We start from the raw sequence: 287,035 nt of genomic DNA, 5'->3' as shown, positions 1-287,035 counted from the left end.
GCCTCAACTTGGAAATGGGTTGCTACTCAGGGTCTGAAGAAGACATTCTGATACCCGTTCCTTTCAAAGTATGACCAAAAAAAAAAAAAAAAAAAATCCAAACCAGCTACTCCGTCTGTAGGCATGATGAGGTCTGTGAGCTCTGGAAGTGGGAAATGACCAGCTCTTGCAGGAATTGTCACTTCCCCAGGGAACCGTGAGTCGCCTGGACACGTATCACAGGGCCAGCGGGGGGAGAGTCCCCCTGCAGCTGCCCCTCCGCTGGCCTGCGAGTGGAATTACAGGCAGAGCAAGCTCAGTCGTAAGGACAGCAAGCCAAGAGCTCCTGTCTGTCGTGGCAAAGGCCAGTCGTCAGAACCTCCGCGTGGACAGGGAGGAGCTCGCCTGTTCTCTGCCAACAGCCCTCCTCCCAGTTAATTCACTTCCGTGCAGATATTCGTACCATGAAAAGAAAATAATTTCTTTAGCAGGAGTTGGCACCTCCATGAGCTATGAATTTGAACCTTGCTGTGGTCCCCGTAGATGCTGTCCTAGATGACGACGAGCAGACACTAGAAGAAGGTACTGGGAGCTCCTAGCTTACACTTCTCCTCCCGGCCAGGCAGTCATCGGTCCTGGGGTGCACGATAACTAGAGGCGTGGGCAGAACTGTACCGCCCTCGCTGCTCTGTTCACTGGTGCTGCAAACTTCCATTAGACTCTCCTGGGGGGGAGGGCGGTGGGGGGACGGACATTAAGGAGGGCGCGTGATGTAATGAGCACTGGGTATTATACGCAACTGATGAATCGCGAAACTACCTCTGAAACGAGTAATACACTATATGTTAATTAATGGAATTTAAATAAATAATAAATAAAAGTTTAGAAATTGCAAAAAAAAAAAAAAAGAAAAAGAAAAGAAAAAGAAAAAAAAAAGAAAAAGAAAAATCCCAATCCCCTGTAGTGAAGGCTAAAGGGAAGAGTTCCGGGATTTCTGGATGCTCATTTGCATGTTTAATTCACATTACAGTTGCAGGGGATGTCCTATCAGCAGGGAACACTGGGGACCAAGCAAGCATGTCCTAGTAGGGGTGTGGAGAGGAAGAACGTCCTAGTGTGAGTCTGTGTGGAAATCTGTTAAGAGCTCCATTATGAGGACTCCTCAGGTAGCCTCCTCAGAAGATTTTCCAACAGACAAGTATTTCCAACCGGGGTCTCAGGGCTGGCTCCCGGATGACACTGCTTTGGCCTGGGGAATCCTGACCCAAGTGTCTTCATGGAACAAGAAGCTGCTATGCCTTTGGATGAGAAGACTCGTTTGTGGAGCAGGCAAGAGAGAGAGAGAGCAGATATCCAGTGTCTCCTACCTCCTGAAAACAGCCCTGGGTCTTTCTGTATTTGTCCCCTTCTGACACTAGTAGCGTTTCTTCTTTACACCCTTGCCTGAACTGGCCCGTGTGGCTGAAAGTTCAGCCCCTTTCCTTCCCCCATTCTGAAGGATCCTTGCTTTCCTGTGGCAACTGTCCACCTTCCTTTATCATTCATTACTTTCCTAGTGACTCACTGTCCAGCCCCTGTGAAACGGTGCACCCCTCCCGCCGGTGCTCCCCGCTCTCTGTGAGCACTGTGACTAGAGACGAGACATGATGTTTTCCTGCATTTGGAGGAAACAGACTCCTTCGAGAAGCACTCAAGTTTCCAGGGACAAACAGGGAGGTGTAGGGAGAATATATACCAGGAAAAACACTTAAAAGATGTACACCTTTATGCTTAGTTCTGCTTACATTTTGTTATAAAAATACTTAGATAAACACAACTCATAGGAAGAGTATAATGAAGTCTCATGGTCTCTACACCCAGGTATTTCTCTTCTTGACATGGCACTGGGGTCGAACTTGAATGGTTTAAATTTTAGCTACTCATTTTTGGCACAAAAGAGGAGGTTGGAGTGGCAGAGATTTGCTGTTGAGAGCATAGGATTCCAGGGTACGTCTGATGATGCCTGTCAGTTCTGCTTATGGGATTGTGAGATTAAGCCAGCCGTGGATATCAACTTCAACTTCAAATGTGATAAGAAAAAAAAAAAAAAGACTGAAAACTGACCTAGGCATTATGGGACCAGGTCCTATCACTGAAACACATTCATCACCTACAAGCCAAGGGTCTTCAGAAGATTCTTAGTTGAGAGAGTGCTAGGCAAAACAACAGCCCCCCAACATTGTGGACGCCCAGTCCCCAAGCCTCCTGAATATATTACCTTACACGATACAAGAGACTTCGCAGATGGGATTAAGGTTGTAGACTTTGAGGTGGGGAGATGATCTCACATTATCTGGGGGGGGGGCGGCTATCTTAACTGCATGAGTCCTGAAAATGGAATAAGAAGGGAAAGGGGGGGTCAGAGAGATGGTAGCATAAGAAGGATCCATCACCCACTGCCAGCAGAAATGTAGGCAACTCCATAAGGACCAGAGAGATGCCTGCTGGGGCTAAGGGTGGCCCCAGCTAACAGCCAGCAAGGAAACTGGAACCTCAGTCCTATAACCACACATTCCTGGATTTTGTCCCCAACCTCAGTGAGCAGGGAAACGGATTCTCCCCTGGAGCCTGCAGGAAGTCATGCCGCCCTGCCCACCACGTATTTTTATCTGGTGAATCCAGGGTTGAACTCCTGACCTACAGAGCTGTAAGAAAACAAGTGTGTGCTGCTCAAGCCAGTAAGTTTGCCTTGATTTGTTTTGGCAGTGACTGACAACGAATAGAAACATCTAGGTGGTCTAAGTTAGGACCAATGAAACTCTCTATAGACCAGAGCTACAGCGGCCACATCCGTGAGGGACGCTGGCCACCTCCACGGCTGGCCTCTGTGAGAGGAGAACACAGCCAAATTTGGTCGGGGCAGATTGCCCAAGGAAACTGGCTCCAAGATTTGCCACTCCCGAATACACAGCTGTTTCACAATATGTCACCTTCTGGACGCAAATTTTTAATATTCTGTTTCATCACTTAATTTAATGTTCTGTTAATACTTTGAACCACAAAACCAATTGTCACATGCACACAGTTGTTTTAAAACTAATCCTACATGGACAGATGCCACTGAATTATTTGGTCATTGACTTTCAGTGCCGATGACCCCAATGGCCTTGCACTGCCCACCTGTCTGTCCTTTCCATGAGCCGCAGTCAGAAAAATAACTTCATGATCTGAAATGGTAGCTATTGTTAGAAGAATCTCTAAGGAAGGTAGTGAGTGAAAAATAGTCAAAACATCCAAACCCTGAAAGGGCACATATGGTTATGTTTGAACAAATCCCAAAGTTTGGTGATTTTCCACAGGGCTCTCCTGAGGGGCCGTGGGCAGGTCTAAAAAGTGGGCAGGGCCACCGAAAACACTCAGTTAAAATACAGGGAAAAGGTGGACAACTGATGTCAAGATAGATATTCAGCCAAATTATTGAGCAAGAGATTTGCTTTCAATGCCTTCCTCTCCCTTCTTTGAACCTTCTGGTTCTCTCTCAAGGTTTCTCCAGGATCTTATTTATGGTCCCACATCCCACCCACTGCTGCCCAGGCTTCCGTGTCCATTGCAGCAAAAACCCAAGAGCTCCATGCTCCGGATGTCCCTCTAGCTCTCCTTCAACCATCTGCTTGTTGACATTTCACAGCCTGCGTCCCTTCCTCAAATTTTCACTAGATGTTTCTCAAAGAAATTTGAGAAAGTCATCTCTGCCAAGGTGTAATGAAAGGGAATGGTTTTATGTGCTATCTCCTTCAGGTGATGTAGTTTTTTAAAAATTTATTTTACTTGCAGTGTAGTTAACATAAGCTGATATAATTTTTTTAAAGAGAAGCTTCCTAAAAATATTATGTCTTTATCCAAAGTAATGAAATCTGTGTGGTGGGATTTCAGACAGAATGTTGGGATGGAAGTCAAGAAGGCTTGCGGGGGTGGGGGGGGGTGTGCCTGGGTAGCGCAGTCGTTAAGCGTCTGCCTTCGGCTCAGGGCGTGATCCCGGTGTTCTGGGATCAAGTCCCACATCGGGCTCCTCCGCTGGGAGCCTGCTTCTTCCCCTCCCACTCCCCTGCTGTGTTCCCTCTCTCGCTGGCTGTCTCTCTGTCACATAAATAAATAAAATCTAAAAAAAAAAAAAAAAAAAAGGCGGCTTGGCGGGAGGAGGGGGGGGTAGTGCTCTCCTTGACCATAAGTGTCCCCCCTCATACCACGAAGACCTCTGCTAACTGCACATCTCAGTAGGGGCATCTCTGAGATATCCATATATTGCTTGTGTTAAGAGGAGGCTAACTGAGGTACTAGAGCCAAAACATGATGGCTGAAATAATGCCAAAGTTTATTTCTTGCTTTAAAAGAAGTGGGGGAGGTCTCCCTTCTTCACGAAATCACTCAGGGCCCCAGGCTGATGAAGTCTGCAATTTTCAGCGTGGGCCACTCAAAAGTTGCCCTGGGACAGCCACTCCTGTCCACCCAGTCACAAGGAGAAAATAGCATGGAGTTAGCTATTTGCCACTTTTGCAGGATCAGACCTGGAAGGAAAGGTTCACCTTTCCGCTCACATCCACAGGGTGGAACCAAGTGCAAGGGAGGCTGGGCCTTGCGCTCGCTGTGGCAGCAGGAACGCGAGGTAGGCAGACACCTAGAGGAAGTAGTCTCTGCCATGCTGCTCTAATATAAATCTATTTCTGGCTTCTTGTGAGGGACCACTTTTCCTTTGTGGAAAATGGACAATATTTGGCCACAAACCCAGGAAAACAAGGCATTGTTCTTTGCCATCGAGGCAGATACGTTTGGCAAAATAGGCCAAAGTTTAAAAAACTTCAGTCGGGAGTGCCTGGCTGCCTCAGTCGGTAAAGCATGCGACTCTGCATCTTGGGGTTGCGAGTTCAAGCCCCACGTTGGGCAGGGAGCCTGCTTAATTTAAAAAATAAGTAAATAAAAAATTTCGGTCATAGGCACATGTCAGGAACACTAGCAGCATCATTTAACATTGGAAGGAAATTCTTTTTGCTTATTGTTTGAAGAGACTCTTTAAGGGGCATTTTTAATATACAAAGCTTAGCTCTGGCTTTGGTCTCACACAGGTGGTTGCCACAAAGAAGAGAGAAACAGTTTTGTGAAGGCATGGGGATGGGAATGGCCACCGTTACAGCGGACAGAGCTCCAACTTTGGGGAATTCTTATTATATTTCGTCCTCCAGGGCCAGCGCTGGAGGAAAACGAAATTGAAGTTTCGGTCCAGGGGGACCCCCACTTATATGAGGAGGGACTGACACCATAGCAACATGTCCACAGGACAGAGGGAGGTGAGAGACAAGAAGTAGGGGACTCCGTACGCTGGGTTGGGAGACGGTTGCGGGATGTGGGAGCAGTGATCCCTGTCACTAGGGTGTAAAGATTCCTTGCACGCATTGCCATTCTTATTGTGTATCCTCGGGCCTTCACGCTACCTTATTGTTGGCAGCTGGGGTGGAGGCTCGATCTGTAAACTAAGAGGGAAGCCGAGGTCTGCACCGGGACACAGAGCAAGGGAACTCTGGAGCCTGCACGGAGCATGCGCAGCAGCAGTTACGCGCATGCGCCAGGACAGGTGCGGCTCTCCACTCAGCCTCAGTATCGTCTGCTGGAAGGACGGCGATTCCTGACGTCATCTATTGAGGACTCAGATCTTGGTTAATTTGGCCTGCAAAGGAGTACGCAACCCTGAAAGGTCAGAGAACGTGGGTAGAGGATTAAACACCCTCCAAGGAAACGTCCGTGAGCAACCCCAGACCTCGTGTCGTGGTGCCAAATGGTGGCGGACAGGCTCTGAGTCCTGCAGCCAAAGCAGACAGGGGAGGTGACGTGTTTAGGAAGACCTCATAGCAGAGGGACGCCGCAGCTGGCCCTGAGGGAATGACTAGGTAGAGGCGGCGGGGGCACTGAAGCACACCCCAGGAAAGGAACCGCAGGAACCGTGGGCCGCCCTAAGAATTGCCGAGCTCCATATGTTTTGTTTGCATTCAAACTGGCTTTGTTTTTCCTTGTTAGACCTCGGGGTTTGGCCACAGGATTTCCTGATAACTTGATAAGGCAAAGGACTTTGCCTTCATCTGGTGTGTTTTCTGGACCACAGCTTCCTAACCAGTGTGCCCATTATTGGTCTGCTAACTAACACATTAATCCCTTTGTCCCCCCAGGCTGTCTGCCTGGTGGGGGTCACCTCTGGCTGTGAGCAGCTTTGGGGGTTAAAGCTAGTGTGTGGGACCCCTATCAGCATTTCCTAGATATCCTGTAAAGTGAAACATGCTGGGGAGATCTGCAGCCTGTGTGCTGGTAAATGACGTTAACCATGATGGAGACAAGTTTTAGTTACTTGCCCTGGTTAAAGTCGCTATTTTTCTTCTTTTTTTTAAACATGTTTCCTTCCCAGCTTCTATCACCAATGTGGAATTTTAAAAAAATATTTATTTGTCAGAGAGACAAACAGGCAGAAGGAGAACCAGGCTTCCTGCTGAGCAAGGAGCCTGATGCGGGACTCAATCCCAGGACCCTGGGGTCATGACCTGAGCAGAAGGCAGATGCTTAACTGACTGAGCCACCCAGGCATCCGAACCAATGTGGAGTTTTCTAGAGAGGGTCAGGAACCCAGAGTCAGCAAGTGACAAAGCAATTCCATATACCTTTTAGCAATGAGGGAAAATCCCTGGTGCCATCGGGGAAGGCTCCCCTCGGGTCCAAGAGCAGGTGTGCTGCGTGTGGAGGTTTTGGGGAAAGCGACATGCACAGCAAGTCAGAGGAACAGGGGAAGCAGGGTAAAGCGTGCGTGTGGGATTCAAGTGCGAGGGACAAGAGGGGCCCTGACAAAGATGCCTTTACTCTTCCAAGCCCTCAGCTTGTGGTAGGTGCTAAAGCAAGTTGGATGAGTTGTAAGACTTGCCTGTTTTAATTCAGGTGGACGTTGGACAAGAAGAAGGGGGAGACACGTGGAGTCAGTGAACATCAAGGTTAGGTGGGCTGTAGATGTACCTTTCCCATTTTGTTCCCACATTTGTCTCGTGCTTGTCATTCCCGCGCAGTATCCCTGTCTCTGTCCCATCTGCGTCCCCAAGCCAGCTCCGTCGCACGGCTCCACCAGTAAGCACTCTGGCCAGGAGAGGGCAGCATTTGGAAGCAGTGATCGTAGAAATCCTGACGGTGTGGTACAGGCTTGGCCAGGCCGGCGGGCTTCTTGGTTCTTGCTTACTCTAGCAGCAAACCTATAAAACGGACGTGAATTTACTGCTGAAGTCATATCGAGTAACTCCTTTATCTCGTCCCTTTGCCAACTTTTCAAAGATATCGTAAATATTTAGGGTATAAATATCAACTTGGCTTCACAACAGGCCACGTCTTGGCTGGTTCTCTGACAAAACTTACACAGAATATAGAATGCAAATAGCCAGATCTGCTGAGTGATTCCGGCAGTACGGGCGCTTTGCTTAAACTGGGCCTGCTCTTATGCAGTTGGCAAGTTGACTTTGTATTCTTCCCGGTTTTTTGTTTTGTTTTCAAAACGCACACATCGTGGATCAGCTTTCTCAATACCTACTTTTGGGGCATCTACTCGGTGTCCTGTGCTGGCTGGACAAAGGGGAGGGTACACATATGAGTACAAGGAGAGGTAACAGGTGATATGGATGGATGGCATGGGTTTGAAAGAAACGGGAGTTTTGAAAAAGGAAGAGAAAGTTCTAAAAGGGAAAGCAGGTGGGAATAAAGAGAATGCTTGCCCCATCCCCAGGCACCTTAGTGTGTAGGGTATGGGAATCTGGCAATGTCCTCAGGGGGCAGCCAAAAATGAGTTAGGGTACGAAGAAGAAGTCTTTTCAACATTGAGAGAAGAAATTGAGGGGATGCCTGGGTGGCTCAGTTGGCTAAGCATCTGCCTTTGGCTCCGGTCATGATCCCAGAGTCCTGGGATCGACATCAGGCTCCTTGCTCAGCAGGGAGCCTGCTTCTCCCTCTGCCTGCCTCTCCCCCTGCTTGTGCTCCTACTCTCTTTCTCTCTCTGACAAATAAATAAATAAAATCTTTTAAAAAATAGAGAAGAAATTGAGGTTACATTCTGCTGATAACAAGAGGCAATAAAGAAAGGGTTTGGGGACGAGCACATTGTTACCATTATAAAATTCCTACTCATTTTTGGACCTGGGGCCCCACCTTTTCATTTTGCACTAGATTCTGCAAATTATGTATGGGAATCATGGATATGTGCAAGTTTGGGGAAAGCAGGACTAGGGAATAGCCAGATCTGTCCATGGATAAGAGTCTCCATGAGGCCCTGGAAAGCTTGAATTTCTGGATAAAGTGTGTCATGTAAATGGATATAATTGCCAACAAGATGAGTACTGATGGTCTTTTAGGGAATGACTGTTTCCACTTCGAATTAAGGAGGGGTACGTGGAGGGAGGCAGTGTTCAAGACCACTTACTGTTGTGTGGGTCAGGAAAAGGTGGGTCTGACCCGGAGCGCATGGGGCCCCGCTTAGGTTTAGGGGTACTTGGAGCTCAGTCCTTTCCTTTCTGCACCGTAGTATAAAGTGTGGTGGGAGATTAAAGGGAGCTTTGTGGGCCTTCCTTAAATCCCAGGGTAGGCAACACTGCATCTGGAAGAGAGACATCTTTTCAGGAAGCAGTTGAACATCTGAATGTGGTCAAGTATGTTAGACTTACGCTTTCTGAGTATGATGTCAAGCTTAAAAGCCCTTTCCACTCCCCCTGCCCCAAGACTACACAGACTCTTAAATTTCTTCTTCGTCTTTTTTTAAAGTAGGCACCATGCCCAACTCGGGGCTTGAGCTCCCCTGAGATCCAGAGTCACATGCTCCAGCGACTGAGCCCGCCAGGCGCCCTGACTCTTCGGTTTCTTCTAACAATATTTAGTTTTTTCATTTGGCCCTTGAATCCCCTGCAATTTCATGATTCTATGGTATATAGTAGGGCTCTAACTTTTTCCTTCAAGGAAGCATTCCAGTATCATTTGTTATCTGATCTCATCTATAAATGTGACCATTTTTGATGTACCATTCTGCTTTACTGATCACTTTGCTATCTCTGCAACATTATCACGCTGATTACAAACTGTATCTTTCCAGTATATTCTGATGTCATCTGGCAAAGACCTCCTTCTTTTCCGCAGTTTTGCCAGGTCTCTTCACTTTCTTCTTCTAGATGAATTCTAGAATCAAGCATGTCAAATCACACAAATAACTTTGCTAGGATATTACTTTGTACTGAATCAAATTGAAAACATTCCTTCAGGAAGAATCCCCATTTTTACTATAAAGACTCTTGCCCAGAAACACAGTATGCAATTTATGTTTAAAATCACAAATCCTCAACCCTGAGTTCCATTTACCTACCCATGCTAATTTGTTTGTTTTTACCAGTAACAATCCTTTTGCCCATTTTCTGCTTTCTGTGGAACCCTGACATCTTTTTTTCACAGCCATGTGTTTTCACATAACTGAGGGGCGGAGAATACAAAACAAATTAAGAGTTTGAAGCCAATAAAAACTTCATACTTAGAAATTTTCTAACTACTACGAGACTTTGTTCATTTCTTAAATCTCTGTCGTTACATTAAATTGTTTATTCTCTTAAGCGTTGTGGAAAAGATTTGGAACGTTTTGCCTTAGAGCCTGAGGATATCCATATCAACAATCCCTCTATAATCAGATAGTTAAAATATAAAGCCAGGTGAAATTAAATGCCAAACTTTGCAAATGAATATACAGCTTGGAAAAACACTCACTGTACATAGTTCACTATATTTTTCAGAAAAACCAAAACCTTCCACATACCCGTCTCATACAATGAGGATATTCAGAAAGAAGCAGATCATTTTTATTCAGCCAGTCGCTTATTCCACTGTCCAAAGCTAATCAAGGCATGTGATTAATAATAGTCCCTTAAAATTGCATCGTGGGAAGTGTTTTCACTTAGGTTTAATGAAAAACACTTGGAAGCAATTGAGCGCTGTGGAGAAGTGGTTAGTGATTATCCTTGTTTATGAATTAGCATGATGCGGAAGGCTCAAGTTTTTATCTCTTTTGCATAACAGTATTCCATCAACACAGAAACAGAAAGATTGACAAACGTCAGAGGGCATCTCGCCTGTGAAAGGAGCCAAAAGCCTGCGATTCGGAGTTAGAGATGGAGGACCGCATGAGAGGATGGAAACATGGAGCCCAGCAGGGGGCAGTAGAAGCTCTTCTCTCCCCTCCGTGGGCAGGCATTTCCAGTTAATCCAGCTTCTGAGCCCATCATTAAGACAAGCCTCATTTCAGTCATCTATGTTCTCCTCGTTGTCGTGGAAACGAAGATAGGCGGCATCAGGGTGGAATAGGAGGAATAAAGGTTTGTACATAAAATCCCAACCCTTGAGAAGGACTTTGCTTTCCAAATCAGGGAGACTCCTATTCATAAAGAACATGTATGTTTCAATAGCCTCTGGACATGTCATTGTGAGGATCTTTTCTTTCTTTTTTAGTTGGAAAGGGACAATAAAACTTTAATCAGCAATAGTTTTCAGTTTAATAGCAAGGCTCTTGGCCGACTTGTATGGCTTATTAGTTCAAAGGGAGCGCGTTGAAATGTTTGAACTACTAATGACGGTTAGAAAAAGCACAAATTTAAAAATCCCAAGTGTTCCCATGCAGAGCCCGGAGGGAACCGCGATGTCACTCGCAAGAAGGATTAGAAAGAGGGAAACCTCTGGAGGAGGTTGGATTAATATTTCCAAGGCACAGGAAAGTAAAGGAAGAGATTATTCTCTAGGACGTTTCTCAAAGATCTGTCCTGAAAGGAGAAAAGCCTTTCTTTTACAGTCCTTATTGTATTTTTAAAGTATAGTTGGTGGAAACAACATAGACTTTGGAGCTTACAGGGTGAACTGAGAGCCCACGTGCACCAATTACTACTGCCTATGAGATTTTGGGTAAATTACTCCTCTTCTTCGTGCCAAGGTTTTCTTTTTTAATCTGTAAAAGAGAATTAATATTAGTGTTTACTTCATAGGGTTGTGAGTAATCAGTATGAAGCACTGTGATATTGTGATTTATAATAAGAAATACATATTTGGCCTTTGTCTGTGTTTCTGACACAGAGATCTTAAAACCTTTGGAATTTCCCAAAGGGAAACGGGGCCTTACAGGTGTCTCTTGTTATGTTAATGAGGTGCTTTTGGAAGCACTTAAGGAAGAGGGCTATTGCCCTGCCCGGAGAACCAACCAGGTGATTCGAGGGTTGGAACTATCAGTCCCACCCCGAGGCCTTCTGGGACAGAGAGGGGCTGGAGCTGGAGCTGGAGGCCAATGGCCAACGATTTCATCAGTCCTGTTTGTGTAACGAAGTTTCTGTGAAAACCCAAAAAGACCAGTCCTGAGCAGTTGCTGGTTAGTGAGCACAGGACAGTTTGGGGAGAGTGCTGCACCTGTCCAGGGCACGGCAGCTTGGAGCCCCTTCCCCATACCTTGCCCTGTGCATTTCTTCCATGTGGCCCTTCCTGAGTTCTGTCCTTTTATAAACAACCAGTAATCTGGTTAAAGACTTCTCTGAGTTCTGTGAGCTGCTCTAGCGAAGGTGTCTGGTTCACCGGGAGGTCTTTGGAACTTCCAGTGGAGAGCCAGTCGTTCCGAAGCACAGGTGACCCTCTGGCCTTGGCAATGGGCATCTCAGTCAGTGGGGAGCAGGCGTTCTTTTCGAACGGAGCCCTTTACCTGAGGGAGCTGGGTAGATAATGTCAGAATTGACTGGAATTGTAGAACACCGAGCTGGTGTCTAAGAACGGTTGGTGGTGTCGAAACCACCCCCACCCCCCTCTCCCCCCACTCCAGGGGAATTGGGTGCAGAACATTTAAGCTCTTAGAACTTACAGAAGTACTGAACAGACATTGACTATTGTGACAGAGACAATTCGTGCTCGATACCAATTTGTTTGTTCACTACGTTTCCCAGCCTCCTCTGCATTTATTTTAAGGCCATGTGCCTCACTGCAGCCCATGAACAGGAGCAGCAGGACTGAAGCAGTTAGGAGCCAGTGTGCTTTCAAGGTCCCTTTCCTGAGAAAGAAAACGTGGAGGCTACATGTTCCCGATGGCATCGCTCCAAGATGGGGGAGAGCCACCCAACCCCCATGAAGGTATGATGAGGTTGAGAGTTGTTGGGTTATGCCCCTGAGATTTCAAGGTTAACTTAAAACCACAACGTAAGGAAGACATGAGATTTGACTGTTAGAGTTCTGTATAATTATTGCTCATTCTAGATAATGACTAAGATGTTGTGGTAGAATAAGTAGACTGATTTTTCAGTTCTTAATAAACAGAACGCAATCTTCTTGAGAGTAAGGCCTTTTCATAATTACCCTTGAAACCCCAGTACCTAGACTAATGCTTGGCTAAAAAAGTGCTATATACATATTTCGTGTGCGTGTGAAGACACTGTGCATTTTCCACATGCCCAGCACTCTTAATACGTTGTGTAATACACGAGAAATCAAAACCAGGTCATTGCCCTCAAGGAACATAGAATCCAAATGGGGAGACAAATAGACTTTCTCTTCCCTTACTGTTCCCACCCCCCAGGTGCACAAACCAATGACATTGCTGCTTCAACTGAGACACCATATTTAAATGCTAATTTATGCCACAGACTGAAGATAGGCAGATAACAGAGCACTAGCCAGGGCAACAAAAAGCAGGGACCTGAAGAGATAATACCTCAATAGGTTAAAGAAACAGAGGGACCTGGATTAGAGAACCAGGTTAATGAAATAGCTGGAGGCAAGACGCAGGATTCTGGACCCGAGACTACACCTGCTAATGTGGCAGGACCAGACCGGAAGAATAATACATGTTGGAGATGGGGGAGAAGGAAAATAGATGCTGGAAGCCATGGTAGACCACCCAGAGCCCTGCTTTAAGACCAAAACAACCGTTCCCCAGCCACTTGGATGGTTGTTTGCTGAATCTCTCAGCTGAGATCCCTCCAGAAATTGCTTTCAGCTGAAGGGAGCCCTCTGGGCCAAGGTTTCAACCTTTCTCCTGGGACAGCCCATATCCAGTGATTGATGGAATTTAAGATACAAGGGCTGGGCCTCTTGCCTCCATGAAGAGGCCATTCTGCGGGGCCATTCCATCTCCGTGCATCCCATGGGATTGTCAGAGGCCTCTGTTGTGACCGTATCATGGCCTGATGTTTCTCGCTGCTTCCCTCATCCGGCTTCCCTCACTTCCCCCAAAGATAAGAATTCCCAAAGGAGGCCCAGTGCTTCCTGCATGCAAATCTCCACCTCAGAAGCTTCTCTGCAACAGATAGTGCGGGTGACACAAATGTACAGAGGGTCCCACAAGCCAGGAGGAGCTTAAATTTGTTGCAGGAGGAAAAAAGAGTCACTGACGAACTCTGAGAAAGAGGATGAGAGCCTAGGAAGGATGTGGCCTGGTAACGAAGGGTAGTTGGAGGCAAAGATCACTTTCAAGAATTCTGCTGAACCATCTATGGAGCCCTCCAATGCGCTTCCACCGTCTAGACCCCAGAGCACGGGCTGGAACGTGTCTAGTATTTTGAAGTCCACTTAGGACTCTGAGCCACAAGTCTAATGAAAATAAGGGAGTGAAATTCCTTCCTTGGCTCCATTTCCAACAGGATCATTTGACTGGAGAGGAGTTGGAGGAGTAGCCAGAGTTAAATGAGAATTCGAGGTTTCTTGAAGAAAAATCTCACCATTTTGTGACCTTTCACAACGTAGAACTGGGATTCTGAGAAGGAGCCATGAAAAGCAAGCCTGCATCCTTATACGGGGAGCTGGCGAGAGCAGTCTCCTTGCTCCCAGTCAGGTCTTAGTGTTTGGTGATGGCATTGACCGTAGAATTAAAAACCAGCTGATAGTAGTAGTCTGTCAGGAGACACACACACACACACACACACATGTGCACACACGCGTGCACAAACCAGGGCAGATAGCCAAGAGTAGCTGAGTAGACATAAGCTATGAAAAACATTTACCAGTTAATATTGTTGATTGTTTGTGGTCACATTTTCAGACAACTTACGTAACATTTAGGAAATTGTCTCTACCCAAATAAGACCTTATTCTCTCTTCTCGACTTTCTTCTTAATTCTTAGCTCTTGCTTTAAAGATGGTTGCAAGACCCTGGGCAGGACCAGAACATCATGTCTTAGATCTGATTGCTCTGAGAATGATGTTCATTGGACAGAAACCCCAGGCAAATCGAATATATGTTATCGATGGGGTCTTAGAAAACGGCTATTTTGACTGGAGTACTTTCTGGGAGTGTTGACTGAATATTTAAATAAGATTTTGGGAAAAAGCTTAGCCTTCTAAAATGTTTTTATAATGGGGCCATTAGCTCCGGTGAGTTTGGCATGGTGTACTGGTGATCCCAGGCTGATGGAGCAGATGTTCTAAGGTGTGAATGTGGGAATTTATGTAGTCAAAGGAAAGAACAAAGAGGGGACATCCTTAAGACAGGATGTGTGCCATGAATGGTTTGACGCTAATGAGCCCAGTAGGGTGGGAATTGTCTGCCTCCTAAATTCATTCAGCAAGTCTTTCTGCAGCCCCTACCCAGTGCCAAGCTCTGCATGGGAGGGTGTTGGGCAATTTTAGAAAGAATTAGAACTGATGAGGCTTTTTGAATTCAAAAAGACGAGGGGAAAAGGCAAAAGAGCTAAAGGGTTTGGAGAGAGGGTTAAACTTGTCATTGGCAAATTAAGAGCGCTGAATGTGGCCGGAGTGGCCCCTGTGGGGACAGGTTGCCCAAAGCAGTTCCCTTGTAAGTCCCAGGCGTCAGCAGCTACATCACCAATCCTGTGACTTCCAGGAGCAGAGGCCTAGGTGGCCTCATGGAATGGTTAGAAGAGTCTACCCTGGAAGCAGGCTGCCACAGTCAACATCGAAGATGGACCACCACGACCCCAGGACTTTGCTAGGTTCCTCAGTTCTCTGTGCCTCAGGTCCGCATCTGTACAATGGGGTCAGTAGCAGCACCCGTTGTGACTGTTGATAGAAATTAATAAACTAATTTATGTAGAGTGTTCTGCACCATGCCTCGCATTCCTGCAAAATCTTTAAATAGAAGCACGTGTGCTAGGTGACAGTGGGCATACTGTGTACAGGGAGAGAGGTCCCTCAGGAAACGAAAGTGTACCTGCCCTTGACTTCCAAACGTCCTCCCTACGTTCTCCAGGGGATGAGACTGGAGAAAGCACCCAGGCCAGGAGCATAAGGAGCAAAGCTGGGATGCATTGTCTTTGGACTTCTTCATTTCCCCACAGCCGTCCATACAGACATGCCAATTCTCTTCCCGTAAGTTTGTAGGCTTATAGGACGTCTTAGCTTCTGATAGACTGCAGGTACCTTCTGGAGAGACTGAAGCAATTTTCTCAATTTTTGCTTGAGAAGGGTAATTCAGCTAAGTGCCGAGTCTGCATAAATCCTCTCTGACAGATGAAACAGTTTATAAATCCTCAAGAACTCTTTATTCCGCTGGAAAAACCCTTTCCACTATCTGTGCGCCCCGAGAGCCTGTTGTATGGGAAGCCCTCACGCTCTAAAGAACAAAGGCAAGGGCTTGTCGCTTTCTTTATTTAAAAAACAAAAACAAAAACAAAAAAACATGTGTAATTGTCTTGCAAGCCTAAGGTTCCCTCTGACTCAAATTTCCCCAGTTCTGTCCACTTGGAGCATAAGGGCATTAGCACGAGCAGGAGTGAGCCAGATTCTCGGGATTGCCCTGTCAGCACTGCTGGGTCCTTGCTTGACAGGCGACAAATGGCTTTTCTTCTCTTCCTCTTTCACCCTCGCAACCCCCGACATGTCTGAACTCTTGCTCTTGGTCTTCTCTGGCCTTTGAGAAGAACAAAGCAGCCGCGAGTTAAGCAGAGGTAAAGTAGCCTTCAAAAGGGTTATTTCGGCTTGCGTGAGCTCCAAATAAGAATAAAGAGAAGGGATTTAACTTGCCCCCAAATGACCGTGTATTCTGACAGGGGAGAAGAACAGTGTATTTGGGGTTTTTCTCATCATTGTTTTTGGCATAATTCTGTAACTCCCATCGGACACACCAAAGCCAGGGGAGAGAAACTGTGTTCACCTCCTGCCCTCTCTTCGCTGGACACTTGGCTTTCTAACTCTTCACTCACCTTACTCCATCCTCCTGACGTTAATGTGTGTGAGTTATGGACAATACTTGGAGATACCTTTGTGTATTTCTTTGTACACATTTTTGTGTATCATTTATGTTAATGAAGTCCCTTCCAGAGGGGAAAACCTTCCAGAGACAGGGTGTTGGGAGACAATTCTCCATGAGTCTCTCAGGGTTCCATTTTGCAAAAAATACTGACTGTCTTTTCTTCTGGGCCATATTTCTAAGGATTTCTAGAGTGAGCAGTCTTGGACACTGTAATATCTGCCTCTAGAGCAAAGCCCAGACAGGCTCACTGCCCATTATCAAAGATCCAGGTTATCTGAATTCCGGTATAACCCACTGTGGCATAACCCACTGCGTGTTCAGGTGTGTTACGGCTTTCTTCACAGTGCCCCGTAGGACCTGGGGCTACCAGCATAGAAATGTTACTGCAATTTCTGTGGGTAATAAGCTGTTTTTGTCTCTGATCCAGGAGTCTTGTATCTTCTGCCAGCTTCCATGAAACGGTGGCAGGCTAACTTGTTTTTACGTAACTTGCAGTGTCAGACTGTTCCCATTTCTTGATCCGTAGTTCCAAGTTTAAAATACCACAAGGAGATCGACTAATGTACAAACCCCCTGACAAGGTTCTTAATGTGTTGATGCTGTATTAGACTGCTTAGGATGTCCCAGTGCTTTCTCAGATTCTCAGAAGCTTATCCAATGTGTGTCTAATAGGAGGTGCTCGTTCACTGTTTTCCTTGGATCATTATTTCTGGAAACTTCTTAGAAGTTAGCAAAAAGAGCATTCAACTTACAGACCACTCTCTAAATGTCGTCACATCTTTAATCCATGCACTGAGGATGAAGCCCTGTAAATGGCTAGAACAGATTGTGGTCACTAAGTGTACAAATGGTGGCTCTGTTCCCATTGTATTGATAGGTCCACTTATGCTGAGTCATTCACCTGTTCAAATCAATTTATGTATTTATTAAATATATATTTCACAGAAGTAACTAAGGCACACTCCTGCCTTCATGGAACTTGTAGGTAGGTTAATAAGGAATAGGATATTAAAAATAGTTACATAAAAATTATTTAATAAGTTATACATATAACAAGTAAAATAAAGGCTATGAAGTACTCTGAAACACAATAGAGGGTGCAGTGGATTTTTTTTTTTTTAATTCTTCAGATTTCAAAAGTAGCATAGCTTAGCAAGAACTGCATGCTGCAGAACTACAATACTTTGAACAGTTGATCTTTTTCCTTCCTTCCTTTTTTTTTTTTTGCCTTGGATGTTACAGATAAACTAGAAATAAGAACGAAAATATCTATGTTCTTCACAGTTTTCCCTAAATAAAGTAAGATTTTCACTAGGTAAAGTAGATTTTTGGAAGGTTCCTTGAAAATCTCTTTAGAGAAAAAAGACCTTGCTCCATTGACCACCTTTGAGGAGAAGCTGAAGTTTGTTCGACAGTTGTGTAGGGATTAGAAACTGCAGGGAGTGTGGGAAAGGGAGAAGCACATTTCACTTCTCAAAACAGTAGGGTAGATTTAAGACCTGAAGGAATGTTCTCACCTTTCTCAACAACATTTCAGAACTATTTTTAGGTGACGACAGCCTGTGATAAACCCCTGATCCCTTACGTATTAAAATCAGTCAGTTGAAATAATAAGGAGGAGGGGAATGCATATAAAACAATAGTTAGTTACAAACATTGTAAATTCCAGAAAAAGCAGAAACTTGTAAAATTTTCTAGTCAGCTCTCAGCTTCATTCAATGCATGGGTTGATTTGAGCAGACAAATGGCAAAACAGCAGAATCAACTGGGATTCTAGAGCCATAGGGAATAGTCTGTCCTATTTGTCTCTCTGTCCCTGTCTCTTTCTCTTGCTCTGCATGTATGTGAAGTATATCTCCTCAGTTTCCTGAATAATTTAAACATTGGTGTTTTCATTTGCACATTTATTCCAAATTATGCAGATAATTTGCCAAAATCTGTACTTGGTTGGTAAAGTTAAATCACAAAAATCCAAGAAATAAAAGCTATTTTTAAGTGGGAATGAAGAGAGCATGGGGTAGGGAGGGATTTGATTGAGGGAAGGTTAAAAAAAAAGAAGGTATTATTATGTTCATCTAGATTAAAGGAACCTAATCCATTTGAAATTATTCTTTTAAGGTGGTGCCAGAAAGGAATTTATTTTTCTTTGTAGTAATGCTAGGACTTGAAATAACTAGTAATTAGTTACTTCATGGGAAAGAGAAATCTTATTTGTATTTGTGTTACTAAAAATGAAGGCGAAGAAGCCACGATGTGGTAGACCAGTTCCCTTCGTCTTTGAGCAATGGTAGCTGTTTATCTGTTCGCCTTGAATGCTGCATATGTATCCAGACGAGGCTGAGTCTCGCTGTCAAAGCATAGAGACTGATCCTTGCTATCCAGCAAACCACATCACTGCCAGCTTTGCTTCTGGTTTGATGACCCTCACTGCACTCTGCAGCTCATTTTGGACAGGGATCCTTCAATATAGACTGACCCTTGCTCCTAAAAATAAACACCTTACAAACTGGGGTAAGATTTCTGGTTTGATGTCAGAGCATTGTTAGAGAAGTATGTTTTCTCTATTAGTAGCACAAACACCCCCTCCTCCAGCATTTTAATTTTCTTTTTTTTTTTAAAGATTTTATTTATTTATTTATTTATTTGACAGAGAGAGAGAGGCAGTGAGAGAGGGAACACAAGCAAGGGGAGTGGGAGAGGGAGAAGCAGGCTTCCCGCTGAGCAGGGAGCCGGATGCGGGGCTAGATCCCAGAACTCCAGGATCACGACCTGAGCCGAAGGCGGATGCTTAACTGACTGAGCCACCCAGGCGCGCCCCCCCACCTTTTTTTTTTAAAGAAGCATTTTAATTTTCTGAGACTTTCATCCCTGCCGTCAAAGTCAAATAAAAGTTCAAAAGGCTGCAGCCCTTTCTTTAATTTCTTCATCGCTGTGAGGGAGGGAATCCCAGGGCAAGGTATAGATGGGGTTAAAGGCCTTCTTGTGCAAGAGGCAAGACTTCGTTATATTGCCTGTGTTTGGAAATAGCCCCATGGCATTCACATCCAGTGTGGGCACCTAACAATAAAAATCTCCTGTTTCCTATAAGACTCTTGGTAGCTGCTACTACTTTATCTGAATTACAGCTTATAAAACAATATAAATAACTAACGCCTATTGTGGTTTAATAAAGGAAATCCTCCTGCTGGATCCAAATCTGTCTCACAGTGCCTGAGCAGGAGACAATTGTACTGGGTCTATAATGGCGTTCTTAGTCCAATCTATGCCTACAAGATCTAAGAGACACTACCCTGAGAATTTTGTATAAACTATTTCCATTTAATGACAACTGAAACTAAAGCAAATATTTTCTTCTTTAGAAAGTTATCCTACAAAAATTTCTATTGAAAATTTAAGTGTTGCGAATCAGTGAGGCCTTATAGACGGTATACCTTTGGATACGTTTCTAAGTGGGGTAGAGTACAGGCTCTTGATGGACTCTTGCTGTGTATCCCCCTTACGTCTCCTAGGCTTATAAATATAGAGACATTTACCTCAAACTGGTTTTTGGACTAGCTATACCATAATCAGTGGGGGAATTTAAATAATAATACAGATTAGAAGACACCAGTCCCGGGCGCCTGGGTGGCTCAGATGGTTAAGCATCTGCCTTCAGCTCAGGTCATGATCCCAGGGTCCTGGGATCGAACCTCACATTGGGCTCCCTGCTCGGGGGGCGAGGCGGGGGGGCTGCTTCTCCCTCTGCCTCTTCCTCTTCCCCCTGCTTGTGCTCTGTCAAATAAATAAATAAAATCTTAAAAAAAAAAAAAAGACACCAGTCCCAAGGATTCTTACTCAGTATGAGTAAGCTTTGGAATCAGCTATTTTATACTATTTATACTATTTATATCTCTTATTCAATTTTAAGATAGATGAGTAAGCTTTGGAATCAGCTATTTTATACTATTTATACTATTTATATCTCTTATTCAATTTTAAGATAGGCCACATTTGGGAAATAATTTTTAAATCCCTAAGATACTTCAGTTACTTTTTTATTAAAATGCTTTTTCATGAAAACACGAAGAAATAAGAACTTCGAACCATGTCACAATAAATGTACCATTGCTGTTTTGTTTGGTTGGTCTTTATTTTTTCAAAGAAAATGTGGTGGTGGCAAAGCACTGGGTGGGAAGAGCCAGCTTAGGGAAACTTGGGTTATTTGTCAAAAACGTTTTAGGTACTCTTGGGCCCTCTCTTTGTCCACAGTTGCCTACGTGTCCGTACCAGTCAGGATAAATTAGGTTATACTCTGGAAACAAACAGTCCCCAAATCTCAGTGGCTTCATACAGCAAAGTTTATTTACTATGCGTGCTACAGATGCATATGATCGACTGGCTAAGCTCCCAGCTTTTTCTCTGGGGCTCAGGCTGACAGAACATCCTCTGTCTAGAACATTGCTGGTCATTATGGCCGTGTGGCCAAGAGGACATGGTGAGCCACGTGCAAGCTATTAGGCTTCTGCCCCAGGAGGGCCACACAGCTATGCCCTAAATTCCATGGGGAGGAGGGTATAATCCCCCAACAGGAAGAGACAGCAATTATTTGAGAGTGCACCACATAATCTTTCGAGAAAATAAATAGTGGTGGTCTTAAACTGAAAGCAAGTATTTATTGAGTACGTACCATGTTCCGGGCACCAGGAACACAATAGTAAATGGAAAACACAAAATCCCTGAACTCCTGGGGTTTTCACTGAAGGAATGGAGAGGAAATAAAATAAAATATTGTTCTCTGAAGTAAAACAAAGGAGTAAGAGTGATAAGTGTAGGGAGTTGTATTTTGAAGTCATCAGCGAAGTGTATTGTGAGCTATTTGAGTGTAGAATTGGAAGAAGAGAATGGCATCCATTCCAAAACCTAGGGCAGGAGATTTTGAGACAGATAGCAGCACATGCAAAGGTCTGGAGGCAGGAACATGTGTGAACTGATAAGAAGTACAGAGAATCCAGAGTGGATAGATCCTTCCAGTCCAAAAAGAAATAGGAAAGAAAAAATGGTAACAGGTCCCAAATAAGTCCAAACTTCAACAAAGTCCATGAGATATTAATGCTCAAGTATCATCCTCTTTGGCTTGATGTCTACCCTCCATGTCCAGGTGGGACAGAGGTCCCACCTTCCAGACACATTGGGGCAGAAGTCCCACTTTGTGGACCCACTAGGGTGGCAGTCTTGCTGCTGAGGCTTTCCCGGATTGGGATGGGACCCCTCCTAAGGCTCTGGGACTTCCCATCCCACAGTGTTGGCAGATGGCCTCCCCTTTTACCAACAAGGAGATAGTGGTGATCATCTCTGAATCACTTTGAGAATTATTCTTCCCTTGTCTTGAAGAGTGGTGCACTCTCACAGGTAAATAGCTCTAGGGTTGTGTCTGAATCCCTGAAGCCCACAGTCTTCTAACATCCCTCCAATCTCCTTCCCTTTCTGTTCAAACACCAGTTTTCCTCTTGAAATGGCTGATTAAATCTTTGGTGCACGGATATTCTAATCTCTTTATCAAAGTGATGGTGGGCCATACCCTTGCTGTTCTCATTTTTTGCAACGTGGATGGGCTGAACATTTCTCAAATCTTTGAGTTCTTCCTTTTTGCTTAATGATTCCATCTTTAAGCCATTCCAGTTGTCCCACATTTTACTATAAGCAGTCAGAAGGAGACCAGCCATACCTTAAACACTTGGCTTGGAAATTGCTTCAGCTAAATAGTCTGTTTCATTGCTCCCAAGTTCTACCTTCTGCAAAACACCAGAACAGGAACACAATTCAGTCAAATTCTTTGACACTTCAAAACGAGGATTGCTTTTTCTCTGGTTTTCATTAATATAGTCCTCATTTCCTTCTGAGACCTCATCAGAATAGCTATCATAGTCCATATTTCTGCCAACATTCCGTTCAGGATTACTGAGAAATTATCTAAGAAGATTAAAGCTTTCTCTATAGCTCTCCTCCTCTTTTGAGTTCTTGCCAGAGTCATCCTCAGTGGTCTGTTCAAGGCAATATAGGTTTTTTCCTAGAATGTACCTCAAAACTCCTCCAGCCACTGTGCAATGTCCAGCTCTAGAGCTATTTTGGCATTTGTTAAAGCAGTACCTCACTCTTTGTACAAGTATCTGTCTTAGTTCGTTCAAGCTATTAGTGACATAAATACATTTATTTCTCACAGTTCTGGAGGCTGGGCAGTCCAAGAGCAAGGCAAGAGCAGATGCTCTGTCTGGTGAGGACCCACTTCTGGTTCGTGGACAGCTGTCATCTTGCTGTGTCCTCAGATGGTGGAAAGGGTGAGGGAAGTGTCTGAGCTCTGATTTATAAGGGCACTAATCCCAAGAATGACCTTATCACCTCCCACAGACCCCACCTCCTAAGACCATCCTTTTGGGGATCAGGATTTCAACCTATAAATTCTGGAGGGACACAAACATTGAGTAGAGAGGAAGTTCGTTGGTCATTTTGGCAAGAGAGGCCTAAGTGTAGCTGGTAAGGATTAAAAAGCTTGACTTGAGTGATAATGGAACCTGAGAATTTGGAGGACGAATATAGACTCTTTCAAAGGTTTCATTATAAATGGGAACAGGTAGCTAAGACCCACTGCTTATTAGTTATTTTCTATTGTAATTGTACCATTATACCTACTTACCAGCAGTACTTGGAGAGTTCCACTTTTTCCACATCCTTGTCAACACTTGATATGGTCTGTGTTTGTTAATTTTAGCCGTTATAATGAGTATAGAGTTGTATTTTTTTTTTAAGATTTTATTTATTTGACAGCACGCAAGAGAGCATGAGCAGGGGGAGCAGCAGAGGGAGAGGGAGAAGCAGACTCCGTACCAGGGAATCTGATGCAGGGCTTGATCCCAGGACCCTGGGATCACAACCTGCGCTGAAGGCAGATGCTCAACCAACTGAGCCACCCAGCCACCCCTAGAGTTGTATCTTATTGTGGTTTTAATTTGCATTTCCCTGATGACTAATGATACTGATCATCATTGCTTGGGCTTATTAGCCACTTGTATAGCTTCTTTTGTAAAGTATCTCTTCCAATTTTCCACTTTCTTATTAGGTTTTAAGTCTTTATAATTGAGTTACAGGAGTACTTTATGTATTCTGGACACAAGTCCTTTGTCTGATTCCTCATTTGCCAGGAGTTTCCCATCATCCTTGGCTTACCTTATTTTTATTTTCTCAGTGGTGTCTTTCAGTACGAAAATGTTACCGATTTTGAGGAGATCCAACTTACTAATTTTTCTTTTATGCTTCATACTTTCAGTATTCCATCTAGGATAGAATCTACCTGCCCCAAAGTTGCACAAATTTTCTCTTATGCTTTCTTCTAGATGTTTTCTCATTTTGTGTATTACATTTGTGTCTAAGATCTTTTTTGAGTTAAGTATTGGGTATCGGGTGACATGAAGGTTGATGCCTGTATTTTCCCTGGGGATATCCATTTGATCCAACAATATTTGTTAAAATCATTTTCTTATTGAATTGCATTGGCAACTTTGCCAAGACTCAATTGACCATGCATGCTGGCTCTACTAAATAGTTGGGCAGTGATCCCTCTTCCTCTTTTTTAAAAAATATATTTGAGTAAGATTAGTATTATTTCTTCCTCTCCTGCTTGATAGAATCCACCAGTGAAACCATCCAGACCTGGACTTTTTCTTCCTAGAAGGGGTTTGGTAACAAATTAAATTACCTTAATAGGTGTAGAGTTACTCATATTACTTATTTTTTTCTTATGTCAATTTTATATTGTTTGGAAATATATTCATTCATCTCCATATTCAGATTTTTTAGCATAAAGTTATTCATAGCATTGTCTTACTGTTCCATATTATCTGTAATACTGGTAACCTCTTTAATTAGTAATGTTGGTGATTTGTATTCTTTTTTTCCACCAATTTTTGGCTTTGCTTTGCTTATTATCCATTTTCCATCTCATTGATTTGTGCTCTTACCTTTATTATTACTTTGCTTTTTGTAGTTTTGTGAAGTGAAACTCAAGTCAGTGCTTTTAGATCTTTTTTCTTTCTAATATAATTGTTTAAAGCAGCATTTCCCTCTAATCCCTGTGTGAGCAGCATCCTACAGGTTTTGAAATGCTGCATTTTCTTTGTCATTCAAATCAAAAATATTTTCGGGTGCCTGGGTGGCTGAGTCAGTTAAGCGTCTTCCTTTGGCTCAGGTCATGATCCCAGGCTCCTGGGATCAAGCCCCAAATCAGGTTCCCCACTCAGCGGGGAGTCTGCTCCCTCTCCCTCTACCCCCCCCACTTATGCTCTCCCTCTGTCTCTCAAATAAATAAATACAAATAAAGTGTTCTTAATTATCCTCATGATTTCATTTTTAAACCATGACTGTTATTTAATTTCCAAATATGTAGGATTTTCCTAAGATGTGTTATTGGTATGGATCTCTCATTTAATTCTTTAGGATCAAAGAACTTAGTTTATGTAGTTTTGATCCTTTTACTTCTATAAAAACATGTTACATGGCCCTACGTATGATTATCTTTGTCAGTGTTCCGTGAGCACTTGGGGGGAAAAAAATGTATCCTTTAGTTTTCGAATGTAATAGTCAGTAAACCAGATCAAGATAGTTGATAGTGTTGTTCAGGTCTTCTGTCGCTCCCCAGGTGTTTCGTCTCACTGCCCTGTTAGTTGCTTTGAGATGGGTGTAAAATCCCCCATACCTTACGGCTGCACTTGAGACATGCACAGGTTCATACTGAAAATTGGGCCATGCTCCTCTCCAACTTTCCTTCTGGGGTTCTTCTCACTCTCCCAGCCTTGGCGCCTTGTTTTCCTCATTCCCCTGGCCAGATAGATATATAGGATAGTTCCTGGAATTCTCAGCACTCGTAGTTATCACTGCTGTAGCACAATAGAACCAGCCTGCCGTTGGGGCAGAACTACAAGAGAAAAGAAGAAAAAGGAGAAATCCATCCTTAAGCAATCACTTCTCCCAGCTGTGACTCCTTTCCTCTTTGCTTCAAAGAGGCAACATTTGCGTTTACGTATATATTCTGTTGTGCTTTTCTTTTCTAATGAATTAAATTTTATTTCTGTCTTTTAGACACTCTTCTAGTTTCCTGTGCTTTCTCATTCTTTTTCTAGCTTATGTTAAGCATTTGATTCATTTATATTTACTTTTTTATTAAACATTTTCAAGACTATTTTTTTATTAGGATTATCATTTTGTGTGTTTTAAATTTCAAGGTGAATAGATTTTCCTGCCTAGGTTTCTCTTTTTTTTTTTTTCTATCCTTTAGGAATTTTTGTTTGTTCTGTTTTGTTTTACTGTATTTTTGTCTGCTCTCTCTCTCTCTATATATAGTCTCTCTCTCTCTCTCTATATATATATATACATATATATATACATATATATGTATATATATATATATATACACACACACACACACATATATATATATGGTCTACTTGTGGTATTTCTTAGAAAGGTTTTTTAAGATCTCCCAAATTAAAACACTCTCTTGTCGCTGGACTAGGCCCAGAGCGTACATCCCATGTTACTTATGGATTGCATTTTCGAAGGCTTTCCATAACCTCTGGAACCAGCTCAGAGTTCAAGAGGGAGAGAGCTGAAAAGAAATACCCAGAGGTCCTTAACACAGTGCCTTTCGCATCACATCGTTATCTCCCTAGCTAGAGCCAGATCAGCAGTACTCTTGGCAAGCCAGACCCTCTCTTTGGCGGTAACTGTATGTAATTAATGAGCAAAGCGGTCTCTCTCTCTCTATAACATTATTTATAAGATCTCTTGATGTGATGAAGGAAATTGGAAATTCCCCGGGGAAAGTCTTTGTATCCACTCTGAGCGCTTACTCACTTCCATAAGATACAAATGTCTAAACTGTTACATGACCAAACAACTACGACAATAGGACCTCCTTTTCAAAGGAAGACAGTTTGACTTGTAATAAGGTTGAAAATGTCATGGCTTCAGAAAAGTTGTTCCAAAGTAAATTAAACTGCAAGTGTATTGTAGTTCATAGAATATTTTCATATGCACCAGATACTTTTATATAATTTTACTTTTGTAACATCCCATTACAAAAGTAAAAAAAGATATGATCATCACCATTCTGATGGATACCATTGAGTATTAGGAACCAGAAGGGACTTGTTCAAAGTTACACATCCAGCCCAAAATGAAGTCAGTATTGGAGTGCAAATCTTATGCCAGCAAAGGTCAAGTTACTTGCAGTTTACCTTAGCAATTTCCTAAAACCTAGAGAGTATATTGCCGTGGGAAAATTTTCCTTGGATTCCAATCTACATGGATGATGGAATTCTGGAAATGAGTTCTTCAAGTGTAGTTGTTGAATAGACATTAGTTGATTTTTTTAAAATTTACTGATTAATTTTTCTATCAAAGTACAGTTGACATACCATGTTGCATTACTTTCAGGTGTACAACATAGTGACTCATTAACTCTGTGTGTTGTGCTTTGCTCACAAGTATGGCTACCATCTGTCACCATACAACGCTATTTCCATATCATTGGCTAGCTACTGGTTGATTTTAATGGAAAGGTGCTAGATCTCTTACAGTTGCCCCTTCGTCCTCTGCACGCCAGGGGACCGACTTACATTCAAGAGTTGTGGGCTCCCTTGCCCTTTGAGATTTGGTAGGATTGACCAGTGGGGTACCAGCAAGATACCTGAGGGAAGAAGAGTGAGCTTCAGGCTTTTATTTCCATTTATTCCTTGCAGGCTGATTTGAGCTGGCAAGGGAATTGAGGATTCCAGCCTTCTTTACCCAGTTTTTTTTCCCCCTGTTATGATAGCAATCTCCTTCCCTTGACTTACCAGGCCTGGAGAGAAGGTGCTTTTTTTTTTTTTTAGCAACATTACTTACCCCAAGTACTGCACCATCCCTTGGGGTTTCTCTACACCCTGCTCATAACTTTATAAAGGTCTCTTCTTGAACAATCCTCAAATTATCCAATTTGAATGTGCCAGCTGCTTGTCCTTTTGCAAGGACGCTGACTGATAAAGAAAACAAATTACTATTATAGTTTATAGCTTAAGTTTAAAAAGATGGGGTAAAGGAACATGTTTCCTACCCAAGCCAAAAGCTATTCATATACTAACATCTGATTACAGTTTTGGAAAGGAGTTGGCTCTTTTAATATGTTCTTCATTGGGGATTACACATTTTTCTGGACCAAAATCATAATCAAATCCAAAAGATTTCTAATACTTTGTATATTGTTGGTAAAATGTAACAGTAACGGGGAAAAAAAGAGAAAAGGAGACAACCTCTCAGTTTCTAAAGCAGAGTGAAAAAATAGCACGTTATTCCTCAATCACTCTGTTGCCATGCAAACTTCTTTGCCGTACCACCCTAAGAAATCCCTTAGAAGACTCAGATCCTCTTGATTCTGATTCTTTGGCGAGCTAAAGCAGGCACGGGGTACTGCAAGGGCTCACTTTGCAAAATTCAATGGAGGAAGGAAGTGGGAATGTTGATTATATGTGAACAGAGGGATTGAACAATACATTTTTTAGCAGTCATCCATGTGCACATGAAGATTCACACACACATGTACACATTGTACACACACACACACACACACACACGCATAGCGCTAGAAAGGCAAACCTGCAGAGAAAATGTTATGATTCTCAGAATTCTTTCTCGTGCCGGGGGACTAGAGGGGAATGGAGGCTATTACTTTCCTTCTGAGCCAGAACAGGGTGATATGCTGACATGTTTGGTATATTCTGCCAGTTGGCCACAATTTGGTGGGTGGGAAAATAAACATCATTCCCATTCTCCTCCCTTATTCCCCTGCCATGGGTTAATTTTTAATATCATGCCATAATGAATATTGTAATTCAAAAAAATAAGAAAGAAATCAAGCTATGTGATTACTTTATCAATAGAAAATAGATTTCCACTGTCAAAGTGGAGTGGAGCATTATCTTCCAGTGGATTTGTTTTCCTGTTATTTGTACTAGAGGAAGACTGACTACATTTCCCTCTCTTGCATTTTAATGATAAGCAGGAGTGAAATCTAAAATGTAATGGCCATGCAGTCACTGAAGGGTGTGAAGTCAAGCAAAGCAAGAGTGGGTCGTTTCTGCTAACAATTTTCAGTTTTGAAACAGTCTCTCCATTCTCATTCAAGGTAATGAGATAAACTGGTCTACAAGAAGTTTAAGCTTTAAAATTTGTGTTCTCAAATAATTATTGTTGCAGTTGCTAATCCCTTGGTTCCATTATTAGCAATGCAATAGATATTACTCTAGACCACCAACTCAGAGGTACAAGTGGGGCACAAATTAATAATAAATCAATTTGTATATCAGCCCTTTCAGGTATGGAACAAGGACAGTGAGCACTCAGAAACTGAAATTATGATTGCTCGAATGAACATTTATTTCCTAATTTCTCAAACTGAAGAGAAATAACTATGCTTTAAATGAAAATTGATACCTTGAGAGCCATAGGTTTAAACGTATTATTTAAAACTAACTACAATTGCTATTTGAGCTTAAAATAGTCTGTTTTTTAAATATGTTCAAACAGAAGATAGCAAAGAAAGGAGACACAAGGTGTTAATAGCAGAAAAGAACATTCATATGACAAGAAATCTAATACACTGGCTTGTCTATAAAATAAACAGTATAATCTACTAAAAAAATCCAAAATGGCAGCGGGAAACTTCATGCTAATATCAAGCAGAGGTGAGTTCAAGCTGAAAACCTTTTATCACTTAATGATGCAGGTTAAAATCTACAGAGCAGTTATAATTATTCTGTAAAAATATGAATAAAATACACAATTAGAGAGGCTAAAAGATATACTTACAGAAATAACAATGACCTTTCTTTTAATTCTTTATTGACAAAGAAGAGAAAACTTAAATGCAGAAAATTTGAATAGTAATGTGTATAGCAATAATTAACAGATATGCCTTTGTCAAAGATCCAATCCTAGAAATAATAAAATGCATCTTTTTTTCAAGGACCCATAGAAATTCGCAGAATTTTATCGTATTTTTTGAAACAAAAGAACTGCTAAGTTCCCAAAAGTAGAAATACTGTAGACAACATTCTCTGACCAAAATGCATTCAATGCTAGAACCAATAAAGAAAATTAGAAACAAAAGAAAAACTTACCTGTTAAGTCATTCTCAGGTTAAAGAATCAATAAAATCACAATTACAGAATGTTGGGAAAAAACTAGTGATAGAAAAACATTTTAACCTGTATACATTTATATTACTGAGAAAAAAAATGGAAATAAATGAATAAGGTGCCATTTGTTAAGTGAGAAAAATGAAAACCAAAATAAACTCTAGGAAAACAGAAGGAGGTAATTTTTAAAACTAAGCAAAAATCCATGAAGAGAAAAGTGATAGAAATTATAAATGAATTTAAGACTTGGTTCTGTGGGGAGAAATAAAATCAAATACCATAAAATAAATTTTTTTACCAGTACTAAATATGGGTGAGAACAAAAGGGAGAGAAAAAACAGAAATTCATGACATAAGCAATGAAAAGGGAAAATGACTACAGATGATGGGAAAATCATCATATGAAAATACTTTAGGGGCGCCTGGGTGGCTCACTTGGTTGAGTGTCTGCCTCTTGGTTTCAGCTCAGGTCATGATCTCAGGGTCATGGCATCCAGCCTCTTGTGCTACTCCTAGCTCAGTGGGAAGTCTGCCTGGGATTCTCTCTCCCACTCCTTCTGCCCCTCCCCTCACTCGTGCTTGCTCACGCGTGTGCTGTCTCTCGCTCTCTCTCTCTGTCTCTCTAATAAAGAAATAATACTTTCAAGAAGTTTTTCATACAACTTAATACTAATAACTTTTAAAATCTGGATTTTTTTTTCAAGAAAAAATAAACAGACTGCAAATTGTGGGAGAAATTGTGAATGTTGTCAAAATTTCCCAAAAAGCTTCTGACACAGAAGGAGTCTTTGGTAATTTTTTTCATTCTTCCAAGAAACAGATTACTCCAATATGATTTAAATTTGTTCCAGAGCAACACAAAATAAGGAATTCTCTTCAAATTCTTTTATGACACCAGCATATGTGTGTGATAGTAACATCGAACAGATTCTCTCTCCCCCTTCTCCCTCTCCTCCCTTCCCTTTCTTCCTCACAAAAATTCTTAAATCATATATTAGCAGAGAAAAGAGTAATACAACATAACCAAGTGGGTTTAATTCCAAGGTGTCCAGTTCAATATGAGGAAACACATTGATTTCTTTAAATAAGACGAATCACAGTATATGCAAAAGGTATTTGATTAAATTAAGGACCCATTCCTGACTTAATGAAAAACTTTTTAATCTCCCCAAAATTATAAATAAGAATATAGTCTTATCATGGTAATAATCCAAACTTGGCAAAAAAGATAATATAAAAAAAGTTGTATTCAAAGTCGTAATAAAAAGACTACATAAAAATAAAATATACATGAATAAACTGATTAAGCATTGTTCTGTAGGACTGTAAAAGCTGAAAAATTCTATTAAAGGGCATTAAACATAATTTCATAAGTAAAAATGCCATGTTTCTGTTTAGAAAAAAAATTTTAAGGCTATTCTTCGATTCACTTTCTTCAAAATACTCCCTAATATCCATGTGTTTGTCTTCAGTATTGAAGCAATGTTTCTTTCGGAATTTGTCACTTTTTAAAATTAGTTTTAAAAATAGATAAAGCTAAGAAAATTTGGAAGGATTTAAAAAAGAACTATAAGAATGTTTATCCTGCTAGGATATTAAAATTTGTAAATTGCATTATCTAAAACAGAACTGCTACAGGAGACACAGAAGCAGTGTGAATTGAAACATAATAAAGTAGCCAGAAGTAGACCCAAAGATATTTCGTAGTCAAGTATATGATAAGGACAGCAATTCAAATTGGTGAGAAGATGAAGAGCATTTCCAACAAGTTACAGAGGGATTATTGGCTAAACATTTGGGGGAAGAAAAGCTGAATCCCTTATGGGAAAATAAAGGTAAATCAAAGTTTTAAATGTGTACATAAAATTATAAAAGATGAGGGAAAGAAAGGAAAAAAGCATGAAATAGTAGAAGAAAATATGGTATGATGGATAATTTTATAATCTTAGACTAGGGAAATGTTTCTAAGCAATACAAGTAATTTAAGATCTGTAATTATATTTTGATAAGTTTGATTGCATAATAATGTAAAATTTCTGTACCATGAAGTAAGCTTTTAAAGTAAACCCAAGGGGCACCTGGGTGGCACAGTGGTTAAGCGTCTGCCTTCGGCTCAGGGCGTGATCCCAGCGTTATGGGATCGAGCCCCACATCAGGCTCTTCTGCTATGAGCCTGCTTCTTCCTCTCCCACTCCCCCTGCTTGTGTTCCCTCTCTCGCTGGCTGTCTCTATCTCTGTCAAATAAATAAAATCTTAAAAAAAAATAAAATAAAGTAAACCCAAAAACAAAATACAAGCCAGGTAATAGATAAGAAAGAATTATTACATGTACTGTATAAAGAGCTCTAGCATACCAACAAAACAAACCTTTCCAACAGAAATATGGGTAAAAAAAACAGGTGTTTCACAAAGGGAGAAATACAAGAACTGATAAACGTGGAAAATAGTCACTCTCACTAATAGAGAAATGGAAAAGAAATTATATGTATAATTTTTTACTCATGAAATTAACAGATGTTTATGTGACTGTAGGGAATGCTGAAATGTCCAAGTCTAATTGGTGGGAATGTAATTCTGTAGATTGCTGGGAGGCAGAGTGGGTGTGTAATACCTTAAATTAGATATCTTTGGCCTAAAAACTCCACTTCTAAAAATTTTTCTCAAGGAGATCATTATTTAGGTTAAATTAATGGATATGTGTGAGGATTTTCTTTAATGTGTTTAAGCAATCTATAGCTGTCCCTAAGTAGGAAACCAATTCAGCAAATTAATATACAAAGTATAGAACATTATATACCCAATAAAATGACAATGCATATCTGAATATAATTACCCAGAAAAGATGCTCACGATATATTTTTTGGTTGAGAAAATCGGGTTAAATATACAAGGTAAAGAATCAATTCAGTATGGGGCGCCTGGGTGGCTCAGTCATTAAGCGTCTGCCTTCGGCTCAGGTCATGATCCCAGTGTTCTGGGATCGAGCCCCGCATCGGGCTCCCTGCGCAGCAGGAAGCCTGCTTCTTCCTCTCCCCCTCCCGCTGCTTGTGTTATCTCTCGTTGCTTCTCTCTCTGTCAAATAAATAAAATCTTTAAAAAAAAATCAATTCAGTATGAAATTATGTATAATAAAATCCATCCATGTAGATGTACACATGGAAATATACATTTACAATCATGTATCAGTTATATTTGCCTTCAACACAAGTGATAGAAACTCAGTGCAAACTAACTTAAGCAGAAGGGGAACATTTGGGCTCAGCCGAAAAATGTAGAGTTCTGGTTTGGTTACAGGCTTATCAGGAAGAGACAGTTTTTCTCTGTTTCCAGGTTTCTGTCCTGCTTCCTCTCTGGTGTCTCTGTTTTCAGAGCAGTGTCTCTCTTCATGGTGACAAAACGGCTGCCACAGCTTTTGCCACTCCTCTCCATTTCAGCACTAGCATGAAAGAGAGAAAGTCTTTTCCTGATTGCTCATTTGACAATTCTAGGTGCATTGGGCCTGGTCCGCTAAGTTGGGACATGGCGCCCACACCCAAATCAACATTGTGACCTAGAAAATGTAAGATTTTGATTGGCATTGGCCTGTGTGCTGGGTCACACGTTCTAGTATATATCCACATGTATATCCATATAGCCACATATTCATATATCATAATACCTATAGCATGCAGCTTGAGAGTTGGATGGGACGGGGGAGAAGAGGGGAGACTCTCTAAAGAAAGTTCGTGGTATGATTACCTGGAGAAGGGTAAGTGGACGCTGAGTCACTATAAGAACAAAAGAAGTGTACCCCCTCATGATAATGTTTCCGACATATTTTTTTTTCTTCCTACTTTTGTGTAGCATTTGAAAATTTACCATTTTGTGATTAGCACAACAATGAAAAACTATTATCGTGTCATTTTTATATTTGGATAAACAGTCTATTTTCACTAGAAATCAAATATGTAGATATTTCTCTTTCATGCTGTCTTTGCTCTTTTGTATTCCTGCCTTGTCTTTCACTTGCTCACTTTTCTTTCCTATGCACCCTTACTTTTCTTTCTGTTATCTTTCCATTACTATTTACTCAAGTTTCCCAGGGCACAAGGAAAAAAAATATCCGCACAAAAAAGTAAAGGTATTTACCCTAGGAAGTATTTCAGAGAAAGAAGTGGAGAAGTCAAGAAATCAGGTGGAGTTTCCAGAATGTTTACAGGGAGTATGAGGGCACTCATTTTGAATTCGTACTGCAGAGCAAAGGCTTTTTTCTACTTGGCTTGCCAATGTATACATGTTTGGTTGCCGGAGGGAAGGGTGGCCTTCCAAAGCCTACTCCCTACTGACTTCTGTGAATGGTTCCTTTGCTTCGGGGCTTCAGATACCTTCATGGGCACCTGAGCGACTTGGGAGCCAGCTCAAATGCAGATTCTGATCCAGTATGTCTGTGTTGGGGTGCAAGATTCTGGACTTCTCACAAGCTCCCAGGGAATGTCAATGCTACAAGTTTAAGGGGCTGGACTTTGTGAAGGAAAGTTTGGATGACGTTTTCCCATCTGTGAAGTAAAAACTCAAGCCTGCCATATTCTGAATGTTTGGTTTTTTTTTTTAAGCAGGCTCCACCCCCACCGTGGAGCCCAATGTGGGGCTTAAACGCAGGACCCTGAAGTGAAGACCTGAGCTGAGATCAAGAGTCGGGCGCTTAACCAACTGAGCCAGGCACCCCTCTGCATGTTTTTTATTAAAATGATAAATAGATTAAAAGACACTTTTCACTATTCCAGGCTTATTTGTGTATGCTAGTATTTTTCTATTTAGGGTTAAATGTTTTAAGAAATCAACAAAATCTGATTCCATGTTACCTCGTTTTAAAACAAGGTAAATACTTCAATTCTCTTCCCCAGTCTCTAATACAGAATCCCCAAATCTGTTTTTACATTAATTCCATAAGGAAAAAAAATGCTTTCTTGCCATCTTAAATGCTATTTTTCTTGTTCTGGAACCAAAGATTACTCACTTCAGCTCTGAATTACACTGGGGTTATGGAAAATCCTTTCTTGCTGGAGATTTCAACAATGTGCTCTGTCAAAGGCAAACTCAGGAGTTTACTTTACTGCTGCCGACCAGCAAGACTTGTAAGGCCGAAGGAGCAAGGTGCAAAGAACGTGTCTTGGAGAAGAAGTATTTTAAAACTTAGATTCCCACATGTGCAAAATGGTGACCCCTCCTCCTCCTCGCTCCGAATCCGTGTGACCTTGGGCAGCAGACACAGCCTGGACCTGGCTTTCAGTACCAGTAAGGACTGGAGGCCCGGGCCATTTAACCTGTCAGAGGCAAATTTCTGCAGCTCCATGTGAATTCACTTTGGGTTACAAACATTTTTAATGATTTTTAATGATGTTTATGTTTTTAAACGTCACATACCCTCTCCAACTCCAGGCCTTTTGCCAGTCCCTCTTGGCTCTGCTGAGATTGATGGAATCTGGGAATCCAGATCAAGGGCAGGAGTCTGCTTTGTTCAAAAGGAATGTGTGTGTGTGTGTGTGTGTGTGTGTGTGTGTGTGTGTGTGTGTGTGTGTATGCATGTGTGTAACAGAAATACCACTCTCTATGCCTCCCTTGGTTTGTGTGCCTTTCTTTCAGCTTGCCCCAAGAGCCAAATTTGCTTTTGGAAACTTCAGTAGGCAATTCCAAAATGGTAGCTGTGTTATAATTTTAACTTAGGTTTAAGCGTCTCATTTGCCCCTGAGTTCCTGTGTCTCTTTTTGAATATGTCTTCCCTGCTGGGTGGGCCATGATGCTACCTCGCTTGGGCTGTTGTTGCTACCTTGACTGCGTATCCAGGTAATGCAGCTTGTGGAAGCTTAGCTGGACTTAACCAGTCTATACTTAGTTCCTACAACTACCCATGTTCTTCTCTGGCTCCTCTAAGGTCACGGGCTATGTATTTTTCACCTCCATTCTTCTTTGGCTTGCCTCTGTGACAGTTACTGGTGCTTTCTAAGAAGATGGAGGGATATGATAACATTAGAATTTATAACAAAAATCTTATCGATGAAGCAAAACATCATCACAACCTGGATTTATTTTTGCTGGTGACATAGAGCTTTTGGTACCCCAAAACATCTCCCTTTTAAAGGCTTCTGCATAGTAAACAACTTTTTTACTAGAAAATCATGACACATGGGCACCTGGGTGGCTCAGTTGGTTAAGCATCTGCATTCGGCTTAGTTCATGAACCTGGAGACCAGGGATCAAGTCCCACATCTGGCTCCCTGTTCAGGGGGGAGTCTGCTTCTCCCTCTGTCTGCCCCTCCCCCGTGCTCATGCTCTCTCTCTCTCTCGCTCCCTCTCTCTCTCTCTCTCTCTCTCATGCTGTGTCTCAAGTAAATAAAATATTTAGAAGAAAAAAAAAAAGAAAAAAGAAAATCATGACACTTGTTTGGTAAGGGATGTTGGGTTGGCCATTGGTGCAGACACCCAAAATCCTAACATGCAGGTGTATTTAGCCTTCCCATCATGATGGTAGGAACAGAGACGCTCACCATGCTCTCCTGCATCTTGACAATTCCCCTCCCACTTCCTCCTCCCCGCCTCAGGCACCTTGGTGACCCTATGGAGTTGTCAAGGTAACGCCTCTAGCATCGTATATAGACAGAAAAAAAGTCTTGCATATGAATGTGACTGAGTTTCGAGTGCATAAGAAGAAAATGATATTTTAAGTTCATCGATCTTTGGATACAAAAGTTAAGCCTTGGGAGAAAACAAAAAAGATTCAAGTATGTTTCGAATAATCATTTATTTTAGAGCATCTGGCAAACATAAACTTGGAAGTATGGGAGAACCTCCATTTTAACAATGGCCACTTTCCAAAGAACAATAAGGGACATATATTTAAAAAGCAACAAGAGAAAGGCACAAACCACAGTCGTCTGCCACAGAAGTAATGAGTGCAGGAATTGTAAAGGACGGTGATAATAAGCGGGAGGTTATGCCTTTAAGTCTCGCCAGTGAAACCCAATTTAATGCAATGAGGGTTTAATTATGAAAACAAAGATGACTTTCACTTCTATTTTTAATTTTATGGATGAGAAGTAAGCCTCCGAAATATGAAAGGACCAAATAAAGGCATCACATAAGAAGAACGTAAACTCCTTTTCTTGTCCTGGTTTGTGGGGGTTTGGGAAGTTTGAGAGAAGAGGATCATTTGGCATGCAAGAGATAAATAGAAGCAAACTGCAAGTCTTTGACTTTGCCTTACGTGGCAAAACGCATGACGAAAACACAACTGAATGAGTCTGAGTTGATAAACACGGAGGCAATTATTGTTCTTAGTTATTGGGTTATAAAGCACATCTTGCTTAATAGAAAGTGCTGGGCTGGAAAGCACAAAGGCCATTAAAACTCCAAAGTGGGGATTCTGAGAGTTGAAGTCCCACCCAGGGTATTTTCAATTACTTCAGGAAAGAAAAGATCCTATGTAGAGCTATGTGTAGGACAGAGTTCCGCTAAATAAGGATTAGGATTCCAAAATGAACACTGTGCCCTGCGCCAGACTGGCAGTTAACAGGGTGAACCTAAACACAGATTTTTGGCTAAAGCATTAAAACAAATTAAAATATTTAAAATCAAATGTATTATCATTCTTATATTACTTTAAAAGGTTTGGGGGGGGATGTGGGATGGTGATTGGGGGAGGGAGAAGCAGGAAAGAATTAAAGACAAATGCCACAACAGTTAAGTAAAAACTGGTTAACTTAATTCAGAGCAACTCAGTGGGAGGTCTATATCATATTTTTTACATTTTGTAATAAACCCCAAATTGTATGGGTCCTCTTTTTTTTCCCCCTAAACTGGCAACTTTATGTGGCTATGTTCATCTATACCCAGTCTGAGTGGGCATCCACACAAAGCCAAAGATTTTTTAAAAATTCTGTCTGTCTCCGGGACATTTTAAAACTAATTTCTTTTACTTCACATCATCATTAAGAAAGATTATTTAAACAGAGGCACAGTCAACTTTTTGAATATCCTACCCGGGGACTAAAATTAGCAACTAAGTCCTTGAATTTAAACCATTCCAAGTTTTGGATCCAATCGTATTAACCTTTCTACCAGTTTTCCTGCTCAGTTTAATCTGATAGCCCCAAGAGATGGGTTCTGAAGGAGAGCCTGCGCTATTGGGGAAGGAAGTGGTTAAGAAGGAAGAAGTACGTTTCTTGGCAGAGTGTCTGAGAATGCAGTGACTTTGCTCAGGGCTGCAATAGATAATGCCTAAGTATCACTGTCTCTAAAAATACAATTTGGGGTTGTCAAAAGGCTTACCAGCTCTGTAATACCTGTCAGTCCCACCGTAAGTTTAGTCCACAAAATATATTTGTTAACTGAACATTCTGGGAAGAGAAAGGACCTATCATGTGCCGAGTTTTGTGTTTTGTATTCGTGTATGGTTAGAGTAGGGATAAGATCATGGTCTTTGATTTCAAGAAGAGACCCACGTTACGTTTTCCAGACCATGTCGAGAGTGCAAATGGAAGCCCACATACCATATGGGTAAATATTTTAAAGCCATTAATTAAAATTTTTAACAACTTTATTGAGATATCTTCGACATATAAAAATTGTGTGTACTTAAGACATACAATTTAATGTTTGGGTATTCGTATATGTTGTGGAAAGATCACCACAATCAGGTTGGATGACTTAGCCACCATCTTTACATAGTTAAATGTGTGTGTGTGTGTGTGTGTGTGTGTGTGTGTGTGTGTGTGTGTGTTTATGAGTGTGTGTGTTAAGGAGATTTAAATTAAGATCTAGCCTTTTAGCAAATTTCAGATATACAATATTAACAGGCATTGTTAACTATTATCATCCCCATGCTGCACATTATATCTCCAGAACCCATTCATCTTGCAAAACTGAAGCTGCTCTCTCCACCCCTGGCAGCTGTCATTCCTCTCTCTACCTCTATGAGATGAGTTTGACTACTTTGGATTCCACATAGAAGTGAGATAGGTAGTATTTCTCTTTTGTGTCTGCTTTATTTCATTTAACATAATGTTCTCCAGGTATCTTCTTTTTTAAGGCTGAATCATATTCTTAATTTCCTTTTTGGATAGGTCATTGTTAGTATATAGAAATGCCACCAACTTTTGTATGTTGCTCTTGTATCCTCCAAGTATACTGCATTTGTTTATCAGTGCTAACGGTCTTGTTGAATCTTTGGGGTTTTCTGCCTATACGGTCATGACATCTGCAAACAGAGATTATTCTACTTCTTCCTTTCTGATGTGGATGCATTATATTTCTTTTTCTTGTCTAATTGCTCTAGCTAGGACTTCCAGTACTATCTTGAATAGAAGTGGGGAAAAATGGGCATTCTTGCCTTGAACCAAGTTTTAGGGGAAAAGCTTTCAGTTTTTCTCTAGTGTTTTTGATGTTAGCTGTGGGCTTTTCATGTAAGGCTTTTATTGTGGTGAAGTAAGTTCCTTCTCTACCAATTTTGCAGAGTTTTTATCATGAATGGATATTAAATTTTTCTCAAATGTTTTTTCTGCATCTATTAAATAGTCATGTGATTTTATCTTCTATTTTGTTAATGGAGTATATCCTATTGATTGAGTTGTGTATGTTGAACCATCCTTGCATCCCACAGATAGATTCCACTTGGACACGGTGTAGGATCCTTATAATGTGCTGTTCAATTCAATTTGCTAGTATTTTATTTAGGATTTTTCCATCTATGATCATTAGGGATTCTGGCCTACAGTTTTCCTTTCTTGAGGTGTCTTGTCTGTCTTTGATATCAGGGTGTTCAGCAACCAAAAAATAAGTGTCCCCTCTTTTTCCATTTTTTGAGAGAATTGAAGAAGGATTCATATAAATTAACTTTTAAAATCAAAATTACTTAAAAAAATCAGAATTACTTAAGCTAAAAAATGTTTAAATTTTGAAAACAATGAAATGTCACTAAATATTTTATAAAAATTAAGCTATTTGTATTTTTAGCTCTGAGTATCTCTTTTGTTACCAATGTAAAGTATTAGTAACATGCTCCAAGCAGGTTATGTCTAGACCTGCATATACGAATTGTTTAATATATCAGCCTCCATGGGCAACTCTTGTGAATGTCATACATTCAGAGGCATGAATCAGAACACAAAGAGAAGCAAGAAGAGAGACTCTTGACACCACAAAGAAATAGCTGTTATACAAAAACCTACCACATTCATCTTATGAAAAAGAGAGAACTTGACAGTTGCTAACTGTCTTTTCTCTTTCCTAAGCACATCTGTGTTCATCAAATCTTCCCCTTACTTCAGAGGAACGTTGGCTTCTGACGTGGGAAGGGGCACAGGCAACAAATCTTCCCAGCATTCTAGTGCAGTCACCCTTGTTTTCAGGACATGAGACAAGAAACATGGACAAGATGGTCCCTGGAGCTGAACAGGTTTGTCGTAAGAGCTGGTGTTTAGGGTGGCAGGCTATGTTGTGCCAGTCTCCAGGGTTGAATCTGAAATGACTCAGCACCCACAGGTTTTTAAAACAAATTTAGCGTTTTGGTGTTTATGATATGTGGGGCTCAGGAAAGTATAGATGCTGGGATGTGGGCTCTTGCCCAGGGCAAGGATGGTCCCACCACAGACCCTACAATTTAGCAAGAGAAATAGACACATGCATCATGAGTTTTAGTCAGAGACCAAACGAAGGAGTGCTGGCACAGATGAGCAGCAGTAATACCGATTGTTACTGGCTCCCTACGTGCTGCTCTCACGAGTGCTTTATATACATGATTTCTTATGGATCTCACCAAACAGTAAGTGAATATTGAAAAATACAGAATAGAGGTGCAGAAGCATTATGTGACTTACCTAAGTATGTGAGTACCCACCAGAGAGTATATTTTTAAGTAGAAGTTTGCTGGATATAGTAGTGTGCTAAATTTTATTTTAGATTTTTTTAATACACATTCACAAAAGGCATTTTTTTTTACCATTATGTTCTTGGCAGGTTTTGCATTCTCAATTTAAAAAATTCACTTATGTGTGTTTGTGTGTGTGTGTGTGTGTGTGTGTGTGTATAAATAAAAAAAGCTAAATCGAAAATGTATATGGGAATGCCAAAGACCAAAAATAGCCATGATAATCTTATGGATCAAAGTTGGGAGATTCATAGTAGTGGATATTAAGACATAAATCTATGATTATCAAAACAATATTCAGAAAAGGGAAAACAAATTAAGGGAACATTGTAGAGAATTCAGAAACAGGCCTACACACAAAAGGGCATTTGATTTATGACAACAATGGTCTTGCCCAGAGTGGAAAAAGGACAGTCCTTTCAATAAATGATGATGGGCCAATTGGATATCTATATATGAAAATAAATGAAATTTCACTCTTGCCTCATGTTGTACCCAAACATCAATTCCAGGTAGACTGTAGTTCTAAAAGTGAAAGGTAAAGCATCAGTGCTTCTAGAAGATAGCATGGGAACATATTTTTCTGAGCTTTAGGGATGACAATATATTTGTAAAACAGAACATAGAAGCACTAACCATTAAGAAAAAGATTAATAAATTGGACAAGATAACATCAAATTTTAAAAGTTCTTTTATCAAAAAACATTAACAGAGTAAAAAGTCAATCCAATATGTGGCAGAAGACATTTTCAGTATGTATATTCTTCAAGGGATTCATATTCAGAATGAATAAAGAATTCCTAAAAATCCCTATGACACTATAGAAAAATGGGCAAGAAATTTGAGCAGGCACTTCATAAAAGATAATATCCATATGACCAACAAATTTGAATGTATGTTAAACCTTAATAGTCATTAGGGTAATGCAAGTAAAAAAAAAAAAAAATCCCAATGTTATGTAACAACACATTTGCCAAAGGAGCTAAAATTGTTTAAATCGATGACTAAGACCAAGCTTTGGTACGGATGGGGACCTCTTGTATTTTAGTGGTTTGAATGTACATTGGTACAACCACTTCGGAATAATTACTTACAGTCTATATGTAACTGGACATTTTCTTATTCAAAGACCTACTAATTGAACTTCTAGGCATCTACCCACCAGAAGTGCATAAATATGTCCATCAAAACAATGGACCAAAGTGTTCATAACACTGTCATTTGTAATAGTCCCAAATTGTCCATCAGTAGTAATATGGATAAATACGCAGTGGAATAGTTATGCAGTGAAAGGAGGTTCAGCTGTGAAAATGAATGAACCACAACTATATGCAATGACATGGATGGATCTCATAAACATTATAGTGCGTGAAAGAAGGCAGACAGAAAAGCACATTCTACTTCATAAACTTATTTTTTTGAGAGAGAGGGAGAGTGCATGTGAGTGCAAGGGGAGGGGCAGAGGGAGAGGGAGAGAAAGAATCTCAAGCAGACTCCCCACTGCGTGTAGAGCTGGAGCCGGAGGCAGGGCTCCATCTCACGGCCCTGAGATCATGACCTGAGCTGAAATCAAGAATCAGATGCTTTACTGGGGGCGCCTGGGTGGCACAGCGGTTAAGCGTCTGCCTTCGGCTCAGGGCGTGATCCCGGCGTTATGGGATCGAGCCCCACATCAGACTCCTCTGCTATGAGCCTGCTTCTTCCTCTCCCACTCCCCCTGCTTGTGTTCCCTCTCTCGCTGGCTGTCTCTATCTGTATCGAATAAATAAATAAAATCTTTAAAAAAAAAAAAGAATCAGATGCTTTACTGACTGAGTCACCCAGATGCCCCATCTACTTTATGAATTTAAAAACACACACTAATGAAATTAGCTTCATTAGGATTGTGGCTCCCTTTGGGGTGGAAGAGGACAAATGACCCAAAGAGGCCACGAAGTGGGTCTCTGGGATGCATTGTTCTGCTTCTGGATGGAAGATCATTGTGTAGAAGTCTATCAAAATGAAGAGTTACGACTTATGTCCTTTTTGGTAAACATTAAATACTTGCAGTCCAAATGTTGAAGTGCTGTGAAGGAATAAGTCATGGACTAGACAATAGGGAGGGGGTCAGGGAAAGGCTTGGGAGGAGCGGCACAGGAAGGAGAGCTGGGGGATAAGAAAGAGCTGCAGGGCTGGGAAAACGAACCGCCCTCTGTGAAAGTGAGTGTGTTGCCTCACTTTACCTCAGACAGAGAGTTTACTGTTTAATTCATTACTGCTCCCGTCATCTATCAAAGAGCAAGTTTCTGGGACACAAAATAAATGCATTTTGATGGACTGTGGGCCTGGGAAAGGATGAGAAATGGGAGAAGCTACCTAGGGGGAGCCTATGTGGGCAGGAAGGACATCACTAAGCAGAAAGAGCCTTGGGGTACAGCATGAGGCCACTAAGTAAGAAGAGGGAAAGATGGCGGAAATGACAAAGACTGAAAAGGAAAATGTTGAACCCAGTCTTGACCTCCTTCAAGACTTGGCCTATCCCTATCTGAGACATCAAGGGGTAGAATCAGAGCCAAAAATATCAAGAAAACAATGACCACGTAACAAGAAAGCATCTAAAGTTAGTCACAAAATACAGTCATGTGTGTGTGGCCAACACACATGTGTAAACCTGTTCATGAATCCCCTGGAGCAAACCCACATGAGGAAACCCGACATACATAAGTAGGGGGTTTAGAGAGGACAGACGAAGATGAGGGGCTCCAGGAATAAAGATAATGTGAAAAGTAGATACATAGGTTTGTTTGCCATCATCTGGAAAGAAACAATCCATTCTATTGACATTTCTCACCTTATAAGAAAACTATTACGTGCATAAAACTTAAGAACAGATGGACCAAAAGAGGGAATGCAAAGAAAAAACCAACAGGTTTGTTGAACGCCTTCCTATGTACTGTCATTGATAATATGAAGGAATGAACTAGAATCATATTCAGAAACCAGGACAATGCAAAAAAAAAAATTCATATCATGCCCACCTTTGGTGACATTTTTGCATAATTTTGAAAGCACCTGATACGTTACTCCTCTGCATAAGTAGGTTTTAGATCCAAATCTCGAGCGTGGGTGTGTTCATGCTCTTAGGCTAAAAACTTTGAAGACAGCGAACATTTCAAGCTTCTGAGCCTCACAACAGCACGAAGACTCGCGCATTCACACACAGCTAGCACTGGCAAAGCATTTGCGAGAATGCCGCAGTGCGATGAGGCTACGCCCTTGGCAACTTTGACGTCCACAAAAAGGCTCAACACAGTCAAATTAAGATTTGGTAGTAGAAATAGACTGAAATAAGAAAATATAAAATCCAAAGACAGTTCCCATCAGAGTTCTAACACCATCACGGTGCGAAACTATAAAATTGACTTTTCCAGGTGTGAACCAGATGCTTGAAGATTATTTTAAGGTCCTTTCTCTTCTGCGAAAACCTGCCTTTCAGCGTGCTCTTAAGGGTTACATAGCAATGATTCACACTCGTGCTGAACACATTCCACATTGCTTAGGTCGGAGTTACTTCTAACACAAACCAAACAAGGGCTTTTGAAGATTTCTTTAATTGGTGTTTTACTGGTGGTCATTTAGTTTCTAGCATTTTAGGAGAAGCAATCTGACAGCAAATTTAAAAATACAGTGGAATATTACAATTATTAAAAAGGACTCAGTGATATTAGAGGTAGTAAAGCAGTAAGACAAAAGCAGAACTCATATCTTCTTATGTCTAGAATCCTTATTACATGTGTAATATCCAGCTCATTACCATAAAAGACTGTCTCAGGACAAACAGGTATGAAACAGGTGACAGCAGAAATCTGATACCGTAATATATGCAAACGACAAACCCCTGCATTCTCAGTAAGTTTACATAGAGCCCACATACAACAAAGAGATGAATAGGTATGCAGTATACATTTTCAGGTCAGGTTGGACAGAAATAAATTTAATTTTATTGCACTGTAAGTAAAACTGAGAAAATATCTGGACCTTTTCCCTAAAATTTCCCACTAGGCCTATGTGGTAAAAATAAATAGTAGAAAACCACGGTGTACGTTTATCATAGAACATAAAGCTGCAAGCGAGGCTGTGACAGACACCTTCAGGGCACAAAAGGGGACCGGTGTAAATCCTAAGCAAGAATAGGCCCTCCGTGGGCATTGGCATGTCCTGCAGTGACTGAACCCTCGTTACTGGCAGAGTCATGGAGGAAACAGACAAGGCTGAGGCATTTTTCTAGACTAACTGGGATGTGACGATCCTCCCTCTGACGGTACTTGGTACTTGCTGGTTTCCAACGCCCACAGCTGAGAGATTTCACCTCGTGGCTTTTCTTCCTCCAGGAAAACGGCATCTCTTAGGAGAGCTGGCTCTCCACTAATTTCAGCCATGCCAGTGATGCATTTGCCAGACATATGCTGGGGAGAAGCTTCGGCGGGCTGTCTACCGTGCAATTATCATGACCTCAGTAGACAAAATCGCCAGGTCCACACCCGTGAAGACCCTCCCAAGATAAACACACCCCCACCTCGCCCCTCTCCCTTTGACCATGGCCCTGACTCTGCCTCCTTTCTATCTCGGGCTCTGCCTCAGATCCCCATTTCCAGCCTCTCTCTCTGCCTTTTTTTTTTCCCCTCATCTCCAGTTCTCCTGCCCATCTCGTTTTCTTCCTCTTCTCTATTTCCTTCTCTATGTTCTCATTTCCTCTCCTTTGACACCCTCTTTTTTTTTTTTTTTTATTCTCCCCTCCTTCTATCTCGTTCCCTCATATCTCTCATCTACCTGGGTGATTCTTTTGGACAGACGCTTCTCAGAGCAAATTCTCTGTGGTATGTTTTCGCAGTGACCCCAGAGTCACATCCTTTGTCCCGCTACATATCTCACTGTTGGCCCGCACTGGCTCTCTGTAACCCAAATGTGTCATTTTCCCTTTGGGAAGGTAGAGTGTTTAGAGCAGTAAACACCCTATAGGAAATCAAAATCCTACTGATGTGTTGTCATCAGCAATACATTTAGGCCAGATTTTTAAAAAATATTTATTTTAGTGGGGAGAGAGAGAGAACAGGGAGAGGACCAGAGGGAGAGAGTCTCAAGCAGACTCCCTGCCAAGTGCAGAGCCCTACTGGGAACTCGATCTCCCCATCCTGAGATCATAATCTGAGCTGAAATCGGGAGTCAGATACTTAATCCGCTGAGCCACCCAGGCTCCCCTAGGCCAGATTTTCAAGGGCCCTCCCTTTTTAGAGTCTCCTATATTCAAGGCTTCTGTTTGATTTATGCTTAAAGCCAGTAAGTTGTTTTCTGCAAAATAAGAGGCAAAGAGCCAATTTTATCTCATTAAAATGGAGACTGTGCCTTTGAAAATCTGGCTGGAAATGTTGGTGGGATTGCTCTACTCATCAAGGTTCAAAAGACCGAGGGATCGGACATGGCCAGGAGAATAAACATGACAGTACTGTGACTCCTGCAGCTTAACGGTTTAGATGCAAGACTGATATCGCTGTGATGGGTTACTAGGGCTTGCATATCGGAAAGGAAATGGTTAAAGTAAATTAAATCTAAAGTATGGGAAGGCATCGTCTGTTCATTACTGTTACATTTACATATGAGATAGTTCACAGTCAGAGTCAAGGAAAGAAGACCCTTCGGGCTCTCTGGAGGTGGGTGCTCTGCTCACAGGGTGACTGCAAACGTGGCCCCACGTATCGACAAGAGCACGATGCCGAGTCCCTGCCTCCAGTAATATTAACCACTGTCTGATAATAAATACTAGTATTTATTATTTAACAGCACTAACAGTTTAGGTACCCACCTTTTTCCCCTTTCAAAATGCGAACCCTTTGATTTTTACATTGTGAATTCTCGTGATCAAAGCAGGAGTTAAAAATAGTGCTTATCTGTGTGGTTCTTGACAAAATTTCAAATGAAGCCAAATTCTCTCATCCTGCTTGAACCAGACAAGAAGTTACTGCCTTCATGGGTTTTTTTTTTCTTGAATCCTATTAGCTGTTCCCTGATTCACGGCTTAGTATTTGATCATGGCATTCTTTTCTGTGATTAACCCAAATTAAAATTTACATTGTCTGCTTTTTTTTCTTCAGATTTTCTAATTGGATAAAAAGGAACACACTTAGCATTCAGTGGGAATTATGATAATGAAAATGACCCTAGTCAGCCACGATGGCACTAAAAATATGCGGTTTGCTAATTACAAAAGGGGAAAAAAAGCTATTCCGTCAGATTAAAGTCTTCATCTCTTAATGGGCAGCAAGCTCAGAGTTTCTTTGTCTGAAGGGTGTCTTCAAATCAGTTGTTTCCTTTGTATCAGCGTCCAAAGAATCTGCTTTTGTTACTTGAAAAATTCAATAGAAATTTCTAGCAATAAAAGAAATACTTTTAAATGGTCAAGGGCACTATCTGAAAAGGATCCTATAGAGATAGATAGATAGATAGATAGATAGATAGATAGATAGATAGAGAGACAGACACAAAATCTCATGACATTTAAATGTTTCCAAAGCATCATAGAATGTTCACATTGAAGGCAACTTTAGAGACCAGCCAAGGGTCTTAAATTTAGCTCCGAAATACCTGGAGGGCTTATTAAAACACAAAAGGTGGGCTCAGACCCAGAGTTTCAAATTCAGAATTTGCATTTGCAGCAAGCACAGGTGATGCTGACACTGTTGGTCCAGCAATCACCCTGCGACAACCTCTGAGCCAGGCCAACCCTCTTGATTTATGGACTAGGAATCTGCCATTTGAATATGGCACCCACTGCTACACAGCTTGCAGATGGAAGAGGGTCGGAAAGGAACCTGGCTCTTCTTGCTCCTGGTTCCATCCTTGGTCCTCTCCACCAGGGCTTCTCAAACTCTCATGTGCATCTCGTGGTTGCACAAGAGTCTGGTTCGAACACAGACTGTAGTTCAGTAGGTCTGGGATGAGATCTGGGCTTATATGTTAATAACAAGCTCTCAGGTGCTGACCTTGAAGGTGGTCCACAGACTGACTTTGAGTAGCTAGGTCTTACACTGTGTTATGTAACAGTGTTGGCTTCTTTATATGAATTACTTACCCTCTGAAAAGGTAGAACATATTTTTTTTTCCTAATAAACTTTATTTTAGAGAAGTTTTAGAGTCAGAGCAAAATTGAGCAGGCAGTGCAGAGGGTCTCCATGTACCCCCTACCATCACGCACAACCTTGCCCACTATCAGCGTCCCCAGTGAGAGTGGTAATGAACCTACATTGATTCATCATTATCACCCAAAGTCCATTGTTTATATAAGGGTACACAGTTGTTGTTGTTGTAAGTTCTATGGATTTTGACAAATGTATAATGGTGTATATCTGCTGTCATAGGATTACACAGAACACTGTCTTCAAAATCCCCTGCTCTGCCCATCCATCCTTCCCTAATCCCTGGCAACCACTGGTCTTTTTAACTGTCTCTTTTGTGTTTGCCTTTCCCAGAATGCTATATAGTTGGAATCAGACAGTATGTAGACTTTTCAGTATTGACTTTTTTCACTTTGGTTCCTCCATGTTTTTTCATGGCTTGGTAGCTCATTTCTTTGTAGCGCTGAATAATATTCCATGATCTGGATATATCACCATCTATCCGTTCAAGTACTGAAGGACATCTTGGTTGCTTCCAAGTTTTAGCAATTAGGAATAAAGCTGCTATAAACATCCATGTGTGGGTTTTTGTGTGGACATAAGTGTTCAACTCCTTTGGGTAAATACCAAGGAATGCGATTGCTGGATCATATGGTAGGAGTATGTTTAGTTTTGTAAGAAACTGCCAAATTGTCTTCCAGAGTGGCTGTAGCATTCTGCGTTTCCACCAGCAACGTATGGGAATTCTCATTGCTCCACATCCTCACTAGTATTTCGTGTAGTCGCTGTTCCACATTTTGATCATTCTAGTAGGTGTCTAGTGGTATCTCATTATTATTTTAATTTGCAATTCCCTAATAATATGTGATGTTGGACATCTTTTCCTACGCTTATCTGCCATCCGTATATCTTCTTTGGTGAGGTGTCTGTTAAGGACCTTGGCTCATTTGTTTAATTGCTGATATTTTTAAATTTTGGGGTTTTAAGAGTTCTTTCTATATTTTGGTTAAGTCTTTTATAAGGTACACCTTTTGCAAATGTTTTCTCCCAGTCTGTGACTTGTCTTCTTGAATTATTAAAAATATCTTTTAAACTACCTTTTTATTGCATCGGAAGAGGAAGAATACTCTGCTGAGTATTTTTTTTATGGTTGTGTTAAAACTGTTTTAATGAGTAGTTATTAAATAGCCATCGATCACTAGCTTGTATATGTATCCATAAGTTCAAGAGCCTCTATTATTAAGTGCTTTCCCTGTGCTAGGAATTTGGAACACCAGAATCTTAAGACCCAGTCTCAGGCATCAAGTCCAGTTAGGAAAGCCAGTGTAAGATGAGGAACAGAGTGCACTGTTGTAGGTGTGACCACAAGCAATGTATATAGGAACAGAATGAGTGCTGGAGGGAAAGAGTATTTAGAAACAACTTATGAAAGGAGGTGACTTCTGAGCTGAATTTAAAGGTACACATGGGAGTTGAACATATATTGAGAAGGGTATGGGGGAGGGACAGACATTCCAGACTGACATGTCACAGAACTTAAGAGTAGAAGAGGAAAGGTCTAAAGACAAAACACTGATGAAAGTTTATTTACATTTAAGGAGACAAGGGAGGAAGCTAAAGCAAAACAGAGTGAGGGCATCTTCAGAGACTTGGGAGAAGCTAATGTCCAGAGGTAAATTTAAAAATAACATAGGGTTACCTACTGATTGTTCTTGGACTCCAGTGGGCATAAACAACCAGCATCTAGCTTCTTATCAGATTTGTAGTCTACAGAAAACTCAATACATTATAGCCCAGCAGGACTGATTATTAAGGCAGACACACTGGCTAAACCTCCCGGACTCAAATAAATTTAGAAGTTGCAGTTTTTAAAAACACTGTCTTTCTTAAGCAATTAAAACTTTGACATATGAACAACTGTTTTAAGTGAAATATATTTTAAAGCAATCCAATAAAAGACTCAATTGGTCAGATTGCAAACTTTAGGCAGGCAGGAACTGTGACTTAAATTCATAAGGTCCCGAAGATTAATTAACTAGTATTTTTACTTCTACTCTTACCCTTTACTTCTTTTAAAATGTTATTTATATATATGTATTTATTACATATATTTATGTTTATCCCATATTTATTTTATATGTATATTATATACATATATATTTATCCCATATTTTATATATATATATATACACACACACACACACATTAAGAAAGGTCTTGTTTTCTCTCTACATTTATTCTCAACTTAGCTCAGTTGCAAACCTCTGCTCTTTTTGGCAGCTCTCTTCTCTTTAGGGAGCGATCTTTCTCTGACTCAGACATTTCTGCCTTTTCCCCTCTCTCCTGTAAGACCTCTACCTAAATTTTCCAGCTATATTTCAGCTAAAATATCCCTTCTTTCCTGTGTGGGTAATTCATTTTTCTCCAGTTTATTTTCTACTCTGCAGTTTCCCTGCCCTTCCCTGGAAGAAAGACCTTTTATAGAACTTTTCTAGCTCTTAACATATCTATGCACAGTGATTTAGAGTTATGTTACAAATTGTCTTCAAATAATGACTTTTTAGTTTGAGAGAGAATACTTGTAAATACCCAGAATCTTTTCAGACAGAAACTGAAGTAAGACTTGAACTTATTCCATGACAGTGAACTGATTTTCCTGTTTTCTGTCTAAACTCGTGACAATAAACACTTAAATACTAAACATTGTTACCAATTTAAAGAATATTCCGTATTTAACACAGTTAAAATAATATTTATAGACTGGCTGTCATGTCAACTCAGAAACTGTTAGCTTTTAACATGTAAAATATAAATATAGAAAAATATACTTTTGCACCATCAGGCAGAAGGAAAGAAATAATGAAGATTAGAGCATTAATCAATGAAATTGAAAACAGGAAAACAGTAGAGAAAATCAATGGAACAAAAAGCTGGTTCTTTGAAAAACGTCAATAGAATTGATAAATCTCTAGCAAGAGCGACAAAGATAAAAAGAAAGAAAAGACACAAATCACCAATATTAGGAACAAAACAGGGGCTATCAATACAGATCCTGCAAACATCATGATAAAGGAATACTACAACCCACTTTATGCTCATAAATTTGACAACTTAGAAGAAATGGACCTGAAAATCACAAGGTATTAAAACTCAGCCAAGATGAAATAGGCAACCTGAATAGTCCTACAAACGTTAAATCAAGTTGGTAATTAAAAAGCTCTTGAAAAAGAAACTTCTAAGCCCAGATGGTTTCACTGGAGTATTCTACCAAACACTTAAGTAATTAGCACCAATTTTACACAATCCCTTCCAGGAAATAGAAGAGGAGGGAACATTTCCCAGCTCATCTTTATGAGGCTAATACTACCCTCATACCAAAATCAGGCAAAGACAATACAGAAAAAGAAAACTGTAGGCCAATATCTCTCATGAACTTAACTGCAAAAATCCTCAACAAAATACTAGCAAATCAAATCCAGCAATGTATAAAATTAATTATGTACCATGACTAAGTGGGATTTATCCCAGGTCTGTAAGCCTGGTTCAACATTTGAAAATCAATCAGTGGAAATCACCATATCAACAGGCTAAAGAGGAAAGGTAATATGATCATATCAATTGATGTAGAAGACGTACTTGCAAACTCCAATACTGGATCATAACAAAACCCTCAGCAAACTAGCGATAAAGGGAAACTTCTTCAACTTGATAAAATGCATCTACAAAACACCTAGGCCAACATCATACTTAACAGTGAAAGCCTCCAGGCAAGGCTATCCATTCTCACCATTCTTATTTAATGTAGGACTGGAAGTTCCAGCCAGGAGCTAAAGGAAGGAAAGAAGGAAGGAAAAAAAACAAGAGAAAATCTTTGGTAATTGATTAATAACAGACAGTCTGGTGACTTGATACTAATATCCCAATCCAAAAAATGTAAAATTAATAAATTGGACCTCATCAAAATTTTAAAATTTTGCTCAATAAAAGACTGTTCAATGGACACAAAAACAATCTCCAGGCTCAGAGAAATATTTTCGAAGCATCTATCTGACAAAGGACTAGTATCTACAGTATATTACGAGCCCTCAAAACTCAATGCTACACAAATAATCCAGTTAATCATGGGCAAAAGACATGGAGAAGTATTTCACCAAAAAGGATATACAGATGACAAATAAGCATGTGAAAATGTATCAGTCATTAGGGAAATGCAAAGTATAGGCACAGTAAGATATCGCTCCCTACCCATCAGAATGACTAAAGTAAAGTACAACAACAGCACGTGCTGGCAAGAAGGCAGAGAAACTGAATCACTCGTACATTGCTGGTGAGAATGAAAAGTGGTACTACTACTCTGGAAAATCATTTGGCTGCTTCTTACCCATCTACCTATGCAACTAGCCTATAACCCAGCAATTGACTTTGGGCAATCCCAAAGAAACGAAAACTTATATTCACACAAGAACGCTAATGGATGTTTTAATAATAGCCAAGAACTGGAAACAACCCACATGCCCTTCAACAGGTGAATGGTTAGACAAACTGTGGTATGACCGTACCATAGCACACGACCCAGCGATCAAATGCATACCCTGGGAGGACGTGGATGAATCGCTGGGGAATTACATTGGGTGAAAAAGCTAATCCTAGAAGATTACATACTGTATGATTCCGTTTATACAATATTCTTAATATGATAAAATTATAGAAATGGAAAGGAGGGGCACCTGGGCGGCTCAGTCGCTTGAGTGCCTGCTTTGGGCTCAGGTCATGATCCCAGGGTACTGGGATTGAGTCCCCCATTGGGCTCCTTGCTCAGAGAGGAACCTGCTTCTGCCTCTGCCTGCTGCTCCCCCCTGCTTGTGCTCACTCTCTCTCTCTCTCTCCCTGCTCCGACAAATAAACAAATAAAATCTTAAAAAAAAAAAAATGTAAAGGATAACAGGATGCTATTGTGAAGCAAAGGGGTAGGTGGTTGTGGCCACAAAGGGGCAACAAATAGGCTCTTTGCCTGTAGTAACGTCAGTATCCTGGTTGTGATATTGTACTATAGTTTTGTAAGATTGTTACCGTTGAGGGAAAACAGGTCGAATATGTGGGATCTCCCTGAATCATTTCTTTAAACTTTATATGAACCTCCGGGTAACTCAAATTAAAACTTTAATTTAAAAAAATCAGTTCTAATCTTTCCCCACCTTCTAATTATTTAATGAATTTTTCATCAATGCCAAAAAGACCTAGGAATCAAATTATAATGCTATGGGAGAGGCGAAGGGGAATTATTAATCAGTTTTACCGAATACTGACTCATGCTTATAATACTAATAGCATGTACTATAAACATGAAGCTCTCCCTATGGGATCTTGCAAGACAAACAGAACATGGCATTGCCTCCCCAGATCTCATATGGAACAATTTGGTGTGCGACCAACCAAACGTATATTGGGTGTGAATACAATGTCAGATTCTCCATCTGGAATGTTAACAGAGTGGCCTTTCTATCTTCATTTCCTCCAGACCATGGCTTTAAATAGTGTTTCTTCTGTGATTACTACTCAGGCTTATTAATGAGGTTTTTTTCCTCTGATGATGGCACATTTATTAACATTAAGATGGTTAATGTGGGATTGTTTGTTAATTGGAGTGATTCTATCCTGCGAAATGAAAATCTCATCATTTCCATACAAAGAAAATCATTATAAGAGATTACAATCTAGGAACTGAGGCCTAGGATTGGAGGCTGCCACCACGAGCTCTTGTTTACTCTTCACACCATCACGTATGGACCTTGACAGCATAGATAACATGCCATTCATGTATTCTGTTATCTATTAATTTATTCAATTTTATATTCATTTATTCAACTAACATTTCCTAAGAACAGCGCATGTGCATAAAATTACACTGGGCCCTGAAGTCGAGTAGAAAGTGTGCCCTCAAGCAGACTTCAGAGTAACACACATCCAGAAATACCAACAGTACAAAATAGAAAGTCTTAAATGCCCTAAGATACAGACCATATAAGCAAAGGACAGTCAGCATTCAGAGGAAATGAGTCTTTCCAACTCAGGGCAACTGGCGAAGGCTTTATGGAGAGAATGATGTCTGGTGGAATTTTTAAGGAAGTGAGGTTTAAACAAACCGAGAGTGAAGGTTTAGAACAGAGCAGGAGTCAAGGCCATCTGGAATTGCCAAAGAAGGCTGAGGCCACCTGGGCTGATAAAGGGATGGACTTGATTCCATCTCTGACACTGGTGACTGAAGCTTGCTTGGATTCTCAGGGACAGGTCAGTGACTACCCTGCAGTGACGTTTCTTCAGCCATTCAGTGGATTTCTTACTGGCACCTTGTACTTTATGCATAAGATAAGCTTTCTAGAAATTAAGGAACCACAAATTCCTCGAGTACCTAAATGAATACATAATTTTAGTATTTTCATCAGGAAAAAAAGATAGAATAAGAGAAAGTAGGCACAAAGTTTAGCAGTCAGATAGGAAATCAAGTACAAGCATGAATCGTGTGTCTGTGTATGTGTGGGGGGCGGTGGGGACCAGGTTTAAGAAGAACAGCACTGAAGTACCGGGGGACTTTGGCTGGTCCCCGCAAGGAAAGAGAAATGGACACTCACCATCTAGGGCATTGCAAGGAGTAGAACGTTGACCAAGTCAGTGTGAGAATATATCAGATGTAAATTTCCTTTATTTTTGTGGCTGTTTGTATCGGGTGAAGTTCAGGTAGTAACTAATTTAAGTGCCTATGTTATTTACCATTAATCCTCTAAAGAGTTTAAGGGAGGGGCTGAGATTTTTTTCATTTGCATATTTTATTAGTTAGTTGGTGACATCCTTCCTGGCGCTCTTCTATACTGTTTCTTATTAGATGCTCAGTAAATTCTTCATGTCAAAGTGTCTGCTCGCAAATTTAAACTTTCTCTTTCCCTGTTCCCCGAATCTGGACACCCCCAGAATCTGGACATCCCCCAAATGTGTGTATTTGCACATGTGTGTGTGAGTGCGTTGGGATACGGAAGCACGAAGACATGAAGGTGATCGTATCATGTATAAACTATTGGAAAATTGACCTTAAATTTCCTTGAAACTCTAAGAACTACTTCCAATAACTAGAAGGTTATTTTCATCTTAGTAAAAAAACAGCAAAATGAAATGTAATGAGCCCTACAATTGTGAAGTTATTTGCGGTGTGAGTATGTATTGATCAAGTCCCAGACATAACTGAGTTATCAATTTCTTCAGATAATTTTAGAAACCTCAGGTTTTGATCTCGAAAAATTTGTAAATGTTAAAATAGTTGGCCTTCATTATGCCCCACCTCTAATTTGACTAATGGGAAGCTATTAGAACAACCTATAAGCAAAGTCTTGAAATATAAACACAAAGGCCCTTCATGCCCCCTCCGGTTCCTCCCGCTTTCTAATTCCTTAGAGATAGTGTGACTTCATAGAGCAGACCTGTTTCAATCAGCACATTTCAAAAAAAGGAAAATATTCAGATCAACAAAGAGTGTTTTTAATTTAGCCTGATGAGCTGTATTTCAAACAGCCATGTAGATAGGAGGCTTAAGAGGCACTTGCTTACACACACACACACACACACACACACGGACACAAACCTCCCCGTTTGAAGCCAACTCTTGTAATAACAAGATTGCAGGACTGAACTTCTTGGGAGACATGCCGTCTAAGAACCCACAACTTCACAGAGAAGTTTAATTACTACATTGCCCCATGGAGCTTACCCTCAACTCTGATGAGTACATTTCATGTTAACCTTATAAACAAAATGTCTCAACTCTTACGGCTCAGAATAAAACATGGCTGTACATTTTCGCAAGCAATCAGTCCCAACGAAGAATCTCCAAAGAAAACAATCACTTATAAGCTGATGTGGTCATGTCAAATACCACATCCCAGGCAAAGAGATCCAACATGAGTTTTCTCCCTCCTGTGAAGGTCTAGTTCACTCACCTGAACAAACTGGCCTCTGGTATACATTACGTCATGAGTATGAGATCAGCGTTTTCTTCCATAGATAATACTTAATGCAGAAACATAGGAAGCCTGTGTTTCTCTGAATAACTGGAATTACGATTATTTTAAAGGGTGCATAACTATTTGAGTACAAAGTTTTAAAGCCTTGGTTCCAAATTATGAAGGGTTCCACATCAGACAAGTCACTCTACACGAAGATGCCTGACAGTTGTTCTCAGGACCTGGATCGGTAACTCTTAACCCTGGCACGTAGGTTTCTCTTAAAATCTGTAATTACCCTGCGTCCAAGTAGGAACTGAAAGGTAATTAAAAACAATAGTTAAAGTTCACACAGGAGACTAAAGAATCCAAGGAAACTGGTTGTTTGGTATCTTTATCTTTCACAAGTGTTAACAGATTGGAATTGTGGGTTTGTCGTTTTTGGCAAATATGTTTATTTTGTACTGATGGAACTATTTGGCTGTGCAAATGTGTTTTGGTCAGGTAGACTCAGAACCCAGGCCATCCATCACTGGAGTAATGTCAGGACCAGGGTCGTTTGGCAGGGGGAGGAGAACATGAATTTCCCAGGAGATGGAGCAGAGAGCAATCCCTGAACGAGCGGGTATCTAGGGTGGTGACAGCAGCTGTGGGCCATTATCAGCTTCCTCACCCCAAGGCATATATCTGCAAATCACAGAGTGACTCAGACCTTCTCGAATGTGCGCAGGACCACAATTACTTTGGCAAGTGGGAGGAGGTCCGTGGCAGGTCTGGGTGGGTCTTGAACATTTAGGTAAGCCCTGAGCAGGTGGGCCATTCTAACCTCTCCTGTGCTGGGCACTCGGCGGTCTCAGCAGACTTTAAGGGCATGGCCCGAACCTAGAGTAAGTAGCTCCCACAGTGGTCAGGTCACACCATCCCCACTTCCCGGCAGGCGTGGTCTCCCAGTGGCCAACCTCTCCCGAAATATAGACCGGCCCGGTGCAAAAGGTCTGACCCTGCAGTGGTTGTGAGTAGGGGATGGGGGGAGATAATAACGTGGCTACTCCTGACACGATTGAGCACAATTTTTCCTCTGTGGGTTATGCTCAATGTAAATGGCAAATTTTCCAAGTTCTTTGTGTCTGCCTACCAGAACTCAAAGAGACTAAGACTCTTGTCTATATACATAGGCCAGATCCTCCCTTGGAAGGGTAGCCGGGCCAGATGCAGCATTGTAGGAAGCCTGGAGAGTTTGCTGTGACATGAGTCTAGTGATGCTTTTACAGCGAACAGGGATACAAAGGCACTCGTTGTCTGAACTGCACCTTGAACGCCTGACCCCGGCATCTCTGTCCTCATCCTGACCCGCAGGCAGCCGGAAGGCGAGCATCCGGCAGGTACGTCTTTGCAGTAAGCAGCCTTTTGGTAGTAACATCAAATGTGACAATAGCTAAAATATCTTCCCATTTTCTTGGACCCACAAGCGTTCCTTATGCCTAAAGCATGCTTTGCCTTTCGTGTACATCCCGGTTCTGTGGGGGACCAGCTCCTGATAGAATTTTCCAGCTCTTTTGGCTCTCGGTAAAATCCTTTCACCAGGTGCTTCGCCGGTGTCAGGGATGTTTGTTTTCGAGCTGCCTCACTGCTGATCCAATCTGGCGGATTTGTATTTTCACGGCTCGTGGGTTTCTACTTCATGGTGACCTGTGCCCGTCCTGGCACCTCGTCATCAAAGCACAAGAGAATAAGGATTCTTCACTCCTCCTTTGAGATCTAGGCCCCTCTGGTGTTGCTGGGGGCTGGAGTCAGAGGGAGTATTCCTATGAATAGATGAAAGATGAATTTAACGGGAAGACTATTTAGAGATAAGCTCTCACAGCGTGCGCATTAAGCTGGCACTTGAGTTCCCGGTTTGGACCGTCTGGGATGAGGAGGAATGCTGGAACCCCAGCTGCTGCTTATTTGGCTCGCCATGAAACGCCTCCCCCCCCCCATAGATGTCACATGGTTCCGCAGCAGAACCGGTTTTTCTCTAACGTGGCTGTTTCACATGCAAAATATTTTGAGTCAGATACACATTAGCTCAGAGGACCTTAATTTCAATCTCCTAAACTCAGATTTTTAAAAAAGGATTTTTTTTTTAATTTAAATAAGAAGGGGCTGCCTATTTTAGGGCACAGGGGGTCAAAATGTTTTATGTCAGCTTCATACCAAGATCTGCACTGCAATGGTTCCATGATTTTTCTCTCTGATAATGTTTTCAGGGCCAAGGCAGGTTCGTGTGTAAGAAATAAGAACCTAGACTGTTCTTGAAAAATTATGCTGGAAAGAAAGAAGAAAGCACGTGCCTTTGTAAAACCCAATGATCTGAGGCTGATTTTTTTCCACCCACTTTCTCAGTCTTTTATTAAGAATGTAAATATTTAATTAAAATCCATTATGTACATATTTGAATTAATGTACAGTGTTCAGGGCTCAGACTTGGGTATTTTGGGTGAGAGAACCTACCCTCTAGCCTTTGAGATATGCTAAGATTAATGAAAAGGAAGAATTTGAGGAAAACAAACTTCGTTAGTGACTCTTCTCACAGTGCCTCTTGATTTCCGTCTAGACACAGAGGCTGTCTCTTTATCCTGAATCAGCTCTTCTAGGACTAATCTCCCTGAGGATCACAGATTTGTGATCTGTTTTGACAGGAAATGCAGGGAAGTATGTATTTGTGGAGACGTATTCAAAATGTCTGCCCCAGGGTTGTCTTCAAGCCTTCAGGGGCCACCCTTCTCTTTCAAACCAAATAATTTGGATCAATACCCAGTCAATACCTCAGTGCCCCTCCCCGTTATTTTCACAGATTTCTTAAAAGGATTTGTTTTCCAGTTTATCTCTTTCTCTGAATTCCTGTGCCTCCGTGACAGCCTACCCCCTTTTATATTCTCTCAGGCCGTTCTAGACAGCCTGAGGGCTACCTTGCTGCATAGAGCCTGGGGACACTGCTCACTTTGTAGTCAACGGGAATGACATCTTCTGGAGCACGTGTAGGAGTGGTGGTCCTGGCACTGGGCAACAACATAACAGCTGCAAAGCTCAAAAAATAAAAAAAAAAAAAAAATTTTTTTTTTTTTTTGACTTGCAAAAGTACTATTAATGCAAGATGGAAGGCTATGGAAAATGTTCTGGCTAACAGAGAGTCATTATGTCACAAGGTGGAAGACCTTTTAGACCTTTTAGGCTAGGTGGGAGGAGGAGGAAGGGTTCCAGTCTCATAGCCAAACAGATCCAGGCCATAAGGGTATTTTATAGGAAAAAAAAATTCTTGAAAAGAATTCTGCCTTCCTCCTAAGCCTTTGCCTCAAAATGCTAAAATGACAGGTATTTTTATAGCCTTGCCAAATGGCCTGAAGCGAACGGAGGGAAGCATGAGCTGCGACCATAGGGATGATTTAGGACTATGGCAAAGCCCCGAGCGGAAACCCCTGGATTCTTCCCCTACCTGCCACTTCACATTATAAATTCTGCCTCTCACAGACTGCAAACAACGGGGAAATGCAGCTTTCAGAAACAAGTTTCTCTTATCTAGCCGATGTCAGCCAGTTGTTTACTCTATTGATTTAAAAATCTCCCTCCTGACCTAGGTCTTTCTTACATGGCCAATTAGCTGGCTCCTAATGTCCTGTCACCAACTTTAAGATCCTCTGATTAGGGATTTATAACTGCAATCTTATTTTTGTTAAATTTCTTGAGATGCGAAGTTTCCCCTACTGGGTCATTCTTGTCTTGAATGTGAACATATTCAATTGAGGGAAAGACAAATTTTTATTTTATAACTGATATAGGAGAGCTTAATGCAATCTAAATCAAAGTCTTCAATTATTCTTTATCCTTCAAATAGCTACATCATTGAATATAAAATTAATGCTGTACCTATAAATTTCCTTTATATTGTGCTAAAGCTACGTAAGGTGAACAAAGGCCTTCATCTCTGGAAAAATTAGAAAGTTCTGTGTTTAGATGTAACTATGTCCACAATAATTAAGTAGCCAGGAAGATCTCCTCCTGGTAATAGAACATCAGTCATCTATTTCAAACTACTTTATAAAAGGAACTAATGGATCTAGAGGGATTGACCAGAGAATAATCAATCGAATTTAAGGACATAGTTGGAGGAAACACTGCAGTCTATGAAGTGAATTTTTACTTATATTTAAAAAATACAAGTAGATCGCCTTTTTCCTACGAACCTTAGATTAAATTCTCTTCCCTAGGATCTTAATCAAAAATCACTTCTGTGACCTACTGCATTTTTAGCTGATTCTTGGAAAATAAGATTGAAATCCTACATAGAGTCTACAGATCTTCCTTGGCTTCTGATGGGGTCACATCCCAATAAACCCATCATAAATTGAAAATACCGTTGAGTCAAAAATGCATTAATACCGACGATTGTAGCCTATCAGAAATGTGCCCAGAACCCTTACAGTAGTCTACAGTTGGACAAAATTATTCTCACACAAAGCCTATTTTATCATCAAATGCTGAATATTTCATGAGATTGATCGAATACCGTACTGAAAGTGAAAAACAGAGTGATTGCATGGTGACGGAATGGTGGTGATTGTGTTGGTTGTCTCCCTTTGCGACCAAGTGGCTGATCGGGAGCGGGGGCTGCCCAGCGTGGTGACAGGATATCCTTCTGCACATCGCTAGTCCAGGGAGAGATCAAAATTCAAACCACCATTCCTACTGAATGCATATTGCTTTCGCACCATGATAAGGTAGAAAAGTTGTGAAGACAAGCCGTAGTATGTCCAGGGCCATCTGTATACAGTTTAAAGAAAAAAATAATCATGATATGAATAGGGAGTCTGAAGTATCAGAAAATATGGGACTGAATTGAAAAGACAAAAAAGCAAAAACCATCACTGAATGTTTTATTCAGTTCGAACAATGCTGTCGTCTTCATCCCAATTTGACTCAACATGTGGTGGGTTTGGGGGTTTTTTGGTTTTGTTTTTTTTTTTTTTTTTTTTTTTTTTTGAGCTCCCTTGCTGAACATAATGTGGTAGGCATGTAAACGAGGTTCAGAAGAAGCAGTCAGCACACCTAGAAACTCGTGTGCCTTCTAAAAGACAAGGGCAGGATAGCCCTGGCAGAAGTGAGAGGTAGGTGCTAGAAAAGTCATCAGTAAAATCCACACATTTCAAACAACAGGATCTTTCACTGCCTCTCTCGTGCAATGTCAAGAGGCTGCCTTGTGTCAGAGAATGTTCCCTGGCAGGGCTCTCTTCGCCTGCTGTGGGGAGGAGCGTCATGACTGCTGAGTTATAGTCGCAGCTCTGTGAGGATATTCCATGAAGTTTCCTGTCAAAACGGCCAAGGCAGCAAGCCAGGCCAGGCTGGTGTGGTAGGGAGCAGCCTCTTAATGTACTTGAAGGAGTTTCTGAAAGCAACTCTGTCACTGAATACCTCCCGCAAGAGAGTGCCTCAAGGCCTCACCGTAATATGCATTTCTTTTGCACAAAGGGGATTCCAACCAGATTTATGAGGAGCCTGTTAACTGCACACATACTCCAAGAAATGTACCCACTAGCAGCCTTCACTTGCATAACTTTATCGGCTTGACTCCAGATCCCATTAGGATCCAGATGGAGTGGGACATAAGTTATGTTTTGGTGGCATGTGTTGATTGGAGACAGAAAAGTCTGGGAGGTGGTACACAGTCCTGATCTAAGAATAAAGTGTGGTCCTGGGCAGTCCAGCCCAGAGAGAAGATGGTGGATTTCTAGAGGCGAGGGAAGTCAGGGCCTATTTTGAGAGAGAAAATGCAGTTGGATAGTGAAATGAGGTGGGCGACATACGCTTTGCCTACCCCACAATTTTGCAGTCAAGTACTGGCCTTGAGTGAGGAAGGGACCCTGCTTTGATGGCCGCCATTTACCACTCATTGATGATTGCCAATGGAAAACAAAAGAACAACCCAGAAGTCTGGTTGCGCTTCAAATGCCATTCCGCATTTCAGTGTTGGACAGGAAGCTGCCATCAGGAGTCTGCCTTCCTTGTCAGCAAGGAGGCGATGCTTGCTGTTTTCACTGGCCAGTGTTCGTTGGCCAAATAACTGGCTACCGTTGGAGATTTCACCAGAAAATCCTCTCATGTTATTTTCTTACTTTGGGTAGAACTAGAGAAAAGAAAACAGAAGTGAATGTGAGCCCTGCTGCCTCCCCAGGGTCCCAGGCCGGGCACCAGCACATCCTGGACTGCTCAGGTTATCTGAGAACAAGCCATCTATGTCCATCAGCACATTTTACGTCCCGGCTTCAGGCATAAAAATGCCAGCACAAAGAAAATTAAGCCAGGTGATAAACCTCCCCAAGAAGGGATCGCTTTTTCAACTTCTGCCTGGAGAAGGTAGAGGAAAATATTACAGGTAATTGACTCAGTCTTCAGTCGCCTGAAGTGTCATAAACCACCCATCCCTTCCCCCCGCAAAAAAGGGCTGATACTGTCTGCAGGTTTAATAATGAGACAAAAGCAAAAAGAAAGATCTAAACTATTTTTAAAGCTCCAGAAGTTTCCTTTGAGAGGAATTCAAGGCACAAGGTAAAATAAATGGGTCCTGTCCACTGGGCTGATTAAAGAGTAGCAACTGTCTTGTCAACACTGCCAGGACTCAAACAGCCCCACGGAATTCAGAATTAGAGGTGCTCGTAAGCCTCTTGATCTAGACAAATGGACAACAGACATCTGCCCGAAGGTGAAGAACTGTTTTACTAACTGTCTTGGGTGGTAATTGACAGAAGCCGACAACAAAAATGGCAGACACGTAGGTCGGGAGGTCAGTCATCTGCCAACAACTGTAACCCTAGGGAAGGCAACTATGCATGTGTGTTTGTGGGTGTAGACCTCATCCATCCTGGGCCAGATCATTTATATTCATGTCTGTCTTCATGTCACACTTGAATCACGCCTCGCTCCTGCCTATTTCATGAGACCCAGTGTGTGTGCACACAAGGACGCATGCAAGGTGAAGATCTTAACTGGCGCTTGTCCTGATCACTAGCTCATAGTTCATGAGTAGGAAACTACTGTAACAATAGTAAAAGTAATATAATTTTAAAAAGGGGAAGAGTATAAGAATATACTGAAGGTTGTTTATTGCTAGATCTAATAGCAAAAGCAAAAGCAAGCAAAAAACTAAAGACAAAGTGTCCATCAATATATTGAAATATTAGACACTAAATAAAATGAGGTGGACCTATATATTCTACATGAAAATATGTCCATAGGATGCTTTTAATTATTAAAAATTTAAGTGGGGAACAAGATGCCAACTTTGATTCAATTTTGTGTTAAAAGGAAAAGATATTTTTTGGAGAGGATCTGGAAGAGTACTCTCAAACACACGCTTGAAGAATAGGTTTGAAAAGTAAGGTTTGGGTTTTCATTTTCTAATGAGTTGACTTCTTTACCACTTATATATATTTTTTAAATGAGCAGATATTAGTTGATTGATTTTTTAATAGTCAATTTTTTTATTTAAAAAAGAGGGAAATGGTGAAACAGAAAAGCAATATGGAAAAAGCTGAGAGATATGGCTCAAAAATGTGCACTTTTGCCTGCAGAGCACCTTGTATGCCAAGAATAGTCCATTTCATCGTGATGATTTAGTCTGTGTTCAATTCCAATGGGTAAGTTAAGATTGATAGTCTCTTTAGAATTTCTGAGTGCGTGTGTGTAATTTATGCTAACACATTGAGAGAAGGAAGGAGAAATTATGTAATCATTTCCACTTTTCCTCTTTCTTTTCTTTACTTTGGGAGGCCCTTGTTACTCCTTTTGCTTTCTCTCTCTCTCTCTTTTACACAGTTTTTACTAGCTCTTGAACATAGTCTACTAATTATGAGTCTTTTGATGACAAGCGACAGAAACCCAGCTAAACTAGCTTATGCTGAAAAGGAAAAGAGACTGGGAATTTGGGGAACATGTGAGTAAGAAATCCAGGGGCTTACATTTTTTCATCAACATTTTCTTTCTTCTTACCCCTCTCAGTACTGCCTTTCTCTCTGTGGGCTCCATTCTCCATTACGCTCTTGACGCGGGGGAAGCCCAAATGGCCAACATGGCTGCCTTAGACTCCTGTCACTCCAAGAGCTAACAATCCTACAGAGCAAGAGAGAATGCCTCTCTCTCAGTCACTCAACCAATCCCCCATCCCTGTGCAATCTCTAGGGCCATGAGAGTAAGAGACTCTGATGGACTAGTCTTGGCCATGTGCCCATCCCGATGGTGAGGGAGGCAGGTCAAGTGATAAACAAATCTGTCAACTGAGGAAGGCTGAGTTCCCCCTTTTCTTCCCCAGAAGAAAAAGATAATAGCTCTTACCAGAAGGGAGAAGCTCTGCTAAGTAGGCAAAAACTACAGATATACACTAAACATGGGGTTTTAAAATGTGTCACGTTCCATACAAAGAAGTAACAGAGCCTCTTTCATCTTCTTGATCTTCATCAATTCTTGGAACTTTTCCATCCTTAGGCTTCCATAAGTTCTTTACAACTCTTTCACTTTATTGGAAGACATGATTGCCTGTGATTCTCTTCCCTTGTGTATCCTATTTCGAGCAAAAGGCTCTTTCTCTGTCTTGCCCAACTGTCCTGTCACTTGCCTTCCAGTGATTTATCTCAAAAAGAAACTCCAGTAAAATGAAAAATTCTGATTTTTAAGATTTCCTATCTGATTATGGGGGAAGAAAATACAGTGTTTCAGAGAGGCATTTTAAAAGTCTTGAGCTGGTGAGTTTGCATTAAAATAACTTATGTTCTTTTCCCCGAGCCAGCAGTCCTTTAAAAAAAGCAGGTGTTCCGGATACTAGAGATGACAAACAGCTTTATAACTAACACAAGGAAGAGCAGAGGACAGTGAACTCCTCTGCCAAGCGTTAAAGCCAAGGGCAAAATATTCCAAAATGGATTTTTCTAGAACCCTTTCAAAACAGGGGAAGCCAGAGGATTAGTAAAACAGTGAATGTACAGTCTGGTCACTTTGAAGGCTGACGTATTAGCTGCTTTGCTAATGGCGTACATTTGCACAGATCTTTTCAAGGGAAAAGATTTTTCCTGCAGCCAACTATGAAGATATGATAGGTTTTTCCCCTGTCCTCAGCTCACGCTAAGCATCATCAACATCTGTTGCATAGTCTACACGGAGTGGGGCCCTTGCCATGAAATTTTCAGAATGTACACTGGATGCCTTAGCTCACTGCTGGCAAAGGCTTATTTTCTGCTTGTTTACTTGTTGTTTGGAGGGACGGACTGGGAGGTGGGGCATAGGTTCGGAGAATCATGCATGCTCTTTTGTTGAAAAAAGCACAAGTCATCTGAAGGACCCTCAGTCCCTGGGCACAAGGATGACATCGTGTTTTGTTTTATTTTCTTTTGTTTTTTTTTTCCGCTCCTGGTTTCCTTCTTTGGAAGCATCTTCAGAGCACCTGAGTAATTTCCTCCCAACACTTCCTGATGGGTTTTCTACCAAGCATCCATTTTTCCAGTACTGTGTAACTGTCGCACCCATCTGTTACCTTCCACCTACAGCTAGAGCAGTTAGCCACCTGTTTTTCCCTCTGACAATGTTGCCATCCATTGCAACAGAATGCTTTAGGGTAGATGGTTAGGGAGCAGGTATGGTGAGGTCTGTTCCCCAGAACAGAGCTGTCCAAGAGCAACACGATGGAGTGGAATGTGTGCGTTTAAGGGTTGAAGTATTCGGATGAAAAAAATCAATAGTGAAATTAATTTTCAGGATTTCACTTAATCCAGCATATCCACCTACTATACAGTGATTAGTGGGATATTTTTGCGTTCTCTCTTCTGTACTGAGACTGCGAAATCTGAGGTGTATTTTCCATTTACAGCATTCTCCATTTGGACGAGCCACCGTTCAAGTTCTCAGTAATTACCTCTGGTTAGTGGCTACCATGTTGAACAGTGTAGCCCTAAAGGGACCCTGGAGGCTAGACTTAAAGTATTTGCTGTGGCCTTGTTATGCTTTTTATATAATACCGCACAGTGCTGGGTAGTTCAGGATGCTGTGAACAATAGAATTGTGTTTTTTTCAAAAATGCTCATTTCCTCGAATCTGTACCGAGATTCCAAGTTTTTCCCCTAGTCAATCTAGCTTAGTAAAGCCACTGCCAAGGTCATGACAGATGTTAGAAAAATGTGGAAAGTTCAAGCTGAGGAAAAGCACTCCAAATTTCGAAGTCACAATTCTTAAATTCCACATTAGATAGCAAACATTTTGTGATGTATGTCCCTCATTATTTATGAACCTTGTAGACCTTTTCATCCCCAGCGTGATTTCCTGCTACCCGACTTGCTCTGGAAAGTCTTTTGTGTTCCAGTCTCAATTGTCCAAGGTTTTGGAAAAATTCATCTCCTTTCCCCCTCAGATACACAAGTTCAATAACAATGATTGATCTCTATACCACGGAGGAGGCCAGAGGGGCTTCTGCTTTCTCTGAAGACTCGCTGTCTGGGGACGAGCATGAGCGAAACGCAGTGACACTGTTCTCACAGATGCTTTGCAAGCACTTCTCATGGGTCAGCATTTCCACTTGTGTTTCCCGAATGTATGGTGAATGGTGGTGTTGATTGTTTTTCTATGCATGTGGTGGTATCCAAGAGGTAGATTGACATGACCTTCCTTAAATCGCTTAATTATTTGAGAACTACTCTGAACATTCTTTTGGCTTCTTAGTAGTTGGTGGGTGGATGTTCAGCAGTCCCAACCATTTCTTCTGCCTGAGACTCTCTTCTCAGTGTTCACAGGGTTGGCTTCTTCTCATTCTCCAAATCTCAGAGGCCTTCCCTGACCACCCAGTGTTATATTAGATCCTATTATTTTTTTTTAAAGATTTTATTTATTTATTTGAGTGAGAGAGCACGAGAAAGCATGAGGAGAAGAGGGGCAGAAAAGGAGGCAGACTCCCCTCTGAGCAGCGAGCCCTATGTGGGGCTCGATCCCAGGACCCCGAGATCACGACCCGAGTGGAAGGCAGACGCTTAACCGACTAAACCACCCAGGTGCCCCGAGAACCTTTATTTTATTTTATTTTATTTTTTTTTTTTTTGCCACAATAAGCTGTTTTCTGTCTTCATAGCTCTTAGCAACACTGAAATATACTTGTTTATTGACTATCTATAAGGGCATTCTGGTGTGTCCGTTCTATCCACCCCAATATATCCTAAACTTCTAGCACATTGCCCAGCTCACAGCAGGTGCTCCAAAAAATTACTTTGCTGGCTAAAAAGTGTATAACAAGTTACTTTGTATTTTTCCAAGAGCTGTGTTTTTCTCTTTCTATCACATTAATGGTAAATCCATCAAAATCGTATTGTCAGCCCTAGAGTTAAAGATACTGACAATGCTTCTCTGACTAAAGATGTTTCATTTTGCAAAATACTTCTTCTTCGTCTGTTCCTGATTTGTGCATCAAATCAGCGATGAAGGTCTGGGAAAAATGTTAAGTGCCATTTAGAATCCAAAGTTAAATATCACATTAGAGGATCCACATTTTTAAAAATCTTCATTTGTTGGAGAACCAGTGACAATACTTAAACCCAAACTGAAAGGTTTCCCAAATAACCGTTCATGTCGTCTCAGTGATGATAATAAAAGTAGGGCTGTGGATAACTGTATACATACTGTGTAGGAATCCAAGATGTACTTCTTTTCTAGCTTCAGGAGCAAAGAATCCCAGTGCTATTTCATGCTGTGACACAGGTAGAGAAAGAGCGAGCTGCACAGCCGGCCAGCATAGCACCGGGCTTTAGGACCCACATTGCCCGGGAATTCACGCAGGTTCTGTTGGCTTTCTAGAGTTCATTTGTTTGACAAATACGTATTAATATTCTTCGTGTGTTCAACTTGCAGTGCTCTTAGAATATTGACTTAGTCGCTTATCATAACAATCTGGTGAAATAGGCACTATTAACATCCTATTTTGTAGTCCTGAAAACTAGGACCCAGCCACGTTAACCAACTCTGAGAATGGTATGAGATGAAGCTAAGATTTGAACCCGGAGAGCCTAATGCCCAGATCTGTGTGCTTAACCCCTACACTACGGGGTTGCCCTAGACTTCAAATGTAAAAGCACTTATCTATCAACAATTCCATCTTTCTCTATTCTATCCACAAGCCGCCTTTAAAACATTTCTCATGATTTACAAGGAACATTTTTCATCGGCCATCAGCTGTCCTCATCCAGTTCAATATGAATTTAGCTTTTCTCTCCTTGTTTTCTTCTAAAGAGGACCATATGTCCCCAGGCTGAGGACTTGGGAACCGGAAGCTATAAATTTAGAGAAAAAAGTAAAACTCACTACAGAGTCATATCGAAGAAGACTGAAAACCTTACTTCATTTTCAGAGTTTTTCTTCCCAAAAGCTGTTTGGACATAGGGTTTATTCTGGTTTGGAACAGAGGAGATTATGATGACTTCTGCATTCCATTTCCTGATGGCTTTCTTCTGCAGTTTAGAGGTGACCAGTTCTAATGTCTTTGCATGGCTTATCCAAGGGGAAAGTTTTTGTTCTATTACCCTACCAGAAGCTGCTTAGAAATAAAGTGAAAAAACAGTCCATTACAGCTTTAATATCCATGGCATCGAAATCCCTTTGTTACCCTCGGAGGGATAAGCGTCATCTGTAGACCTATCCCATCGTCTCCAAATGCGTGGCTTTAGTCTCCAGGTAGAATAGGTAAGAATAAAGGTGAATTACTTATAAAGACAACAGAAACTCCGAATCCAAGTGGATATATATCACAGTAATATTCACAGCACAGATTAGATGCTATAGTGAAATGATTATCAAAATGAAGACGAGAGACTGTGTAGTGGCCCAGGGACCAAGCGTAATTAAATACACAGTGCGGTTACAATTGATAAGTAATCAGTGGAACGTGTTTTCGTCAGTCTCATATTCTGCAACTGGGACAGGTCCATGGGAACATGGTATGGTGTTCGGAAGTTGACCTGCATTCCTCCTCAAATCATTTAACCACACTTGCTGACCTGCATTCCTTATTATAACCATCTAATCAAATTCATTTCAAATACCAAAACCTCCAGTTCCAGATTTAATCGGTGTTTACGCACACGTGTGAAATCTCTAGTGTCCGCATGTGCCCTTGAGGACGAAGGCTGCACGTATACAGAATTTCACAAGACTTCCCAGCCATAGGGTTTCATTCTTAAATGAATTCCCGCTCTCTTTTCTCCTCCCGGTCCTCTCCCTGCTCTTCCCTTCCCCTCCCTCCCCACTCCCTTCCCCTCCCTCCCCCTCTTCCTCCTCCCCACCTTTTTTTTTTTTTAAAGATTTTTTTATTTATTTGACAGAGAGAGAGAGACAGACAGCGAGAGAGGGAACACAAGCAGGGGGGGGGGGGTGGTGGAAGAGGAAGAAGCAGGCTCCCAGCAGAGCAGGGAGCCCGATGCAGGGCTCGATGGATCCCAGGACCCTGGGCAGACCCAAAGGCAGACGCTTAACGACTGAGCCACCCAAGCGCCCCATCCCCCTCCCTTTCTTAAGAGGTCTTTAATCTGTGGACTATTCCAATTGTTGAAACCACCCATCCTGCACCCCCCTCTTAGAAAATATTTCTCTCTTCTATTGGTCCGTGTTGGAAAGTAGTGTAACCCAGTAGGCAAATTACTAATGCGGAAGCTCTGGAAAATATATTGATCCCATGGTAGAGCATAAAGAATCTGGCTGAGTAGTTAATAACTGACATGGTTAATGTGTACGTGTCATATTATGAAAGCAAGTATGCTGACCGTTTGGCAACTTACAGCATTTTCGTTTATCCCTAACTATTAAGTTGGATGCTCTGATGTGGGAGGGCTGTTCAAGTCACCAACAGAAAAAAGAAACCTATGGAAAAGTTGAATAATGAGACTGTGCAGTTTAAAGGATTTAAAACACCGCTCAGTTATTGTTATAGGGCGTTAGGAATTTCCCTTGCAGACAAAAATGTTGGATGTCAACGTTTGCTTAGAAATAACCATCATATGGTTAAATTACAGGTCCTTGGCCTCCATTCATGTCAGTGACTAGCGTGCTATTCATGAAGATAAAAAGGCACTAGAATCCAAAAGGGGGAGAGGATGGTATCAAAGCCAAACACAGGCAACTAAGATTGATTTTATTCAGGTTCTTGCCACAGCCCGAGCACTGTAAACCTGAGTATTGGAGTGTTTCTGCAGTGCGATTTTGTGTTAGACTTTTATAGGGAGGGCGAGACAAGTCACAGGTGGGGTGACTTAGGTTGGGATTATTTTGCAATCAAGGGAAGTCTAGGTCAGTTAGCTGAACAGGAAATGTTATTTCTGTGTCTAGCAGTTTTCAGAGGGACAAACAGTTTAATCTCAGCTATTCATTCATGAGACAAAGAAAGGGAAGTTGGACGGTCTGTGTCTAGTCTTGTCAGCACGTTCAGGCAGAAGGGAAAAGTCTGTGTTTGGCCTTGTCATAGGTAAACAAGGGAGCCACCTGCGAATCTTAGGGAGTCATGAGAGAGAGTGGACCATGAGTTTTATCAATCAAATGGGGAAGTGACTCTTTGGGGTAAGCCATTTCCCGGAACACAGAAAGGTGGGGGCGTTTCTCATCTGTTGCTGATTTCTGGGAGCTCGCCATTGTCAATGGCAGCCTGATTCAGACTGGCGGCGTCAGTAGACAGATAAGGAGATGGGATATAACCCAGGGGTAGTCTGCTCCAACCAATCTGACAGCAATAAGCCACCCTGAGAGGGAGCAGGCTTTCCATAAAAAGTATCCAGGAAAAGGTAACCTATTAATAAAGATGATGTGAGGAGAATCCCCAGGAAAAGAGACCCGTCCTTTGGGCAGTTTGCCGAAGAAATACCACTTGTATTTATTTATTTTTATTATGTTATGTTAGTCACCATACAGCACATCATCAGCGTTTGATGCAGTGTTCCATGATTCTTTATTTGCGTATAACGCCCAGTGTTCATTACAACACGTGCCCTCCTTCATACCCATCACCAGGCTACCCCATCCCCCCTCTGCCCCTCCCAGAAATACCACTTTTAAATCAAAACTGAAGGTTTACGGATGAAGCCTAACAAGAATGTGCAGAGAGTCTCTCTGGGGCACAGGTGAAGCGTGAGCCCAAGTCAACCTCAGGTAGAAGAAAGCGCTAACCTGCAAAAATCTGGCTATTGGGTAAAAGTAAGTATAGTTAAATCCAGTCATGACACTTACATACTGCCTGCCTGAATAGAGTTTGGATCCAGAGTTCCTCTAGGTATTTCAACAGCTTTACAAATTCACTGTGCTCTCTGCTAGTAACTCACGATGGAGGAGGAGCGCAAAGGAAAGGCCATGGCCCCAGATCAGTTGATTTACCAAAACCAAAACCAAAACCAAAACCAAACCTCTTTGCCACTGGTAGAGTCTTCCCGTATTTTTTCCCCAGGCTGCCTCAGAACCACATGTCAAGACACTCCCTCCCCTGATCGTATTTTTGCACATGATTTAATGGCTTCCATTTAAAAATACCAACAACGAAACTTCCAATGATCTGTAAGAATAGGTAAAAGCGTAGTAACGGGATTAATTGAAATCCCAGGATAATCTCAGTGAATCAAGTTAACAATCCATAAACTTCCTTCTACAGCAAATCTTTTATTAAAGCTGCTATATTATAAGCAGCTAAGCTGCTGGACTTGAATTTCATCTCCCTTCCGATTCTAGCTTTATTAGAAGTCTAAGATGAGGCAAAAGGCTAACAGAGAAAAGAAATATTGAAGGGGGGAAAATCACTGGAAAGTGAAGAAATGACCACAGAAAACTGGTCAGGTGAGGAATGCCAAATTTCTAGTCACACTCAGCGCAGACAGGCGAAGACACGTGGTACAGCAGAAATGAGCACTGTCTAAAGAGCAGGGGGAAGATGAGGGGGTGGGGCATGTACAGGAAAAAGGAGGTGGGGAGAACCAAGTGAGTATGTCCTATAACCATTCCTTTCTCTGTGAAACTCAAAACTGTTCAAAAACTGGGTTCCTCATCATTTTTTTGCCAGTCACGTTTCTTTAGTGTGGTTTTGGTGATTATTTCAAAAAGTAAAACTAGCTATGGCAGTTACTCTGCTGTTTCAATCTATTCCCCTACTTAAGCTCTATGGCTTTTAGGTCAAATAGAGAATTTTATCCTGTTTTATCTACAGTGAAATGTGAAATGTTCATGCTTCCCCATCTTATTATTTACCAAATTCTCTGGGTACGTTGTAGGATGCCCGTCCTTGTTCTCCTGTTCGTTTGTTTGTTAAAGATTTTATTTACTTATTTGACACACAGCACAAGCAGGGAGAGCAGCAGACAGAAGGAGAGGGAGAAGTAGGCTCCTCACTGAGCAAGGAGCCTGAGGCACAGCTTGATCTCAGGACCCCCGAGATCATGACCCCAGTCAAAGGCAGATGCTTAACCCACTGAGCCACCCAGTTGCCCCTCCTCCTTGTTCTCTTGTGATTGGTGGAGCCACATGACTCCTTCCTGCCAATGAGTTGTGAGCAGCAGTGGTATGTCTAACATCTAAGCTGCAGCATCTAATCCCTGGCTAGAGACCCTTCAGAGTTCTCTCTCCCTCATAGTGATGAGCAATATTGCTGTTAGCAACTTGCTCCATTTGGCTGGAGTCTTAAAATCAAATAGACGTGAAGCACAGATGCAGCTGACCTGAACTTGACCTCTAGTGAGAGCAAGAAACACATTTTTATAATTCTATGAAAGTTTTGAGTTGTTGCATGATTGTTACTACAGTGGAACCTAACCTATCCTGACTAATACAATCACATTTATATAAGAAGTATAGTCTGATTCTCGATATAAATACCTTGTAATTACTTACATACATTTGTACAAGCAAATGAAACAAACGTGACTCCAGAATAAAATAATAGTCTGCCCAACCAAATTATAGTTCTCAACCAGAAATCAGAAAGGACTTCAAACAGGACCTCCCTCAATGACCCGGACTGTGCAATGAGAATAAAAAATCTGAGCCTTTAATATAGAGTGAGCTGTTTTGTTAAAGAAAAATCTACATTTAAAGAATAGGGGAAAAAAAAAGAATGGCTTTCTACTTGATCATTGATAGTGTTACAGCAGGTTATCAATGTTTGTCACACAATAAAGATATATTATGGAAACCGGGTAAAAGGATAGAGGCAGATGTTTAATTGTAATAATTGAATGAACAATTAGATGTCAGCTCTTTGGCAGATGATAGACAGTGAAATGCACTTTTGTACTAATTATTTTCAGTAGCTAACTCTTGAGTATAAAAATGTGCTCAGTGTTGAAGATCCAAATAGAGTAATATGAACTCCCTGGCATCTTGATGGCGATATTGTCTAGTAGGGGGTAAGAAATGGACAGGAGGGGCCCCTGGGTGGCTCAGTCGGTTAAGTGTCAGACTCTTGATTTTGGCTCAGGTCCTGATGTCCAGGTCCTGGGATGGAGCCCTGCAGGGGCTTCCCGCTCAGCAGGGAGTCTGCCTGCCTGCCTCCCTCTGCCTCTCCCCCTGTGCATGCCCGCCCCACTCTCTCTCTCTCTCAAATAAATAAGTAGATCTTTTTTTTTTTTTTTTTTTTAAGAAATGGACACGAAGCAGAAATACGCTAACTGCTCTTAAAGGTGCACATGCTGTGCCGTGGTAGGCATGGGTGGGGAGTACTCTTAAAAGGGGTAAATGGTCCAGTGGCTGCGACGGCGAAGCCATTCCCTTGGTACTCACTAGCCTACCGTGGCTGCTGCTTGATTAGAAAAGCGAGTATCAGAGACTGGTAATTGGGAATCAGCAGTTAAAAGACTAGGCGGAGTAGTTTATGAACTTGTTAAAAAGTCGGCATGATATTGAGGAAGCTGGCTTTCTTGCCATCCAATCTAAAATCTAGCAACTGCTTCACTCCTTCCACACTTTGGTATATCAGTTTGCGGTTTAGGATTTAGCAACAGGTTGCACAGGACAAGCAAACCAACAAATGATCCAAGCAAAAGTGAACTCATAGACTATGTAGGAAAGTATATATAAGCGTAGGTTTAAATCACAGTGTAAAAATAATCACACGGAAACAATGGTAAACATGTAATCAAAAACATGTTAGAAAGAGAATAAACCATGAGAAAAGAACTATAAAAAAAACCGGGGGGAACTATCCGAAACAACATCTCCGAGATTGCTCTTTTACACTATGGCATGCTATTCCTTTGGCTATGCAACAACAGAGAGTTTTTTTTCCTGGGACAACCCATTTTCTGTACATGCGACACAATCGGTCCCCTTCTTGAACCATTTAAAGCGAGTTAACACCTGGCTCACTGTTAGAGCTAGTAGATATTCAGAGCAGTGGAAAGATGTCCATTTATTATTCTTCAACAAATTACTCCTTCAATAAATTAAAATCTGATTTTTAAAAAACAGGATGTCAAAATATTTAACAGGATGGCAGTGGAACTAGGCTCTCTGTAGACCACGTCAAGGATGACACCAATTTCCATCCATATCTACTGGATGGAAGCAAGATGTGCTTTTCTCAGAGTTTATACTAGGCAAAAAAAAGGGGGGGAGGGGGAATACAAAAAACAGTATTTTTATTTTAACCAGATGTGAATGAATTAAGCCCAATATTTTCAAGTATTTTTAGTGCCATATGATGTCATCTGATTTTATATTTTCCTACTGAGGGATAATGTGTGTTTTTAAAATTGTGAAGCCACTTTCCATGCATGTACTTGGTCTTATATATGATCAATTACAATAAACAAATTACAACACTCCAGGACACACTCTTGGCTGTTTATGTCAAAAAGCAGAGAGGGAGAAATTTAGTTTCTTAATAGGAAATCAAATTAAAAGCATGTGAAATGTCTTCTGCTGGCCTTCAAGGTAGTCCTCATTTCAGTAATTATTGTATTTGTCCAAACAGGTCCAGAACAGGATTGCCGGCCATGTCCCCCTAATCCTACAATTTGCCTTTCCCGCCAACAGAGCAGCCCATGGACTCCACAGGCACTGAGTACAGAATTACACTAGTCATCCAGACAACTGCAGTTTTTAAACAATCAAGTCCTTTCTGGTTGCTATGTATTAAATATGTATTATTATTAACATATGTAATAATACATTATTATACCCTATTAATACAAAATACATTATCTTTATTCTATGTAGTAAATATATTATCGATGATGTATTTTCAATGACAGGCTCACACATGCTACACATCGCCAGTGCCGTTAACCCAGATAAGTGCTGACTTTCCCAGGATCGTGGCGCCACTCTCGCTCCCTTGGAACTGGCAAGGGAACAAAGAGGACCGATGGACGGAGAACTTGCTTCCTCACACTTTCCTCTGGGGCAACATCAGGCAAGTAGCCACACCCTGGAGCAAGAGAGTGGCCCTCAATAGCTTTGCTGAGTGAACTTCTCGAGTCCTCTCTCCTGGGAAAGAGATTTCTTAAAAACCATTTAAAGCTTTCCAAAGGGCAAAAGAGAGATGGTCCTGAGCCAATGTTACCATAAATGCTTCCACTCTCCCTGATTTCATTTCGGAAATAAGGAAGGAAAGAGGCAGTCACCACTGCTGGCTTGCCCACACGCCTCTTCCAGCTGCTTCCCCCCTCCCGCCCCCCACCCCCCACCCCCCGCCTCCCATTAAGAAAAAGACGCTAAAAGTAAAGTTCATATTACTGTAGGGCCCGTGGTATATTAAACGTCGTCGAATTAAAAAGCCATTATTTCAGTCCACCCAGCACCCACGCCGGAGCAAAGGACAGTCCGGGCCAAGCCCCCTTGCCATCCACTGGAGGGGGCGAGCCTCGCGAGCGGGAGGGAGGAGTGGGGGCGAGAGCTCCGTGCCAGAGCCACATCCCCTGCCAAAGGCTTCTCAAGCTCAGCAGTGTCCCAGGACTGTGCCCACCTTCTGTTTCCCCTCCCCGAGTCCCTTTTCCCGGTTCAGGCTGGACCGCCGGACGGGTTTGGGGACCAATGAGGTGGCAGCGGCTGACGCGTGGATCCCGGTGAGGGGCGATTTCATTTCCAGGGGGAGAGGCCGCCGAGCGGGGTGGGGGTGGGGGGCTGGGGGCGGAGGAGAAAGAGGGAAGCGGGGGCAAAAAGTAGGAGGGGAGGAGAGGAGCAGCCCAGCTGCGGAGAAGCGAAGGCGGCAGAGGTGAACGCGCGAGAGAGGTGGAGAAGGAAGCGCAGGTTCGCGGACCGGAGCCGGCGGGCGGGGAGGCGGCGCGGGAGGGGCGTGGGGCGGCCGGGGAGGGTCGCCGGCACTCAGGCGGAGCGGGACTCGCAGCTCCGGTTTGGGGGGGCGGGCGCAGGGCGCGCGGCGGCTCCCGCGGCCCCGGCGGTGTAGCCGCGCCCCCGTCCCCGGCGGTGCGCCCGCGCCGCGCCCCGCGTCCCCCGGCTCCGGCTCCGCGCCCGGCCGCCCCGGGGCTGCCCCCGCCCCGAGCGCGCCGGTTGGGGGGCCGGGGGAGCGGCGCCGGCGGCCCGGCCGCATTGTGACGTAGCGGGGCCGCGGCAGCGCCTCTGCCGCCCGCCCGCTCCCGCTGCGGCCGTTCCTGCTCCCGCCGCCGCCGTCCACCCGAGCGTCCGTCAGTCGGTCCGCGCTCCCGAGTCGCCGGCGCGCCGGGCGCCCCCGGTGAGTCCAGGTCCCCCGCGGGCGCGGCGGGGAAGCGGGGGGCGGCGGCGCGGGCGGCTGAGCCTTTCCAAGTTTGCACCGGGCGACCCCGGCGGGTGTCGCCCCTGCTCCCCGCAGCCCCCGGGCCCCCTTTGTGCAGCGAGTCCCGGCGGCCCGGGCAGCGGCGGCGCCTCTGCAGAAAGGCTTTGGGGGAAGGTCTCTATAGTAACGGTGGTGGCGGCTGCCGAGCGGCAGCTTTACTCTGGGGAAGGGGGGACTCAGCCCCCGCCTCGGTTGCCAAAGGATTGTTCTTTTCCTTTGCCCGTTTCGCGTGGTTTTTAGCCGTGCTGCCACCTCACATGGTATCGGAGGCAGGGATGGGCAGTGCCCCGGCTCCTGAAAGCCCAGATACTGAGGGGCCAAGTAATACTAACAGCGACAGTACCAAATGACAATAATAATCAACGCGAAAGAGGGACGTCTGGGGTTGCTGCCGCCCCGGGGAGCCCCCGCGCATTCCGGGGGGCTCCCTGGCTGCCCGGTGCAGCCGGGGCTCAGACCTGCCCCGGGCGCTGTCCTGCTTCCCAGGCTCGTCAGCCTCGATTTTCGCCCGGAATGTGCCTCTCTGGCCTTCCCTCGTGCTGACGACTTTCATCTGCAGGTGGTAAGTGAGGTGAACCGGTATTTTGGCTATTGTCAAATGCCACGTTTTGTTTATTTCATTTTTACGAAAAGAAAAGAAGGGAAAATTATGAGCCATTACTGGCAGCCATACAGTTTCCACAGGAAATACTAGCATTCTTTGAGGAACACGCTACTGCTTGCAGCGAAGAAAGTCTTTACCAAACAAAAAGGCAACAGCATTGTTGCTCATTTTCAATGGACCGCTAGGAGGGGGGGTGGGGGTGGTTTGGGGAACGTGTTGTTTTTTCCTGTGGGAACGTGGCTTTCCTTGGGAAAGTTCATTGAGGAAGCCGTCCTGTTGTTGTCCGTTTTACCCTGGTTGGTGGCTGGGCCTCCTCACTCCTGTGGACTATTACTGACAAGTGTCCTTCAAAGAGCCTGGAGGCAGGGAAGCGCCCAGAGGAAGGGAGAACCGGTGCAGGACAGTCTCGCCACACACCACGTGCTGTGGAGCCCGGCCAGGGTGCAGTTTGCAAAATGAAATAAGGGCTGTCTGGGGAGGTTTATGAGGATTACATGTGTGCAGAGCATGTCAGTTCTCCAAGGTGTCACTCTAAACACGTAATTTTCGAGCACCACTTTCCTTGCTGAGTCTGCAGGAAGGCAAAAAACCTATTTTTCTGATGACGGAGCAGACATCCCAACTGGGAATGGGTTGAAATCTGTATTTCATTTGTACGTATTGAAATTTTAAAAGGCAGCGAGAACAAGGTCTAGGGAAGCAGTATGCTAATGTATTCACATCTGGGAGAGACCGTCTATTGGCTCTTCCTGATGCAGCCCAATGTTAATTTACAGTCCGAGGGGTTAGAGTGGAAGGAGATAGCTTTAAGGGCTTCTGAAAACTATTTGAAGAAGGTGTGACATTTTGCTGCCAATCCCAGCAGTCTCTCCCGAAGGCAGTTTTAACTGAAGATTAACCCCTAACCAATTATGTAGGAGTTCCCAGGTCTAGAATCAGAAAGAAGATGGTGCTTCTCTTCAGGATCTTTTGGACATCTCAGAAATACAATATAAAAACATACGGGATGTGACTTTGAATGTAAACTTCATTTTCTCCATCAGAAGCATTTCATGAGGAAAGGTTACAAGAGAGTAGATGGGAAGTGATGCTGCATTTATTGATTCGACATTTACCCTGTGTTGGTGTCCAAAAGGAAGTGACTAGCGCAGATGAATCTCTCTTATACGATGTGCAGATGAATCTGTCTATATACTATGTCCCAGCTTTGCTAATATTCCAGGCGGTTGGTGCAGGTGTCGGTGGAAATGTGCCACGGAGGCCAAGAAACTTTGTGTGCGCTGTCGTTTTGGAAGGAATTGTAGTAGTACTTTACTGCTCTTGAGAGGAGGGAAACCCACACAAACATCTAATACAAACAAATGATCTTTGATATTATCCGAGAAAGCCTGGAGCTGTTTTTCTTGCCAGATTTAAGGCACTGCTTGTCAAGAGAGGAAATCTTGCAAGAAGCAGGTGCACCATTATAAGAAACACAAGGGAAATTCTCTTTTAAATGCAAAATCTAATTGAACAGCAACAAGAGAATCAGTGACACTCTTAGAATAGAAGCCTTGTTTTTGGCAGTCTGTCAGGTTACAGTTGCAAACCACATAGGCGAAATATGTGTCTTGGGAGAACAATAATATCCTGGCGAAAATCAAACAATTGCCTCTGTGAAACTTTTACCCTTATATATTTGTTTCCTTGTGTGCCTTTGATTGATAGGCAGACTTAGTTATGAGTAATTTACTGAAAATGAATCAATGAATCGGTTACTTTTATGATATATACTTTACATGATTTTGCACTTCACATGGGTGAGATAACTAGATTTCATTTTTTATGGTTTGGCATCTTCGCTCTCTTTTAAGCTTTAAAAGTTAATGATCAAGTTATGTGTTGAGATGATGACTGTGAATTGATAAGATGGATGGCCGGGCCCTGGAAAAGCACTAATTGGTTCCTAAGTAGTTATAGGGTATTCACTTTGTGCATTTGTGGCATATAAAAATATAAAACGCACAGACTCTTTTACAAGGCACTTCGAAGGGAGGAACTAGGACACATGAAAGGTACTTTGCGATCGAGCGCCCAAGATGCTAAATAGTAATTGGAAAGGAGTTGTGAGGAGAAAATGACCAAATCAGCTCAGACGTTTTATCAGTTATGTGTCGCTGCATAACCCATCACCCCAAAATGCAGCTGCTTAAACCAACTACTGAAGCTCAGGACTCTGCGGTCAGTGCTTTGGGCTGAGTTCAGCTGGGTGGTTCTTCTGCTGACCTTGACCGGGGTTCCCTTGGGCATCTTCAGTCCGCTGCTGGGTGGGCTGGTGGCAGGATGATGTGGGATGGCTTCAGTTACGTCTGGCAGTTACCATGCTGTTAGCCAGGTAAACAGGTGACCAGGACGTGTACCTCCCATTCTTGAGCAGATGAGACTGGACCCCTTTACATAATAAACACTATACCAAGAGCAGCAAAAGAGCAAGTGTGAAGCCTCTGCATATATCCTATTTGTTCCTCTCCCTTGGTCAGATCAAATCACAAGGTCACCCTGCATTCAAGGGGTGTAGAAAGACTCCACTTATAGTGAGAGGGAGCCACAAAAAAAATTGTAGCCTTCTCCCCTCCCCAATTTACTGCATGTTTGAAGACTTGTTTTGGCAAATGTTTTCTACGAAGGAAGAGTCCATTGTAAGTCAGGAGAGATTAGTGGGCAGTCTAGAATTTAGTTTAGGGAATGCCTGTACATCACTGTCCTGTAGTCTTTGTCCTGTAAACCTTGGGTAGGGTGAGGAATAATCCAACGATAATAAAATTTGAGTCACAGGCTTCTGCCACTGGCATCAGGATGGTTTGGAGGCGGTAGGCTGGTGGCAGAGTCAGCAGACCATTGCTGGGAGGTGAGGAAGGTTCTGGCAAAGGAGGAGGCAGAGACAAAGGGAAAGAAGGGATCACTCTGGGGGGGGGGGTGTCCCATATTTTAGGATTAGGTGACTGATGGTGATAGGGCATTACTGAAAGCCTCCAGTCAAAATTATTCTGAAATTTTGAAAAAGCTTAAGTGGCTGAAGGAACGATTGTGCCGTCGTAAGAAATGGAGAAATCAATAAGTGATTTATTTGGGGGGAGGAGAAAAATTCAGTTCCAGAAAGCTTGATTCAAAGAGATAAATTGAATGTGAAAGTACTTTATAAGCTGCAGAGTATGCCATGGCTGTTAGCTGTTGCTTGGTGCTTAAATTGCAGTGAATTGTAAACACTTGGGTTTCTCTAGAGTAAAGCAACAGAAGCCAAAAGGCAATCTGGAGAATACCCCAAGGGTCAAAGGGAGGTCAGAAGAACCACTTTCAGGATGGGAACGGAACTGCTGTTGGGGTCCGGGGAGTAAGAACTCACGTTCCTTTTCTGCAAGGCACAGCTGGAGGTCTGCTCGTGGATTTCGCATACCTGCAAAGAGAAAACCTTTGGATGCACCTGGGTGGTTCCCTCGGTTGGGTGTGTGTTGGTTTCGGTTCAGATCATGATCTCAGTCATGAGATGGAGCCCTGGGTCCCGGGTCAGGCTCTGTGCTCAGCACAGAGTCTGCTTGTTCCTCTCTCCTTGCCTTTACGCCTGTTCTCTGTTTCTCTCTCTCTCTCTCTAATAAATAAATAAAATCTTACAAAGAGAGAGAAAGAGAGAGAAAACCTTTGGCCCAGTGTGAACGGCATGCACACTGCTTAGCTGGGCACGTCGGTTGACCACCCCACCAAGATGGCGTCCAATGGGGAGTCTGTAGGTGCTTCCTCAGAGGACAAGGGCGTACTGCTCTCAGAAGTGGGAAAGGACACAGGGTGGAAAAACCAACAGTCGCCCACCAGAAATGAGCCCTCGGAGATTTATTTCGACCTCACCCCTGAGAAGCCCATAGGGTAGGAGCTGACAGTTCAGGCATACTTCCATAGAGCTCTGTAGGTGCCTTAATAAGAGTTAAATCCGTGCTAGTGTCGGGGGCTTTTCCTGGCAGGAGAGTAAAGACAGAAGGCCCAACATCGTGCCTCATCCAGGCTCCCCCATAAATGTCAGTGGTTGTTTTATTAGAGGGGAGAGGAATTCAAAACACGTTCGACGCTTTTTCACCTAAGGGCTCGGTTGAGGTGCCGCCTCGCCAGCCTCGTTTTATTGATGGCTGGTCTGAGATTCAGGTGGCGTCCTCTCCACCAAGCGCAGCTGCGGGCCAGACAGACACACCTGGCCGCCCTAGCGTCGCACAATTAGTCTGAACGGCACGCACAGCTGCTCGTTACGGACGGGCCTCGGATGGACCCGCTCAAATCCAAGCACACGCTTTTATAGTTTCTTTTGTACAAGTCTAAGAACCCTGAAGATATTCCATAAATGTTAACTTAATGAGTGAATGTGCCCTGATCTGGTGCAGTAACATTTTCTAAAGCAGTCTGGTTTGACTTTTCATTAGTCACAGCAGAATTTGCCATAAAATCCCTAAGTGTCTTTTTTTAGATTCCAATGTTTCAAGGTACTATTGTCTCAGGAATGTAGGTTTTTATAATCCACTGCTCACAGACGTAGACTTTTCTGAGACACAATTTTCTTTACTTCATCTCTTTATCAGCAGCTTTTGGCTGCAAGTCCCAGAAACCCAGTTTATACTTGGTCAGGCGGGAAGGGGCATGTATTGGCTCCACTATGGGAAAAGTTCAGGAAGAATCCAGTTCTGATTTCCCCTCTTCTTCGTGGTGGTAAGATGGTCATCAGCAGCTTCAAGCTTAATCCCTGCAGGAAAAGAGACTAATTTGGGATTAACTCTAATTAGTGGGCACATGCCCATGCGTGCCCCAGCTGCTGTGGCCAGGGGTTTGGTACATGGGACTTGGCTTGTCCTTGCAGACATGCCCAGGCCTGGAGCCTTGGGGAATGGGAGGAGCAGTCGGTGTGCGTGCGGAGGTGGCGGGGGGGGGGGGGGGGGGGGGGGTGGGGGGGGGTGGGGGGTGCGGAAGCTGCCTGGGAGGGTCGTCAGCAAAAGCCCCCTAAACCCAATGGCCTGGAAGCAGGAAAGGGGTGGTTCTTGACAAGAAAATATGGAGAAGAGAAAGTGGGTACCATGCAAGTGAAGGAGCCAGGGTCTGCTCTTGGATCTGTTTTCCCTGATGGACGCACCGTCCTCTCACTCTGCCCCCACGCCATGAACTGGGAATGATCCTGAGGTGACCGCCACCTGCTCAGTCACCAGGACTTCCTGCTGTGTCTCCGTCTTACCCCTTCCCCTGTTAGTTTAGACTTAGAGCCTCCGTTTCACCCTGCACAAGTCCCCTCTGAAAATGCCGCACGCCAGTGTCTCTGTTTCCAGTCGGTCCTCCCTACCATGGCCGGAGGGCTCTTTCTAAAGAGCAATAGATAAAATCGAATCAGGTAACTGCCTAAGAGCCATTCAAAACCTCCTAATCCTGAGGGGGTAGGGGGCAGATGGAGACCGAGCTCCTGAATTCCGTGGTTCCCGGGGTCCCCCTTAATGAGGGCCCTGCCCCCTGCAGCTACAGTGGGTGAGTAGGAGGGAGGTGTTCGGCAGGGCTTCCTCTAGCTGCCCACACTGTCCCATGCTGTCCTGAGCTGGGCAGCACCAAGGGCCCCACACGCTTCATTTTTCTCTCATTTTCATGTGTTTGCCTGTGCTTTTGTCTCTACGGAATGTTGTTTCCCCTTTCTTGACCTTACTTGACCTTACTTGACCTTGAACATCCCCCCCCCCCTTCCACATGCAACCCAAGTGCTGCTCTTGCGAGAAGCCTTTGCTGAACTCTGGGTCCTGCTCCGCGGTGCCCGCTGGGGATGTGCGACTCTCCCTCCCCGTGTGCTGACCGTGACCGCTGCCTGCTGCCTTCTCGTCTTCGCGTCTCCCGGTGCCTAGTGCTGGTGCCTGGTGCCGGGCTCCTCAGAGCGAATGTAGTCGAGAAGCTGTAGAAGAAGGAGTGAAACCTCTGTGCTGAGTCATTCATCTTGGTGATTGTCCAGGTTTACTCTATTTCCTTCTTAAATTTGCATCTCACAGCGTTGGCTCCGAAAGCAGGTTCTCTTTGAAATCGCTGCTCAGACTCTTCTCAACTGTTTCCCCAGCTCTTGGTATGCTCAGTGTCTGCTTGGTCGCTAACAGCCACTTCAAGGAAGAGGCTGAAAAATATCAGCGGCCCAAAGTCAGTCTCGAAGCTGGAACGTACGGCTCAGAGACCAGATGAGAAATACCTTTTTTTTCCCCCTGCCATAAAAGAGGTTATTTAATAGTTAATATTTATGAGGCACTTACTCTGCGTTGGGTGCTTAACAGATGACTTACAATTATTTTCTTATTAATTCTCACAGCAGCCCTAGGAAGGAGGTATTACCATTACCCATCCTTTCTCTGCATGTGAAGAAACGAAGATTTACAGAGTTGAAGGGCCTTGCTCGCCACTCAGGTCCTTCTTCCTGGAGACTGCCCAGCTGTCAGACACTCCTCCAGGTTGCTGAGGAGCAGAGGCAAGCTTTGAATGGGCTCCTCCAGTTCACCCATTACAATTTTTGTTGTTATTGCTCTAACATGAAATGACCACCTTCTAAGAATAAAACATGCCCCTTCCTCCCCTGGCCTTTGAATATGTCCAAAAGACTATGGAGAAAGATGTGTTTAAAGCAGTAAGGACTCTGGGTCCTATAGCTGAAATGAAGACGGATGTCTGCCTTAGAAATTTCCAGTCATATTCCTATGATTCTGCTGTTCCCAGATAATGAAGGCCTCCAGTGGAGGTTGAACCACTGTGAATAAAATGCAGGTGCCCTGAATCGCCCAATGGAAGTCTTAGCTCTGAGGATCACTCAGAAACTGAGTCCATAGGTTGGTTAAATGAGCCAAACACTTTGGAAGCCACAGCAGCTCAAAGGTTCTGTTTTGTTTTTTACCAGTTTTCAGTCTGAGAGTTTGTGGAGGATTTTTTTTTTAAGATTGTACTTATTTATTTGACAGAGAGCAAGAGAGCACAAGCAGAGGGAGCAGCAGAGGCAGAGGGAGAAGCTGACTCCCTGCTGAGCAGGGATCCTGATGGAGGAGGGGCTCCATCCCAGGACCCTGGGGTCATGACCTGAGCCAAAGGCAGATGCCTAACCGACTGAGCCACCCAGGTGCCCCAAGCCTGTTGAGGTTCTGATGAAAGCTATGGATACTTTCCTCAGAAAACATAGATGTGCCCCCACACCACGGTGTTCACGGGTATCCGGGGTCTGTGGAAGCCCATTTGTGGATTTGCTGGGGCTCCATAGACTCCAGGTTAGAAGCCTTGTTTCAAAACTGCAATCTGGAAGAAAGATAATAGCCACTGTAGTATATTGACCACATTCTGCAGGTCACTGGTCACCGTTTATGCTGTGTTTACCCTGTGCCAGTCCTTTTGGAGAAGTACAGAGCAGCTAAGCACCCCTCTAAGACACGGATTATGAGCCCTGGGAAGGGGTGGGAAGTGAAGTTAGGGGAGGAACTCCATCTCCCAGCTAGCAAGGGGTGAGAGTGGGATCCAACGCAGGACCCACACCTGTATCTCTGGTACTTCACGCGGCCTCCATGCTCGCTCCTCTTACCATGCTGAGCATGAGACCTGTGCCCCAGAAATTCTGAGCCATTGTTAGCCCTGACTCCCCTCCCACTTCAGTGCCCCTGTTGGAAGTGGGCCACAGGGCTGTTTCTGCTGCAGGAGCCACTGGGAATGTCTCTGGTGCAGGAGCTAACAAGGGTGGGGCAGGTCTCAGCTCCTCTCCTCCTTCCCCTGTGATGGCAGCTCACACCCGCATCTGAGACACACGGCACTGCTACTGGACCCTGCCTAGCTGAGCTCCTCGCTCATTCCTGAGTGCAGTTTGCACACCCAGAAACGTTATCTGCTCCGGGTCTCCACTGCAAAGCTGGCTGCAAATTCTCCATAGGAACCCCTTCCCCAGACAGTTATTTTGAGCCCGCTGTAAGACGGGCACCTCTCAGAGCCAGAGTGAGCATACAGATGTGGTTCCCGAGCTCATGGCATTTCCATCGAGTCTATATCTCGCCGGGAAGGGGGCGAACAAAGAAATAAAGTGTGATGTTCTAGGAGAAAGGAAGTGTAAAGGATTGATTCTACTCCAGTTTCCATTCTTTGCGGCTTTACAACTCTCGGCACAAATGTGTCTCTTTCTCTAGCACTTTCCTCCTTCCCCTGGGATGTTGAGAGTGCCGCAGATTTCCAGAGACCTGAGTAGACAGAGTAACAGGGACCCAGGCGCCCCAGTGCATCTCAGCCACCCCTTTGCAGATGAGCAGATAGAGGGACCAGATGACAGGCCAGATGGGGTGGAGACACGGGGCTAGCTAGTTTGTCTGGTCCCCAGCAGAGCACGGCTCCCTGTAAACCACAGGCTGCTTCTAATTTATTTGTGATGTGATGATTGTCATTTTGGCCTTTATGTTGTGGTCTCTCTGCTGCACATGAATCTGGCTCCGGAAGCTCACACACTGCCAGCCTCTGCTCTGTCTTTGCAGCCCCTAAGAGGGGCCCCTGGAGGGTCTTTTCTATGCAGTTCCTTTTCCCTGCTTACCCACCTGCGCCCCCGCCTGCCCCCGAGCCAGCCTCCCAGGTTCTTTCCCCAAGTGTTGCCTCATGACTCCTTAGGCCAGAACTGACGTATAGAAATAATAGATCCCTAACTGTGAGCTAGGTAATTTCACATTCTCTAGTAAGCACGTAAAGAAAAGTAAGAGGACACAGGTGGAATGAATTTTAATAATATATTTTACTTAACCTGAGATAGCCCCAATATTAGCATTTCCAAATGTAATATAAAAAATCATTAACCAGATTCGTTTCATTCTTATTTTCCATATTTTCTGAAATTTGGTGTGTATTTTACTTTTAACTCAGATGCTAGGCACACTTGTGAGGCTCAGGAGACACGTGTGGCTTGTGGCTCCCATCGTGGACTCCAGGCTTGGGCTCTGAGGAGGCCTAGGGAGTCCCAGGGGCAGACTCAGTGACCTAGTGCCTCTGGCTCCCTCAGCAGTTAGCTTGGACCTCCACTCTTGCCCCTGCTGGATGTGGCTGACTACGCCCTCGAATGTGGGCTCTTGAAGTTAGGGAATGCGTCTGTCATCTTCCTGCCCCCAGTGAGGAATGCAGTGTGTAGGAGGCCCACAGTTGGCCTTTGGTACGTTGGGAATTCATTAACGGATGAGGAAAGGTCATTTGTTACCCCAGGAGCTGCAGGGATTGGTGTGTGTGTGTGAGGCTGGGGGAGTTGCCTCGCGTGACCTCCCTTTGCTGTCGCTGCCCAGCTTTATCCAGTGCCACAGAAATGCATGTGAGTCAGACTGAACGGACAGAAAGCCTCTACAGTGAGAAGGGATGGCCCAGCCTAGCATTGTTCTGAGCTCCCACAAGTCCGCGTTAGCTCCAGGCTTTACCTCCGTTAATACCGACTGCTAGGACAATTACACACAGCCCAGAGTGTTAAAGCTTAATGGTCTTATTTAGCAGGATAACAACAACAAAACCCCCAAATATACGGAACAGGCCAAACACCAAAAAGGTCAACTGAGATCCAGAGCGTTCAATATGCAGGGAAAGAACTGCTGTGTCAGGGAGCTCTCAGAGTCATCGTCATGAGAGCTTTGTCAGTTTCCAGTGGTTTTGGACGCATCGCACCTCCCTGGGGAGAACAGGAGATTGATATCCTGAGTAAACTAGCGTTTGCACGTACAGTTTTTAAATTTTGCAAGTGCTTCGAACCCACTAATGGGCATGTGCTTTTGTTTGTCCACTTGACCCCTCCTGGTAAATGTCCCTTGAAGTAATTGATATAACCGGGTCTCACAGGTTGGCAGGCCCACAAAGCCGTACTAACCACATATTACAATAAATGCAAGGTTTGAAAATGGAAGAGAATATCGCTGTTTGATCTGTGAAGTCCCATAAGTATTTTAAGGGGATCTGGTCTCAGAGAAGAGTACGGTTACCTCAGGCCCAATTAAAGCGTGCTTTGAAATAGAAAATGGAATCAGGCATCACCTCTGTTTTACCGTTGATGACCAGTTTCAACCTGGAAGGCTCACAGACCCGCTTGGGGGGGGTTGTGTCTCAGAGGGCACACAGGGAAAAGTCAGTCCTCTGTCACACACCATGAGGGGGCGGGGCGGGGATGAATGAACCTTAGGAAATGTTTGAACAGTTCCTCAGCTAAACTGCTTGGAACAGTTTGGAGACAAGGTAGCTTGCCAGTAGTTTTGCGAAGTAGATTCTAAAAAGTTAAGAAAAAAAATCATAGGCTACATCATGGACATCATGACTGAACACTAGCCATTGTTTAGGTAATTTGAAGATTCTTTCTTTAATAAGTCAAGGATGGTTCGAGACAGATAGAGCTGTACATCTTTTGGCTCCAGTTTGGAGAATGCTGCTTTCATTTGAATCTCTTAGAAAGGAACCCGTGCCTCTCTGTGACTGTAGTATACTTCGTCCAACATGACGGCTCTGCTCTGCTGTGTTGGTGTAATTGAAAACCTATAAAAAGGCTGAGAGCTACTTTTGAATTGGCTCAGTGAACTTGGACTGGATCTGTCAAAGTGGTGAAAGGTTTAAAGGAATTTTCATAAATGAGGTCTCCAAGCTGTGTTTTAACCATCGAATTCCAATGAACTCCAAGGCCTGTGAACTTGGAGAATAGCGCCTCGGAGAAGAGCAGTCATATCAAGATGGAAATAAATGATTCATTTTCATTCCCCGAGTTCTGCAGACATAAGCACACTTAACTGCTGATCATCATAATTTAGAAGTACTGTTGTGCACTAAAAATACAATTTAAAAGTCTAATCTTTAATTAAATTGAGTACTCACAGATTAACATGGTGACAAATCTTGGGAGCCGGGGATAGCACAATGTTTACTCCTGTTGCTAGGAAATAGCAGAGCTCTTTGTAAGTTACAGATTGATTTGGTAAGTAGAGGGATGTGGGCTTCTCCCAGCGAGGACCTGATGGGTTTCTTCTCAGTTTCTGTTTCATAATGTATGTAAATGAATGTCGTGTAGCAGAAATCCTGCACATTCAGAGCTTTCGTTGGCGACAGAGAGCACAGGTGTGTGCACCTGAGTAAACATTTGGGAGATCTTTGAAAGGGTGAGCTCTTAGACGAAATAAACATCATCGAGTGTTTGGGTTTTTAATGAACTGGGTTTTTCCATTTGTTAGAATTATCGAGAAAAAGGATTGCTCTTTAAATTATAATTACCATGAGGCTAATTGATGGTTTTGCATTCTTGCCATTTGTGGGAAACTGTGAAATTAGTACAGAAATTTGAGACAGGTTGATGGTTTTCCAGAATCATTAAAACTCGCATGTAGGAAATCAACTCTGCTATCCCTTTTTTTCTCCTCTCCCTCCCTTTGGCAAACCTCTCTGCATGACACATTGTACAATAGTTTTTAAAAATGCAAAGATAATGCTTGCACAGCATGAAAGGGAGTTGCTGTGCCAGCTCACTTGCCTTGTCCCTGAAAAGACGAAAGATTTCTATGTGCTATTTCAGTCAGGATCAGGCAGAGAAGAGTGGCCTCCTCAAGCTCAAAAGTAGAACTGAGAAAAAACCCACAGGGACAAATTACTATTTGGTCTGTTTGAGGCAGGCCCTTATCTATGGAGCTGGTATTTCAAACTGGAGTGCCCTCCTAAGAGATGGGAAAAGAGTAGAATACTTGATTGTCTCCAGGAACGACATCAGGGTTAGGATGCTCATTACAGGGTTTTAGCCTGTATCCAAGCTCGGAACAACGTGGGGAGAAGGAAAGGATGGTGCTGCCTGGGGGGCAGGGTCATGATGCACTCCCAGATGTGCCCCCATGACCTCTGTTGGTAATTAACACACTTTCAACTTCCCTCTGCATAATTGTTGACTCATTACTTGCAGAAAGCAGTTGTTGATTTTGGTAAGAATTGTTTTCTCAATCCGTGCAAGTCCCTAACACAGTCCCAAGTATGTATTCTCTGACCAGTATATGTTGGCTGGATACATGAATCTTTCAACATGTCTTGAAAATAAATGTATTAATATTGTAAGACCTAAGGCTTACTCTGTTGCAGTAAATAGTGGTTAGGGACTTGTCTTCTCAAAAGATAGCGTTGTGTCACCTATGTTACGTATATTCAGAACATCCTTCCGAGGCAGGATACTATCAAACAAGGGGGCAGAATGCCATGTGATGGAAGGTTTCACTGCTCAGCCCCTAGTCGGAATAGGTGATGGAATTGTAAGAGGTGAGGGACATGCTATTATAGAACTTCCCTTTCAAGAAAGGAATTTGGGGTTTTGACTATAATCAGATGGACAGGTGAGAGAAAACTAGCACACACATTCCAAGCTTCTTGGGGGTGGCAATTATTTACCATCATTCTGTCTCCCCAGACACCCGACAGCATGCTTGTACATGGTGTGGGATAAAGATGGCGGGCAGAAGACAGAATACCATACTGGTTATGAGCTTGTACCCCCTCACCTTAGAGCAAAGCTTGGCTCAGTCTCCTATACCGTGTGTGCTTTCACATACTTACGGAACCTCCTGATGTTTTGACATTATTCTCTTACTAACAGATATTTATTGATGACCTCACTTATTCAGGGTAAGTTTTGGATGCTTGGGATAAATGGGAGTAGTGGATAATTGGGCCCACTGTCTTCTTTCTCTACCTGCTTTGTGTGTGCTGAGATGTTTGAACTGAATCAGCAGGCTCCTTTTGTTCTCTAGCTTCTGGTTGGGTCTGGCCAGTGGGAGGCATTATCAGGACATAAGCAAGTGGGTAGAAGAGAGTTTGAGCTTTCGACTTCCTGGATTCCCTCCTTACCAGGTTCCCTCTTGCTTAGGCAGGCCACGGCTCCTGGCAGGGAGCCAACTCCCTGAGGCTGCCTTCTAAATTCTGGTAACTCTGCCCTCCTACAGACGCTTCATGCTGGGAACCACTGTCCTTCAGACTCACTCCTTCACTATGCCATCTCTTGGAGTTACTCTAAACCCCTTCCACACCTTTGCCCACAGTCTCTTTGTTAAACTACACTCGAATTGCATTTGTGTGTGCCACCTGTTTGCTGTTGGGAACCTGACCCAAGTGACTACCTGTCTCAGAGGTCATTGTGAGAATGACATGATTTAGGGAGAATTTAAAACAATGATGGGCTCTTAGTAAGTACTCAACAAGGTTACGTGTTATTATCATCATTGAGTTTTGTGGGGTTTTTTTTTCAGAGTATTGGGTTTGCCATAAGAATTATTACCGCACTGTGTTAAAATCTTAAAAAGGTGAGAAGAAAACAAGGGACATGTTACAAAGGTTAAAAATGGTAACTGCGAACCAGACGGAGAGCGAGGGCTAAGGTCAGCAAGTGCTCCCATGGCAGAGCTAAAAGGTCAATTAAAGATTTCTGACTTTGTTCACTGCACAGGCTACACAGTCACCACACAGTCCAGAAAAGAAAGTAACAACTTCAAACTATTTAGTCACTTAAAACATCACCTACGTGGGATGACTGGCTAGGCTTCATGCAGCAAACCCTATCTGTGACCGCTGATAATAATTGGGCTGAATCACGGATATCTCCGCATCTTCAACTTCGTGACCGTCAGGGCTGGGACTGAGCATTTTCACACCCATGCCCTCCTGGTAGTTTCAAGACAGATGGTCCTCAGGACTGGATTTCTTCTAGGCTCTCAGGTGTAGACATGCTTCTGCATAATCAGAGCTGAATAGGAGACCAGCAGTATGATGCTGAGGGAGTCGATTTTCTGTATGTCCCCATTTTTCTGACTTCTGTCTGCGAGTTCTCATCTTGAGTCCCACAAAACAGGTCACTGTGATATTTGGAGTCATCTTGTCTCATCTTACAGTACACTGGTCAAACTGTTGGTCAAGAATGAAAAGTTAAGGGAGTCCCTGAAGAGGTAGGGGCCCGCTTGAAAACAAAACTTCCTGCGACTTCTTCCCATTTGATGATGAATTTGTCGTAGTTGTTGAAATTTCAGACTGGATGGATGTATCTTTCAGTGGCTTGGAAAGATTGTGCGAGTGTTCTCAAACTAGACGGAGTGAATTTCAGAAATGTCTCGTTTTTACAATTAAGTAGAGTCAGGGGAGGCATAGCAATTGGAAAAGCCTTTTGATGTCAGTCCAAATAAGGATTTATATACTGTCCCTTTTGTTCAAGGAGCTGAGTAAGGAGAAAACAGCTCCCGTTGCCAGAATTGCTGATGCTTCTGGAAGGAATGATTGTCATTTGAACATTTGGATCTCTTTTTATGCTCTCACGTTTGGCTTTCAAGTCAACCCTAGGTAGGCTTCCTGCCTTCTTCCACTATGAAGACTGTGCTTTTCATATATCGGGCACTTAGCAAACGGGAAGTTTCCTAACTCTTTAGCTGTCCTCTGCGTATTTATTGTCTTTAAACTGTCCTTTCTGGACGAGGTATTACGTTAAAGTGCCCTCATGAGCTCCCCGTTGATCCTAACGAAGCTTCCCGTTGCTTCATTTCAACCCTTTACTTGTGCTTAGGTTCCATCTTGCTATTTTTTTTTTTTTGCCTCGACTTAAGTACCGTGGCATTTTCGCCAAGAGGAACCAGTGTATTCACAGCGTTCATTATTCTGAATGATGACACTATTGTCACCACATCAATTGTGTTGACATGAGTACTAGTCACGTGGGAATAAAATTAAATTCTTAGTCGATCGTACCAAACATATCACGTTACTGGACCCAAAAACCTTCTGTGGCCTCTCGCCAAACAGAAGTAGAGACAGGAGGGGCACCTGGGTGGCACAGCGGCTAAGCGTCTGCCTTCAGCTCAGGGCGTGATCCCGGCGTTCTGGGATCGAGCCCCACATCAGGCTCTTCCGCTATGAGCCTGCTTCTTCCTCTCCCACTCCCCCTGCTTGTGTTCCCTCTCTCGCTGGCTGTCTCTATCTCTGTCTAATAAATAAATAAAATCTTTAAAAAAAAAAAAAAGAAGTAGAGACAGGAGTCCTTTAAAGGTGAGTAACTGATGGTGTTCACAGATGAAAGACCCATTACTTCACGCAGTCATTCTGTAAACATGGTCTGATACCTTTCCTTGTGTAGATGCAGTCTTTTCCTTCATGAACTTTCTGCCTCGTGGAGGAGAGAAGCTTGTATGTGCAGAGTAGAGGTGCGAGCAAGTTCCATACGAGTGAGGAGGAAGGAGCCGTGAACTCCACCGGAGATGGGGAGGCAGGTGGTCAGATTATCAAGGGCTTCCCAGGCAAAGTGACCATTGATTTAGAGTTCAAGGCCACATGGGTGTTCACCAGGCAGAAAATGTAGGGGAGGGTGGAGGGTCTGACAGATATGAAGGATAAAGTATTTTGATGTGACTTCACATCAAAATGTGAAGGATAAAGTATTTTGATGTGACTTCATGGCAAGATAGATGGTGTGGAGTGGCAGGAGAAAATGTCAAAAGGATGACCGGGGCCAAATCTTCATCTGTTTCCCACTATGAATAAAGGGGGCTTATGTTTCTTTTTCAGTGAGTGGTGCTAATAAATAATCCTACATAGATTCTTGCATCATCCATTCTCAAGGCTTATACTATCACCTGTGTTGGTGACTTCCAGATTTTTCTCTCATGTGCAGGGCTAGAGATCCTCTTTTTCTTCTGGTCCTGTACGTTGTGATGTTTCATTAGCTCTCATAGTTTACACCCCCAAAGGAAATTCAGCCTTTTCCTCAAAATCTTGGCCCTTCTTCCATTTCTTAATTTAGTGAATGGCCCCAGCTTTCAAGGAAATTATCTGTTATACTCTGTTCTTTTAAACCGCCCCCCCCCCGTGTCTCCCAGTATCCTCTCCCCACCCCGTGTCTCCCAGTATCCTCTCCCCCACCCGTGTCTCCCAGTATCCTCTCCCCACCGTGTCTCCCAGTATCCTCTCCCCGCCCCGTGTCTCCCAGTATCCTCTCCCCCCCGTGTCTCCCAGTATCCTCTCCCCCCCGTGTCTCCCAGTATCCTCCCCCCCGTGTCTTCCAGTATCCTCTCCCCCCCCGTGTCTCCCAGTATCCTCTCCCCCCCCGTGTCTCCCAGTATCCTCTCCCCCCCCGTGTCTCCCAGTATCCTCGTCCCCCCCCCGTGTCTCCCAGTATCCTCTTACTCAGTAAGTCTTGCCTTGTTTGTTCAGTTACTCTCAACCCATTGACTGTTTTCCATCCACATTTCTAGTGTCTTTATTCAAGGTGTCATCCTTTTTCCCTCTGATTACGATACAACCTCTCAACCCAACCCTTTTCCTTTCTGATTAGTTCCCGCACTATTACCAAGTTGATCTTTCTAAAATTGATTGTGTCAGTGATTGTACCAGTATATTTGCAGTACGTTTTCATTGCCTATGGATAAATGACGTAGAAGCCCTCGTGACTAGCCCTGCACACCTGCCCAGCCTCACGGGTCCCATGGCCAATCCCCCACCCCGTTCCAGACTTATTCAGTGACTTGAAGCTCCCTGTACTTTCCAGTCTAGTAGTCTTCTAGGAATTGTCCTGTTTGTCTTGCCAGACTTCTTACCCTGTGAACTCATTTCCCCCGACCTCTGCTTCCACCCAGGTTGGGGTGAGGTGTTTCCACAACTGTGTGGTGATCATTTACTTTTTTTTTTTTTTTTTTAATTTTTGGTCTCCACTAGACTCACAGCCCCTCAATGCCAGGCTCCATGTCTCATTCATGTCTGCCGTATTCCCAGTGCTTACCTTCCTGTCTGGCACGTAGTTGTAGCAAAAGTAAGAGTGTTTATGAAGCACTTATTATAGACCAGGCAAAGTGTTAATTTATTTACATACATTATCTCCTTTAAAGGGGAAAAACAACATCAAACTCTGTTTCAGAAACAGAACGTGGCAGGAACATGCAGATTGGGTAAGAGATTGGTTACAGGGAGTCAACTCAGGGTGGTATTTTAGCAATCGAGAATTTAAAAGAGAACTCTAGTGTAGAAGCAGTAGAAGTTAAGCGGAGAGAATTTACTACAGTGATTCTTAGAGATACTGAACGGATGGATGGTGGGCGGATGGGTGGATGGAGAGCCCAGCACGTGTTCCTTAGAACTTGCCGTGGAACTGACTTTCCAGGTCTTACTAACCTCGGTGTGATAACCCTATTAGGACTAGAGCAGCAACTGTCTGATGCAGGTGCAGCTGCCGTGGCAACATCCTGAGAGGAAACCAGGTCCAAAGCAGACAGCTTGTAACAGAGTATTATGGGATGGCTTTTAAAAATAGATGTTTAAAACTTTACGTATAAAATCATTAGATTAGGTTCAACAATGTTCAGATAGGTGTGGGAGTCTGTTAATATAATTTAGAATTTTTTTCCATCAAAAATCAAGCTTTGAGCAAAGCAATCCTAAGCTTAGGGATTGTAATCAGAGGGTAATGGTCAAAAGCGTGGACCCTGGAGTCAGACTGCCTGGTTTGAATTCTTGCTCAGACGTATGCTGGCTGTAGGTCCAATTCTTGGGTCCAATTCTTAACCTCTAAAGTGGCAGCACCTTCTCCGTTGGGGTGTTGTAACAATGAGGTGGAAAGAGAACAGCGTGCACTGTCCCATAGTGGGATGTGGCGGCCACTCACTGAAGTCTGGATTGACGTCCGGGTACAAACTCCGTTCTTAGCAGTAGTGGGAAAGGGAGCATTTACTGAACTTGGGCTTCACCTTATTGGGGGTTTTTTGGGTAAGATTTTATTGATTGATTGATTGATTGATTGATTGAGGGAGAGAGCGGCAGAGGGAAAGGGAGAAGCCAGGGAAATCAGAAAGTATTTGCTGATTTAATGAATGACTGCCTATCAGTGATGAACAGTGAACAATGAATGAATGAATGATAGCCCCTTGAAGTATGAACCAAGCGAGGCCCTTCTGACTGACTGCTTTTTGCTTTCCCTGGTTTCTTTGACAGATCAACTCCATACATGTGGCATCTTCCCTCAATTCTCTGTTATTCTCCATAGCTTTACCTTGTGTTATTTTTTTCCTATTTTACTACTTACCCCAACCTATCCTAGGTTTATTTGCTTTTTTATTGTCTGTCACCCCCACCTGAACGTCAGCCTACTTGTGCAAGGCTTGTCTTTGTTCACTGCTATATTCCCCAAAGCTGGTAGAGCGGCTCGTCCGTGGCAGAAAGTCAGTAACTATTTGCTGAATGCAGAAGCGTACAGTTGGAGGCCTGTGCTTAGTAGAGAGTCTTAGGCAGATTGTGTGACCACGTGAATGTGTTTTTGTAAATATCGTTTGCTGAATACATTGGGATGCTTGTGTATGCTTATGAACACATAAAACTGGGAAAATATGAAGTAACCATGGAAACATTTTAAATCACTCTCCAACTCTGAGGCAGTGATTTCAGGTTTCCTTGTGTTACCCCTTCATGTATTTGATAGCATCATCATGTGTTGTCGCGGATATATTATTTTGTACTCGGCCCCTTTTCATCTGGTATTGTATCATCAGTATCTTTTTATGTTTTTACAAACGTTTTTGTAAAGACTTGTATTTAAAAATAATGGAGGAAAAGTACATTTCTTGCCACTTTGCAAACAATGACAGGAATAATGAAAAGCAGAGAAGAAAGTCCATCTGTAGTGAAACAAGTCATTAGCACCAAGCCCAGAGCACTTGAGGTGCACCTGCCCAGCGTGTCATGTTTGGATACAGGTGAAAGGAAGACATAAGAACCTACACTCATCTATCATCTTGAACATTGAGTGAGACCCAGATTTCCTTCAAATATACTGCCCCGCTGTAAAAGACTCCTCCAGGGTCCCCGAGGTGTGTGACAAGACCTAGAGCTGTACAGAGAGTGTGGGAGAAGTTGGGAGTGACTCTATCAACACCCGAGCGTCTGCCGCCGAAAGGCAGAAGGATGGAACTGGAGGGGAAACCATTCTGATGTGCCATTCTGATTGTCCTCTCCCTGGCTTGCTGGCTCAGGGAGCCTGGTCAAAGCCAAGTGCAGAACAGAGAGGGAGCAGGCAGCCATTGCCCAGGAGAGCTTTGCCACAAGGCACATCGGAGCAAGCATTGGGAGGAGCTCGGGACAGAAGAGAAAGCCTTTCTGGAAGAGCCAGCCCAGGCTTTTCGGGAAATTCATGACTTAGTTCAGACGCTGAGAACATGCTAAGACACTAAATAGTATTTGGTGAACTGGAAGAGTGAATACTTTACCCCTGACCTATTTGGTAGAGAGACATCGTCACTAGGGAGAAAAGAACCCGTTAAGATTAGAAGTAAGAATGAAATAGCTGAGCTTGTACAAACCCTGGGTAGTTTACAGAAAGAGGTTAGCGCAAAGATAGGAGCCATAAATCAAAGATTAAGCAACATGGCACAAAAGGGCGTGTGTTTCTGTAACTGGAAAATGAGCCTTGTAGCAGAAGGTGAAGCCGAGCTTTTCAAATTTCTGGAATGTCACTGTTTATTTATGAGCCAAGATAAAACTCATTTTTAGATAAATGACTAAATTGAAATACTATAATGCATACCATTCAAGCACTGTTACGGTTTAAAAATGTGACTATAAAAATGTCACATTATCGCGGAACCTATTTGTTGGTTAGGTGTTTCTCGAGTCCTATCTACTCTGTTTATCGACTCCCACTAGGTTTTACTCCTGCCTGCCTCGCATAGCCAATACACAGCAGCTGTTGTAAAAGCAAGCTATAGGCCTTTGTACCGCACACAGCCCCAAAGATTGCAGGACCTCTCTAAGCCAGAGCTGAAGTTGTTGACCATGATATTTGGTGAAGTAGATGTAAGAGCTCTTCATTGACAGAGACTGTTTGCTGTAAAACCATGGGCTCTTCCAAATTCTAGTTCATTTGATTTGAAGCTTTACATCTTACGTTCTAGTTTTTCTGCCTCTGCCCTTGAGCACTCAAGCTATGATAGTATCTCCTTACCATATTTAACCAAGGCCGAGCTTACTCTATAACTCATTAAAAAAAACAAAAACCCAGCGCATGCCCTGCATATTGTATACCTTGCAGGTTATGAATTGCGATCTACTCTCAGTGTTAGTAAATTGCATTTTACATGTCCTCTGACGCTGCAGATAAAATGTTTAGAGACAGATGACAATAAGAAGTCAGAAACAGTGGAGGATGGAATATAGGCTCTGGCGGACTTGGAGGAGTCGGCCGCCCCAGGAAGGAACAGATCAGTGTGGAAGGCTTGAGCTTTGTGAAGAGGAGAGAAGTGAATCAAGAGAATGAGTCAGAAAAAAAAAAAAAAAAGGATGAGTCAGGTAACATCATGAGAGGATGTCGTGGCATGTTTTGCTGTCTCCAAAGAAATAACAAGAAGAGGAATTCTAGGAAAAGGAAATTAGAATGGCGACTAATAATAGCAAACATGTACATACCATGCACAGGCACCGTCTTAAATGCTTGACATAGGTTAGCAGATTTCATCTTCCTGGTAACCCAGCGAGATAGGAATAATTAACATCTCCACTATATAGATTTTTTTTAAAAGAGTTTTTATTTATTTGACAGAGATAGAGATAGCCAGCGAGAGAGGGAACACAAGCAGGGGGAGTGGGAGAGGAAGAAGCAGGCTTCCAGCGGAGGAGCCTGATATGGGGCTCGATCCCAGAACGCTGGGACCACGCCCTGAGCTGAAGGCAGACGCTCAACGATTGAGCCACCCAGGTGTCCCTCCACTATATAGATTTTAAACAAAAAAATAGCTTAGAAAGTTGAAGTAACTTGCTCAGGTCACACAGCTAACAAGAGGCCCAGCTGGGATTTGAACCTGGGGACCTTAGATTCAAATCTGTGCTCTTAATCATTAGCCTGTATTGTCTCTTTCAGACATGGATGACAAATTCAGATGATTTATCAAGACTTTAACTGTTTATTGTATGAAAGAGTTGGCAGGCAGGTCTTTGTTCGAGGTCAACACCTGAGTAATTCATAAGAAAGGGCCAACAGAGAGGTGATGAGATAAAGAGGGCACACGAGTTCCCGTCAGTGGGATCAGGTAGTGAAATTGAGGGAGGGAAACCGTAGGGTGGATTAGAGAAAATATTTTAATAGCAAAGCCTTATCTGGAAAATGTGGATTCATATTAGAAAAATTGTTTCTTGTACAAGTTCTATTTTGCAATTGAGAAATATCTTATTAAAAAATATTCTAATATAATGCACCTTTGCAGTGTTCCTAGATTAAGTAGCATATGGGATATTTCATTGTCACCACTATTCAAATGTATAAAACACTGATTCTGAGTAAGTGTCCAGTAATTTGTGGATTATTCCTACAAAGTAGGCCCCTTGGGTGAAAGGGATACTGACCCTAAAGGTGTGGATTTAGTTATTGCATTTTTCAGGAAATGTTATTAAATTGCCAGAGATATTATTAAATCAGTGTAGGTTTGGCCAGAAGGTACTTTTAAGTGCATTTGACAAAGTGCCTTCACTTTTAACAACTAACACAGCTGAAAGGGTGAGAGGAAGATTTCAAGGCAACTCAGATACCTATTTTCAAGCATTTTTCCCGTTTCCACTTAACAACCAAGATACTGTTGAATCTTGTTTCAAATAACAGCAAAACCTGATGTTTTAGCGTTCATCTTTAGTGGAATATGGTTGTTGGGGTAGGGGTGCAGGGACAGTTCTGTAGAGAAGTTCGAGTTGAGGACCAAGGACCCAGAAGATTAGCTTCATCATTGGTGTTATCTAAGGTTTTGTCATTACAATGTCAAAATAAATGTTCAGTTCTATTAACCATTCAAGTTTGTGAACATATAAGCAAAACCAATCATTGGGCTTCTTTTCTCTCATCTTTCTCAACCAGAAGTACCCATTTGAGGTTGTAGAGACCACAGATAGACCAGCTCTTAGGAAACATAAAAGATGTCTCAGTGATGATGGTACAGGATGCCTGATCTCAGAAACCTTTAAAGCAGGGGAGGGAGGCAAGATGGTGGAAGAGTAGGGGAACTCGTTTCATATGGTCCTTTGAATTTAGCTAGATAACCATCAAATCATTCTGAACACCTATGAATTCAGGCTGAGATGTAAGAAAAGAATTACTACAACTCAAATAGGAAAGTGTTACTTTTGTAAGGTAGGAGGTGCGGAGAAGTGAATCAGAGGGGATATATCTGAAGCTAAATGATGGCGGAAGGAGCCTCTGTAAGCTGGCTACCAGAAAGTGTTATGGCAGCAGACTGCAAAATAGGAACTCCTAGGAGTCTGCCCCCATGAGGGATGTCCCTGCCTGAAAGGTGCTCAGGTGGCAAAGTGGGGAAGAATAGTAGGTGGGACAGTGTGGTCTCAGGATCCCCAGAGTCACAGAAAGAATCAGGGTGCCTGAGTGTGGCAGAGTTCCCAAGCATTGAAGTGGGGAAGCCAGCTACAATCAGCGAGCCATCTGTGACCTCTCAGCTAGGTGTTGCCATAAACTGCGAACTGTGGCATGATCCAGCAATGGCCCTCAAGCAGGGGCCCAGCAAGCGCCAGTTTCCATGAGATCTATGAACCTTTGTTTTTAAGTCTTTTTTTTTAACTTTCAGTTTTACATTTACATTTTATAGATATATTCTTCATTTTTGGCTTCCTTTCACTGTATTCAATTTTATTTTTGTATATATATACATATATTTTGTATATACATAATTGCACATATATATGTGTGTGTGTGTGTGTGTATGTATATATGTATATATAGTATGTATTCTTTACAGTTTGGGGATTTATCCACCTGGGAGGTTATATTCTCTCTTCCCCCCCTTTTTTTCTTTTTCTTTTCATTTTGGTTGCTGATCTCTTTGGATTTGTCTAGTGTGTATTTCCCTTTGGTCGTGGTTGGTATTTTTTATTTTATTCTCTCATTCACTCATTTATTCTTCTCTGGGAAAAATGACTGGAAGGAGGAATTCATAACAAAAGAACCAGAGGAAATACTCTCTGCCACAGATCTAATCGATATGGATATAAGCAAAATGCCAGAGCTGGAATTCAGGATCACAATTACAAAGTTACTAGCTGGGCTTGAAAAAAGTATAAAAGACACTAGAGAATCTCTTAGTGCAGAAATAAAATCTAATCAGGCCAAAATTAAAAATGCTTTAGCTGAGATGCAGTCTGAATTTGATGGTCTAACAGCTGGGGTAAATGAGGCAGAAGAGAGAGTCAGCGACATAGAAGACAAGATGATAGAAAGGAAGCTGAGGAAAAGAGAGAAAAACAACTAACGGACCCTGAGGGGAGACTTTGAGAAATCAATGATAACATAAAGCAAAACAATATTGGAATTACTGAGGTCCCAGAGGAAAAAGAAAGAGAGAGAGAGAGAGAGGGACAGAAGGTATATTTGAGCAAATCATAGCTGAGAACTTCCCTAATCTGGGGAAGGAAATAGGCATTGAAATACAAGAGGTACCCCAAAATCAATAAAAATAGATCAACAACCTGATGTGTAATAGTGAAGCTTGCAAATATCAGAGATAAAGAGAAAATCCTGAAAGCAGCTCAAGGAAGGAGCTCATTAACCTACAATGATAGAAACAGTAGACTGGCAACAAACCTATCCACAGAGATCTGGCAGGCCAGAAAGGGCTGGCATGATATACTCAGGGTACTCAAAGAGAAAAATATGCAGCCAAGAATACTTTATCTAGCAAGGCTGTCATTCAGAATGGAAGGAAAGATAAAGAGCTTCCAGGACAAACAGATACTAAAAGAATTTGTGATCACTAAGCCAGACCTGAAAGAAATATTAAAGGGGATCCTGTAAGTGAAGAAAGAGCCCAAAAGTCACATAGGCCAGAAAGAAACAGAGACCATCTACAGAAATAGGGAGTTTACAGGTAATATAATGGCACTAAATTCTTATTTGTTGAAGTTACTCTGAATGTAAATGGGCTAAATGCTCCAATCAAAAGACATAGGGTATCAGATTGGTTAAAAAAACAAGATCCATCCATATGCTGTCGACAAGAGACCCATTTTAGATGTAAAGACACCTCCAGATTGAAAGTGAGGGAGTGGAGAACCATCTGTCATGCCAATGGACCTAAAAAGAAAGCTGAGGTAGCAATCCTCATATCAGACAAATTAGATTTTAAACCAAAGACTGTAATAAGGGATAAAGAGGGACACTATATCATATTTAAAGGGTCTATCCAAGAAGAAGAGCCAACAATTATGAAGTATTTATGCTCCAAATTTGGGAGCAGCCAATTATATAAACCGATTAATAACTAAATTAAAGAAACACATTGATAATAATACAATAATAGTAGGGGACTTTAACATCCCACTCACTGCAATGGACAGATCATCTAAGCAGAAGCTCAACAAGGAAACAGGGGTTCGAATGACACACTGCAACAGATGGACTTCACGGACATATTCAGAACATTTCATCCTAAAGCAACAGAATACACATTCTTCTCAAGTGCACATGAAATATTCTCCGGAATAGATCACATACTGGGTCACAAATCAGGTCTCAATAGGTATTAAAAGATTGGGATTATTCCCTACAAATTTTCAGACCACAGTGCTTTGAAATTTGAACTCAATTGCAAGAGAAAATTTGGAAGAAACTCAAACACTTGGAGGTTAAAGAGCATCCTACTCAAGAATGAATGGGTCAACAAGGAAATTAAAGAAGAATTTAAAAATTTGTAGAAACAAATGAAAATGAAAACACAACTGTTCAAAACCTTTGGGATACAGCAAAGGCCATCCTAAGAGAGAAGTACATAGCATTACAGGCCTTTCTCAAAAAATTAGAAAAGTCTCAAATACACAAGCTAAACTTACACCTAAAGGAGCTGGAGAAAGAACAGCAAATAAAGCCTAAACCAAGCAGAAGAAGAGAAATAGTAAAGATCAGAGCAGAACTCAATGAAGGAGAAACCAGAAGAATAGTACAACAGATCAATGAAACTAGAAGCTGGTTCTTTGAAAGAATTAATAAGATTGATAAACCAATAGCCAGACTTATCAGAAAAGAGAAAGGACCTGAATTAATAAAATCATGAATGAAAGAGGAGAGATCACGACCAACACCAAGGAAATACAAACAATTTTAAGAACCTATTTATGAGAAATTATATGCCAAAAAATTAGGCAACCTGGAAAAAGTGGATGCATTCCTGGAAACATGTAAACTATGAAAACTGAAGCAGGAAGAACTAGAAAACATGAACAGCCATATAACCAGCAAGGATATTGAAGCAGTAATCAAAAATCTCCCAACAAACAAGAGCCCAGGGCCAGATGACTTCCCAGGGGAATTCTACCAAACATTTAAAGAAGAGCTAATACCTATTCTTCTGAAGCTATATCACAAAATAGAAAGGGAAGGAGAACTTCCAAACTGGTTCTTTGAAGCCAATTATACCTTGATCCCAAAACCAGACGAAGACCCCACCAAAAAGAATTACAGCCCAATATCCCTGATGAACATGGATGCCAAAATTCTCATCACGATACTAGCGAATAGGATCCAACAGTACATTAAAAGGATTATTCACCATGACTAAGTGGGATTTATTCCTGGCCTGCAGGCATGGTTCAACATTTGCAAATCAATCGATGTGATACATCACATTAAGAAAAAAAGGACAAAAACCATATGATCCTCTCAATTGATGTAGAAAAAGCATTTGACAAAATGCAGCACACTTTCTTGATTAAAACTCTCCACAGTGTAGGGATAGAGGGAACATACCTCAATATCATAAATGCCATCTATGAAAAGCCTACAGCGAGTATTATTCTCAATGGGGAAAAACTGAGAGCTTTTCCCCTAAGTTCATCGACAAGGATGCCCACTCTCACCACTGTTGTTCTACATAGTACTAGAAATCCTAGCCTCGGCAATCAGACCACAAAAAGAAATAAAAGGCACTCAAATTGGCAAAGAATAAGTCAAATTCTCTCTCTTTGCAGATGACATGATACTTTATGTGGAAAACCCAAAAGACTCCACCCCAAAATTGCTAGAAGTCGTACAAGAATTCAGCAGTGTGGCAGGATATAAAATCACTGCACAGAAATCAGTTGCATTTCTATACACTGACACTGAGACAGAAGAAAGAGAAAATAAAGAATGGATCCCATTTACAATTGCACCAAAAACGAAAAGATACCTAGGAATAAACCTAACCAAAGAGGTAAAGGATCTGTACTCTAAACACTACAGAACACTTATGAAAGAAATTGAGGGAGACACAAAGAGATGGAAAAATGTTCCATGCTCATGGATTGGAAGAACAAATATTGATACTTGGAAATTTTGGGAAAACACTGGAAATAATTAAAAATAGTATCTACATTTTATCCTTGACATTGAGGTTATATGTGGCGTTATCACGGAAGCCTTATTTTAAAAAGAAAATATGGCTAAGAGAAATTTTGTTATTTGAATAAGTCTTTTTTTTTGCATGGAAAAGGGGAAGAGGCCCTATCTTTAGTTGCACACCAGTTATCAAGAGAATGTGTGTGCGTGCGCACGAGAGTGCGTGTAATATAGAGCCACTTTTAGTCTCAGGCACCATATCAGGAGCTCAGTGTGTTGAATCTGTGTGACCCTCCCGTGAGGAAGGTACTGCTGTCCTGATTCTACTGATAAAGAAAGCATCACAGAGGTCAAGTGACCGGTCCAAGATCACACAGCTGATTAGGGGCGCAGTCATGACTCTGACTTGAGTCTGCCCAAATCAAAGCCCTTTTCCTTGATCCTATGCTCTGCAGTTAGTTCTAATCCTTGAACTTTCACCAGAGATTTTCTGCTTCAGTAGATAACTTTCTACCCTCGTTTTAATGATGTCACCTTATCTAGGTTTCTATTCTCCCTAACCACAGAACTTTGACATTTAAACTGAGTGTTTATCACTTCTGACCCTTGTCACAACTTCTCTAGAGCAAAGGCAAGTATGTTTATCCCCACCTATCAAGATGGTCGAGCCGATGGCAGTGGCCTGGCCTCCCGTGGAAAGGGTCACTTCTGAGATGGCTTCTGCCCTGTACTTCTCCCCACTTAGTAGATGAGTTAGCAGGTCAGGGAAGTTCGTGGTGCTAACATATACGAGTCAGAGGTGAAGTTGGGTGTACTCATTCCAGAGCCCATGCTTGATTTCCCCTTCAGTGGGATTAGCACAGGAAAAACTCTTGTGTGTGTATGTGTATGTGTGTGTGTTATGTGCAGAAACAAACCAACCTTTAAATGACCCTAATATTATAATCATTTCATTTGTGATGACATTTTGGAACCAGTAGAAAGAAATCACTGGAGTGGCCCCTAGGAAAAATAGAAGCCTATAGACTTGAAATATGTGACTTTTGGAATGAATCGAAACCTCATCGAAATTAGAGTAACTTCCTGTGGGCTTCTCATCTGATTAGAGCGCCTGAACTGCGCTCTCTTACACCGTGTTCTGTGCTCGGAGAGAATACGGTTGACTGCTCCCCGCAGTTGTATTAGGTTACAAATGATGCAACACTCCTGTTACTCCGTGACAGTCAACTTCCTCCGTTGGTTTACAACTGATGTAGACAAGGTTCTCTTGTTCCTTTGCCTATTTTAATAGGGTACAGCTCGTGTCAGATAATCCAAGAGGACTTTAAGACATTTCTCAGATTTTCATATCATTTTTCATCTTCTATAATAAAAAAAGGAAGGAGAGTAACTGTAGTCTCTTTCATCACATCTATTCTTTGATGTAAAGAAGTAAATGACAACTTCAATGTGAAGTATTTTACGTCTTTTCTCAGGCACCTATTACTTTATTCAGATGTCTTTGGTTTCAGCTCAGCTCTTAATTTAGTGGAGGATTTCAGGAACCGCTGGATGGAGCAGGTATTTTCCCATGATGGATGCAGTGTTGTGTATATGTTGTGTAACTCTGCATTATAAATTATTAAGGATTTTAGTATTAAAAACAGGTGACAAATGTGTTTGCTTTTTGAAATGCAGAAAGGAGGGCATTTTTATATAAACATACAGAGATTTGAATATATCATGAATACGTACACATGTGCGTGTGTGCGTTGACAACCGTGAGTCAGCCGCTTAAAAATACGCATTCACCTTTTATCTGTATTAATCTAAAGTCTGCAAACTGGATTATCACTACTAGCAGGCAAAACAAGCTAAGGATCTATTGTTCGTTTTTTACTATTCTGGGTATTAAAATGGTCACAGAATGGCAGTAATACTGTTTCATATTTATGCATATTATGAAGTTACGCCGACACTGACAACTTATAAAGGTTTATGAATGAGAACCACATTAAAAATGTCTTTGAGTTCACTTTTTGGTTTCCTACGGTGAAGTCAGAAATCAAGTACTAATAAAATACCTGGAAACTCATATATAATGTACCATGATTTAATAAAGACCTTTGGGTCTCAATGTTATTTTAGATCCCTGTAGTATTTGAATGAGGTTTTGTGTGTCACTCGAGTCTGTTGGCCCAAGTCTTCAAGGGAATGCTCATTTCCTAAAACCTCTTTATGGGCTAAGCCTAAGAGTTGATAGCAGGACTCACATGCGTCTCTGTTTCTTCTAAGACAGGCACACTGAATTCATGTGAGTACAGAGTCAGGAGGGTACTTGGAGACCCCGAGGGGGATTTGGGTATCCTATAACAGGGAGTGGTGGAAACTGGCTAATTGAATGATGTAGGTATGGTCTGAAGGAGGCAGCTGGGTTTGTAATCACTTGGACAGGCGGTGCCAAATTCTCCATGTCGGATTTTTAAGAGAAGACAAAAATATGGATGTTTTTGTAAAACGCCTTATTTTTAGAAGACCAAGAGGGCCAAATCAACCCATTATGTGGGCTCTGTGTAGCCCAAAGGTCTCTGGTGTTCGTATTCTCACATAAGTCATGGAAACTGGAGTCCTGAGCCGTCTTCCATTTTACATACATGGGATGCCAATATAGTTTAAGTAGGAAAATAATTTAATAGAATCTTCAAAACAGAATCGAAACCAATTTGGTATAGGTTTAAATTTTCTTCTTCAAGTGTTGAAAAGAAAAAAAAATCTCTCCAGTTTTCTAGTTTAAGCCATGTATATGTACTTTTCAGCCAAATAAAGAATGAGGGGTGGAATCTTATTTTATTTGGGATATTGTCTTTTATTATTGATTGGCCCAAAATTGGTTACCAAATTTCCTCTTAATTTATATCTCAGTATGAGATTTCCTGTCTTGATTCAAGCCTTTTGGCCCGTTTTTATCTGATCATTTGTGTCTGATATCCTTGATGTGTTTTTATAACGTTTTTTACAGAAAATGTAAGTACTATTTATGGAAAGCAAGCCGGTCGGCTGTGAAGGGTCTCTTGGGATTTCTCAAGTTGTTTTCACGTTCGACTGATACTCGCTTCTAGAACAGAAGTCTGGGAACTAGCCCTGAATGTTAGACCCCTGAACATGGGCTTCTTTCCTTTCCAAGTCTGTCTTCAGTGGCAGAGAGAAAAGATGAATGGGGATGGAAAATAGATGTGTGTCACTGAGCGGGAGGTTAATTATATTAATTTCAGACTCAACCCAGCTTGAAGACCATATAATAATCTATAAAAAATGGAATGCCAACAAGGAGCCAAAGTACGATCACCTTTTTCTTTCTGAGAGCACAATATGTTAGAGTCATCAGGAGCTCATAAATTGCCCTTACAAGCCGTTTAGAAAAGGACACTGTATGAAGCCTACTTAGAATTGGAAACTGGGGAGATTCTTTTCCCTATTGCATCTGAGGTATTTTTTCCATGTGTTGAGTTTCATTTTGGTCGTTCAGTGGAGAACATGGGAATTCTGCTGGGCTTCTCCAGCGTGTGATGGATGAGGAGGGGTCAAGATGCAATTGAGTTATTTTAAATACTGAAGAGCCAAATGTAAATCGTCCTCTGCAGTGCCGTTCCCTCCTTGTATATGTGAATACAGGGATCCATCATGTTTCCCCCTCATTTGCACTAAGTTACCTGGTGAGAATTACATGGTAGATGAGAATGGGAATGAGCAGAAGGAGTGATGAAACATTCCGTTTTCTTCCAACACCAACCTCTCCCTTCCCTCACTCAGGAAGCTTTGGATCTTTCTTTCCTTAGTAAGTTCTAAGAATCACTGGGCAACAGACCAGTGAGGACTGTTGACGTCTCGAAGCAGAGGAATGGTTTTCAGAATATTTATAGCACGCCTGAAAGTAACCCGGACTGTCGGGTGATCGGCCCTTAAAGTGTTCAACTCTGTCCATGGCACGTATTATCTTCAATATTTGCTCTTTCTTTGTCCTACAAACATGACTTCGATGACCCCCTTTGTTAAAACATAGGAATATCGAACATTTCATTAGTCCAAAGAAGCGCATGCTCCTACGATACCATGGAAATCTTGAAGGAAATTTTACTGCCTCGTCACCTGTGTCTAGACAAATTTATTAGGCACTTGCTGATGGTGAGTAATACCTGTTTATTATGCTGATTTTCAGACTGCTTAGAGGAGAGCTTCCATAAATTAGCTTTAGTACCTTCGAACTTAAGCTTAAACAGAGATTAGGCATTCATAAATTGAACCAAGTGATCGTGGTCTAAGATGGAAGAAAAATGTTTTTTAATGCGTTTCTGGCCTGCCACCCCTCCCTTTCTTTCAACCCCAGGAGCCTGCTTTACCATAAGGAAGGACATAGTTAAAGTTACAATCTCTAGTGCCAGAAATTTCTGCTTTATGTCTTGGCCAACCAGTAAGGATAATCAGCACCTTGTCTCTCTTAAAACGGACAGGGTACATTTTTGAAGAGTCGAAAGAGAAGTATACAGAACTCGTAGGTTGAGCAGTCTCAATTCCCTGGCCTCAGCGGAGATTTTGAAACTTCGGTTGTTTTTGGTCGTCAGGGTAACGCACTGTGGTCAATTAAATGAATCGGGCTATTTGACTCATTGGTATTTTCTGGCTACTACAGAAGAATCAGAAGTGTGTACCCTGAAATATAAAAATCGAATATAAATATAAAATATAAAAATATTAAATATAAATATATTTAATATATTTATATAAATATATAAAAATATTAAATATAAAAATTGGGTTTCATGGTACCTTTTCTAAAAGAAACAATCCGTTGCCCAGTTTGGTAAGCCTGTCAGCTGTTTACTATGTTAAAAAGGCAAACCCTGTGAAGACTCAGATTTTATCTTTTGGAAATGAACCCAATCTCAGGTTTTAAATGAACTCTGCTTAAACTCTGTACTCTCACAAGTGCAATGACCCTTCCAATTTCCTTTGCACTTTTATGTGGAAAACAGTAGGATTGCATATGCCTCTTGTCACTTTGAAATTCTGCTGCCTTCAGGACCTCTTCGGAAGAGCAGTAACAATCTTTGTCTCTTCAGATCCTGTGGGAAACCAAGGGCTTTGGACAGGGCCCACCAAAGCCAGCCCTATTATCTTGGAAATGCCAGATAGGAAGAGACACGTGGTGGTGTGATGGGAATAGCCAGCACTTAAATCAACAATACCCCATCCTGAATTTCCAGAGTCCTTTGTCTCTCATAAATTCACTTCTTGATTATTGCATAACATCAAAAGTTAAAGGAGTTTGACATAAACTTGAAGACAGTTTCTCTACAAAATTTAGATAAAACACACTTTTTGTCTCCAAGCCACCTCTCTCTCTCGGGGAGTGGAACGCACTTCTATGGATGAAGATGCATGGGAGGTTTGGGGGTTTAGCTGTGTGTTCTCACACTGCTCTGGCTGTCGATGTTAAAACACCCAAAGTGAGCATTTTTTGGTTTTTCCTTTCCTCCTCTTCTACTCCTCGGGGGTTGATCCACTCTTGTCTGGTTGCCCAAGTACTTACATCAGAGCTGGGTGGTTTGGGGGGTGGAACCAGCCCTGCCCTGTTCCCTCCCAGTGGGACTCCCTGCTCCCAGCGCATAGGTCCTTACGTAGTGACCACAGGGATGCCAACTGCGGGCTTCCGAGGCCTCCAACAAGCCAGGATCTGGCATCTCTTTACCACCATTCAGATTGTTGGATATGGATTTGGATGCTAAAGAAAAGGCAGGATCATTTCAATCCACTCGCAGCTGCCAGTCCTAATTGGAGCCTACAGAGTGCCCAGTGGAGTGCAAGTATTCGCAGATGGCGTCTCATTTATCCTCGGGATCGTCCTCGGGGAGACTTGGATGGCCGCTATCCCCAGTTTACGGGTGAGCCGCCAAGGCTTAGAGGGATGTCATGGAACTTGCCCCTAGTTACTCCTCAGGTAAGTGGAGTCAGTCCTGGCTTTAGAGCCCAGGCGCTTCACGCTGCCATGTGTCCTCCCAACTGTGTCTTTCACTCGCCGGTATGTAAATGCATTCCACAGTGTTAGCTCCCTCACTCTGTCACTTGTTTTCATGGCAACAGGATGACAGCAGGCCCTGCTCTTTTTCCAGTGGCAGAATGTTTAAGATACGTTGTTCTTAGAGATGGTTCATAAGTGATTTCTGCAACGGATATGTGAAACTCTATCTCCATATTTGCCTCGAGTAAGAAACAAAATAGACCCTCTTCTTTTCCTTCCTCTTACACTTGTGATCACACTTGAATGGTAAGAGATGCCATGACAGATGGCATCTTAAAATAGTGTCAGCAAATATGTTCAGGAGTTAAAATTATAGAAGTTGTTCATACCAACCAGATTTGCCAGTGACACAGTAAAAACTGAATTTTTAATGTGGAAAGCCACTTGGGCACTTAGCTCTCAAGCTCAGTCAACCAAGTGTTATTTTCTGCTTGCTTCTTAGCTGTAGAGAGCACAGTATTTGCTTAGAGAACTAAATTCTTGCCAAAGAGTCATTTTCTTGAGTTCCTCTTGATGTCCCCTCCCCTCTATCATTAGAGAAGGAACACGTTTTTACAAATTCAAGAATTGGAACTGGGGACTGTTGAAATGAGTGGAAAGTTCAGTTACAGGATATTTGAAAGATCAGGAGTTTGGCTTTTATATGGAAGCAGTTATTTTATCTGACGTCAGGAGATGTTAATACTTCCATCTTGCTTTAGTCGACCACTGAGAGTGTTGTCTAAATGAGCTCTGCGCGGACATTGTTAATGGATGCTGCGCCGTTGTTTGGTTTCTCCTGGGTAGGTAGTGAGGGCTTGGGAGAGGCCAAGCATGCCTCGTTCTCGATGACAAGATTTCTTTCTCAGCCCCGGTTCTGCTGACATTTTGGGACAGATCACTAGCCGTCGTGGGGCTGTCCTCCTACCTTGTAGGGTATTTACAACGTCTCGGGCCTCTGCGCGCTGGATGCCCGCAGCACCTTCCTCCCAGTTGTGACCATCAGAAGTGCTTAGACAATGCCTGGCATCCCGTAGGGACACAAATGACTCCAGATTGAGAACCATTGTTTTTTGGTTCTCCACATGAGAAACCACAGGTAGGGATCAAAATACCCACTCTTCAGATGGCCAAGCTGAGGTGGAGAACATGCCTAACATCTAAGGCCAAGATGGAGTTGTGTTGCCCAGCTGTCATCTTACCAAGCCTTCCATGGCCACTCTGTGGAGAAGTAGCACAACTCTGATGACCGACACCATCCCCCTCACCCTGCTCTACTCATCTTTCTAGCCCCTTCCTCAATCTAAAGTTATATATTTAATTCTGAGTTACCTTTTTCCCCCATCAAAATGTAAGCTACATAAGAGCAGAAAATTTGTGTTCTATTCAGGACTGTAACCCCAGAGAATAGCTCAATGCCTGGCTCCTAATTTGCAATCCATGACTAATTATTGGCTAAATGAGTCGATTACTTAGAGACACTTGCTGCAAAAATGTAACAAGTCATGGTATTAAAGACCACAAATACAGCTTAAAAGAAATTGTGGAGAGCATTTTTAATGAGGAAGCATGGCTTCAAGTATGACTGTTCTACCTAATGGTTTTATAATTAATTATTCCATAATTGAGACTTGAGTTTTTCCTTCATTTGATGTAATTAGTTTTACTAGAGTCTATTTTTCATGTCAAGAAAACAATGGCTTTGGACAAGAGAAAGCTTCAAGCGGTAAGGGAGTGAGAGAAAGTCTAGATGATGCATGAAGTGGGAAGACACTAGAAAAATACCAACATTTCTTATACAACCAATCTTTGAAAATGTATCAGTAAGGGGAAGGCAGTTAGGTGGTTTCACTGGAAGGAGTAAAAAGACAAATACAATATTCCTTTGAACGCTTGTTTTGTCATCGCTGAACGTAATAACCAAAGTTTGGAAACAAAAGCAAATAATTTCTCCACTGAGAGTTTAAAATTTTCATTCCGTATTTTCAAAACTTGTCTTGTTTTGTACTTACTTTTTCAGCTCCCTAACTGTAACCAAACTGCAAAGTACCCTTTCACTCAGCCTTTTGAATTAAAATAGTTACCTTTAATAGGAAATCTGCATTTCATCATAAAGATGGAGCACAAAATCCTGGGCTTAGTTATAAGGCCCCGAGATGAATGGGCGAAATGCTCCAAAGTTAGCAAAGAGTAAGATACACGTTCGACCAAATGTGTTTTAGCCTTGAAAATTATGGACACGTGTCCTGGCAAGGTGAAGAATGCAGCCCTTTTGGGCTGTGCCCCGAACACCACTGAAATTTTATAGAACAAGAATGACTAACCTGGCTCTGGGCAGAGGGCAGAATTCACCAGTATCATCTACGATGGGGGCTATGATAATTCATCTTTCCAAAAGTGTTAATATCAAATTCATTGTTGTTGATCAGAGTGCGCTCAGGTGTTTCGTAATTATGCCTCGTTAGTTTTTTCAAAGAACCTACTGTTTCTCACTTTCAAACAAAGATGATAGGATTATTAAGAATGCTAGATTTGTTTTGTTTTTGTTCTTCCTCCGTATCTGCTTCCTGAGACATGTGTGAAGCCCTGAAGAGTCCAGGAGGATGGCCCTAGGGCTGTGGATCAGGCACCTGTTTGTTTCCTCTTCCTTTATTTGCCGAGACTTGGAGAGGAGTTGACCCACCCAGTCTCGCACAATGTGTTACTGACAGATCCATCACGCCTGACCTCTCTTGATCTCTGTCCAGTGTTATTACCATCCTCCACTTACGGTATCATGTGACTGTGGCTTATCCCTCGTGGATTATAACATTGCTCAACCCCTGGAGTCAGGATTTTTGGTAGAGTTTTGTAATGATAGTAGGATGAGTGGAGGTGATGGGGAGCAAAGAAACAAGAGAGCTGTCATTCCCTTAAATTCTGATAGCAGAACATTTTAGGAGTGCACTCAACAGACGTGCTACGTTTCTGTTCAGTAGAAACTATCATAATGGGTGATAAAGGAGATACAGAGAAGGATGTGATCTGGCCCTGCCCTCCAGGAAAGCATGCCTTCTAATGATTTTCTTCCTGGAGTCCATCCAGGGCAGCCCATCACCACAGACCTTTCTGGAAGTGCTAGAGATTCAAGAAAATCATGCCCCATGTGATTTTCGGAGACCCAACAGAATTACACCAAATGGTTTGGCTAGTAGCATTTTTGTAGGTCTTTAAAATTCAACCTCTAAGAGACTTTTTAAAACTCAGAAATGCATTTCATTTATCCCATGATTGGGTCTGTGTGGCTTTTTATTTTCTAAATACATTAACATCACTAAATGAGGTTAAAAGTAGGATTCCAGTGTTAGAGATGAGGGAATTGGGCTTGTCTCAAAGAGCTGATGATTTTTCCAAAACTGAAAGGAAACTTCCTCTTTTCTCTCTGTTGAAGTAGAAGGCAATTTGGCCAGTAAGTACACTATATCCTGTCCCCGGTAAAGCGTAGATTCACGGACTGATACGGTGGAAGAGCTATAAAATTATTAGAAATGACCTAGACAGCTAAATCAGTAGCCACTTAAATACACGTCTTCTTTCTTGCCATTGAATAATAGGACTCTCACATTCTTTTCCTAATAACTTACTGGAATTTGGGTAAATTAAAGGAGGGTTGATATGATCTATTTGTAGGCCTTCCGACGTGTCCTGTCCATGGTAGTATAAAGCCAAGAAGTCCATTTTAAAACCTTTTAGTAGCCACACATCAAGTAATCATTTTATTGACTACTGAGGTATTTGAACTGTGGGGTTGTAAGTGAAACTAATGATACGGATATGATTATGGATATAATGAAAGCACTTGTCAATGGATTGTGTAGGGTTTTTTTTTTCAATCACATTAACTATATTACCAAATAATTAGGACAGAGTTTGAAGCAAACTTTCCAGGAATGATTCCCAGATGTGAGCAAGCTCATTTTTATCATTAGATTGGAGGTAACATTTTAATGCAGCTAGGGAAGAAGAAGAAAAGTACTCCAGTAGAACCTTCAAGAAGCCGGGTGTTATTTAACTTTCTTCATTTTACCCACAAATTATTTGAAAAGATAGACTATGAATTCTTTGTCATCCGTAATATATTACAGCTTTCTGGAAGGTCTGTGTGAGAAATGCTTTCTCAAGCTTGCTGGGATGAAGTGGCAATCATAGCATCTCGACCGCAAAGAACATCTGTTTACCAGCTCTGCTTTCTTTGCCTGGTTGTAGGAGTGCTTGAGGGAATGATTTCTTTTTTGTGTATTGACAGGCTTCTGTGCTCAAGGCCAGACCGTGAAGATAACAGTAGTGTGTGTGTGTGTGTGTGTGTGTGTGTGTGTGTGTTTGTGTGGACGTGTGTGTGCATATGTACAGAGCATACCAAAATCAGAGGTATGGCCACATAAGAATAGTCGCCATTTCAGTAGATAAGTGGGAAGTCCTTGGTACTTTCACACAAGGGTAGGTACCCTCAATTTGGGAAAAAAAAATTATTAATTTTCCTTTGTCTCCCCTCTAAGTTCTCAATTTCTAGACACGCGTTTCATTTTTAACTAAAACAACACACTCACAGTGGCACCTTGGAGTAATGAACACCCTATTCAGGCAGTTCTGTTTGTGTCTTATTTGTAGAATATTGCGAAAAGACAAAGTATCTTATGCTTTTTTGGCCTGAAATTGAACTGTGAAATTCTTGAAGGGAGGGAAAAGTTGAATTTGGGAAACATTCACCCTCGTTTTCTCTCTGATACCATTTTTTATTCAAAAAAATAAAAGTGTTTCCCTTCCTATTTCTCCTTTTTTCCCAGCCTTTGAATATTCAATATTACCACATGTAATGAGCAAACCAAATCACAGCTCATTTGTTTTGACCTCTTCAATCAAAAGTGATTTTCCATACATAATGTGCTGCAAATGTTAACCTTTGATTATATGTGCATTTTGTGAAGTTTCTGAGATTCCCTCCTTTATATCAAATTCCAGGGGACATATAGCTGTCATTCAAAATATTTTAACAATTGGGATACAATTAAAAATGTTTAAATTTCTATGTATTTTATATGTTGCTTAAAGAAATGTGAAACATGGAAACCACTATTTACAAAGTTTATTCATTCATATTAAGATATCTTTGTTCGTTAAAGAAAAAAAAGATATATAAACCTGGCTTTCACTTTCTGGGACATTAGTCTAGGGAATTATGGTTGTTCATTACCTTGATGTTCCTGAGTAAGTGGTGTGGTAAGCCCTCAGTGTGTCAGTCCTCAAGTACAGTTACAAGGCGAGCTGTCCTAAGAGGAAAATGTTCACTGAAGAAACAACTAATTATAAAAATAGCCTTCAAGAACCGTGTCAAGTTAATGTCTCTTTTCATCAGTTTTGGGCTGATTATAAGATGCTTGCAACAGTTTAATGCAAAAAATGCAATGCTAAAAATGTAATGCATATACAATCCGTATAACAAAGCACATTGATTCCACATTTATTTATTTATTTATTTATTTATTTGTAAAGATTTCATTTTTTTAAAGTAATGTCTACACCCAATGTGGGGCTCGAACTTATAACCCTGAGATCAAGAGTCACACTCTACCAACCGAGTCAGCCAGGCACCCCTCTACATATTCTTTAATCCAAAGAAATTGATGTCGGACAATAGCATGAGGATATCCATGAATATAAATCCGGTGATAGATGAGGACCCATCAGAGTTATACCAATGAACAGTTTAAAATGAGAGAACTGAAATGGATGAGGACATAAGTTAGATGTCTCATATGAGAATGATTTCGGAATCAAGGGATAAGAGGAACTTGGGAAAATTAATGACATTTTTGAGAATCCTTTGCATACAGTTCTAATTTAGGCAGAACTGTTGTGTAATTTTGTCAGAAAAGAAAAATTTTAGGGGCACCCAAGTAGCTCATCCGGTTGGACATTTAACTCTTGATCTCAGCTCAAGGTCTTGATCCTCAGGGTCGTAGGTTCAAGCCCCACATTGGGCTCTTAAAAAAAATAAAAGAAAAATTTTGTCCTGAAAAAGCAACCCTTGATTCAATCTTTACTCCAGTTCATAGCCCCAGTAACAGATTACACTGTATTCCTTATGATATAATTTTAATGAATTTATAACCCAGCATGGGTTTTTTTCACTATTTCTCTGAAAAAATGGATTGGCCTTTTCCTGTTAGCAATTTTCCTCTAAAAATGAAAACCTCCTGCATAAAGCCACGGCTCTGAGTTATCCATCACCAGTAATTATGACTAGAATGTGCCCTAGTTGACCCCTGCCTTTAAAACCCTAATTATTTCTTTGTCTCTTCTCAGAATATTAATTTAGCACAGTGATTCTCAGCTCTGGTCACACTTTAAAAATACTTGAGGAGTCTTTTAAGATCCTGATGGCCTGGCTGCCGTCCCAGAACATTTAAATCCGAACCGCTGCGGGCTGGTGCTTGAGGTGAACTCTTTTGAAAACCTCCCATCAGATGCCGGTGAGTACCACCGAGGGGACATCAAAACAGTATTAAAACGTCCAACAATTAGCTGTACAACCAAAGAAAAGGTATGATAAGATTTTTTCCCCCTTCATACCTTTTTTCATACATTGAACCTTCTAAGGATTCCCCTGCTATTCCAAGTCAAATTTGAAAAAGTAATGAGAGCCTATTAGGTCTTTTTTGACCGGGAAGAGAAATATTCTTAAGCAAGGGAACTCACTTCTGTATTTTGAAAGCTATTTCTTTAGCTTGTCTTCTCTCCTGTGTTTGCTTTCTCTGGAGAAAGCATAACATTCATGCTCGTGTTTCTGAGAGACTGAGGACCCCCTCCCCCCCAGGCAGGACCTCTGCAGACACCTCACACCTCACCCTTTCTCATCCCCTCTCCTCCTCCATCCCATCATGCAACGTCCTCTAGCCACAAGGGTGTATTCTGTTTCCTACATCTGTGGCACCTCCTTCATCCAGGCGTAATGCTTCTGATGGAACTCTTCTCTGCCCATGGCTGTCTTGCTCATTGGCCTATCCCAGCCCTCCCGGCCAGCCTGTGGAACACCTTCCAACTTCTTAAGCCCTTTCCATCCCCCTTAGCCAAATGTTTTCCAGAAAGATCGACTGCATTCTATTCTTCCCTACACAGAGTTTCCAATTTGCTCATACTAGTGAAAAAGTAAGTTCTTCATTAGGAAATGACAGAGAAGGATGTCATGGGGGGGGGGGGGTGGCGGGAGAATCTCAGAGCTGCGTTCACCTGCATCAAGATGGATTTTCTTGGTCATGTAAGCAGCTTTTTATGTTTCGCATTTTATGTTTCGCATTTGTATTTCTGCATTTAGAGCAAGTAGAGAATGGAAGTGTCTGAATCCAGGAGTCTATCCCAGCTGAAAGACTTGTAAATACATAAATAAGTTGGCTGATTTATATGTTTTAGAGGAAAAAGATATCAGAGGTAATTGTGTAAGTTCCCTTCCAGTATGGAAGATAATTTCTTTTTTACTTCAGTTCCAACTAACAGATTTTTTTAAAAATTGGGATGCCATAATTTTTTCATACTATTATTTTACTTCAATGTACACTAAGTGGGTCTGATAGTTTAGATTTGTGCCTTCCTTTCATGCCCAAAGAATAATGCTTTACAAAGGGTTTATAAGGTTTAGAGTTGAGCTTGAATCATTGTTGATGATTAGGAAGGTCTTATAAATCATCTTTCTGTATTTGAGCTCAGATTCTGACTCACAGCTCGTCACTGACCCATCTTACTTGCATGGGTTTTGGGCAACAAAACATTACCCATGTTATTTTAGGTTTTTTTGTACTTCTGTGTGTCACAAAGCCTGGAGATCACGATATGTCCGTTGGGGTTAGGAGACAGGTCTCTAACCGCTCTGTGACAAAAAGGTAGACCCCAGAGGGGAATGTGGAATGAGGGAAGGTACGAGATGAGCTCTCCCACAGTGAAGTAGAGAGAATAGATTGAGTGGTACCAAAGGATTTCTTGAGGCTTAACAGAAGCCAGAACACCAGAGATCATGTAATAGCTAAGACAGTCAGTATTTATTCTTGCTTGTAGGGTTGAGTGCTGTTTACTTTCTTTAATCCCCAAGAGCCTTGTTGGACACATTAACTATGGATCTAGCACATCCCTTACAGCAACCCAGGTCTTATTTTACTCCATCTGTGCTATAGCGCCAACATTTTTCCATTGATTCGGCGTATTTACTTTTGCGTTTTCTTGCATATAAAGTGTTACTCTTTTTCGTGTTTTGTTACCCTGCCTAAATTCTGTTTTGTGATCTCTTCTCTACTCGTTTCATGTCTTCTTTCCCCCCCACTAGTACATGTGCTTTTTGATTCCAGAGGTTAATTAAGAATGTGAATCAATTAAAGACATATTATTTCTTCTGTATGGTTTTGCACTCAGCATAACCGGTAAGCAGCTTTTTATGTTTCGCATTTAATGTCATTAGGACCCAGACAGGCCTGAACAAAGGGCACTAATCAGCAGTATGCAACATCTTCTGTCTGTGTTTGGACCCAGCTGTAACTGGGTTGTTTGTACTGACCGCATCGAGAAAGGCTGGCTGCTTAGCAAACTTGGCCAACCCTAGCTCGAACCAAGAGAGTTTGTATACAGTAGGTTGGCTGAGTACCAGGAGACCAGATGATTGCCTTGCTCAGAAAGAAGGGTCTGTCAGTGAGGATGACCTCTTGTTTTCCCAAAAAGCAAGACACTGTGATCTCACCCACTGATACCCTCTCAGAGGCAGGCCACTTCTGATTCATCTAATGGCTGTGCTGGAAGCAACAAGGTTTGCGAACGATTGGCAGAGCGCAGTGTTCAAAATCTTGGATGCTCATCGTTTGCTAATGATGTTTTCAAAATCATATGAAATCAGCACATTTTGTATTTTCTGCGAAAGTCCCTTGTTATCTTGTCTCTCCTCCTCTTATCGGTTTTTACCCAGACCCTCCCAGAAAAATGAGCCCTTGTATGTCACTTCTACCTTGTCATCCAAGATGGCACCACCGCTTGTATCAACATCTCAAAGGTCTTTACAAAGTTTCCAGGTTTTTTCTAAAAACTGTAAGTTTTTATTAAGCCTTCTTTTAAAAAATGTCCAAGGTTGAATAGTTTCTTTTAAAATATTGGCGTTTATACTGGGCTTTCTTTAATAGGGTTAAAATCTACTTTTTTTGGCTAAGTTGTCTTCTCTGATTACTGAGTTTTCTACTTCTCTTCCTGAAGGACAAATTACAAATATGGGATTCCAGCAGTTTTTTGATTTGCAAGATTCTGTTGTACAATAAAGAGAAACCTTTCTTCATGGTTCTCTATGGAGGTGGAAAAATAGTTCCTCACCACAAAAGAGGTTTTTGGAGGTTTTTTAAAAAAATATTTTTAACCTCTTTAAAATTTCAGATAGCTTTTAAAAATTTAGTCATTTGACATTAATACATTGCATATTAATATAAACAATATACACTATTATTTTGAGGTAAGATTTGACCTCATGGAATCCTATTCTAATGAAGGATGAAAGTTGGAAAGTAGATATTATTTATGCTGGTTTATGATATCCGATCTGAAAGCAAAGTTTCAGAGATTCATTTTACACCTAAAACAACTTTGGAGATTTCATAGTCATGGGAAATATCACAGAGATACATACTTTCATCTTGTAAAAGAGAAGTACTAGAAATAGTTTTATTTGAAATGCTACTATTATAAAAGTTCATGGGAAGAGCTGTGTAGCAAGCATAGCCTCTTAGCCTTCCCGATGTTATAACTGTATAGATAAATTGTTTTTAATATAAATATTTCTGAATTTTATGCTCTCATGGGAAGTCCCTGGATATTTGTCAATTCCCCCCTTTTCCATATTTTTAATAGACATTATTTTTTAGAACAGTTTTAGATTGACAGCAAAATCAAGAGGAGGGTACAGAGATTTCCCAAATACTTGTTGCCCCCACAGGCATGGACTCCCCCCATTATTATCATCCCCCACCAGAGGGATACATTTGATACAGTTGGTGACCCTACATTTGCATATAATTAGTACCCAAAATCCTTAGTTTACGTTAGGCTTCACTTTTGGTGTTGTACAGTTTATGGGTTTTGACAAGTATATACACCACCCTTTCAGTGTCATACAGACTAGTTTTCCTGCCCTGTAAATTCTCTGTGTTCTGCCTATTCCTTCCTCCCTCCATGTAGCTTTCTCTTGCCCACTCAGAACCTTGTGGGAAAAAAAATCAAGCTTTTTAATCCTCACAGATAGAAGACAAGAAGAAAAATCACTGCAGGCAGATGACAGAATGTAAAACAACTTAGAGTTCCTTGAAAAGAGGGTATTAGTCCATCCTTCCAACAAATATTTCCTTCTGTTATCTCTGTGCAAATGAGTTACAGGCTACTCAAAATCACCCCGCTTTACGAATAAATATATGGTTAACTATAGCTGATACGCCGTGGCTCCAACGGAACCATCGATTAGAACTGTAGACTGTTGGGAACTTTCTCGAGAACAGTTCTGGAATCATCAGCCGATTCCAGGGACTCGATCCTAGTGGACACAGAAGCCCATCTCCATGGGGAGTCCTTCAGTACACATCAACAAAGATGTCTCGCCTCGACTCTGCGTCTAGCTCTTTTTATTACTGTGATCAGTTGTATTGCCCTTTATGTTTTCCGAAGTTATTTTTCTCGTATACTGGGGTAGTAATTAGCATCCGTAGAATCTTAGAGCTGGAAGGAATGAACAGTTACGTGTAACAGGGTGGATGAGTTTTCCAAACATTACGTTGAGCAAAAGAAGCCAGAATACTGTGGGATTCCACTTATGGAAAGTTAACAAGGCCACCCACCTGATTGTGCCAGAATTCAGGAGAGCAGTTACCTAGGGTCGGGGGAGGGGACAATGACCGAAATGGGGCAAGGAGAGAGTTTCCGTTTGTGCAGACTCATTAACCTCACAATTAGGATGTGTGTGCTTTACAACCAAAAGCTTAAAATAACCCTAACAATCAAGAGACAGAATCTGGGGTGGGTGGGTGGGGGTGGGGGGTGCTTAGAAATAGCTGCTGTAGTTAAAGCAGGGATAGTACAGGGGACTCAAATGAGGGGCACGTGAGGGTGAGCCAGTGGGAAAATCACTGGTGTGACCTCCCCACCCCATTGTAGAACTGAGGGCAGGAGGGTTGCCCAAAGGCCTTCAGTCAACCAGCTGCTTGCTGATGGCATTTATTAACTCATTCAATGCATATATCGGACACAGACCGTGCCCCAGGAAGGGGCTGGGATGCTGGGATATAGTTGGGAAGCAGACTGACCCGGCCAGACCCTGTGCCCTCACGGAGTTTAGAATTCAGGGTTTCCAGCTGATTCCACTGCATGGCCTGGCCCACCCAAGTAGACGTTTGAGTTTGCACTTCCTTGCGTCACATTCATTTTCCTACTTCAGAAAACGGGACATTCCCTTTTCCTAAGGCTCAGACTAGAATTTCCTTCCCACTGGTACTCGGGTTGCATGTTTCACGGTGTTCGAGGAAGAATGTTTTGAGGAATCAAGGGCAGTCCACTCTTCCTTGCAAAAGACACTGGTCTTGCACAGCGGCTGTGCTGAGAGCAGAGAGAACCCTTGCCCAGGCCTCCGGGCTTGCCCACTGGAGTCACCATCACTTCTGGGTGGGTAAATTCGACTCCCACCGCTTGGCTCCCGGGCTCTGTCATTTGAGCAGGCTCTCATCTGCATGTCAATGAGGCTTCAAGCCCCGTGGAAAGAATTAACTGGTCTGGGATGTTGATGTAACTTTTCAGCAAAGGGAATTGGAAGGAAAGTTGCCCTTACTGTGCTGATTGTCTTGGAGCAGATAGAGAGTGAAGTAATCATGTTAATATTATGTGACTCGGGTTATATGATATTTTCAATGATCAGCCTAGTAGGAGTTTAAACATGAGCAAAAACACAAACTAATCAAAAACAGTAAATGAAACATCCCTTTTAAAGCAGATCAACTGGCCCTTTATTTATTTTTATACTTTTTTATTCAGATTAAAGCCTAGGACACATTCAGATTTCCTTTGGTTTATGAGCCGTGTTTTCTATTGCAGTTTTAAACCAACAATATTAATTTCCAGTTGTATTTCTTTTCCTTTAGGACTAATTAAAGAAAACATGTTTGTTTTTCTAGGCATCACTCCCAAATCTTCAAATGCCAGGATATAAATTCTGGTTTTCTGTTCCAAAAGAATGTTTAGGTTTTGAGATCATATAATCTTTAGTAGAATAAAAGTTTGCAGTGTGAGCGGGTGCACATGTTCTTTGTTCCTAAGTTTCGCCTCATACCGTAGACATTTCTAGAAAGGTAAGCAAATTCCGTGCAAGGACTATTCCTGTTCATTCGCCACGGGTTATTAAAATAAACACACAACAAATTCAATTTAGATTTAAAACTGTGGTTCAGAGGCCACACGTATTATAGGTAAGATGTCTATATTCTCTCGTGTGTGTTAATGTCCGTCACATAGAAGACGACTTCCTCCAAAAATTCTCGAGAGCGCTTGATTTTCGAGTTGATTCAAACTGCAAGACGGTAATAGAAGGTCTTTCATGATCTTCCTTCCGAGACAAGTTGGAGCAAGTCTGTGCCAATAATGGTATACAGCGAACCCCCTTTCTCTAACGTGATTAGGTTGTACTCCCCGTGCGCGAGGCCAAAATTATGTCTAGTGAAAGTGACCCTTGAATGCCCGTTAAATTGCCCATGAAATCCACCTTCCCATAAGCCCGGCGCTTTGTTTGAGCATCAGAGGAGGTACAAACAAGCTCTAGGAAAAAGTAACCCTTGAAAGGCACCCAGCATGGTAAGAGCCCCATGCCATGAAACGCAGGGGAACCAAGTCAATGGGTGGGACAGCTCATTTCCTGTCTTAACTCCCTTGTTCATTATCAGGCCTAGACTCACGGAAAGGAATGGAGAGTGGAATTTCCTACCCTAGTCCGTTGCTTTGCTTTCTTCGCCCATTTCTCTGTGGAGGTGAATTTAAGCTCCGTGCCTCCACGTGGTGACTGTGAAGCCCCGATAGAACTTTTCTGTGCATAACACCCCAATGGCCACGTTACTTGTCAACACTTGACAAGAACACACGTAATGAGAGATTTCAATGGTCCGGACCTCAGCTCTGCTACTAGATAGCGTTTGATTATGGTTTCGGATAACTGCTTTTGAAGGTAGGTGGCATTTATGCACGTTTGAATATAGACAGATTGTATTTAATACTATGCGAAAGTGTATTTTGGCAACAGTAGAACGTTGTACACGTTGGCTTCCTTTTTAAAAGGTCATTACACAGTTTATATGGCTAACGTTAAAGAAGTTCTTTTCGATCAGACTGAAGTAATTGGGCATATTTTACCTGAAATGTTATTCATACACACAGACACACACACACAGGCTTCCTCACGTTACCAATAAGGGCTTTTCTAGTTTGACTAACTCTTGGAAGATCCAAGATTTTTCTCCTGCTGCTCAGGGTTCAAAGGTCCTTCCCTCCTCAGAGTTTGGTAAAGTTGGGATAAGCTTTACAGCGAACTTGGGAATCCTCCTCCCCCATCGCCCCTTTCTTCCTCACATCCACATATCCTGTGGATATATATACTTCATCTTCCACATGCAGGACATTAGCACAAACGAGAGAATATAGTCCCCTGCGTCCATCACCAAGCCCAGGCCTTTTGGTACCACCCTGACCGTGCATTCTGAGTGTGGCCCTGGCGTAGCGTCAGACAAGCCACGGGAGCCTGGGGCCCAACTCCCCGGTTCCTGCTTAACCAACCACGGTGTCCACCCTTCCACACTGGCAGCCTGGTCTCCAGCGAGCCACTTGTCTGATCTTACTGAACATAGATCAGCTCATGGTACTCTCCCACTTGAAACCGCTCCCTGGCTTCGCTCCACTTCAGAGGAAATTCCAGACCCCTTTGTGTGCATGCTCACACCTCTGCCCCCCTCTCCAGCTCCATCCCCTCAGACTCCTTCCCACTGTCCTCCACTCGGGCCTTCTTGCTGTATCTCCTTGAAGGTCACTGTCACCTCAGGCCCTTTGTCCTCTCAGTTCCCTCTGCTTCTAATCCTCTTCCCCCATGTGTTGTGTGGCTGGATGCCTTTTGTCATGCAGAAAGAGGCCTTTCTCCACCCACCAGAATTAAAAGAGCCCATCCTTCCCACGTCACCTTCAGCCTGCTGGGTTTTTGTTTTGTTTTGTTTTGTTTTTGTTTGTTTGTTTGTTTGTTTTTATTGCATTCATCCAAACCTGAAAAGATTTTAGGTCTACTTATTTACTTGTTTATTGTATGATTAATCTGTCCCATACCATAGCCACTAGCCGCATGTGGCCATTTAAGTTTAAATGTATGAAATTGAAATGAAATAAAATTTAAAATTAAGTTTCTCAATTGCACTAGGCTCCACAGCCACCATACCAGAAAATGCAGATAAAGAACATTCCCATCATTACAGAAAGTTCTTTTGGGTGACACTGCATTGAAATAGGAGTTCCTTGAGGGTGCTAAGCCTACGTGGCTTCTTCACTGCTGAATGCCCAACGGCTGGGTCCCATCCGTGGTGCTCGGTAGATAAGAGTGGAGGGAAGGAAAGGGAGGGTGGGGGGAAGGGGAAGGTGAGGGGAGAACCTTATATTTTTCAGGGAGAGAGATCTTCAAGTCTCCAATCCTCCATTCCCCTAAATCGGCTTAAATTTCAGGATTAAAATAATTAAAATGTGTTTCTTAAGGAGGAATATTTAACCATCATAATGGAATCCTTCTTAATACCCCTCTGTTGATCATGTCTCCCCTACTCTCCCTAGAGCCTCACTTTGGGGACTCCAACCTACAAATAAAGATGTGACTTCCGGGAAAAAGCATATTTTTTCCTGGTCTCCTTTCAGCACAATAAACCATTTTCCTCCCTTTATCTCCAGGATGTAGGCACAATTTTTTTTTTCTCTTAACTAGGGCTCCAGTTCCCAAAAGTCAAGAATCTGGAATGTGTGTACCCGCAGGTTATTTATGTAATTTTTCTGAATTTACCTTTTTGACGGGGTACGGACTTGCCACCCTCTGTGTCATGCAGGACTAGAGGGACTGGGTGCTGTAACTGAGTGCTGACTCAAAGCGGCACCTTCCCTCTGGCTCGCTGCAGAGCTAAGACCCTTATAAATTGTTGCTGTGAACTTTTGAACTCAGAGAAACTTCTGGATATAAGTAAGAAGAAGTAAGATAATCCAGGGCTAAGAATTTGTGTCTCCCCCGTAACAAATCACATCTAGGAAAAAGTAAGTTTGATTCTTGGCTTTTTAAGATTTTTCTTATAATTTAATGTTTTAAACCTCATCCAAAACCTTTAAATATACTTCACGGAAGGTTTTTAAAATATATCTTAACATACAATTGTCTAGATAGGAAGTCGTTCCATAAAGTAGACGTGAAAATTATTTTCACATAAGGATGGGTTCAAAAACAATAATTTTTGTGGTTTTTGCTCTAAGAGAAATCATTTAAGAACACAATTTACTAAATCATGTTCTGAAGCCTAGATAACCAGAAATTTATTAGATTTGAACTGTCATAATAACGTCAGAACTTTTATATGTTTGAGCAAGTTTCATGTCGAAGGTTCCATTGCCCTGAGAAACAGCAGGAGATGTTGAGATGTTGGATAAAACAAAAACGCTTTGCAAATCTACTGCGCCTTTCTTTCTCCAGAAAACCTAATGAATTAGTGAATACTTTTATTTAATAAGATCTTACAAGAGCAATAGAATAGCTATTAGTGGAAAGTTGTATTAATTTTATTTTTATTGGAAACGGTAAAGCATAAAATGCCTTTAAAAGTTGGGTGATAAGCAGGCTGAATCTGTAGGCTTAGAGATAAAGAGTTGGTCTCTGACATGCGTTACTGGCCACAAATAATAATCCCTTCAGCTTCTCAAGAGGAGGGGCGTCTCATGCTGCAAGGATCCCATGTATGAAACATGGCTACAGCTTCCAGAACCTGCTGGATTCTAAGACCCTCTTTATGCAGACAGGGTGGATTAGTTGCACTTGCGGTGGGGCTCTTTCCTGCCAAAGTGGGGAAACACTGTTCCAAGGGGCACCTGTAAGCACTTTCTCAGGGTTCTTTTTGGATTTTACCGTTTTGATGTCAGAATTGCTTTTGGTTCACTGAGCCCTGAATATTTAGTAACACAGCCAGCCTCTCTGCTCAGAAGCATATCCCACAACAGGCAAATACGTAAGAATGCTTGGAAGTATTTCACAGGTCCCTAGCAGCACCTGTTGAACAGAATGCCTGGAACCACCTTGGACCCGTGCATCTTCTGTCTTCTAGAAACAACATTTCAGTTTCTTTCTTACAGCGGCTAGTAACGAACAGGGTTGTATTAGCGACTGAACTGAAAACTCCTCTGGTTTCCACCAGCTCCAGCATCCTGCACCAAATATATTGGCTCCTTAGCCTACCGTGGAATAATCTTGGGCTCTTGTTCCGTGTGGATTGTAATCCTTTCTCCTTTGGTTACTTGCTCTGTGAACTAATGACTGTTGCTTCATGTCTGTTTTCCTGCCTCTAAAATGGGGATACTTCCACCAGCTTTGCCGAGTTGTTCTAAGACTTAGAAGTCAGGCATGTAAAGGGTCTGGCATGTGATTAATTGCTCAGAAAACAGGACTGTCTCTTTAGCTTCGTGAAATTCATTAGCTGGAACTTTTCTTGGAGAAGAGAACTCTGTTTTTGGATTGCATTCACGTAGCACTTAACTTTTATTTTTGTAATGTCTCCAAGTATGCTCTATGAAAAAAAAAAGTACGATTATTTGTACCAGAGTTCCTCATTATCTGAGAGTAGTCGGGGAGTCGAATAAAAGACCGCTTAAAGTGAAGTCACTAAACACTGGAACACGTCTTCCTAGTAAATAGTAAAACAAACAAAATTAATGAGATTTAACTTAAAACTTTGAATGAATTGGCAGTCAAGTCTTTTGACAATGCGTTCATGTAACATGACATCCATCGTTTTGTGTTTGGCTTTGCAGTGTGTAACAATGGTCATTTTTACAAAAAGGGAGAGAGAGAGTCCTTGGGCTTCACCAACTGGCCCACAGCTTCTCTTTATCATTTGATAGCTCATTCTCTTGTGAAACATCTATTAGACCACCTTCCTTGCTGTTTCTGAAATTACTGTTTCCTCTTCCCTGGTGACCTGGTGTATATTTCAAAGACTTACTCAGCATCCTTGTTTCTGATTTCAAGAATGCTGCATCTTTTGTAAGCTTTGCAACTTTACTTCCAATTCGTTAACATTGTGTCTGTTTTGCACTGAGGGAGGGTTTGAAACCTCCCATAGCCAGTGCAGGATCAACTTTGAAAGATGTTGATTTAGTGGATGTAGAGCTTTGCTACTTCCAAGCAGGGGAGGGACATTTGAGCTGGGGCGCAGGCCGGCGGGGGGGGGGGGGGGGGCGGGGAGTTTGTAAAAACAGTCAATTCATGAATACGTTCATGTTATGATGACGTTTGTATCACTGCACCCCCTGGAAACGGTGGGAGGTTGGATAACCAGGCCTCCCTGTGTAGAATGATTGTCATGCCCTGATGAAGAAGAGCTGTATCAGTGACCTAAAGGTCCCCAGCATGATCTTTTTCAGCATGTTTGCTCATGCTGGCCCCTGGCTTTTCCAGAACGGCTTTTCCATCAGTATCATTTGATCTTCTGCTTCCGCATAATCAGTTCCTAATGACAGCCCAGATGTAGAAAAAGGGGGAAAGATCTGTCTTGCTTTCTTAGCCCTGTATCAGCGCAATCAACTTTTAACCATCTATAAAACTAGCCAGTAATGATTTTTTTAAAAATGACCCTTGTAATCTACTGCTGGAGGCTAGATGCAGTTTGGGGACAACTAAGAATAGACGAGAATGTGAGAGCGTTCTGAATTCCAGCTGCGGAGTCCTGATTTCCAAATCATCACTGACCTTGATGCACTGAGTAATTTTACTTATCGCTGGACATACTAGACTAAATGAGAATAAAAGTAAAAACAGTGACAACTAACATCTATTCAGCACTATTCTAAGGACTTTGCCTGTATGATCTCAGTCCATCTTCACAATATCCCCAAAGGTCAAATGTGCTTATATTACAGATGAAGACACTGAGTCCCCATCACTTAAAAGCCTGTGAACATTGGGTGATGAAGTAGAAATCTAGCAAGAGTATGGCGTGAATATGGATGTTGTTGCCCACGGAGGTATGAAGGTATACCAGTATGGATCACCACTGTAGGGTGGTGATGTTGGAAATTCAGGAACCTGGTGTTTTCTGATCCCAGAAATGGAGCAAATGGAAACAGTAATGGTAGAGAGCCAGATTTTTCCTTCGTTAAGCTCAGCAACAATCTGGTGAGCCAAGGACTCAGTTACTGTGTTTAACAAGTGAAGCAGAGGTCCAACTGAGGCTGAACGGAGCATGAACCATACTCAGTGGCCTTGGCAATGCCTCCCTCCTTTAACAATGGTATAGCAAACACATGCACATGAATTACGTCATGTGGCTACACAAGCTCCAGCCAGCTGCACCTTGGGGGGAGAGAGTTTGAAAAGTTCAACAAGGGTTTGAGACCCAGACAAAAGACATGTCCAAGAGGGAGGGAATCTATGTTTAAAACATTGCGTTTCCAGGTACCATGGCTTCTGTTGTTAGTTTCACTGGCTTGGTTGCAAAGAATGTCAGTTATCCAATTAGTCCCTTGTCCGTGCTGTCTTGCCTTTCTACCAGATGGCATTGCTTCCTGCAAGGGTCTTTGGTCCAGAAGTGACAGCGCTCTTCCTGAGACCCTGTGAAAGGTGGCTGAGATTGATCAGGACCCTCATGATTAAAATTAGCTCCCTTTGCCGTCCCCTCACCTGGAAGAGTTAGGCCCAGGTAAAGGGAAAGCGGGTGTAGAACTAGAAGGAAACACGGGCGTTGAAACTGAGAATCCGAACATGACTTAGGTACAGAAGGAAAAGGAAGAAAGAAAACAAAACCCCGATTTTCCATAACACCTAGAACAGTACTGGAAACTGATGAGGAGTTAAGAAATGTTGCTTGATTAATTTAAAACGGTTTGAAGCTGAAATTTTTCATAAAGAAATACTACATAAAATGTATCTAAAAAAGTAAGCCTCTGTATTGAATTTCTTACTCAGGTATTGATGTAGATGTGAGACTTGTGATACACAGTCTAAAAAATTGTATTCAAAACAGATGTATTATTTGTACGAACATGTCCTCTGCCTGCTTGTGATGAGAATGGGACCCCCTATGTTGATGGCTGTCTCCCGAATGAAGTCATTCGGATTAGGTGCTTCGGTATGAATGTATGGGCAGTAGCCAACTTTAGGTCAAGCTGCTTTAATGTCAAAAAATAATTTTTCCCCCACTAATTTTATTTCATTTATTTGTATTGCTATTTATTTATTTAATTTTCAGTACATTCAAAATATGTAGCAGCAGAACAACTGAGGAGATGTGTTTTCTCTTCCCAGCACACCATTAGAAAGTTGTACGGCCTTGGGGCACCTGGGTGGCGCAGTCGTTGGGCGTCTGCCTTCGGCTCAGGGCGTGATCCCGGCGTTCCGGGATCGAGTCCCGCATCGGGCTCCTTGGCTGAGAGCCTGCTTCTTCCTCTCCCTCTCCCCTGCTGTGTTCCCTCTCTCGCTGGCTGTCTCTCTGTCACATAAATAAATAAAAAAATCTTAAAAAAAAAAAAAAAAGAAAGAAAGTTGTACGGCCTTAAGCAAATCACTGGTTCCTTCTAGATGTAATTTCCTTAATTTGTAAGCTGATAAGATTGTGCCAGACAATCACTATTTTTCTAAGTACTTTAAAAATTTTTTTAGAAAAGTTTTAGGTTCACAGCAAAATTGACAGGCGTGTACAGAGATTTCCTGTGTACCCTCTGCCCCCAGACATGCCAGCTTCCCCCATTACCAACACCCCCCACCAGAGTGGCACATTTGTTACAACTGATGAACTCACATTGACAGATCTTAAGCATCCAAGGTCCTGCTTTGTTTTGTTTTTTAAAGATTTTATTTATTTATTTGACAGAGAGAGACAGCCAGCAAGAGAGGGAACACAAGCAGGGGGAGTGGGAGAGCAAGAAGCAGGCTCTTAGCGGAGGAGCCTGATGTGGGGCTTGATCCCAGAACACTGGGATCACGCCCTGAGCCAAAGGCAGACACTTAACAAACGACTGCACCACCCAGGCGCCCCACCAAGGTCCTGGTTTTTATCTTACACTCTTGGTGTTGTATAATGATGTGTATCCACAATTACAGAATCACACAGACTGTTTTCACTGCTTTAGACATCCTCTGTGCTCTGCCCATTCATCCATCGCCCTGAACCTCACACCCCTGGCAAGCACTGAGCTTTTTATAGTTTTGCCTTTTTCATCGCGTCATATGGTTAGGATCATACAGGATGTAGACTTTCCGATTGGCTTCTTTCATTTAGTAATACGCATTTAAAGTTCCTCCATGTCCTTTCTTGGCTTGATACCTCCTTTGTTTTTAGGGCTGAATTATTTTCCATTATCTGGATGTACCCCAGCTAATTTATCCATTCACCTACCGAAGGACATCCTCATTCCTTCCAAGTTTTGGAACTGTGAGTAAAGCTGCTGTAAACAATCCCATGCAGATTTTTGCATGGACATTGTTTTCCACTCCTGTGGGTCAATATCGAGGAGCACAATTGCTGGATCTCATGGTAAGAGTATGTTTAGTTTTGTAGCATACTGGCAAACTGTCTTCCAGTATGACTGTACCATTTTGCAGTCCCACCACCAGTGAATGAGAGTTCCTGTTCTGCATCCTCACCAGCATTTGGTGTTGTCAGTGTTCTGGACTTAGGCCATTCTCTTAGGTGTATAGAGGTGTCTTGTTATTTGAATGTCATTTTCTTGACACCATATGATATGGAGCGTTCTTTCATATGCTTACTTGCCATCTGTGTATCTTCTTTGGTGAGATGTCTTTTAAGATCTTCGGTCCATTTTTTTAATTGGTTGTTTACTTTTTGTATTGTTGAGTTTCAAGGGTACTTTGGCTATTTTGGATACCAGTTCTTTATCAGCTGTGTCTTGCACAAATACTCTCTTCTAGCGTGTGGCTTGTCTTTTCATTCTCTGGAAACAGTCTGTCACAGAGCAGAAGTATTTCATTTTCATGAAGTCCAGTTTACCAATGATCTCTTTTAGGGATTGTGCCTTTGGTGTTTTAGCTAAGAAGTCATCACCATACCCAAGGTTATCTAGGTTTTCCCCTATGTTACTTTCTAGGAGTTTCATAGTTTTGCCTTTTACATGTACTATGATCCACTTTGAATTAATTTTCATGAAGGGTAAGGTTTGTCTGTGGATTAATTATTTTGCATGTGGATGTCCAGTTGCTCCAGCACTGTTTGTTGAAAAGACTACCTTTGATTCATTGTATTGCCTTTCTTCTTCGTCAAATTAATTAACTATATTTACGTGGACCTATTTCTGGGCTCCCTAATCTGTTCTGTTGATCTGTATATATTTTTTTAGCCAATACCCCACTGTCACGATTACTATAGCTTAATAACTAAGTCTTGAAGTAACGTCAGTCCTCCAACTTTGTTCTTCTCCTTCAATATCGTGTTGGCTGTTCTGGGGTTTTCGCCTCTCCATATAGATTTTAGAATTAGTTTGTTAGTGCCCACAAAATAATTTGTTGGAATTTTGTTTGTGTTACATAGAATCTATAACATCAAGTTGGGAAGAACTGACATCTTGACGATATTGAGTCCTCTTATCCATAAATATGGACTATCTCTCCATTTATTTGGTTCTTCATTAATTTTGTTCATTAGTATTTTGTAGTTTTCCTTAAATAGATATTGTACGTAGTTTGTTAGATTTTTGCCTAAGTATTTCGTTTTAGGAATGTTAATATAAGTAATACTGTCTTTTTAACTTCAAATTCCACTTGTTCGTTGCTGGTATGTAGCAAAGCCATTGACTTTTGTATATTAACCGTATATACTGAACCCTTGCAACAACTGCTTATTCCAGGAGTTTTCTGTCAATTCTTTCAGATTTTCTAAATTGACAATCATGCTATTTGTAAACAAAAACAGTTTTCTTTCTTTCCAATCAGTATAACTTTTATTTCCTTTTGTCTCATTGCATTAGGTAAGACTTGCAGTACAATGTTGAAAAGTAGTGGTGAGAGAGGACATCTTTGCTTTAAGCTTCTCATCATTAGATATAATGTTAACTGCAGAGTTTTGTAAGTATTATTAAGTTGAGGAAGTTTCCTTCTATTCAGTAATTTTTAAAACAATACTTTTCAATGGTATTCTCCAATGAAAGCAAGCACAGAAGAGAATAGTAGTAAAAAGAGATACACAGAAAACATTTGGATAAAAATAGAGTTTGAACTTAAAATGATTCTCGGAAGAACCGGTCATTCTTACTGGTGGCTTTTTTTCCCCTTTGATTCCTGCCTGCTTTGTTGCCCTCACCTGACCCTTGGTCAGCCTTGTTTGGTATGTTCACTGTTGTGAAATCTCCATCTTTTTCTTACTTTCCCCAATTCTCTTTGTAAACTATTTCAAACCATGAACCCTAAATTTTTGTTTGGAATCATGACTTTGATTTTATGATACGTGCCCTTCCCCAAAATGCAATTATGCCCTATATTTATTTTAACTATATTAAACTATGATTTGTTTTGTGGTAAGACTTTCTGCAATATGGGTACAGAAAATGTTGGATGCCTTCTGTGGCTAAACTAAAGTTAGCTTCTTATAAAAATATCCCTGTTTGGTTTGACCACTTCATTCAGTGGACTTTTTTATTCATTCAATAAATTCTTGAGCGCCTTCCATATGCCACAGTATGCGCTGAGCACTGTGGCTTATGGTGGACAAGAGAAAGGATCTCATGATGAAGGAGGCAGATACATGAGCAGATAATAATATTAAGTTACTATAAATAAGTACACTGAGTATAATTTGCTCAGGAATTTTGTACCGAGGAAAAGGCAGGGAGGTGCTCTAAACTTGAGGTCAGGTGTGGACTCGGACACTTCCTTACGAGTTACTTCCTAAGTCACCCCCAAGGTAAGCCTTCCAAAGTATGTTCAAAGGGTAAACACGGTGAATTAATCGGAGTCAAACGCTATAAACAGAAACCACTCTAGATATTTCAAACAGAGGGAAATTAAAATACGGCATTAGGTAGTTCAATGCTGGAAGAGCTGAAACACGAAACTAAGCAAGGTAAAGCTGTCCTGATATCAGCAAAGGCAGAGAAGCCACCACCACACCTAGGGCTGAAAGGGCAAAAGCAGGAGGTCTGTTATTACCGTCAAGTTAGGGTGATCGTGCCCTCTAGCGCATTGAGAATGAAAATGATGCTTGTAATGCCTGTCTTATGGGAGCTGTTGACATGTAGAAGACATTGCCTTTAACAGGGCAAGTGTGCGTGTGTGTGTGTGTGTGTGTGTGTGTGTGTGTGTGTGTGTGTGTGATATAGATATATATAGAGAGAGAGACAGACAGACAGACAGACACTTACCAGGTTCTTTCTCTCTACCCTCTAATCTTCTGCCCAGGCCTGCCTTTGGCCCGACCTACCAGGAAGCCAGGCAGCTGGCAAAGGAGCCTAAGAAATACCGTTGTCTGAGAGAATGAATCTGGAATAAATAGGCAAAGGATTGCACTATTCGTTGGCAAATGAAAAGCCAGAGGTGGGGGTTTGGACAGGAGGTGGTCCCAGGAGGAGGAGGATGTACACGGAGATATCAGCATAAGCCAAAACCCCAGGACATGGACCAGCGTGGAATATGCACAGAATCTTAGCCAGTGTCCTGAAGTTTCCAGCGTGAGTCAGGTTGGTAAGAGGCCCCCAACAGGATTGGCTCCTTATGTGGAGGAATGGCCGTCTGTCTCCTAGGCAGTGGGAAGACACGCAGCTGTTTCCAGTAGGCCATCTTTGTGTGTTAAGTCCCTTGGACAGTTGTGTAGACGCAGAGAATGATTTTGAGGAATGAAAAGTATACTAATTTTTTGGCCTTTAATTTTGTCCTTCTCTATTCATTCAAGCAAGAAATAATGAGAGGAAGCTGTAATAAGTGGTCAGAAGAATGGGAAGGATAAAAATTTAATTGACAGAATGATTGAATGTCAGGTGAGGGAGAGGGAGGGACCAGGGATAACACCCAAGTCTCTAACCTTAGCTGAGCAGAGGATGATGGTGTCACGAGTAAGGTTGTTTGGGCTGGAGGCCTGTGGGGCATGCTGGAAGGATATCAAGGAGCAGGTGGTTGGCTGTACGTGTAGGGGTCAGTAGGTGCAGTGGGAAGCGAACCAAGACTTTGGACCCACAGGGAGCAAAATACTGGAGCTGTAAAGGAAAAAGAGAAAGAATGTCGGATAGGTGCGGGGGTTATCGGATTTAGTATTTAGGAGCTAGTCTTGTGCTAAATCATTTGTAGAGGAAAAAGCAGTAGAAACTCAATTGTGGGGAGTTAAATCAAAGGACATGGGAAAGTGGCAAGTGTGAGAGTACATGCCTCTTTTGAGAAGTTTGGACGAGAGGGGAGAAAAGGTGGAGTGGAATCCAGAGCCGGGATGGGTTTTATCTGCAGTGTTAGATGTGAGGATGTGTGTGGCCAGGTGCAGACAGCCAGAGATGGGCTTCATCTTCAAAGGATTGAAGAGAGATAGAGACCCAGGGTCTCAGGGCTGGAGTCAGGCCTGGAGAAGGTTGTGGGAATTTTCCACAGCTGCTTGCCAAGGAACCGAGCCCTACGCTGCAGAAACCGTGCATCCAGAAGTCCAGCCTTTGGCAAAGAGCCCGTGTGGCACCTTCAGCTTACGAGCAGAAAGCACCTCAGTGACTGTATGATTTCAGGACAGCAGTACTCACAAACCAGCGGTTGTAAAACACCTTCGCACTGGGTTCACAATTTCGTTGACCCTATGACCGCCCCATCGCTGTGTGTGTAAACAGATGTGTACACATGCATAGATGTATGTACCCTTGTACACGTGCACACACACACACACACACACCCACACCCATGGCCAGATATATTTCATTGTCTTTTGGAAACTCCTCATTAGCAGCCTGAGACTCAGAGCAGGTGTGTCTGAACTAAGCTTTCACGATCCGTACATGACTGAACCCAGGACTTCCGGCCTCGGGTTCCCAGGGACGGCCCTTGTCATTCTCATAGATTGGCCTAGGGAGCGTCAGAAAAGGCACTGCCCCCTCCATGCTGCTTTCTGGTTGACTAGGCCTTTCCAGCGCAGATGCCTAGGGGCCTCTGCTCTGGCACCTCTGGTGTTGAGGGGCTGAGCGGCTTCTCTGTGCCCCGGAAAGCTGCTCCTCTTATGTTGCCAGCTTCTCCACTGCCAGCCAGCCTTCTGCATTCTCATGTCATGCCTTCCCCAGATTCTGCCCACAGAGCTTTTCTACCGTGGGCTCTTCCTGTCCATCGACAGCAAGGAAAGCCACCACCGGGGGCCTTACACTTGCAGACTTTTTCATCAAGGGCTAGCTCTCAAACTCTCTCACCTTTCCCTGCTACCAAATTTGTTCGAGCATTTGAATACAGTATTTCTCCCCATTGTGACTCCAGGCCCTGCCAACCCACTGCTCTTTGGAGCCACACCACCCTTGGGGGATTCCCGATTCAGGGACGAATCAGCTGGAACCCGCTGGGCAGGTTACTCAGGATTATTGAAGCTAATAATACCTTGTAGGTTATTGGGAGGATTTCAGGAGCAAACGTGTGTGAAGGATCCAGCTCAGTGCCAGGCTTAATCAATCTTCGCTCCCTTTCCCCGCCCCAGCGGCCTGGAGCTCTTACCCACATTTCCCAGCACTTAGCACACTAATATAATTAGCAACATTAATGTATCTAAAAGGCAATTACCATTTAATTGCTCTGACCCCAACCAGCCTGAAGTTCCATTCCATTCACTTCTAATTTGGAGCTACGGGGTTTTAGTCCTATTCTGGCTGGTCACAAAATCACTGCCGTATAGAGAATTGAACATAACTTCAGGCAGCCATTGATTACAAGGCCAGAGATTTGGTAATTCTCTCCATTTCGCTCTATATAAAAATGCAAATACCAATTTGCTCCTGGCCAGTGAACAAATCAGACAATTTCAAGCAGCAACTTTCTGTGACTTAGTGAATTATACCACTTGGTTAGACCAGCCCTGGCTTTCCAGAAGGTGGGCCCTTCCCCAGATGTGCTCTACCGTTCTTCATTGAAATAAGTCAGTGCCCTTGTAGAGATTCAGACTCAGAATCAAGTTTCAGGCATCTCTTCTTAGAAGACATTTATTTATATTACATACTCAATTTAAAGGAATAAATGCCCTTCCCTCAGCCTGCAAAATTTGTTTATCTTAGCGCTACTGTGAGAACCTAACGTCCAATTGAAGGCGGGGCGTTTTTTTTCCTCCTCCTCCAACCCAACATCGCCTAAAGTAACAGCAGCCTCTAATCAGGGGAACCCGAAGTACTTTGAGACTGTTGAATCCCAATCTTTAATATTAGAACTGCACATGTGCATTGGAGGAAACCTAGATTGCCCTAAGCCACACGGAAAGCATTGACATCCGAGCCACTCTACATATGATAGCGAGCCCAAGGAAAATCTAAATAACTCGAGCAGTTTGCGATTTGGAAAACAGCCTGGGCCGTATACATTTCCCCTTCGTTCTTTTTCTGTTAAATCTTATGCCAAAGTAAATGGAAGCCGTGGAGAACCTTTGAACTCCTCAGTTCTCAAATGACCTCAGTGAGGCTAGATTGGCAGAACCAGTGATGCGTTTCTAAAGGAAGATTTTTTTTTCCCCTTCCCTCCTTGAAGGGCACCTGTGACAGTTAGCTCCCCAGGTGGAGGATGGGGGTGCAGCCGGCCCTCCCCGCTCCGTGCCACCTTGGCCCTGGGGGTGCCTCTGCGAAGCGGGCTTTGCGCCCTTGGGAGCTGGCCGCTGCAGGCCTCGGGGCTCCCTGGAGTTGGCACCCAGGATTCTTAGCACCTCCCTTTTACAATTGGGGCAGCTTTTCCCCTTCCGTCCCTTGCGGAAAGAGCTGTTGGAAGCAGGAGGTCTGGAGCGCAGTGCACCTGTTCCCACCAGTTCCCACAAGCGGCTTCGCTTCTCCCCGCTCCCGTTTCCTACTCTGTGAGCTGGAGATTAAAAATAGCCCTGGCCACTCAAGCCCCTCTTTTCTCTGAATGTCTTATTCTTGTCCTCGTGACCAGTTTGTTATCTTGTATGATGCATTATGTATTCACGATTAATAATTATTTATTTAAATACGTCTTACAGTAAATGACTTAACATATTAAATGTAATACAACAGAATATATATGTACATATATATGTATGTATATGTATATATGTACATATATATGTATGTATATGTATATATGTACATATATATGTATGTATATGTATATAACATACATATTGTATATATGTTATATATGTGTGTGTGTATGTATATAACATACATATTATACATGACTAGACCATTTTTTGCCTCTTGAAGGCAGGGACAGTGGCGGTGGACATTCATTCTCAGTAGTGCGAGTTCCGTCTTGGGAAGGCATCTCTACAGCCCTTCTGTGCCGTCAGTAAAGAAGAGTACTATCCATCCGTCAAGACAATATTCACAAAAATTAATTTTACTCCCCTTATATTTTAATGTGTGCTGTCACACAGTGACATGTGTTTTAGACTTTCACCCTAACGCAAAGGAACGTATTACGTGTTTGCTTAATCCTTTGAAAAACAAAAAATGTTTACATAAGCCTTTATTTTGGGGGGGAAGGTTGGGGGTTTATAAAACAGTTTTTTACCCTTAGCCCTCAGCTCTGAAAAGTCAGTATTATTGGCCATCAGTTGTTACTATTTGGGCATATTTGAGAAATGGCGTCACATAGACAATTTCTTAATGTATTATCCCCAAATCAAATCTCAAGTTGTGATTGTAGTCTCATGATTATATTTTGTCTGCTGTTTAGGGTGGTTCTTCCTGGCTCTCCATATTCATTCCAGGTGGTCATTGTGCCTCTTTAAACACAGTCAGGAATTGGGGGCGGGGGGGAGCTCACTAGTGCTGGAGACAGCCTTTCTCTGTCTGACAGTCAGACAGCAGGGACCGGGGTGCAGAATATTTAGAGATCTTTATGGATGTGGAAGTCTCAGCGCCCATAAAGCGTAGCCTTGGAGGAGGGAGAACCATTACGTCTAAAAATCTGCGTGACTTGAATATTATAAACCTGAGGAAACTCCTCTCAAAAGAAGTTGGTTAGAGACTCTACATGTTGGGTATATCCACTGCAAATCCTTAGTGGAAGATGGAGAATAGTCCACAGAGAATCCGTGGTCTGACCACACGTGTGGAGACAGTGACTAAGAGCCAGTGGTTTGGGAATCCGTCGTATGTGGCTTTGACTCCTGTCTTCATTACTCAGTGGCTTTGAGAATTTACTTTTTAGACTGCTCTTCTATTTACTCAGTGAATTAAGAATGATTAGGTATTAAATAAGATTAAATGTATAAAGGAACACACCAACGCAGTGTCTGACTCAAACTCGTGTCAAATAAGTGGTAGCGGATGTGAGCGTTGTTAGTGTGTTATTACCGTTAGTTTTATCATTGTCGCTATTACAGCATCATAAGAAACTCAGGGGTGCGTGTTTGCCAGAGTGTAAATAAGGCAGAGGTAATGGCTATGATTTAGGGAAGAAAAAGGTGGTGTGGGAATTCTGAGGTGGTTACCTGTCTTTGTAGCCAGTTAGGGATAAGGGGTTGAAAAGGAAGGGTCAGCCCCCCAAACACCAGTCCTCCTCCGGCCAGAAGCTTTCTTACCTGCTAACACTGCCGAAACTTCTTACAGGTATCCTTAGTAAAGGAGTTGGTGTGTACCAAATACTGACCTTATCCTTACATGGATAAACTATCTGCCCGTCTCTTATCTCCATGATCTGCATTTTTTGCTCGGGCTAGTGTTGTTCTAGTGTCGTAGAGATATGGGACGTCAATCCGCTCCCCTCACCGAAAGCCCTGGTTTGCAGCATTTGATCATTTGCGTGGTGTCAGTACTCCCAGCACACCCAGTTTCAGGCTCCCAACATGAAGCCGGTGAACACAGGGCTGGGAGGAGATGTGCACAGTTGCTCAAGAGAGGGCAGGCTGGGTCCCGTACACCACTGAGGCAGACCAAAGCATGACCTGGGACAGCATGGAGTGGGATGCCCGGCAGCAGAACTCCCAGCAAACACAGTAGAGGGAGAGTAGTTTATCCCCAGCATGGGGCATTAGGATATACTCAGCCAACAGAATTCGTCCAGAAAGTGAATTAATGCCCGGTTACTTGAGTGACGTGGTTCAGCGTTCATTTTTTGGTCCTTGCTCTGTTACTCTCCAAACATTCTTCAGACAGAAATCTTTCCCTATTCTTCCTTGCACTGGGGCTGGGGAGGTGGGAGGATCTGATTCATCACTTGCCAACTGTCAGAGTGTTTCTTTAACCAATAGTGGGGAAATTTGGTCATGGACATCATGCCCGTGTTTATAAAAGTGTCCTCACCCCACCTGTTCTACCCTTCTTTTTCTCCTCCCTCCCTTCTTTATTACCTTCCCTACCGTATTTGAGAATATTTTCTAACATCTCCTTCATAATGTCAACAATGCCATGAGATCTTCAGAATAGATACTAGTATCCCTGCTTTATAACAATGGTAGAGGCACTAGAAAACTGCCACACTTCACGAAGCTGCCTTGTTACCGTCACTGGTCATTGGTCATTTCGTTATTCGGAAATCCTCACTGTTATTCAGATACCCCCACTTCTTTGTTTTGTTTTGTTTTGTTCCCACGAGTAGAGACAGTAATTTCAACCACTGACCACCTTTCCTTTGCAGTCCCAACTTAAATATCATTCTCTCCCCCATGGTTGTTGAAAACTCTACCATGTGGTATCTAGGAAATTGCATGACGTGGCTATAAATAGATTTCTGAGAAGTTTTAATTAAGTGGTGATACCTAGAACTTTTTCATTGTAGTTAAGTCCCCGGAGATGATAAAAACAGACCTCTCTTGGGAAGCTGTTCTGTTTTCAGCCGCCCATTATCGCTGCAGCCAACAGGATGCTGTTACGGACCACATCACAACTGCTAGGATGATAGCAGTTGACTTTCTACCACCAACGAGTGCTGTCAACCTAGTAGATTAAAAAGCCCAGGTCTCCTCGTCAAGACGTTTTCCAAATACCTAACGACTTCACGGAAAAGAAGACATCTGCGATGACCAGTTGGTGGTTGACCATGAAGCTGTCCGCCGGTGAGCTTGAGATCGTTGCTTGCACCATCCTCATCCTCGTGAGTGTGGTTGGAAACGTGTGTTTATTTTATTCCACAAGGAAATGTATCGCGGGGCGTTTACAGACATCCTTTCTCCTGATTTTCAGCCTTGTAGTTGTCCACCTCCTGAAAAACTTGGTGGTGAATGTCATGAAAATTGTTTATTCTTCCGGTTTCATGTTGGATTCCACGGGCTGCAAGGTCGTGCACTTCACGGCCGCGCTCACAACCTCGCTGGCCATCTGGTTCATGCTACACTTTGCCTTGTTCTACCACCGGAAGCTTTACCACACTGTCCACCCCTCGAGTGAGGCTTCCAACCCGGATCATCCGAAGTGTTCTTGGAAGGTGGTGTGTGCCCTTGGGGGAGCTGGGGTGGCGGCATACCTCCCGGTTTTACTTTATGCTAGAAAATCAGAGCACCGGAGTGCAGGAAATGATACAGACCCCTCGTCTCCTAACAGGATTTACATGGATTGCCTAATTGACTTTGGAAACAGGCAGGTAGAGTTCTACTACGGGAAAATATTTTTAGTTCTGATTGATATTCTTCCTTTAGCCACCTTAGTCTTTGTCTGTTTCTGGATGTCTGTTCTCTTTTTGGAAAGAAAGAAAATGACATATGGCGACATCTGGATGGGAGATGATGATTCAGAAATTGAAATCCTTAGAGGGGCCAAGTTCAGTATTTTATTAATGTGGCTGATCACTCCACTTTGGATTTCTCACTTTATCTTAGTCTGTTTCTTAAAAGACTTGGCAGCCTGTGTCTTTTTTCCAGCTGTTCTCACAGCACTCTCTTCAGGCTTCTCGGCTCTGAGTCCTTTCCTGCTCATGTTGGTGAATTACAAAATGACGTTGGTGTCCTTCTGTGGTGCCAGAGAGAAAAAACCCACGCCTCAGCCTGCAAAGGTTGTTCTTTCTCCCTACGCTTAATGGCAAAGAACTCAGTTCCTTTTTTTAATTAAGTTTTTATTTTAACTCCAGTATAGGTATCATACAGTGTTCTGTTAGTTTCAGGTGTACGATATAGCGATCCAGCAAGTCCATACATCACCCGATGCTCATCACAGCAAGTGCGCTCCTTAATCCCCATCATCTGTTTCTCCCATCACCTCCCACCCGCTCCCCTTTGGTAACCATTGGTTTCAAGAACCTGCTTTTAATCCCTGGGAAACGGGTCCTGGCCCGGGAAGGTGCAGCTGAGGCTTCCCTCGCCCTCATCACTGGGCAGTTTTTGCAAGGGAGCTCGAAGATCCCCTCCTCTCTGAAAACAGAGCCGGGGGAAATGGCAAGAAGATAACGCGAACACTAAATTATTAAAAGCTGAAGAAAAACAGTCATCACGACATTTGTCATTGGGGACAATACCAAGATTTTGAATGTAGAAATTCCAAAGTGACTGAGCAATGGTCACAGTCTGGAAATAAACTCCACGTAACAAATAATGCATTAAGTATTTACTCTCTGCCAGGCGTTGCATTCAAAAACAACGTAGTATTGAAACTGAGGATAATACTTCCTAGCTGAATTGCTAACGGTACTTGACACTAATCTTGTGTTTTCATCTTATGTTTTTCTTAACATGCTTTGCCACACACTGAAAATCATTCGTTAAGTATGCAGCGTTCAGTTTTTTCACCATTAGTCATAGTACCTCTTCTAAGCGGGAAGCAGACTGCGTTCATTTTCCTGTCTCTACGTGCCTTTAGTAAATTGGGGGTAGATGAAAGCATTGGATCAAAGAATTAGTGCCTGCTTAATCATACTCTGCGTGTATGCACAGATGTGCAAATATTTGGTTACTCAGCTAGGCTTGCTTAATTACCTACATAGCAAACTATAGTCTTCTTCAGAAAAAAAGTCATTTATTTTATAGAGAGTTTATTTCCTCTTTTGGTTATTAAGTCGGTACGTTTTAATTGGAGGAATTGATGAAATCTCCATAGTAATCTGATTTCTGGATTTGGATTCCATAAAAATAAGCACATTATAACCATAATTAAAAATACATGGCCAGTGGGGACGCCTGGGTGGTTCAGGGGATTAAGCGTCTGCCTTTGACTCAGGTCATGATCCCAGGGTCCTGGGATCGAGCCCTGCATCGGGCTCCCTGCTCAGCAGGGGGTCTGCTTCTCCCTCTCCCTCTACTCCTCCTCCCTGCTTAACTTCCCTCTCAAATAAATGAATAAAATCTTAAGAAAAATACCTGGCAAGGATTTTATTTCTCTCATATAGCCAGTATAGCCATTGGACTGCTTCAGATTCAGTGAGTAATTATTTTAAATATCTTGTAATGCGTATCTGTCATGTAAGCATTGGATTTTATAAGCTAATTCTCGTTAGATTCTTATATTTTTTTCTTTCATTTTCCATCTTTCCTAGGAGACATGGGACTTATTATACTGTAGTTCTAGTGACTGGATATCCCTGTATTGAGATTCTGTTATGCTCTAAAAAGGCTGCATCTGAAATTATAAGCCTGGATCTCATTAACAGGAGAAACTTAGAACATCTTTGTTGCCATGAAGCGCTATGGAGAAAAGAAATTTTAAAGTAACCAAGGCCTAAATTTTGTAGGGTTTTGTAGGCGGGCGTCTGTCCCTTGTATAGCACTGGGAATTAAAACAGACACACAAACACACACACGTAGACTTAAGGCCTTCTAGTTTTCTGGGTGGTCTTCATGGGAAACGCTTAGTGGAGTTCACGGAGACAGTTTAATCAGAAGGGCACTAGGCATGGATCCTGTATAATGAAGTTAACATCTGTGGACATGGAGGATGTGGGGAAGAGGTCACCATCTTTTAATTAAGTGCAGATGTCGCCAGGGCTGGGATGAGCTATTGATCTTAGGTAGCAGCTCTCGAATGTGGTTCTGGGACCCGCAGATTAAGCATCACCAGGGAACTGGTGAGAAATGTAAATTCCCAGGCCTCCCCCCAGGCCTATTGAATCAGAAACCCAGCTGGGTTGGACCCAGCAATCTGCTTTCGTAAGCTTTCTGGGGGATTCTCATGTGGGCTGAACTTTGAGAACACTGGTCTAAGGCTGCCCAGGAGTTTCGTCCTTACAAACGTGGAGAGGTAGGAGAATGCAGCCAAGATGGCCGACTCCTGATGGAGTCTTGAATGCTCTCCGTGCATAGTGCTGTTATGTCTACTTCCGACTAAAAAAGAATCGAGCTTGTCATCTGTGTTCCATACATTCTTAATAATAATTGCCAAGCAAATCCACTGTAGAAATCAAACAATCTTTGCAAAATCAGGAGTAAAGCATGACCACTTCAGGTGTGCCAAAAATTTGGAACTTGGATTTGAATAGTTTCCTGTACATAACAGAGTAAGGGATCCAGTTCCAAAATTATTCCATAGTTCCTTTCCAGAAGCCGGTGCAAGACGCGACTGGCTAAGGTCCAGGCTTAACTTCCCAGTGCTAGAAATGTTTCCTTTTTCTTCCCAGATATTTTCTTTTTGTTTGGGCCTCATTAGGTCATAGTTTTGTCCTTGTAGAATTGATAAGTTTTCATCTACCACAGAGAGTACATCATTTTCTCACTGAATGAACAACATCCCAGTTCTCTTTTAAAAATTATTTTCTCTTTAACTCTCTCGCTCTCTCTCAACTCCTGTATTTCCTTTACATTCCTTGTGAGATCAGGATGGCAGATGAGACAGGATTAAGGAGGTTCGACAGAGTTTGTCATGGCAGCACCAAGGAGAGGGGTCCTGATGGGTCAAGACTGTCCTGAGGTCCTGCTTTGGTCCACTGCCATCGCAGACCACACAGAATCTTTGCATTGGGAGGCCATCTCTTTCTCCTTGCAAATGAGGGAGTCCCATCTTTCGCCCTCAAAGGATCCCTCCAGACCTTGAGATGAACAACTTCTTGCTGGCGTGGCTGTGATCTCATAAAGCATCCTGTTCCATTTAAGCCCATTCCAGTTGCTATTAGTAGGAAGTCTGCTGAGGTTGGTGTCCCCGAAACTTCCTCTAAGATTGATGCTTGGAGTCGAAACTTGCCTTTACGTGATGGCTCTTGATGGTCCTAGAGGGAGAGGAGATTCTCTTTTCCACCTTAGATCTTTCCTCTTTCCTGTGCCACAGGAGACAGAGCTTCCCAAACACCAGCTGTCCTGACTTCCTTACAGTTTACCTCTGACCATAAGAAGTGACATCCAGAACCAAACAGTATAATATTCTTGTGTTTAGAGGTGTGTCTCTCTTTTTTCTATTATACATTCTTTTGTCTTGTGAAGCTTCTGTAAGCGTGGATTCTTTCCTTCCTCTTTCCAAAAAGAATTTCGAATAATAAATTTATTTTAAATCTCTCTCTCTCTCTCTCTCTCTCTCTCTCTCTCTCACACACACACACACACACACACACACACACACACACACTTAAAAGTACCTCTACATCCAGGCTGACCTACTAAGGTCTTTCCAACTCTGAAGTCCTACTGTGGTTCACTTAGATTTTAGAAATAACGAAGTGACCCGCAGCTCATTTGCAAGGATTTTAAACTATAAGCAAGAGCTCGAAACCACCCAAGGACTAACCTTTGTAGGGATTTGTGAGAGCAATGATGATCTCCAGAATGAGGTTTTTCAGCACAGGACTGTCTTACCTGCCTTTTTAATAAGACATAAGGAAAGATGGTCATCATCATTTTCTTTGAAGATGAAGTCAAAGTATCAGAAACCAACTGGCTGTGGAACATGATGTTTCATGGACCAGTTCAGGGACCTCTTTGGGTAAGGGATGTCAGATCCATATACTTTTCTCCTTATGTAAAGATCCATATACTTTTCTGTCGTGATGATGATCACGCCTACTTTTTTTTCTATTGAGACTCTGCTGGAGAGGGGAAAGAGTACTCTGTTTGCCACTACAGTCTGTAAGCGCCCAGAGCGATACAATTAAGGACTGAGGATGTCTACGGAATTCTGACCCAAATGGTTCAAAGATATGCCCATGTTTCAGAGCAATCTGGAAGGCAAACTGGTAGAGTCCCAGAATTAATGGGAAGTGGTTGGTCTGAGCTGCTTTTCTCCTACTTAGTAGTAGTTAATTTGGGCCCAAACATTCCTGTATTTTCCCATCTGTGAAATTGAAACGAAATGACTGCAAATCGTGATACACACACTCTACCTCCTCATAGAGTTGTAATAAATAAAGTCAGGTCAAAAAATTAAAGGTGACTTGAAAAGATCAAATGTCTGGTGTAGGCAAAGCATTACTCTTACCCCTGCAGTTTTGGGTAAGCTAGAATAAGGGGGAAAAGCAAACTTAACATCAGAAGCCTTGGCTGTGTGTCTGTGAGATAATTCTAGAACCTCTCAGAGCCTCAGTTTCCTTATCTCCACCAAAGAAATTTTAAGGAAATTATGAAGGCTTTCAGAGCCTTTGTGAAATGTAAACGGGAGAGTGTATGTAGAAGCACCTAGACCCTGGGTATCAAGTTTGTTCCAGACTGGGCACCAGACCCAGTCCCCAGTACAGAGCTGTGCTGCAGTACTGTTTCTGTGGGCCGTCATACAGCAAGAGCAACACCACTTCCCTGGGAGCTGGAGCAGGGGCAATATGTTGTCTCTTGTTTGATAGCAAACATTTACTTGTATTTTCTCCAAACAAGCTGGAAAATGTGATATTCCAAGAAAATGTGCTGTGTTTACACTCTGGCTTTGGAAATAATCCCCTGACCACCCCAGCTTACCACTCTGGCCTTGACCCGTCAAGACTCCTTCTTTGGAGCAAAAACAGCAGTAGGTACGGAATCAGTGTGCTCCGTCTTTCTGGAAGTTCTGCTTCAGCCTTCTCAGCCTTTGCCCATGCTGTCACCACTGCCTGGGACATCTCCCCCGGCCCTGCAGCTCCCCTCACCATTCACACCCTTGTCCCTCAGCATTCAGCTTAGACCTCACCCATCCCAGGCACACTGCCTCGTCTCCACGGTCTAGGTTGGGTGTCTCAGGGTCCTGTGGGTTCATTTCTCTTAGCGAGGACCACATTTTATTGTCATGACTCGTTTTCTTATCTCTGTCCCCTTGTGCTGTACGCCCACACCAGTGTAGAGAATGTAGGGATCGTCCGTACATGAGGAAGGGTTTGAAATCTCCAGAGTTCGTGCTCTCCCCCTTACCCCTCTCGTGTACTTCTTGGCTCTCCTTCAGTTGCCCCTTTCCAGTAGAAATGTCTTGCCTCGATCGTTTTTCTGCTTCAGGACTAGGCATTTAGCGACTGCCATGCTTCTGGCCACTGTTGAATCAAAGAGTAAGAGAAACCGAATCCAACATTTGGAATGAGTTGCTTCCTTGCCAGCCAAGCTACCGAGCCAACCGGGGACGACATTTCATATATTTCACTTTTTTCCACCCGTGCCTTCCAGTGCTTAGTTGGTGATTTTTTTTTTTTTTTTGAGCTCTTGTTATAGTAGAGGAAGTTAAGTCCAGTATCGATGTGCAAGCTTGCAAACTGAAAATGTATCCTGGTACAGATTTGGCTGTGTGTGTGTGTGTGTGCGCGCACGCGCGTGTACGTGTAGGGTGTGGGCTGCTATGTTTTCCCAAGTACTGGTGAATTAAAGAGCAAAGAAAGACGCCATAATGCAAATCGATTGAGGTTACCTCATCACCAAAAGTACTCTGCTCATTTATTTTGACAAGCCCAACTTAGGTTTAATTACCAGGCCTTCGTAGGCAACTGGTAAACGAAGCAATAGTGACTTTGGCAGGAAAGGAGAGATCTGTGTAACATGAGCCTTCAGAGTGAGTCCATGCTGACTCCTTGTAAAAGGGAGTGAGGCAATTCATTTTAAGAAGAATTTCAGTAGAGCAATGTAGGTAATGTGTGACTGCAGTCACAAATCCGTGAGCCAGAATGTGTATATTAAGTGAGCGGAGCTTCTCACAGAACTTTTGTTGGCCATTTCCAGCTTTTTCCACTTGATGATGCCATTAGCCAACAGATTTTTGGAAGTCTTCATTTGGAATGACTTTTAAAGTCAATTTTCAAGTTGCAACCAAAAGATCAAAAATATCACCTAAAGAGCAGCGTCATACTAGAGCGGGGAAGGCTTTTTTTTTTTTTTTTAATTGCTCGCTTCCTTTTTATTATCCAATTGGACTCTTAGTGACTTTGAGCTCTTTCCCCAGACTGAATCTTCCCTCGGAGGAAGCAGTTGGGCCATCTCTGAGGTCCCTTATGAGAAGGTGACATGGTGTTGATAGACCCATTAGGGCCATGAGCCCCTTCTGTACACTTTAATAGGCACTGGAGGGACTTCTGTTTTTGGCAGTTTTTCAAAACTTCACGAGAGTGGGGAAAAGTCCTACAGACTTGTGTACAGTTGATGCTAATTATGTTGTCTTTTATCTCCTCTAGCCGAGCATCCGCTCGGAGCTTGGGTGGAGTTTCTCCCAACGCCTCGGGCACACCAAAAGAAGGGGGGAATATGTCACCAAGAGCTTCTGGACAGCCACCTAGGTCCCAGGCCCCATATTCTAATATTTTCTAATATTTAATAGGTACGGGTCCCAGCCACATAGCCCTGTGGCCCCATATTCTAATATTTTCCTTCTTCTCCTTCCTATAAATTTTCCTACTGAAACTGGTAGTGCATATTAAGGCTTAGAAAATATTTTCTTTATCTTTCTCTACTCTCCCACTCACTGTCTAGCTTCCATCTTCATCTCTCCCCATCCTTAAAAAATTAAACACAGAACATACCTGCCTACGTGAATAACAAATTAAAAATCGCTCGCCTTCGTGAAGATATAGGAATAGCCCAGCTGAGCTGGAAATGGAATGATTTCAGTCTGTCAACAGTATCTAAGGTAGATAGGTCTCGTAAGAGGTATTTTGGGGCGGAGGGGGGCAGTAATACAAAAGAAAGCCCTTGGAACCTCAGGGAACCCGGGACAAATGACTGTACCTTGTAGGGTCAGGGCTGATGGGGACGAGGTGCAGTACAAATGTAGAAATGACTGGGTTTTGAGATCTCAAAGGGGCCCAAGGCCAACTATGATGCATAATAATAAAAATCTCATGTAAAAGTATTTGTCACCTACGTGTAAACCCACTCTTGTCGGCCGTGTGTGCAGTTAGCCCTCTTGCGTCCAAGCCGCTAGTCTGGCCAGATGGCGGATGGCCTTGGTTTCCTTCTGGGCTTGCACTTGACGCAGCGTGTGCCCCTCCCTCTGGTTGCGACAGCAGAGAGGCACCGCGTCCGCCCGTCGACAGCAGCAATCACAACAAAGCAAGAACCCTTCCTTCCTCCAGTTGTACAGTCAAGGAAACCTAATCCCCACCTTGCAACATTTGATGACGTGTGTGAAGGTTTTCTTTTTCTAGTCCTAGGAGAGAAAATGGAGGCTTTGTGAAAGTACAAATTATAACAAGCTGGTAATTTATGTGTAAGAAATTTTACTGTTGCTGTTGTGGCATGAGAATTTAAAACAATCTTAGAATACAAATTTGATCTTGGAACACAAATGAAGTAAACAGTATTTGGCAGGAGGCAGCTGCACTGAAAAGGGGGGGTGATTGGACTTATTGTTTAATGCTGAATTCCTTTGACGGATCAAACACTTTCATGCCCCCAGGGCCGGGCAGGGCTCCTCAGTGAGGGGAGCCGAAGAAGGGGAGCTGGTGAACTGGGGAGCACATGCCTCTCTATGAGGCAGCTTAGCCCCAGCCAATCGTTGTCACGGGGAATGCGGATCTGTGTTGGCCAGAGCCTCAGATATTTTTAAAGCAAAGCCAGAAATCCAGAATTTTATGTGAAATCACCCAAGGTCTACAAATTGGCAACTCACTCCGTTTTTTAAAAAACACTGCTAGGGCCAGACACATCACATCTGTGGGCCAGACTCCGCTCACGGGCCTCCGGTGTGTGCCCTCCGTAGCTGTGTATTCCCTTAGAGCATGTGGTCAGGAAAGGGGACCCGGTTTCCACTGTGGGCTGGCATGGGGGACACGGGATGGTGCCACTAGGGCAGGATGAGAAAAGAACACACAACCCGGCCCAGTGTCCTTATCATGTTGGATGATTTTCAGCTGCTGCTCTAAGCTGACCTCATCTCTTCCCATCTCATCCCTCATTCCTGGGGAGGAAGTGCCCACGCACGCCAGGTGCCCTGTGGAAAGGCAGATGCGGAGGCAATGTGATGACCCCTAGGACGGCTGTGGTCTCACTCTCTTCTGAAAAGGAGCAGTGAAGAGCGGGAATGGGGCCCTGTTGGTCAACCATGGGGATTTCTGCACTTTATAACGGAGGATGTAACACTTCTTTCTTTCAAGTGGCACCTTGAAAGAGAGAAGCCCTGAACCAGAGAAGAGGAATGGGGTGGTAGAGAGAATAAGACATCTTAAGGAGATGGCCGCATGTGGAAGCCCGTTAGGAGGAGAGGAGGGTCCTGGATGCCTTGGGCCCCTTTGAGGCTGGACCACCCAGCCCACTGAGATAAATATGGGAAGTGGCCCAGCTCTTCCTGTCATGAGCTGGAACTGTTGTAACTCTTGTGTTCTGGCATATGGAATAAAGAATCTCACTGCCATCTCCCAGCCTAACCACGAAGATGGTCTGCTTGAACGTCATGCTTTATATTATCCACTGGCTGCGTCCCATTAGAATGGCTGCACTAGAGTGGATGTTGCTGACTATATTATCAGAACACCTCGAACAGGCTCGATGATTACTTGTCAATTGGCTTCATTAAGATGTGTTCATGTGCATTTTATATTTAGTCTGTATGTGCATATATTTAAAGATGCACTTGATCCCCGGTTTTGAAACAAGTTTTCCTGCTTCATCTCCCCGTGAATCCATGTTTCCGATGGTACTCTTTTTGTCTGCACCCCATCCCGACACCCACTGTCATGTTTGTTCACCAAGACCACGGGAATAGAGTCTGTAGGTCAATAATTCATCCTGGAGTAGAGATGTAGCAAAAAGAGACTAGGTTCAAAGAATGTCTGTCAGCTGACGTGCTAGAATCCAAATAGTCTGGATTGTCTCAGAATCCACCAGAACGGAAGAGAAAGTCATTTTGTGTAATTTGCCAGTATAAGTGTGGATTTTTTTCCTCTGAAAATCTTTCAAGGATTAGAGGAAAAGTGATATATTTTTCTACCAAGCAATTTGCTTTAGAACCTCTTTTTAGATTTCTATAAATAATATTTCTGGACATATATATAAAATAAATATATAACAAATAAATAATATATAAATATATAATATATCAATATTTATTATTTAATATTAACTATTAATTAGTATAATTAATTGTATAATTATTATGTTAACAATTAATTTTAATATATAATGTTAATATTAACCTTGATATATGATACTGTATATATAACAAATACAAATTGATTTTTTTCATTTTAAACCTTAATGTGATTTGAAATCACTTTTTTTTTTTTAAGAGAGGGAGATAGGGGAGGGAGGGGCAGAGAGAATCTTAAGCAGTCTTAGACATGAGCCAAAATCAAGAGTCAGACATTCAACCGACTGAGCCACTCAGGTGCCCCCAGAAGAACTTTTAATGTTTATTCTAAATGGATAATCTCATTTGAACATGGTAGTATCCTCCTAATCCTTTCTTGGATCAACTCTGTATGCGCTGTAATTAAAAATATGTAAAAATTGGTATATTCATGTGGGAAGAAAAGGAGAGGAAACACTGGAAATTAAATCAACGGATGGTTTTGAGGTATGGATGGCAAGTGATTTTCCCCCCCATTTATTGTAATTAAGCAGTTTGTGTAGCTTAAGAAAAAGCAACATGTCTCAAAATAGGAAAGCCATGCCTCCAGAACAAGAGTTTCCTTTTCAAAAATAGTCATTTTTACACTTTGATCTTTTATTACCTACACCCATTTTCATCATTAATTAAACCCATTTTCATCAGCCTAGACTTATTTTCACTTTCCAATAATGTATTCGTTAGTCATCTTAGTCCTCGGTCTAATCAAGATACCCCCTTGATTAGAGAACCGAAAGAGGAAAGAATACATTTTTTCAGAGGCTCCAGTCTGAACTCATAAGACAGTTTCTATAATAAGACAGACAAGTTACGGGAACCGGGATCTCGCCGGCTCTCGGCGTCGGCTCTGCGGGAGGCGCTGTGCGCTCAGGCCCTGCCCGGAGATCTATTTCTGTTCTTGACATCTGGAGGTGCCACGGCCACCGCCAACGGTGATGATGATAAGCGATGGGAAAGCGAACTGGGAGGTGATGTATCTTGCTTGACAGATTTAAAGGATTGCCACAGGCAGCCCCGAGGCAAGTGCTGACTGAGGACATTCTGGCGCCTGAGTCCGGTCACCGTGGCACAGCGGGGCAAAGCTGTGAGAAGCCCGAAGCCATGGGAAACCCTGTGGTTTACATCGATGCCTGGATCCTGTTTTGGGGGGGGGGGGGCGGGGGGTGAACTGGACATTGTCCTACAACGTCTGAAGTAGTCGTTACTGTTGGTTAGTTGGTCTCGGTCTTGAACTTGGGTTATTTCTGTGGGGAGCCAGGATTTACTGCTCTGCGCATGCGCGGCTTTCCAAGGCTACACCTGCAGTAAACATTGATTTTGAGGCTTGCTCCCCATCTGCAAAGCCCTGCTTTCACCTAGGGTATGGTAAGTGCTAGGTGTGGGCTGGGTCCTTCCTAATATTGGTCCCTGGGGAAGCAGCGGACCCGAGTCACTGTCCTGGCAAAAACAAGCAAACAGATGAAGCAAAGCAAAGGACCTTGGGTGCTCCCCGGGAGCCCGAGGGGCTGAAAAGCCAGGCTGGGCCATCCAAAGAGCGGACGTGTGCTCCGAGGCAGCTCTAGCACCCAATTACCCTGCTCATTTCTGTTTGTTTAAATATAGATGGGAGCTGTGGTTCTAAAACAGCTAACCCTTTTGCTTTTCTTTTTTGCCTCTGTCTCTTTCAGGGCTTTTATAAGTATTTGACTCCACTCAAAATGTGCAAAGAGGAATAATGGAAGCACCCGAATACCTTGATTTGGATGAGATTGACTTCAGTGATGATATATCCGTAAGTAGCCCTTCTTGCAAGTGATGCTTCGGGACATCTGCCTTCACCTCCATTTTTTATTTATTTATTTATTTATTTATTTATTTATTTATTTATTTATTCGTCTGCATATCCCAAACTCCCCCAATTGCATTTAGCAGTTGACGGCAGAAATCCCGTGTGGCAGACAAAGTGGGGTTTCGGGGTCTCCTGGACCAAGAAGTGAATCTCACTTGACGGCGTGTGTGGTCTGGGAGGGGTGGAGTGGGAAAGACGTTTGACCTCACTCAGCCTCCCCTTCCTAATCTGTTTCCTTGTTGTCAGAATTATTCATTGAGTTAAATGTATGAAGTGGCTGCATATAGCACACGATTAACCCTATCAGTGATATTCCGTTTATATGACTGGCTTTGCCACGGCCAGCATTCTCTGGTGTTCACAAGGACAGGGATGGCCAAGTTATTAACTGGTGAACAATAAGAGGAATCCTTCCAGTCCCTGTGGGTGTCAAAGCACAAGTTGGATGCTTTGGGGGAATACCGAGAAAGAGTCATGTGTTGATGAGGACTGGGACCAGCTGCCCTCTGAGGGCTCTGCTTGATCCTATAAAGCTGTGGGCTGATGAGCTGCTTCGTTCCCACAGTAGCCACCAACTTCCTGCTGCCTCCAGCTTCCCTCACAGTGACTCTGAGGGGTCATCTGGACGTAGCCTGCGTAGAGCTGATTGTGACTTACCCTGGGCCACACAACCAGTTCTGCCGCAGAGCCAACCGGCAGCCATGTTGACTTCTAAGCCTCCCGCCAAATTGGGCTCTCCGAGTATGTGAGGAGAAGGTTGCTGTTTCTGAGCTAGCCATCTAACTTTCCTTCCCAGCACGGTCACAATTGCTGAGCCTACCTTTCATCACTCTCTCAGGGCATGGAACTTTGGGTCAATGCTGGAAATGGTCTCAAAAGAATAAGCTCTTTTCACACATCTCTGGCAAGGGAGTTGTTTCTCTCCTTCGCCATTCACTTTGAAGTAAAATTTGCATCCTGTATGCAAGAACTGGATTACTAGGGCGAGTTTGATGAATGACTTGCTTTCTACAACCTTGGTTGTGTCCTTGTGTACCAGGGGAATGTGAATTCAGCCTCTCCCTATCCCAGCTTCCAGACGATCTTTATTTTTTTTTTTTAATGATTTTTTTATTATATTATGTTAGTCACCATACAGTACATCCCCGGTTTCCGATGTAAGGCTCGATGATTCATTAGTTGTGTATAACACCCAGTGCACCATGCAATACGTGCCCTCCTTACTACCCATCACCGGTCTATCCCATTCCCCCACCCCCCTCCCCTCTGAAGTCCTCAGTTTGTTTCTCATAGTCCATAATGTCTCATGTTTCATTCCCCCTTCTGATTACCCCCCCTTTCTTTATCCCTCTCTTCCCCTACCGATCATCCTAGTTCTTATGTTCCATAGATGAGAGAAATCATATGATAGTTGTCTTTCTCTGCTTGACTTATTTCACTTAGCATTATCTCCTCCAGTGCTGTCCATGTTGTAGCAAATGTTGAGAACTCGTTCTTTCTGATAGCTGAGTAATATTCCATCGTATATATGGACCACAACTTCTTAATCCAGTCATCTGTTGAAGGGCATCTCGGCTCCTTCCACAATTTAGCTATTGTGGACATTGCTGCTATGAACATTGGGGTGCATATGGCCCTTCTCTTCACTACGTCTGTATCTTTGGGGTAAATACCCAGTAGTGCAATGGCTGGGTCATAGGGTAGCTCAATTTTTAACTTTTTAAGGGACCTCCACACTGTTTTCCAGAGTGGCTGTACCAACTTGCATTCCCACCAACAATGTAGGAGGGATCCCCTTTCTCCACATCCTCTCCAACAATTGTTGTTTCTTGCCTTCCAGACGATCTTTATTAATCCTTGTTAAGACAACGTGAGATGAGTTTCTTCCTTTCCACAATTTCTGTCTCTTGCTCTCTCGATCTCTCTCTCTCTCTCTTTGTAAGTTACTGTACTTAAAAGTGTTCAAAGCATGGTTCTTTCATAGCACTCACCTCAAGGTATTTTGAGCTGAGTGGGGAGAAGCAAGGAAAGAATCATGTGGGGAGGTGGAGGGAGTGTAGAAACCGTCTTCGAGAGGGAACATGCATTATGGTGAGGAGTTGAGGGGAGCTCTCTTAGCTTTGATAATGAAGCTGCATTTTAGGAGCACAGGCTTTGGAAGGCAGCAGTCGGCTCCAGCCTGGCTCTGACCTTTGCTGACGGGAGCACAGTAACTTCACCTCTCCGAGATACCCCTCTAACTTAAGGCTCTTTTGAGGATTGAGTGACCTGGTAATATGCATGGAGCACTTAGCTTGGCACACAGTAAGGGGCTCCTAAAGTAGCTTGTGTTATTATTTCAGTGAATAATAACAATAATATTTATATGACCAATGGTGAAGAAAGAACTCAAAGGAAAAAACCAGGCATCATGTAAGGACTTTTTTTTTTTTTAAATACAATAGAGCGTTTGTATTTACAGAAGAATCATCTGGCAGCAGCCTATAATTTTGATGAATTAGGGATCTCCACTTGAAAGATAATAAAGCGTGTTAAGCAATAGCTGTCACTGTTTAGCAAATCGGGGATGCAGGATTATGTAAGAGTCAAGCTTCTACAATTTGACCACTCGGAAACATAAATAAAGATTGCCCATCTCTAATTGTGTAGCTGCACTCAACCCCCCCCCCGCACCCCCCCCTTAAATAGGTTTCCATTGTTTAGATCTTTAACCTGCCTTTACACTTAAATCAGAAGGGAAAAAACAATGGCTGTGTGGAGAATGGTTGAACCAGTAATGGCGCACATTTACTGAGCGCTCCCTCGGGCAGAGGCATTCTCTTGTTTAATCCTCACAACAATCCTGGGAGTCAAGAATTTATCATGATCTTGGTTTTGCGGATGGGAAAACCAAAGCATGGAGGTGTTACCCATCTTGTCCAGGCCCACCCAGCTCGTTGGGAGCACTCTGTCTCTGGAATACCTGCTCTGGGCACAGTACTTGACCGACTCTCCAGATGACTATAGTCTACTGCAGTGGTCCTTGTGGGGTTGATTTTACCCACACCCCAGGGGATCATTTGGCAACGCCTGGAGACATTTTTGGTTGTCATGGTTGGGGAGGGGTCTCACTGGCATCTAGGGGTTAGACACTAGATGATTCTGAGCAATGTAAGATGCACAGGAAAATCCTCTACAACAAAGAACTCCCCAGCCTAACATGTACCTAAATACTCAGGGTAAGCAATCCTGTTTCTTTTTTAAACCACATGAAATTAAAGACGATCTAATACGGCAACCTCTTTAACATGGCAGATTATTTTGTAATAGTTCCGTCACGTCCAGGTTCAGTCCCTTAAATGTGCCAGAATCGTATTGCTCTTAGAGAATAACTTCTTGGGGAAAGCAGTGGTGACCTCTTTAAGGTTGAAATGATTATCCTCAGCCTCTTTAGGTAAACCAGGAGCAGTAAATGTTACAACTGCTTTGAGAGCCAAATGGAAGCTACTCAGATGCTGACATTTAAAAATGAAGATGTGTTCAACTTGCTCATTGACTGGCATAAAAAGAATGTAGTCAGTCCCCCATAAGCATGCCTTCACTTTTAGGATTCCATAACCTCCATCTCTGACAGCCCTTAACGCCTCTCCCCTGGTTGAGTGGCAGGAGCGACGAGGGAAATGCCCAATATATTTGAAAATAAGATGTCCAAGTTCACCACCGCCCTTCTTATTCTCTAGCCGTGGCCCTATGACTTTGTCCGCGCTTTCTGTCTCATGATTTTGCCCTCCGGTCATGAGCCTGGTTCTTGTTTTAATTAAAACCCAAGCTGCATATTGTTTCAAAACAGCAACTAGAACTTTTTTGCCTTTACCTAATGAGACAAAACCCAGAAGGCAATCACATTATTTTGAAGTTTCCCAGACCCCCAAATAACGTTCATCCTTTGCAAACTGCAGCGTTTAAACTACACGTTCTTGTAACCCTGCCATCTCGAAGGAGAGAACATTGCCCAATCCCGCAGGTCGGGGAGGGAGATGACGACACTCAGGAACGCCGCAGTTCAAAGCAGGGCTTTTCTGTCTCTGCAAATGGGTTTGCAGATTTCTTTCTTTACTCCTGTGGAAGCCAGACCTGTCTCTTAAAAAAAGAAAAATCTGCCAGGATATTAGTTCTTAGTATCCGTAGGTGTATTTATTTTATAAAGAAGGGCCATTTTGCTTTCCTCAAAAATAGTAGTCGTCACAGGACCAAACAAAGCAGAGGCCGAACTGTAGATCTATGGAGGGACCTCACCACCAGCTTAGACGTGGGCTCTGCCACGCGGGGCTCCCCACGCTATGGGTCCGGTATCTTGATCGAAGCCCATTGGCTCCTATTGTAATCCCGTTTGGCACATGAAGAAAATTGAGCCTTAGGGAGACCAAATGACTTTCACAAGCTTATAGGTACAGAAGTGGCAGGGACAGGATTTAAATACAGAACTCTGTGACCATGTTACTCTTCCCCCTTCGGAGCAACTTGGAGTAGGGACTCTGGACCAGTCTGTAAGATGCCATCGCTGTTCACATTTGGTACTGATGCAATTGCAAATCGCGGTTTGAAAGTAATGGAGTTGGTGTGTATTCTAAGTAAAATATAAAACAAACTGAAGCAAACAGAGACAAATCTCTTAATATTTTTGCCATTGGGCTTTCCCATCTGTAAAGTGGTAATCATCAGCTACCTATTGCCCGGGATTTTATGGAGAAAATATGAAATTTTATATATGTATGTATATAAATCCATACCCACATATTTATATAATACACACATGCGTATGGGCATATCTGCTTGTGCATATGCACATGTACATGTCAATACACACACACACGTGCCCGCTCACGGACAGAAGTGAGGATATGCTCCATTCCTCTACTCAGGAATTTTTGCACCTTTCTGAACCATCGTGACTGCAACTTTGGTGAAAAATGACATTTTTTGACAGCCTGTTCTTTGTGCAGGTCACATGAGATCGAGACAAGTGTCCTTGCACTTCACTATCCCCTTTAAGCCAACCCAGAGTACTAGCACGGAATTATGTGGTTTCGTTTTCTTGAAGTGGCTGAACCACTGTCTGGTAGGAAAATAACTTCTTATGGCAAACAAATCTCCTTTCAACGGGTTTTCATATTTTTCCATCCTTGCACTAAAATGCCTGCCACCCTCCCTCCAGCTTGCTGGACCACTTTTTACTCAACACAATCTGCTGACACCTCCCAGATTTCATTTCATTTCCGCAAAGCCATTTTGTAGCAGCAGGAGGCCCTAAGAAAGGGCACACGGAGCTTATCAGGTGGACTCAGGCAGAGAGTCGAGTGGGTCAAGAATACAGCTTTTGCCCTGATTTTAGGAGTGAAAAAGCATGTGAAGTTAATCAAGGTAGAAAGAACCTGGCTTGCCCCTCATCTCTAGCAAGAGGTCTACCTGAGTAAGATCCTATCATACTTCCCTACATGCTTCCTAGAAGGTGACCAAGACACTGTCACGTGGCCTCGGGCTGCCTCTGCCCCTTCTTCCCTGTCCCATCCATCCGCCCTGCCTCTCCCAGCCCTCACCTGCTCTCATCCACATTAAAACTTTTCCTAGTGCTTCTCAGTGTGATCTCGTTTTGTCGGGTGTTCACATGGTCTTTTTGCAAATGTCCTGTGTTCGAGTCTACATTACCCTTCACTTCTCCCCTCTGTGGCCCCCATTATCAAAAGCCTCGTGCCTTGTTCTGCTATCATATGTCATCTGTGTTCTCTTATTTTCCGAACACCTGCCAGGAAAGGAATTAGGAATAATCTAATCCAGACAAGATGAATTATATATGTTCATGTCCCATAGGTAGTATAAGAGCCCAAGAGCAGAACCTGGGCCCCCAGACCCCACGTCTTGGACTCGATACCTCTTCCCAAGGAGGTAGAGAGCAGCCTTATAGAATGATTTCCAAGAATGAGCAATTGCCAGGTTTTTGTTTGTTTGTTCGCTCTTCCCTTACTCTGAAGGTAGCCCTAAAAGATCTTATCTTGCCTGCTGGTTATAGCATGTATTAGATTCACAGTGCAGATTATTTACATAAACTATTTACCTCTTATGTACGACTAGATTTTATGCTAATCTACTCAACAACACGTATTAAATGTTAACAGTGAGCCAAGAGCAGTTCTAGGCTTGGGTGAATGACACAGGCTTGATCTATGTTCTCAGAGCTTATGGAACCCCATCGCAACAATTGAGCCTATTACAAAATGTCAGGTTAACTTCATAGAAGGTCATATTTAATTACAATTTCAAGCTCCGCTCTTGACAGTCTTTATATTTCTGTGGTGATTGATTATTGGCTCACAATTAAAACTAGACTATCATTGAAGTTGAATAAGGATTATAGCCAGCCACGAGCCCTGCTGCAAGTTAAATTTCTTCTGTAATTCCTTTGTAATTTGTAATGTTTGCCTCAGGAGCTGCCATTGCTTTGGCTTTGCTTCTAAATGCTCATTTTTTGGTACTTTTTAATGTAAGTAATATTAATAGCTAGCGTTTATTGAACACTTCCTATGCATCAAACGGGATTACCTACATTTTATGGATTTAGCTCATTATCTTCACAACCATGCTTTGATAGAAGTACCACCGTTCCCATTTTACAGATGGAGAAACTGATGGACGTTAGGTAATTACTACTAGTTAGCTAGAAAATGGTGACGCCAGAATATAATGCAGGCCGTCTGGCTCTGGATACCATGTAGGTAACTTCTATTAAAATGACTTCTGCTGGGCCTGTTGGTCACCTCTGGTTGGCTCAGTTCATCCAGGTCTCTTCTTATCCATGACCACTTCTCCTAGCAGAAGGGGATCATTCAGGGCTGTGATGTCTCACCACCTTTGCCAGTGTGGACCTTCATCTTTTGCCTGACTACATGTTAGCATTATAATGCGATATGTGGTATACTTTTAAAATGGTCAAAATAGCTACTATGTTTTCCCAAATACCAACTGCAAAAAATGTCTTAGCATAAAAGAATTTGATTATTATTAATTTAAAAAAAACCCTCTTAATAGAATAAAAACAAAGAACCAGAACAAAAATGCATTTGAAAATAGGATTATTTATAACATTTTTCTCTAACAAAGCCTAAATGGTAAAAAGAAATGTATTTAAAGCAGTCTGGGATGAATAGACGAAAATGTCGATCATCAGTTATCCACACTCTGTAGAGGCTAAAACTGTCGGCATCTGTACAGTCTACCTGTGAAACACGGAACGTGGAAAGAAGAATATTCCAAGGACAGAATTGTGCAGAGAAATATGTCCCTCATGGTATGGGGGAAAAAGAGGCTTCTACTAAAGAGCCTGGAAAACAGTTTTCAGAAATATAGGATGAATACTAAGGGAACTTAAAAAAGAGAGAGGGATCTAAAGAACTTAAAGGAGCAAGTGGCCAATAGTGGGAAATAGGCCATTTATTATAAAGAGGAGAGTTGGATTTCCAGGGAAGACCCATTGGTGGCCATAATAAGAGTGGGGCCTTTGGGATGGCAGAACGGAAGCCATGTCGTGGTGGCTCGCAGAGTAAATGCCAGAGATGAGGGAGGAGAGAAAAGAACCAAAGCAATTCTTTCAAAAAAGATGGTGGTGAACACAAGATCAAGAAAGCCCATGGTCAACTGGAGAGGCAGCATATCTTGAGGTGATGGCGGCGGGGGGGGGGGAGGCGCACTTGTTTGTTATTATAGGATCAGAGGAGAGAGCCAAGGTGGAGAGTGGCTGAAGAGAAGGAGAGAAGAGGGACGATAGCAGAGCCAGAGTTCTGAAGGGACAGGAGAGGAAAAGACCTGAGCGCAAGTGGAGGGCTAGTGGCCAAGGGGAGGACTGTTAGTGCCACATCCTCGGCACACTGTGGGGAGGGTGTGAAGTCAGGACACGCCTTCCCAAACTGGAAGGGCAGGCTGCTGGAGAGGAAGTCCAAACTGAAGAAAAATACCGTGTCTCTGAAAAATCTCACTTCAGGGTGTGTCTGCTTCCATGGCCAACTTTGCGCCTACACATGGTGGCCATTTCCCTGTACACCCGTTGAGATGCCTGCCTCACTTCTGGAAAGCTTTGTGAGAAATCATGAATTCCAGGATAGTTGTTTGGATGACTGGCTTAATTGTTTCTTTTGGAAACGTAATGAGACCTTGGTTGTTTAAAAGTCTCCAACTTCAAAAGGTGCTGGGGATTTTCGTTCTTTTATTCTCTGTGGCTCGTTACCGTTTGAGTAATGTCTGCTTGTTCACCCAACTGGCTCCAGCTTTCCGGAGTCAGGGCCAAAGCCTTTCAGTCCTGAACAATATCTAGGGTGGTCAGAGAGCCTCACGGCTCAGTGTAGAAATCACGCACTGTTTTTATGAATCCCATGCATGTTCGAACTATTTTGCATGGCAGAGTGACAGAAGTGACTGGCGCGGGCTGGGATGTGTAGGATGGCCTTCCGTCACGTCGACTCTGTAGTTTGCGAAGCTAAGTTTCAGTGTCAGCCCTTGGCCATGGACTCTCTTGGAGGAGGAAAGACCAAAGAGAAGCCAAAGAACATGCTGGGACAGGCTGCGCTCTCCTCTTTTCCAGTTCCAGCTCAGCCCCCTCTTCCGGTCTTTTTAGTTCCCACATCTTGATCTCCTGAGCTTAAAATCAGGAGGGCAATGAAGGTGGTGAGGGAAGAAGGGCTGTGCACACATGTGGAGAACGGGGCAGGGGGAAGAGACAAAAACATTCAGCATCGTTTTACTGCTTGCAAACTGACTTCACTTGTATTACCGCGTGATTACCAGAGTTCTATCTGTAAAGAAAGGGAGCCCCAGAGATACGAAATGATTTATTTGTCCAGAACCCCAGTTAATAAACATCAGACTGAGGGCTTGAATCTAGATCTTCTGGCTCCAAATCCATTGTTCTACATACGAAAGACTAAGGCATCAGCCAGTACCCATATTATGAATCTATTAGAAGTGTGTTTTTTTCTTTTAGATGTACCATGATTGCATCACTAGACTCGTAATAACAGGCCTTTCTAGAAAGATGAGTGTCATAGAAATATTAACTGCTGTTATTATTATTTTTATTATTGCCACTAAAATCATGTTACGTAGGGGAAATCATTTTATTCAGTTCAGTAAGTGCTCAGTATCTTTGGCAAATAAAGCATCGTCCACACCCTTAGAAAGCAGAGAAAGCAACGATGGGAACATATAGGTGAAGTGTCATGTGATGGACTCTGTAATGCACGTGTGCCTGAAATCTACATATAAAGCAGTTGTTCTTGAATGTTAGAGTGGATCAGAATCATCTGGTGGGCTTATAAAAATACAGAGTGCTAGGCTCCGCCCTCAGAGTTTCTAGGATGGGGCCCAAGAATGTGAATTCCTAACAAGTTCCTAGATGGGGGTGATGCCACTGGTCCAGAAATCGCACTTTGAAAGCTGGAATTACTTCCATCTAGGAGGGTGGGACAAGATTTTGTAGAAGTGATTCCTAAGCAAAGCTTGAAGAATTAAAAAGAGTTTGCCTAGTGGAATGGGTGGAACGGAGTTCCAGGTGGACAGAATAGCATGCGTAAAGGTGTAGACAATTAGAACAGTGGATAGGGGATCCATAAGAAATATCATTTAGCCGTGATCAAAAGAGAAGTGGACAATGGTAAGAGATAAGCCTGAGCTCGTGGAGGCTTTCATGTGCCATGTTAATTAAGGCTTTGCCCTGTACCCCATATGAAACAGAGAAGCACCGTAGTCAAATTTGCATTTTAGAAAGCTAATTAATTCTAGTGCAAGTATGGAAGCATGGAGGAAATTCCTACTTAGCACCTAAATATGAAAGAGCTCCTTTGAACATCTATAATATTATGCCTAGGGATTAATCAGACATGTGCTTGTCTTGATATTTCAGTCAAGTGGTTAATAAGACACTGTGTGCCATGCATACTTGCAAGTCAATGACACTGTCCTTTCCCTCTGGCACTTAGGGGAGCCAACACTAACACCTAGGAAACAACAGAGCACAAAGCTAGGCAGTATTAAGGGCAGAGAAGACTAGAGTCATTTAGGGCTGAAGCAATTAGCCAGGGTTTCATGCAGAAAGCAGAGTAGCAGCTGCCCTTGCAGAGTGATGGCTTTTGCCTGGCCAGAGGAAGGCTTTGCAGGCAAAGAAGACCCTGGAGTAAAAGTACAGACGGTGGAACTCAACGTTGAATGCACAGGGTCATTGAAGAAGCGGAGACATCTGGTCAACCTATAGTGGCGGCTTTTCTTGAGACATGATAGAGGAGTGGAAATGAAGTTTGGTTCACAAAGGCTATTTCTATGGGAATAACCTCTGGAAGATTTTTTTTTTTAAAGAATAAATTTGAGCTTTGTGGTGGTCAGGAAATATGGTGCTCCTCAACCGTCTGCAAGCCCCTCTCTCTTATCACGCAAGGATAATAGGTAGCAAGGGAACAGAATACAAAGGCGTGGGTTGGGGGCAAGAGACAGGGAAGACACATTGGGCTTTGGTTCTGATAGGGCCAAAATGACAGTAGTTGTTGCCCAGGGAGCTGGCCATTGTCTGGGGGATGAGGTGGGTTGGCGATCAGACAGCTCCTTATAAAAGGCCATCTGTCCTTTGCACTGGGATGAGGGCCTGGGTAGCCCTCCCTTTCAGCTCCCAGATGGTAATACAATGTGCTTGTGTAAGGGAGACTTCCTGGGTCATTTGCTTATTCCCCAGTGTGCACATATGAAAATGTTTTTGCATGTTGGTTTTGTGAATTGTGTGTTTCCTCTGCTACTCTTCCCATCATGACCTAACCGTACAGCATTCACTTAAGCTTTATCTTCTCTCCAAAGAGCAGTGTGTGTGCTTACTGAAATAAATACACAAACGGATGTTTTCCTTGTGTCTTTATAAAGGATGGTGGATTTGTTCACAGCATAGGTTGGAGTCTTTGCTGAATTTGATATTCCATATACTCTTACAGTTATCCAAAACTTTGATTTTCTGGCCAGTGCATCATCCTTTTCTCAGATTGCTGTACTTGTAATTTTCATTACCAGGAGCAGCGTATGACTTTTTCTTCAAGGTCATTATTCCCAATGAATTAAGATGTCTGCCTTCACAAACATGACTTTCTGTGTGCCAGGGGTGGAGAGGGAAAGCTGCCACGTGGGATGGAGGTTGAAGCAGTGGGTGGGGCTCATCGAGGCTAGTTCTCTGCCTATAGCTCCATCCCCACACCAGCCAGGCCACCTGAGCTCCTCCAATTTAAACCTCATTACATTAAGAGTTACTGCACGCTATGGACCTTTGAGGTCACATAGGAAGAGCTGAAGGTACAGCTAATAATTCAAAGATTCTGTCATGCCTGACTTTGGGAAGCATGTGGCTGAAAATGCAGAAAGCAGTTTAATCAAATATATATCATTAAGCCCAGTGAGTGACCTTATTGAATTTATCATTAACTATTGTTCAACACAATCCATCTTAAATTCCCTCTTTCTAACATTTTGCCTTGGAAGAAAAACAGAACAAAACAGAAGGAGAGGGGGCGAGGCTTTGCCAAGGGGTGCTTTCCTGGGGCACATGGCAGCTGAAACACAAGGCCTCTTTTTAATTGAATTATAAACTGTGTAATTATTTAACCTGTACCAGCTGGTCTCAGGAAGCTACCAGATTCCTTAGAGAGCTTGTACTTGGCCAGGAACATAAGGTACCTTATTAGTAACAAGAAAAATGCCTTCTGTACCTATGTTAACCCCAACCCCCAGAGAGCATACTGCAAAAGGGGAAAAATGCTTGAAGTTCATTTTTGGTTTAAGAGACAGTCCTCCTTCCTCCTGAGTATGTGAGTAGATTGACTAAAGCCCCTGTAGTCTCTAAGGAACGGGCACCATAAACAGGATATTATTGCATCAGACAGGTAAGAGTAATTTCTCTAATTAGTCATTTGAGATTTCATTTTTCACTTGGAAGAACTGGAAATTTAATTTGTTTGCGACAGGCGATTGGCAAACTGACAGTAGCTACAACTGCCCCTCCCTCTGTCTTGCTGTCCTGACATCGTGGAGAAAGCATTGGGGGAGGTCTCGATGTAGACACTTTGCTTCATCTATCAACATCAAGCTAACTAAAGTACCTTCTTATTGACAAATGTGTCCTAATTACACATTCCTCACTTGCAACGCTAGAATAATCCTAATGAGTTCCCCATGATCATTTTTCTTTCAGATTAAAGATGTGCTCTCAATCCCCCAAATTCTGCAGCAGTGCAGGAATTTATAATACGTTGTCATTGCCATAAGTACATCGTTCCCAAAGGTGCAGAGCAAGATATTTTTAGGGAGCCGTCTTTTAGGAATGAATGTGTGATTGAAGATGGTCGTTTGATTAAAGAAATAGTTCATCCTATCTATTTTGTTTTAAAACATCCTTCTCTAAAGAAAGCTGGAGTGGCGTCAGACACAGTGCCCATAAATCATAGCTATTGATTTTATATTTGTTTTAGCTCTTCTGACTTTATGCCCCCCATGCTGTAATTTGTTATCCTGAGAGCTGGCCCCTGAGTTGGTTCTGGGTTGATGCTGAGAGGTGGTGTCTTTCAGTTCGGACTAATCTGCACGTGAAACAGACGAGCTTGCAGACACAGAACCGTGCTCCTCTTGCTTCTCATAGCATTTCCCCCAGTATTTCCCACAGAGCTCACAGATGCCTGCTGGTAACGTCTCTGGCAGGTGGCAGCGTGAGGGACCCTCGTGCGGTCCAGCCAGCCTGGGCACGGGTAAGGCTCCTGGCAGCCCCGGGTGCTGCCGGGAGCTGGGGGCTTGTCCCCTTGGCTCTTCACACCCGGACTCCAAATGCAAATATTCCAGACACCTGCTGGAAACTCTCGAGGCCAGAAAATTCTTCCATCCTCCCCCAGTAGCAGAAGTAACGGGAGAGAGAATGTGAGCTTGGCCACACCTTGCGTGTGAAAGGGGGACCGTGCAGCCCCTCTTAATGTGCATCCGCTTCGATGCTTCTAGGTGGAGCTTGGGATGCCGCCAGATCCCCAAGCAGCCCATTTTGGATAAAATGAGACAGACTTTCTGGATATATATGTGTTGTACTCAAGTGTCACTTCTGGGGTTTTGCTTTTTCCGGCCAATTTGAGTAAATGTCATGCTCTCGTTTTAAAGTGTTGTTTTCTTCCCTTTGCCCTCCGGCTTCCCATTCAGTACTCAGTCACGTCGCTGAAGACCATCCCGGAGCTGTGCCGAAGATGTGATTCGCAGAGCGAGGACAGATCAGGTACGCCTGTCTCCGCAGCCCTCCCCTGCCCCTGACTCCTGGAGAGGGCAGGGCTCCAGGAAGCTGTTTCCCCCTCCCGCTACCTGCCCCTGCCTTCTGTCTTTCTTTTACGGCCTCTCCCTTCCTCCCCCCTACACACACACACCCTCCGCCAACAGATGTCAGGTCATCCTCCAAAGGCTAAGGGGACAGGGAGGGCCTAATGAGGACGCGGCTGTCTACAACTAAACGGAGGCCGTCATCTCGACAGCTCCAAACCACAGTATACGCAGCAATTTACTGAAAACCCGAGAAACCATTGGTGACAAAACATAATGATGCAGGCGCCAATGAAAAAATGTTGGATGCATTCACTACCCATATGGCCAGGACCAGCTTGGGGGATGGGGCTTCGCCAGAGTCTGAAACCCTATCAGGGATGCGACATGATAGGATCTGCAAGAAGGCATACTGTAGCAGTTAAGATTAAAGCAAAGCTTTGGAGTTTAATAGTGTAAACTAAACAGAGAATTATGGCATATAGATGAAAACCAGCTGGTTGACCTTTTCTCCTTGCACACGCCCCCACCCCTGGCAAAAAAAAAAAAAAAAAAGGGACTTTCAGGGTTGTTTTTCCCTCTGTAAATCAAATTAAGCCTCTCTCCTTTTCTCTCCATGATGGGCAAAACTGAGAATTAAAAAGGATGTCAATGGGGATGATATCAATGGCATTAAACTATGAAAGGATGTTTGTTATTTTTCGAAGTAATTACTGTAAGGCATCGCCATTAATTGTGCCGAAGTTGGACCTCTTCTGGTAGTAGCTCGAATTCTGAGAACCATGGGCTATAGAAGGCTCAAGACAATCCTCCAATTATGTGTATCATGTTTCAGAATAAATAGATGGCCCTCACCTGGACAGCTACTAGAATTCTAGGCCGTTCTCACTGAAAGGACTAGCACAAAGCTAATTTACTTGTCTCCTGGACTGCTCGTTCCCTTTTGACAGGACATGGGGCAGATAATCAGTCTTCTAGGTTTGTTTATCTCAGTGGTTTTGTGAGTGATAGTAATGCTTCAGTGTTTGGGTCGGAAACACAGAGGATAGCTCTAAGTTCCCATAAAAGTTTTCATTCACCTTCAGTTTTTGGGTTTTTGTTGTTTTTTTTTTTAATTTCAAACACACTCAAGTTTCTATCAGGTTTAACGGAGGCTTGGGCGACGAGACAAGGCATCCCCAGGTTCCAAGTTGGATCGTTGACTGGGGGGCAGTGACTTGGGTTCAAGTTAGGGTTCAGTCCATTATCAACCATACAACCTAGACCCCGAGCCTGATCGTCTACAAAATAAAGAAGAAGCTTGTTCTGCCAATGTCACCAGGCACTGTTAGGATCAAAATTAGGTGATGTACCCAAAGTTACTTTGTAGATACAGATTTTCTTCTTTAACTAGAGGTGGGGAGTAAGAGAGGAGAAAGAATAGCAGTCACTTGCATTGCGCTCCGTGTGGGAGATCCTGTTGCAAGCCCCTCACTCACATTAACTCAGCGAACCCTAAAATCTCCGAGAGCGGAGTACTTAGGATGTTTATATTATAGGTGGGCAAACTGAGGCACAGAGCAGAGAAGTTAAATATCTTGCCTAGAGTCACACAGCAGTTAAGTCGCAGAGCTGGGATTCACACCAGCAAGTCCACCTCTGGAGTGGGTTCTCTTACCCGTTGCATATACTTCCCCTCAGATAGCTTGACTTCGAGGCATTCGTTTAATTTTAGGATATTAGCCTTTTAAAACTTTAAAAATCAGCATTTTCCCTCATTGACCAAGTGGCGAATTTCTCTTCTCTGTTCAGTAGCTATTCTTGCTTATACAAGTGAATTAAACAAAGCTTTGTAGAAGTAATTTTTCCTGGGACGGGTTCATCCCATTTTCTATGTGACTTCTCGCCACTTGCACGATAGGTGGTGTTGGGCATTTCTTCTCTGGTTGAGAAGGAGCCAGTTTCAAGTTTAGAAGCCTTTCCACTTCACCCAGAGCAAAGACCCAGCGCTCAAGGTCATTGGCAATAATTAGACCTGACAGGAAATGGATGCCTGTGGGCAAGACTCAGGACTCTTACTGGAATCACATGTACACTTCCAAAGGAATCACATGTACGCCTCATTTGGAAGCTGTCAAACCATTTTCTAATAGAGCCAGAGTGATCCTAGAAAAAGAACACATAGAAAAATCCATCTCTCTGTAACATCACTGTAGATTATCTGTGAGCTCCTTTAAAAGAAATCTCAACATAGTAAAGATTTCTCACAGCTAGTTTCTGAAAGAATTGAGCATTCTTGATTCATTCCAAGGACATCCAGCTGTAGAAATACCCTTTGCACCCCTCCAGTCTTCCCGTGTCAACCCCCCGGGAGCAGCTTGCGTGGGGAGGGCTTGCAAATTTCCGTCTTCATGGTAATCTTTTCAAACAGATGGCAGCAGAAGGCGCACTGGCCTCTCATAAGAGTCCACACCTTCTTTTGGATGGGGCACCCTCTGGAAAAACTTCCCCAAACTCCTGTCACTTAGAATATATGCACCAGATAAAGGCTCTTTCTCTTTCTCAAGTTTTGTTAAGCAATTTCTATTTTGTGTAGGTTGTCAAATGCTACCATCCATCCTTGCATTAACAAGCCCTTGATCAGATGTTCTCGGGCCCATTTGTTCTTTTATTCATTCATTCAGCAGATAACTGAGTATTTCTCTGTCCTAGGCACTCAGGACGTGGTAACAAATAAGACATAGACAAGGCCCCCGTTCTCATGACGTTTATGTTCTAGGGAGTGATGAACAAAAGGCAAACAAACAAATAAATAAACCAGATCATTTCACATAATGGCAAGAGGTCATTCGAAGCCATGTGATAGAGTAACTTGTAAGAGTTGGAGGAGGGCACTTGTGGGAGTCTGGGCGGGTTAGAAGGACCCAGCCAGTTGATAACCAGCGAAGATCATTGAAGGCAGAGGAACCGGCAAGTGCAAAGGCCCTGAGACAGGAATGAGCTTAGCATGTACGAGGAAGAAATAGAAAACCAATCTGCAGTAGGGTGATCAAAATGAAGATGAGGTCTGGGAGATGGTCAAGGTCAGACTCTGTACGCGGACGTGGGTTTTATGCTAAGTGCCGTGAAAAACATCGCCAGCAGGATTTCAATTTTTCTAAAATCTTATTACTTGGAAAGAAGCCTCAACAGAAGAAGGGACCCAAAAATCATCTAGTTGGAGAGAGAGAGAGAGCATGTGAGAGCATAAATAATAAAGCAAATGGGTAAAATGCTTAAAATTGATGAATAAGGATAAAATGTATACAGGTGTTCTTTGAGCTGATTGTGTATTTTAATGCTTTTATAAATTTATTTGCAAATGAAAAAATTAATTATTTACAAATAAGAAGTTTTTTACAAAGCAAAAAATAATAATCACTTAGTCCAAAGTCCACCGAATCTTCAAAGAGGAGCCTTATTATCCTGCCTGTACTTCATGGCTCCAGTGACGGAGTTTTCACCGTCTCGTGAGGCTACCCACACATAAAGGGTCATTTTTTCATTCAGTCAAAGTCAGCGTCTCTCAAATTACCATCCCTCATCCCTGGTTCTTCCTTTGGATCCATGGAGAAGGGCAGCCCCTCCCGGACAAGTGCCACTAAGTGTTTAAAGATGGCAGTCACTCTTGGTCTTGTCTTCTCCGGGTTAAAATTTCCCTCTATGGTGCTAAGTCTATCCTGCTCATCTTTCTTGCTCTCGCGTGGATGACTGCAGATGACAAGTGGAGCCTTCAGTACTGAACCCTAGATTACTCCTTGCGTGGTCTGAGGAGAGCCCGCCAGCCCCACAGGTCAGCCTCCAGGACTCCCCACCTACCTGCCCTGCCTTCTTAAGTGCACTCCAGAGACAACGCTCATGCCTGTCCTTGCTGCCTGTTTCTCAAGTGTTCTGAGAGGACCAGGAATGTCAGACAAGCCTATTGGTGGCCTTGGAAGCCCCTCTGTGAGACATCCAGCCCAGAGCTCACCCTAGACCCTGGGCCACCCCATGTTAAGGTCCGAGAAAGGCAAATGGCAGTGTTGTCAGAAGCCTGGGGCAGCATTCCACTACCTTCCACTAGCTGTCCCATGCACGAGTGTGCCCTAGAGATGCCCTTCCTTTATTTTATTTTTAAAGATTTTATTTATTTTTTGACATAGAGCGAGAGAGAAAGAGAGAGAGAGAGAGAGAGAGAGAGAGAAAGAGCACAACAGGGGGAGTGGCAGGCAAGGGAGAGGGAGAAACAGGCTCCCAGCTGAGCAGGGAGCCCGATGCGAGGATCGATCCCAGGACCCTGGGATCATAACCTGAGCCCAAGGCAGACGATTAACCGACTGAGCCACCCAGGCACCCCTTTAGCTGAAGGCTTCGACTCTATTGAAATCTGCACCTTCCTCTGACAGGAATAATATTTTCAACTGTCCTCTACCCATTACTCTACACTATGACCAAGCTTCACATTTTTGTGAGAAAAATTTTGAGAAGATGCGGGAAGGTATTGCAGAGACCACAAGAAGGCGGGAGAGCGAGGTGAAGAGCTGGAAATCGGACCCTTGAGAAGAGACTTGGCCACTGTTCGGAGCTGCGTGGTGCGCTTGCGATTTCGGAGTTCCTTCTTGGGTGTTCTTACGGCCCTCCATAAACAGCTGCTCTGTCCTCAGACTGATTGTCCGAGCGAGGACCACGATGATGCCCAATTTCTTGATGAGGAAACCAAGACTCCTAGAGATTAAATCACTGGCCCAGAGATCTGGAGCGGGCAAGTCTTTAAAACCAGCTGTGCTGACTCCAGAGCCCTGGGAAGTCGAGTCAACTGAGCAATTGTCGTCCAAGGCGCCGCGTGTGGCTACTAGTATGGAAAGGACGTTATGTGTGAAAAACTTGCGCCTCTCCAAGGAAGTTATTTGTGAAACATTTGCACATATTCTCTGCTTAATCCCTGCTGCTCGTGTAGGAGAAGGGGCCAGCGCAAGGCCGGGAGTGTTAACTCTGCTCTACGGTCTTCTCCAAATGAGGACTAAAATATGTCGACATATGGTCTTCAAATCAGACATATCCAGTTTCATTGACTTCGAGTTTTCTTTAATTAATTGGACATTCAAATACACATTCGTTTCAATTCACGGTGCTTTAAGTGTCTTGTGATTCTTTGGAAATATGTATCTGCTAAGCTCATTGGATAATTTTCTCATGAAAGAAGGCAGATAAATATTAATGCAGTTCTGGCTCCGAGAAAGGGATGCACTGAGGAGAGAAAACTCCGCTATATAACAGTTAATAAATGGCCCTGGGATGTGCTTGAGAAGAGAGTCTGGGAGAATTTTAATACCTACATAATATGGACGATAATTTTCGTGACAGGGAGTGAAGGAAAGCCATTCTTTTTTAAACTTCGTATCTGATATCTATCTGGTAAAAGGCATTTTGGTTGTGGATGTAGAAGCATTGCCGATTTGCTGTATTTTTAGCCCCTCGGAGTGCAGATTTTGTGACAAACTCTGAACCTCTGAAAATATGTGGTTTTTCTAAGATTTTCAAGGATTTCAGCCAGCACCAAAAATAGTAAATTGACATGAAATTTATCCCCTTGACCCTTCTGTAACATAGCCGATGATGCTAAATACGTAAACCCCCTATTTTCGATTTGATGAAGGTTTAATGCTAAAAGCCTTCAAGGGAAGGTTGGTGGGGCGGTTTAAACTTGAAACGCCTGCTAATGGCTCCATCTCGTGTGAAATATTGCCAAATGGACTCCAAAGAATAGGGAAACACATTTCCTAAGATCGCAATTTTAAAAACGAACGCTTCAACCTGGGACAGCAAAGAATCGAACACCTGTGACAAAAATCTCAGTTTATCTAATCACAGTAAAGAGGTACATACAGCAAAACCTCTAGATGAGAATGTTACCAAGCGAAACACTTATTTTTATTTCTGTTTAACAAAATTATACCTATCAAGGTGATCACAACCCATTATAAAAAATGAAAAGCAAAAACTACAGCTGATCCGGCCACCAAAACAAAACGTGACTCTATTTCTTTCTAGCATTTTTTTTTTTTCCCCAAGGCCTAGTTTTGTTTCAGTTACAGTCATCATGCAGGGAACGTTTTATCTGCTGCTACAGAATGTGTGAGGCTATCTGTCTAAGGAAGCCCAGAACTGACCTGTGGAAGCGCACCTGTCCCCTCTGTCCAGAGGGAGAGACCCTCTCTGCCTTTAATCCATTAACACTTAGCTTATGTTTCCAAGAGAAAGGGTGTAAGTCAGTGTGGGGCAAGACAGGAGCAGGGGGGCGATAGAAAAGTTAAAAGTAAAACGTTGTTGGTGTTGCCCATAAGGAAAGGGGCTCGAAGGAGCAGAGCTTCAATACATCGCACACGGGGCCCTTCATCTCTTCATTTACGCATTTCTTGTCTTTCCTTAGCCGGAGCTACGAGCATCACAGCTCCCTGGTTTTCTAAAACGTTATTAGCGTTGTGGAATTAAGAAAGAAATGAGACAACATTAAAGGGAGAGGAATCTTAGAGGAAGGGGACCCTGTCTCCTCTTCCCTGATTTAGTTTATTTTTATTGGACTCTGAGAAGCATGTTTCCCACCCTCAAAATTGATAAAGAAATCCTGGTAGAAGTGACTTCAAGAGTCTCTGCAGGAAAGAAGGATGAAGATTTGGAAGCAGGGAGTTAAGCATAATGGGGAGGGGGAGGGAAAGACATGAAGCTAGGGGAGGAGGAAAAAGTGATCCAGAAGCGAAGTGCTTTGTACCTTGCGTGGCCTCCAAAGTTCATTCCTGTCCTAAGGGAGAGTGGTTTCCCTGTCCCAACTTCCCAGCCCAAGGCAGAAGCGTCCGTGTGTGCCAAGGGTGTCGGGGTGGGGAGCTTTATCTGGAGCTTTATCGCATCTCTGGAAACATCTCCTTTTTCTTTTGTCTCCCAAAATTAAATGCTCTCCATCTTCCCATTTAAAATGAGCCCTCTTTGGGGCACCCAGGTGGCTCAGTCGGTTAAGGGTCCGCCTTCGGCTCAAGTCATGATTCCGGGGTCTTGGGATCGAGTCCCGCATCGGGCTCCCTGCTCAGCGGGGAGCCTGCTTCTCCCTCTACCTGCAGCTCCCCCTGCTTATGCTCTCTCTCTCCTCCTGCAAATAAATAAAATATTTTAAGAAATGAGCCCTCTTTGCCCACATACTTCCTTTGCCCTGACTCTTCCCTTAAAAAAATAAAAGTTATAAAAGAAACTCAAGTCATAGAAACAATCCCAGAACCTCATAGCTGAAGGATCCTTGGAAAGAGTCAGGAGCCATCCACAAAAGTCCAGACCCTTCTGGGGCCCCTGACAGTGTGGCCCAGGGCCAGAGCCAGCACCACTGGCATCACCTGGGAGCTCGTTGGGAAGGCAGACTCTCAGACCTGACCTCAGAGCCCCGGATCAGAATCTGCATTTTGTAGCAAGCTCTCCAAGTGATTGGTGCATATTCAAGTTTGAGGAGCCCTGACCTAGAACACCCTGGTGCTCATCCAGTGTCCGTGATGAGTGTCACTCTAGGCTCAAAACCAAGCAGTAGTTCCCCAAGGCGGTTCTCAAGACAGACAGCGGGGAGCTCTCTCCTGTGGTCTTCGGGGCTCTGAGTTATCTCCTCCTGGTTCAGCAAGCTTCCTCTCATGCCCCTCCACACCCCCACTGTCTGCCTGCCACATCAGGGAACCTTCTTCACTTCTTCCGGTGTGCTGCGTTTTTCACGTGGCATTTCCTTCTTCCACCTCCCACTTCACCTCCTCAGGGCCCCTTTACCCAACTCCCTAGACCACCATGTTCCAATAGAAATAGATTGCAAGCCTCTGACATAATTTAATTTTTTTCTAAGAACCACATTTTAAAACTATAAACCAATGAGATTAATTTAATATCTTTAATTTAACCCAGTACATCAAAACTGTTATTTGAACGTGGGCCACCAGCCACGTTTTAACTGCTTAATTGCCACAGGTGTCTAGTGGCTCCCATTTGGGACAGTTTGAGCCTAGATGATATTAGCGCCGCGCTCCCAACTCACTCTTTTATTTCCTACCCCCTATAGTTTCCTCCTCTTTAAATAGCTGTGTTTCAAAAAATCATTGACAATATGATGTTTGTTTAGTGCCAGTTTTCTCTAGCGGACTAAGTGCAAGCTCTTGTTTATTATGGAATCCCCAGCGCCTGACGCTGGAGCCTTGTGTCTATGCGAGGGGTGGATGGGCAAATGAATGTGTGAAAAGGGGAGAGAAAGCCTCCCTTCTTTGGCTTTTGTATCATACCTGAGGCATGAGCCAGCCGATCGTTCGCTGCTTTTCATTTGGTGTGATACCTCGGTCCTTCAGCTTTCCTCTTTCACCTGTACCATCGGTATCTTTCTCTCTATGGGGTCATTACTCTCATCAAACAAACACTCTCTAATCATCTCCTGTCCTAAAAAGCAAACAAACAGGGGGCGCCTGGGTGGCTCAGTCCGTTAAGCATCAGACTCTTGATTTCAGCTCGGGTCATGATCTCAGGGTTGTGAGTTCGAACGCCACGTAGGGCTCCTTGCTGAGTGTGGAGCCTGCTTAAGATTCTTTCTCTCCTTCTCCCTCTGTTCCTTCCCCCACAACCTCCCAACCCTTCATGTGTGCTCTCTCTCTCTCTCTCTCTTAAAAAACAAAAAACCATACCCCCTCTGGTGACTCCCACCCTGGTTCTTTGTTCCTTCTTCTTCCCACCCCCTCCACGCCTTTCCAAGTACAGCCAACCTGCTATAAAGAGTTAGGGGGAACCCCCATCTTCAGCCCTCCCCACTCCGTCACTTGAAGTATCTTCAACATGACCTCCACCTCCCTAGGGAAGGCCACGACTTCCACGTTGCCACATCTGCTGACACGGATACTCTCCTCTCTCTTGGCCCCTATGCATCATTTGAGACTATTGGCCGATCCTTTCTGGAAACATTCTCCTCTCTTGGCTTCATGATACCACCTATCTCCTCATTTTTCTCCCAACAGTCTGACATCTCCTTATCTCCTTTGTGAGTCCTTCTCCTTCTTTACTTAGACTTTAAATATCCAAGTGGGGCTTCTGTATTCAATAGGACCCTCTCTCCTCTCAGTCTCCAAGCCTCTCTGGGTGGGGAGCTCATCCACTGTCACGGCCTACAACATCACTTACATGTTACTGCTGCTTGCCTGGGCTTCTAGCCACCTCTTTACATGCCGGCTGCGTGGCTATGTTGGATGTCTCATGGAATTCTAAAGAGGAATCCTTGAATCCCATTCCCCAACTTTTTTCCTCCTCAGACACCCCCTCAGTCAGGGGCATTCACTTTACTGATACATCCACTCAGTGACCGCAGCTGGAATTCTCCCTCTCCCTCACACTCTCCATCAGCCTGTCACCAGGTCCTGAGTCATCTGTGCTCAAAGTATGTGCCCGTCTGTCCCCTTCTTTCCATCTCCTCAGCTACCAGCTAGGACAGGCCACCTTTATGTTTCATCTGGGTTAACGGGATGAACTAGTCTAACCCATTTCTTCACCACCAACCCTTGCCCACCCTCTGTTTCCCACAGAGTGGGCAGAAGGAGGGATTTTAAAATGCAAAGTGGATCATTTCAGTTCTCTGTGAAATCCCCCCAGGACACCCCATTTCTGTTAAAGTTCGTCATTGTGGCCAGGAAACCCCCAAATGAGTTTGGCCCCTGACAACCTTCCCCAGCCTCATCTTCGAAGGCTTTCGCCCCGGTTCACTGTGCTCAGACGTAAGAGCTTTAGAACCTGCCGCACTCTGTCCCACTTTAGGCATTCGAAAACGCGCGTCCTTCTGCCCAGATCTCCACACAGTGATCTCATCTCTTGTACTTTCCCTCAGATCTTCACATAGTTGGCTTCTCATTGCCCTGGTCTTGGCTTTAATGTCACCTCCGCAATGAGGCTTCTCAGCTGCTCTCTCTCTAGTACCCCATGCGTTCCCTTCAAAGCATCTCGCATTTTGTAATTTCTTATTCATCTGTATGCTTGCTTTACTGCCTGGTCCTCTCCTTAGGACAGGGATTATGTGTATTTCATTCACCTCTGCACCCCTAGAACCATGTGTACAGAACCATGTGCTAATATGTGCTGAACGAATGGGTGCTGTAAGAGTATTTTAGCATTCTGTCAAGTTCACCCTTCTGAACAAGCTTCCTTATATTCCCGTATCTCTTGCTTACATGCAAGATTGACACATTTCACCAGTTGAAAGAATTGGCAGCTGAAAAAACAAATTCCTGGTGATAAGATGACCCTAAATTTAGGCTAATGCCACTATCGATAAGCAAAGTAGGGAAATTCTTCCACTCAGCTGTTTCTAAGGAAAGTTGTTATGAAAAACCATTTTCCTAACTTTGCTCCCATCCAGAAGCTTCTTAGTAAGTGGTTACCAAAACCTAGGCAGGGAGCAAGGTTTGGGATTTAGGTCCGCATGAATCTGAAATCAGTACAACCAGGTTTTACCGCTGGCTTCTGGGATTCCATTACCTGCATGTGATCCAAATAGAGAAAATATGGGGGCACCTGGGTGGCTTAGTCGGTTAAGCATCTACCTTCTGCTCCAGGTCATGATCCCAGGGTCCTGGGATGGAGTCCTGCGTTGGGCTACTTGCTCGGGAGCGGTCTGCTTCTCCCTCTCCCCCTCCCCCTACTCATGCTTGCACGCACTCTCTCTCTCAAATAAATAAATAAAATCTTAAAAAAAAAAAAGGAAAATATGCACTGCATGTTAAGGAATAATTATAGGGGCACCTGGGTGGCTCAGTCGTTAAGTGTCTGCCTTCAGCTCAGGGCATGATCCCGGCGTTCTGGGATCGAGCCCCACATCAGGCTCCTCCGCTGGGAGCCTGCTTCTTCCTCTCCCACTTCCCCTGCCTATGTTCCCTCTCTCACTGGCTGTCTCTATCTCTGTCAAATAAATAGATAAAATCTTTTTTTAAAAAGGAATAATTATAGTTGTGATAAGGCACTTACGTCCTGTTACAGAAAGAAAGCTGGAGTCAGGGAACCTTGGTCTTGGTGGAAAAGTCAGCACGCTCTGTGATTTGTGACATAACCCTTAAAATTCCCAGAGTTCTCATTTATCTCAAGTGAGAATATGGAAGAACTCTTCATCCATCCTGCAGAGTTGTTGCACCAACCTCTGACGAAACCGTACCCTTGGTCTTGTACTCAGAAACTTAGAAAGCTTTACACAAATATACGGTATTAGCAATTTTAAAATGTTATACCAAACAATGAATCGTGGACCACTACATCAAAAACTAATGATGACTAACATAACATAATTTTTAAAAATGTTAGCTGGAGGAAATTTCAGGAACACGCCAATTAAAAAATCTCATTTTTGAGAACTTTGTAAACTACGCAAAGGTTTTTTTTTTCCTTCCCCTTGTTTATAGTAGTGCTTGCGAAGTGTATACTAAGTGCCCCAGAAGACAGAGGAAAGTAGCTGTGCCATTCATTTATCCTGGGAAAGGCCTCCGTCTGCACTTTGCTTTTGCTCAGCTATACCTGCTCTTTCTCTCAGAGGCCTTGTAACTAAAAACTGTGGTCCAGGTGGGAGCTCTTGTGAACAGACCCCAGGAGGGCTGTCAAGACGAAGAGTGAGCTACAGGCCAACTCTAGACCTCGCTCCCCTTTCTCCTCCCTCCAGACGTTAAACTGCGTTCCTCTCAAAAACGAGACCATGTTTCAGAGACTTACCACTTTGCTTCTCATGGAAAATAGAATTCATTGCACTTTTAGCCAGAAGACAGGAGGGAATCCTCTTCTTATACCCCGAAGACATACCCCCTTCTCTTTCTTTTTCTTGGCTCTACAGCTCTATTGCTAATGGAAATACCTAGCTCCATATTCGGATCAAATCATCAGGCACTGGGGGAGGCAGCAGTGGGAGACGGAGAATAGAGAGAGACGGGGAGTAGAGGGTAGTGAGGAGGGATCCCCCCCCCCATCCTCCATCTGCCTCCCCTTGTCTCCCTTAAGGAAGAGCAGTAACTTGGTGTTCTTTGTCCTTTGGCCGTTGATCAACACTGTAAAACACCGCCACCTTCAGTTAAAACTGGTAAGTGTGTGTCTGCACTTTGCAGAAAGCACACAGAGCCTCCTAACACTTTCCAGATACCACCCAGAGCAAGCTGTCCCCTGCTTCAGTGCTTCTCTGCTCGGTGAGCCTCTTCACTGTCCCTTGTTCTGTCTCTCTCTCTGCAATTCAGCACAGGGAGGGAGAGAAAGAAAGGCAGGAGCCTGGAACATGGGCCTGGAGTGAATACAAGACTTAATGCACTCAAGAGGTTTGGCTAATGGCAACGTGAAGGTCAGCATACTTGTTAGATGACAGAATGACTCTGAAACCACGGACTGTCTTCAGACCCACCAACGGCTCTTCTACGTAAACCATGCTTTCGAAGCTCAAAGGTTTAAAGTTGTCAAAATATTGAGTCTGATTGCATGATAGAATGTGCCTCTTCGGTGAAGTATCTTTTCTGTCTAGCATAGTAAGGGCTTGAGGATTTCTGGGAGTTTCCACAGAACAAAGAAATGGGTACAGATGGGGCACAAAAGTTATATAAGCAAGTCTGGACAACTCTGGGCAGAGCTGGAAGTAATGAAATGTGAATCTGACACTTTCAACAGCTGCTTGATACTAACAGCCACTTAAAGTCAGAACTTGAGAAGCAAAGCAGTGAATCTTTCCCAATAGTATTTAACGTCTTAATGTGAATAAATCGTTGGTTGCCATTTTTATAATGAGAATGTGCTCTGTTTTCCCCCTTCAGACTCACAATACCCTCAATAAAGGGTCTGTGGCATCAGTGAAAGAGATTAACAAGCAATTCCGTGGGAACAATCCAGAAACAGGCATTCCTCACCCCGGTTCTTCCCAACATAATGGCCCTACACAATTCTCCAAATCCAGAGTTAACTCAACCCTTGTTTTGAATCAGGTTACACTCTAGTCTCCAAGGACGGTGCAGAAGAGCACCCACCAGGTCATTCACCCTCAGACTCCAGACCTTTCTTCCTATCGTCATGAGATGGTATAAGTCACCTGTCACCATTCCTTCCAGAGCCTGGGGTATTTGCATTAAGTGGGCCCACTGCAGAGTTAAGTTTATGCTGGCTTAAGGAAACTCATGACTAACCCAATCTTTCATAATGTCCCTCCCTGAAGAGTAAAAATAGAAGGAAATGGAATGTTGGAGAACTTCACACGTATGTCCTTGAAGGCACCTAGACTTCCAGTAGCTATAGATGTGGAGTGTGTTGTTACGTACATTTTTAGTCAATTGCAAGTAAAACTGACCATTTTGTTTCTCATGGAAAACAGAATTCATTTAACTTTTACAGTAAATAGTAGGGAAACACTGTTTTATCCTAGAGACATACCCTTTTCTTTCTCGATGTCTAAAGCTAATTTTCTAATAGGAACACATATCTCCATATTTAGAAGTAAAATAAATAGGCGTCTGGGGACCAGCCAGCACTGACGTTCGTTCTCGAAAATTGGATCCACCGATGGAATAGCAAACTGTACATTATCTTCCTAAGAAAATACTAATTTATCAGTCCCAAGAGCCAACGAGTTGTTCTGTGTCAGCAATCAGCTTAGCCTCATAATTATAAATTTGTAAGGATCTGTTGAAAGACATGGATCCAGAAGAATTATAGTGTTTCATAGTGAGTCACTTAGAAGAGAGAGCCCTGTTATTTGTAGACATTCCATATAGTCATAGAAATTTAGAGATGGAGCAGGTCTTAGCAATCATATAGTCTAACCCTTTCATTTTACACATGTAGAAATCAAGGCCTGGAACTTATTGTAGGAAACATATGAAAATATTTCCATATGCAGCACATCTTCGAGATGTCTGACTATCTTCAATACGTTGCTAACCCTGCCTTTGAAATATTCAACATGGTGTGTCCCAAATGCAGCAAGGGTGACTCATTGTTGCAAGACGACTCATGTTTATGGACTGTGCATTGCATCTGTAGTCTAACATATTCCTTTCTTCCTTTCCTCCCCCCTCCTCCCTTCATTCATTCATTCATTAAAAGATAAGTCACTGGGCCCCCGTAGCTGTGAGATGCTCTGCTAGACAGATGGCTGATTATAAACACAAGGAGGTTCATGAGCAGTCTTTGCCTTAGAGGAACTCTCAAGACAGACGGTGAGACAGATGCATGTGTGAAGAGTTTCAACAGAGCTTCCTATATATCCAACTCTAGGTCCGCGCAAGTCTTTCTTAGGGCGCCGAGAAGCAGGGAGCAACGGTTTCCTGGGAGAGTCGGGCGAAGTGCACCACGGAGGCAACCCCTGAGGGGAATCCTGTCAGATGAGCCTTATCTCAGGCAGAGAAAGCAGTCAGGGCATTGTCGGAGGAGGGGAATCTTGCCCAAAGGCAGGAGCACTGAAGGAAGAACGTGGGTGTGTTCCAGAAATCAGGAGTTCAGCAGGAGGTGCAGGGGGAAATTAGTGCTTCGATGAGAAGATAAATTAGAAAATAAATACAAGCATACCTCCTTTTTATTGCGCTTCATATTTCTTGTGCTTTTCAAATATTGCTTTTTTTCCTTTCCCCCTTTTTTTTTTTTTAATAAATTGAAGGTTTGTAGCAATGCTGTGTCAAACAAGTCTGCGCCATTTTTCCAAGAGCATTTGCTCACTTCGTTGTCTCTGTCACATTTGGGTTATTCTCACAATTTTTCCATTTTTTTCATTCTTACTATAGTTGTTAGGTTGATCAATCTGTGATCTTTGCTGTTACTCGTTAATTGTTTTGGAGCCCCATGAGCCACACCCAAATCAGATGGCAAACTGAATCAGTAAAGGCTGTGTGTGTTCTGACTACTCCACCAACCAGCCATCTTCCCATCTCTCTCCCTCTCCTCGGGCCTCCCTGTTCCCTGAGACACACCAATATTGAAATTAGGCCAGGCAGTAATCCTACAAGGACCGCTCAGTGTTCATTTGAACGGAAGAGTTACATGTCTCTACTTCAAATCAAAAGCTAGAAATTATTAAGCTTAGTGAGAAAGACATGACCAAAAGCCAGGACAGGCTGGAAGCTAGGCCTCTTGGACCCAACGGTCAGGTTGTGAAGGCAAAGTAAAAATTCTTGAAGGAAATTAAAAGTGCTGCTCCAGCGAACACACGAATGATAAGAAGGCAAAACAGCCTGATTGCTGATACAGAGAGAGTTTTAGTTTAGTAGTCCCATTAGAAGATCAAAGCAGCCACAACACTGCCTTAAGCCAAAGCCTCATCGAGAGCAAGCTCTAACTCTACGATTCTGTGAAAGCCGACAGAGGTGAGGAAGTTGCAGAAGACAAGTTGGAAGCTAGCAGATGTTGGTTCATGAAATTTAAGGAAAGAAGCTGTTTTTGTAACAGGATAGTACAAGGGGGAAGTAGTTTATACTGACACAGAAACTGCAGCGAGTTATCCAGAAGATCTAGGCGAGATCATTCATGAAGATGGCACCACCAAACAACAGATTTTCAGTGTAGATGAAACACCCCTTGGTCAGAAGAAGATGCCGTCTAGGATTTTCATAGCTAGAGAAGAGAAGTCAGGTCCTGGCTTCAAGGGACAGGTGACTCTCCTGTTAGAGTCGAATGTAGCTGGAAACGTTCAGTTGAAACCAGTGCTCAGTTGCCATTCTGAAGATCCCAGGGCCCTTAAGAATTATGCTAAATTTATTCTGCTTGTGCTCTGCAAATGTGCATGACAGCACATCTGTCTATAACATGGTTTACTGAATATTTTAAGCCCACTGTTGAGACCTAACACTCAGAAAAAAGAAAAGAAAAGATTTCTTTCAAAATTTCACTGCTCATTGACTATGTACCTGGTCACCCAAGAGCTCTGATAGAGATGGGCAATGACATGAATGTTGTTTTCATGCCTGCTAACACAACATTCATTCTGTAGCCCATGGATCAAGGAATCATTTTGACTTTCAAGTCTTGTTATTGAAGAAATACATTTTGGAAGGCTGTAGCTGCCATAGGTGATGATTCCTCTGATGGCTCTGGGCAGGGTAAATTGAAAACCTTCTGGAAAGGACTCACCATTCTAGATAACACGAAGCACATCCATGATTCATGAGAAGAGGTCAAAAATACCAACATTCACAGGAGTCTGGAAGAAGTTGATTCCAGCGCTCACAGATGACTTTCAGGGGTTCTAGATTTCAGTGGAGGAAGGCAGTGCTGATGTGGTGGAAACAGCAAGAGAACTAGAATTGAAAGTAGACACTGAAGATGTGATTGCATTGCTGCCATCTTGTGATAAAACTAGAATGGATGATAGATTGCTTCTTACGGATGAGCAGAGAAAGTGTTTTCTTGAGATGGAATCTACTCCTGGGGAAGACTGTTGAAATGACGACAAAGGATCTAGAACATGACATACACTTAGTTGATCGAAGAGCAGCAGGGTTTGAGAGGATTGTGTCCAATTTTGAAAGAAATTCAACTGTTGGGGAAAGGCTATCAAACTGCATCACATGCTACAGAGAAATCGTTACTGAGTCTATCGATGTGGCAAACGTCATTGTTGGGTTACTTTAAGAAATTGCCACAGCCAGCCCAGCACCCACCACCGGGATGGGTCAGCAGCCAACTACATCAAGGCAACACCCTCCATCAGGCAAGAGATGATGACTCGCTGAACGGTCAGATGATGGTTAGCATTTTTCAGCAGTTAAGTATCTTTAGTTAAGGTGTATACATTGTTTTTTGGACCTAATGCAATTATACACTTAATAGCAAGGACGTAATTTTATACACACTAATTATCCAGAAAATTAATTTGACTTGCTTTATTGCCATATTCCTTTTATCATAGCAGTCTGGAACTGAACCTGCACTATCTCTGTGGTACGCCTGTAAAAACAACAACAATAACAACAACAACAAAACAAAACAAAACAAAAAACTGCTACACCCGATGCTAAGGAGTTTAGTTACTATCCTGAAAGCCAGTTTTCCAAACCTTAGTAATTTAAGATTTCCACAATATGTATTCTATCCAAAGCCGCCTTCTGTTATTTTTGCTCTCCCTGTAAACTACTTGTACTATTATTTGTTTAACATTTTCCTCAAATGTCTTACTTTGAAACATACCTGTTTTCAAAAGAAACTTCACATCAGTATTGTAAATAGAAAACCCACTTTGTAGAGGATGTGCAAGCGTTCCTGTGTGGTCCAGTCGGTATAATAGGATGGAAAAGAGGGACCAAAATTGAGAAAAATTTGTGATCAGGCCAGAGCAGGAGCTGGTGCCTGGAAGGATGAGAGATGCCGGTCAAGGAAAGAGACGGGCCAGTGATGCTCCCCAGCGGGTCTGCTTGGGAGACTGCATGAGCGGTCATGTGACCCAGGCCAAGTTTACGAAGAAGAGAGAGTAGAGCATGTGTGCTGGATGAGTAGGAGAAAGGGAGGGAGCAAGGAAGGGAGGGGAGGGATAAGACCCCTTCATTGGAGCATGCTGCCTGTGCAAATATGCACCCATCCCAGGCTCACAGTAAACGTTTGTTGAAGATACAGCAAAGTATGGATGGTCAGCAGGCCACTGGAAACCACTTTGCTGGAGCTCAGAGACACTCCCAATGCCAGTTAGATTGGAAGAGATCACCGTGGCCTATAAATTGGCCTCAAGAACACTTGCATTTACTTCATGACCATTTCAGAAAATTTGTGACATAATCAGGTAGACAGGTTTAAGGTATACTAGACACGTTTACTTTCGCAAGATGTTAAAAATGAATCCATTCGACCAAAAAGCCATTAAGAACCTATTTATATAAAGCAATTTGCTGAGTGCTTTGAGGGATAGAGAGATAAATTTGACACAGACCCTGTTCTCATAGAGCTTGTAAAGATCTAATAAGACAATAGATAAAATTTTCAGGGATTTAAAGCTTAACATATGAGGCTTTTATTCATGGTTTCCAGAAAACAAATTGAACCTTGAAATCTCTCTAGTAACCATAGTCTGAACTTTGTTTTCATGTGTTATTAGAAATTGATGACAGTATTGGGGTAGAACAACAGTATAAATGAAATTTGGGGTAGATCTGTAGAATTGGAAGTTAAAATCTTGTCAACCATTAGTAGGCCTTTTTCTTATGTTGTGCTTAAAGTGCTCATTTTCCCAGCTTAGGAGAAATAATCTAAAGTTTTGTCTTATGTGTAGCATAAAATTGTCCTTCCTCCTGAGATGAGTAGATGTAGGAGTAAATTGGAACATTCTCGTGAGACTCTTGAACAATCGATTTCACATAACTGGGATTTTTTTTCCCCCCGGTCAACAAAACACAGACTAGAAAACATAGATTTCACTCTGAGCCTAAAAAAGAGTCAGAGGTTTGAAGAAGAGGAAGGACAACAAGGCTAATGTTGATGCCCCCTCTTCAGTTTCTAGACCCTTCTGTGGAAAGAAGTGTTTTCATAAGACTCAGACAGAATTCATTTCCATAGAGCGTTCTTAATGGCTCCTGTCAGTACAAAACAGCTGGGAAACATGTGGTATCCATTTCCCTGTATCCCTTGGAAAAAATTTCACATGTAAATAAAGCCAACATAAAAGAGTATCCCTTTGAACCCACGACCTTAAACAATACATAAATATATTGGTACAATGCACTCGTTGTATTGGTCCACTAAGTTATGTGACTTTAAATTTTTTTTTATTTTATCCTGAGATGCACATTTTTAAGAAGTTCCAAAGGAATCAAGGTAACTGGCAAAATATTAGCAAATACCATACCTAATAATCACTAGTATCCCTGAAATGTCAAGGAATGTGTATGTGTGTATATATATATATATACACACACACACACACACACACACATATACACACACACATATGTTAGCCACTGTATTTTAAGCTTTTCAGAAAAATGGATGGATAAAATTAAAGGCATATTTACACGTTATAAACTTTACGTCCGCTATCTCTCTGCTGTTTTAAATAAGTAACCATGTGTTCTTGAAAGGAAGGGAGGAAAGCTTGGCAGAAACTTCTGGCAGACAATTTTTCATAGCTTCACATTTTTAGGGAAAAATGGACCTATAAAGGATAGGAAACCTTTTAAATTTATAATGGACCAACTGGAATTAATCTTTGCCTTTGCATATTTACATTTCATAAATAACTTTAGAAAACCCAGCTCTTATTGGTGATTATCACTCCTCTGAGTTTATTAACAGGACTTTTGTCCCCTGTGATATTAAGCCGTAAATCCCTCCGAAGGATGCGCTTTGGGCATTTACAAGGAGATTTAATGCGTTGCGCAAAGTGAGATTCAAATTCAAATACTAGCATTTGTTAATTGTCTCCTCTGTGCCAAGTACTGTGTACAGCTTAGAACCAGAGCCAACGAAAGGGAAGAGAAGCAGCTGCTTAAAAGTATCTAGATACCTTCCTTCCCTTCTGGAACATTCCTTGTTAATACCTGTTCTTTACTGGAAAGAATCCAGGCCTCCCTCCACTGCTCGTAGTATACTCTTCGTAGATTTTAAGGGTCTCAGAGCTCGACCATTTAGTGCAGATCTTCTGAAAAAAACCCATGCCAAATTGTGGCCTGTTTTGGGGGAAAGACCCCAGCCACCAGCAGTTACATAGCATTCAGGCTCAGAATAGTTACTCTCACCTCCTTAGCTTGCTTCCAGAACTTCTCTGAATCCTTTAAGAAGACATCCCAATAGGAACGAGATTGACTAGTGATCTAAATTTGGGGAACTTGTAATAACTTGTACGCCACTTTCACCCCTGGAAGTAGTGGTAGCCAGGGACTGTCCTAGAAGTTATAGACCTGAATACACCCCATCTCTTTTTTTCTTTAGTCGTGTGCAGTAGTAAAGAAGGGACACAAGCACATGCTTTTGGATTAAATACTACCTACCTGTTGTTGTTCCAGAAGAGGAGGGCATGTCCTGAAACCTCCCCCCTTTGAAGGGGGCTAGTGTAAATGTAAGTGGAAGGGGAGGAGTCCATAAATCAGCCGCCTCCAAGTTTCCAAGGCTGCCGGGTCATCTGTCTAGTCAGGGGAGTGTCCCAGAGAGGAAGCAGGATCACCGTGAGGGAGGGGACTGTTGTTCTGTCATCCTGTGCCAGGAGCAGGCACAGGGTTGCCTTCCAGGAGGCTAACCGGGAAAGCTGGTGTTCTTATCTTTAACCTCCAGATGCATTGCTGTTTCACTGTAAACTCCGTCTCTACCTGACGCTCACTCAAAGGCAAACCAGACAATCCTTATCTCAGCTTTGCACAGAAATGAGAAGAAAGAAGGGAAAAAACGCACTAATGTGTGCATCTCGCTCTCCCTTTGCAGTTCCTTCTCCTCCTCGTTGTTCCCACCTTTGCCAACATTGGAGGGCAGCCTTGAATCCTACAGCATGTTCCACTGTGTGCTGTGTTATATGCCAGAGAGCACCGGGAAATGCCCCTGAATGACGGTTCACTGGGATACCCATCTGGGGTAGAGAATCACCCAATGGGTCACAGTTTCAGTTTGCCCAATATTAAGTAATTTACCCCTTCCTTGTGTAGGACTTCTCAAGCTTTAGGGATATATACATATGAATGTATGCATGTGCACGTGTCTGTGTGTGTGTGTGTGTGTGTGTGTACATCCCTTCTCTCCCCAAACCACTTTGGAAGTTCATTTAACAGAGATCGACCTCCCATTTCTGTTTTTCAAAGTGGTGACAAGTATCCTAATCCTTGCAAAGAAGTATAGCCATCCATACATCAGAAACCAGGGATGAACTGTATGGTGACTAACATAATATAAAAAAAAAAAAAAAAAAAAAAAAAAAAAAAATTAAAAAAAAAAGAAGTATAGCCATCCAGGGAATGAACCTAAAAATCTGTCTGGATTTGTTTGTTTGAGCTGTCTGCTTTTTCCATGATTACTATTTTCATTAATTTTGAGCCAATAGGCCATAACTTTTATCACTCACTGTTTTCCAGTGGTATGTATGAACTGTTTGGTTTATGATACACGTTCTCTCTAAGTCGTCCCCTTAGACGAGGGCTTTCTTTGAACTTAACATGAGTGGACTGCTCCTGCCTGCGTGGCCAAGATACCTTGGGCATTTCAATGTAATACTCTCCTCTTTCTGAACAGTTTCTAGCTCGAGCTGGAATTGCAATGTGTCAGCTCTCATTACGAACACGCAAAAGCCCACAGGAATCGCAGATGTGTACGGTAAATTCCGCCCCGTGAAGCGAGTTTCCCCGCTGAAACATCAGCCAGAGACTCTGGAGAACAATGAAAGTGATGACCAGAAGAACCAGAAGGTGGAGTACCAGAAAGGGGGTGATTCCGACCCAGGCCCCCAACCCGAGGAGCTCAGCCCTGGAGATGGAGACAGTGGTCCCCAAAGTAAGAGCACCGAGCCCAGCGCGCTGCTGGGGGAGCTGGAGCATTATGACCTTGACATGGATGAGATTCTCGACGTGCCTTACATTAAATCCAGTCAACAGCTTGCCTCTTTCACCAAGGTGACTCCAGAGAAGAGAATCCTCGGTTTGTGCACCACCATCAATGGCCTTTCTGGCAAAGCCTGCTCTCCCGGAAGTGCTGAGAACTCACCAGCCGCCATGACACCGTTCTGCGTTCTTTCGCCTGTGAAAAGCCCTCACCTGAGAAAAGCGTCCTCTGTCGTCCGCGAGCAGCAGAAGCTCTCGGCTGAAGAGTCCGAGAGCTCACCACCTCTGGTGAAGTGTGGCTCTGCATACGAGCCCGAGAACCAGACTAAGGACTTCCTCAACAAGACCTTTAATGAGCCTCCGGGTCGAAAACGCGAGAAGGCAATGCCGGACTGCCAGCTCAGGGCCTTCCATCCGCAGTCCTCGGCCACAGACCCCAAACTAGAGGAGCAGGTCGGGGGCGTGACCTGGACCAGCCCCCAAGGCCCGGAAGAAAGGAGTGAGTATCTGAAAAAAGTGAAAAGCATCTTGAACATCGTTAAGGAAGGACAGATCTCCCTCCTGGTAAGTATGATCTGATTCCATCATCTAGAGGCTTCGATTTTATCAGCTCCATTCATGAGTAACAGAATGATGAGTGTTTGTTCCCGTTCTTGCTGCTTTACTCGTAGGCTGAGTTAGACGATGTGCCTCTTGAATTTTAAAATACTAGTTAGGTTAATACAGGGGGAAAAACGGCTATAGAGGGAGTATTATTCCACTTGAACTGTGCATGAATCTGACTGGAGTAGGACCCATAATCTAAAATGAAAATAAAACAAAAGTCCAGCCCTTGCTCTAACGTGAATCTTAATGTCTTTCTTTTCCCTGTTCGAATGGGTCCCAGTGCTCTCACTCGGTTACGTGTGGGGATGTTGGTTCCTTGTTGATGGGGAGCCTGCCAGATACATGAACAGAGGGTCTTCTGTTTTGTCCTGATCATTATTCAGAAGAGTTGGACCAGGAAGTTTGAAAGCATTTGCAGATAGAAGCTTACCCTAGAGCTTGGTTGCCCTCTGACCTCCATGGAGTTTTTACTCAGTTCCAGCACAGCATGTCTAGGGAGCATGAAGAAACTTTTCCAAAGACTCAAGTCACAGAGTTAACATGATGTAAGAAAAGTCTGTTCTGCTTAGGCTCAGAGAGAGCACAACTGAAATCACACTCCATCTGCCTACATTGTTCTTTTCTGGCTTGCAGACTTGGATCAAACAGTAGCAAGCCTGGGCTGATACTATGATGTTAATTAAAGTCTCACTCGAGAAAATCATCACATTTGGCAGTATGATTCCACTTTGGGTAAAGCCATGCAGAGATAAGTACAACGTGCCTGGTCTATTGTCACAAATCTGACTGTTGTCATAGGATGATAGGATTGAACACTTTTACTAAAAAAAAGTAATATTTTTTTTTCTCCTGAAAATAGCTTTTCCATTTCTCCTGGCTCTTCCTCTCTTTTTCTCTCTGGTTCATTCTTTTCTTCTGTCCATCCCATGTTTTCTTGTTTCCCAGATGATAACACCTCTCGACTCACCCAACAGTCTCTCTCAACCATGTCATATGCAGGGAACTAAGCTTCACTAGACGTGAGAACACTAAAGACCAGGTATAGCCTCCAAGTGCCCCAGGGCTTTGTTTGGGGTGCAAGTGTCTGGAAAAATCCCGTGGTAGCTCTAGTTGTGGCAGCCATCAGATAACTTGCGATCAAAGCCAGTTCTCCGTCATTCAAGGCAAACCAGATGGAGGAGAGAAGTAGTTCCTTCATTCAACAAACCTACAACAGAGGATAAAACACAGTCTGGCTGTCAGCACTTAGCAGTCGAGTGGAGGAGACAGAGAGGGAACCTGCCAATTACCATAAATGTCATTGCAGTCATTTAGAAAGCCATCTTGGCGCCTCCACAGGCTCACTGACCGAGCCCTGTCGCCATGTCTCTCATGAAGATAAGTCCCTTGAGGACTCAAGTTCTAAAGGACAGGATAGCAAAAACTGTAATGGAAAGTCATTAGCATTAACAGTAGGGAATTTTTGACTTATTAAATCCCCAGGATGGCCACCAGAGCTCCTGGAAACTCATCTCTTCTTCCCAGTGCCCACAGTGAAACCCCCATAGCGTCTCATTCTGATTCTTAAGTGTTCTAATCTTACTGCCTGTACAGCCACACCTCGCTGCCGACAACCTAGACAAAATTCACGACGAAAATGGCAACAATCTCTTACATGTGGCCGCGTCGCAGGGACACGCCGAATGTCTGCAGCACCTCACCTCTTTGATGGGAGAAGACTGCCTCAGTGAGCGAAACGCAGAGAAGTTGACTCCAGCAGGCCTGGCCATCAAGGTGATGGGTTGGGGGCTGGGCGCGCCACAGCTAAAATTGAATTTCTGTGTTCGAAGATTCCTAGTGAGCTAAGTTGGAGAGATGAGTACGGGGGTGGGAGGGAGAGTAGCATGATATACCAAGCAAATTGCCAATGAGCATACTACATTTAAGAGAGTAATCTTTTTGGTTACTAACTGCTTTGAGCTTTGGAGACTACATTCCAGTTTATCGTGCAATGAGCGTAAGATTCAAATCAGCTAATAAAGAGGAAGGAAAATGATCTGTTGTGGTTCTCAGAACTTTTGTTATTCGTGGTGACTGCAGTTTAGATTTTTAACCACACCTGGATTTATCTGAGACTGTTTCAATTTTTCTTACTGTGAGTATAATGAGCGAGACAAATGAGGAAAAGGTGTATTTTAAGGAATGATAGCTCTCAGGAGTATTTCAGATAATAAAGCAGGCTTCTGATGGATCACATCTGAAGGGTAAACATCTTTGGTACCAAGAGTTGTTTAGAATGTCAGGGCCGGGTTTTGAGTTTAGTGTCGACTGGGATAGAGTTAAAACGTAGAAATTGTGAGTTAGGGAAACGTGGTCTTTTATAGCGCACTGCAGTGAGTGCCTCTGTAAAACATAACACATCACTCGAAGGCTAGCTATTAAACTACAATTACTTTTAAGATCTTTGGCAAATAAGTGTAGAATTCAGTCATATTTATGAAGAAGCCAGAAGTGAAGTCCAGGGAAATATAATACATCTTGTGCTTCTGCATATGTGCTCTGCTTTACATAATAGTTATGTCTTCTAAAAGCTGAATAATCATCATTTTTAGGAATGGAATTATTTTGAAATTTACTAGGGGAACTTGCTAGTTAAAGAAATCTACTTGTGTATTCACTGAAGAACATGTTACATTTGAAAAACGAGTGATTGCTGTCCTACCCTTAGTGTCTTTTATGCAAATCTGAATTTCTGCATCTTTAATTTATTTACCATTCAGTGAAATTGTTTTTAAAGATTTTATTTATTTATTTGAGAGAGAGAAAGAGAGAGAGAGAGCATGAAGGGGGGAGGGGGAGAGGGAGAAGCAGACTCCCCACTGAGCAGAGAGCCCCGATGACAAGGGACTCCATTCCAGGACCCTGAAATCATGACCTGAGGTGAAGGCAGGCACTTAACCAACTGAGCCACCTAGGCGCCCCACCATTCAGTGAAGTTTTATGTATTAAAAGTTGCTTTCTGTTTTATTTAATTTTATTCAATGATAATGTATTATTTCCAAGGTAGTATAGAAAATTATATTTTTTGATAAAATATCTATGACCCTAGTAGATATTGTTTTCCTTTAGTGAATGTTGCTATGTCACAGTAGGAGCTGAACTGGAGGCAGCCATCATGAAGAAAGAGAAATCAGATGGAAAGTCAAGGTGCAGTGTAGTTGAGTTCAACAATGTGTACCTAGTCCACCGGGTACTGTGTTAGGTGATGGCAATACAAATTTGAATGAGACCTAGTCCTTTTTCCTCAGAAGCTGATAGCCAGGTAAGTTACAGTAAGTTACCAGTAATTCAAGCGTAGGATGGCAAATTCAGGATCTAGTCCTAGATCAGAGTCCTGTGGGAAGACAGGGGTTGGATCTCGTCATCAGTATGTGTGGGTCAGTGATGAACAAAGTACACTTGCAATGCCAATAAACACTGACATTTTCCTTGTTGTTTTAGTGTTTATAAAATACACCTTTCCTATCTGGTGTTAGATTATGGAGTATATCGTAGCTACATAGTTGGATGAGAGTTTTTTTCTTCATTTATATGCCCTAGTGCTTGTTTTCATGGATTAAGAATCTTTAGGGTAGGGCAGTACGTAAGAAACTGGGTGGTCATTAGGCCAACCCTGGGTATAAACTCCTTCTACAGTATCCATATTGGTAATTCATTTTTCAACTCCCCCAGTCAGCTACTGCTATCATATAATCAGCATGTAACCTTGAACGGCAGTGCTTTTTGTTTCTATGTTTTAATGAGGAACACATAACAAACCCACGAGATTCAAAAGCTCTTATAGATTTGGGGTCTCAGACTTTTCATATTTGTACTTCCGGACAATGATATGAGAAATGGAACTCTTCTTCTGTGTCTTCATTTAATCTAGAATTTACCAAAAAAGTCAATACAAATATTTTAGAGTAAGTGCCACCCCCTTTGGGAATCTGACCTGAAAAAAAACCTGCCTCAGTCCCTTCAGTGTTATTTGATAGACATTGGTGGAGTTGAGGGAGTTCTACGAAGTCATCATTCTCCTGTTTTAGGACCTTCTTTTGAACACCAGTGACCAACTGATGGCGTTTCACCTCATTAAACATAGTTTTGAGAGCTATGCTGTCATTAAAGACAACAAACATGGTTCAAACAAGCAGAAGTCGCTGAGATAATGTGACTCGGCTGACAGGAAGCAGAGTCAGAGATAGCATATCAAATAAAAAGATTACCTGAGGAAGGGGGCTTTGAAGGCTTAAGAACACCTCTCCCCTACCCTTAAACTCCTTAAATGGAACATAATAAATTCTTACTGGTTACATGCAGAATTTATTGAGAGTTTTCTGGGGAACCCAACACTAGATACTGTGACAGTTCAGGGCATTACTGAGTGCCCTTTGGGAACAGTTAAGCAAAATAACTAGAAAGAAAGATTTCTATATGGTGAGAGAGGTGTGTTTCTAAAATGGGGCCAACATAATACATTATTTTAGGAGCTAAGCAGACTTGGAGTGAAATAAACTTAGCTTATTTTTTATTTCTCATTCAGGCCTTCTGATTAAGCTCAAAGATAACACATTGGTCTGGTGAGAGAATGACTTCACAGACATAATCTATTGACGTTGCTTTTTAACATCTAATATGAGTGACCCCAGTTTCAGAGACTCCAGCAGGCAAAAATCCCCTGCTAGAATTTAATAACATTTTTTTGTTTTCTTGGTATTTCTATTTATGGCAAGCAATGTTGTGTTCAAATCATAGTAGCAAAATATTTCCTTCCACATTTACCACAGCATTTTATTATTTAATACATTTATTCAAACGTTACCTTCTTGAATAACTAGACCTAACAGATATCTAACAGAACATTCTACCCAACAAAAGTAGAAGACGCATTCTCCCCAAATACAGATGGACCATTCTCCAGAATAGATCATATATTGGGCCACAGAACAGGTCTCAATAAAAATGAAAGGAATGAAATCATACATTTTAATGATAATGAAATGCAATTAGGAATCAGTAACAGAAGGAAATTAGGGATACTCACAAGTATCTGGAATTAACACAGGCCGAAATAATCATTTATCAAAGAAGAAATTACAGGAGAAACTGGAAAATATTTGGAGATGAATGAAAATGCAATATATTATCATTTAAGAATGCAGCTAAAGCACTGCTGAGAGGGAAATTTGTAGCCATAAATGCCAGTATTAAAAAAAAAGAAAAAGAGGGGCACCTGGGTGGCTCAGTCAGTTAAGCATCTGCCTTCAGCTCAGGTCATGGTCCCAGGGTCCTGGGATCGAGCCTCATGTTGGGCTCTACGTTAAGCCTTCTACCTTAAGAAACTTGAAAGGGAATAACAAACTACATTCAAAGCAAGCAGAAGAAAAGAAATTAAAAAATTCAAGCGGAAATAAATGCAGTAGAGAACAGAAAAAAAGAAATAGAGAACGTCAACAAAACCAAATCAGGTTCTGATTTTAAAAATTAGTAAACTTTTAGTTAGACCAAGAAAAAAAGAACAAGACTCAAAGCATTAAAATCAGAAATATGACCTTATATTTCTGTGTTCTGTGTAAACGCCAGTTGACATGAACCATCTTCCCTAGTAAATGCTCATTATAGTTCCTATTCCTTTTTTATTCAGAGGGAATGAAGCACATAGTATCAGTGGTTTTATTTTAATCCTGGTCAGAAACAGTTGGCATGCTCAAATTATGCAATTTGAAGAACATCTCTAATGAAGGATTCATGTACAAAAGGATGATGGGTGGGGTGTAGGGAGCCCAAGAAGAAAAGTACAGTATCCTGGGGATAAGAGCAGAGCACTATTATCACCCAAGAGCCTGAAGGGGCTGGGGAGGGGCGCAAGCTAGAGTTGGCTGAATGGAAGAACTGGCTGATTTTTGACCTTTGACTGCTGGAGGGACATAGCAGCCAACAGAAACCCCATGGGAGTTGGAAAAACCAGAAAAAGAGGGAACCTCAAACTCACCCTCCTTTCCTGGTGTCCTGCCAACACTCTCCATCAGCCAAACCCAGAGGGCAAGGGAGCCAGCCCCTACAGACCAACCTCCCCTGGCGGCAAGGAGGGCAGAGGAGGGAGGAGACGGATCTGAGGTGGTACCTGGAAGCTATTCACCACCCACCTGATCTTGCTAGATTCCCCCAGTGGAAAAATAGTCTCTGCCTGTGAGCGGTGGAGAGTTGACTACTTGAAATTCCGCTCTCCAAATGGGTGTAGATGAAAAATGAGTAGATCACCTCCTGTATCTTGTGTCTAGAATAAGCTTCCCAGACTCCATGGCATGGTAGCTCTTTTCTCCTGGGCAAAGGCCTCACACTGGGCAAACCAGGAAGGCAGCTGAATGTCTCATTTGTGTTACAGAGGATCTGGGAGAGTGCACTACTAGTGAAAGGTAACAAGTGTTGTGTGCTTTGTCTCGTCTGCTGCTCACAGTGACTTTAGGAGGCAGTTAGTACTATCCCCGCCATTTCACAGGTACGAAAACTGAGTATCAGAGAGAGGAAGCAACTTGTTCAAGGTCTTATAATGAAGTAGTGGATTAAGGATTTAAATCCATTCCAAATTCTGGGTCCTAATGCCTAGGTTAAACATTTCACAACTGCCTTCCTGGTTTGTATAGTGTGGGGTCTCAGCACAGGAGGAAAAAGCCAGTGTGGGGACGGAGTCACCAAAGGCTTCAGTGAACATAGCATTTGAGCCAGTATAATAAGGTTATTTTCTCTTTCTGTATTTCTACCATTTCAAATTCTCCAGGGTGAAAGCCTATCCTAAGAGCTAATGAAAAAACAAATGTTGATATATTCATACAGTGGAATACTTATCAGCAATAAAAAAAAACAAACCTTTCATACAAGCGGAAGTTTGGTTGAATTTCCGAGGCATGAAAGCTGAGTAACAAAAGTGAGACACAGAAGGTGACATACTGTATCCCATTGTGATAGAAATCCTGTCAGTGGTTGCCTGGGGCAAAGGTGAAGACCTGAGACCAGAGGCACCCTAAAGATTTTGGGGAAGTGGGGAATGGAAATGTTCTCTATCTTGATTGGAGCAGTAGTTACAAGAAAGTATGTATTTGTCAAAATCCTTCAAACTATGTGCTTCAAAAGGATAGTGTATAATTTACAGTATGCAAATTATACCTCAATAAAGTCATTTCAAGCTATCTGATTACAGTTATGAAAATGCATTTCAGTAAAAATTCCCCAACTGATTTTGAGCCAGAAGCACAGACCAGAGATAAAATAGATGATAGACTGCAAATAAATGAAGCCAAATAGAAGAACCAAAATTCATGTGATTTCTTCCTTTGGCAAAGTTATCATCGATGAGGTATTTTTCAAACTGAATGACCTTGAACTTCTTTCTTTCTTCTTTTTTCCGATCTAGAATGGTCAGTTGGAGTGCGTCCGTTGGATGGTGAGCGAAACCGAAGCCATCGCGGAGCTGAGTTGTTCTAAGGATTTCCCAAGCCTTATTCATTATGCAGGTTGCTTTGGCCAGGTAGGAAGAATTTTTAATGATCAGATTTATAAGCCATCATTTCCTTGTATTATTTTTTAATGAAAAACATGTTTAAACAACCTAAATATTCCCTAATAAGGTATTGGATAAATAACAAAGTTGCATACCTATGATGGAATTTTATGGGAAAACATGGTCATTACATAATATTAAAATGTATGCTACAAAACCGTTCATATAATTTGGTACCAACTTTGAATTCTGGAGAGAGAAGAAGAGACATAGGTAATAAGACTTGAAAAAAAAAAAAACCAAACTATGTCACAACCTGTTTATAGTAGTTACCACTCAGGGTGGAATTAGAAGTGGCTTTTACCTTCGTTCTTATATTTTTCAGTGTTTTCCAAATTTTCTACAATAAATGCAATTAACTTTCATCAAAAGGGAAAATGATAAACTTTCTTGTACCCGGCATTCAAAGGAAAATCTTCAGTAAGACGTTAATTAAGGAAGTCTCTGTCTATTAAAGATGAGCAAACCCACCAACTAGATGAGTCTCATTTACAACCAGTTCCTACATTAGGAAATCCCAGGGTGCGTAACGGATGTTCACAGATCACAGTCCAGGGTATGGAGTAAAAAAGAAAATCCTCGGTAACTCCCTTTGGGAAGCATAAGTATAAATTACATATTTTTTTAAGTTGGAACCACAAAATGCCAATCTCAGCCTTAAAAATAAATAAATAAAGTCAGCACTGTATTAAAATAGATTTAATCATATTTGTTTGTGGCAAAGAAAATTGCTTCTCATGCATATAACCATATCCCCTTTGGCTTCATAAACTCTCCCAGTGGCAGTAAATTGTGGTATTGTCAACAAGAGATTATGCTTTTTTCGAGCATGACAATCTCAAGTTAAAAAAATACCCTTGGAGACTATTACTACAGTCTTTCTTTAGTGGGAGTCCATGTTAGGTGATAGCTTATTTTGTGCCACAGTAACTTCAGTTAATATTATATGTATATTAATATGTATAATAGGTGCAATAATATACATAGTAATATACATCGTAATATATGTGTATATTAATATATATTAATTATATATTATATATATTAATTATATATTATGTGATTAATATATGTATATATTAATAATATATATTAATGTCTCATATTCCCTGTATGTGCCAGGCCCCAGGCCATTGGATTTTGCGTACATTATCTGACTTATTCCTTAAAACAACCCCATTGGATCCTACTGTTTTTACCCATTCAGTAGATGAGAGTGAAGAAAGAAATTAAAGTGACTTGCACATGTTCCAATGCCTAGAAAGCAAAGACTGCATCTCGGCTCAGGTCCGGTGACTCCAGGATCGGGTCCTGTCTTGTGTCTGTGTAGATAACTTATATAGCCTGTTTACAGCAGCATTGATCTAGCCGAGGAAGGCTTTTTTTTTTTTTTTTTTTTTTTTTTTTTTTTTACAATTTTGGCTAACAACACACTGTGATACACAGCTCATCAAAGAAGGGAGCATCTGGTACTAAATTTATGAGATGAAGAAAGGAGCAGGAAGAGCATTTAAAATTGGTCAAAGCTACTCCGCTTTCTCTGCGTACTGTCCTTGCGAGTCCCAGCCACGGTTTTCTACCAACAACCCTAATAGTTAATAAGCATTGGCGTAGGATGCCCTTTTTTTTGCTTATACTGGCAAAGGGGAGAATAGAATTTTCGAATGACCAGAAGAATGTCATCACTGATAAATCTTCATAAATCATTTGCAGTCTCAAACAGAATGTTATTTCTTCCCGAACCGTCTGAATTAATTGTTTCATGTCCCTGATTTCATTTTGCTTATCTGAAGCCTCACAAGGAATTTTTGATACCGGTGGAAAGGCTACCTGCACTTTCGGTGGGGCCTGCCAAAGAAAAGGAGGAGCGGATTGCTAAGTGAACAGTTGGGCCCCCGGCCTTCTTTGTCTCGGGGAAATGCTGCTTAACGCCAGCCGGTTTCTCTGTTCAGCTCTCACAGTGGGTTTCTCATCCCTGAGAAGCTATTGGGACAGAACCACAGCCAGTGCCCTTTCTGGAACTGTTGGGTGATGGCGTGGCTTGCTTGACGGACTCGAGGAAAATCCGCAACTGGGTGACCTAGTCGAAGAGCCATGTCAGACATTTGCCTCCTGCAAGTTATCAGTCTCCAGGTTGTTATTTCAGGCTGATAAGCAATGTTAATGACCTCGAGGCCAGCCGTGAGCCGGGCCAGCCCAGCGGCGCCCTGGGGAGAGCATTCCTACCCAAGGGGAGAGCGTAGAAGCCCTAGAGAACTGTGAATTCTCTTCCGGCCAGCCATCCTGCAGGCCCTTATGTAACAGATAACCTGTGGGGATGCTGCCCTTGGAACCGGGACAAGGCTAATATTTTCACAGGAAGACTGTTACCGAACAGCTTTCTAATGGATTCAGCACATGCAAGTTTTTCCTCCGTCAGGCGGGCACTCAAGTGTGTTCTGGTTTTGTTTCTTGAGTAAATACCTCTGGAAAGGATAGGGCCGAGCAAAATGCTTCTCCCGGTGTATTTTTGTTGCCCTTTGCCCCTCATACAGATTCCTAAAGAACGGGCTCTCTTGGACTCCCAATTTCTGTCCCTTTTCTTGTAAAAATTGCCTTAAAGACTCCGGGACCACAGGGCAGCCTGCAGTTTTTAGTGGTCCCCTGGAGTGCTAGATCTTCGGGTGAGAGGAATTGATTCTCCTCCTGGTGACACGTGACGTCTCAGAGGGTGCAATTACTTCATGGCCTGAGTCTCCAGAGCAGAGCTCAACACAGGGAGCACAAGGATGAGAGCTGTGGGGGGGACTGAGGGAGAGAGCAGGGATGGCCTCCAATCGGCCTGCTTTGCTGTCCCTTGAGAGAGATGTTGCTGGCGAAACAATGGAGACGGAATTGTCTCGAGTCGGAGTCACCAGCTGTGTGATTGGGGCTGTTTTCTGTCAACACAAAGGTTCCAACGGTCTCATCCCCGCAAGGCTGTCGCCTTCAGCTGCTGGGAGGGGGAGGGTGGGGGGGCTTCGGCCTGTTCCGCACTGGACATCGGTTCATTGGGCTCTGTGTTATTTTCTACATCAAACCTGGTGATCGCTTTGCTCCTGAGTCTTCCCTGTGACTCTTGGTAAGGAGATCCTGCTGCCGAAATGACAATTGTAACATGCGGCATATGCCCAGAGCACCTTTGCCCTCCCATTTTGAATGTTTGCCCTAATACAGATCTGAGGGTGGGGGAAAAAAAAGGTGGGGGGGGGACACTTTTTGAAAAACGGAAATTCTCCGCTGTTCCTACAAATGGTCATGAACAGTGACAGGCAGGCTAGCTAGAGGGTTACTTCCACAGGCTGTGTGTTGCTGTTTTTCCACGATTCAGAGGGCAGAATATTCTGTTGACTTCACTGTTTCACCGTCATGGGGTAGAAATAAGTAAACAACCCGGAAAAGTGCTTTGATTGCAGATGAAAGCAAAATAGAAAAATCTTTGATTAGCATGGGCGCCCATCTGCTCTCCAAGGACTGATCTTTGAAACAGCCTAAGCGACACAGATCTCCGTGAACCCCCAGACTGATAGGCTGTTAACCATGCTTTCTGTGACCCCAGCGGTGCAAAATGAGCATGTCCAGTACGGAATCAGGGGTCACAGGTCAAGGAGCGGTTGTGCACATTCGTACTCAGTAGACAGAGAGCAGAGACCCGGAGAACACAGGCTCCATGTCTGGGTTTAAATCCGAGCCCTACCACTTACTAGCTCAGTTGCCTTGGAGACATTTATTTTTTTTTAAAAAAAGAAAAGATGTCTCTGGACCTCATCTCTAAGATGGAGACAAAAGAACCTTCTTCACCGGGCAGCTCTGGGGACTAAGTGGAAAAAAACCTACACGAAGCATTGCCCATTGCTGGCACGGAGTTGACATAAATGGTAGTTTGGATTATTGGATGTCTTCCAGTTTCCTATTTTTATTGATATCAATATTGTTCGGTTTACTTATTTCACCATAAGTAAAGCATAGGGGAAACTTGGCAAAAAATTATTTGCCCCTTAACCTATTTAAGAAATCCTCGGGTAGGGGCACCTGGGTGGCACAGCGGTTAAAGCGTCTGCCTTCGGCTCAGGGCGTGATCCCGGCGTTCTGGGATCGAGCCCCACATCAGGCTCCTCCGCTATGAGCCTGCTTCTTCCTCTCCCACTCCCCCTGCTTGTGTTCCCTCTCTCACTGGCTGTCTCTATCTCTGTCAAATAAATAAATAAATAAAATCTTTAAAAAAAAAAAAAAAAGAAATCCTCGGGTGTACCTTTCTTTCACATTTTACTATCTCTGGGTTTTACATTTATCTCATAGTAAAGGACATCACGAAATTATGGCTGGCTGGCCACTTTTTTACACTTAAACATCTCGAAAACCAGACCGAATCAGACAATTGATGGTGTATCAGATTTGATGACATATGATTGCAGAAAAAATCTGCCTCCCTTAGAACTTACAGTTGTAACGAAAACTGTAGAGACTTTATTGACGCCAGTAATAAACCCGTGGCACCCTTTTCCATTACATGTTTTATTAGGCTTTGTCCAGAAAACCTCGTGAATTACATGTATTAATTGCCTCATTAAACGAATTGCATTGCCGTTAAGAACACACAGAATACACCAATAAAGCAGGTTCCCCAAAGAGCAGAGAGTCCCCAGCAGAGGAAACCAGGACATGAAGGAAGTTTTTAGTCAAGAGATGAAAATTGAATGTATCGATGAGTGTATGGGTGGATAGGTAGAACGTTCAGTTGGAGAGACATTCTGTAACACAGAGATAACACAGAAGGTCCTCTCCATCCACATGACTGCATCGATGTCCTCTGAAAGCAATACTTAATGGGAAAATGAAGATCAGAAATTACATTCTCCTTGGAACATCTCCCGACGCATGCGTGCGCGAACACACAGAGAGCGCCGAATATCTAAGGAGGGAGGTAGATCTCAGGGCATATATACTTAACACACGTGCATTCATAAGGCCCTTCTTGGTTGGAGAAGGTAGTTGTATTTGTTCTCCTTACTAGATTCTTCTCAAATAAGTCGCTGTTTGAATTATAGGACCGTCGATTTCTGCGGGCACATTCTCCACAGTCAGAGCAGAAACCAGCATTTCTCCGAGAGCAGATGCTCAGTATGCTCCTACCAGGACCCAGGAGCTCGAGATCTTTTGTTTCCATGAAGTTTATCAGCAAACAGGCTGATTACGTCGCTTCTTATTAAAGGAAATCACCCACTAGAGAACACAAAACTTAATTTGAGGTGCTGGGTAAAGACATGCTTGTTCTGAAAGTATAAGTGTTGCATAATGAATTGGGTAAGATATTAAATTATCAGAAAGAGTTTTTCATGCCATCAGAAGAAAAGAAGGCGGGTTATTGAACAATCTAGACTGAACCTGACTTGGAAGACCATTGGGAGCCAAGGCAGCTCTTGGCCTCATACAGACCTTGGCCTGTTTGCCCAGATTTTCAAGCCCCTGCAAAGTCCAGGTTTCTAGATTCTTCTCCATACTTTGACAAGGGGAAAACTCTTCGTCTTATGAAATGCAGGATTCCATTTCTTACAACCCTGTTATTAAAAGTCAACACACTGTGAAAGGTAGTAAAGGGCAGTTTCTGTACAGATAGAATAGCCTTATCCATGATAATATTAATTGAGTCTGAAAAATGTGAAAATATGCCTGACAAGCAGGTGCATATAGAATATTCCTAACTATCTTGCATTCCTTTGAACTTGACTTGCTCAAGAACGGAGCTGCTAGCATATCAAAGAATATCTACTTGTCTTCTTTGGCTTTCTGATTTGTAAAACAAGGCTGTTGGAATTGGATAATTCCCTGAAGTCTCTCCCACCCTGCAATTTTAAGATTCCACGATTAATATCATAGAGCAAGCCAAGTCACCACACACATGAGAACGACCCACGCAGGTGGCAGGGCTGTCCTTGTCACCCATCGAGTCACGGCAACCTGCCCTCTTGCTGTTTCCAGATCTTCGCCATTGACTTCAAACCAGTGGGTTATGTTTTTTATCCTGAGATAAGTCCACTCTCCCAGATCTTTTGAGTTAAGATCCCATGGTAGAGTCACCTGGCTCCAAGTCAAAAGTCATACCGCTTTCCCCCTTCCTAATTAGGAAAAATAAAGAAAGTTGTTTTACCTCGTGTATATGAAACATCACCACCCACTCTGATCCAAATACCAACCCCAAACTTTCTCCAAGTTTGCCTCTGAGTGAAGAGAACAGTCATGTCAGATTCTCACTGCCAGCCCTGGCCTCAGGCTCTGCTCCGTGTCATCCTCTAGGGACCTTGAGGGTTTCATGTTCTACAGGGTCTGTCTGATTTTGCAGCTGACACTCACCCTGTGCTCCCTGGGTGCCTTCTTGGTAGGTGATAGGCATTGACTGCATGTTTCCCTTCTTGTTCTTTCGGGATCTTACTCCCTGCTCGCTCACGTGAAAAGAGCATGGTGCAAATGTTCATTCTGTCCCTGATGTGGCCACTGACTTCATAAACAGTGCCCCGCTCCACCCAAGAGAGGTGAACCATGAAAGGAGTTGGCTGTTTTTATCCAACATTCCTTTAGCAGATTAGTTGGCATGTTCAGAAGGTGAAGGCAAATTTAATCCAGAAAAGTATAAAAGTTCATGACTAGTCCGAGCAAGTAACGGGAAAAAAAGAGAAAAAGAAAACCTTTAACAGGCTGAGGAGAGGTTCAAGGCTATTTCAAACACATGATCATCTTTATAAATGTCAAATTCCACTCACTAAACTTCATGCTGTTGTTTTTACCACTCTCATGTTTTTTTAACATTATATTTAATTCATCTATTTTAAAACAGTGAAATCCCATCCCCCTGCTTTCTCCTGAGGCCAAACATAACACGAAAATACCACAAAATACTCAGTGGGTAAAAATGCAAACGGATTTTGACAACACGCTGAGCGCTCTATGTCTTTGCTCTTGAAAGGTTGTGTTCAGAGCGTCGGGCGCCCTCCGTTTAACAGGGAATAAGGGAAACCTTGCAAACCCCACCAACATGTGGTCAGAAAAATCAAGAGGGTCCCGGTGTTTTCTCGGTGAGGGTATCTTATACTTAGCCACTTAAGCTCTTGCGAGCTTCTCTCTGTCAGCCAGGAGGTCTGGGATCAGGAAGGCCTGGTCGAAGCATTATCAACTTCAAAGGAGAAGCTGGTTATCCTAATGCCTGAGGTTTTATAATAATATCGCTGAACCCTAAAGACAGTATAACAAAGTAGCAAAAACATTGCCTTGGCATCGAAAGGCTTGGATTCTGGTCCCCACTTTCCATCAGTCTGGCTTTGTCACTTGGAGGAAGTACTCAAACGTTCTACAAATCAATTTTACATCTAAAGAAGACGTACACCGAGAGCATTTCTGACCTAACTTCCCGCTCTTAAAATTCTCTGAGCATTCCTCTTTCATAGACTTTGAGTCAGAGAGATGCAGGGATTTCAGTTCAAAAGGAAGGGTATTTTCTGTGGATACGGCAAACCTGATTATATGTAAACTTCCCGGGTCAGAGTTTTGTTTTCCTCTGTCTTTATTTCAGACTCGCTACATGATATTCCATTAATTGCAACTGTTTTTGTGTTTATAGGAAAAAATTCTTCTTTGGCTTCTTCAGTTTATGCAAGAACAGGGCATCTCACTGGATGAAGTGGACCAAGATGGCAACAGTGCCGTCCACGTGGCCTCCCAGCACGGCTACCTCGGGTGTATCCAGGTACGCAGGGCCTGCTGCTTTGAGGAGACAAATGAGTTTATCAAGTAATGAAACAAAAAAAAAAAATGGAAATTTTATGTACTGGAAGACATGTGCGGATTAAGTCAGCTTTTTCTGTTGTAGATCATAAGGAGTTAAGTTGATACATTCATATTTCCAGAAACCCACAGAAATGTCAGCATAAAGAGCCCTACGAGTTTTCCGTTGAGCGTTGCAGGATGTTGAAAGGGACTGGAGATGGAGGGCTATGGTTGCCCCCCCCTTTCTCTGGGGCAAGACGGAGCTTCTCGAATGCCTTCAGAAAGCCCCAGAACTGACTACAAGGAGGCCTCAGATATTACCTTTGATCCCCTAGGAAGGTTGGCCAGCCTCTCCACCCAAGAGCCTCAGGTGGCCTCCTCCTTGCAGTCCTACCTGCCTCACAGATGTTCCCATGGTCTGTGTGTGCAAGGGTGTAGGGCTGGGGAGCAGAGCCACAGGAGAGGTGGGGAGCTTCTTCCCCCTGCTGCCAGCCACCCGAGAGAGTATCCACATGCTTCTTGGAGCATGTGGAACCCCTCCAAGAAGAGGAGTCAGAATCTCTCCCCTCCGCCCAGTGCTTTGGTTCACGAAGCTGAGCCAGACCCAGTGCCACCATCATAATAGCACGTGGCTGAAAGCCCAGTGAGGGTCCTCAGAAGTTTGAGGCTTGTGTGAATATAGAAACCAGATAGATCCCTCGACTTAAAAAAAAAAAAGGTTAAGGCCCTGAGTGACAAAGCAAAGAGAGAAGGTGACCAACGAGAAGGAGGAGGAGCAAGAGGAGTGACCGTGTGAGGGAAGGAAAGGTTTTACATCGGAAACGAAGTTTATTTAGATTTAGCCTGGAATTTGATTTATGGATGCGTCATTACCAGCGTCAGACCAGTCGCACCATTGTTATCATGGAAAATGGCCCGGCATCTACAGACGTGTTCCCACATCTGCCTGAGGTGCAGGAAAGCCCTTTCCTGACTGACCACATCCTGCTGAAGGCTCTGACGAAACAAAGTGCTTTTACCTCACTGAGGTCACACAGTTCAGAATCAGCTATGTGCATACAGCAACTCTAAGAAAGCAACATCTTTTGTTGCCTTACTACACGTTGTTTGTTTTATTGCGACTCAGTGCGCTGATTTAACAGGAACTTACTGACGTCCTACTGTGCACAGGGTGGGCAGTGAGAAAAAGAAAATCGGGCAGTGAGAACCGGTTGCTTAGGAAGGTAGAGGGGACTCTGGAAATGACAGGAGAGGATCTGGAAAAGCTGTCCGCGTGAAAGGCAAGAGGCTAATAAAAGCAAAAGGCAGAGGTAACAGCAAAACGCTCCCTAGAGCGTCTGCCCTTTGGAGGACGGAGTTGATAGGAAATATTGCACGTGTCTGGAAGTTTCCCCGCTAATGTTGGCAGCGTGTGCATCTTCTCATTTAAGGCCCCACGTTGTAAAAGCAGCGATGAGAACGCAGAGCCGAGAGAAGAGAGAAATTTAAATTATTACCAGGATCTACGGAGGATGAAAGGAGTAGCGTGACTTTTTGTGGAGGAAAACTAATTGAACATAACCGAAAACTTCAATTTTTTTCCATGTAACAAAGCACTCTAATATTTAATAGTCTTGAATTTTTCTTTATCAGCTAATAAGTGACTGAAAGCCAAAGAAAACCAGCTGATAGCACTAATTCTGTTTGAGATTTCGGTTATTTTTCTTTTATATGCGAAGAGAGGCCATCTGTGCTTTTGGGCCATTCATCTCTCCACTTAACACAAATGATATTTTTGGCACTAGATACCGTGGCTGTGGAAACTTGGATAATCTTGGAAGCGGGTCTATCCACTGGGTGTGAGATTTTTTTAAAAAAAGAAAGAAACAAAAGACACAGGGATACTGAGAGTAGAACAGGAGGTGAGCAAAGGCCCTTTTGAGGGGAGACAGAGACTGACTCTAGGAAACTCTGGAAGGAAAATCGCGGAAATCAGAGTCAAGGGAGTGGGAGCAGTGAGTGTTGACAGGGACGCTCTGAGGGGGTGGGGGCCGCAGGAGCTCAGGGCTGAGGTGATCTGCGTGTCACTCTTGTCAGGCCTCTGGCAGAGGCTTCATGGTAGCTCGGCCTTTCATGGTGAGTGGTCGTCAACCAGAAAGGGATAAAGCCCCTGGTGACCTCTGAGTTTAAGCAATGTAGGAATTTAAAAATCCCAAGTGTTACTTTTGGGAACAACAGTACCTTTTACTATATAAACCCAGAGGTCCAGTCTCATATTGATAGTGTCAAAGAATGTGTGAGGTTGTGACAGCTGACTAATCGTGATGTAACAGCTTTTTGTGCTATCTCATGTCACCACAGTATAAATAGAAAAGAATTTTGATTTTTTTTTTTTTTTTTTTTTTTTTTTTTAGTTAGCAATGTCAACCGTGGTCCATCAAGTCTCTCTTCTTTACTATGATGCCTTGGCCAAATCTGTAACTTTCTGCTTACTTGTGACTTCACATTTGCTCCAAACTAGCTTAAAATCTTGGTGTTACTTCTGAATCGAAGTGTCCGCCTCTCCAGCCCAGATTTAGACCCAGGGTTCAAGGGACACGGCATGGGGACGGAGCCATGATTGGCTTTGTACACCTCACCTTAGCTCCTGTTCCCCTTTCTCTCTGCTGGGCTCAGTGTTGGAGACAAGGAGAAGGGAGGAGAGAAAAGTTAACCATCTCTTTGCTTAACTGGCAAAGGTCCTGGCACTCTCCCTGAAAGCTGTCATTGCTTCTCTGGATCACGGTCCTGGGCCACTAACGTCCTCTGTGGCAGCCTTCACGTGCTGACCCTCTGCTGGGCATGATGGGTGAGGTCTTCAGAGGGCTCTCTGGAGCCTCCCCGCTGATACCTGACAGGGAAGATCTCACCCGTCCTCCTCCCATACAGTCCCCTCAGCCTGTGTCACCCCCACCACTCTTACTGCCGGAGAACACTCTCCTTCCGTAGTGGGGTGATAGCACGCTCACCCCAAGCCCCCTTCTACGACGTCTTCTCAATCCATGGGTCATATCCTTGCCAGACACCTGGTGGGAGCGTGGGCTGCCCCACACACAGCCCCTGCAGGTCATTTCTCTCCAGTGATTTTTATTTCTGATGGGGAAGGCTCAGCAACAGATCACAGATGCTTCCCAAGCCAACAGGAACAGGAAAACAAAATTCCGCTCTCTCCTCGCAGGTGTCCCCAGCTTTCTGGGCCCACCTAGTGAAAGGGACAAAACAGCCCCCCTGACACTGCCTGCTCAGGAGACAGCCCCCTGAGGACAGTGGCAGGCTCTGCCCCTCCCAGCCAGCTCCTCCAAGGCTGGGTGGGATTGGTAGTGGTAGGACAGGTTCTGTTGCATATGTGTGGGCTCTGAGGCAGGTGTCTGATACGAATCCTGCCAACTCGCCAGAGGCTCTCTTGTGTGTGTGATGATACCCTTTGCCCTCTTCCCCACCCTGCCATGGGCTCTGGTAATTGGTATTGGACTAGCAGGAAAAGTTCCATTCAACTTTCTCTTTCGGTCATTACAAAATGTTGCCAGGGAGGTCTTGTCACGATCACGTGCCTCTGCATTTTCCCACAGACCTTGGTTGAATATGGAGCAAATGTCACCATGCAGAACCATGCGGGAGAAAAGCCGTCCCAGAGCGCCGAGCGCCACGGGCACACGCTGTGCTCCCGGTACCTGGTGGTGGTGGAGACCTGCATGTCACTGGCCTCTCAGGTGGTGAAGCTAACCAAACAGCTGAAGGAGTAAGTGGCCCGTTCTTTCCATTTGAGCCAAGTCTGGCTGGTTCTCACTTGGCTGAGGTTTGAGCCTGGTGCCTTGGTGAGCTGCCTGCATGCCGATTGTCTGGAAAATTCCTAGCCTTCTGCCCATCTTCTTGTCCTCTTCCCTCCCAAGTCCTGCCAGCCAGCATCCATGCGATGGGTGCCGTGTCTGCAGAGGGAAGAGGATACTTCCACGAGCAGACGGTGCAGAGCAAACTCCGTGAGCAGGGATGTGAGGCACGTCGGATGAGAGACAGCCTCTCTCTGTGTGCACAGCTCACGGCCCGATGACTTAAGTACACACACGCCTCATCCCCAAACTTCTGTCCTTTACATTCTAGGAAATCATAAAAAGCCTGAGAGAGAAGGGAAAAGAAAAACAAAACAAAACAAAAAACTAGACATAGGCCAGTTTCAGATTTTCAAATGAAAAATGTATATTTGGGGAATTACAGGCAGGTCATCGGACAACCATCACCAGTAAATTTATTATAAAAAAGAAGCCAACGATTCTTGAGTCCTTACAATGTAAACTAGTGTCCGGTCAGCGTGATGTTACTTAAAACCCTCTTGGTCTAGATGGAGTCCTGTTCTTGATGAGATTGTCAAACCGGTAACCATTGCCTACAGAGATGTCAGGAAGCATTTCTGGGAGGTTGTCATGCTATGCCTGACGAGAGGGGGAGAGAGGGGAAGCCATCAGGTAGGTCTTTAGCAGTCTGAAGAATCAAGGAGCCGCTACCGCTTGAGAGGACCAGGGTCAGGCCTTGGCAAACACACCAGCCAAGGTACAGTTGCCATATTGGGGAGGTCACTGAAAATCCCAATCGGTATTCAAAGTCATGTTGACAGATTAAGAGGATAAACCCGAAAAATTAGATTGTAGAAGCAAAATAGAGAGTGTTTTAAATTACTTTTAAAAATACTCTTTTTGGGACACCTGGGTGGCTTAGTCCGTTAAGCGTCTGCCTTCGACTCAGGTCATGATCCCAAGAGTCTGCTTCTCCCTCTACTCCTCCCCCCTGCTCCTGATCTCTCTCATACTCTCTCTCTCTCTCAAATAAATAAATAAAATCTTAAAAAATAAAAAAATTTAAAAAAATTATTTTTCCTTTTGGAAAGAGACCTATGATGGCTGGGAGGCCTTCACTGATCATTCGACAGTATGACAAGTCCTTAGACCCTCTGGCTCTTCTCTAAGCTGGGAGAAACCTTCATCTGTCTACTTCCGCCCTCTTGCCCTAGAGACCAGGTCTCTGTCCCCTCCCCCTACTCGAGTACTCACTTTAATGAGTTGGTTAGGATTTTACTAGACACATATAGTGTTTAAAAATTAAATATTAAAGGGGTTCCCTCCAAGCGTCCTCTGCCCAGTTACAGAAAACTCCCCTGGGGCAGGTGAGTTAGATGAGCTTCAAGGACTTAATTCAATTGAAGGGAAAATACACACAAACAGACAACTCAGTAAGTTATCTTTCCACAGCGAACACCCTTGTACATGTTTTTATGTGCTTGTGTAAGTATTTCTAAAAATAAGTTCCTAGAAAGAGAATTGCTAAAACACAGGGCATACGCATTTAAAACGTGGATAGATGTTGCCTAATATCCTTCCAGAAATGTTGTGGCAATATTCCTTCCCCCACCCCGGGTAGTGTATGGACATATCCTTTCAGAGAAGCTTTAAAATGGTCCAGTAGAATGTTTTTGGGTTTGTTTTTTTCCAAAAGATTCATACTCAGAGGAAAGATCACAAAACACTATCCTCAGTCCCTGTACCGTGGAGTCTGCGAGCTGTTCATGAGCTCTAATAGCTGTTTTATTGGTGAACTCTTCAAGGTCAGGGTCTTGGCTGCCCTCTCTGTTGATGGGCCCAGAATAAAATACACATGTACGCTAATAGATAACAGTTCTTCCATTGTCTCTGAAGCTGAATGCTGTAGACAGTTACAGTTAGGCCAGTGACAAGATAAAATATGAGAGTTTAGGCTGGAGACCCCAGTCTTTTACTTACTGTGTGCCTCAGTGAGACTGGCAGAACTAGACGTGAACAGGGAAGCCCACTGAGTATGGCTGCCGTAGCCCGTGCCCTTCAAGCTCCAGGCACCCCCAGCACAGAAAGTTACAGGAGGAGGAATGAAAACCATGAGTTTTTCCAGTTCAAAATTCTGAGTGAGAGAAGTCCAGAGTGCCTTTTCCTACCAGAATACCTTTACTAACTACAGTTAATAAACATAATTACTATTTAAAAAATGGCGACCTTCAGCTCTGTTAGAAGTCCTGATGTACAAACCTAGATATTACAGGTTGAATTATGCCACCCCCCCCCCGAAAATATAGGATAGAGTCCTAACCCCTGGTACCTCAGAATATCTGCTTTTTCGGAGATAGGGTCTTTGCAGAAGGAATCAAGTTAAAATGAGGTCATGAGGGTGTGCCCAAATCCAGTATCACTGGCATTGTCATCCAAGGGGGAAAGTTAGCTGTGGAGGCAGACACGCACAGGGAGAACACCGTGTGAACATGAAATCAGGGGTCAGAGTGATGCATCTACAAGCCAAAGAACGTCAAAGATCGCCAGCAAAGCACCAGAAACAAGGAGAGAAGCAGGGAACAGCCTCCCTGTCAGCCCTCAGAGGAAACCAACACTGCCAACCCCTCGGTCTCAGACTTCCAGCCTCCAGAACCATGGGAAAATAAATTCCTGTTGTTTTATCCCCCCAGCTGGTGGTATTTGGTTAACAACAGCCCCAGGGGACTAGGCATATGCCCATATATGTTCTCCTGTTTCGTGTACTTTTATATATTCATATTTCACAGATCATGTATTTAAAATTGGGCAGTCCTTGCTGAGGGCTTCTTTAGAATCTAGAAAGCAGAGTCCTTTTTTTCCCCCCATTCATACCTGAAATTCCAATCATCGGTCAACCCAATCGCTCCCAAATAGTTTTCTTAACTGTATCATAATTCACTTTGATACCTAACAAACCCTTTAAAAGTAGACTGTCAGCTTGCTTCATCTACTTTAGCTCCTCACTATTGTTCTTAAAAACTTGATTTGCAGTACAGCTTGTAAAGTGGGAAAATTAGAATGTTCTTATGTACTTTCATTTTTTATTATTTCTTTAGACTAAGGGTTAGCCAACTATAGACTATGGGCCAAATCCAGCCCACTGTCTGTTTTTGTAAATAAAGTTTTATTGGAACCCAGACATATACACATTCATTTACCAATCGTGTAGGATTGATTTCATGCTACAAAAGTAGAGTTGAGTAGTTATGACACAGACCGTATGACTCACAAGCCTAAAATATTTACTATCTGACCTTTTAGGGAAGAGTTTGCTGGCTCCTTCTTTAGACAATTAAGTTTTCAGTAGGTGAGTCACAGAATGAGTGAGACAAATTGAAATCACAGACTTTTCTTGTCTTAGGGATGAAAAGTTAGGACTGAGACTGACCATGTCTGAAAAATAGAGTACTTGGAGAGATGGAAGCGTTCATCCCAGTCTGATCTCACAGAATTCGATTTAGGTGGCCAATAGTGGTTGAGTACGCGCAGTGACACTTGGCAAGGAGAGCACTGGGCTTCCTCAAGCCCAGATCTAAGGTCCAGCAGCCATTTTAAGAACACTTGGAACTCAGGGCACCTGGGTAGCTCAGTCAGTGTCCAACTCTTGATTTTGGCTCAGGTCATGATCTCAGGGTCGTGAGATCAAGCCCATGTCAGGCTCACACTCAGCTGGGAGCCGGCTTAGGATTCTCTCTCTCTCTGCCCCTCCCCCCACCTCACACACTCACGTGTGTGTGCACACTCTCGCGCTCTCTCTCTCTCTCAGAAAAAAAAACAAAACAAAAAACTTGCAGCTCATTCATTTAGTTCCATGTCCTGGCTCATGAGAGGGCCCACCATTTTTTTTAAAGATTTTATTTTTTGAGAGAAAGAGAGCATGAGTGGGGGTCAGAGCTGGAGGGAGAGGGGGAGAAGCAGACTCCCTGCTGAGTAGGGAGCCTAATGCAGGGCTCGATCCCAGGACCCTGAGATCATGACCTGAGCCGAAGGCAGACACTTAACCGACTGAGTCCCCCAGGCATCCATGGCCTACCTTTTTTGAAGCTGATTGTATCCATTTTCTATTCCTGTTAATAAATTACCACACACCTAGTGGCTTAAAACAACACAAGCTCATCTTACAGCTCTATAGGTCCAAAGACCAGAATGGGTCTCCACATTAAAATCGAGGTGTCCACAGACCACATTCCTTTCTGGAGCCTGTAGGATGGGTCTGGTTGCAGAATCACTTCCTTGCAGTCATAGGACCGAGGTCCCTTCTTTTGCTGGCTGTTAGCAAAGGGTCATTGGCAGCCCCTAGAGGCCCTTGCGTTCCTTGCCTCATGGCCCCTTCCTTCGTCTTCAGAGACAGCAACCACTGACCTCATCTTCTCCTTCCTCCTCACTGTTAAAGACTTGTGACTAGATTGGATAACCAATAATAATAATAATAATAGTGCAGGAAAATCTCCGTGTTTTCCTATCAGCCGATAAATAATCTGGATTCTGTCTGCAACACTAATTCCCTTTTGCCATGAAAGGTAACATAGTCCCACCTTCCAGGAAGTAGAATGTGATGGACATCTTGGGGTGGGGGTGGGGGTCGCCACACTAATACTAGAGTTCAGTAAGTACTGCTTTTTCTTCTAAAGTCAGAATCAGTTGGCTTTACTTTTCTCAAGTTCTGTAATATGCTTTCGAAACAGATTTCAATTTCTGTAGCCCGTGGCTTTTAGCTGATTTTAAATTTAAAGCTCATTCTCATTCACATGCTCTTATCTCCAGAATAAAATGAGTGTTGCCATACCGTGTTTCCCTTCATGTAAGAAAACACCAAGTTATTTAATGGTTTTCACCCAATACTGAAATAGTTGTGTTGTTTTATTTTGCTCTTTTCTGATCACTAAACTAATTCAATTACTTTAAAGGTTTAAACAATTTGGAAAGAGTAAATAATATATGTAGGTATATAATTATAAGTAATACACACACACACAAACGTTATATAGAGAGAGATTTCTTAAAAACGGTATTATATTACATACAGTATTTTGTAATTTCCCTTTTATTAGGGAAATTTTTTCTGTGTCATAGATACTGAAATATATTATCATTTCAATAGCTGCCTTTATGGAAACAGCTAAATTACTGACTTACAGGCTTATTGATGAGCAATTGGGTTACTTACAGTTTTCCGCTAATGTGAATATTAAGCATCCTTGTGGGTTCTTAGGAAAATCGCTGCACCGCAAGGAAGAAGAATGTGCACGTTTGTAAGGCTTTGGGATTTGTTGCAATTTATTGCAAATCATCATGAAAAAGTTTACACCTACTCATTGATAGTAGTGGCCATGTATCAGAGAGCTTACGTGTCTTCGTTTGGTTTTCCTAGACAGACAATGGAACGCGTCACATTGCAGAACCAGCTTCAGCAACTTCTAGAAGCCCAGAAGTCAGAGTCACTCCTTTCTTCGCCCAGGTAATACCAGGAACATGGGTGGTTAGAGTTCTCAGTTGTCTTTAGTCTCTGAGCCTTCTTTTGGACTTTGAGAAAAAAAAATCTTTAAAGAAGACAACGTTTTATTTTTAAAAAGAGGAATAACAATGAGACGTTACAGGGGGAAAAGGCTCTGGACCTAAAGTCGGAAGACCTGGGTTCCTCTCTGGCTCCGCCCTTTCTTCATTCCCCGGTTGTAAGCAAGTCACGTACTCTTTCAGACTCCTTCGTTTCTTCATCTGTGAAATGGGAATAAGAATATACAGGTTCATAAGGTGGTAATGTTGTTGAAAATGAGCATAATGGATAGAATCGGTGCAGAAGTGAGGTGTAAACGGTAAAGCAGTAGACAAACATACCGTCATGGTGTCAAGTGTGAGGCACTATGCTTTGGTCATGGTTGCCACTCTGGAGTATTCGCAGATGGATTTGCTCAGACACGAAGGGATAATTCTTATTCCCGTCCTGTTGTTCTTTGTTGTAAGTCATTCGTGGCAGTGAAGGAAATCAGTGATAGGAAATCCCCTCATATGTTCTTCATCATCTTTCAGTTCGCCGTCCTCCCCAGCTTCCAGAAGGTCCCAGTGGAAATCTCCAGATGTGGATGATGAGTCTGTAGCCAAAAGCAAACCTGGAGTCCAAGAGGGGATTCAGGTTCTCGGAAGCCTGTCAGCATCCGGCCGGGCCAGGGCCAAAGCAAAAGACGAAGATTCAGACAAAATCCTACGCCAGTTACTGGGGAAAGATATCTCAGAGAGCGTCTGCACCCAGGAAAAGCTGTCCTTGGAATTCCAGGACGCTCAGGCTTCCTCTAGAAACGGCAAAAAGATCCCTGCAGAGAAGAGGGAGCTGAAGTTAGCTCGGCTGAGGCAGCTAATGCAGCGGTCCCTGAGTGAGTCCGACACCGATTCCAATACCTCCGAGGACCCCAAGAGCACACCTGTGAGGAAACCTGACAGGCCCCGGCCGCAGCCCATCGTGGGGAGCGTGGAGAGTGTGGATAGCGCCGAAAGCTTGCACCTGATGATAAAGAAACACACTTTGGCGTCGGGACGTAGGTTTCCTTTTGGCATCAAGGCCTCCAAATCTCTGGATGGCCATAGCCCGTCCCCCACCTCAGAGAGCAGCGAACCTGACTTGGAATCCCAGTGTCCCGGCTCAGCGACCACTCCCCCCAGCCAGCCCTCTGGAGACCCCATTCAGCCCAGCCCTGACAGTACCGCCGCCCAGAAAGTGGCCATGAGCCCCAAGAGCGCCCTCAAGTCTCCATCTTCCAAGCGCCGGACCTCCCAGAACTTGAAGCTCAGAGTGACCTTTGAGGAGCCTGTGGTGCAGATGGAGCAAACTAGCCTTGAGGTAAATGGGGAGAAGGACAGAGATAAAGGCAGGACCCTCCAGAGGGCATCCGCAAATAGCGAATCGGGGGACCAACTGAAAAGGCCTTTTGGAACCTTCCGGTCTATCATGGAGACACTCAGCGGCAACCAGAACAATAATAATAACTCCCAGGCAGCCAACCAGCTAAAGACGTCCACACTGCCCTTAACCTCCCTTGGAAGGAAGACAACAGACGCCAAGGGAAATCCCGTGAGCTCTGCGAGCAAAGGAAAGAATAAGGCGGTGAGTGCTATTTGGAGACTTTGAATTCACTATGCTGTTCCTCACACTACAGATTGGTGACCTTTGCCACCACCAGGGAATCCCCAGAAAAATTCCAAACGGTTGCATGGAAAGCCCAGTCCATGTGTTTTCTAACGAGATATGTCACATTAGAGTATAGACACTTTGCTCTTCCTTTGGAAAATACTCTAAGAGAGAAAGATCAAATACATCACAGGATGTTACATTCTGGTCTCCCAGTTGCCCTAAATAGTGTGATCCCTGAGTGTTAGGAGTCCTAAACTGGGAGGCATTTCTGTAAGATCAGACCACCCGTCGATGTGAAATCAGGCCCTTCCTTGGCCCTGATTTTTCCTCCGGAAGAGTTTGTTCTCCTCATATGACCAGCTAGTTTATTCTCAAGCCCAATGAAAGAGCACATAAATAGATACTCTATTTCTAAAGACTTAACTGCTCAACCTTGGAGTGACCTTTGAAATGAATACACCCCAGGGCCCTCCTCATTTACGACACAAACCCATGAGTGTTGCCAGGGGGATGCTGGAGCGGCCCAAAGAGCTCAGTACGTGAGGGTTGGCCGGACGTGCCATGAACTACATTTCGTAATTGCATTTCCTGGAAAACCATGCACTGTAATCTGTGGTTTAAAACCAGTGAATAAGAGATACGCACATCTTTTTAGGCGACGTTTGCTGTGTGCTCTGTGCGTGCCATGCCATCCCCCAAAAATGGTGTAGCATCCAAAATGCAGAACTCTGAGGAATGGAAGGACCCAGAATAGCCATCTCTAGTCTAGAGACTCCCAACCTGCATAATTGATTATTATGCCATAAGGTGAAATTCCATCATGGTGAGGGTCACGGTCTGTCCAGATTCCTTTTGCAACACCGAAATCGAGTTAATATCTCGTTATTATTCTGTTAATATGTCTCTAAGTAACTGAACTCCAGTTTTAACTATACATTGATTTCCAACGAGAATTGTCTTTGTCGTAAAGGGCTTCAGCGTGTCTGTATTTCAGCTAGGAAAGTCCCACCCCGTGCCCCACACCCTGGCCCCTTTGGGTGTCCCCTATCCAGCCTTACCTTGCTCAAACAAGACTCTCCCAAGTCACTTAATGGGTTCTGTCACTCAGGAGTGAAAGAATGAGCTCAGCAGCTCCCCGCGCTCCTGAAAGTATGTATGACTCTTCTGTCCACTAATCTGCCTCCCGCATGCCTCCTGTTTATTGAGACATGTGCATGTGCCGAGCTTTGTTGCATGTTTTCAGATGATGTTTAATCGCACCTCTCTAGGAGATGTACGGCAGCTGCGTCACCCTTTCTTCTAACACGCTGACCGGAGAGCCTCTGCGTAACCATGCACGGTACGTGGTGCTAGCTAGCGGGGCCCTCGCACAGTGAGGCCATGCCTTTGCTTCCAGTAGCATGACCTTTGAAACCACGGTCCCAGAGCACCCTTAGCAGGCGCTAATACCAAGAAAGAAGAATATGACACCTCCCCTGCCACACACACCCCAATAGAAGCAGCCAGTTACTTATAACGGGGCCTTAGAAAGGGACCAAGTGCCCGATTGGCGGGGCTTTCTTCCAGCCGCAGAGGGCACAGGAATCTACTCACCTTACAAACATGCTGAGTCTCCCGGTTGACTTTGGCTTTCAGTCTTTGTTTTAATGGAGTCAAGTACCAAGTAAGTATAGAAATTAAATTTCCTGTCGCGGGTGGACGGAGTCGATCTCTGATCAGAATCAGAGCTGTGAAGGAGAGCTGAGGTTTTATTTCATTGCTGATCCTAGACTGAAAGCGCCTTTCATCACCACGCTTAGGGGAAGCAAGGCCCAGCCATTCTGAAATTGCTCTCGCTTAACGCTCAGAACCCCAGTGCCCAGCCGTTAGCACATCTGTGTGTGCCCACCAGTCAAACACGGGGCTTTCCCAAACAAAATGTTTATGCTTCAAAATGCATGGACTGTGTACAGAAAAGGATCATCTTCGAAGGTCTCCAGTAGCTCAGGCGCCTCTCTGGGCAAAGTCCTTCTGCATCGGGGTTTTCTTTCCTCTCTGGGGAATGTGCACAACTCCCGCTCCCGGATGAAGCAGGAAACGGGAGGAGTGAAAGGAGAGCCCTGGAGGGCGACTTCCTGCATTTGGTGCCTGGTTTCTGGCTTCTTTCAGAAGAAACCCCCAAATTCATGTCAAGGGAAGCTGTCACTTTTAAATCATTCAAACTTGCTTTAATTTAATTATTTAAAAGAAAAATACAGCCACGCCCTGCAGCACCCTTCCAAAGTCCTCCGCAGTGCATTTGTGAATGTGCGTCTGTTTCTATATATGATAAACACACCCAAATAGGGGTGTATGTGTCATGAGTATAAATTTTAGTTAAGAATACTAAGGCGCAAGTAACGTCACTCTTCTTTTTTTGACCCTTTAAATCAAATTTAATCTGCTCCAGGTCTCTGGTCAGCCCAGAGGAGAAGTAAATCTCAGGCATTTCAGGGATTGCCCCTGGGGGTCTCATTAATTCAGTACATTCAAGGAAGCACCTTGGAGCTTAGGTATTTACTGGTCACAAGCATTCAGCTTGGGTCAGGCTCACACGGTGCCCTAGTCTGGGCTGCTTCCGGCCACCCTGGGGCAGGGAATCTCAGCCAGTTCTATGAACCCAAGACCCGGGGTAGAAAGGAAATAGAAAAAAAAATGTCCATTCCCTTCCCAGACATTGGTACCGGGCTCTTTCTGTTCCTCTCAACCCACCTCCCCAACCCCATACCCGTCTCAGTCCCAGATGAGGTTGGATGTGTCTTCCGGTACCTGGAAAATTCTGCTTTTGTCCTTAAACAGAAGTTACCAACAATACCCTCAGGGAAGGCAGCACAAAGACTTGACAAACTCTTGGGAGGGGGAGAAGGAGAACACCTCTCATCTCTCGAAGGTTCCAGAGTACCTGGAAACAAGACAGTATCACAGTAAATTGACCTACCAGAAATATTTCATCTGTCTTTTTACAAGCCAAGAAACAAAGCTGAACACTCTCTGACTCTCCGATAATAGAAATATAAAAGTCAGAGCACCAAATGAGGCTTTGGGGCTCCTGAGCTATCCAACACAAGGTTAGCCCTTTCCTACTCAGTTTAGGGAACAATCCGTCTGAAGGCTCAGTTTTGAACCTCAGAGTCACTGGGTTTACATATTAACAGAGTTTAATTTCAGCGATAACCTAGAAACCCGAAAATAAAAATATTCAGTGTATTTAAATAAACATCCTGACTCCTTCCCCTCCCTACCTTATAAATTAACCTCGACTTTATCATGGTTTCTGCTTAGCATGTGTTCCACAGAAAGTGAAAAGTCATTCGTTGGACCACGCTGGAGAAGGCAGTTTTCTCAGATTCACTCATAATGGCACAGAGGCAGAGGGAACAGGGCCAAGTTCACTCCTTAGAAAAAATAAGGATAGACGGCTATAGTGGAAATGAAGATTTCTCAGAGAAATTAACACTAGCATGAGACTGTGGGCATGAAAAACACCTAATTGACTCTAGTGCTTACTTCATTTTGTCTAGGGGACCCATCAAAGGAACGTCCCACAGAAAGATAAAATAGAGAAAGGAACCCAAGTGTTCATCACTCAGTGATGCCTTCAAATCGTGGCCCAAGAATTTGCTTGGAAGCTGAATGGCTCCTCTCGGGTAGCAGAGATCCCCCAGGATTACATAACTTTGGAATCCAATGGCAGTCCTTGGGTTGGAGTTTGTCCCAAACGTTAATGCCACCAAATGGCCCTATTGCCATGGCTCTGGGAGAAAGAGTGGGGCCTCAGATCCTAGTCGCTGGAGTCACATTTTAGTTCCTAGGAAATGTTTATTTTTCCTGGTAAGGGAAAAATATGGGCAATAAATACATTTGAAAGAACATCACCTCTGTGTGGGGGTTCTGTTTGCTATTTATTTTCCTAAATTGGTCACGGCTTGATGGCAAAGAATCTAAATTTCTTTTCAATGCCCTTTAAAATTAGATTCGACTCCATTACTTTGGACAGCTTTCCCAGAGTGTTTCCACAGCCGAGGACGGCTTTGTTTATAACAAGCAGATTTATCTTTGCTTTTTCTTATCAAGGACAAGTTGGTTTTGAGTTATTACAACTCCAAGGGAATGTTTGCAATTACTTGTCTTAAAACGCCAATAAGACATTCATTTCCCAGAGTTTAAGTCTAAGTGAGACCTGGAACACGTGATGTGAGCTTTGAGTCCAGCTACCAAGAAGCAGAGGGCATCATCCCCTGGCCACCACCAGCCTCACTGTGACCACAGTGCCGCTAGGACCCTTGTCCTAGCACCAACAGGAAAGCAGACTTCTTCAAAAGACATTAAGTAATGAACACCATTAGTGTGGGTTTTACTGCCAAGGAATTAGCCACACGGGAAGTGATACATCCAGAGCCAAGAGCTCTTGTATCCAATATTTTGCATTGATGTCAAGGTTGTTCAATAACCACTTCAACAGGAGTCGTACGTTGGGCCTGGGATGACATGAGGTGTGGCAGTGGTCAGCTGCTGGGCCCAGTAGAAGGTCAGAGTGGAGGGTGCCCACCCCCACCAGCACACACGCACACACAGACTCACACACACACATGCACACAAAGACACATAGACACACACACACTGTATGTTCTTACTGTCAAGATATCAGGCTAAACAGAAAAATGAACAAAGATGTGGAAGCCATTGGAAAAGTGGAGGTGAGGCCCTGGCTGAAAGCTGTCTCCCAAGTACAGTGTGTACCCCTCAGCCCCACTGACGAGCACTTCCAGACTCGTGATGGAAAAATCCAGTCGGCACCAAAAAGGAGCCCCCGATCTTGCTGAACAAAGGCATCCTCACTATCATTTCTCTGGATATAAGAAAATAACCGCATTCTAATCTTGTCTTTAATTTTTTACCTTGAAGTATCTATTTTTAACCCGTATGCTTTTTAAGAATTCTTGAAGGGATGTGTCTGTAATTTCTTGGTCACTGTTATATTACCATGGCTCTCTGATAAGTGCTGAGGACATAGTTCTAGAGTGACCTCCCCAGGAGCAGAGTCTTTCCAATGTAACTGTTCAGAAAAGTTGTTTCAGGTGCTAATATGAAAAGGGGATTTAGTGATTACAGACATTAGCATTATTGCTCAAAAACTATAGTTTCGACTTCTAAGCCCTGGTCTGAGGTGGATGTTCCTTTCTAATATACTAGCTCTAGAGCCTGTCCATCAGAAGGAATAGATACTAGATCCCTGAGGTGCTTTCCTCTCCTCCGGAAACCCCTAGAGCCCACCTGTTCTCCTTCCCCTCCACTCCTCCTCATGTGTTCCCAGATTTTGTGTTCCCTGTACAACTCTTGTGTCTCCCACCCTCACCTCTGCCTCCTTAGGGTTCATATTAGTTTCGGAGGGAAAACCCGTATTTCACACTGGAGCTTTGTCCCAATGACTTAGAAGAGACCCCAGTCTTGAACATTTCCCCAAGGGCAGGTTCTCCTTTGCATAGGCCACGGTTTTGCATTGTCCTTGGCTGTTGCATAGCAGAATCTTGTGTGTGGAGGGAAATACTCAAGTTATGGGGGATAGTTAAAACGATCAGATCCTCCCAATGTCTCGGCACAACTTAGCAAACTCTTTATAGAAGCCACCAGAGTTCCTAAGGTTGACCAGAGAGCATGATTCGCAAATGGAGTTTCTTCTCCGTACCCCCACTGGGAAAAGGAGAAAACATATTCTGCCACAGGAAGACAACGAAATATAGTGTTGTCTCCAAGTATGAAGAGTTGAGACGTAGAAAAAGCTATTGCAACTAAGATCCCACGTTCAGTCTTCACGCACCGGCCTTGGAAGGCAGGAAATGAACATGTGGAACAGCCCTAGACTAGAAGTAGGAGGGGACAGAGAGAAGACCTTCCTTCAAAACCAAAACCATCCCGCTAGAAACACATTCTTTCAGCATGCGAATCCTGGTTTAAGTGCACACAAAATGGAAAAACTACTTCCTTCTCCCCCTCCCACCTCCCCTTTCCTCCCTCCCCTCCAAGGTCCAGATTTGGACTGTGAAATGTCACAGGGGAAACTGTCTTGTTCGTGCCCTGTGGGCACCATCTCTGCCACCACAGGAGTGTTTCTAAACATTAAAAGAGCAGTGCCTGTCTATAAGCTCTGAGGAAGGCTGGAGTTTCCAAGAAGCAGAAATTCATTTGAGGTTTAAAAGTACCAGCTAGAGACTTTACCCAGACAACTTCCAGTACCTTCACCAAGCATCCCTGCTCCAACCACAGCCATCTGGGATTCTCCTTCCCACTAAGAACAGTGCAGATATATTACCTCCCGAATGCCACATTCCCAATTTGCCAGTGCGCTCACTGCACCACCGTCTTTCGCTCTAAGCTGGGCATTTTGCTGTGCCAGCACAAGGCATGCTGCCTTTCTAAAGGAGATCAGAATCCAGAGAGCGTGAAAAGAGGATACAGTTAAAACACAGTAAACTCCATGAAATGTACAGGAGCTTCATGAAAGTGGGGACCCTTGACAGCCTCCCCACACCCCCATCTGTACCCCCAGCGTCCAGCTCGGTGCCTGGCACGTGGAAGAGACTTCATAAATATCTGGCCAGAGGGAGAGTGGAGAGAGGAAAGGAAGAAAGAAGAGGTGAAAGAAATAAAATAAAAAGGACTGAGCCTGTCATCCCAAGAACGAATGGTGTCCTACATCTAAATTAGGCCCTTGGATTACAAGCCTCCCTACCTACAGTGAGTTTTTAGTGTGGGCAGGGCAAGTTCATTCTTTGAACTGGAATCCCATTTTTTAGCACATAGGACTTAGAGATTTGCTCTCAGTAAAGTTCTGAAGGAGATCACAAAAGTAAGAAACTCTCCCTGTTTTGGTTATCAGTGGAAGTATAATGCATGCCCGTGGACCCTTTTAGACTAATCCTCCAAGTAAATTGCTGTCTGGTCACGATGGGCTATGGAAATGTGGAATCCGTGCCTAGATGAATCAGCAAGTTAGATTACTTGCAAAACTGTTATTTAAATTTAAGCCTTTTCTTCTTCCCAATTTTGGTCACTAAGAATGTGATTTCATATCCAAAAATGAAATCAAGGAACAGCAAATTATCTGCATAATTCATGCCAGAATTACCCAAACACTTTTGTTCTTTTGAATACTGGTAATTCAGGACTAGGTAATTGAAGGATTCAGGGAGGCTTGAATTATCCTGATATTATTCAAATAAATGCCTCAAATATACACTCAGCTCTAATCATGCTGGGTTTTGTCCTGCAGAAAGTTTCTTTTTTAGTGTTCTTGACCACAACACCCCTTATATTAAAGCAGAAATACTTTGTTAATGTCTAAATGATGATATCATCCTTAAACTACAACCTAAGCCTTCTTTTTAACTTTTATTTATTTTTCATTTGATTTTTTGTCAAAGTGCTGTAGGTATATGTATATAACAGTAATGCTAGTGTTCTAGCAAAAATTGGCTCTCCTCTGTCCAACCTACCCTGTTCTGTGTTCCCACTCCCTGCGTCACACACTTGACTTTCTTTCAGATGTATTCTCTAGTATTCTGTATTGCTAAATCACATACTCATACAGATATTCAACTTCAGATATTCTCTTTATTGCCTCCTGGCGTTCCACCATAGAAGGTAAAGTGATAGCTAACACTTTTAAAGCATTTACAGTGTACCAAAGAACATTCTAGGTGCCAAATGCATATTACCTGTTTTAACTTTCACAGTAACACAATATGGTAGATACTATTATTGTCAAATTTTGCAGTTTGGAAGCCAAGGCACAGAGAGATTATGTATCTTGCCCAAATTTGTACAGTAATGATAATAATAAACTATGAAGCCAGGTTTCCAAAAATCTGTATTCTCCAAATGAATCAAACTTATCTAGCTCTATTTTAATGCCCAACCCCGCCCCCCACCCCGAAACACACACACATGCACACACACACGAGTGCACACCCCTGCTTCCTCTTCCCACCATTATTAATACAGTTGTATTTCTCTTTGGGGTTAAATCAGTATTTGGTGCTTATTATTACTATGGCTGTCTAAATATTAATCACACTAGGTCTATGCATTCCTTCCTAATTATAACTTTACATTTTGGAGGGGAGAAAGTAATTTTGACTTCTCAGTTTACAATTCACTTCTCAACACTTTGCGGGAGACAGAAACCTTCCTTCAGCACATTCAGACAAATCAGGTGTCTCTCAGTTTGTCTGTTCATGGAGACAACCTCTTTCCTCCTACCCAGTCTGGACTGCAGTGCTATACAGCTGTCTTCTGGGTGTTTCCAGAAGAATAATTCCCCAATTATTCTGGGAATTGCTTCTGCTTCTGCTTCTCTCCTGCGTAGAGCCCTATTTCCTGAATCTGTCTTTTCCCATTTTGGGTTTATGCTCTTGTTTTGGTAAACACATCTTCCCATCTTTGGGAGGCGAATGGGTGCTAAATTTGTTGAGACCTTGCCTGACTGAAAACATCTTCAATTTGCCCTCATACTGGATTAGGTGTGTTTGGCTGGGTATAGAATTCTAGGTCGGAAACAATTTTCTCTCAGGATCTTGAACACATTGTTTCATGTTCTTCTTGCTTCTAATCTGTCTGTTGTGAAGCTCCATTCCTCTCTAATTGTGAATCCCTTGGAAGCTATTATGATTTTCTCTCTATTCCCCCGTATTTTGATTTCTTGATGCTTTGTCATGATGCCATTTTCATTCCTGACATGTGGGCACTCAGCAGTCTTTTTTGATCTGGAAATCTCTATGCTTCAGTTCTGGGAAATGATTTTGTACAATTTCTTTGAACATTTTCTCCATTGCAATTTCTCTGTTCATTCTTTCTGGAAATCATATTACTGCAATGTTGGACACACTGGATAGATCCTCCGATTTGTTATTCTTCTATCTTTATCCATACTTTTGCTTTTTCTAGTTCTTTTAGGAAAGAACTAACCTGTACCTTCCAACCTTTCTAATTTTTTTATTTTTGCCATAATAGTGTTAATTTTTAAAGGTACTTTGTTGGTTTTCTCTTTGTTTCCTCTTTGTAGCATTATACATGCAGGACTTACTTAAATGTTACAATCAAATACAAATGTATATTTTTTTTCTTTTCTTCCTTTTTGCAGTAAAAGTGGTGTTTGCTACACACAGTTTTGCTTCTTGCTTTTCTTCACCTAACACAATGAGGGTCTGTATGTATTAGTATATAGTTTCTTTATTATTTTACATAGCTACATATCCTTTCACTGTATGAATGTACTGTTTATAATCCTTCATTTTATTGAGATTCTGGTCTTCTTCTTTTGACTTCTAGCAGCTCTTCATATTTTACATATTAGGAAGACTAACCCTTTGTAATATGAGTTGCAGACATTTTCCCAGTTTTTCTTGTTAAAGATGTTTAAAGTTCTCTTTGTCTCCCTATGTTATTTCTATGCACTTTGACTTCCATTTCTCTGTTTATTTTGGTCCCTGTCTTTCACAGGAGCACTTTCCTCAAATATCTGATGGTCTCTGACTCATTTATAGTCACTGAAGCTGAACAGAAGCTCCGACTTTATGGGTGAGGCTTGTTGACGGGTAGATGCTGCTTCACGAACCGGTGCGGACTAGGCTCTTTGTTGGGAAAGACCCCGTCAGTATTTGTAGGTCTTTGCTCTTGGCCACTTCATTTCTCAGGTTAAGGAAACATCTCCTGCTAGGGCCCATAACCTGAGTGCCAAGAATTCATGAGTCAGATTAATAGGAGATGGGTTGAGAATCATATTCGCACTTTCTCACTTAGGGAGACTTTCATTTAATCTCATGGTTTCCACCCCCTTTTCTTTGGTTCATGCCTTACAGATTGTAGCCTCCAGTCTTCTTTCACAATGGGAAGGAGGTACTCACCCAGCTACAGTGGGTCTGAGAGGTAATCTGGGATATGAATTGCTACTTCCAAACATTTTTCGAATAATCTTCCCATTTTCACCCCCACTCAGCACCCACTGTCACCTTCAGGAATACATGGTGCTTTTGGTTTCTATGATCTTGCAGCACAAATCAGTTTGTTGGGTTCCCTGCCCATAGGCTTAGATTTCTGCATTTTCTACTCTGCTAAATCAACTCCACATGCCCACCCACTTTCCTATTTCTGAAATAGTGTTGGTATTTTGTTTATTATCATCGCCTCTCACTTCCCTTATTCATTTGGGTTTATGCCTTTCTTATTTCTTTACTTTCCTTTTAGTGTTGCTTTGTAAGAATGGGGTGATGAATGTGTGTATTTAATCCATCATTTTTAATTGGAAATCCCTAGAACGTCTTTTAACCAACCAGGTTTTTCTTTCCCCTTCTTCCCTTTCTTGCCCATAGACACTCTCTAAAGTTCTCTTCAGGGGCACCTGGCTGGCTCAGTTGGTAAAGCTTGCAACTCTTGATCTCAGAGTATTAAGCTCAAGCCCCACGTTGCGTGTAGAGATTACTTAAAAATAAAAACACTAGGGGGAATGAACCATGAGAGACTATGGACTCCGGGAAGCAAACTGAGGGCGTCCGAGGGGAGGGGGGTGGAGGAATGGGATAGGCCGGTGATGGGTATTAGGAGGGCACGTATCGCATGGTGCACTGGGTGTTATACGCAAGTAATGAATCTTGGAACTTTACATCAAAAACTAGGGATGTACTACTGTATGGTGACTAACCTAATATAATAAAAAATTATTATAAAAAAATAAAAATAAATAAAATCTTTAAAAAAATAAAGTTCTATTCAGAGGAATAAATAAAGTAAGAATCAGAACTTTGAGGTGGTGATGAGGATCAAATATTTACTGGAACACTGAGAATAGACTACATGGTCTTTGTAAGCAAGCACAATTTCGAGGCCATAAAATCCCACTTGAAGCTCTCCGTCCAAATATGTCCTCCTGTTAGCAAGTAGCATTACTGGAAACACTTTGTTTTTGTCTGATATAGCAAGAAGAAGGAATTTATTAATATGTAGGCTCACCCACCTTCAGGAGATGACTCCTTTCTGGAAGATGTTTGTACCCAGAATATGAGTAATATCCCATGAAAATGAAAGCATCTACCCAGAGGGGAATTCACTTACAAAGCACAACTGTTTCCAGGCTTAAGCTTCTGCTTCTTTTCATAAGCTTACTAGGTATCAAATACTTGGCGGGACGGGGGGGGGGGGGGGACAGCATTTCTTTTTCCTGGTTTTTTCTTTTTCCCCTAGACTTACCTACTTACGATCTTCCAACAGTAATCACACACCCAAAAAATATCTTCTTTGAACGATTAAGACTCCAGCTTATTGGACATTAAAGATGTCACCAATGAATCCATGTCAATAAAATATAAACATCTCTTGTTTCCACTCGACCAGCATTACTATACTTACTATCCTATTTGACGTGACTTTGACATGAATTTGATAAAATTCACTTGACTAGAATTATGCCTGGACTCCAATCAGCATGACTGAGAAATTATTTCCAGAGCCAAATTAAAAAGTGTTTGCTAAGTGTGTGTTATTACATGACTATAGCTTTTATTGTTTAAAGAGTGATTTATATGAAAAGAAAATCATTTGCCTACTGGAATGAAGTGTTCTTCAGTGTGGTTTGTATGAGGATAATTTCCATGTTTGATGAGCTGTTTAGTGGTGGTGTCTTGTAACTTGACTATAGTTTTATCTAATTCTGGCCTTTATGGTTTTTCTTCTGCTTAGGCATAATGACATCAATAGAAAAATGAAGAAATCCTACAGCATAAAGCACAATGCTGAGCCAGAGTCAAAAGAACTCTTCTTGTAAATCACTTTTTTCTTGTCTCTCATTGCTGCCCTTTGGACACCATTGGAAATTTCTGGACTATCCACTGTGGAAATAGAATCATGAGAACAATGCCTCACCAGCAGAAGAACATATCAGGATGCCTTAAATTTATAGTACTAGACTATATAATACACATTTTTGGGTGATATTTGTATATATAACTTGTTTCTAAAGAGATGCTGTTTAAAAGCATGATTTGGGCCAATGTATGTTTTTTAAGATTGGATTGGTTCACCCTCCCCACACGACATCCACCAAGCCACTGGCGCCATCTTGTCTTTCATCAGTTGCATGAATATTTGCTAATGTTGATTGAACTTTTCTTTCCCAGTAAAATGGGCAGTTTGGGCTCAGCTCCTCAATGAGAACAGGTCAGTGGTATTGTTTTCTGTCAAGAATGTTCTTTCTGTCATTTCTACTTTTTGTATAAAGGAAATAAAACAATGTTAACAGCACCTAGAAGCTTGGGGCACCTACTTTCTAATAAGCCTGTGATGTTCTGCTTTCTAAGGGACGTTGAGAGTATTTTGATTGCTGATATTTTATTTCAGGAACAAACTGCCCGGTTTAGCTATTTTCCCATAGGGGTGAAATAAAACATTCTAGTTTTCATTAAGTACTAAAGGATCAGACAAGTATATAAAGTAAGTCAATTTCTTCTGTCTTCTCAAATTCCAGCGTTGACATGAGAAAATACTAATGACAGCTAAGGATTCAGCCCCTGCTTGGGTCACTTTTTCTGTCTAGAACACATTATGAGACCTGTCTAATCCCTTTAGGAGACAGTGTGGAGCCTGAGTTTATAAGAACCGTATTGTTGATACAGCTCTTTCAGTCCATGTAAGCAGTAAGTTCCAGATGGTTTCGTCCTATCATGTAAAAATATATTTCTGTTGAAACTTCAAGAGTTTTATTTTCAAAGTGTTGGCATGGCCCATAAGAGGCCTGTCAAATTTTAGTTTGGAAGTTGAATGTGTTCTTACCCGTAAGAGGGAGCCTTGTATGCTATTCACAGTTACTAGCAGTGCCACGGCCGTCAAATGGGGACCGTTCTGCATCCTCGTGGACACAAGAGGCCAAGGTTCTGAGTTAGGAGGTAATCTTGCATATATGGGTTATCTGACAAACTTGGGCTTGACAAGATGCAACGAGGTATAGAAGAAGGACCTAATATTCAAGTACCTTTTAGGTACCAGCCACACCTATGTAGAGATATTACTACTACCATTTTATGCAAAGTAAACTTCAGAAAGCTTTAAGTCCTATGTCCAAAGTAATACTACTTGTAAATAGCAGACTTGGCTCTGGCCCAGGTTTGCTCATTATTCCCACTGGACTATCCTATCTGTCCTGCATGATGCTATCTCTTTAGTGCATTACCCACTGGACTGATACACGGGGATCATGAGTTGTGTTGGCTCTACTTCTGGATGACTCTTGAGTCTTGGGCAAAACAATGCTTCTTTGATAAACCTGGCAAGGGGCGAGACCGGCCTGCATGCACATCTAGGAGGTAAGTTCCTTTCGACCTACAAAGCAATATCTCTAGGAATTCAACCAATTTGTTCTGTCCTTGTTTGGGTCCTCTGAGTTCCTGTTGTTAGAGCCCGATACCCCGCGTGGTTCTGCGTTGCTCGCGTGGTCTTTTCCTCCAATGAGATGCCTTAATCTGATTTTGGCCCCTTGGCCTCAGACACTCTCTCCTTGTTCACATTTCATTGCTGGGTCCTAGTGTTGCGATTCTAATAGAGACTATATGGCCTCTATTCACAGCACATGTGAAGATTCTCCTGCTTTCTGCTTGGTACAGAAGAGGTGACACTGGCGTCACACATGAGCCAAGCTTTTGGACTTAGTTCTAGAATGGGGCTTGCAAGGGAAAGGGACCCAGAGAGTGTTCTCTCTGTTCCCCAGAGGCCCCAGCTTTGTTCTTAGATAGACTGGGTTTTTAAACTTAAAAGTCGAAGAGGGGGGGTGGGCATTCTGCAGAGCTTTTATGAACCAGACACAGAGTTCCCAATTAAATGTAGCAGAGAAAACCAAGAGTTTGAAAGAAAGAGATGCTACCTTGACCTAGAAAACTGTCAATTCGATTGTTTATTGACGCAAACATTTCAGACACCAGAGTACTAAGTGCAGAAGAGCAAAGAATTAAAAAGTTATTTGATTCAGATGAGCCAGACTGCTGAGACTATACATTCTGTGTTTATTGATGTCGTTAGAACACTAAAAATGCTGATCCTTAAATCACGCATGTCCGCCATCTTTACCATCCAAGTTCTTTATGAAATGGATGAATTTCACTTGCTTGAAATAAATAGAAATGATGTGCTCCTTACCACAAGCTCAATTGTGTGCAGAATTTATAAAATGAAAACACAGACTCTTACTTGTTCACAGAAATGGAGACGCACATGTTAAAGAAAGAGAGAGTGTGTTTCCTTGAAGTAAGCGGAACTTTGGAGCCCCCCACCCCCCTCCCTCCCACTGGGCTAGTAAAATGAGTAAAGCTCTATCTGCCTGCCTAATTACATGCAGCAGAGCTGGAAACTCAGCCCCACTGCAAAAACAAAAAAACAAAAACACAAAACCCCACAACTCTCTCAGCATCTGTCAGCGTCTTTTAAAGACATTGCTGCTTTTATGTCACTAAAGGGACTCATTTTGCCAAAGTTCAACACATCAAACTAAGAACGTTTCTTAGAAAAGATAACAAGAAACCAAACCCTTCACCACTTTGAATGGATTGAATGCCTATTTCTTATTCTCATAAAACATTAATACCAAGACCTCAACTCTAAGAAGAAACTTCTAGATGTGCATCTTGGGGTTAGGAGTGGGGATGAGGACTGCCAGAGGGTATCTATCTTCAAGGAAATTTTGAAAATTAATTTTTTTTCACAGAGCGAATATTTGCAGGTAACATACCGGATGGTACAGGATAGAGGAAATAACTATAAAATACTGAAATAATTCACTGAAAGACTCCTTGATACGAAATGGGTTAAATGTTCTCTCTTCAGGAGCCACCTATGTGCATAATCTGAGTTAAGCTGATACGGCCAAATAAGAATAAGGGATCCATGGCAACAGAGTTGATATCATTTCCCCACGCGAAAATGGAGTTCATGCTGTCTATTGCCTTGAAACTCTCATATGTTGATGGGTCTCTCTATAAGTCCCATGTCCTCTCCAATTTGATTTCCCTTTATTCTTCATTGCATAGTTTAATGTAACTTTTTGAGTGCCTGATTCCTGTCTCCTAACAAGACCCTACATTTATTGATCTCCACAAGAATCTTTGTCACCTTTCATAGATGGTGATTTGTAAATACCTACTGGCAATTTTTGTCAATAGTTTTCAACTTCTGCTACCCTTATATCCATCTTAGTTTCTTCTCGTTTCTTCCCCATTTTTCTTCCATCCCTTCTTCTCTTCTTTTTCTCTCTCTCCTTCCCTCCCTTACTCTCTTTCCTCTGCTGACATCTCCGCTCCCCATTATTTCCCCTTTGTCTGCCCTAGGTTCCCAAGATCTGGAAACCCTTTGTATGGGGTATCCTTGGAAGAAGTCTAGCAAAGGAATGGCAGTAAGTAGAAATGTGCTGTACCCATATTTATGATGAAAAGTAAATCCTCTCTCCCTTCTTGGCCACAACGTGTATATAGAATGGCATCTTTCTATATGCTGATGTGGTCAACAGACTCTGAGCCTATGCCCAGAAAGGGACCCTGTGCTAGGCGCTCTCTTGGAATAAAAACCACCCAAAAGTTGGTATTAACCACATTGGAGGCTTATAAGGATACATAAGTTAACAAATTGTGTATTTGGAGGGACATGTGCAGAAAACTACTGTAATTGGTTCATAGCTTAGGGTTCTGAAATCTTGCTATACATTAGAATCACCTGTGGGAGCTTTTAGAAAAATCTGATGTCCAGGGGCACCTGGGTGGCTCAGTCAGTTAAGCATCTGACTCTTGATTTCAGCTCAGGCCATGATCTCCGGGTCATGGGATCAAGCCCCATGCTGGGCTCCGTGCTCAGTGCAGAGTCTGCTTGGGATTCTCCTTCTCCCTCTGCCCTTCCCCCCTGCTAAAAAAATAAAAAATAAAAAATCTGATGTCCATGCCAACCCTATAATAAATAAATTTAACTCTCTGGGTGGAACCCAGACATCAGTATTTGTAAAACTCCCCACAATTCCAATGATGCAACCAAGCTTTAAAACCAACGCCTTACAACTCAAAGTGTGGCCAGGAAACATTAGCATTGGCATCTGCTGAGAGTATATGAGAAGTGCAGGATCATCTGACATTGACCATGGCCTCTACTTCTAATTGTATGAGGCTATGAACTATTGAGACAATATTTGAAAAGACAGTTTGACAGAAAAAGACCCTTCCTCAAGGAGAAGGGAAGAATGATGAGCCCCTAAACCTAGGGTTGGATATGAAGAGGGTATTAGGTGTTTTGGGGAAATATCACTGGGGTCATCACACTCTTCTGTTTAGTGTGTCCATACGTTTAATGTGTATATATGGAAATTCTATTCCATACTATAATTTCATATGCAGAAAGTTCAAAATCATGTAATTATAGAAAGTGAGGCTTCTTTTCTGGATGGAAGAGGTAGAAGAGAGCACCACAGTTTTCAAGAAAGGATGAGGTAATTGCACTTTTTAAATCATACTGGGGGTAGCTTTTCTATTGTTTTTTTCTCAAAAGTTCTCGAAAATCTGGATGTATAAAATCAAATCATCAGAAAGCTACCCATCTGCCAGGGGCATAAGGGAAACGGAAGCAGAGTCAAGCAAAGACTAAAACCATTCCCAGAACCACTCCTCAACCACCACTGCAGGGGCTTCCCATATATGCCAGCAAGACACACGACTTCATGATTTTATGAAGCAGTATAGTGCTACATTGTATGCCAAAGACGCTCCTTTGTTTACACGGCACACACAGAGACACACATGAACACACACCCAGTGAATGTCTACCATGTGCACAGCTCTGTCCCAAGCGGCAGAAAGGCAAGCATAAATCTAGGGTAATGAATGCATATTGCTTTTGATGAAATGTGGAAAGTCTGCGTTCAACCGGATAAATTTGGAAAGCCGAGCATTCTGTTGTGATGTTGTGCCCATAGTCGCATTCATATTTTATGACTGTATTTCTTTTCTTCCTATGGAATCCGTTTCCTGCAGTCGTTCAGCCCATGAGGAACAAGGAAGGATTTAAATTCTATTATTTGGGGTCGGCCATGCGAGTCGTCTTCTCAATATCCTTTCTCCCTCTCTTCCCAATTAAGAGAAGCCAGTTAAGCGTTCGCAGGTGAAATGACTTTACCAGACGCCCTGGAAATTAGGCGTGGTCACGTGACTCGGTTCTGGCCAATGAAAAGCCAGCAGAGCTCCCACAGAACTTCCGAAAATGTCGGGGAGGAAGAGGCTTGCGTGGTGTTTATATTTTGTGGCTTGTGCTTTCCCCTCTGGGGTAGAGTAGTGACTCTTGTAGCCATGAGACCAAAAGTTACGCCAAAAAGGGACGAGAAGAGAAAGAACCTGGTTCCGTGAAAGCGGCTGCACAGGCTTATGGACTGTCCCCCGAATTATGTAAGTGAGTAAAATAAGCTCTTTTCATTGACTGAGTCCCTTGTATCTGGCTTCTGGTAGGAACCGATGGGCATAGCCTACAGAGTCAAGCGTGTGCTTCCAGGTTATGGGAATAAAGCAGCCCGTCACAAAAGAGATTCTGCTGACCGTCAGGTCTGGGAGATATTTTAGCTGTGCCTCACGTTTAAAGTATGTTTTGCTAGTTTGGCAAACGGTGCCTAGAAAATCCCCCAATAGATAGTGATGGACCACCTTCAAAAGTCTGGGACTTAGGGGCGCCTGGGGGGCTCAGTCGTTGGGCGTCTGCCTTCGGCTGGGGTCGTGATCCCGGCGTCGTGGGATCGAGCCTTGCCTGCGTAGGCTCCCTGCTCCCCTGGGAAGCCTGCTTCTCCCTCTCCCACTCCCCCTGCTTGTGTTCCCTCTCTTGCTGTCTCTCCCTCTCTGTCAAATAAACAAACAAACAAATAAATAAATAAAATCTTTATTTAAAAAAAAAAAGTCTGGGACTTAGTCCCCCTCACTGCTGGCTGCTGGCCCAGAGCCCTCAGGTGTTAGCTTCTTCAGGGAAGTGGCCTTGGCGGAAGAAAGCCACGGTGCCCAAGAGCACACCCCTTCTGAGAACAGCTTGGTTCCAGTGAGTGGTCGGTGTGGGGTGTACAGCCCCAGCCCCTCACCCAAGGGGAGGCAACTCCAAAAAGCTATCCCAGGTCCAGTGTTCCCCATGGCTTTCACCCCACTTCCTCTTCCACTTTATCTTGCGCTCCTCCTCTCCCTTCCCCTCCCCCCCTTGTCTTCCTTAGGTGTTGATCCCAGGAGCCATCTGTAGTAACCTTCCTACACACTAATCACCCAGAGTCTGTCTACCAGGGAGCTCAGTCTCTAACAGCATGTTAGCCTACGCAAGTCTTGAAGAATCTCAGAATACAAAAGCAACTCGTTTAACTGTGTTTGGTGCTTCAATGGATTTGTAAACCAGAGGATTTTTCCTTTGGAATGCTTGTCACATTCTCCATTTCTCTTAATAGGAGTTTGGGTCGTAGTGGGGTCAAGTTTAGATCATTGTACGTATATGGAATTCATTATGATAAAGGCCCAGTGTCAAATCAAAATGTATGTGTCCAGGCACAACTGTTGAGCCAAATTTAAAAAGAATACAGCCGAAGTTAGATTCTCTTTTAATACAACTTTGTTTGTTTGCTAATAATCTCCAGTTGATACTTAGCCCGTGGGCATTGCAAGTGGATCACACCCTTCCCAGGGTCCCTTCCACAGGCTACAGGCCCAGACATTATCCATCTACCTCGTTTCACTCCTGGGGGGTTGAACTCCATCCTAAGTCCCCAAAGAAATGTCATCTCTGAACTATGGCATTTATCAAAAATCAATATAAGAAATGGCCATACAGAAAAAAGTTTCTGTATTTTTTTTTCATAAAACTGTTATTGAAACCGTCATATATTTTAAAAGTCAATGGCTTTATAAGGAACCATAAAAGAAATTCTTCTTAAAGTTAGTGCTGGGGGGAAAAATCTGCTTGTATAGAAAACCTGGCATGCTTTTTTTTTATTAGCTAATAAGAACCTTATATAACTTGTGTTTTCCTTTTTGTCTTGCCTGCCAGGAAAAGGTCAAAAGTAAAGTTTGTATTCAATCTCAGTAGCAACCCTTAGCTTTGTTTTTTCTAGCTATACCCATGCCAACTTCACCCCCTTTCTTTGTCCTTATTTTTTCATGCTTTGTTTTTTGAAATAGATTTGACAGATAACATCATATAAATTGAAAGCATTGTATGCATTGATCCTTTTTCATGGTTGAAATATATCTGAGTTTTCTATTAAAGTCACCACTAGTCCTGAAAAGTAAGTAGGCTGAAATATATATGTTTCTTTGTATTTTTTTTCCCACCTTACCCCCTTGGCTGCTCAGTCCCTTTATTTACCTGTTGTGAAAACCCAAAACTATGTGTGCAAGACAATGCTGATTGAAAGCGTAAGACAACTGTTAACTTCAAGTTGCACATTATCTTTTGAGGATGGGAGAAGTCATAGACACATATATGTAAAGTGCAAGACAGAAACAATATGTGGGGTGGGGACTTAGGAGACAATGTTGAGAGGTGGGAGGAATCACTTTGTGTTTGGCTGAGGCCAGGCAGGTGCCCTGTAGGGTCTGCATTTAATAAAGGCAGACAAATACACTCAGGTGCTGTGATCAGCTACCCCAGGCCCCAGGGAATGCTATTATCAAAAGGAGCCTCACAGGTCTGCACACAATGTTACGTATCCACAGCCAAATGTCCTCACTGGTAGGATGTCCAGCTCTGAGAATCTCGTATAGTGTTCAGTCTGCCCTGAACTTGATCAAGCAGGATTTTCTAACCCACAGGCAGGTGAACAGAGATCAAGAAGTGAGTTCTCTGTATAATTCCACTTGTCTTCTTGCTCTAACCCAGATGCAGGGCCATGGTCCTAGACCCTTAGAGCCTTCACTCGGGACCCTGTATCGGCACCATGTGTCCCTCCCTGAGGTGGCCATGAAGTTAGTCCTGCTGAGCTACCTTCAGGAGAAGTTGCTATGGGACGTGCCTCCTGCTGCATTGTGATGCTCACCCCAGAGCCACACTTCTCCCCAGGTTTTCTTGGACAGTGAGCACAGCAGGGGTATTAGAACCCAGGCATATCTTCCTGCTGGGGGACTCTTCTCGGGGACAGTGGTGGCCTGGGACTCTCCTTTATCTTGCCACCGTTTTCTCCACAATATGCTGTGGTCTGAGGCTCTTCCTGTGTGATTCCCCCTTCCTTTCCCTCTCTTTCCCTATGTGTCAGCCCTGCATCCCAGTCTGAAGGCTCTCCCTGCCTCCTCCTGCCCCCTCCCCTTGATTTTTCAGAGGCGAGTCCCTCAAGGAACCTCTTGCACATCTAATCCCATTTTGGTGGCTGCTTCTCAGATGACCTTAACTGACACACACCTTGACCTTCCTCCTATGTCTTTCTCCTTTTACTTCCCCTGGCACTCCAGTCAAAGTTCAGTTTCCTGTTGGCTTCAGGACTCGGCATGGGCTATCCTCCCCTCTTTGCCCTGCTGTGCAGGGTGGGGTGAGAATGGTGCCTAAGATCGTATAGGTGGAGGTCAGTAGGGCAACGGGTCTTCTCATAGCAAAGATGAACCTGGTGCTACTGTGGATATTACCTGTAACTTACACTGAGTCTTGATTTCTTTCCGTAACTTGAGTTACATCACAAAAAGCCACATTCTTTTCCCTTAGGCCCCATAAATTCCAGACGCAAGGACCAGGTCTTGGCTTGGTGAGAGAAAGAGAGGGGCCGATGGGGCAGGGAGAGGTGGTATGTGATGGAGGAAAACACACCCTGCGACATAGGTAAAACACGTTATCTAAGCTTGAAGAAAATTAGAATCCCTTCAGGTGAAGAGAACTTCTGTTTCCCATGAAGCTCCCCTCCCCAATGCTTTTTGTTGTTCTCTTTGCATCTATTGACCCATTGCTTGAAAAATCTTGCTTTTCAGGGACACCTGTGTGTCTCAGTTGGTTAAGTGTCCAACTCATGATTTTAGCTCAGGTCATGATCTCACAGTCCTGAGATCAAGCCCTGACCTCTGGACATGGAGTTGGCTTAAAATTCTCCCTCTCTTTCTCTCTCTGCCTCTCCCCCTGGATGTGCATGCTCCCTTTCTGTCTCTTTCTCCTTCTCTGACATAAATAAAATCTTTTTTTAAAAAATCTTGCTTTTCACATGTGACTAACTCACACTCCCTTCTCTCACTTCAGGTTTCTCCTTCACATCCTCAGTCTCCCTATGTAGGTTAATTTAGCACAAAGAACACCTAAGCGAATTACTAAAGTTACTCATCACTGTAGGATTTATTTCCCTTGCGTTCATCTCTATTGAAAGAGATGTGTTTTTTAAACATAAGCATATTAAAATTTTCATAAACTTGCTACAGGCAGTAAATTGCAGGTACAGGGAGTAAATATTTGGTTAAACTGCGAAGTTACTGGTCATTATGTTATGGGTGGTGGTTGCCTTTTTCAACCCACGTGCGAGATGTATAATCACAGCCAATTTCCAAACCCTGTAGAGACTTCAAGGCGAAAAGCACCATTCTATTTGTGCCTTATCTGAATAGATGCCTGGCATCCTGGCTGCAAACTTCCAGGTTTATCTGGATCTGCACACACGTCTGTGAGAGAAACCCCGTGATGTCACTTTCCCAACAGTTGCTGGATTGTAACGATAAGTCCCCAGCAGGAAGTAATTTATCCTTAAGTTTCAGAGCGGTCAGGAGAGGATGGAAAGCCCTTCTTTCTGCTTGTATCTACAAGCGCAGCTTTCCAAGGGAATTCAGAGCCATTGTTCCTTCCCACACTGACATTGCGACAACTAGGAAAAATCACACCTCTGATTTCAGCGCCGTTTTGCTAGAATTTATCTTGGCCCCGTGGACCTTTAAAAATACGTTATTTGAATATCCTTCAGCCTCCTCCTAGACAAGTTTCAAAGGCTGAGCTTCCTCTCCCGTGCCCCTTCCGTTTTCCAGACACACCACAGCCTGTACGACACAAAATGTTAAGCAACAGAATTTCTTGACTGGCTACCTAATTAAGTAAATCTCCTTGCCTGGAGGAAACTAAGTTAAAATAACATTGAGGTCCGTCCCTATGCCCGCAAAAGAAGAAAATTAAAAACCAGGGCTGAAAATGTCCTCTCTTGTGCAATGCGTATAGCAGAAAGGCTGTCAGATGAAGTTTCAAACATGGATTAGCATTTTCCGAAGCACAAGTTCAGACCCCACAGTCTCCTTAAATGTTACAGGTCTGGATGACATTCGTTCCTGGAGGATTATGCTGGTAGAACCCATCGCCGCAGAAGTGGCTTTGCCAACGCTGCCTGCGATGATATCTTCTTACTGGAAGGTAAGAGCTCCGTTTCCTCTGCTTTTCAGTAATAAACACCTGGAAAGGAAAAGCGTGGTATTCTGAGGAGAGATCTGAAATGTTGGCTACCTCCCAGCACTTGCCAGAAGGGGCACGTGCACACCATCCCAGATAAGAGAAGCATGGACTATGTTTCCTAACCCTCCAGAGAAGGAGATTCCACCATACCTCTAAGGAACTTGTCTGGGTTAAGTGAATGGCAGCCATTTTTTCTTCTTTCTACTTCTCTGAGCGGGCCTGCCTTCTGAGAAAAGCTCCCGTTCAGATTGAACCGGTTGACCATGACAAGTACCCAATACAGTGCAAATAGAGAAAGAGGGAGAAGGAATCAGCTCTGGAAGGAGATAATTGGAAAAGAGAAATTAGATAGCACTTTGAGTGCTAAGTCTAAGCATTTGGCACTTCATTTTTCAACCATAAAAGTACCAAAATATATCCCCTTAGGAAGCCATGTTTTACTTGTGTATATGGGGTTCAGTCAGATGAGAAGCACTTTAAAGGTAATAAATTGCTCATACTCCTTTTGACCCAGGCAATAAATACTCAGGAAGGACAGACTTCTTGGGGTCATACATCATTTTGTTGGTATGTTTGTAATAATTCAGTGTAGAAGGCGTCACATCTACCTAGCCAATGCTTACTGACAGATTCGTACTGAACAGCTGGCTCGATCAGACCACTGGCGACAGAGCCTCTCGAGTGAATTTAGTACAGTACAGTTAACATCTAGTTTAGGTACACCTCTCCGCCTCCCAGTCACCACAAAAATCTATTGCCCTGGAATTACCTGGCTTGTTTCCGTATTAGTGTGCGACATCTAATATGGCTTGTTAACATGGTTTCCCATATTTTCTGGGCACAAGTGTTTATGGGAACAACTTGAGATGTGTACAAGGTTTTGGACATGTGACTCATAGAAACTGGAATAAGAGCGTTGTTGCTAAAACCTAGGGTTTGCTTTGAAGCCTCATCACAGTGTTCCTGGGAAACCATTAAGCAAAATGCCCTGAAGGATAGGAAAAATCGTATTGAGCAATAAAATGTCAACAAACTACAGAATTTGAACATCAGGCACTTTCATCTAAACATGCCCTTCTCTCCTTTCACTTGGCAGGGGTTTGGTTTTTAAAAAGTAATAAACTCTAGCACTCCAGTTGACCTGGGAATGTGTTTAAGAAATCCAACCCTAGAGCCAGAAGCATTATGACCTTTAATGTGGACTCCCCACTTCAGGAAAAACCATAGAATGAGAAATCTAAACAGAAAAGGAGAATAGAAATCTATGTCTCAATTGTCTAGGTCTTGGATATTTTTTAGAGGAGGGTATACAACAAAACTCCCAGCCAGAAGGAGCAGTCTTAAATCTGTTTAAACAGGTGTCCAGTACTTAGTGTCTCATGAAGAGCGAGTAATATAACCAGAGCACAGTGTAAGAAGGGTACGAACAAGGAAAACCTATCCACAAGCCTGTGTAACATTATAAACCTGGGCCAGACACAGTTTGGTCTCAGAACAGGACTGCAGTCAAGAAAACAGCTTCCCACAACCAAAAGTAATTTCAATAACTCAAACCCTTTCCTTAGGTTTGCTGAGAATCATAAAGGGGCTCCACATTCAAAGACTAAAACAATATTTATTAAAACCTCCTTTCTTCTTCTTCCTCTCCCCCTCACATTGGTGCCAATCCTGAGCCCTTCCATTCACAATTCCCTGTAATTGCTCTCAATAGATCATTCTCCTCTTTCTGCCTGTCCTCATTATTTTCTGTACCACTTCATCATGTATATGGACCTTACCTCTCTTACAGCAGAAGAAAAAAATTCCTATTTGTAGGGAGAAAAACAGGAGATTGATCTGGTAATTAGAGAATTCTCTTTGGCTGGATAGGGGAGGGGAAGAGATGGCAATTATCCCATATTCATAATTTGATCTCAACATAACTGTCCCATGAGTTAACTACTGGTAGGGGAAGGCTGTATCTTCAATATATCCTTAAAACTGAGGCCTAAAAATCTGAGAGACATGATGTGGGTACATGATGTTTGCATAGTTCTAGAGATAATGTTCACGTAGGAAAACTCATGTGCATTAAAGCACAGAGAAGATCTCTGTTCTCTACCTCAAAAGAATGGAATTGTGTTGTGGAAGAACAAGTCCGATAGGTTACCAAGTGGAGGTCTAGAATTAAAGAAGTGCAAGGGGGCATCACGTGCACTTGGAAAGGTCACACGGTTTGGAGTAGTAGGTTGGGGTTTGCCTGTACGTGACTGGCATGAGTTTTCTCATAGGTTCTATCCTACCAAATCAGGGGTGGTGAACCCGAATCCTGTAAGAGTCAAGCCATGTCCTAATCAAGCGGCATGGACTAAGTAAGAACTATGACAACATGGAAAGAAACTGCCCTATCTAAAGTAATTATTCCTTTCCCACTAATTCTTATCATGTAGGAATGTTGGCTTAGTGTTGCCAGATTCCCACTTATCCAGGAGAACCTAAAAATCCAGATGCTGTATGTAAGACCTTCCCCCTGCAATCTTGGATGTTGGCAGTTGACTATTTTTCATCTCTGGAAATGCCAAATGGCCATGCCTAAGGGCTGATGCAGCCCACAGACCACATCAACTCTGGGGGGAGAAATTAACCATGCAAAAAAATACAGGCTCAGGTCCAAGAAGTTGGTATCAAAACGGGAGGGTGCCTTGAGAGAGGGTCCCCTTACATAACAACAATTCCACTTTTAGGAAACTCTACAATGAAGAAATTTCTTAGTTACACAAAAACTAATATGTGAGGATATTTATCACAACAGTTTGTAACTGAAAAAATGGGGGGGGGGGGGGGCGCCTGGGTGGCGCAGTCGTTAAGCATCTGCCTTTGGCTCAGGGCGTGATCCCAGTGTTCTGGGATCGAGCCCCACATCAGGCTCCTCCACTAGGAGCCTGCTTCTTCTTCTCCTACTCCCCCTGCTTGTGTTCCCTCTCTCGCTGGCTGTCTCTATCAAATAAATAAATAAAATCTTTAAAAAAAAAAAAAAAGGAAACAACTAAGTTATCCAGCAATAGAGGCCTAGTTTAAATAAATTTTGTGCAATATATCCATAATGTACTAAACTCTGCCTGAAAAATGACGCTGCAGGAAATTATCAGAAAGGTGTTCTTGATTTACTCTTAAGTCAAAAAGCAGGTTATAAAGAATATAATTCCATTTCTTTATATGCTTATATGTTTGTGTGTATATATTCTGTTCAAAGAAGACATTACAAAGGAAATTAGAAAAAAGCTTTAAAGTGAAAAATAGTGAGGGATGCCTGGGTGGCTCAGTCGGTTAAGCATCTGCCTTCAGTTCAAGTCACGATCCCAGGGTCCTGGAATCGAGCCCCACATCATGCTTTCTGCCTGGGGTGGAGCTTTCTTCTCCCTCTCCCTCTGCCTGCCTCTCCCCCTGCTTGTGCTCGCTCGCTCTCTCTGTCAAATAAATAAATAACATCTGTAATACGCAACTAATGAATCATCGAACTTTACATCAGAAACCAGGGATGTACTGTATGGTGACTAACATAATATAATAAAAAAACATTAAAAAAAATTAAAAAAAGAAAAATAGTGAAAACATAATATATCAACATCTGGGGGATGCAGTGACAGCAATGCCAAGTGGCAAGCTTTTAGATTTTAATGCTTATATTAGAAACAAAGTTTAAAATCATTTATATAAGTTTTCACATTAAGAATCTGTACTACAAAGCTGTGATCACAAAGACAGCATGGTACTGGCACAAAAACAGACACACAGACCAATGGAACAGAATAGAGAACCGAGAAACGGACCCTCGGCTCTTTGGGCAACTAATTTTTGACAAAGCAGGAAAAAACATCTGGTGGAAAACAGACAGTCTCTTCAATAAATGGTGCTGGGAAAATTGGACAGCTACATGCAAAAGAATGAAACTTGACCACTCTCTCACACCATACACAAAGATAAACTCCAAATGGATGAAAGACCTCGATGTGAGACAGGAATCCATTAAAATCCTAGAGGAGGGCATAGGCAGCAACCTCTACAATATCAGCCACAGCAACCTTTTTCATGACACCTCTCCAAAGGCAAGAGAAACAAAAGAGAAAATGAACTTGTGGGACATAATAAAGATAAAAAACTTCTGCACAGCCAAGGAAACAGTCAAGAAAATGAAGAGACAGCCCACGGAATGGGAGAATATATTTGCAAATGATACTACAGATAAAAGACTGGTATCCAAGATCCATAAAGAACTTCTCAAACTCAATACAGGGGAAACAAACAAATCATAAAATGGGCAGAAGATATGAACAGACACTTTTCCAATGAAGACATACAAATGGTTAACAGACACATGAAAAAATGTTCAAAATCATTAGCCATCAAGGAAATTCAAATCAAAACCACACTAAGATACCACCTTACGCCTGTTAGAATGGCAAAAATTGACAACGCAAGAAACAACAATTGCTGGAGAGGATGTGGAGAAAGGGGATCCCTCCTACATTGTTGGTGGGAATGCAAGTGGGTACAGCCACTCTGGAAAACAGTGTGGAGGTCCCTTAAAAAGTTAAAAATTGAGCTACCCTATGATCCAGCCATTGCACTACTGGGTGTTTACCCCAAAGATACAGACGTAGTGAAGAGAAGGGCCATATGCACCCCAATGTTCATAGCAGCGTTGTCCACAATAGCTAAATCGTGGAAGGAGCTGAGATGCCCTTCAGCGGATGACTGGATTAAGAAGATGTGGTCCATATATACAATGGAATATTATTCAGCCATCAGAAAGAACGAGTTCTCAACATTTGTTACAACATGGACGGCACTGGAGGAGATAATGCTAAGTGAAATAAGTCAAGCAGAGAAAGACAACTATCATATGATTTCTCTCATCTATGGAACATAAGAACTAGGATGATCGGTAGGGGAAGAAAGGGGTAAAGAAAGGGGGGGTAATCAGAAGGGGGAATGAAACATGAGAGACTATGGACTCTGAGAAACAAACTGGGGCTTCAGAGGGGAGGGGGGTGGGGGAATGGGATAGGCTGGTGATGGGTAGTAAGGAGGGCACGTGTTGCATGGTGCACTGGGTGTTATACGCAACTAATGAGTCATCGAACTTTACATCAAAAACTAGGGATGTACTGTATGGTGACTAACATAATATAATAAAAAAAAATATTTAAAAAAAAAAGAATCTAGGGGCGCCTGGGTGGCACAGCGGTTAAGCGTCTGCCTTCGGCTCAGGGCGTGATCCCGGCGTTCTGGGATCGAGCCCCACATCAGGCTCCTCCGCTATGAGCCTGCTTCTTCCTCTCCCACTCCCCCTGCTTGTGTTCCCTCTCTCGCTGGCTGTCTCTATCTCTGTCGAAGAAATAAATAAAATCTTTAAAAAAAAAAAAATAATAATCTAAAAAGAAAAGCATTTAAACTAAAGGTAGATAGAATGAGTAAAATAATGAAAATTAGAACAGAAATCAAATATTTTTAAAATATTTAAAAAATAAAAGATAAATAAATAAAAGAAATTATTTAAAATTTTTAAAAAGCAGAAATCAATGAAAAACAAAACATAGAGAAAAATCTACAGGGGAAAACGTCTAGTTATTTGAAAAGATTCTTGAAATTGGTAAACCCCAAGCTGATCAAGAAAAAATTTTAAAAAATTAATATCAGCAATGAAATAGTCATTTTTACTAGAGGTCCTATAGCCATTTAAAATGATAATAAGAGAATACTATGAACTATTCTATGACAATAAATTTGACAACTTCATAAAAAATGAACAAATTTCTTGGAAGACCTAAATTGCCGAAATTGATAAAGAAGAAATAGAAAATCTGAATAACCATATTTATATCGTAGAATGCTGTATCTGACATATAAATCAAATTAATGATATTTTTAACACTTTAGGAAAACTGCAGATCAAAATAGCTTCACTGGTTAACTCTACCACACATTTAAGAAATGATGCCGATTTTATAGAAACTCAGAAAATCAAGGTGGGGAAAATATGTCCTAATTTATTTTCTTTCCCTGATTTTAAAACCAGATAAAGACCTAAAAAGAAAAGAAAACTAAGGATAAATATTCTTTGTGAAAATAGAAGCCAAAAACCTTTAATAAAATTTTAGCAAACTGAAGTTAGCAATGTAGAGAATAATACATCCTTACCAAGTGGGATTTATTTCAGGGACACAAGGTTGATTTTTATAACTTATATCATTCAATGTGATGTATCACAATAAGACAGTAAAATAGAAAAGCATATGATTATATTAATGATTATATTAATACTAATATTATATTAATATAATTATATTAATAGGTATGGTAAAAGCATTTAACAAAGCTTAATGTCCATTCCTGAGTAAAAACTTTTAGCCATCAAGGAGAAAAACATTTTTAACATGATAAGGCATGTTAGAAAAGCCTACATTCTACATAACAGTGAAAATTTTACTATTCTCCTTGAGATTAAGATTAGGAATAAAGCAAGGATGTGCAGTCTAATCACTGCAATTCAAATTGTAATGGAAATCCTGGCCAGTGCATTAATGCAAGGAAAAGCAATAAAAAGCCTGCAACTTGGAAAAGAATAAAATTGTTGTTATTCACAGATGACATGATGGTGTGCATAGAAAATCCTAAGGAATCTACAAACTAGGCTACTAGAATTACTCAGTGAATTTTGCACAGTCTCAGGATACAAGGTCAAGAAACAAAAATAAATTGCATTTCTATGTTTTAGCAGTGAATAGTTGCAAAGTGAAAATTTTTAAAATATTTTACAATAGCATCAAAAACAAGAGACTACTCAGAAAAACATGTAAGACTTGTACGCTGAAAACTACAAAACATTGCTGAGAGAAATTGAAGACCTAAAAACACAATAATAAACTTTGTGGATTAAAAAAAAATTCAATAGTGTTAAGATGTCAGTTGTCCCAAATTGGCCTGTTGTTTCTATACAATCCCAATGAAATGTCTGAAAGGATTTTAGTTTTTCAGAAATTGGCATGTTGATTTCAAAATATATAGAGAAATCCAAAGGACCTAGAAAAGCCAAAATAACTTTGAAAAGGTTGGGGGATTTATGCTCCTTGATTTCAAGATTCCCTGCAAAACTACAAAAATCAAGACCGTTGTGTTGGTATATGGATAGATATATAGATCAGTGAAGCAGAATGGAGTCCAAAAATCGAGAGACCCGCACAAATATGCTCAATTGATTTTTGACAAAATTGTCAAGGTAACTTAGTGGGAATAGGAAAGAATTTTCAAGTGGCCTTAGGACAGTTGGATATCTGTGTGGGTGTGATGGTTAATTTTATGTGTCAGTTTGGGTGGGTCGCAGTGCCCAAGTAAGTAGCAAACATTATTCTGGATGTTTCCGTTAGGGTTTTTGTTTTCATTTTTTGGATGAGATTACTATTTCAGTTGGTGACTTTGAGTGAAGCAGGCTGTCCTCCCTAATGTGGGTGGGCTCCATCCAATTGGTTGAAAGCTTTAATAGAACAAAAACTGATGTGCCCTGAGCAAAAAGGAATTATTCCAGCAGACAGCTTTGGACTGGAACTGCGACTCTTCCCTGAGTCTCCATCCTCTGCATCAGATTTTGAACTTACCAAACTTCCCCGACCACATCGACCCATTCCTTAAAATCTCCCTGTCTTTCTCCCCCTCCCCCTAGAGATCCCTGACTAATACAGTGGATAAAAGAAGCTTGAATGCTAGAGCATAATAAAAATGAACTCAAAAAGGATCATAGACCTACATATAAAAGTCTAATGTTTGAGGGGCACCTGGGTGACTCAGTCGGTTAAGTGTCTGACTCTTGATTTCAGTTCAGGTCATGATCTCCGCGTTGTGGGATCAAGTCCGCATTGGGCTCCACGCTCAGCAGGGAGCCTGCTTGAAATTCTTTCCCTCTGTCCCTCCCCCTACTTGTGCGCGCGCTCTCACTCTCTCTCTCTCAAATAAATAAATTTTAAAAAATTTTAAGTCTTTAAAATTTCTAGAATGAAGCGTGGGAAAAATACTTGTGACCTTGGATTGTAAGCAAAGATTTTTCTAGACAGAAAAAAAAAAATGAGAACTTGGACTTAAGCAAAGTAAAAACTTTGACTCAGCAAAAGACCCCACTAAGATAATAAAAGGTAAGCCATAGACAACATAAAATATCCACAGTACATATTTCTGACAAGGGACTGGCCAAGTATCTGAACCCGTACTTCACAAAAGAAGATGAACATGTGGCAAACACACACCTGAAAAAGTGCTCACCATCGTCAGTCATGAGGGAAATGCAAATTAAAGCAAAATGAGGCACCACTGTTTGAAACAGCATCTAGTCACTAAAATCACTAAAATGAGAAAGACTGATGATAACGCCAAGTGCTGGCAAGGACGCCAGGCACTGAAACTCTTACACTGATGGTGGGAAGGCAAAACGGTGCAGAACACTTGACTTGTTATAATGTTACACATACACCAACTGCATTTACTCAGGAGAATGAAAACCTATCCACAAAAAGCTTAGACCAAAATGTTTACAGAAACTTTATTCATAATAGCACACAATTGGAAACAGCCCAAATATCCATCAACAGGTGAATGTTTAAACAAATCTTCATACATTGATACAGTGGAATACACGTAGCAGTAGAAAGAAACAAATCTGTGCAAGTCTATGTCAGGAGCCTGACACAAAAGGACGTATACTGTGTGGTTGCTTTGTAGAAATCTCTAGAACAACCCAGACTAATCTATACTGATGCAAACAGGCGTATCATTGGCTGGTGGGTGGATACGGGCGGTAAGGGGGTTGACTGCAAGGTATCATGCAGGAAATTTTACCTGTGTTGGAAATGTTCCCTATCATGACTGCAGTCGTCATTTCACAGATGTATATATTCTTTCAAAACTCATCAAACTGTACAGTAAAATTGATACGTTTTATTGCACGTAAATGATACTTTAATAAATTGATAAAGTAGATTTAAAAAAAAAAAAACATTTGCTTAAGGGGCACCTGGGCGGCTCAGCTGGTTAAGCATCTGCCTTCAGCTCGGGTCAAGATCTCAGGGTGCTGGGATCAAGTCCCCGAATCGGGCTCCCTGCTCAGCATGGGGTCTGCTTGAGATTCTCTCTCTCCCTCTCCGTCGGCCCCTCCCCTCTGCTTGTGCTCTCTCTCAAGTAAATAAAATCTTAAAAAACAAACAAACAACATTTGCTTAAGACCATCACACTCCTCCTGCACAGCTGCTCAAGACTTCTTGTATCCCGCAGTTCCCACCTGCAAACTCCTGGAGAGCTTTTCTCTGTTTTCTAGGGACCAGCACATACATCCTCCAGCCCTCGTCTACTCCACTAGAAGAGGCCTTTATATAGGAAGTGATCTCAGGTCTGGCTGGCTAGGCCTCACAGTCACCTGGGGTATCCATTAAAAAAATGCAGGTTCCTGGGTCCTAGCCCTGCAAAGTCGGATCATAGGTCTACTTTAAATCCAAAGCAAATGATACACTGCTGTCCCGTGTTCATTGCTCACGCTCCCAACTGCACTAGATTTGAGTCACTGCTGCAGGCTCTGTGGAAACTCAGTTCCCCCTTGTGTCCAGGCCGGCCCTACTGGACATTGGCCTCACTTTTTGGTAACGGTCTCTCTCAAACTTCACCCTCTTAGGGGACAAAATGACATCACTCTGATCATTTATACAGCAAATTATGAGGGCTCCGAGACAAATTAACAGCTCAGTCTTTTTGTAGGGTCCTCACCCCTCAGTAACCCCAAGACTCTCCAGGGGAGGAGTTTACAAGGATGCAGGAATCAGCCCTACTCATCAGCAACTGCTTGTCAAGGCAGTGGGAACTCACACTTCCCCCTGAGATCCCGGATTAAGGATAAAATCCTTTAATGGCTCATTGAAAATGAGGGTCTGTACTGGCCCCATGTCAAGGTGACCCTAAGGGATTCTTGCTACTCAACTGTTGTGTTAAATCAGAGGACGTTTTTCTGCCATCTCTGCCATAGGACCCCTAGTTAAAATATCGCTTTGTCTGAAAACCTTTATTTGCTAGTCTGGTCTGATTAGAAAAATCTCGAAGACTGTACCTGCAAACCCACGAATATCAGCATAGGCATGAGGCTGCTCACTTGGGATTTCTACCAAAACAAGGTTTTGTTTGCTGCCTCTTAGCTTGCAGGGTAACTTTACTGGGAAATACGGTGTGTGTGTGTGTGTGTGTGTGTGTGTGTGTGTGTGTGTGTGTGTGTCTGAGACCACAATTTTCATTCCACACATTTCAGATCCTAGAAGACCAGGTAAGACACTGGACCATTTTTTTCCAACTGCAGATGTTCTGTCGGCCTCGTGGACCCTTTAGTAGAAGTGTTTTTCATCAGTTGGCCTGCCATGAGCACCCAGGGGATGGGAACTCTAGCTGGCTGAGAACGCAACAAGATAAATCTCTGTGCAGAGCAGTAGAGCAGTCAGGGAGGGGAAAGATTTAGAAAGCAAATGGCAGGACGAGGAAATTCAATAGCTAGAGTCCAATAACTGGGATGAAAAGTGGACTCAGAATGGAAGAGGTGGGTTGGAATGCATATTGCAAGCTTGACCTTCTCTGTAGGTTTGCCTGGGGCCCTGGTGACAGCTCTTCACTCTCAAACGTCTGTTTGCCAAGGGCGCTTTGGAAAGTATGGAGCACACCTTCCATGATTTCACCGAGTTTCCACTATTGAAACACTCTGACTCCTAATTATTATGTCTTTCTGATTCTCTCCAGTGGAAAAGAAAAAAGAGACAAGACTACTACTTCGCTGAACATTCCGTCTTGTCAGTATGCCCTTGACAGAATTCCCCCTAGTTCAGGATCTCTTAGGAATCCCCAAGACTTCCCATTTTACTAAATTGATGACTCTTGTAGGATTTGACTCATACAATTTTAGAACTAGAGAGGATATTGGAAATTGTGTAGTTGCAACTCTTAATTTGAGGCATTTAATCATTGATGCAAAAATGCAGATTGCTACACCCACTGCTATGGAGCTAGGAATCAGAGCCTGAGACTTGCCCTCAAACACCTCTATGCCCCTCGTTTACCCCCTCTTACTTGTGGCTCTGAATTTCCCTCAATGTGGGGCTGTGAGTTCTTTAGGTAACTACCTGCCATATTCTTTATCTTAATTCCCTGCATTGTTCCTCAGTTCCTCTCCCTTGGACTCTAGAGATAGGTGCTAGGGCTACAGTCCTGCATAAAACACGTAAAAATCCTGTTCTAGGTGAGTTCATACTCTAGTGGAGAAAACACTCAACAAAACTAAATACATACGGACTATCACATTAGACACTGATGATAAAAGAAGAAAAATAAGATCGTGATTGAGAGGCTGGTGGCGGGCTTAGATGGAGGGGTTAGTTAGGAAACGCCTCCCCATTGGTGACCTTTGAACAGACACATAAGTGAACTAAGAGAATGAACCCCGTGGAAATCTGGGACTGGTATTCAAGGCCCCAGAATCCTCTGAGATGCAAATGAGCTTGGCATATTGAAGAAACAGCAAGATACTCCCTAGAGACAGAGAGTGAATGAGGCAGATAGGAGGTGACGTCAGAGATGAAAAGAGGACAGTTCATGTACAGGTGCAGGGCCTGGAAGACAACAGAGAAACAACCAGTGATTTTCCAAGGGCAAAGGTGCGATTTGTCCTCCTATCAGACCAAAGGTAACTCTAAGTCACTATAAATTCCTGAAGTCAGACTCTGTCTTTATGATATCATACGGTCCCAGTCATCAGACACGATGAAGTAGATCACCAGAGGAAAAGCGGATTGAGAGCAGGATGAGTCATCCCCAGAAGGAATATGATGACTAATACAATTTGAACAGAAAGGTACACATTGAGAGACGTAACTGGGATTTTTCAAACCATGAATGATGTGGTAGGGTCCTCATGGAGTTATCTTTATCATTTTCTAAAATAGGTTTTCCTACTAGAGGTAGAGTCATTTTTTCCCCCACAAGTGTGTAAAAAGAAGCCTCTGGAAGGCTAATTGGTTGTGAGCAGTTCCCAGGTGGTGAGCGCTCAAGGAACTCATGGTCAGAGGAGAGCCCAGGGGAGCGGGCCGAGGCAGCCCCTGGTCTATCAGCCTGTGGGGGAGTGTCCAGTGGCAGGCCAACTGGGCGGAATGAACTAGTAAACCTGGCACCTCTCAACTTGGGTTGCTATCCAGATTACAGTTCACACTGGTAAAATATAAATAGGTCCTCTTTTCCACAAAGTAGACAACTTCTCAAGTGAACTTTCAAAACCCCTCCTCCCAAAGGGCTGTGTGCCCAGTACCGCTGCCCAAGAGTGCTGCTGCCGGAAAATAAGTGATTTTTTTTTATCCAAGACAGTTACAAATAAGTAAAAAAGTAAAAAAGTAAAAAAGGGGGAAAAAGTAATTTTATATCCTTTCCATGTAATCAAGTCTTAATTGAGCACTAAGAAAAGATGTACAACTTTTATTAACAAAAAATCAGTATCTCCTTACCCCTATTACATAAAGATAAATAGACAAAGCATATATCCTTTTGAAGGGATACCAAAGGATATACCTTCCATGGGGCCTCCTATTTCCAGGTCCAGCTTTAGTGTCGTCTCATTTTCTCAAATGTGATGAGGTCTAGGAATGCCTGCCCCTCTCTTGCCCTAAATGGAAATGAATATTTGATCCCAGTTGATCCTAAAAACATATTTGGACAAGAACCAACAGTGCCGGCCAATAGGTAAACGGAAGACTTAGAGTTGGAGATGTTTTTCCTCATGTGGGACCTGGAATATTTAGGATTCAGATATGAGTGTGAGGGTCCAAAAGAGGTACGGTTAGGATCAAGCTAAGAAATTTCTATTTATACAGCAGGTAGTTTAAGAACTCACAACCCTGCATGGAGAGCAATGCTTAGAGGGCGTAAACGAGGCATATCTCTCTGTCTTCCTGGTTCCATGAGGATGAGAGCTGAGCCCCTTCCCTGGGCATGCCTTAGTCTCTTTATCAAACACAGAGTACCCACTACATAGGCAAATCTTAGGCTTATGTTCGCAGAATACACGGCTTAAGACACTAAGAGGCAATGGTTTTTAGGGTCTTATATTATCTTGATACTCCAAGGAGCTCAGGAGAGGATGCTAGGACTTCAAAAGAATTCACATTTCGTAGATTGTTGCATGAGGAGTATTTATCTCTCAGAAATATTTGGTGTTGGCTAAATGGAGACCTCTGTTTCTGTTCAACTACTTGACATGTCATATGCTTCTCCACGTGATTCAGGAGTTTTCTTGGGCTAGCCCATGGCTAGAATCTTCTCTAAATTCCTAAAGAACTCTCTGTGCCCCTCATTTGTCATTTAGTGTATACTCTTCTATAGGCTTCTCCCTCCCTCCCTTTCTCCCTTCCTCCCTCCCTTCCTCCCTCCCCTTTCTCATTTCTTCTCTCCCTCCCTTTCTCACTTCCTCCTCCCCTTCCTCCCCCCTCCCCTTCTTCCCTCCTTCCCCACTCCTCCCTCCCCCTTCCTCCCTTTCCTTCCACCTTCCTTCCCTCTCACCCTCCCACCCTCCTCCCTCCCTCCCTTGCTGCCTTTCTCACTTCTTCCATCCCTCCCTCCCTCTCTCCCTTTCTCCCTCCTTTCCTTCTTCTCTCCTCCCTCCTTTCCTTCCACTTCCCCTTCTCCTTCCCCTGAAATGTATTGACTGCTTACACTCTGTGAGCACTGTTCTCATCTCTTTCAATTTTCTAATATAAGCCTCTCAACAATTCTATTATCTAATCTCGCCCAATTAGATTCTCTAATTCTTGGGCATAGATACTGTCTATTCCTGTTTGGATCCTAGGTTCCTGAGACTCTTATTCATCCAAAATAATAAGAATAATTGACCAAAATCTGTGTACTAGAATCCACTTAAGTTTGACATGTCTCTCATTCCAGTATAACTAAAAAGTGAGTTTTCCATTCTTCATTAGTTCTGTTATTATGTCTTAGGTCTGTAGATATCATCAGTACATGGCTGGTCCTAAAACAAACATAAAGATTTTTATGGAAACGAAGAAGGAGGAAGGAAGGAAGGGAAGGAGGGAGGAAAGGGAGGAAGGGAAAAAGGAAGGACAGGAGGCAGGGAGGGAGGGAGGGAGGTTAGAGAGGACTGACATACCTCATACTTGAATAAACTGCAAAATAGGTGTCCTCTTTATATGCTCTTCCCCTTCTCTATACTTATAAATCAGCCAAAAGATGATTAATTTCTTGAAGAATGCTTTTCTCTGCAATTATACAAAAATGTTCCTATATCCAAGAATGTATGTGTTGAGGCGATGGAGACAGAGGGAGAACATTCCATAAACCCTGATCGGCAACCCTAAAAAGCCCATTTTCTCAAAATTATAAATTTCCAAGAACTGGTTCCCCCTTTACAAACCATTTAAAAACTCTCCTACTAAATTAGTTTGGATCAGGTCTAAGCCCTGAATCCCAAAGGCTGGGGATTCAAACCTTGGCTTCAGAAACCATCAGTGACCTACACACTCATAATGAGAAGTGAAAGAGTCCGTTCAAACCCCAGAACAGGCAATAAGAAGGCCAAAATCCCTAAGCTCATGGGGCTGCTGATCCCATTCTCCAGGAATGTTGAAAACACCAGCTTTCCCAGAGAGAGACCCCAAACTATACTTTTAGGTGATGCAATCCAAGCCAAGCTTCCTTACGTGGCCAGAGACAGAGCCAAGGACATTTCTGTCAGTTCTACTTCTTCTTGAACTCTTTGGTCACCACACATCTGAAATTACTACAACAACAAAAATTATCTAGGAACATTCACAGAGTCCTGACATGATAATAATGGTTGCCCTTTGAAGACCTACCACACGCCAGGAATTAACCAACTGTACATTTTTCTAATTCTTATAATGACCATAGGAAATATTTTATGGACAAGGATATTGGGACTCAGAGAGGCTAAGTAACAGTAAGCAGCAGAACCATGATTAGAGCCCAGGCCTCTCTTGCTGTTTCTCAACAAGGGGCGATTTTGCCCCCTGGGGAACATTTGATAATGGCTGGAGATGTGTTTGGTTGCCATAGCTCATAGCGTCTCCTGGGCAGGGGGATGGTGCTGAATACCCTGCAATGCACAGGACAGCCCCAACCACACGGGATTATCCAGCCCAGGATGTTAGTAGTGCTGAGGCTGATTCTCCCTGGTATCTCCCTGATTCTAGGGCTGCCTCTGTGTTTGGCATCTAAATGTACAGGGAAACACAGATGGGACTGTGAGGCTGTGGCCGAGAGCCAAAGAGGGTGAAGGGAAGACATTGACTTGAGGTGGAGGTTTCTACCCATTGGTAATGGAGATGGGGGGAGTGAGCAGGGAAAAGAATCCAAGCCAAGAAATTGCCCATCCTCTAAATGAACTGTCCCCTTTGCCGGCGGATGAGCACCAGCCAGCATGATAGATGGTACAGAAGACCAGCCAATGGGTCTGGACAAAACAGAGCATCCCAGTCCAAGGAACCATAACTGTGGCTGCCTCCTGAGCACGGTCTGCCTGCCTTGAGATTGACAGAGTAACCAAGGCAGCCCGTTAGGTCCACTTACCTCAGCACCATGGCTGTCTGGGAGGGAGCCCCTCCAATGTCTGCTTCACCACGGCCCAGCCTCTGACCGTCAGCTCCTGGAGATGGGGGAGCAGGGGAGCCGGGCAGGGCGGCTGGGCCGGACACCCAGGCCCGTTCTCTGTCCTCCCTCTACTACTAAATGGCATTCCCAGTGCTGCCAATGCAGGGATCACGGAATCTCTGTCAGCAGCACAGCCATTTTTCTGTGCCTGCTTGGAGCATGAGAAGCAGAAGCTTTCTTGGATTGTAGTTGAGTGCAGATGCTCTGTGTTGCGGTTTCTTCACCGTTAACCAGTCATAAATCAATCCACTCAGCAACTTCCATACCTCTCCATGTAGATTTCTTCAACCCTTTCTAGAATTGGGCCGTGTTGGAGGAATTGCATAGGGAGTTCCAGAAGAACCTCACGTCTTTCCCGGCACACGTCTCCTTCACTCCCAGGGCAAGATGTGGCTTTGACTAGCGCCCAGGGCTCTCATCCTTCTCTAGCAGAACATCCCTCTCTGTGTGTCTAGGGGCTCCCCGCTGGCCTGTGAGCTTGCTCCCGGCTCTGTCAACTTCTGTCACACTCGGCAGCAGAGGACCTGGTCCCGACAGCTGCATCGGATTGCATTAGTGAAATGAACAAATGGGGTCCTATCTGGGCACACATCCTTTGTAGTAGTCATCATATTGTGTTGTCACTTTCATGTGCCTGGCTGGTCTACAAAACAGAAAGCTCCTCGAGAGCCGGAGCCATGTCTTAACTCCTTTGTACTCTCGCTGCCTGGTACAGAACAGAAGCTGAAACAGTTCCCTGAGCGAAAAGAGTAAAATGAACCCACTGATGAATCTAAGTTTGAGAGTGTCTCTATATTGGATTTCCAGTGTCAAAACCAGGCACCAGAGATACCAAAACGGTCTGTGCTTGATAAAACCCACAAAACCATGCACAAAATGGGATGAATTATTGCTGTGTGTTAAACGAATTTTTTTTAATGAGAAAGAATATAAGAAATGGACCAGGGAAAATAAATCCCTTTAGCAGGTGACTATGATAGAATTTAAAAGCAATTCTCTCTCTTAAAAATGTTACAGCAAAAAAAGATGTATGTAACCAAGAAGCAGCGCTTGACTGGCGTATTAAGAAGGAATATTTCACAACTGTCTTCGAAATGATGGTGTAATCTTATTTCATATACGGGCTCTTGGTGAAAATGAGGCATTTCCAGTTCCTGAAGGCAACATTCAGCTACAAATACGTCTTTAGAGAGTCATTGTTCTTTAAGGAGAATGTAACTTGACTAGATTCTTTAAATGCTGTGTGTTCAAATTCCTGAGTTGTAAAAACTGTGTTTTGCCCGAAGGATTGACTTATTTGTATCCCAGCATATTAGATCATAAAGTAGATGCATGAACTGCTGCGAACAGCTTTCTAGGGACACAGAGACTTAATATGGCACTATATTAATGGAATATTTTGGAAATTAAAAATATTCCATAATTTAAAAAAATGAATAATGAAATGAATAATAAACAGGGCACCGGAGATCATATCTTTGGTACAAAGCGATAGAATTGTGTCGGTTCTTCTCACGGTCTTCCGTGACTCTTGCAGCCTCTGCCTGAAACCCCCACCTCTGAATTCTCTTGGCACTTTCTGTTGGCATTTGCTAAGACTGAGATCATCAGCCTAAGGCAGATTCCATCGCGGCCACATGTAGAATGAACACAGTAAGAGTTTTGTGTGTGCATGTTATTTTGTTTGACTTGCAGTTTTATAAAGTTTTGAATGTGTTAACATTTGCAAAACTGGCCAGTTTTCTTGTATGATTCCAGTGTTGTCTGTTCTCTTGAGGGATCAAAAGAGCTGGTAATGCTCAGTCCACATTCCCACGCAGCTGAAGCCAAAGGGCGGCTACTTTCTGTAGAAAGAACAGGTGCTCTCTGGCTTGCCAGCGTCTCTACGGTCCTGTATGGGACTTCTCTGGTCTCTGTGACTTTGAATATGCAACTCAGCCCCAGGGCTTGGCCAGGTGTATGCGACCTTGGTGCAGACCCACTGGCTGTGGGTAAGTAGGCCAAGGCGATTGCTGAGACCGTCCTAACCAGTGCTGGATCAAAGAGCCTGGCTGTGAGTACGGCCAAAGCCATGAAGTGCAGGGAAGGGCTCCCAGGCTGAGAGAATCAGGACATGTCTGTAGGGGTTGCAGATGGCTGTAGGAGGGTCTGGCTCACAGTGCACAGGGACCCCCAAGAGGAGAATATGGCTTGTATCAGTAACATGGCCGTATCATCTGGGGCCCACAGGTCATGACCTTTGACAGGCTCTGCCTTGGCCATTTCCTTCTACAAAGTTTCCTTCTACAGAACCACAGGATAGCAAGGACTCCATAGGAGATCTCCATGATTCCTGGGGTGAAGGTTCTCATTGGTGTCACTGCTGTCTTCTGAGGCTGAGGTTCTGGCCTCAGAAACCTTCACAGAGGCCTCATTTGGACAACCACTCATATCCTGTCTGCTACAGGCATTCAGTGTGTGTCGTACTTCTTCAATAAGATAGCTACTTGTGAGCGGGTGAAATGCCTTACATTTTACCTGTTACCACCTATGACAAACTACTGTGTGTTAGCCAGACAGCTCATGCTCCTTATTTGTTCTGACTTGAGTCAGCAGACTGTCTTCAGTGCACGAGTAAGATCACAAAGACAAAATGGTGGGGGAGTAATGGCGGAAATAAGGCTGGGGTCATATAACAGTCAGCTTGGCCTTCCTTGGCTCTCCATGGGAACCGGGACCTCTCTGACCCCTGCTAAGCTGGAGATTCCACAAAGAGAAGAGACTCTTTAAGATGCATATCTGAAGCGTTCCAAAGTAACTATCAGATAGAAATAGAAGAAGTCTTAGGTCTCACCTGATGACACCTGAGAGCAGGTAGCGTACGACTGCAGTATTGTCCATGATTTTGAGGGCAGGTCTTCCTCTGAATATTGTGTAGTTTCAAACAACTCCCACCTAACTATCGAAAGGGATTTGTACCTGTACTCATACAGGATTCTAAGAGAAATGAGCTCAAAGAACCACAAGAAGGAAGATTCTTCTGTTGGTGTAAACACCGATTTATCAGCCTTGCTTCTCATTAGCATACACCCTGCCTTGTAATTATGCCCTAATTTGTACTGTGCAAACATCTCATAGTCCCTCCACCAACAGCTTTTCTAATTAGTCAGAAAATCAGTGGCAGATGTGAAACTCATGGGATGCTGAACATAAAATGTTAATTAATTTGAAAAAATTTGAAGCCTCTTGAAAAACCTTGAAGCCTCTTGAAAAACCTTCTCTGAGAAAACTTTGTATGAAGGTCTCACTCACAGAGACCCTCACAGAGTATTTTTTCTTTTACCATGCTACCTTTTGAATCTGACTTATACCATTTCTAGATTCTTCTCTGGACTACAGCTGCTCGGGGAATTCGTTAACCCTTAAATCATTGCTTAAGTAGATGTGGAATTGGTCACTCCAACACCGTTGATCAAAGACCTACTGGCCTGTTTGACTCTGGCGGTCAGCGGGGACCTGCCCACTCACTCCAGAGCAGTCTGAGAAAAGGCCTAGAGTCTGTGGGTTTGTCACAGCCACGGATGAGGGCCTGGGTGTCTCCTTGCGGGTTTCATCCTAGCTCGCATTCAGATAGTTCCCAAGACCCCTGGGGTTGCTCTTGAACTTGTGTGTGGCACAGTTGTCCCCAAAGATGGTACAGTGTGAAGACTCTCTCTGCCTCCAGGTTTAACAGGCCTCATGCTTCAGGGAACAGCTGGCGACCGTCTGGTCAGTAGTGACGCCCACCTTAATGGAAAAGGGGCTACAAGACCTCACAATGGAGACAATCATTTTTAGTCACCCTTACAACAAAGCTTGGAAACAAATTCCTCTCCCAGTTTCCCAGAGTAGCTGGGGCCAGTCCCTTTCCACACATGAAGTGCTGCCTCACGTGAAAAGTTTGTGGCTCTGACTGCATTTTCCCCATCACGTCCCCGGCTGTCACTTGAGAGGACAGCAGCTGGCTCTGGCCTGACCGGTTCAGCTCGGTTCCAGCCACACCACCCTCCCAACCCGTCCACTTGCTGACGCTAAGGAAGGGTCCTAGTTGCAGGGGTATAAAAAATCTCCACAAACCAACCAAAATCACTACTTTTTTGGTACACCCCTCCCATGGCCGCCACCTGTGTTTTCATCAGAGTTTCCTTTTGGAAGACTTAAGAAATGTTTCTTCAGAGCTGAATTAGAAATTGTAAAAATACTATCACTTAATATGTCCCTTGGCATGTCCTAAACACCATTCAAAGCATGTCATGTGGCTGACTTCCCCCCTCTCAACCCCTCTGTGAGGCAAGTGCTCTTATTGTTGCCATTTTACGGATGAGAAAACTGAGGCCTTGCAAGGTGACACAGCACGCTGGGGTCACAGAGTCAGTGGCAAAACTGCGATTCGAACTCCGGTAAACTGGCTCTGGAGTCCATGCCCCATGAGAGAAGGAATACCTCATGGTTGTATTCGAAGGCTTCTCTCCATCTAACTGCTCGTTGCTGTCCCCAGACTCACTAGGTACGTGTTCCTCTGTCCCCTCTGGGTGGATGTCTTTCCACATGGCTGCACCTGCTAGTTGGAAAGCTGTATTTTCCCCGTGACCCCAAAACCCCCAGTCCCCCAAGACGCTCATCCCTGAGGGCTGGCTAATGGCCGCTGCCTGACCCTAAGTTACTTTCAGATCAGCTCTGGGCCTCGAACACAGAGAACTCTGGGGCTTCCCTCTCAGTCCTGTGCTGCACATATAAAGACACCTTCTTCCCATTGACCCCCACCCCACACTCTCCACAGACCCTTCTCGGTGTTGGCTGTTGACTGAGGTTCACATGTGCACATGTGTGCACAACTGACCCCAGGTTTCAGCTCCCCGAGGGACAGCAGTGGACTTCTGCCCTCTGTCAGTGGGGGGGACTTCAGAGGGACTGGGGACATGTTTATGGTCCTGGAGAGCCTCACAGTTTACAAAAATACTTGGTGCAACTTATGTGTCTGTTCCCATCGTTTCACCTGATCCTTGAAAGCCAGTCAAGCTGCTTTCATTTCAAAAATACTCTGTTCTTAAAAATTGCTTTTTAGGAGCACCTGGGTGGCTCGGTCGGTTGAGCATCCAACTCTTTATTTCGGCTCAGGTCATCATCTCAGGGTCATGAGATGGAGTCCAGTGCCAGGGCTCTGCGCTCAGCGGGGAGTCTGCTTGTCCCTCTCCCTTCCCCCAACTTGCCCCCCACAAGCTCTCTCTCAAATAAGTAAATAAAATCTTTAAAATAAAGTTGCCTTTTAGCTTGTACACCTTAGCAGATTTTGCGTGAAGGTGAAAAAAAAGTGTTTTTTTTTTTTAATAAAAAAAGTTTTACAGTAACCTAACATCATGCAGGTATATAGAGGGTACTCTTAAGGCAGTGGGCTCCCAACCTTGACTGCATATTTTCACCATCTGGGGAGCACTTACAAATCTCAATGTCAGGCCACACCCCAGACCAGTTTCACCAGAACCTCAGAAGGCAGAGCCCATGTTCTGACATTTTTTTAAAGCTCCCCAGGCAATTCCAATATGCAGCTAATTCTGAATACCCCCCCTTTTTTTTTTTTTAAGAAATGCAGGGTTCCTTCCTGCTAAACCCATTGCTTCCCAAATTACTATTTGGTTAGCAAGCTTTCTCCCTTGATGCTGGGCTCAATCTTCCTCAGAGAGTGAAAAGCTCAGCTTGCATTGGAGTTGATAATACGTACCATATGCGGGGGGCTTCCTCTGCACAAGCATATCCTGGATGCTTCCTGTGGATGGTCTCATTTAATCCTCCAGAGAACACTGGGGGGGTGGGGAGCAATCTTACTCCCATTTTGGGGAGGAGGAGGCTAAGGCTCAGAGAAGCCAAATTGCTTGCCCAAAGTCAAACAAGCTGGAAAGTGGTGGGATCATGATTTGACCCCGAGAGTCAGTCTCTGAGGCAGAAATTTCTAAATTCTTCTGGTGACCAGGATCTGGGGCGTTTTTTTTAGATGTTTTCATATGTTTTGTACTACCTATGATCTGATGTGACAGTACGATGAATTCCCACAAGTAAACAGACTCCTAATATACAGAACCCCCCCCCCCAACCACCATCCTTTCATAGCTAATGCCTCCTTTGCAAATGCTTCTGGCTTGTTGGAAAAGCCGTGCTCCCCAAAGACAAAAGTGTCTTCGTCCATCCTAGTTTCGGGGTTCCCAGAGCGAGGGTAACGTGTGCCCACTCTGACAGGCGCAGTGCAACTGCTGATGGGAGTGTCTTGTTCAGTCCTCCTGGCGACCTCTGGTTTGTGCATCTCACACCCTGACTTTACAGATGAGGGAAGAGGCGCAGAGAGCTTCGGTGATGCCCCCAGTGCTTCCTAGCAGGTGGTAGAGCTGCCCCCCTCCCCCCGTTACCCGGTCACCCCCCCCCCAAGCTCCCATTCGAGTCTTGGGAGGGAAAGAGTGAGCATTTTTATCCGTGCAGGCTCCAGCTTCTAGAAAAACAAGGACAGCCACAGATGGAGCAGCAGGCGGGAGATGGTAAGAGTGGTCACCAGAGGGAGACAGAGCTTGAGACATCAGCAGACGTGTCTGCTTCAGCCACAACCAGCCAAGTGCAGAGAAGCTGGAGAAGAAAAACCAGAGCTGGCATTCTTTGTTTTGGTTCCATTTCTTCCTCTGCTGCTGCTGCTTTTCCTTCTTCCTCTTCCTCCTCCTCCTCCTCGTCTACCCATTCCTTGTGCTGGCGTGTTTCTAACCGGTAGGGAGCGGCTGTAGGAGAGTGTGGTGTCCCCAGGGGTTGTTGTGGGGGGACCGTCTCCGCCCTCGGCCCTGCACCTGCAGCCCGACCAAACAAGCCCCTGGTGCTCCAGAGTTTCCACAGCTCCTCTGTCAGATCCTAGGGTTCTTGCAGAGACAAAAGAGCAACACTAGATATAATTTCTTTTTTGAGGGAAGAAACCGAACACAGCCGAGGCAGAGGAGTTTTGATGGGGATTCATCTGTAGGACTGTTTGCTGAAAGCTGTTAAGTTCGATTCTGAAATACCAAAATATTCTGTGTAAGTAACAGATCCATGAGGCTACGCTGATACCATCCGGCCTCGTCTTTTAAAGAAACTAATTTCTAATTTCTGGATTTTCCACTTCCTTAAGGCTTTTCCTTAGAATATGTGCCACATCACGGGAAGGAAAGTAGTTTTTAAAACTGATATAATTAAAATACTATTTTCTCTTGACTCACAGATCTGATTGGAGAAGATGTTTAGTCTCCTAACACTGAGCTGCTAGAGAGGGGAGACTTGATGGTATTAATCTAGAATTCTCCGGTGCCTCTCCAGCATGTTGGCATGAGAAAGGTGCTCTCTAGACAGTTACTGAATTGATTAATGAATGAGAAATCTGCGATTACCTGGTTTCCTCAGCACAGAACCCATACCTGAAAATAAGGCCAATCCTGCCACCAGGTAGCCCATCTGAGAGGACAGGTTGGGAGAGCAGGACCGAGGCACAGCCAGTAGTAGGTCTCCTGGTTCCTCCCCTCACTGGGTTCTGCCTACCCACTTGATCTAGTCACGGATTATTTGGTGAAAAATAACAAACCCACTCAACGTAGGCTAGAGGGGAGGAAAGACGTTATACTGGAAGGACTCAAGAATCTTCCACAGAATGTAAGGGCAGGAAGCAGCTCAGCCTTCTGGACGACCTAGAATTAAGGAACGCAGAGCAGTTAGGGACCAAAGCCACCTCAGTCTCCCCCTGCTTTTCACTGTCTTGCCAAAGCACCTGTCTCCTTCTCCCGTCACATCTGTTTCTCTATTTTCCATGGATTGGTTTTGTCTCTTCCACTATATATTTAGAAAAACAGCTGCTCCAAACAACTTAGAATGTCCTCTGAACTCAGCGTACTATCACTGGGTCGCAGTTCCATTTTCCCCAAACGCGGAGTCTGGCCTAGGTTGGGTCAAGTGTTAACCTTGGATCTAGAAAGTTCTGGCCTGGGGCGCCTGGGTGGCACAGCGGTTAAGCGTCTGCCTTCGGCTCAGGGTGTGATCCCGGCGTTGTGGGATCGAGCCCCACATCAGGCTCCTCCGCTATGAGCCCGCTTCTTCCTCTCCCACTCCCCCTGCTTGTGTTCCCTCTCTCGCTGGCTGTCTCTATCTCTGTCGAATAAATAAATAAATGAAAATCTTAAAAAAAGAAAGAAAGAAAGAAAGAAAGAAAGAAAGAAAGAAAGAAAGAAAGAAAGAAAGAAAGAAAGAAAGTAAGTAAGTTCTGGCCAGAGGAATCGGATCACTTCCCCTATTCCCCATTCAGCAGCCACCACCCCACCTTCTTAAAGACAGCTTGTGGTGCAGATGAGCCTGTCCTTGACAGATGCTGCTGGTTGACGGACCTAAGAGGTACCATCCTTCACTCTGGTCAACCTCAATAGAGTAGGATGAAAACACTGAAGGAAAAGTTTCAGTAACTGTGTCTTCAGTTAAGACCCCCCTGTGTTTAAAATTATTAACTATGGCTCAAAAAAGCGTTTCGTGTAAACAGATGACATGGTCGATGCTATTTTGCCGTGTGAAGCTCCAACTGCATACGAGCATAGCTGGCACCATCTCGAGGCGTGTTTCAAGTGGGCCGTGACCATGTGTCTGTGCACATACTTCATTTCTGCCGCATCCAGAACGTGTGATCACAAAATTACAATTTCAGAATGTGTGCATTTCTTCTGAGAGATGGGAGAAGTCTTGAATGAGAAAGCAATAGTTGTAAAGGATAAGAAGTTGAAGGCAAAGAGGTGGTTGAGGCCAAACAGAATGGCTCCTTGGAAGTGGTTCTTCAAGATGGCTTCAGGTCCAAGGTGACGGGATATGCTTGGTTGACACTGAAGGGTTTCTACACTTCAAACCTCTTCTCCATGCCGTACCGCAAAAGCTACAGTGGATCTCAAAGAGCCAGAGCACATAGGAGTCCGAAAGCAGTGTCACCTTATGTGATCAGCATAAATGCACACAAATCCAATGGCAAGCACCTAGATCACTGAAAATTTGGTACAAGTGAACATTCAAGAACAGAATAAAGGCCAAATTTCTGCAGTCCATCTTATAATCCAAGCCTTATGCCAGTGATATGTTACCTGTGGTCACATTTCTGTGTGGATGGCATTTCAAGATAGGCTTTTGTGAGCCATTCATCACCAAATCCAAGGGTAAGGTACTACCCCAAAATTGAAATGACTGCCACAAACTGGGTCAAAATCATCAAAAATGATGAGCTGTAATTTGCATAAAATCTTTTTCATTGTTTTGTTTCATCATACAATAAGCCGAAGTTTTATGAGAAACAACTTTTGAAACATCTCATTAAATCTGATTTTTATTTTACTTAACAAATATTTAATAAATATTTATATTTCTAAGCACTTTAAAAAGCACTAGAAAGGGGCACCTGAGTGGCTCAGTCAGTTAAGCATCTGACTCATGATTTCGGCTCAGGTCATGATCTCAGGGTCGTGAGATCAAGTCCCAAGTCAGGCTCTGCACTTAGCAGGGAGTCTGCTTGTCCCTCTCCCTCTGCTTCTCTCCCTGCTAGCTCTCTCTCTCTCTCTAATAAATAAAATCTTTTAAAAAATATTTTAAAAAAATAAAAATAAAAGGCACTAACTTAATCCTTACAATAGCCTTATTAGATGGGTAGTACTTTCCCCATTTTGCAGATGAGGAAACTGAGTCTCAGATAGGTTAAATAACATGCCCAAGGTCATAAGCTAATGAGTGGCTTAATAAATAATGGAATCAGAGTATATTTTATCCATATCTTTTAAAATTTCCCCTCCCCAAACAGTCCTCTTAAATACTATAGTACAAATTCTCAGGTCCTTTCCCGTTATCCCCTTTGCACCTCAATATTCCATGAGCCTCACCTCCTGTTTACAGATAAACAGATGAGATCCCAAATATCATGTGACTCCCCAGAGCTCTGAGAGCTAGTTAGGACTCAAACTAGGGCCTCTGGTTCCTCCTGGTCTGTGTTCTTGCCACTTACCCACAAATCTAATATGACCTTCTGGTGGTCAGCTTGCTAAAAAGATAAGGGCCTCCTTAGCCTGAAGTAAAACTTAGTATTAGTGGAAATAAATGCAGGTCTTGCTACACAAAATATTTATTTGATGTCTTGAGCTAATTCCTGTTGGGGAGAAGGCGTCCTGTCTATCAGCAACTGAATTGTTTTTTTGACAGAGAGAATGCTTCCCATTAAAACAGTAACTCATTGGGCACTCAGGTGGCTCAGTCAGTTGAGAGTCTGCCTTCGGCAAAGGTCATGATCCCAGGGTCCTGCAACCAAGACCCACGTTGGGCTCCTTGCTTACTGGGGAGCCTGCTTCTCCCTCTCCGTCTCCCTCTGCCCCTCCTCCTGTTCATGCCCTCTCTCTCTCTCATGCTCTCTCTCTCTCAAATAAATAAATTCTTTTAACAAAATGATAAAACAGTAACTCACTGTCCTTATTGGTCAGAGATGCCAAGTGAGCTCGGGTCCCCTTTTCCTTCCTCACCATGGTCCTCCAAGTAGACCAGGAAGCAGACTCATCTATGGTTAGTTTTGGTTTTGCTGTTTTTGCTTATTTGCTTGCTTGCATATTTTGTTGTCTTCAGTTTGGTAGCAGGAACTTTCTTTCACCTCATAGAATGAGGCGAGAAGCTCTCCATTTTTCTTTTGCTCTGGAATGGTTTTTCAAATATTTGATATGATCTCTTCTATGAAACTCCTAGGGCTCTGACTACTTCAACTATTTCCATAGTTATTTCTTGATTCACATGTTACTTCTTGATTTTAATACTTTATATTTTGGGGATATATATTCAATAAGAGTCTAAAGCTTGTTAAGAAAGGCTTCATGATGGGGGCACCTGGGTGGCTCAGTGGGTTAAGCTTCTGACTCTTGATTTTGGCTCAGGTCATGATCTCAGAGTCCTGCTTGAGATTCTCTCCCTCTTCCTCTTTCCCTCCCCCTCCCACTCACTCTCTCTCTCTTTCTCTCTCTCTCAAATAACAAATAATAAATCTTTAAAGAAAAAAAAAGTTTCATGATGAAAACACTGTTGCAGATCCATAGCTGAGAAAGTAGAGAGGAGCACCTGTCGAGAGTGCGGAAGACATATAAGACTATTAACTTCGGGCTCTAGACAGCAAAGAGTTTCGAGGAAAAGCAATGGTTGTCTAACCATAACTGGGCCAAGAGGTTAGACAAGGGCAATGTATAATCAAGAAAAACATTGAGATTTTAGCTCTATTTGTCTCTCCCAGATTCTCTCCCTTAAGAACATGGAACATAATATCAAGGTAAAAAGAGAAGCCACAGAATACTGTTGAAGAATTGCAGGTTAGACTTTCCATAGTCAAGCTGTACTCTGACTTCCTTCCACCTGCTGCATAAGCTTGGTCAGTTGACAAGCTCCCTGAGTGTTGTCTACAAATTTGCAGGACCCCGTTGCTAAGATACCTACGGAACACTCTCTCCATGGCCACAGCTAGCATTTGCCCTGTGTCCTCAAAGATGGCAAGTGCATATTTTCCCACATACCACCAAATGGTGTATCTATACTTAGCTGCATTCAAAAGGAGTCTGGGTCATGTCCAAACCTAACAGAAGTGAGCTCCATGACTGATTAACAACGGTGTGCCTTGAATGAGTCATTTATTTGCCATCTCTGTCCCAAATTAAGAAAACCGTGATGGTAGTTTAGTTTTCCAATTTGTAAGGTGGTGGCTTCCTCATTCAGAGGTCACATAAGAAACAGAAGGTATGGAAGATTTTTGATGGAAGGGTAGTAAAATTTCTATAGGCGTGGCCATGGGATTGTGCTTTGAACCAAAGTTGAGAAAGGGCTCATGTGTCAACAACTCCATTGATATTTATAGGCCCTCCTTTGTAAATGATCCCATAGTAAGTCGTTTTTCGTTTTAGTCAAGATGTCCTGTTCAAGACAGTATTACAAAAGTTCTTTACCAATTAAAATCTTCAGTTAAATAGGATAAGTTAAATCAATGTTTATTTCTTGTTGAGTTTATTAGGCTCTGATTGATTTTTCTCAACTCATGCAAAAAGATAACAATGATTCTGGGTAGCCGTTAACCCCCTTCCCCCCCAGTAGTGGCTGGATGGGACACCTCTGTCTCTGCTCTGTCTGCTCACCCTGTCATGGCAATGCTCTGTTGGAGGCTCCACACCAGCGCAGAAGAAATACAAGAAGTGGGTAAAGGAGACAGAGTAGAAAGAGCAATCCAAGATTCAGGGTGATGGTGACACATTGTGGCTGGTGGCCCTTTGGGGGGGAAGTAAAGATCTGATGAGATGGTCCTCTCGTGGATTAGAACATGAAGGCTACCAACAAGTTCTTCTTCAGCTTCTGTACTTTGTCCCTGATTCAACTGGCATGATTTTGACCATCTACTGTGTGCCAGCAGTGGGGCCACCTGGGGATTAAAGAAATGAATTAGAAATTAATTCATGGTTTAGAGAGGAAGAAGGACGCATCTAGAGCAGTAAATGCTCCAGGAAAGTGATGGAGTTCTCTTTGGGAGCAAATCCTCGATGCTGAGACCACTCTCTCCGTGTGCACATACATCACAGACTAGGAGCTGAAACTAGAGATAAACAAATACTCACTATGAGCTTTGGTCTTCCATAGTTATTAGGTCATTGGATTTCCAAACAATTTTTATGACTCAGAAAGCAAGTTTTAAAGGCACCCTGGCCAGCGTGTCTGGTTTAATTCTAGTCCCATTTCTTCCTGACTCTTTAAATAAGCCTTAGCAATATTGCATTCACATTTAGCAAAGTAAATATAATTTAGCAGCAATCTAGGTCTCTTTATGTGAGAAGTACTCAGGACTATGTCAGTGCTTCTTACTTTGGGTTTATTTATGTGTTTATCTGAGGCCCTTTTCTCTCCATAAACCGAGCTATTTGCTTTGCAGCCATTTCAGTGTTTGTGGGGATATTTGTTGTCTTACTTCCAACTGTTCACCAGTAAACCATTCTCTTTGGCCCCACGTAACTACTTAGCTCTGGAATCTTAAACAACTTTTATAACTACTTGGCACCTGGTGGAATTTTCCAGGTAAATGAAAGAGATGATATGTTAGTCCTTATTTCACCCCCAATCCATAATCTAGACCCAAGTCATGGTTTCTCGTTCTGCTTGGCTGACTTTTTATAAGAGCAAATGCCAGTACCAGAACTGATCAAGTTTTAATCGAAATGGTAGAAACTTTCTTAAAGGGCATCAGTAACTTTCTTGGGGCCTGTTACATGGTGGTGGTAATACTGTGGAGATTATCTGGTGAGGCAGCTATGAACTTGGCTGCAAGCTACTAGAGCCAGGGCCATGCGTCACCTTGTACCCTCTGCACCTGCCCCCACGTGGCATGTGATAAGTCAATCCGTGCTGAACGGAATGCACTCTTCAGTTATGTTTTAATATATTTCAGAGTAGTGAATAATAATGGAAAGAATTTTAAAGCGTTTGTTTTACTAGTTTGGCTTACAATGCTTTGACTGTTTACGTGCTTGTCAGTGTCTGTAGTAAAAGTTCCTAGGCCCTGAGTCTTTGGGCTTAGGCGTCTCGAGTCATGATGCAAACCTAGTGCTCTTAGGCATATATATGTGGCCTCTATATATATATAGAGAGAGGCACATATATATGCATCATATTCCTCAAGTATTTCTTTGAACCAGGATGTCAAGAAAAAGCTCGAAGAAAAAAATTTCTGTATGAGCTACCTGTTAGTTCTCTATCACTGAATAACAAATTATCCCAAAGCTTCATGACTTAAAACAACAAATATTATCTCACAGATTCTGTGGATCACGAATCCAGTCACAGCCCCTCTGGAGGTTCATGTCTGTTAGTAGACTGAGATCAAGCTGTTGGCTGAGGCTTTTGCCATCTTGAGACTTGACTGGGGAAGCATCAGCTTCCCCACTCCCTTAGAGGGCCTCAGATCCTCACTGGCTCTTGGTTAAAGACACTGGTCCCTAACCAAGTGGGCTTCTCCACAGGGCAGCTCACAGCATGGCAGCCAGCTTCCCTCAGAGGAAACGAGTTAGAGAGTAGAAGGCACACAAGACTGAAGCCAGAGTCCTTTGACAAACTAATCTCAGAAGTGATGTCTCCTCGCTTTTCCAATTGTTGGCATCAAGTCACAAGGGCCAGCCCACACTGAAGAGGGGGTAATTCACACAAAGGCAAGCATTCCAGGGGGGAGGGGAGGGTGGGGAGCCATCTTGGAGGCTACCTCCCGCAAACTGAAGATGTATACATGACATGAGTCTATGTGAGTTTGGAAGCTGATACTTCCCCAGTCAAGCCTCGAGATGGCGAAAGCCTCAGCCAACAGCTTAGTTTCTGCTTAGTCACAGACCATGAGCAAGGGCCACCCAGATGTGTTGTCCCTGGATGCCTGGGCCACCGAATATACAAGACCAATTTGTTGTTTCAAGTCACTTAGCTTCGGGATAATTTGTTATATACGTGTGTGTGTGTGTGTGTGTACATATATATGCCTCTCCACACACACCACACACACATAGGGGTTAAACTTAAATATCCTTCAAAACAAGATCCGTTTCTGATAAGAGAAAATGATCCTTGCAGCTTCAAGAGTCTGTTTTGTGTCACTAAACACATTCTTGATAGACAGGTTTACATTTTCAGGATGACTCTCTGCCTTGTGATATTTCTCAAGTTGGAAAATCAAATATTTACTTCTGTGTCCTGAAGGAAAGAAGCAATCAATAGCTTTAGTTTTTGTTCCTGGGAAAGGCAAATGCGACCTTCATGTCTGTGGGATGAGCAAGCCACGCGGATTAATTTGCTCAGTGCCCATCAGTGGATTTTTCAAATGTGTAATTATAAAACCTTTCCGAGCTGGCAATAAAATAAGCTATTTTTAGGAATCATTTAATATTAACAATGATCTTAATGCCGGAACTGAATCGAGAAGGCAGAACGAATCCCAGGATGGAGTTCATTCAGACCACACGAGTTCCAGTTGTCATGAGTCTTTAAGTTCTCCAGAATCAAGAAGAGGTCAAATGATGGTCACGAATTAGAATGATTTTCCAGGCTGCTACTGGATACAGATACCCACCTGTCACTATGCCAGGTGCAAAAGGGACCAAATGCGAAGTAGCCAAGAAAAAAGAAAACTGTGGTGGCCTCGTCTGGATCTTTGGCCCAAACGCCATCACCACTCATTGACTGGTCCTTCCCGTGACCTTGCAGGTCCCACCTGTCACCTAGGAGCTGACTACCCATCACCTCTCGGACTCTCCACCGCCTTATCCCCCACACCAGCCACGTTTGCCCGCTGCTGCTCCAAGTCCAAGCGTGCACCTGCTTCAGAGCCTGGTGCTTACTGATCTGCCTGGAACACTCCTCCTGGGGCCATCATCCGCAAGGCTTGTCTCCCATACTTCCCTTAATGTCTTTTCTCCAACTCCATTTTCCCAGAGAAGCCTTTCCGGTCAAAACAAATGCTTTATTTTTCTTCACAGCACATCATTCCAGATTACATTAAAGTTGAGCGTCTGTCTCCCCCACTAGATCATGGGCTCTCTGAGAGCAGGGAGCTGGCCATGTCATTCCCTAGGCAATCCTCAGAACTTGGCTCAGCACCTGGCCCATAGTAGGTACTCAGTCAACTTTTGTTGAATAACCAAGTATTGAAAGCTTCCTTTTCACAACATACAATGCCCTGCAGTTCCGCACATTTTCTTCTCTAGCCCTCGCAAGAGCCGCTGGGAGAGGTCCTGTTCCCATTACCACTACTTGAGAGTTGAAGAACTCAAAGAAGTTAAATCATGCAACACTGCCCAGTGAGTGGGTGATGGATGTGGCTGTGAGCCCAGGACTATCTTAGTCTGTGCTCTTTGCCAACTGACCCCTTTCAATGAAATGCTTATACACATACAGTCAGCCTCGAGGTTGTAACAGAAACTCCTGTCGAACTGTATACGTCAGGAGGACATTGCCAGGCCCCCACTGGTGAAAATGCCACCCGAATAAGACAGGGGCCGACATCCAGGCCAGTATCGGCAGGTTCTGTCAGTGCTATAATTGAGTTCCTTTCCTCCCTGCAGCCCCATCTTCTCTCTCTTTCTAGAAGAGAGCTATCAAGGAAAAGTTTGGGTGAATTATCTTTAACTGGAAAATGAAGGGCAGAAAAGCAAACTCTCTTGGTAATTGCAGGAGGATTGAAGGGGAAGATGATTAAAATAACAGGTTTGTGGGACACCTCACTGGTTCAGTCCATTGGTAAGTGTCCCACTCTTGATCTCTGTTCAGGTCTCGATCTCAGGGCTATGAGTTCAAGCCCCGAATTCGTCTCCACACTGGCCATGGAGCCTATTTAAATGAAGGAATGAAGGAATGAATGAAATAACTGTTTCCAATGCCAGGAGAAAGCTGATGAGGGCGGGAGATTGGCGCTGGGAATGGAATACCCAGCAATCAGATTCTCATTCCAAGAGCCTGCCAGCGCCCAATCTCTAGAAGGAATTTAGGAGATTAGAGAGTCTGTGCTGGCCTTGGGAACATAATGACTTTGTTTTGTTTCATTTTGTTTGTTCTAGCAATTCTGTATTAATTGCTTTCTGAGTGGCAAGCCCCATGCAATGCAAATAACTTATTATGTCTCCTTAAACTCTCAGCAAGAGCAGGGGTTTGACTGTCAGTGTGTTCATCAAGTAGAAACACCAGCATTTGCTCCGAATATTAGGAACTGAAAATGTAGTGGTCATTGAATATCATCTGTTTGACCTCCGGAATCAGATGCCAAAAGATTCTGGGTTTTTTCATTACAGAATATATTCCTGAACATTCGTTTAGCTTGGTGGACACAGGAGGACAAACCCAAAGCTGGAGTCAAATGTAGTGTTGTAGGCGCGTATTGGTTCTCCCAGGGGATTTGTGCAGTGTTGAGACGAGAGAGAGCTTCGCCAAAAACCTATCTTTGCAAGGCTTATGCTCCTGATATTTGCTCATTCACCAGCACACCTGAAACGAATGGCATTGGTTGGAGTACTCACCAAAGTAGTGATTGTCAGTAAGGGGCAGCAAGAGCGTGCTAGAATCTTAGAGGAAAATCACAGAACTCCCTAAGATTGGGTCATTCCCATTCTGGGCAGGATTACAGGGTTTTCAAAGACCAACGATGAATTTCTAGTAAAATAAAATAAAAGACTTAAAGACACAAGGGTTCCCATAAAAATAAAAAAATTCAGATTTAAAAAAAGCAAGGAGGACAACATAGTCCAGCTGAGACAGTTAGGTGATGGTCATAAACCTTTCCTTAGTCAACTGCCCGCGGGTCCCATGCAGTTCCCGCAGAGGCCAGCAGAGAGCGCTGTTGGCATGCACATGTATCCTTTCATCGCCAGCCCTTCCCAGTTACCTTACAGTCTGGAGAGCGGGATTTGATAGCGGGGAAGGACAGCTTAGGTTAACGTAAAAAGCACCGGACTTTAATCAGAAGATACACGATATATAAGATACAACCCTAGCCCTGCACTCTTGGTAAGTCTCTGTGAATCAGTTTGGGGTCTGTCAAATGAAGGGGTGCGCTGGACCAGTAAAAAATACCATTTTCCATTTCCTGAGTACTTCCTGCATGCCAGACCCCATGCTGGGCCCTTCCATGGGCAGGGGTTCACATCCTGCCCCTGCAGCATTTTTGCATCTGTGCGATTTGGGGCAAATTACTTAATCTCTTTAAATTTCAGGTTCCTTATCTCCGGGCTAGGGATAACAAAGCCTCATGGGGTTACCCTGGGGATTAAACGAAGTGATGTATGTAAAGCATTTAGGCACAGCGCCTGGCTATCATCAATTGCTGATTTCATTGCATCTTTGCAGCCGCCCTGCAAGGGAGTGAGTCCATCTTTGCTATGACATAAGGACCCCTGAGGCTCAGAGAGGTTTGAGATGTAGCTGTGGCAGCCCAGCTCAGAAGTAGCGTCACCTGGGTCACAATCCAGCTGTGATCTTTCCATTACACTATGCGAAGCATTCTTAGATCTTACACACTGTATTTTGACTGTAGCATCTTTTGGACTCTAACTTACCCTGGAAATACTGCAGGTGGGATTGGGGACAGACTGGCATTCACAAGCTGTAGGAGGCTAAGGGAGCCCCACCTAGGATCAGAACAAGGTGTAGGGAGGAGTGGAGTCAGCTCTGCTAATTCTCTAAGGGGATAGAAGCCACCTTTTATCGAAAGATCTCTGAAGGAGTAGTGTTAAACCAAGGGCTCTTGAATAAAATCTGACAAAATGCCATTCGGAAAGTTTCTGCTTCACCAAGGTATTGCCTTTCATCTGTTGAGGTGGATGGAACCCTCCCCCGAAATATAGACAAGGACCTTCCCACTGCTAGATTACGTCACACCGCACTTGCCGCCTTAGGAATAACACAAGCCTCCATTGACAACTGCCTCCGGGTTCCATTTTGTGCTCAGCCCCCAACATGTACTATTCTCTGTTCTCCCAACAACACTGCAGTGTTTGTCTAGTTCTCCCTGTTGGACAGTTGGGGACATGGAAGCCTGGGGAAGTGGTGAACCCCGTGGTAAGTGACTGAATGGGGATGTGAACTCAAGATTGTTGGACTCCCAATTCCACAGCCGTTCTGCTCCATTTCACTGCCTGGCTTGGCTTCAAAAGTGGGCTCTCTTCACGCCTCAAGCTACCCCATGTCTTTGGAAAGTCATAGGGCTGTCTCCTGGCTCAGTTCGGTTGGGTTTTGTCATAAGCATTCATTTTCACCCCCCTTGGAGGCTCTCTACCAGGAGTAGCCTGGGATACGTTTCTTTCTATTCCTTTGCATTGGGGTTTTGGGTAAAATCTTTGCTCTGCATGTAGTAAGATGCATTGTGTTGGATTTGGAAAGTGGAAATTATTCTTTTCCCCCAGCAGTGGCAACAGAGGTGTGGGCTGCAGAGAACAGCCTCCACACCCCCCTAGCTCTCATCAGCTCAGTGCTTATGTGGCTCTGTGAGGTTGCCAATGGTCCCTGTCCCCTGGGTGGTGGCAGCAGTTCTCTGACTCTGGAAGTTACTATCAGATGCCTAGCCCTTCCAATGCTTTGGTAAACACCTGAATCTCCATTTTAAATACTTCTAGTTATTTCTAGCTTCCTGTCTAAACCCTGACCAATATTATTCTTAGCTCCTTCTGAGTGCTTCTTTTCTTCTAGATCCTCCGTAAGTGCACTCTCAGATTCCAGATCTTTCCTGCCTCTCTTCTTACTTATGACACTTTCTGGGATGTCACCTACATTTGTGTTTTCAGTTATAATCTTATGCCAAAGGTGACCAGTTCAGGCTTTCCAGCCTTGAACTAAACTGGGAGTTCCAGTACACGCACCCAGATCCACATTGGACACATTCGTATGAATATCTCCTGTCCATTCTATTCCATATACGGTTGCAATGTAGCAAACCACCTGAAAATGGAGTGGTATAAAACAACCATTTTACTGTGTTCACAGAATCTTTGGGCCAGGACTTCCAAGGGGATATAAGAGGGATGACTGATCTCTGATGTGCCGTGTCAGACACCTCAGTTGGGATGGTTCAAGGTTCAGATAACTTGATCGTATGGGCCTAAAATCATCTGGATATGCCTTCACTCACATGTGTGATCGTTGATGTGCATGTTGCTTGGAACCTCAGTGGGGCTGTTGCTGGAAAACCTGCATCTCCATGGGGTGTCTCCACCTGGTGCTGGTTTGGACTTCCTCACAATATGGCAGCAACATTCTGAGAGTAACATTCTGGCCCCTCCCAAAAGGGCCAAGTAGACATGTGTGCAATTTTTATGATACAGCCTTCTAAGTCACATGGTGTCATCTCCATCATATTCTATATTTGTCATGGCAGTCACCAAGTCCCAACCAGGTTTGGCAGGCAGCAGGGGGGAGAGAAGGAACATAGACCCCATCTCTTGGCAGTGGGCATATCAAAGTCATGTTGTAATAAGAGCGTGTGATACGAAACATAAGGTTTCGTGTCATGTCTGGAATCATGTCTGGAAAGTACAGTCTACCTCATATTAAAAACTCAGACTGTCCAAAACCCAAATCATCATCTTTCCTGTCCTCCAAATCTGCCTTGCCTTTATTCTTTACCTTAGTGACTAAGGCCGTTATCCTTCTGTCACTTGAGCCCGGACCTTGGGAGTCAATCCAGCACCCTACCCCACCTCATCACACAGAACCCTCATCTCAGCCCACTTAACTGTGATCTAGTTATTCCAATTTTGCCTTCTAAACGTATCTGGGACACACCTCTTTTTATGCCCATGGCCTTAGATCAGGCCATCAAATTAGGTTCCTGTCTCTCTCCTTGTTCTGGCTTCCCCCTCTCCACCCACCCTGAGCCTCAAACCCGTGCCCTAAACTGCTGTCAGGGTCATTTTCTAAAATTCAAATTGTATTAAAACAACCTTTTGCTGAAAACCCTTTACTGGCTCCCCAAATGCCTTAATTTGCTGTGTCAAGCCATCAACATCAGCTCCCCCTCTACCTCTGCTCTCATGGCCATCATTCTGGCAAACCCGTCTTTACCCTCCAGCAATATCAACCCATTTCTGGTTCCCCAAACTCACCAAGGACTCCTATACTGCAGCAGGACCTTTCTGCACACTTGCCCCTTCTGCTGTCCTTTGTTTATCCCCCTCTTCCTTGCCTTCCAAGACTCAGACAAGTAATTCCTTCTGGCAGGAAGCCTTCCCAGTGTCTTCTCCAGTTGTCACCCCTGTTAGAGTAGAGAATCAGAAGTAGGCAGGTTGAGAACTTTCTCTTTGGACCCCTAGGAAGACAGCCGTTCTTCTCCAGGGAAAAAGATTTTTTTGGCTTTTAAAAGATCTTCAGTTTTTGTTCTACTGATCATTCCAGTGAAAATATCCTTCATGAATGAATTAGGCATTTTCTTCCTTCTTTCTTTGCACTGTGTCTTATGTCTTCTGACTAAAGTGAGAAAAAAAAAATGTCACAGGATTCACAGTATTCAAAGAAGTAACCTCAAACATCCCAAGTCAATAAGACCTTATTTTCTCTCTTTTCTCAAGAGTATTTAATTCCTTCCCCTAATGTTGCTGAAGGCAGTCATTTATGTGGCCCAAGAAAACCAGCATAGCTTTAAGGCGAATGTAGAAGTGTTGGTATTTTGTGAACCAACCATCCACATCCCCGATAAATAAAATTGTCATAACCTCTTCAACTCCACATCCAGCTCTTTAATCTGAAAGCTTTCTTAATGAGGACAAGGTATTTTAATAGTGAAGTGATGCTTTTGCTCCCCAGAAGGAAGAAGAGATGAAATGTAAGAAGAAGACAGAAGGTAGTAATGGGAAGCTGCTGTTTCTTCCCCTCTTCTACAGGAAGGGAAAAACAAAGATCATTTCTCTCCTGACTACCAGCATTTATCAGGAGTGCCTGGTGTCACTATGATGATGTATAGGGTTCTAGAAAGGAGAATCCCAGGAAACTGCTTAGATCACCTTTTCCACTAAAAAGAAGTAAGGGGTGACATCCTTTCCTACGGCTTCCAATGATGCTTTAAATATAGTGCATAGAAAAAATATTTAATTCTTGCAGGAAGGGAAAGAAAGGCCAAGAAGTGTCCTAGTGGCTTTGGGGGGAAAATATGACTTGGCCTCCATAAGGCAAAAATAACACTAACTCATTGTACAAATTTTAGAAAATATTGACCCTACAAGCACAATGAACATCTCCCATCGTCCCACCACTCAGAGATAATTATTGTTAATATTTTAGTGCATGTCCTGTCAGCTTCTCTCTCCCTTTCTCTCTCTCTCTCTCTTCCTCCCTCTCTCTCCTCTCTCCATCTCCCTGCCGTGGGTGTGTGTGTGTGTGTGTGTGTGCCTATGTGTGTATAAACGTGGGCTACAATACACGCTTTAACAAAGTGAGATTAGACTTTATGTCTTGTCACACACACCTGAGTTTTAATCCGTTTTTCTAAACATTTTTCTGTGATTATATTGAATGAAACCGTAGAATGCCCATGTGCAAAGGTAGAGGATTTGATCAGTTATCCATGTTGGGTGGCAGTAACATGTTCATTCTAGTTTTTTGGGGCATCAGTGACTGCCAAAGAAGGAAGCTGCTTCAAGTGGGAGATGAGAAGAGAATGAGAAATTGGTACAAAAAGCCTCACTGTTTCTACCCTCCGTGGACTCCTCTAATGGGCACTCTATGTGTAGCTTCCCATGAGCTGGCAAAGACTTGGCCAGGTCCGTGTCATTGTATAATGGCTTCCCCATCCAGCCCTGCACACAGACCTCTGTGCCTGAAACCTTTGTCCTCCCAGCTCTGCCTCAATTGGCTTCCTGGGAAGCCTACCCACACGTGCCCTCCTTTGAGTCCCAGGAGAGTTCATTTGCACATTTGACCTATGAGTAGGATTGCCAAGTAAACTAGGGGATACGTCATGAAATTTGAATTTCAGATGACCAGTAAGTAATTTTTAAGTATAAGAATGTCCCAGGCAGCATTGAGGATACACTTATCTCAAGACAATCTTTCATTGTTTATCAGAAATTCACATTTAACTTAAAAATCTTGTATTTTTATCTGCTAAGTCAAGCAACTTATTTCTGGGGTCATCTTTGTGCCCATGTAACTTATCTCCTTAACTAGATTGTGAGGTCCCTGAGAATATAAGCCCCAGGTTTCGGATTTTTTTGTTCCCCCAGAGGCTCTTCGGGGAATAGTTCTTTCTAACTAAGGGGTCCTTGAACGCATCCCACAGAGCCACAAAGCTCCCAGGAAATGAAAGCAATGTTTTGTGTCCTGTAGATGAAAAGTAACATGTACAATTGCATATAACTAACTCAGTATTCCTTGGTCCTCCAAAAACTCTGTGAAGTAAGCCTCCTCAAAAAAAAAAAAAAAATCATTGCTCTTCCCATTTAACAGGTTAAAATTAGAAATAAGATATACATACACAATATCACACAGATATCCAAGTCATATTCTCAGGCATTGAAATCCTACAGTCCTTCCTTACCATGGGAAGCACATAGTATAATTTTATCAATTAAAAGGTACCTTCGGCATGGCTGGGTGGCTCAGGCAGTTGAGTATCAAACTCTTGATTTCAGCTCAGGTCATGATTTCAGGGTTGTGGGATCCAGCCCCGCATCGAGCTCTTCGCTGAGTGTGGAGTCTGCTTAGGATTCTCTCTCACCCTCTCCCTTTGCCTCTCTCTCCCACTCTTCCTCTCTAAAATAAATCAATCGATCAGGAAGGAAGGAAGGAAAGAAGGAAGGAAGAGGGAGGGAGACAGGGAAAGAAGAAAGGAAAGGAAAAGAAAGAAAGAAACCTTCAAATTACCTTTTGAATAGAAACGAGTCTGTTGTAAAAAGCAAATGCAAATAATGTTATGCCTTTATATGGGAAGCCCCCATGGGTCCATCTCAACTAAATAGAGGAAAATGCTGAGTGTTATGGTCTGGATGTTTGTGTCCCTCCCCAAATCCATATGTGGAAGCCCTAACCCCCGGTGTGATGGTACTACAAGGTGGGGCCCTTCGGAGGTAATTAGGTTTAGGTGAGTTCATAAGGATGGGGCCCCATGATGGGCTTAATGCCCTCTTTTGAGGAAGAAGGTACACCAGAGCTTGTTCTCTCCACCATGTGAGGGCAGAGCAAGAAGGTTGCTGTCTGCAAGTGAGGAAAAAGGCCCTCATCAAGAATTGAATTTGCCAGCACCTTGATCTTGAACTTCCCAGGTTCCAGAAATGTGAGGAAAAAAATTATTTAAGCCTCCCAGTCTGTGGTATTTTTTAGAAATGCCACAAACATTTGTACCCATGTTCATGCTGTTTTCTATGTCTTGGATGCTCTTCTCTCCCTTTCTTTTGCTCCATTGGGAACATTCCCACTCATGCTTTAAACACAGCTTGGTGTGCATGTTATGAGGAATTTAGCCTTGCCCAAAGAAAAGGTATGGCCTTTGCCCTCAGGTTCTCAGAGGAAATCTCTGGGCTCTTGTAAGTGCTATTAGTAGTGTCTTGGTTTGCCTGGGGGTTTTCGGTCATGCTAGATAGGCTAACACTGTGACTTAGGATGGGGGCTGTCCACAGTAGATAGTATTTAGAGTGGGGTACTGGCCAGAAAGACCAATAATAGAAGGTAAGTGGAGATTTTGAGTGAAGTGGTATCGGTTGACTTGGAAACAGAGGTTAACCATGTGAGCAATCAGTTAATCAGTCATGACTACAGGATGGAGTCCCAACTAAAACTACCAAGTCTTGGGTGAACAGCCCTGTTTGGCAATGCCCCATGCTACACTTCGATTTGGTCATATATCAATGTCAGCAAAGTGAGGTTGTCCCCAAGTCAACAGGGAGAAAACTATAGACTATCTGCCTTGGGGACTTGCCCACAACCCGCCCTCCCTCGGCTGATTTTAATCCGTATTCTTTCCTTGTAATAAACTGCAACGATGGGTGTAGTAGCTCACGGTGAGTTCTGTGCGTCCTTCTCCAGGATTATTAAGACAGAGTGGTTTTAGGAACTCCCTGACCTTAAAGTTGGTGTCAGAAGTGAGAACAATCTTTTGTTTATGGTGCTCTTACTAACCTGACCAGCTCTTGCAGAGGGACCTTCTCTGAAGAGACTCTCTGACTCCTCTAGGGCCCTCCTCTGGGGCCCCACGTTTTTTCATACCATATAATAGCACAGTGTATCGGGATTCTTATACGTATTAGTATCCTCTTGCTGCTATAACCAATTACCACAGATGTAGTCACTGAAAGAAACCCATTTATTATCTTACTCTTCCAGGGGTCACCATTCCAAAATGAGTTTCACTGGGCTAAAATCAAGGTGTTAGCAGGGCCGTGTTTCTTCCAGAGGCTATAGAGGATTTGTTCCTTTGCCTTTTCCAGCTTATGGAGGTTACCTACCTTCCTCCATTTTCAAAACCAGCAGTCTAACATCTTCCATTTTCTCCCATTCTGACAGCCCCACTAGCTCTTTTAATCCAGAACAACTGTCCTAACTCAAGAGTCTTAACTTAATCACACCTGCAATGCCCTTTTTGCCATATAAGGTAACCTTCAATGGTTTTGGGAATTAGGATGTGGATATCTTGGAGGAGGGCATTATTCTGCCTATCACAATGCTTGATTTGGTTTTTCTAAAATTCATCTCAGTGTAAATATCATAAGCCCCCTATTTATGTTAAAGTAACTAACAAGAATTACAATGATTTACTTCAGAATGATTGCTGGGAGCCCTTAATCTATTGATAATGGCAGATATATTTATTGATGATGGTAATAACAACTGTAGTTTGCTTGCTCAGCTGAGACAGTTACTACAAATCACTTAGAACAGTGCCTGGTGCATAGAAACTACACAAATAATGTTTATCATTACTATTATTTCTCTTATTATTGTTATTATTACTATTATTTATGTGATACTTAATGATGGGGCAAAGTATGCTGAAGGTTAAAATGTCTCCTTGAAAGAGAAAAAATACCAAATGTTGATTCTAGATCTTCAGAGGATACAAGAAGCAGTAAGGGGCAATGAGAAGGAAGAAGAAGTTGGAAACATTTCATTCAGTTAAGAATCTCACCTTCTCATATCCATATCCAACATGTATGGCTTATTCAGAGTGGTTTGAAACCAACACTGAGGGAAAGCAGAAGGTGGAGGGAGAAAGGGCAGCTTTCCCTGGTCCTCTAGTGGGTCTTGGGTTGCTGGAAGGAGGAACATGCCCCCTATTGGAGTTGATAAAAACACAGTTCCCACAGCCTTTTCAGAAGCTCACCCAGGACCGCCAGTTACTGTGTGCTTCAATGCCTGTTCAAGTCTAGGGGCAAAGCGAATAAGGATAATGATGTGAAAGTAAATACAACATGCTGGTAATTACTTCTAGGTTCTGCCCTTTCATAAAATCTAATAAAATTGGACTTTAAATGTCTATCTTCATAATGCAGCTGTGATATGTTTGTTCTGGTATTACCTTTTTTGTCTGTCTTGAATTAAAAAAAAGGTACATTTCATTGGAAAACAGTACATTTTTTATTTTAAGTGGAATAGAAAAAAATTGATTTTTTTTTCTCAGCTCTAATTGCAAACATGTCAAATAACATGTCACATTTAAAGGCTGTCATGGGAGCCAAACAGTGTAATTGTATATGGACGGTGCAATCTCATTTAGCTGGGTTTGCATGATTTACTAGGATATGTTGCTATCAGTTGCATTATTTAGATCTTTGATAATCTCCTTCTTTTCCCCAGTAATCTAAATCTGGAAATTTTTCGCTTCTCTTGCATCAGGAGGTCATTTTTGTCAATCACATTATCTGGGTGCAACAGGAACTGAGCCCAAAACAGAGGTGAAGGAGGGAAGCGTCCCAGCAGTTTAGCAGTTCAGAAAGCGAGAACTGGGGTTACGGGCACACAGGATAAAAGGGCTCCTCAGGGTTTTCAGGGATCTGCTTGCCTATGTTTTGTGGGACTCTGTAATTGTTGGAAAAAGTCACAGCCAAAACTTTTTTCTCACGAAGCAAGCTCTTTTATGTCCTAATATCTCTTGATGTCATAGAAAGTCAGGTCAAAGCCCTAATTTGTCAAACCTAGATCGGGTCGCAATATTTTCAACACAATTTGTTTTCCATAAGCATCGAGAGTAAGCTCTTTGCCAATCACTGTGATGTTGTACACTCGAGTAAGTTTTAAAGGCTTTGAACTTGATTAGTGTGAACGGGTCACTGTGGTTATGGGCCTGCTGCCCCATTCGGGGACCTCTAGGCTTATAAAATAAAAATACTCTGCCACAGTTGAGGTGCTCGTAAAATGTAATAATACTGATGGCTGTGGCTTTTGTGTCTTTACATGTGGCCATGCACATCCCCTTTTCTCAGTCCCAGGCTTCAAGCCCCATGCAGGATAGGTGTGAACCTTGATATCATCTGTCCAAGGGAAAACCAGCAGCTGGTGATTCATGAAAAGTTCTGGAAAAACATCTTGTAAATAATTGCATTAGGATACATAGTGTAGCCAGTAAGACCCCTTCTTTCTTTTTAATTTGCATTGGATCTTCTATCTGGAAATTGTCTGGTTATCAACACATGTCTTCTCGTGAGTGATTCATAAACTGGAAACTAGCTCTTAAGGTAGCTAGGTTTGCCGTTACCTGCAACAACCTGAAAGGTGCATGTTTTCTGAGAGAGGAAAAATGGTTTCTGAAAGGAAATCCCTTAGAAAAGTGAGTAATGTGAGCATTGTCTAACTATCACACTCTTTGCTTAGACACATTCTTTGAAATACACAAGGAGTTCTTTACCACAAGTGAGGCCAGAGGCCATCAGTAGGTATCATTTGATAATAAACAACTCTTGAAAAGGAAGAGCAGTAGAATAGTTGGAGCTATAATTAATCGGAAAGGGGGGGGTTTAAAGCAACTGACTGAGTCGAAAACACTTAGGTAGGCAGACCTTGTTTTATTGCATTTCACTTGATTGTGCTTCACAGACCCTGCGTTTTTTACAAATTGAAGGTTTGTGATGACTCTGTGTCATGCAGGTCTATCACAGCCATGTTTCTGACAGCATTTGGTCCCTTTATGTCTTGTGTCACATTTTGGTACTTGTCACAATGCTTTGAATCTTTTTATTATTATTGTATTTGTTTTGGTGATCTGTGATCAGTGATTGCGATTCACTAAAAGCTCAGAGGAGAGCACTTTTTAGCAATAAAGTTTTTTAAAATTAAGGTATGTACATTGTTTTTTTAGACAAAATGCTATTGTACACTTACTAAACTCCAGTGTAAACACAACTTTTATATGCCCTGGGAAACCAAAAAATTTCTTTGACTTGCTTTATTGCAGTATTCACTGTATTTCAATCATCTGAAACTGAACCTACAGTATCACCAAGGTATGCCTGTACGTACCCTTCTTAAATATATTTTTTAACTTAAGACACAAACATGCATTTATTTGCCAGTCTTTTCACTTAACGCCATTACTTCGAGTGTATCTGTACTAATTGCAATTCTTTGTTGACTGTATTCCACCAACCAGAATGCATGATCTGCGATTTCTATGTCCAGTTTCTATAAAATGCAGTGAGAGCTTTTAAAATTTGTGATGTCATCTTAGTGTAAGAGCCAGCTAGATTTGTACACGGTATTTACCAGTATTTCATAACTATCTCCCTCGCACTGTATCTGAGGGCAGTGTTTTAAAACTACTTTGCCAAGACCAAAAGACTTTGACTGCTTTTCCATTCAGATCATTGCTCAGGGTTGTTTTTGCAGCGACACTGGGAGATGAGATAACATCTCTCCCCAGACACAGAGGATGTTTGCTTACTGCTTGCTATAAGACAAGTAGATTCCCCAGCTCTACCAACTTTAACACAAACTGACTGCATGTGTAGTCTATCACATTGGTCTGGTGATGCTTGGAAGCAAGAGGAACTCCTGCAAATATACTGATGTTCCTGTTGCTTGCTACACCATGAGTAATATAGTGCTTTGTCTTGACCCAAGAGTCTTTTGTCTTGTGTTAGCATCTATGAATTAATAGCAGGCTGATTTATTAGCTTGTAAGTAGAGTAAAAATCAAATCTCAGACCCAACAGCCCTCAATAAGCATACAGCTCAACTGTTAGTTCTGGAAATATGCAAAGGTATTGGAATATAGCCTCCTAACTTCATGCATTCCATATGAAATGAACTTCAATCAGCATGTTGGTTTTTCAGTGCAGAGAGGACATGGATATTCTGGTTAAGCTGATTATGTAAGAGTCAATGAAGGTAGCACATTCTAGGGGCGCCTGGGTGGTTCATTCATGATCTCAAGGTCCTGGGATCAAGCCCTACCTCAGGCTCCCTGCTCAGCAGGAAGTCTGCTTCTTCCTCTGCCTCTTCCCCCCCACCACCACCTGCCCTGCTCATGCTCGTTCTGTCTCTCAAATAAATACATAAAATCTTTTTAAAAATTTTTTAAAAGATACCCATATTATGTGAATAAAAGAGAACATGCTAAAACTGATTATGTAATATAGATAATGACAATCATGAAAAGGGGTAATAACAACATAATTGATACCTAAAATAAAAGTTAGTGAATATAAAAGAAAATTCAACATGCTCTTCTATACTTATATTAGTCACCTAATGATACTTTATGTTTTCCACAGCAGTTAGGCTCCCATTCAATATGATTTCTAGGAATACTAAGAGTCCATTCATCCCAGGGTCATTTGCTTGGTCAAATCTTGATTTGATTTCTATTAGATAACACACACACAGACAGACTTTTAATAATATGTATGCAGGAGTCAACCAATAACATTTTTTCCACTTAAAATCACAAATTTTCCATTGAATGATGTCAAATTAAGCTGTGAGAAAAATTAAAAATTTATTTTCTTCTTCCCAACTACTTACAGCATGTTATGGGCATAAAAATATGTTCTCCTTCTATTAAAACTCTCACTCTGGATGCTGTCAATACCATATACCATCACTATACACATTTAATTTGATTTTTATAAAATCAATATTATAAATTTTATGTATTAATTAAAATGTTTTATGTATGAATTGTAGAAAATGAAGATTATCCAGAACCATTCAAGGAAGAAAATGAAAATTATCAATGATCACTAAATAAAATAGTCAATACAACTTTGTTAGGTATTCAGACTGTCTCCAATTTTTTGCTCTTATTAAAAATTATATATATTAAGGTAACACTATTCCAGATAAACCCCTGAAATCTCCATAGATTTCATACTTATTGGTTGATTGCTTTTTTATTGTTCATGTACAGTCCAAACCAGTGTTTCTGATCACCTTCAAATAGTGATTCAGGGATGCAGTATCCTTCCATATTAAGACTCCACCATCTTTAACATGTGGCTTTCAAGGTCAACATGGAAAGGGAAAGAGCATAAACAATCACCAGTGAGACTGGAAGTGACACACATCACGTATCACTTCTGTTCACATTCCATTGGGTAGGACTTAATCAGATGGTCACTTCTGACTACAGGGGAGCCTGGGAAATGTGCATTAGGCATGTGCCTTGGAAGATGAGGAAATGGGTTTGGTGATTAGTTAATAGTTTCTACCACATAGTGATTGTAGATAATCCTTGTGAGTAAATCTCATGTTCATGATTATTTCTTTAAGAGAAATTTCCAGAAATGGAGAATCATCTTAATATTTTATAAGTATTCTGAGCAGATGTCAACCTTCTAGCTTTTCATCACAGCCCTAAGTGATAGATAGATTGAATATGTTAGTATCCTTATTGAGGACCCTGGTTTCCTTTTACTTGGAAAAATCATGGATCTACGGGTCCTCTGTCCTGTGATCATTTTCCTGATGATATTCCATTCATGAAAAGCTAGACATTTCTATATAAATGTGTGTGTGTGCACGCGTGTGCACGCATACTTTCATATGTATATGCCAAAGCCTGGTTAAATATAGTGAGAAAATAAATTTCAGTTATTTTTACAGACATTCATGTTTTTACACCATGAAAGGACAATCTACAAAAGTTTGGGTGTTGGAGAATCTTTTCTGAAACATAAATTTGTTTTGAAAATCATCCACATTTTTACCTGTCTAGAATACCTTAAAAATTCAAATACTCCACTTTTGGATTTTGTACTTTCTTATTCATACAGACCAAGGATTACTCTAAAATTATTTTCCCTTCACTATTTATTTCTCTACAATTCATAATCAACAAAAGTAGTCAGTAAATAAGGAAAACTCTAACAAGAATGACTATAATTCCCTGGAATCTAAAACATAAGTTGATGTCAGCAGTACTTAATATGTAATTTCTTGCTGGGTTCCTCTACCACACCATGGAATCAGTTCACTCTGCATTGAATTGACCACTTCCTAAAGGTGATCCTCATTGATCCCTCCATATCGTCTCCATTGTTCACAAATTTGATTATTGTATTGGCTTCTTCTCAGCAATTTTTTTCTGGGATTCTCCTTAAATGATTGCGTGTTCAGCTCAATATTTTATAAAATGGGTGTTTTTCACACATCTTACTACATGTTTTTCTTATTCAGCCTCAGTGCTAACTATGACCTTAACTTCCCTTCTGTATTTCCTCTTGAAAGTGCTGGTTAACACTTAACAATAATCCTGTCTTGAAATAGAAAATACGGTTCCGAGACTTGAACCAAATGAAATATCGATTCAGGTTGGAGAATATTTTGATGTTTTAGTTTTGTTACAGTTCAGTTGTTTTAGAAAATATGTAGGTTTGGATTTAGTTCAGAGTGGTTCACTGGGTTTTTTGTTTTTAATGGATTTGATTTATAGTTCTGTAAAAAGTTTAATATTGGGTTTAGGTCAGAGAGGACACGTTCAGCAAAATAGTTGTTTGTTTCCAATTTCAGTTCATGGGTCATTACAATGCCTGGGTGTTGTAACTTTTTCCAAAGCCACAGCGTGAAGTTTGCACCTCACTGTGGAGTCTTCATCCAAAAGGACAATAGATGCCATTCACTTCCCACAGAATTGTGATCATTTGCAGTAGACCTGATGCAGTTATATACACCCCCTGTGAGATATGGCAATAACAAAGAGTTGCATGTTGGGGGATTATTTGACTTTTAATGTATGACAGGATTTTCTTTTTCTTTTTCTCTGTGTGGCTTAGAGGGTTCCCATAATATCAACCTTTGAATGTCTACAGTCTCAATGTTATTTTTTTATTCTGTTTTTATTGACATTGAGTTAATTATATCCTAAGTAACGATCTCAATTTTAAATGGACTTCCTCTTTTGGTTTATGTAGTGGGCTTTGATTTCAGAATTATAGCACATTTTTAGGAGACTCACCTGCAAGGCTGGTTCTCTAATGAATTCCATCTTCTCTTGTATTTTTATGGCTAAGTGTAGAGAAGGATTATCAAGTTATTGAGTATCGTGGTAGTAATATTTTTGCCTCCTGGGAATGTTTTATTCAAAAGTCCACTTTAAAAATATGGGTAGGGTTGTCACTGGGCATAACAATACTTGAGGTGAAGAAAGGGGGCAAAATCCTCCTGCTAGAAAAACTCTTTAAAAGCTGGATAAATAGTAAGGAGTGTGTTTAATACAACTAATTTACAGATAAATGTGGTGCCAAACCAAAATACATTAACAAGGTAAGGCTTCGGGGTCTCTAGGTACGATAATATATTGCTTTCATTAAAAAGCAATCTGCATGGACGCCATCCACCAGCACTGGAAACTCTGCAGCTGTCACCTTTATCAGGGGGACAAGAGCAAGCACTACATTTTAATCACTGGAGTTTGTCAGGAACGAAAAACAGCCAGCTTCCCACAAATCAACAGACATGTATCCTGATAAGGGAAGTGCCCTGGAAAAGGACAGCTACATACCACATGACACCACCAATTCCAGAGTGATCAAAGCCCAGTAATTGTCGAAGATAAATCTAGTGATTTGGGGCTTTAGGATGAAACAGTTGTCTTTGAACAAAGCAGACACACACTTATACGAATTATCCGTGACTTAGAACATGTTTAGATCAGAGTATATTCTGCAGGATGGGAAGAAATGGACAACAAAACAGCCAACCCTGGGACATGGGCATCCTCATGCTGATAACTCATTTCTGGCTGTGTTATACTTTGATTAAATTGAGAAGCCATCAGGGGGAAAAAATGGAATAAGTGTCAGGAGAAGGATATCTGCGTAGAAAACAACAACAAAACAAAACAAAACAAAAAACCCGGACAAGTAAGACAGAGATGGGGACTATTTCCTAAACACTCACACCTCTCACACTTGCACTAAGGGAAGCAGAGCCTAGCCCAGGCCCCGTGGCAGCCATTCCAGCGCTTTTCCTGTTCGACTGAATGTAAGGTCCTCACAACAGATCTCCTGGTTTAAGATGTCTTGAGAGAGTCTCTGTGCTTTTAACATAAGAAATTAGACTTAAAAAAATTAACGGTTTTTTCAAATGTTGCAAACAAGCAAAAACAACCCAAAAAGTGTGTGTGTGTGTGTACATATATATACACACACACACTACAAAGTTTTTAAGGACTGAGAAGTCATAATGAAAAACTGTGCCATAGAAATGTAGCATTAACCAAACAGGGTTAGAATTTACAAGTCAGAGTGCCTTAAAATGAATGGCATCTTGAAGATCACTGAAGTATAAGAAGATGAGACGTACAAGAATTAAACATGCTGAATTTGAAAGTCATTGATGGTCCCAACCAAGGGGATTGTGATCTATTTTCAAAACCCAAAAAAGGCTCTGGTTTAGACTATAGCTATCAATTGCTGGCTCCCCAAATATCAGTAGAACAACCTGTCAATAATGCAAGACAGTTGAATCCTTATCAAGCTAAGAAAGAACATGACTCCACAGACTTAAAAAATCGTATTACTTGAGGTGAAATTCACGTAACATAAAGTCAGCCGTTTTCAAGTGTGCAATCACATAGCATATCATAAATTTGCAACACTGTGCAACCATTGCCTTTATCTACCTCCAAAATATTTGTATCACCCCCATAGGAGATCCCTTAACTATTAAGCGGTTGCTACCTGTACCCCTACCGCTACCTCAAATCCCCAGCAGCCACTTATCTGTCTTCTTTATCTATAGCTTCACCTGTTATGGATAGTTCATGTAAGTGGAAACATACGATGTGTAACCTGTAGTGTCTGGCTTCTTTCACTGAGCATAATCTTTTTGAGGTTTCGCACACTACAGCGTGTATCAGTACTCCGATCTTTTTTTTTTTTATGGCCGAATCATATTTCAGTGTGTGGATATACCACATTCTGTTTCTCCATTGATAGACATTTGAGTTTGAGTTGTTGCCGTCTCATCTTTTGGCTGCTGTGAATACCACAGACTTGAGGGAAGGGCAAGTTCTGGTTTATCAGAATTTTGAAGTCTGGGTTCAAAGCCAGTTCTTCAAAGCCAGGACTTGAGTAGGACCAGGTAAGGATTATTGTATCATAGTTTGAGAGTGCTAGGAATGGCAAGCATTTTGAAGCAAAAGCTTAAGGAGTCTTGAGATTGTGAACTGCCTGTTGATGTTTTCAGTTGAAGACTTGATGGATCTTTTTGGGAAATTTCTGTAATAAATTTGAAGTTATTTACTTGTGCAAGAGACTCTTGAAATAGCAAAATTATGTTCTTGATAACAATGGGATCCTAAAGTCATGTTAATATAGATACTAAGTTGTGCGGTCCTCACCCTACAAGAGATAGAGATATATTAGAAAGGATGCATTTTCTGGCAGCATTGAGGGGCAGAACTTCTCTTGAACCATCCCAAGCACAAAATTCTGTAAAGTAAGTTAATCAGGGTCAATCCATGGAGTGCCTCTGATAAACGGTAGGATCCTAGGGGAGCAAGAACCATATCTGTTGGCCATTTGTGCCACAACATCATAAATGATCTAGCATACAGTAACAGCTTCCTGAAGTCTCAAGGAGTAATAATAACATGACATTCTTGTGATGGTGATTAAGCACACATTCATCTCAAGATACCACATATTTTGCCAATAAAAATGAATACCACTTTAAGTATCTTAAATTAGTTGCTTCATATTATCTGTGCTCACAGGAAGCTGTTCTATCACTGAATAAATTATGATCCTTTGCAGTTCGGCCATTTACCCAATCTCTAAAAGAATATGGGAGAAGTTGGAACGTCCTTGCAAGGTAGGAGCTGTAAAGACTAAAATAATCTTGGCTGCCAAGCTAAGTATCCAAGAGCCGATGCTGCCCGATAACACTGAGCATATTTATAATGAGAGTTTCCTGTAATTAAAGAAGAACTAACTGTAAAGGAGTAGAGAGAACAAATATTTCATTCCTGCTGCCTTTGGATCGATCAGAAAGAGTATTGCAAAAGTAAAGACTTGGTTACTTATTTTCAAATAGAAGTAATGAAAGCGAATATCATACTGCACAAGGAAAAAAATACTTAGGCTCCATGGAATATATACTTCGGAAGTCCTTGATGCCTTTTGTAAGTTAAAAAGAGTGCACTTGTTTACCTGTCTCTAAACACTGAAGATGGGGAAAGAAAGTGGAATCACCAACTTGTTTCAATAACTACTTGTCACTGAAAAACAGTTGCTTCTTTTGGAAATAAAAAGAATTGCCTTTGCTGAAAATAATGAATATTACTTCAGAAAGATTTTTTTTAAGTGGATATGAAGTATGAGGGTC

At 42.8% G+C, this 287,035-nt stretch overlaps 2 protein-coding genes and 1 long non-coding RNA gene across 8 annotated transcripts; all 3 read left to right on the top strand.

The window, feature by feature from the left end:
* Nucleotides 1-5,626: 5,626 nt before the first annotated feature.
* Nucleotides 5,627-12,120, top strand: LOC148110141 (uncharacterized). Its single transcript, XR_015724331.1, has 3 exons — nt 5,627-5,704; nt 10,078-10,373; nt 11,973-12,120. It is a non-coding gene; the product is annotated as an uncharacterized LOC148110141 (long non-coding RNA).
* Nucleotides 12,121-75,320: 63,200 nt separating this feature from the next.
* On the top strand, nt 75,321-225,877 carry SNCAIP (synuclein alpha interacting protein). 6 transcript variants are annotated; one of them, XM_045794855.2, is made up of 13 exons: nt 75,928-76,176; nt 115,573-115,739; nt 151,656-151,759; nt 165,044-165,116; nt 186,335-187,203; nt 188,839-189,018; nt 194,678-194,791; nt 202,455-202,580; nt 206,188-206,357; nt 211,817-211,903; nt 212,473-213,541; nt 214,837-214,907; nt 225,317-225,877. In XM_045794855.2, the coding sequence occupies exons 3-13, from the start codon at nt 151,703-151,705 to the stop codon at nt 225,399-225,401; spliced, it is 2,901 nt and encodes a 966-aa protein (XP_045650811.1). In that variant the 5' UTR covers nt 75,928-76,176; nt 115,573-115,739; nt 151,656-151,702; the 3' UTR covers nt 225,402-225,877. The 6 variants fall into 6 exon arrangements, with proteins under 6 accessions (XP_045650808.1, XP_045650812.1, XP_045650811.1 ...); XM_045794852.2 differs by lacking the exons at nt 75,928-76,176; nt 115,573-115,739 and adding an exon at nt 75,321-75,550; XM_045794856.2 differs by lacking the exons at nt 75,928-76,176; nt 115,573-115,739 and adding an exon at nt 75,647-75,734.
* Nucleotides 139,661-142,079, top strand: LOC148110140 (uncharacterized). The gene has a single exon (XM_087862358.1). The coding sequence runs from the start codon at nt 139,661-139,663 to the stop codon at nt 140,651-140,653; it is 993 nt and encodes a 330-aa protein (XP_087718484.1). The 3' UTR covers nt 140,654-142,079.
* Nucleotides 225,878-287,035: the final 61,158 nt, after the last annotated feature.

This window comes from Ursus americanus, chromosome 5 (genome assembly GCF_024610735.1).
Source record: "Ursus americanus isolate L20-20 chromosome 5, mUrsAme1.1.p, whole genome shotgun sequence".
NCBI classification, from domain to species: Eukaryota; Metazoa; Chordata; class Mammalia; order Carnivora; family Ursidae; genus Ursus; species Ursus americanus.
The sequence above is the reverse complement of the archived record's forward strand: the minus strand, read 5'-3'. Positions and strand labels throughout refer to the sequence as shown.

Coding starts and splice junctions, on each gene's coding strand:
- LOC148110140 (XM_087862358.1), top strand. CDS start 139,661: ATGACCAGTTGGTGGTTGACCATGAAGCTGTCCGCCGGTGAGCTTGAG.
- SNCAIP (XM_045794852.2), top strand. CDS start 151,703: ATGGAAGCACCCGAATACCTTGATTTGGATGAGATTGACTTCAGTGAT. Junction 151,760..165,043: donor ACTTCAGTGATGATATATCC/GTAAGTAGCCCT, acceptor CTTCCCATTCAG/TACTCAGTCACGTCGCTGAA. Junction 213,542..214,836: donor GCAAAGGAAAGAATAAGGCG/GTGAGTGCTATT, acceptor GCACCTCTCTAG/GAGATGTACGGCAGCTGCGT.